This window comes from Colius striatus, chromosome 4 (assembly GCF_028858725.1).
Source record: "Colius striatus isolate bColStr4 chromosome 4, bColStr4.1.hap1, whole genome shotgun sequence".
NCBI lineage: Eukaryota > Metazoa > Chordata > Aves > Coliiformes > Coliidae > Colius > Colius striatus.
In genome coordinates this window covers 4,478,126-4,766,483 of record NC_084762.1, presented here as the reverse complement: position 1 = coordinate 4,766,483, position 288,358 = coordinate 4,478,126, and the positions used below count along the sequence as shown (strand labels likewise).

Here is a 288,358-nt window from a genome sequence, read left to right as displayed (position 1 = left end):
GGGAATGCTGAGTACAGCTCAAGTACCAACAAGTCTTCATCTTTCTGTTGCTGGGGTTTTTATGTGTGTGTAACATAGTGTTGTCCAGGATTAATGGTCATGGTTCAGGTATTCCCACTCTGTGCTATGTGTGCACACATACAACAAAGGATGGAGCTCTGCCTAAAGCTTTGCAAACTTGAGTGCAAGGCGAAATACCACAGGTGGATGAAAGGAAAGCAGGGAAAAACAAAAGGAAACTGTGAGTCAGGGTGTGCTACTGTCTGAGAGGTGAATTTTAGCCTTAAGGGGCTGCTGTGGAATGGTATGAGAAATGGTCATCTTTGTCTAAGATTTAGGGACAGGATGGGAAGTGCTGAGACAAGTTCCCATGATCAGAAAGTCAAGGAATGGAGTCCTTGGGGTCCCAGCAAGAAGTCTTGTTTCAACCCATCTCTGCAAAGCTGGCAGGGAAGGGACTTGAACCTGAAACTACAACAGAGCATGAGATTGAGCTGGGTATGGTTGGGCTTGGCCATCCCAGAAAAACCCAACAAACAGGGTGGAGATGGTGGATTGAAGCCAAAGAGGTCTTAAGGTCTGCCACTCTCGTTGCTGCTAAGCTTCTTCCAGACTCAGATCTATCAGAAGCTTCTGCCTGTCATTGTCTTGGCTGGAGATGATGATGGTGGATGCCATCAGCCCTTCACTGGGCTAAGCCCTTTCCTGGGTTATCCCTCTTTCACTAGGAAATTGGTGAAACAGGAGGGCAAGATTCATGGTAAAGAAAATTCCCTTTCCAACTATGAGCTAGCACCTGTGCAAGATCTGATGGCCATGAGAAGAGGCCTCTTCATTTCTTTTCCCTGAGACAAGTAAATGTTACCCATTTTCTTGAGAACATTTTAACAGCAACACTAAAATATTGAGTTCCCTTTTCTATAAAACTTCAAACTGAATTGAAAAGATACTTGAGTTTTCCTGGCTTCCTGCACATAGGCTGACGTGCAAGATTATTTTCACTATGAACTTTCAGATCTGCTGCTTCACCAACAGGATTTCTCTTTGTGAAGCTGCAGTGCTTTAATTCTGACAAAGGGCAAGTCCTGTCACTAATCTTTCAAACCACAGAGCATATGATTTACTGTTTTCTTAAAATACACATTTTTGTCAAGCCATTCATTTTTTATTTCAAAGATAGCTGCGTTTTCCAGCTTTTCTACTGACACATAAATTGGTATTTTCCCAGCAGTTTCCCTCTGAACACAATTTCTCATGCGCTGTTCAGTCAGACAGTTTCAGTTTGTAAGGCTTAATCCTTTAATTGTTCCACTGATGAAAATTCCAATAACATACGATTAGATCTCTGGCACATATTGGTAATTCTTTCCCAATCACGAATATTTACTATTTATTCTAGAGTAAATATGTTGCCAGAATATCCAGACTGCAACATACAAGATCCTTGGAGGTTTACTTGTAGACCACTCACTAATTTCTCCTAGAAAGTCCCATCAAAACCTTGAGAAAAATCTTTAAACCCTTGTTGCCCGTACTACAGGGAGCCAGAAAATCCCCAAGATGCCAAGGGCATTTGCCAGTCATACCAGTGGAGTGGCAGGGGTTGCATGCCATGGCTCTTTAGGTGGGGATACTTTGGAAATTGAAGTTCATTTTTTTGCCCCTGTTAGAAAAAGATAAGCAATTCCAAGAACACCAAATCTACTGTGATCCCTTCCACGGTGGAGAGCCCACGAAAAGAATGCCATAATTGGAGATGGCAGGGAAGATTAAAAAAGGGAGGGAGTGTTTCCTTGGAAAAGGCAGTAGATTAAAACTGAAGCTTTCCTTAGAGACCTATTGTGTTTTTTTCCTTGCTTTTCGATGAGGAATACAGAAAAAGATCTCTAGCCTGGGGAGGCACACCCCAGGAGGGCAAGTGGGCTGGCGGTAGGAGTGCTCTTCCTCTTCCAGATTACAGACCACTTCTCAAGTCCGAGCTGTTGGCTATTGTGCAGTGTGTTTTGGTTGGTGAGGTTTTTTTCTCTCTTTCTTCCCTCATATTATTGTTTTTATTTTATTTCTGGCAAAAACAATTGGGAGAGTCTTGGTTTCATTGCACTTGGACACAAGCGTCGACACCTTGAAATGTTTTGTGAAATGGAATTCTTGCTGCCCACCCAGCCCTACAATCAATGCCCTGGGGTTTCCTCAGACACCTACTTTACCAGTAAGTCTGGAAATCCTTAGGCTAAATAATGAACTAAAAATACACAAGCCTGTAAAGGAAAGTTGGCACATACAGACTTAAAACTCAGCTTTGCAGGCAAGCAACACTTGAAGTGGGGAAGCTATGAATCCCTGGTCCTAGAGGCCTTATCCTGGTCAGGTCACTTCAGTCCAGTTTAAGCAAACAGTAATCCTGCACCACAGAGCGTATGGGAGAAGTAACTGGGTAAGTGGGAGAAGTAAACATCAGCGAGGACAGGGAAATCCCACGTGCAGAGTTATAGAATCACAGAATCCTTTCAGTTGGAAAAGACTTCTAAGACCATTGAGTTCAACTGTTAACCCTACACAGCCACAACTAAACCATGTCTCCAAGTGCCACAGCTACACAGCTTTTAAATACCTCCAGGGATGGTGGCTTGACCATCTCCCTGGGCAGCCTAGGACAGTGTTGAACAACTGTCTCAATGAAGAAGTTTTTCTGTAATCTCCAATCTAAACCTCTGTTTTCTCTTGTCCTGTCACTTGTTACTTGGGAGAAAAGACCGACCCCTGCCCCCAGCCACAACCTGCTGTCAGGGAGTTACTGAGAGTGAGAAGGTCTCCCCTCAGCCTCTTTTTCTCCAGGCTGAACACCCCAAGGGTCCTCAGCTGCTCCCCATGAGACTTGTGCTCCAGCCCCTTCCTCAGCTCTGGTGCCCGTGTCTGGACATGCCTCAGGTCCTCGGAGTGAGGGGCCAAAACTGAACATAGCACTTAAGTGCAGCCTCACTAGTGCTGATTATAGAGAGACAATCACTACCCCGATCCTGCTGGCCATACTATTTCTGTTACAAGCCAAGACACCCTTGGCCTTTTTCGACACATGAGCACACTGCTGGCTCATGTTGAGCTACTGTTGACCAACAACTCCAGATCCTTTCCCTCCAGACAGCTTTCCAGTCACTCTTGCCCAAGCCTGTACCATTGCATGGGATTGGTGTGGCCCAAGTACAGGACCTGGTAGTTGACCTTGTTAAACTTCATATAATTAGCCTCAGACCATTGCTCCAGCCTGGCCAGGGCCCTCTGAAAAGCCTTCCTGCCCTCAAGAGGATCAACTCTCCAACCTAACTTGGCATTGTCGACAAACTGACTGAGGGTACGCTCAATCCCCTCATCTATCTATCTGTATTCCTCATCGAAAAGCATTGATAAAGATGTTAAACAGAACAGGTCCCAACAATGAGCCCTGGGGAACACCACAAGTGACCAGCTGTCAATGAGATTTAACTCCATTCACCACCACCAGCCAGGATGAGCTGCAGCCCGGCTGTTTGCAGATACCAGCCTTTTGCCTTGCTTTCAGGGAACTTTTAAGACAGGCATGGTTCTCTACATCACAGCTCTTCATTAAATGCTGCATCTATTCAACTTTTTGGGTTCTGGAAGCCTGAATAGCAGCCCTCTCCCCTGCCCCTTGCTGTGATGACAGGCTTTCATTCCTCGTATTGAGATGCAGCCCCCACCCAGTGAGGCTGATGGACACCCAGAGACACACGTGCTCTACTCTCAAGGATTCCTTTTATTGTTCTCTCCCCTTTTTTGTTTCTTCTTTTTTTTTTTTTCTGTTATTCTTGCCACATAAATGAGAAGTCCTTCAGACAGATCCTGCCGGAAAAGCCAAGACACATTCAAATGATCTCTTTTCATTGTTCCTGGAAGATTAATGACACGTAGGCCAATGGGCCTGTAGCCCTGTTCCCGTAACCTGCATGCCAAGGGGGAACAAATGAAAGCATGTAACTGGAATTTCCACTCAGCTTGTCTCAACAGCTCACGAAAAGCTAAGACAAATCAAATTACAGCTACAGAATGCAACAAAGAAGTTCCCTTCTCCTTTCAAAACAAATAAACAAACAAGCAAGCAAATAGGAGAAGGTCTGATTTAATTGGCAAAGTCAGGCACCACTAACTGTACAACAACATCTGGGCTGCACTTGCATTTGTCTGGAGGCTGCTTTTTCATGCCTACGCTAAGCTCCAGCCACCAGCCAGGATCCTGTGGCCTTGGAATATTTTTCAAGCTGGGCAGTCTGCTGCTGGCTTTCTGTGGCCAGCTCCCATAACCCAGCCTGCAAGAGCCCTGCAGCCCCTGCCCCACTCAGAGAGGGAGTCCAGGGGCTTGTCCCAAATTCCATTTGCTGATCAAATGATTCCATTTGATTAATTGCTGTGCAGAAGCCTGTCACTCAGAGCCATGGGTGTCCCCCTCAGGCAAGGTGGCTTCTTCATTCCAGGCTGCCAGTGCCAGAAAGGCAGTCAGTCACTTTGAAGGGTGTCAGCAGGCTTCACGCCTCAAAAAGCAAGCGTTAAATAAGTTACGCAGGTCCAGGGGCAATGTTTTGTTGTCTGACTGACTCTCCCAAAACTCTCACTGCAGTTGTCAAGTTGCTGTTTTGGGGAGTTTGGAAAAAGAAGACAGGATCAAGGGAGCCCCGAGGTCATGACAAAGACATCATGTGAAGCCAGCAAACTAAGATGAAACACCAAACCCCCAAGAGCCTGAGAAATGAAGGCAGGCAGGGTGCAGGCTCTGGAGTGAAACACAGAGTCAAACTACCCTTGTCAGTACAGCCCTACTGATGCCAGCACAGGTACCCTCCCCAGGGCAGGCTGAGAGACCCCACTAAGCCCCTGCTCCCTTCACTGCCACAACTGAGTTGGAACCAGAAATGAAAAAGCTATTTTCTAGATAGTACTGGCTGAAACTTACACTTTTCTTCTAAAAGGATAACATCTTGAATGCTATTTCCTCATGCTTTCTGTCTACCCCATCTCATCTTTTTCCCTGTGAAAATGGCTTTGGGCATGGAATCCAGCCTCCAGCTGAAAAAACCCAACCCACCACAGCTGAGCTCTGCTTCTGCCAAGGAGACTCAGGTAGTCCCTGGTATGAAAAGCAGTTACTGGCACCTAAGGTTTGTGCCAGAAATCCCTCCTACGCCCTGCTCCCAAAGCTTGTAACTCGACCTGAGGCACTGAGAGTGATGTTTTCTGTTCATTTAGACATTAATATTTATGAGATATGACAAGAGAAATGCACCAATCTTGGGCATAGCTGATAAATCTCCCCCTCCAAAAACTAATTGATCAAACAGAGGTTCAGCATGCAAGAGGATGTACTGATATACTGTAACTGGTCACTCTTTACCCTGTATTTACAGCAGTACAACAGCCATAAGTAAACCTACTAACAAGTCATCAGCTTTGCTTGCATTCCAGTCCATTTTTTCAACCTTTTTTCCCCCTTTCTTTAAACATAATTTTTCACACTTGCCATCTAGAATAAGCATTACTGTTTTGGTTTGGTTCTTTTTAAATGCAGTGTACACTACCAAGAAGCCCAAAAACCTCACCCGTGATACAACTCACTGTGGGTCACACAAAGAACTGGTAGTTAAGAGGATCCACACTGGAAAATCGCTTTACTTACACCACATTTGCTGAGGTCTGAAGTGCAGATCCAGAGCTAAAGGAAATTGCACATTTCTCACTTCCACTGCAGTCTGCTTCTAGGGAAACCAAAGTCTGTTTGCAGTGACTGAGAGACATTTGTCAAATATTTTCAGGCATGAATGCCCATGAGCAAATGTTATCTCCCAGATAACAGCTAAATGACTGCCCTGATGTTTTTCAAGGTTGCAGCATCACCAACAGTTGCTGTAGTGTGCAACTGGTCTGCAGACGACTTAGTCTGCAAGCAGTCCAAAGCCTGAAAACATCAAACCCTTCATTTGCATCCATTACCAAGTGGCTTGAGGACCAACAGCCAAGAAACCCATTCTTAAAATACCCATTAATCTCACAGGAACAGATCCTTTCTGGTTACTCCTTCTTCTAATTGTCTATGATAGGATCCCACCCATCAAACCACATGGTGTTTCTCTTTCCATCGGCACGGCTTCACGCGCTACTGATACCAAAGGATGGATTAGTGCAGTGGTTCCTCTGCAAGGGCTGCCTGACACCAAACTCATTTATGTTTTTGTAAATAAGGAAGGCTTGTATTTTAAGAAAATGTCCAGTCTGGATTTAGAAATTGCCAGAGAGGACAAGGTTAAGCAAGAAGATATCACCGGAGCTGTTTGTTCCCAAACACAGGAATACACACACACACCCCCCACAAAAGCAAGTCACAGCATTTCATCACTTTGGTACACGTGCAGTCCAAGAGAGTGGGCTGTAAAGCAGAGACAGATGCAGTAAATACCTAACTAGCTATTTTAAGATGTTCTTGTGCTTTGGTCACCAGTGATTTCCCAGTCTGTCCACCATAGCAGCACTTCCAGCCCTCCCCACATGTCATTTCTCTCCAGAGACAGCACTGAGCGATGCACTGGCTCATTAAGGTTTGCACTGGGACTTATTTAAATTATTTTTTCCTCCTTTTCTTTTCTCTCTTTCCCTCCCTGAGCATGTTCCGGTGGTTATTGTTCTCAGGGCCCCGCGAGGGCAGTGCCGTGGAGGGGGATCCACACCCACATTCCTCGCCAGTGGGAGACGGATGTCTCCTCACAGTCTCTATTTGCACAACTTAGTCTATTTCCATAGAAGGACAATGAGTGTCTACCTAAGCGAAAGAAACCTCCTGGATGGTGAACACTGACCCACGGGCACCCAAAATGAGGGATTTGCGTAAGATCAAAATTCCCCGCGTGCTTCTCCTCTGAGGTTTTGCTTTAAGCGACAGAGTCATTGTGTGAGTAATTTTGTCCCGTGTGTTTTTGTTGTCATTCGTTTCTGCTTCCTATGATTTTTTTTTTAGAAGAGGAACTTACAGAGTTCTGGAGAAGGATTTGCAAACAAAGTAGCTCTTTTTATCACAGAATCCCAGAAGAGTGGAGGTTGGAAGGAACCCCTACAGTTCATCCAGCCCAACTCCCTGCTAAACCAGGTTCCTCTCCATCAGAAGGCACAGGAATGTGTCCAGGTGGGTTTGGAAACCTCCTGAGAAGGAGCCTCCACACACTCCCTGGGCAGCCTGGGCCAGGGCTCCCTCACCTCAACACCTAAGGAGTTTCTGCTCACATTCCAGTGAAACTTTTTGGTTTCCATCTTGTGTCCATTACCCATTGTCCTGTCGTCGGACACTACATTTATAGATGTGTAGCCTCTCAAGTTCTTGAGTGGAAAATCCACAAAAGTTGCCTTTTTCAGATGGAGTTCACTATGAGCTGCTTTAGCACGTTCTGATTTTAAAAGATGCAAGCAGTCTTGTTAGCTTGAGGTAGCAGTAGACAAACACCTGTGTTAAAACCACAAGTTTATCTCCTTACAGCCTTAGCACATGTTCTTCACCAGAGATCAGCCAAGGGCAAGGTAATGGTGGCTTTGTAGCTGTCTTGATGGCATGAGGATAGGAGACAGGCAAGATTTATAGGCAGGCTCAATAGCTCTCATTAGACCAACAGATAAAGCAGGAAACAAAGAAAGTAAGGTTTTGATACAGGCTTGATACATTCCTTTGTTCTTATATTTTTCTCAGCTCCATCTGATGCTACTCACTTCTCTGAAGAGAGAAGTAGATGAGGACTTCACAGGTAGAGAATAAAGACTGAGAGCTAAAAGGGAGAGGAATATAGCTGTAAGACCTTTCTGACCTCAGCTGGGTACCACCTCCTACCCTGATGTGTAACCGATTTACTTTGTGTTGATAAAAAATAGGCTTATTTTTGCTTTGTGTTGTTGCTGGTATGAGCACAGCTACCCAGGGAGGGAGATGTACGTCACTTCACATGAGCCATTGGCATCTGGCATGACCTGGTGTGTCTGGGCTCCCACTGCAGTCAGTGGAAAGGGATGAGCTTTTTCAAGAATGATTCAACTCATTTTATGACAGATATCAGAGACAGGAGGGATGAATCACTGTATAGATAGGCTTTGCTCACTCCACTGAGGACATACAAACTTCAGCTGACTAGACTTAGTCTTAAGCAGCTAAAATTAGATGAGGTGAATCATGCCCAAAGGTGGTTTCTCTATACCAGAAGCACCAACGTTATCCATCTAGCAAAATGAGGCAGCGTAAACCTAGGCCAAATCTTTGCAGTTCAGGAATTTGACGTGTCCTCTGACAAACATCCAATTCCTCCTACGGACTCCTCTCCTTTTCTGGGACATACTGTACCTACAATTGCCCTATGCAGGTTTGACACCCCAGAAACCTGTGCTGCTCACTCCCCATTTCCTTTGTCTCAACAACACGGGTCCAAACTCTTATGAGGAGAATATCCCTCATTTTCTGTACACTTCCAGTGGGAGTTAATACAACCAAGAAGGTTCAGAGAATAGACCTTCAGGTTTAACATCTTCAATGCATCAAAGATGAGGCTTCACATTTAATCCTCTCCCATCAAATCACGATGAGATTTGATAATCTCCATAAATTGATAAACCTAATAAACAAATGTGGTTGCTCCTATAATGACCATCACCAAAACTTGTTGGATGTGTATAGGGGAGAGCTACAAGGAATTACCTGTGCAGTATTTGCCTATATATAGTACAATTACACTTCATCCCTTTATAACATGAGATTAACAAGGGTCTCATCCTAAAGGGCCCTTCCCAAATCTGCCTTTGGAGCGTTACACAAGCGAATTACAACTCTGCTCATCACCAGCATACCTTCCCAGCTCTTTCTGAACCCTAATAAATCCCTGACCTCTGTGGCAGCCTGCAGTAATAAGTTTCATAGCTGAATTATATCACACAGGAGAAAGCAATGCTTTTTCTCAGCTTTGAACTTGCTACCTGTTAGTTTCTTTTAGTGTCCTTGGATGGCAGCTAGAACATGTTAGGAATTTTCCAGTGAAACAGATTGGAAAAGGGCAATTCAGAGTGAAAATGTGTTTGGGAAATGGGTCTGTTTGACAATCTACTGATAACACACAAACAGGACTAGATCCTGGAGTTGTTTCCTGCTGCTTTGCCTGACATAAAGCTGGGGAGCTGAGGGCTGCAGAGGTCCCTGCTCCAGGGCAGGTCATGGCTGGGCTGGCCACAGCTGGCTCCTCTGGACATCTTGGAGCTTAGTTCTTACTCCTCAAAGGTGGTTTGAAATTTTTCTGCACAACACATTTCAATTCTGAAATTTTTGTGGAATTCCCCTTTTACAGGAAGTTTGGAAAACGTTTGCCAGCCTCAACCATGTACACACACACATTCCCCACCTCCAGCATTTCCTCCCTCCCTTTGGACCCAAACGTGGTGACATTTGACTCAGTGTCATGATACCAAGCCCTTTTTACTTTGTGATTTTAAGCAAGTATTTGCCACCTTTCCAACACCGTCCCTCCTCAGGCTTGTCAGTCAGCTCTCAGTTTTCTTTGCTTTCCTGAGAAATTCCTCCAAATCTGCAGGTGTCTGTTCTGAGCATCAGAGGCAAAACTCTCCCTTGCTGCTACTGGGGGACAGAGTCAGTGTTTCCCACGTAAAAAGCTACGTCAATGTAAGATGATTGCCACCTGAGTATTTGCACACCAATACCCACCACCCAAGGGGTGCCTGGGGAGCTCCTCCGTGAACAACAATGCACAGTGTTTGGCAGCACTTCAAAATCTTGCTTCTTCCCTTTTGGTATGTCTCTGGCATGTAACTGCAGCTCTCTGAAGACCTTACTGAAGGCCAAGTATGGGAAAAATGACTGGCTGGGTTAGAAATGCAGACCCTTCACTTTGCAAGAAGGAGAATTTCAAGATCTCTGATGCCCTGGTCTGGGCTGCAAGAATAGACCTGGAGGCACATTTTGGCTTATTTCCTTTTAGCCTGGTATGAGCCTGTCAGTACAAAATTTGTTTTAAATCCCATGCAAACCAAACAGAAAATGCCAAAAAGTCTACTAATGGACATATTCCTTTGGTGTCCTTTTGCTGAAGGAGGCTGAAGTTGCATTAACACATATTTCAGCAAAAACCCTCCATATATTCCCAAACCCTGATGTCATGAGTAAACCAGAGAAAGCAGCATGGCTAATTCATGCTTCTCATAACCTTCATTTTTTTCATGTTTTTCTTTCTCATTCCACTGTGGGGAGTATGAAACCAAACAGAAATAGGTGCAGATGTGATTTTTTTTGTGTGTGTATGAAAGCGATACTGGTGAGCCTGCAGCCACTCCATTAATGTCATCTATTGGGGTGCACACTGGAGATAGAGTAAGGTGAAAGGATTTGTTTAAAGGCAGTAGATGTGTAAACAACGAGGTTGGTACGAGGATGATGGACTCGTGAACAGACTTAGCCAGTTCAAGGCAACTTAGGCATCCAAGACAGTTGTCCTTGAAACTCCCAAACCCTGGATGATTTGAGCCACATCTGTGGCTGATTGCTAATCACTTTTCTGCTTCATGGTACTTTGTGTAACCTGACTTGTGGCAAGTGTTGGGTTGGAGATCTTCCCTCACAACTGCATCTGTGCAGAGGCACACGGTGTCCCACAGTAACCACCTCCATTGACACGTGCACAAGCTTTACTTACTACCTCCTTCAAACTTTATATAGACAGCCAGGCCTGGTAAAACATTAGTTGGGTCCACTCCAGTCATCTACACCACAAAGATTATTTCCTTACTTTATTCTTGCTATTGTCTTATCCTATCTAGTCTCACACCCTCAAGTCATTGCTTCTACTATGGTTTGACAGTCTGTTCCAGGCATGATCAAGGTTATGAGTTATTTTTCTTATGTCTAGCCTAGTTCTTTTTCCATTTTTAATTTTTTGGCCCAACTCTGTTCAGTCACTTTCCAGATAATCCTCTTCCTTTCTTTCATGCAATTTCCTTTCACTTATTTATATTGCTATCATCATGTCATCACCCCCTAGCCCGGCTTTTTCCAAGAGCTCCTGGCCAAGGCACTCTTTCTCAACATATTCATGTGCTCTTCCAAGGCTTCCAAATTTGCTTTTTTGACACTGACACTTTGCCTCCTAAATGCTGCATGAAAGCTGAAAGTTCTTTGCTCCCATCCAGCACGTCAGTACCAGAGGTTAGTAAATTTACACAAACTATTAGCATTACGTCCATCTTTTAAGTCTTTAAAGCAATTCTTTGCCCTCAGCATCTTGTTGCAAGATGACAAAATGTACAAGGCTATACCTGATACCTGCCCAAATCTATGAGCTTGAAGTGCTCATCTACAGGCTGTGGTTATCTCTGGGTTGAAGGCTCTGAGACAGCCTAAACAACAAGAGAAACATCAGATGCTGGGATAGGAGATGAAAATGGGCACAATATTCAACATTAAAAAAACATCCCAAACAAATGAAAAACACGTCAGGTAGTAAAAGACATGATAGAATGGGAATAGAGTGGAACATTTGGAGGACAAAGGATTTTCTTTTTCAGTGGCATAACAGGAAAATGAGAAACCATTTTTTTCCACTGGTTTCAGTAGGATTTAGATAATTTCACATCAAAAAACCTATTTACATGAGGACAGTTAACAATTCATTGCTACAACAAACACCATCAGATTCTGAGTAAATCCTACTGCAGCCTTTCACTATCTGGTTTCCAACTGACCTACTACTAGTTCCTTGTCAGACAGTTTTATCTTTGTCCATAGAGACAATGTTTTTTCCCTTAAAAAATATAATGCAGAAGTGATTCTTGCCTAAAGGAGCTGGGGATTTGTTTTTTAATTGTTACTTGCATGTTGTTCCAAGCTTCAGATATATAAATCCCATCTTGGTAAATAACTCCCTCCCTTCCTGGCCTCTGCCATTTGAACATCTCGTCAGCGAGTGGAATCTGTGCCTGGTTTTTAATGCACCGTGTGCTGTGGCTATTCAAACACTGAGTTTGTTGCCACTGCTGAGGCTCCATGCTAAAGGTTTTAAAAGCCATAAATGCTGGTTAAACCATGACTTTTAGTGAATATCACAGGAGGACAAGGTATGCAAGTGCCATTTTACTTTTTAAACCCCTTCTTGTACCGAGTCACTGGATCCTCACAGGCAGGTCGTAGATATCTTCAAGGTTTTCAGCTTGCAATACGACAAATGGTTAAACAAAAACCCCTTTTTCTGTCAAAGAAGAGACTGTTCCAGGGACATGGATGAAGGTAGCCCTGTGTGTCTGAAAAGGCTGATTTATCCCAGGTACAAAATAAAGGGCAACAATATGAGTTTCTAAACATCAGGGTTTCTGATTCAGGACCATATGTGATCTCTGACAGAGATGCTTTAGATGATCCTGACTATAATCTGGTGGCTCTGCCCATTCAAACCAAGGACAGCTTTCTCATCCCCTGGCTTTGTCATCCCACCTCATTTAACACTTTGCAGCTAGGGAGCAGACTAAAAAATACACTGGTTTTGGTAGTTTCAAGTTGGCTTCATTAGAGCTGGCACAATTAATGGAGAGTGAACCCAAGAGCAGAGAGGCTCTGGAAAGGGAGAGCGAGCAGGAGCACGGTGGCCTCATTCTGCCTCACAGCAACTGTGAAACTGCAACACAGGTTACTGTTGTTAACCACAGGTTATGCAGGGTGAATTCTCTGATCTTCAAAGTACAACAAGCTTATGAATTGTAAATAGCTCACCTGGGTAGTTCTCCAGCTGGCAAGGACTACAGCTGTTGCAGTTACAACACCCATATTCACCACTGCATGTGTTACACAGGAAAGGTGTCTGCTCCTGGGTGAGCTGTTCTCTCTACTGCTCTCTGCACCTAAAACTAGTTTCACTCTACGTCAGGACAACTCACAAATACTCCTTATGGTCTGGGCTACACTAAGACAGCTCAGGTCCTAGAATCTCTTCAATGAGAAACTTGTCACCAGTTAGCATTCTACCCTTTGCTCTTTGAGGAGGATAAATAAGGAAGTTCTTATTTGTCTACCAACTGCTTGTTCCCAGCTTTTGTTATTTTCTCCCCCTGTACCATATGGAAGCACTGGAGAAGACCTTAGATCAACTCACAGTATCAAAAAGCAAGATTATCCTAGTTGTCAAAATAGAATCGAAGGAGTTCAATACAGACCTAATTTCTCTCTGTACTACAAATGCAGTGTTTAATCAGGCAGCCACTTAATGCAATTTCTTTGTCTATCAGTATAGACAAAGATAAAGTGAAGCTAGTAATTACCTTATTAAAAATGGTGGCTGTTGTGGCATCAAGTTAGAACAGCAAAATTAAAGGGACCAGGCTGCTAAGAATGTAATTAATGAATGTTTGCAAAACTGTGTGACTATTAGACAAATGGCAGCCTTTGAGACACTAATTACTACAGTCCAGCCTCTTTTGGAGACACTTTATACAGGGAATTAGCGTGATGACCCTGGAGACAAGGGGTACTGTGTCACTCCTATGGTCCCTAAGAGTTCAGCAAAGTCAAATGGTTCCTCCAGACTTGTGTTTTAATTCTTTTAGCAGCTGTGATGAGTAATGACAAAAAGTCAGTAAAAAAGGAAGATTAGGACATGATTTCCAAACTGTTAGGAAAGAAAGGTCTTGTCTAGTTACAGTCAGAAGTGTCTTAGAAGGGTTTGCCAGCAAGCAGACCTGAAAATCTTCAGCCTGGAGATGCAGACATTGGGATAAGGAATATTAGAATTTCCATAGAACTATTATTGCAGGAAAGTGGGTCAGAGAGTCAAGAAAGCGATTAATGAATGGGGAATAGTATGCAAGGCAAAAACACAAATATCAGCATTTTTCCCCCTTGAAGCTGTTGATAACTTGAAGCTGTTTCAATAATGATATCCCAAACCGATGACAATGTTTCCTCCCACCATCTGACACTATCCTGTTGCTTTGTGTTTGAAAGGGCTGTCAGTCACAGGGAAAACAAGGAAGAAAGGTCAGCAAGAGAGGACAGGATATGAAGGAATGTCGCGCTACCAAGTCGAGGCTTTTGAGTGTACAGAAACTCTCCCCAGACCCTCGCAGCTCAATCCTGCAAGCCCTCTCCAACAGTAACTGTGAGTGTTTGTGTTCATCCCTGTGTCTACCCCATGCTTGATGGCTGCTGCAGTCTGTAGCAGGAGTGGGAGAGAGCAATGACACCTCCAAGGAAGCCTGAAGGAAGTTTACATGAGTCTGTCCCCATGGAGAAAAGTATTCTCTGTAGTACTGAGTTCCCAGGCACAGCAAGCATGTAGGTCTATGCTATAGAGACACTCACGTGTATCTTAGAGGAATAGGAAAGGATGGAATTCACCACCCTTAAATGGCAGTATTGTGCATGCTGCTACTGAGATCAGATCTGTCTTAGTGAAAATGACCGTTTTCCCCAAATAACGAGCTTCCTTTGTGTCCAGTCTGGACATCTCTGCAGATTGCAGAAAGACAGCCCCTGCAACCACATGTTGAGACACAGTTTCATCACAGCACTTGCACATCACCTTTCCTCAATTCACAGTAAAGATACAAAAGCTGTACTCTTGAGCCAGGGCACTCCTTGGCCAGCATATTTTCCTTGGGCTGTGCATCCAAGGATTCTGAACATTTTGTCCCTCAGGTAGCACTCTGCTATTTAACACACTATTTCAGAGCCCTTGTGCCAGGAGGAGAGCAAAGCATCAAGGAGGAATTGAAAGCCTTCAGACAACTCTATGTCATTTCTGCTAGTTTTACTGTTGTCAGTATCTAGATAAAAGCACGGAAGTGACCATCTGACAAAGAATGGTTTCTAAAAATCATGGAAAGCCACAATCAAAAGGCCACATTCTGCAGCAGCTCTGGCTCCTTTGAAGACAGAAGATTAAGACTGAGCCTCTTAAAGTTCATAGCTACTAAACTGTTAAGGGTCAGTGAGGAGAGTAGCCGTGTAAGTAATGTGGACTATTTAACAAACTAAAGCTGTCCAGCTGCCTTTTTTTTCTTTTTGGCTAAAGAAGTCAGAACAAAAGGGCAACCTCAGAAAGGGAAGAGACCACACACACCTGGTAGATCAGAGTGACTGCCAAGAAGCAGCAAATTCCTTCTTAGCAACTACTAGAAATAGTGCTTAGATTTACAGAAGTGTTAAAACTTAACACAACCCACAAATTTGCAGGTCCTGCATTTCAAGCACTCAGAACTGGCCTAATAGCACATATAACCTTCTGTTTTGTCTCATGTTCATACATGTAGCCCAGATATATTGCTCATGTGGCTTTGGACAAAAAGGTTGGGCTATTTTGGGCAAGAACTTTGTTATTTTAATGGCTTGCATAGCACTTGGTGGTAATGAGGTCCAACTCTTAACAATAGCAGTAATAAGTCACATAGAATGTGAGACAATCAATACATTTTTAACCCAGTGTGACTAGAGAGAAGTTCTTGATGTTAGGTCAAACCAAAATTACTGCCAAGTTCCGACATATTTCAATTCAAGAACTTGCTTCCTTCAGCCACAACTGTATGTCATTATTGTAAAACAACTTTGTCTAGACAAATAAGACAGTTTCTTCTACTGGGAAGTTGAATATCAAACTCTGACTTCAGGATGTGATCTGACTGCATTGATACCACTTTCTGTTGACAGATTTCATGACATGAACCACGGCCCTGTAGGTTAGATCAGCCTTTCAGAGCCGACAGTGCTTTCACTTACTAACAATAGACAAATAGCAATCATAATGGGATGCACATTTTTTGTTGCATTGAAGCAACACTTAAGTTTTCCTCCCTCTGTGTCTCTAACAGTTTTTTAACCCCAGTTCTTGATTCCTTTTCACAGGGACCACAACATCATTCAGGAACTGCATTGTAAGGTACCACCTGCCCCACAGAGCCAAAAATTTCCCAAATAAAGAGTTGTTTACGCTTCAGTTGTGGAGTAATTAACTATCTTCATTACTTCCTTCTTCATTCTTTTGTATGAAAACTCATGAAATTCAGTTGCATTCACACAATCAAAAGTAACTTAGAAGAAAATGTAAGCAAAAGAACATCTATTTGACTGAAACACTCTTCTTCATTGCTCCTAAACACAGTCTTTGGTACAAAGCCACACGTTATATAACAAAGCTGCTGCATGTTAGCAGGCTGATACCTTTCTACCTCCCTTACCCCTAAAGAAAAAAATAAATTCAATTTTGAGTTGTTTCATACTCACAGAACCTCAAAAGAAGATGTTCTGGCTATGAGCTGACAGAGAAACAGCACTGTACACCTCTTGTTGCCAACCCAATAGAAAGGGGAAGCAAAGACACAAGAGGAAGAGAAGCACACCACATTCACCTGGTATTGAAGAGTTACCAGGTGAGTGAAATGGAGCAGAGCTTCTTCAAGCAGCCTAAAAAATTTAGATAAGACATCAATGAAAGGTGTGTCTGTTTATCCCTCACAGCTTTGAAAAAAAAATCACTATTTATTTGTCTTACCTCAAGAGTATATGGAGGTCAGACCAGCAGCCCATTTAACCCAATATTGCATCTCGGTGACAATAAATAGGTCATGGGGGCCTGGCCACTTTCTGTGGTCTCTTCTGCCCATTTTCCTCCAAGATCCACCATGTATGTATTAGGGACAACTTCCTTTGGCCTTTACTTCTGGATTTGCTATCACTAAGTTTGTCTGATCTCTCTCTGAACCTACAGACACTGCCTTACAACTTTCTGTAGGAACAATCCCAGAAGTTCATTGCCAGGCACAGAAAATAAGTACACTCTTTCGTTGGTGTTAAATTGACTCCTTGGTACTTTCAACAAGCACCCCAGAGTTCAAACATGAAGGAATTTGGTACGTAACCCTTCTGCCTTTGCCTAATCCACCACCTGTGTGATTCTGTAAGTTTTTACCACCTCTATCTCTCTGCTCACCAAATTGAACAGTTAAATCTCTTTAGTCTCTCTTCATAAGACATCATCCAATTAGCAGCCAATTTTCTTGCCCTTCTCTGGATCTTGTCTAGCTCTGCTATATCCTCCTCAAGATGTAGAGCTGTACTATGTGCTCCAGTTATTGTCCCTACAGAAGTTTTCTGTAGCAGGAAAACAGCACTTTTGTTATCCACTCTTCCTCATGATGACTATGCTTTGCTGGCTCTCCTGGCTGCTGCTGCAAACTGAGCAGAGAGCCTCCGAGAAGTTTCCCTGATGATGCCAAAGTCTCTTTCCTGTACTGGAGCTACCTGAATTCAGCACCATATAGGATTGGTTTAGATTATTTCTCCAAAGATGCATTACCTTTCATTCACCTATCTGGACTTATCTTCCCAGGGATGGAAGGCAGACCTGTCTGGCTTCACAGCTCTGGTCCACAGCTCCCAATTCTAAAGGCAAATTAAATTAAAGGAAACATTTTAAGTCAAGATAATTTCCTTCTCCACTTAAGAATAACTCAGGCTTGTCTCCTGTCTGCTTCATATGATGCTGGTGGTAAAGCCTTAAGATCAGGATATAGAAAGACCATATACAGCATTGTCTGTTTATTCAGTAGGTTTTGGGTTGTCATAGACTGTAGAAAAAAAAGTGCAATGAAGTCATTTTGGAGAGTTGAAAAAAATCAATTCAGACAATCCCAGGGGTCCTTAGTTTTGCACTCCAAATTCTTCAGTTGTAAGGCTATTTTCTAATTCAGAACAACTTCCTAAGAGGCCATTCTTTCACTCCTTTCTGCAAGAGGGCACAAGCATCCCGCATGTTTAACTGCAAGCACACAATGTTATCTGCTCCTTCTCTCTTATGTAAGTTTGCAGGAATGCAGAAAGACTTTCCGGGCTCTGAGAGGTTAGGGGTTGGAATCAGGTCCCTTGTATATCACTGCATTGGCTTTTTGGGACATGAAGTTATTGCAATTAAGATACTGTCCGGATGTGTGGGCTAAAGAACCCGACTGATACCACAGGCATTTATTGATAATGCAATTTCTGAGGAAGAAATCTGGGGAATTGTTGTTCTTCATGCTTTCCTCTGCAAGCAAGCAAACCATATGGATTTATCAGAAACACACAATGCTTTATCTAGCTCGAGAGAAAAGAGAACAGTGTTTATTTTACTGCAGAGGAATGTTCTCTTTCAATTTCGAGAGCCAGTTGCCTGAGCTGGCACTGTGTACCATTTGGCTTCCAATAAACATATTGCTCTGGCTTAATTCATTGTTATCTTTAATCTGATTATTATTTACTATTTGTGTTGTGATAATGTCTGTAAGCTGCAGTTAAAGAGAAGGGCTTCACTGTGTTAGGTGCTGTACAAACACAAAAGAAAGATAAACTCTTGCCTTGAACCGTGCAACTAAGCAGCTTCTAAAGTGAGTGCTGGCACAGAAGGAGGAAAACATCAGCTGGAGACTGCTAAGGGCTTGGGGTGTGCTTCCCTTTGCCACCTGTGCAATCTCAAGCAAGTGGCTTTCCCTCATCTCCTTTAACTCGTGCACTGCTGTATCAAGATCTCAGCTGAAAGGCAAAAGGGGGATGGGGAAGAACTTCATATCTCCTAGTTCTTTCCTCTTCTGGCACCTAGTGTTTAGGGACATCATCTAAATCTGCTTTCTCCACATGCCAGTGGGCACACAGGAAAAAAACACTAAGAATCTGAAAATCAAAGCAGCCATCTGCCTCACAGTTGCTCTGCAACACATAAGACCACCTTTCTGTAAAGGGAAAAATCCTTTCCTGGAAATCCTATAACTCAGAGAACAATTTGTTTTGAAACAGACTAATCTTCTGCTCTGATACTATTTTGGGCGCTCTCTTACTGCTTGAGGACAGCACCCAAAAGGCCCTTAGGAAAGGTAGTGTTTAGTTAGCCTCACTATTTAGTACATCAAGGTCTCAGTGGTCTTGCAAGAAACAGCTTTTTGTCAGAAGAGGTTTGGTTAGGTCACTGTCCACCTGTCTAGCAGCAGGGATCAAAATGTTTCCTCCAAGACATTGATTGTAAAACCACTCTTGAGAAATGGGTTTTGAGCAAGGCCAGAGTGCTGGTGGAAATGTTTTCTTCTGTGCCTTCAGATGAGTCATGGTTCCATCAATCCATTCTCACTTCTCAGTGCACGAACTTAACTTACTTGAGACTCCTGGAATTTAACATCCATGCTCAGTGCAGATTTCAGGCAAGGCAGGAGGAAGAACAGCAATAGTAACTGTTACAACAGTGGGCTAATTTCCCTGCTTTTGTGTTAAATGTTTCTGTTTCAGTAGTATTTCAATTTTGTCTAGGTATTCCCCAGGTGAGTTATTGAGTTACTTCAATCTGTGCTGTAAGGATAAAGAGGCAAAATAACAAATGAGAAAGAGCCTCTTTACAGGGAACTTGGGCTTTTTCACACAACCACAGCAGCACCTTGCTCTTTTTGAAGTATTTCTCTGCCTTATGCTAAAATCTGCTCCTGCAAACATCTATGTGAATAACCCCATGGAAAAGAGAGGCTAACATCAGCTGGTGCTTTTGGTAACAAACTAACAAAAAGTCTGTGATGGGGCACAAAGTCTCTGGGCACAGCATGACTTCTACAGGCAAAGCTCAAGAAAGAAGCTATGAAGAAAAGCATTGTTTACACAAATGTGTCATGACAACACCTTTGCTGGAAGAGGTGGTAGCAAAGCAGGGATTAATGTTTACCTTCTCTCACTTACTGTCATTTAAAACCAATAAACATACAGAAGACATGATAGTTCTTTAGTTTGTTCATTGAGGCCTTAATAAAATGTTTTCAAGACTGTGGTTGTGTTTCCTTGAAGCCACACTGATTTCCCAAGCTCCTGCATGCTGCTTCAGTTGTTCTCTGCTGGCTTCATCGCTGTGGCTTGCAAGCTCTCGAGAGAACCAGATGGAGGATGGAGAGGTCTTTTTTGTACTCCTGAGGTGGATAGGATGTTTTTAGCAGTCCTCCAATCTTAATGTACAATAATTAAAATAATTATCTCCTAATGGGACTTTCCCAAGTAGCTTTTGGCACACTGCCCTTTGTGTAGAAAAGCACATCCTTGCAGATGAGAAATGTCAATTAAAATGTGAGATTTGCAGAGTCCACATAAAATAGTTTCAAATGCAAACTCAATTTAGTACTTCTGTGTTTTCTTGCTTTTTTAAACACAGACATAAGCAGTAAAGTCCTGTGCAGGAATTGAATCAGCATACTGTATAAACACAGAAATTAGCATCATAATGACTGTGTTATCTTATCATAGTGGTGCATAGATTTGTATGCAAATGTTACTTCAAATGTAGCCAACTATCTACACTAAAGAGCATTTATGGTAGGAAGTGTCAGAATCATTTTATAATCTTTCGTTATTGTGATTGGCTTTCGAAAGAGCATCATAAAGTTACATTAATCTGTGTTGAATTTAGCAGACATTTATATTCACTAGCTTTTAGCTTCCTGCTTGTATATTGGATATCATGCAAATCTTGTTAAAATACAATGGGGAACATGGGCTGAATGAAGACAGAAGCACAGTTACACACTCCCTTGTGCCAATGTCAGAAGCTATTAGTGGAGAGCAAGGAGGAGCTCATGCATCTGCCATGGTACCATATTTCATAGCCAGATAATTTTACAATGCTTAGATTTTTCTACACCAGCCCAGACAACCCCTTCCTAAGATGGCCACCGTCTTGGACACTCAAATTAAACTCTGGCTCTCCAAAAACACAAGAGAATAGAACTGTAAAGGGCTTTGTTCTGCCACTGTCCTCTGCAACACAAGCAAGATATGGCCTAAACCAGATTTACCTGACCCTTTCGTTCATGGGAGGTCAATGAGAGATTTCAGAGATACTGCAAACAGGATCCCAAGTAAAACTTATTTAGAGCTATTCCAAGGCAGGCTTGTGACCTGATCTTTAAGGGCTTTTCTGTTCATTTCAGTTTTACATGGGGAGCAGTTACATTAGAAGCCTAGTGAATACCCTCAGAAAAGAACAAAGCTAAGCAAGGAGAGTAATTTATCTCCACAGAGTTACGGATACAAAAATGACAAGACTTTTTCACAGCCTTTACATGCTAAAAAGTAGTATTATTTGCTTTAAATATCATTTCTAAATCCCACAATCGATCAGCCTGTGTGGTAGCAGCAAGTTTGTTACATGTATGTATGTGTTTCTAATGACTACATACAGTTAAAACACTTAAAGCAAGGAAAATTTTGGTGCTCCTCACAATTCCAATCAAAAATATTCCTTCTCTAAAATTCTGCATTTAGCAGAACTTCTGCCTGAGATGGGCTGCTTTTTCCCCTTCCGAATTCCTGGCACAATATAAATCAAACAAATTCAAGATAGCAAAGCCGGGAAAATCATTATTATAATCAGAAAACCAGCAAAAAGGTCAACAAGAAGGAGAACAACAATAGGATTCTGGTAACTGTTTGGGAAGAAACTATTCCTGCTGCAGTCAAACTCACTGTTTTCATAACAACAAATTAAATACCAAGGTAATTCCCCAGAGCCTTCAGCAGCCTTGCTGTGTCTCAGCGGTAGAAGCCACTCCAGCACAATGCACAATGTCATTAGGGAAATCTCCCAGCTGCCCAGGCACCACATAGCTCAGCAGTGCTTGAAGTCAAGCTGGAGTCAAGCGTACCTTTACAAAGCACCACATTGTTGTTATGCTTTCCTCCTATTCCTGTCCATTTCCCCATCTTCCTCTCACTTTCCCCTGTCAGGCAGAGAGATTTCAGACTCCATTCATAATATGAGAAGCTGTAAGAAGGAGTATTGTTGTACTGGTGCAGAGGTGACTGAACTGCTGGCTTTACTGGGTGGCTATGAGGGACTTAAAGGTGCACTTCCCTTTTCAATATTTTATTTGCTTTTTGGTACTTGATATGTACCTTAAAAGTGTGTCACTGATCAAATGTAAGCTCATCGAATCACGGAATCATTTCAGTTGGAAAAGACTTTGAAAGAAGATCAAGTCAGTAACCTCACACAGGCTGTTGGCACACACTCCAATGGCCCAGCAGACAGGTCAGCAAGGTGTGTGCTCTGCATTCCAAAAAAAAGAGAGTAGCATTTGTATTTGCTTTGGTTGTTCAACTTGAGAGAATGAAGAACCAAGGCCATGGCTTTTGCCATCATCTTGGACCTGAGACTCTTTTTACTCATCTATAAAATGCAATGTTCTATACATCAAATTCTTTCAATGACAGTTGCCAAGGAACTGCAGGTAGGAAAGCAACTTTCTTAATATTTGACACTGGGAAGCTTAGATTTTCCAGAGTACTGTGCAAAAGTTAGTATGTTTTATCACTTACTGGATGAGAAGATATGTCTACATTACTCTGTCAGTTCTTGTGAGCAACAGACAGTAACATAAATGACAAATGACTGATGGTAACAAATTGTTAGTATTAAAAAAAACAATTAAGAACCAGGTAAAGAACACACTGCAGCAATATTATCATTTAGGTCTTCGGTTCTTGTCAACCAGCAGATTTAAAACAAGCATTCTTATGCAATTAACGGCTACAGAGGTTTCACCAGGTAGTAAACACCCATATAACAACAGCAGGCTAGTTTGTCACTTGAACCCAAGGCAGCCCAAGGCTTAGGTCATAAGGTCTAAAATATGTATGTTGTGTTATTTCATGGCATCTAAAAATAAATAGCCACTAATTGATCTTGCACATCAGGCCCAACATCCCCAGTCCTTTTTCTGAGACACCTGCCTGATAGAACTTTATGTTTTCATGGGAGTCACAGTGATGCTGGATGGGTGCAGCAAAATGAAAACTCAGCAAGGCGGTAGCAGCAAAGTTGTTTCTGCACCTTCTGTGAGCTCAATTTCTCTTCCTCCTTTCCCAACTGTAATCTCATCCTTATTGTGCTCAGGAAAGGCTGACTGCCTTTTGCCAGGAGTCAGGCACTTCTAGGGGCTTTTGACCCACACTTAGCTCTTCTGCAAGGGAAAAAAAATTAATTGAAGGGATTTCTTCAATGCTTCTTGTCTTCAAAAGAAATTGTCACATCAAAAACAAGAAGTCAAATGGGAGAATTTCCTCTGAAAAATTTGAACTCAATCTAGAACTCATTTTAAACCCAGATATCTGGTCTATCTCCTAGTATTATCTGTTCCCTCAAATCATGTAGCTTGTGCATCTTGTCCAGAAATTCTGAATTAAAGAAATTAAAGTTTTTCCTTGCATCTCTCTAGATATTTCAAGTGATCTATTACATGCTTGAATTAATTGTTCAGGGGATTTGTTGTTAATCATACTTAGTACCCTGAACTGGTTTGAAAAGAGTTTTAAAAAAATCTAGTATTTTATTTCCTACCAATCTTTTGCTATTAGAGCCCATTATCATGGGCCAGCCATAATTTCCTACAGAGGAAAACTGAGACTGCATGTTTTATTCCTTCCAGTAGGAAAAGAAAACATTCCAGACACAAATATCAGTCAGGTTCCAGAAAGCCTGTTCTGACTCTCTGTGTGTTATCTTGTAGCATAGACTCTAAAATCCACTTTAGCAAACAGCCTTTTTTCTTATGATCCTTTGAGCTCCAATTCCAACCATAACCAAGTGTAAGGCAAGACTTTGCTCAATGTAATTTCAGAAGAGAGAGCTGTGAATGGCTTGGTAACAAGTCCTCTGTGTATTTGCATTGTTCAGATAGCGTACACTGAAATTTACTTCACTTGATATGTAATTCTAAGGTGAAACAGGTTGATGAGAATATCACAGAGATGTGGAAAGTATTGGCTGAAGAAACTGAAGGAACTCCTGTGAACTCTTGGTTTCATTTTGGTTGCTTAGTATGTGATGTAACAGGACCAGCATTGCTTGTTCATGCAGTAACTTCTCTCCTGACTTCTGCTAAATTCCTACCAGGGATACATTTTTCTAAGATGATGGAGGAATAACTAATGCATAAAAGATGCAAACAGTAGGTATCCTATCATAGCAACAGCAATGTTGATGAAGAGACTCCCTAGATCATCATCTTTAAAGTCAGATGTTGACCTTTTGGTACAACATATCTTAAGTCCAAACATTCCTAACATACATTTGCAAAGGGTCTGCTTGCCAGTAGCCAGACCAACATAGCTACCGGAGAACAGTTTTATTTAAAAGGAAAAACAGGTTTGTTCTCTCCAGGAAAACATCCTCCTCCACTTCCAGGGATTTACAACACATGAAGGAGAACTTAATCACCATAACTCTGTTATAAACATTTGTCTGCAGTTACCAAGCAGTAGGATGCACAACAGGGCAGGGAAAAGCTTGTTTCAGGTCGATCAGATATGACTGACACAGGAAAGCAAACCAAATCTGTACTTGTTTTCCTTATTGATAAAGTTATCTGCAACTCACCTCACCATGAATGCCAAATGAAATCTGTAGAGAGAAGTCCCAGTGTGAACAGGGAGGGTTGAAAGTCTATCTCTATTGAATGCATCAGCAAATGCCAACTGGCTTTAATTCACTATTATTTCATCCTTTGTCTTTGCTTATTATGTAGGCCATTGTTAATTAGCCTCATCTTTCAAATATCTCTTGACTTCATGGAAAACACTTTGCACTCTCTGCTTGTTTTGCTCTCTGGAGGTGAAATGCTAAACTTCAAATCAGCATTTAATCATATGTTTCCTATGCATTCCACTGCAGAGGCAAGCTTTCCTTCTAATTATAAAGGTGAGCTGAAGAACCAGTGATTAAAATAAGATCAGCTTTTCCTTATATACCTCCTTATCAATCTCCTTCAGGAGAGTGATCAAAGCCAACAGCTACTTCCAGAGATATGTTAATTTACAACAGATGAACCTCTTCAATGAAGAATAGTGAACCCTATTTTTCTTGCTCAGGTTAAAAAAAGCAGCAAAAAAACCCACTAAAAACCAAACTCAAATGAACAGTTGAGTCTAGTGAGTGATCCTTCTGTTAAAAAAACCTCTGCTTTCCCTTCAGGCTAATAGTGGACTCAACCTAAATAAGGCTGAAGGATTTGTCAAAAGGCCTCAAGGAAGATTGTTGTTCTGTCTGTAATTTTGTTGTCAGAATAATACCCATTGATTTTTTTTCATAAGGAAAGGAGATCTTTTGTGCAATGATCAGTCAGCACTTGTAAACCCCTTTGAGATCCATGGTGAAATATTGTGTATCATATACATGCATAAGGATGTATAAGTATTAGGCATAATTCTTTCCATTTCTTCCCAATTCTTGGTTGCTTGCAAACCATGATCATAGCAGCTAAAACCAAAAGTAAACCCAGAGGAATTTGTCTGACACAGCAAAGAATTCCAGTAACCTTGGTAGGAGTTACTGCTTCATTTAGGAGAAGTCCAAAGTCCAGTTACTCCTCAGGGCAGTTAGATAAGCAGCTGCCTGGGAAGGAGCTATCCTGCCTTGCACTCTGCACTGGGCAGATGCTGGAACAGGACTGAAGAAGGTTCCCTCTAAGTATGTCTAAAACACTTGCAGTAACAGATGGAAAATGGTCACTACTGAGAGAAGTTGCTCTGTATCAGAGGACAGCAGTTTTTAGGATGAATCCTGCTTAATCTCCAGTGGAGCTCTGCTATGTGCCAACGTGAACACATTTCATGACAACTGCAAGAGAGGGCAGCAAAGTCTGCTTCCAAAGCAAAATGCTGACAGAAAAGCAGCTCATTTAAATACCTATAAAAGTGTGAGGTATTTAGAGCTTCTGATTCACCATAAAACCACTCAGAGCATATCTGCTCTGTAGGCCACAGAAGCAGTGTCATAGCTTGTTTTTCTTCAGTAATAAGTGATCCCATTGATGACTATCCTGTGATGAGGTCACTTAAAATCGGAGTGCCCAGCTAATCCTGATCAGATCTGACACAGACTGGTTTAGCTATCCAAAATAAATGATAGGGTGGGCTTGAACCATTTCTTGTGGTTCCAAACTCACTTTGACTCAGTACAGGTGTTGAAATCTCTACAGGATTATCCCTTGAGGTGGGTAATCCTTTAAAGGTTCAGAGCTTTGTGTTAGATAAAAATCTAAACATTTGGATGTTTATCTGAAACCTTATCTCAGTCATCTAAACTCCTGGAGGCTGAACACCCATCAGTTGCATATCTACAAGTAAAAGAGTAATAGGGCCTCTTGTTTCTACAGACTTAAAGCCTGATCCTGACATCTCTGAATCAACAAAACCTCCAGTTGATATCAGCTGAGCTTTGTGTTGGGTATTGGAAATAGGGAAGTTCCCTTTCAGCTGCAGAGGATCACAGACATTATCTGATAGTGGAAAAAGTTTTGGTTACCAAATAGTTGGGGATTTTTTTTAGCTCTAAAACTTCCCCATCATCCATAACAAAGTTTGCTTTTCACTGGACACCTGTACACTTGAACACTGATGAAGGATCATTAGTTGAGGAGCAAAATATTTCATCCCTTTCTTTCCTCACACAGGAAAAATAAAAGGGATCTTGACAATGATGTGCCATGATTTTAAATCCATACTGGGAACTTAAATCAGGTGTCTCAAGTTACTTCCTCTAATAGTCCTTCTCCCCCTAAGATGCCATATGACAGCTACTAAGGCTCTGTGCTGTGATACCCCCAGGAGACAAGAAAGATTGAAACACACTCAGTGCAGCTCAGAGCCACATTGTGCAAGCACAGAGATATTTTGCTTTTCTACTGGGGTCTCAGATTTTTCACCAAGTGAAGGAACCAGGCACATCTTGGGTACCGAGTCTGCACAGACTCTGACTGTTGCATTATAACTGTCGCTTTTTCCTCCCAAGGTTTTCTAGCTCCTAGTTCATACACAAGGAAAAGAAAGCAGCCCCAAAGGAAGAAGCAAAGGAGGAAGATAGCTGTGGCTGATTCCACATGTGAGACAGTAGCTGGAAACACAGGAGGTGTGAGTTCTGCCCCCTGCTCCATCACCACCTCTCTCCTTCACCTTAAAGGAGTCCTTTAGTCTTTGTGTTTTTCTTGTTGGCTGTAGAGGCTAGCACTCTCTTAAGTGGTCAAAGATAAACACTAGAAAACCCACAGAATTACTCAATTTAATACAGTAACAAGAGCTACAGATGCACAGGAGACAGAAGATTGGACTGCACCACTGCTTGGCAAATGTACACAAGCACTTTATCAAGGTCTACTGCTACTTGCATATTTTTATTATGTTCCTATCACATTGGTAGAATGGAGAATTAAAATTGTTTTGCTGGATTTTAGAGGCTGGGAAGACAATTCAAACACTTTCCCTTTCCTTTTCCCACTGATGTGGGAGTTACAGTCCCAAGTTCACAGGGTAATTCTTTTCATCCCTGCATCTTTGGGACCTTGTGTGTAGCTACTGTACTGCTCTCCTAACAACACTCACACTCTCGCCCTGGGAATGAAAAAAGTGTACTTATTTGTTTTGGCACTAACAGTAGTACTACAAGATTAACAGCCATTAGTTAAAAAGATGTAAGGCTCTTCTTTGATATGGCCATTTAAAGCTGATATCTGGAGACAAGGTGTTATTCAGAGCTTCAGCAATACAGTTGCCTCTCTTTGGCAGTGAAAAGTGCTTGTATGAAAAAAAGAGGGAATTATTTACTCCAGATTATTATGTTCTGTGGCTCAGGAGAATCATACTTCCACTTATGTGGCATAAAATTATTATTCTCACAGCATTTTTCAAGCATCATTGTGCTTTTGATAAATGGAGAAGCTTGACAGAGAAGAAGTTAAGCAATACACTTGTTTTCACTGGTTAACTACCTTTTATATCTACAGCTGTTCTTTCTCATCAATGTTTAATGCTTCAAATAAAAATGCTAATTTAACTCATGCAGAAAAGATAGTCACTTTTTTTCTAGGTAGCCATGCTGTCACTAAACTGCCTTCAAGTAGGTTCAGGAAAATGTATTTTAGAAAAGGTTTCTGTTGCTGGGTTATGTTGCTCTGAAAATCTCGTCCTTTGCAGCAGTTTCCCAGCAAATGGGGTCTTACTTGGACTTGCAGAGGAGGAGTTTTTTGCAGGGGATGGAGAAGGGAAAAGAGTAATTGAGACAAAAATGGATTTTGGTGATTTGAGAAATCAAATGCAAGGTGGGATTTGCCCACATGCTCCCCAGCAAGAGCCAGGTTGTCCCAGCAGTGCTGGTGTGTCATGCAGCAAGCAGGGGCATGTATCAACCCCAAGAGGCACACATTCCTTATCTGTGAACATATGTGCTCCCTCTCTCCATTCCCTCACCAGCACTGCTCTGGGGGAAGCTCTTGCAGAATGCTTACTGTTATTCCCTTAATCCTCTCTCATCTTTAAGGTCTATTAAACTGGGCATTATGAAAGCTTCCAATGGTTTATTAAAAGTTCTTTTCAGAGCCTCTTATGACTTGCAGTGAGCATTCTCCAGCCTTGTCAACACCTGGATTTTTTTGGCTGAGATTTCTCAGCCCCACAGTAAATGGCAATGGGTCTTGTTCAGCTTGTGCATCACCACAAAAGTGCAGACTCAGTTCCAGCCACGTTTTAGGTGCCCAAATCTATCAAAGACAACCCAGTGGTGCTTGTCTCAATGAACGTGTCCATTTGAAGCTCACTGTTAAACACCAGACAGCAAGAAGCCTCTACATGGTTAAGAGTAGAAAGTGATTACTGTAGAATAACAATTCAGAGCAATACATCTCTACTAGTGAAGCTGTGTGCTGAGGCCTGTGACAAGGATTTGGGATTATTTTTCCTATTTTCTTGCAGTGGATGTGTCTAGACACACCTGAGTGAAAATCCCTGCAAACCCATGTGCTTCAGAAGCCATCTAGGATACATATTGTTGTGCTCCAATTCACTATGGCTGCTTCCACTTTGCAATCCATATACAAGCAATAAAGAAGAATGCTTTGGAGATGCTAAACATTTGCAGTGGTTACCTTCCACACACAGTACTGCCAGCTCAGATACTTCCTACAGATTAAAGATAACACATTTCCAAGTTAAGGAAGTAACACTAATTAAATGGCTGGACTATAGTTATTTCCCTGACAAGGTGAGGTGAGAATCACTCAGCCATGTGTCACAGCAACAAGCAGCTTGCTTCATTATACCCCACCTGATTGAAACTCAAATGACTCAAGCACCAAGTAGAGCATCAGTCATCATTTTACAAGTGGTCACAGATTTATTATTAACATTAACAGCATGGTAAAACTTCTCACTGTTTTGTTACATTTAAATGGCATTGGTTTCTACAGTTCATGAGAGGAAAAAAACCCCACTTTATTCCATGATGGTAAAATCAAGGGCAGGTAAAAGATGCATTCTCAGGTGGGAAACATCAGGTAGAGGACATTGTGGAGGAAACTGGGAGCATGGCAGGCAAACAGATAGAACAGGTTGTCATGACCAGTGATAGGCAGTTGCCAGACCATACATATATATACACACACTCCCCACATTCTAAATACAGACAAGTTTTGTATCTCTGTGTTTTAAGTAACAGTGCAATTCCTATGGAGAGGAATCCCAGCTCATCAGATGCTATTCAAAGTATGCCACCACCCCCAAAAAAACACCCAGTAGGTTTTTTCTGCTGTGTCAAGACAAGCAAACTGTTTCAAAGTACTTAAGCCAGCAAACATGTCTGCAATGCAGCCTAGCCTGAAGGCAACAGGCAAATAGTTTAATAAGGCTAGCCCATCAAGCTTAATTTCAGCCCTTAAAACACCTTATGTGATTGGACCTTTGGGCAAGACACATACATTATAGAAATACATTATTACTTAAATAGCAAATTCTTTGGGGCAGGAATGCTGAGTTCCTACAGGTCCTTATTTGCAGAGGTCTTGTTCAAGGCTTCCTTCACTGTTACAACCCCAGAAATAAGAGCTCACCTCTTGGGCCCACACTTAACACAATGGTCAGAGACCATTTCAGTTGTTTAAAACGCTTTGGTTTTTAGCTCTAAAGATGTAATGTTGCATTTCTCTTACTGACATGGTATCATACATGCACACCAAATTGTACCAGGCAGCAAGCAAGCCCCAACCCAGAAGGCATATGCTTTAGTGGTACCAGCTTTAGCCAACAGTGACATGCTGTCAGAAAACTGGACTAGCTCTCAAACTAGGTGAAAAAGGAGGATTAAATAAAACTCACTGATACTATTCTAGGCTCTGCAACATGAATGTGAGACAAAACATTACATACTAACCTAAGAAACTAGATGGAAAACATAAGGGAAGTGGCAAGACACATCAGCCTAAAGAGAAACAGCCAAGTATTTTATAGCTCCTAACGAGAAGTGTTGTGGATGACAGTTCTTAGCATGCTGTAGAAATGCAGCTTAAGCACCTTAAACCTTCATGCTTCTAATTCAAAAGTTATACATATAAACATGAAATACATGAATAGAGCACTTTTGTTCTAACTCTGCAGGTAGCCTGAAACCACTTGAGATGTGAGCCTTATAAGAAGAACCCATTCCAGCTCCTCTAAAAAGATAAGTAAGAAGCCAAGTCTAGTAATTACTTTGCTGTTGATAGCACTAGTAGAACCGTGCAGCTGGTGCTTTTATCCCAGACACTCAAATCATGTAAGTACCTTCAGCTACTCCCCACACTGCTGCTGCAAAAACCTTCACCTAACAACCAAGAGGCTTTACACCTGTACAAAGCCAATTGCAGAACTTGAGATGCTGCTGAGTTTTTCGATGTGAGAGAAGATCACCATGACACTGACCTTCCTGCCAAGGAAACAAGCAGAGAGGCCGCCTGGACCACAACTTTTCATGCAGCCAGTCATCTGAAAATTTCCCTCCTCTAACTGTGTGACATTTTGTCAGAAAAGCAACAGACCATAAGTTGGAGAAACCCTGGGTGAGGTAGAGCCAGCTGCTTGTCTTCTCAGCTTGGTCACCTTATGCAGGTGGGTGCTACAGCTGCCAACCTGTGACCATGAACTGGTTAGCCTGGAGCAGCTTTGACAGTTTAAAAGAGATCTCCTGCAGATCTTGTCACTGGGGAAGCTCCTTCCTGGTGCCTGCACAAGCACCAAGGGATTCAGAGCTCAGTTCACCATGAATTAGAAGGGCAAGTGATTTGATTTTCTTTCAGAGCACTTGCCACTAGCTATAAAAAAAAACCAAGCTACCATTCAGCTCTTATCTGCCAAGCTCTGTATATGTGAATTTTGCTTCCTGTTATTGCAGCTACAGTAGGGTTGGAGAAACGCTCTTGATTTCCTTTTTCAGAAAAGTTCTCTTTTCTAAACAATCAGTATTAAACAGAACAAAACAACCAAGAAACGGCATGCTCGTTTCACTGATTTCCAGTAACGTTAGAGCTCTGTACATTGTTTCAGCTCTCTCTGAGATGAAGTTTGATTATGTTAATGTTAGCCAGCCATTTCAACTGTTTAACTCAGAGACACTTTCACTACAGGCTTCCTGGATTGTGAGAGGCTGACCCTGCTCGGAATAGCAAGGGTAGACAAAGAACATATGCAGGGTTTTCATCTGGCTTCTAGGAAGATAGGTGTGTATGACCATAATGTGCCTGCTTATGTGTATTTTCATTTGGGTGTGGGCCTGGATTTGCCAGCAGAGATGTAGGTGTGTCCTCCTCTTGGAGCTCTTGAACCCACTGATGAATCTCAGGCAGCTTGATAGAGGAACATAGGTTACAAGGATAACTAAAGTCCTTCAAACAAGACAGTCAAATTTAAGAGGCACCTCAGTAAAGTGCCACTTCAGGGAGTTCACTCTGCAGCCTTTCCCTCAAGAATACCTATAACTGAGCAAGAAAAGCTTCATTTGGGGCCCACTGTGAGCAGTCAAAAACCCAGGAGTTCACAGGCAGATCACAGCAACCCCAGGAGACTTCCCAGCATGGCCATGCTCTGCTGCAGCTTGATAGGGGGATTGGGATGGAGCTGAATAAACCAATGGTACCATCACCAGTAGCTCCATCAGCATCACCTGCTTGCTCACTTACCCTCATGGTCAGGATTTAAATTACCCAGGAGACTCCATAACAGTATAGCCCATATAATATTTGAAATAAGTCCATAAGACATATTGGTTCAATAATACAGGTCTGAGGGAGTCATGCTAACTCAAGGGTCTTCAAAACTAATACTTGAAGGTCCCAACCTTGCCTTAGAATAATCTGTGTGCAGTGTGCCAGGTGCACGTTGGTTTCTGTGTGAACACAGTGTGCTTGTTTATGCACAACTGTCCTGAGCAACTTGAAGGCTTTTCTTTGCCTCGTGAGTTTAATTGGTGCAGATAAGATAAGCAGAGCCAGGAAAGAAACCAACACCTCCTTGCACAGCAGGTGTTCTTTGGACAGGACCAGTCTTAGAAGTCTCCCAAGACCTTGGGAAACAGGAGTACAACCTCCATGTCTTTCCTATGGTATCCTAATTGCAGCTCAGCTTCTTAGCACACACCATTACAAGAGTGGAGGATGGAGAAGCAGAGATGAGATATAAACATGACCATTGACATCACACAAAGTATCTGAACCAGGCCTCTTCCTTCATAGTGGAAACTAGATCAAGTTGCATGAACCCCTTCCTGCAAATACAGGTCAGAGAGGGACACAGGCTGCAGGGCTGCCCAGCAACAGCTCTGTCCTTAGGCAGGACAAAGAATTATTGGAGAGCAAAGTGACATTGTGATGAAGTGGCATAATCATTATCTATTCTACAATAAAACAGCTTGCACTTCTCATGGAGAGCTCATTGGATCTGTAGCTTTTTGGCTTAATACTTATCACAGGGTATGTGCAGCTGGTTTACATTAGGCATTGTCCATTTCAAGGAATTATTCCCCTTCATTTGTTTCTTAGAAATTAATATCTTGCATCATGTCTGTCTTTGATGGTTTGTTTTACATTTCAGGAATGCAAAACAATTGCACAATAAATCACTGGAGGAACGTACATGAGGGTTATTTGTCATGGTTATAAATAAATGAACTTTAGCAATAGTTGATAAACAGAAGATTATGGACAGTTCAGGCAGGCTCTCAAAAAGATCAGAGCATGACTTTAGTCTTTTAGTAACAAGCTTTATTTTATTGTGCCATAACCCACTGGAAACACTGCAAGAGAAGTAGCCAACTGCCTCTGCAATCTGGCAGCTGGTTGTCAGGGAGAAGCTATAAAGCCCTTTTTGCTCTTCTACAGGATGCCTGTGCCACTCAGATCTATTAGGAGCAAAGAAACTGTACCTGTGAAAGCTTTTCTACCTGAAAATGGTGAAGAAGACTCATTCTACAGATGCTGTGGTTTTAAGAACTTAGTCTTAGTACTCAAAATGAGAATCAAATTTGATCTTATGGCCACTGGAATTAAGCATGAAAGCAATTCACTACAGAAGAGATCTCAAACTGCAAAACCATAGTGTCCTCCAGTTCTCAGACATTAATTTGCTGTGCAAGTGAAGGAGCCCTGGCACAAGCTGCCTGGAAAGGTTGTGGAGTATCCTTCTTTGGAGGTTTCCAAACACACCTGGACACATTTCTATGCCCCCAGAGGGGAACCTGCTGGATGAGCTCTAGAAATCCCTCCCAACCTCAACCAGTTTATGATTCTTTTACCATAGGGTAAAACCTTTTTCCTTTGGCACTACTGAAGTTAAATGCCCTGGTGAATACAAAGAGGATTACCCATTCATTTTAATGCTTCCTGAACCAAAGCCTGAGAGACAAAGTATATCCAGCCTTCAGTTTGCCAATTCGAGTATTAGAGAGGCTCCAATTTTTATGGACTCTCAAAGAGCCACTGCAGTTCACATATCTTTATAGGAACTGTGCTTCTGGGGAAATGTTACTCTCCAAAAACCTAAGTAGAGTTAGGCTCTCTGGTAACCATAATCCCAGTTCCTACTGCATTCAGAGTTTTATCTGAAGCTTGCTTAAAACTGTACCTTTGAAAGTCTATATTTGATCCAGCTCAGTAAGGAAGAACAAAAGAATAAGTTGAATTTGTAATAGAAAAGCTATTTCTTTCAAAACACACCTCAATATGTGTGCCTTTTTCTGAATTCAGGGCCAAGACTCGAGAACACAGGAGATTAAGAAATAAATTTGAATATATAACACATTTTTTTAACTGTAATGAAGGGAGGAGCAGTAATTGTAACAGATGTGCCAATCTTCCAGTAGCATATTTCTGAAGCATAATTACCAGCAGTTAGACACCTTTATGATAATAAGATTCAGTTAATTCAGACAAATCTCAAGGTAAAGCGCAACAGAAAGCAAAGGAGGGGAGGAAAGGCCCTTAGATATGTGTGCCATTGTGTTAGTGGGTCTGCAGTTACAGCTAGACCTAGCATTGCACTTCAGACACTGATATCCGAATTGCTGTTATCTGCCAAAAGTGCTTGTGTGCAGCACACAGCTCTTATTGTCTATTGTTATTGTCTATCTAGACATCTATCTTGGGAATAGCTGAAGTGTCCTTCACTTTTCTGTCCCAGGGTGTGGTGAGATGGTGGGGCTGAGCCCATCCACCCCAGCCCATCTCCCCTCCCTCCTGCTGGCACCCTCATGCAGCTGATGTGACGATAAACCAATTCAAGTCAGTAATCCAGCAGGAAACCAGCCCAGGGAGGGAGGAGGAACAGCCCACAGCCAGTCTAGCAGTGTGTGCAATTGTGTACTGAAATACTGGGGCTGTACTGTACTTAGGGAAAGCATCAGGCTTAAAGCAGGAGATTAGGCATGAGGAAAGACAAACGGGTGATGAAATTTGCCAGGAGACGGGACTGTTTTAGCTGTACAAACAAGCAGATCCAGATTCAGCATCAACTGCTTTCCTTGTTTTTTCTTATCCATTCCCAGCACTGACCAGCACCCTGGAGCAAACAGAGCTGCTGGGCTATTTCACAGAATCAGGGATAGGAGGGTGAAAACTTTACAAAAAGCATGTTAAAAACACTTAGAGTCTAGTAGACAGGAGTCAGTGCCAGAAAAGATTACTTGTATTAAGATTTACTTTTGAACATGGGGTACACTCAGAGACAAATATGCTCCTGAATAAGCCACAGCCACTCCTAAAGCCCAGGCAGTAGCAGCAAGACACTACACTCACTACAACCCCTCAGCTGAGGTGACCTGCAAGCCAAAGCCCTGTGTGCCCACTTCAGAAACAAGCTCAGGTCACATGCTGACATCAGAGGGAAGGGACTGTGCTGCTTCCCGCCACAGAGACTAGACCAAGCCATGGTTCTGGGGGCACACACAGGTCTTCAAGGAACTGGTCCAGTCCGCTGAGCTCCAGGTACTAGGGAGCAGAACATGGGCAGCAGGGAGCCCTCGGATGGCCACCAACTCCCTGTCAAAAGTTGCTGCTGAGAAGCACTCCTGTGTTTGTCCAAACAGGCAAAAATCAGCCCAAAGGAGTTTCTGGTTCATGACAATATACTAAACACAAGCCACTCCCACCCTTCTCTGGAGATTTGGGAGGCAAGGGCGAGCTCAATGGGGATGAGAGCACTTCAGTGCTCCCAAAACAGCACAGGCAGGTACAGATCATGCTACTGCAGAGCACCTGACAAATGCCAAAACAGCAGAAGAGTAGTCAATTAGTGTTGATACTTCATTGCAGAACATCTTTTCCTTTATGACTGTTAAATCTTTAATCCTTTACTAGCACTGAGGTTTTTTTTCCACTCCCTCCACCCCATAAACAGCCTTTGGTTCCTTGGAACAGAGTAAGGCTCTTTCACACAGTCAGCCACCGAGAGCACAGTAAGCACTGAGGCATCCTCTTTGCTTTGTTGTTCTCATTTTGACTTGCTAGACCTTGACTTTTCATTAGCAGGAGGCTCCAAAAGACTGTGTACAGAAAGGGAGGAGCCTGGGAGGCAGGGGGAATCCTCAAGGTGGGGAAGAGACTATGCTTTCACACCTTCCAGCCATCACTAGCCACGTCACAGTGGGCCCTCGGGGAAAGCTCTGGTTAAGTGTTGCTCAGTGCATTCCCAGCCTTTTCTTCACACTACCCTTCAGCCAGAATACACAGGATTGCTGATCTGCACTGTGTGAGGAGCTGGTAAGCCCAAGGTCAGCTTGTCCTCACTTGGAGAAGCAATAGCTGCTTTGCTGGGCTGCTTCACACAGAGAAGGGGCTGAGTCCTGTTGGCACATATGTCCCCACAACAAAGTTTAGCAGTCAAATGTACAGCAAAACACGTGGATTCAGTTTTGCATCTTGGGCATTTCCATGCTCTCCTCCACAGATTCATTGAGCACCTGTAAAAAGCTCACTTAACTTCAGGGCCTGACTTTTATCCATGGGACAACACGAGGCAATGAGAAAGCGACCCTGTACCTGCAGCACTGCCAAACTGATTCTTCTGAGAGCAACAACCAAACCTCAGCAACTACCTCACCTGCAGCTTCCTTAACCTGGGACAATTCAAGTGTTGCAGTTACAGAATATGTTTTGTTAGTGTATATATTGCTGTAGTGCAGGGATATCAATCAGTTCATACCTTAGGAGTTTCACTAAAAGCAGGACTGAAGGCTCACTCAGCAATGAAGGGTCTCAGCAACCTCACTCTTGGATTCAGCCATGAAGTGGTACTTGTACACAGCCACCCATAGCAAATATAGTGTCCTTTGTATTCCCCATTCTATCCTTGCCCACTTAGAGCTGTTTGAGTTAGCATACTAAAAATTACAGCGAAACAACCATTTCTAGTGAAAACTAAGAGTCAGACCTTCTGGGTGCACGCAAGGTGACTGATTGGTATCATTCTAAAAACACAAGGTAGCTTCAAAAAGGGGACTAAATTATGTTGGTGCCTTACTGCTATGGTTTTCAAAAACACCACTAAAGCCCCATACATAATATTCTTACTCATGTACTCTACCATTAACCAGCCAGTCAGGTCCTTTTGCTGCTGAGGGTGCCAGAAGCCAAACAGCTCACTGCTGCAGGTTTCTGGCCTCCTACATTTATGTATATTCAGTAAACACAGCTATTTGGATCTGACCAAGCCCTTGTGGTTTCTCCACACACTTTGTTGCCTCAAGAGCAAAACACCTGAAATATGTGACTAATTAAGATGTTCTACCTTGTTGGCATGTGCAGGATTAGAAGTACTTTGCTGAACACCCAGGGATCTCCCTCCCTAGCCATGAAAAGCATGAAGTCCAATGGGGACCCGAGACACCTTCTGTGAGCTCTGCTCCAGGAAGGACAACAGACAATCTACCAAATACTGGAAAGCAGAGCTTACCCACTTGGGTTTGTTTGACTGAAAACCTCAGAGAGGTTTATGCATCCCTGTTTATTAGCTACATTGCTGTATGAAGAGTGATCTTCCTCTGACAGATTTTGCATGAGGTTGTTCTCCGGTGGTGAAAAATCTCAATTATCAGACTTACAAAGCAAATGTTTGCAGAATTCAGACTTAAATCCCAATACCTTGTAAGCTTATCAGTCAGCAAAATGTGTGAAAGTAAGCTTGAAAAAAAAGCCAAACCCTATGTTGTCTAGAACAGTCTGTTTAAAATACAAATTCAAATGAGTACCCATAGAAAATATTTGGTAGTATACACCCAGATTTTATGACATTACAATAATAATAGTAATACCACCTAACTTTCATCAGTTGATCTCAAAAGCACTTTACAGAGGGATTAAATGTCCTAAGAGCAGCTACTTCATAACCGTCGCTTTTTCAGCTGCTGACATAATTTAAATAGCTGGAAAAGATTAAGTGATATTATTAACTAATGACCTGACAAGCCTTTTACATCAAGTTATTACTTGGAACAAAGTATTACCCATAATTTCGGAACAACTGACACCTATGGTTTATAAGTGCAACTATAAGCATAAACAGTAGGCATTAGAGCACAAAGGTTAGTTTGCACAGCCTAGTTTGGTTTTTGGCTGTTGTATACAGCATCTTTTCACCTGGAACACAGAAAGTTCCATTTAAACATAAGAAAAAAACTGGTTTACTCTGAGAGTGAGAGAGCCCTGGCACAGGCTGCCCAGGGAGGGTGTGGAGGCTCCTTCTCTGGAGGTCTTCAAAACCCACCTGGATGCATTCTTGTGTGATCTGATCTAAGTGGACATGCTTTGGCAAGGGGATTGGACTAGATGATCTCTAAAGGTCCCTTACAACCCCTACCACTCTATGGGTCTGTTCTGCTAAAATCACTTGAAGTCTAGGGAGTGCAAGTGATTCAAGGAAAAAAAGCCTTAGCTTTCCAGAGGTGATGCAAAACATATCAGAATGGATCAGTCTAGTAATCCCAACTACAAGTCAACAAAAAGTAAACACTTCAGACCTGGCAGTGAAAGTGGGACTTCAGTGGATCTGCCCGACAGAGAGAGCAGGGAAACTTAAGCCTAGTCACAGGAATTTATTTTTCTTCTTCCAAGCTGCTGTTGAGCTTTGTTATGGTGCAATATCAGGCTCTGCTAGGTGGTAGATAGTGCAATAGATATGCACAGTGGGTGGTAGATGTGTATTAAGATACTGTATGAAGCAATAACGTTTCCCAAACTTTCTCTTTCTTCTACCCAGCACACAGTGCAAAAAGCACAAAAACTACCCCCAGGTTGGCAGTGAGTAGATCTGAAGGGCTCATATCCCACTTGGAGATATTTTAACTGTTACAAGCAGACAGTGAGATTAGCTATAATGATCCTATGAAGTCACACAAAGCCTGTGGCCTTATTTTTCAGGTGTTGTTTTCAAAGGGCTACTTACACTTCAAAACAAAAAGGTTCAATGTGTTGCCCTCACGCTAAGGCACAAAACTTGAAAGTGCAATCAAAGGGTGCTTTAAGAACTGAGAGAATCCTCTATTGATGCTCCAAGAAACAGAGGCAGCCTTGTAGGAAGACAGGTTACTCCAATACTAACTCTGTGGGCAGCAGGTAACAGCAACAAGCATTGAACCTGGACATGGGAAAACCTGTATTCACTACAAAGACCCTGAAAAATGGAGCCTTTAGGTTGCCTGTTACAGAATACATTTCTGTGACATCAAGCTGGTTAATGAGTTCACTCTTAAATTTGAAATGATTTTAGACATCCCAAAAAGGAAATGTAAGTCTATCTTTGTGAGTGATAAAGGAAACAAACCTTGTAATATAGTACAATGCCCTTCCTACCTCTAGATCTCAAGTCTTTCCTATATACTATTCCATAAAAGAACAAGAGACCTGATTTCCCCCCTTCACATAGCTCAAGTTTTACCAAAGCTTGTGAGATGACAGTGGTACTGTATTTATATGAGCCCATCACAATGGAATCAGCTTGTACTTTATTTTCTCTTACACCTCACCCCTAGGCAGGACCTTCATGTAAGTGCCAGAACAAGTCAAGCAATGATTGTCAGGTAACCTCAGACTGCAATTAAAATGCCCACTGAAACAAAACATAGCAGGATAAGAAGTTGTAAAAGCTACACAGATGGCAGTTACAAGCAAACTGGATTTTTAACAGGGGAACCAAACAAAATCTCACCATGATAGACAGGGAGATAGCAAGATTCTAGAAAACAACTTGGAGAATAACTACTTGATGGAATATTGGAGGGACTTTCGAAGTTACAGTTGGGTAAAACAGCTTTGCCTTACAATGTACATTAGTCAAACACTTGAAAGAGAAAGAAAATAAAAATCCCAGTGTTAAGGACACATAAGCCAGAGAAAATAGCTAAAAGACAGTAGGAAAGGGTATAGGTTTAAGCTACATGGTCCCTGCATCTTTAGATTTTCTTCCAATCCCCAAGACACACAGAATTCACAGCTTTGCTCAGAAAAAAAAACAAAGGCACTTTCAGTTTAACAGATGCCAAATAACAGTATCAATTCTCTGTAAAACATGACTGGAATCATCAGCTCCAACCAGCTGCCCAGGCCTACACACACATTGATGAAACCACAAAGACAACTGTGCCACGTCCAAGGCTTCTTGCAGTCAATTCCCTTAGTGGAGCACCAGGATAAATCCTACCTCTACAGCTCCCACATTCTTTGGCACGTGCCCTCAAGCCTGTTTTCCATTCATAGCACAAAAATAGCAACACCACCTCCTCTGCCACAGCCCAAATCAACTCTCACCAACAGAAAAGCATTACCAACCTCTTTAATCCTTCAAAGACTGTAGCAAGGCTTTCACATAGCCAAGAGGCTCAGCACACAACTCATGATAGAAATAATGAACAAGAGTTACTTACTTTCCAGAAGTCCCTTCCAAAGGTTGTCCAGATCCAATTTTCCAGGCACAGCCACTCTCCCCCAATTCTGATAACCAGTCTTCTAGCAGAGGCTGAAGGCAGATCACCTTTCCAGCAGCCACACCTATATAAGGACTTAACATAGGGTAACATGATGAGAATCACCTGTACTGAGTGTTGCTGAAGACCCACACATGGGCTACATTTGCTGCTCCATAGTCATTATTTTGGAGCTAGAATGAAACATGCACTTGGTAATTAACAACCTACTTAATTTTTACCTTCCTCTTTCCTAGAAAAGCTTACCAGATTGCTATATTCTGTAGTGTATGTATTCTATTACTGCAGTTATTTGCTTTGTAATTTCTCAGGCTGCAGCTCATTTGAAAGTACTTGTGTTTACTTCAAGTGTTTGATATTTAACCATCAAAATATTTTGATCAGACACCTGGGACCAACAGAGTCTTTTGTGTTTCCTGGGACATCAGCCTCGGTTCTACCTTCATATTACTATATCATCATAATATGCTGTAGCATTTAGGTACTGCTCTCCCCCTCAGCAGATTCCCATGCCCTTCCCAGAAGAAAATAGTTTCATTATATCCATTTTTAGAAGAGGACTCACTGTCTGGTGCACAGAAATAGACTGACTTGCCTTTGTGTTGGGCCGATTGCAGAGATAAAAGAACTCTGCTTTTCTGTCGCTAATCCAACATCCCAGCTAAGAGCACCACTAGTTTCTTCTACCTTAACATTTTGTACATATTCATAACATCCCTTTTACTGCTTCATCTCTTTTATGTGCCTTACCTGTGAAGCTGCTTCTGCCACATCAGCTGCACAGCTGGAGTTCCTGTATGCAAAACAAGTGCAGGGCAACAGTTGATGCTGATTGAAGCAGAAATCTGGTCCTACAGTAACTCCCTTTTGGGATCTCTTTCATGCTCGTATCAATGCTTCAGTGTCATCTTTCTCCAAAAACACAGCTAAGGATGACCTGTAAGAGCAGAAACATCTCAGAAAATTTGAAGAGGAAATGAAGGAAACTCTCTGTAAAAGAAAAACCATCAGAGATTTCCCTTTGATCTTACTCTATTGTTTTGGGTTTGCTTCTTTTCTCAAAGTTCAACTATTTTCTCGCCTGTAGCAACGCTAACAAATGGAACATTCTAACACACCCTCCTGCTTGTAGCTGATTACTGTATTAAGATAGGCATCAGATCAAAAAGAAGATGGAAAAACAGAGACCCAGTTTACAAACTTTATTTAAGCACAGATACCTTTTATTGCTGCTGTTAATTATTAAAACATATAGGCTAATTTCTCCTCTGCTGCTGGAAGGAGCCGACAGGGCCAGCTCTGAAAAGCTTCGAGGGCTGTGCCTGTGTCAGGGTTTTGGGTGAAGTTTGGCAAGAGCTTTGAATTGGAACTGTGCAAAATCCAAAGAGAATTGCCCGTGAGGCAAATGACATAAGGGGGTGTAGGAGTGAATAGCTCAGATGGATGTATTCAAATATGGTCCATAGTCTTTCCCCCCTCCTCCCCCCAAGAGTTTACACTCCTGTATGACAAATCACATTCCAAAAATAGTGACTGCAAGCATTAAACCAATCATTAAAGGCCATTATAAGTGAGCTATAACTGCTTTAAACAAAATCGAGTGAGGGACTCTCTCAATGCCTTCAGCAAGATGACCCACCTGCAACTGCCTCTGGCCAACCCTCCCCAACTTTGAAGCCATGCTCCACAGGCCCCCTGGACCACGGTTTCTGAGCAAGGAAACTGGCAGGAGCCACTAGAGGGCATTCAAAACACAAGTTTTCCCAATTATTGAGTGTCCATAACAGCCAATAAAATCAATTATCTGGTGGTGTGCAGACATGGTGAGTTGGAGAACACCTACACTTCTCGATTCATGTTTGTTCAAGACCTAATGCAGCTAATATTTGTCCTGACGCTACCACAAATGCTGTTCCTATGTAATTACAGCCAGAATTACACCACAGGAGGCTCAAATCTTATAGTAACAGGTTACTTTGGAGTTTAAAACTTCAGATTTGCATCTCTTGTTTTGCTTTTTACTCGGGTTTCCAGTAGACATCAAAGTAAATAGACCTCAACCGCTGCTCACATTACTCCTCCATGTATGTGTGCAAACATGTACATCCAATTCTCATAACTCAAATACAGTCCCTCACAGAGCTCCTTTGGTTGACAAGGTATTATTTAGCAGGCATCTTGCCTTTACCATATTATTATCATTGCTACCTTCTTTCTGCAGTTTGCTTACTCAATTAAAGTAGGTTTATTTGTTTTGTCTATTTGTTCTGGTAAAGATTTGCACAATATATCATCTTCTTGCTCATGAGCTGCAACTGTTGAGCCTAATAGTTGAACCTAATTCTCTTAAAACACAGGTTTTATATAAAACAGAAGAGGACCTCATCAACTTAACAGACACGAGGTTTGGCACACTGCTGTCTTTAGATAAAAAATAAGGCTAACTAACAAGGGGCTGGTAACATAGTTCTGTTGTTTGAGGACACTGTAGTACTTCTGGAGGGCCACATTAAATAAAGTCTATTTAGTAGGGTCAGCTGTGGCAATGCAGTCATTACCAGGACAGCATTTAAAATCTCAGTCTGTGTGTTGAACAAGTTTGTTGTTCTGACTTGAAGGTACTTTTTTAACAAGCAAAAAAAAACCCTACAGCTTTTGCAGAAAGGTTTGGGGGCATCTCTTCCTGTGGATGTCTGTGCTTAGTCATTGTTTTCTTCCTTCAAGACCGTTTTCCTTGTCAGGATAAAAGTTCCCAGGTATGAAATAAACCTCAGTCAAAACCTATGATAGGATCTTCTAGGCTAGTGTAATGGACAGTTAGGATGTGGGGCTCCAACCTCCGTGAACCTCGCCTGAGGATAGATTCAGGTTTATGAAGTTAAGCTGCTTCCAGTGATCCTCCTGCTATGTTAATTTCTGAGGTTGACACACATGGGACAGGATTGGTTGCAAAGACCATCAATATACATCTCTAAGAAAAAAAATCTTCCACGCTGCCAACACTAGTGCCAGAGCCAATCTAAATGTCCTGTTCTAGACATAGGCACTTTGCTCTTGGTTTTCGTGAATGGAGAGGCTTGGAGAGCGAAGGCAGAGACTTGTGTTGAGCACCAGGCATTGCTGGGTCTCTCCCCACCCCAGGGTCCAACAAGGAGACAAACCCAGGCAGTCTGAGGATCACCACCATGCTTTGCTCAATGGACTCCAGGATGATGCAGCACCAGTCCCCTGAGCTGGAAGAAGGCTGGTACTAGATGCTTCACACACAGACCTCTACCAGCACAGGCCCCTCCCTTGTCATTTATTTCATTAACCTCTGTGCATGACCTCAGTGGCAGGCTTATGTCTGCCACATAATTGAATTTGTCTATCTCCTGCCTGAGCATACCCCTCTTGTAAGCTTCCTACCCCATCACAGCCCCTCTAACCTTAATTCTTCCTTCCCTTTGTTCTGAATTTACAGGAGTAGTTGTAGTCTTCCTTTTCAGAAGTACCCACACTAAAAGAAGGGAAGAGAATCTGAGGTCTGAATGTGGGAAGGTACAGTACTACTTTTACATGAGCAAAGCAAAGACTGGAAGATGTAGGGCAATAGGATGCCATAACAGGGCCAAAGGGCAGGGGCTTGTTGCAACAAGTCTTATTAAAGGAATCCCCAGCTGGTCCACACCAGAATGGAAGAGAAATCACTCATCCTTGCATGCAGCTCTTACATTTTAAGCCTAGTCATGGACCACAAGAATTGCTTTTTCCTGATGTTTTTCTTCATTTCTAAAGGAAAAGTTAAGCAGGTAGAAGAGGTGGAAAAAGAGGAAATCCAGAACTGTCAAGTAGCTGTGAGTCTGTCCCCAAGAAAATGTGAGCTCCTTTTCTGTTCCAACTGCTCTGTTTGAGAAGTCTACAAGAGCTGATGACTTTGCCTGAGGAATCCACAAACCATGTGGCTAAGCTTGCAGGCTCTGCCACCCAGACCTGTGCAGCCTTCCATTCAGTGTTTGATGATCATTGCTACCTGCAGCAACTGAGCTTCCTAAAATTAAGATCTATTACTCAAAGTAAGTGCATCTTTCAGTCCCAATTGGATGATGTAATGGCTCCATTTGACATGATGAGCCCACTGTTGCCTGATGGAGCATGCCTGTCAACAGCAAATTTGCTTATTAAAAAAACCAGCACCCAACAAACCAGCAGCAAAGCCAAGCCAATATTAGAAAAGTGTGAGGCCTTCTTCCACGTTGCACTTCACAATGCTCAAAGCATTGCTTTTGTGTGCCAAGCTGTAGCCTCCAAAACCGAACCAGGAAGGTACAAGATGGTTGCTTTAGGGCTGCAGCTGTTGCTCTCTCTGAATTGCCAAGGACCAGATACAGGAAAAATGCAGGTCTAAAACAAAGACTTCAGGTTAAAACAATCTCAAAACTTCTGGCAAATATGTGGTAATTTTAGAGGTTAACACTATTTGGGGCAGAGTTGGCAAGAACCCAAAATGCCTGAAGTATTGAGATACACACCTCTGGGTGTTGTAAATTAGGTAGGATATGAGGTATGTAAGGGAAGTCTGGGTGTACATCAGGCCTCATCTGCAATCTGAGTTTGGAACCTAACATCCTTACATCCTTGGGTTTTAAGGGTATTCCAAACGGTATGGTTACAAGATCTTTTGGTATCTAGGGAAGGATTTACTTATTTGCCCTACCCCTGCATACACTTCCATCACTTTTATTTCATTCTCCTTTTCCAAAGATTTTGCTTAGAGACCAGACAATGGTTTCGGATCTTATCAATACGTGAGGCTTATGATCCATCCTCTGACTTCAGCAAGACATTCCACATGCTCTTAGAAGCGTGGGTAAGTCTCTGGAGCAGAAAGTCTATAGGAAGTACTCAGAGGAATGCTTTGGATATGAGCATACTGCTGTTTACACTTACATCTGAAGTACTAACCTGATATGACTGAGCAGTGACCCTTTTGATGGTGTGTGGCTGAGAAACATGCATTGCTCAACCCATTGCAGCAAACACCTTCTTTGCACTCCTAGGTCAGGACCATCAGTGGGATCTGCACTGAGATCCCACAGCCCATGCTGCATTTGCTCAAAGAAGTGCCAGGGATGGGTGGTGCCTATGCCTTGTGCCTCCCTCACAGCAAGAGGTTATTGCTGGAGTCTTAACCACACAATAGCAATGGCCTACAGCAGATTTTTAACTCAAAACCTGAAGGGAAGAGCATAACCGTGGTTTGGACACATGCAGTCTGTGATTGTATTCCTAGATCTTAAAGCCATAGCATTATAATCCCACTGTTCTTTCAGTGGGATCTGAGCCCCTCATTTCTTCATTATTGTTTTGTTTGCCTGGGATTCATTATTTTCCCTGGACAAGACTGCTCTTCTCCTTACAGCTGATGAATTTTCTAGACATTGAGTGTGACTGTTCAAATAGCTTGATGGAAGTTGATAGAGTTATCTAGCCAGTTCTCAGACATAAGTTTTCCAGGAACAGAAAAGTATTTAGCTTTCCCTTGTCCTTCAGCATTCTAACCACAGTTACATTATAAGTTTTCCACTCATTTGGTGTACTTGAATTTAATATTTGAGAGGGGAAACTAAGGGAAGAAATGGCCTGTCCCTGCTTGCTCTTACTTGTCCCTCAGCATTTGAAATGGTCAACTCTAATGTCCAAGAGGCAATTCAGTAAATTCTCCATCATTATCCTGGAAAATTTATTCCTGCTTCTTCAGTCTAAGCCTTCCTAAGAGTGTTATTTGGGAACAGGAAGGAGAAGGAAGAGAGATTACAGGGAACTGTCACCAATGGAGCAAGGAGCTATCCAGTGCCACAGGCAATTAAACCCTGTTTGACATTCCTCCCATGAATTTGCAGGTTGCCTGCTGTGGCTGCTAAAATATTTTTCCTGCTGATATTCATGCTTTTGTGGTGATGTATTTCAGAGGTGTTGTCTGGAGGAAAGGTCTCTGGCTGAGGACTACCTTTGCCCAGTGTACTAGATTGTCTCCAGCAACAGAGATGCTCCTTCAGCAACTCCCAGTGTGAGGCACGGGACAGAGCTCTTCAGGTTGGGATTTCTGCCCTTTCATATTCTCCTCTCATGACACAAGCCTGTTTAATTCTGTGCTTTTTCCAATCTGCAACAACCTGCCTTCCAAGATATTAATCTCCTACTGTGCCTCACGTCCCCATCTATGAATGCCAACAGCAGATCCTTGCTCCTGTCCTTTATTTGCCTCACAGTCACACTATGAACTTCTTGCAGTTCCACACTCCATTGTGGACTGTGCCCACAATGAATGAATCCACCTGTGTAAATGATAACCAATAGTAACCTGGCACCAGGAAGAAGTGTGACTAATCCAATAAGTGAAGCTTGAGCAATTAATTCTCAGAACATTTTTTTGGGGTCATTTCCACTGCCTGATGCAAATGGACACTGATGGAATCTGCATTCCTCTCAGGGCAGCCTGAACAGCTCATCCTCATTTTTTCTTCTTCTTTCCCCGAGCATTTGAAAATGTAATTGCAAGGACTGAGGGTTGCTCGGGGTGGTATGGTTGCAGCTTTCAAAAGTGTTTTATTTGATTCAGCACAGTGAGATTATACTACAGTGAAAAAATTTAGTGTGTACCTAGTGCTATCAGGAACAGCAGGGCTACACAGCAGAATATCTACTCAGGGCTTCTCACAATATTCCCAGTAAAAAATAGCAACTGTCAAGGTTTTCCTATTTTTAGCTTTGGCTGTGAAGACTAATTTAAAGATAATTGCATTGTTCTTGTGTCAGTTGTTTAGCTTTTACTTTTAAGAGGAAAATGTCAATATAAGGATTAGAGAGAAGTAATGTCCTTTAATCATTTACCATAATTAAGATAAATGAACTTTAAGCAAAGCACTGACATATCTGCCCAACCCTGTTTCTTTTACCCTGCTCCCCTAAATTTTTCTCCTTCTCACTTTGAATGCCAAACCAACCACATTGTCAACTTCAGCAGCAAAAAAGTGTGCCATTTTATTACCCTATCAAAAAGAAAAGGGTTGGATAACTGAGACAGATGAATTTTAACTACTTTAAAACCAAAGAATCACTGTTTTGGCACTGGCCATTTTACTTCATTTCACTTTTAATTTCTGTATCATTTAAGCCTTCAGATATCATTATTGAATGTTGGATTAGTCTGCTTATTTCTATAACAGCTTCAGTAGCTTGTCTGAGATAAAATGTATGTAATCTCAGGGACAAAAGTTCTCTGGTCACTGCTGAGTCAAAACTGTCACTGAAGATAATGTTCTTACTGGGAGAGCCTAAGAATACCAGCAAGGTTTTGAAGAGGAGGGAATATTTTTATCAGACTAGCTGATATAGCTGAAAAAGCAAACAAGTGTCTGGGTACAGAAGTCCTTCTTCAAGTCAAAAATAGAAGCTGAAAAGTTAGATATAAGTTGGGAACAATTGCTCTAATTTTAACCTGATTATGCTGTCCACTTAGACTATGAGAAAGAAAATATATGCGCAGTTGGTACCTAAAAAGCAGAAAGATGAAGGTCCATGAGTTGGTCTCAGACAAGATTGATACTCAAGATGCTAACTTTGAAACTGGGCTCTTTGAGCAAGGGACAGACCTCCAGAAATCCCTTCCAACCTCTGCCATTCCTGGGGATCTGTGATTTTATATTGCCTCTTCCCATAAATCTTTCCTTTTTCATGATAAAGCTCTGTTGCCAGCACCCAGAGATCATCTCCTTTCTTCCTTTGTATCACAGGCCTGGGGATGACATGGGCCTTTTGGAAAGTTTTCATTCAGACATGGACTGTTACAGATGAATTCCTGTAGCGGGAAAGAATGGATCCAAAATGGAAGAGGGAAAACCCAAAATACAGTGGCAGGGCATGGGTGTGTGTATGGCAAATGGGATCAGGGGTCAGAGAGCCTCAGCAAGGAGGGTGCAAGAGGGTGTTTTACACATACTCACAAGAATGGTCATGCACACATCCACTGAGACATTTGACATTGAGGTCAATCATGTCTTTCAGCTATTTGGAGAAGGACATTGCTGCAGGTTTCAAAAGGATGATCTGCAAGTGCAGCCAAAGCCGGCTCATTAGAGCACCTGCCAGTCTTTATCAGTTGTCAAATAAAGCAGATGGATTTGGTCAGCAAACCTGCAGATAAAACATTAAAGGTTTTGCTGTGTTTTTTTCTTACTTTGGGCCCCACTTCAAAGCTAATTTCTGCTTTAAAGTTCTGTCTCGGTCTGATAAATAAAAGAAGTTTAAGTTTCCAGTTAGCAACGTGTATTAACAGAAAAACAACACAGCTGACCGTTAGGATTTTTAGCATAGGCAGAGGCAACCTCCACTTTGTTCATTAAAGGAGGGGAAATGTCTTACCAGAAGCTACTTCAAAATAATTCTATAAATAAAATAGCAAACATTAAGGACAGCTGTGCAGTAACAAGCACTCATTACCTCTTATCCTAGGAGTTTAAAAACTGTTAAGCCTCACAGAATCTAAAGCAGGGTGGGTTGCTTTGCTTAGCGTGGAGCTCACAAGAATGGATACAGGAGCTAAGGCAAGAGACCTCCATCTCATCTGTTAGGGCAATTGCCAGGATGATTGTTCCCTGTACCTGAGCTCTGAATCTTGCTAGGTTAGATGTAACTCAGTGCTGCTGCCACCACAGTGGCTAGAAGCTCCAGCCTCCTCCAGTGGGGTTGATCACTGAGGGGTAGATGCTTTTCCTGCCACCCCTTCGGCCCCTTTGGACATTAGGAGCAGTGCTGAGTCTGGTTCACCAAGCCTAGGCTTGTGGAGTAAAAAAAATCCTTATCACTCAGGTATGTGCAACACAAACATTAGAAGGAAGCACAGATACCATCAGAGGGTATTCATTAAGAAAATGCAAATTCATCTCCTCAGACAGCTACTTACAGTTTCCGTTCAGCTCTAATTTGCAATCATGACAGAAATTACCTCTACATATTCATCACTTTCCAGCAGCTACTTCCTAATCCATGTCACTGCTATGCCACTGGATATTGGCTCAGAGATATTTCTGATGCTGAGATTAAGAAGTTAGCATCTTCCCGGGATTATTGCCAAGGGCATAAATCTCAGAGCGATGTGATGAACGGAGAGGTATGAGGGAGGCACTTGGGGAATAGACCTTACCTCACATTGATGATTTCAGAGAGGTATCTTTTGGAGAAGTAAAGGAAGAGGGTAGCAGTAAGAGATTTGTTGTACTTCAGCAAATTCTTTCTGGTGACAAGTAAGAAAACACTGCTTCCTTCCTGGCAAAGCCTGCATTTATCACCTGGGAACAAAACTAATTGACTCAAATGAGAGCCATGAAGCCATGATTTCAATTATCTATTCTGTGTAATAAATCTCTGTCGTGCAGACTTGCAAATGATTTGCTGTTCCCAAAAGATTGTGTTTGTGATTACAGAGAAGAAAACAGGCCAGATTTTAGCTTCAGCAGCACAAGCCTACATCCACTGTAAAGTCATCAGAGATGGCAGAATAACACAGGATTTAATATATAACTGAGAATAACTCCAGCCTCAATCATTCTAGTTTATCATTGAATGCTTTTCTTGATGCTTAGGGAGTAATAAACCCTAAATCTCACAAACAGAGATCCTCATTCAGTGAGGAGTAACTGCAGCCAATATGACAACAGACTGGCATCATTTTGATACTCTGAACAAATCCACATAGGTCAAAACAAGCCATGGAGCCTCCAATCTCGTTTCAGCTGAGCTTTACCTGGCTGGGAGGAAGAGGAATGGTGGGAGAGATTGGGGAAAAGGAGAAGCCCTGGCTTTCAGGTGGAATTCTAATAACTTCTTTATGGCAGAGCATTAACATAGAGCCAGTGCCAGTGAAATTAGCCCACCATTGTACTGGATAAACAGCGCCTGGGCTGAGACAACAAACCCATTGATCTTATCTGTCAACACCCAGATCATCATCTGGGCTTTGACTTATCATCTGCTCTGTCAACAGTTCCCCTGGAGAGAAAAGAAACAGCAACAGCAATAGTAAGAGCAGCCTCCAGCACAGAAGAAGCTTTTTGCTTTAGCAACCTGCCAGGCCATAAAAATGTGCCATTTTAAGGAGGAAGGCACATTGTTACTGAAGAAGAGAGCCTTTGGGCAATTTTCAGCAGTGGGATTACAGTGAATTCCACCTTGGATGACAGTTTGTTGATACAGACATTGTGGAGTCCAATGTTTGCAATCAAACTTTCTCAAGATCCACCAGAAACTCCATCATGTTAGTCAAATGTTTTGTTTAATTTTGTTTGCTTTTCCTTTGTGCATTTGTGCCTGTATCTAAATTAATGGAGAAATACAACAAACCAAACAAAACCCAAAGCACAATGATTCCGTTATAATGCAATATTTTGGTGACAAGCTTAATCAGCCAAAAACAAAAAAGGGAGACTCAACAGTGTGATTTCCTTCCTTGCAGCTCATTTTTCATCTTATGCTTCCCTTTCCTTGCCCTTCAAGCTGCCATGAAAAGATGATCTTTCATTACGTAGAACCATGAGCAATGGGAAGTACCCCTGGACAGCCATTAGCTCCTCAGCCAGCATAACCTGCTGCTGCAACTTATTAACGTGGAGAAGTTGATAAAGGAGAGATTTATCAGGGTGCTCAGGCTGCTGGTAAAGGGTGATCTATTTTCCTACCCAGCCATATTTGTATGCCATTTATTGCTGAGCCATCAGGGCATACAGAAAGAGGCAATGCATGCCAGGGAGAGTGGCTGATGTAGACAGCGTGTGATCTGGGCAGGGAAAAAGCACAAACTGGCATGTTTGATGAGCTCTCATGGACCCATGGGGCACAAACATGGGTCCTAGGGGGAAATGGGGAGAGATATATAGCTGGTAATAGCAATTGGAACAGTGCTATGACAGGCATGTGTAGAGAAAGAGAGTACCAAGTAGGGGAAAGTCATGCCTTGGAGATTGGAAATCCACTGAAAGCCTTCTGCCTAGCCATGATTTGCTTTCTGAAACATATTGTCAGGGTTCAAACTCTTATTAAAAGGATCAGCCTATCCCTTCCTGAGCTGGTTTGTGCATCTGTGAAGCCTATAACATCCTGAGTCTTCAACAAGCAAGAGAAAAAAAATACTTAAATTAAACAGCTTTGGTACAAAGAGAATCTGGCAGTGGCCAGCTTTATATTATTAACATTTCCCAGGAGTGATGTTCCACAGTGGCAGGCTGATGTAATTACCAGAAGTGAAGTTGTAAGTCCTATTGAAAAGACCAAGAGATTTGCAAGCGACTTCAAAGAGGTGAAGATTTGTGTGGATTTGCACGGGGATAGAAAATGCAATGGGTTAGAAAATCAGGTCTTCCAGTGTCTTTAATCTTTTGTGGGTTTTATCCAGACATTTTGGTCTACAGGGGATTTAAATTAAGTTGCAAAAGAGACTTCCTAAACTTTCCATCCAAACGTTATAATATGCAGGTTTTATACTATTAGCTTAAAAAATTGACCTTTTTAAAGCTCTTTGGATTAATGTCTTGTGGACAAGTAATGCTGGCTTAGTGTTGGCAAGGAATTTACTTTCATGACGTGGAAACAGACAATGATCTAATAGTGATTTGCCTTTATCCAAGAAATTCACATATATATTAAAGGATGAAAGAAAGATCTTGGAATAAACCAGTAAATTATCAAAAATGACAGGTCGGGATGAAGTACACTTGGAAATGCATTCAGTACAAAATGTGTTGCAGATAGTCACTTTGAAACCACACAATCAGATGTTTCTTCCTACTTTTGTATTAAAAGCAATGGTTCTGAAGCACTTGTGCAGATTTATTCTGAATTATGTACAACTGATCATGAGCCAGGTTTTGTGATGTATTTTTTAGCTGGAGGTCACTCTAAAATTTGAAAGAGCTGTTAACCAAGGTAAAAAATAATCATACTTGTGATTTAACATCACCTAGGGAGAGTTTTTTTAATGCTTTTAACATAACTTTCAGATCATGCACTGTGATGAGACATCCCAGAGGATCTGGTGACCTGAGAATCCTCCCTATTGTTGTGGGAATGTCAATTCTGTAAAGTAGTATGACACACATTTTCAAAAATGCATTGTGAAGGATCTCTAATTTGTCTGGAAAAAAAAGATCCTTTTCACTGCAAAAGTCAGTTCAAAGACAAAAAGTATCTTTTAAAAGACTTACAGTTCCCATTCAGGCCTTTCCACTGGTCAGCTTGTCCCTCTGGCCTCTAGGTTCCAGTATACTTTGAAAATCCACTATTACAGGAACTTTACGCAGATCTGGGTCAAACATGGAACAAATTAAGGCATGATTCAGCAGGAAGATAGCTATCAGCCTTACATTAAAAGAAATGTCATATGGGGGTTTGCACTGGGTCTTGGTTTCACTCTCTGTTCAATTGGAATAAAGATACTTATTCCACAGAAACAGTGCATGGTTAAAACTAGCTTGCTCTTTAAGACCTCTGTAGAGGAGCCAACATGGTAGGCTAGAGATGATTATTTGTGCTTGAGTAGTAGTAGAGTAGTCAGGGACCCCAGTATCCTCAAAAAGGCAGACAAAGAGGACTCAGAAGGAGCCGAATGTGGTGACATCCATCCCTTCTCTTCTTGTCTTTGGGCACTTTGCTGGCCCATCACTGTGATCTGGGAGTGCCATAGCCATGGCTGAAGGGACTACAAGATAATCTACATGGACTGTGAATAGGAACAAAGAATCACAAGCAAGGAAACCACACCTGGCAGGATGAGGAAGAGAAAAGTAACTGAGGGCCTTTGGAACTCCCTACGGACAGGGAGGACTCACTCAACCCTTACGGTCCCAAGGAAAACAAACAGGACACCTCAACTTGGGGAAGAACAGAAAACCAATGTAATCCGCCACCAACCAAAAGCAGAACTACCAGAAAACAACACAGAATGGGATGACAAAGAGCATGACCAGCCATCAGACCACCTTCCCCTCATCCCTCCCCTCCTACCACACCCACACACCCCATCCCGTATCTCCACCTCCTGCTCCCCTCAGGGCGCAGAAGGCGGGAAAATGGCGGTTCAGTCCATCCCTCACCTGCGTCTCCCCTCAGGGCAGGAGGGCTCTTTGCCATTCTCTTGCTCCAACACGGATCCCCCACATGCCAGGCAGTCCTCTGATATGTGTGCATCCTGAGGCTGCAGCTCCTCACTGGCTCCTGTTTCAGTCTCCTCTGCGGCCTGCCAGCACGGCTTGTGCCATGGCCTCCTCCCCACAGAGTCTCCCGCCCGTTAGGCCACAATCACTCCCTGCTCCGGCATATGGTCCTCGTCACGCTCCGTCACTCCCCCTGCCATAGTGTCCTTCCTGAGCTGTGGTCAGGTTTCAGTCCACTCCCATTGCCCTCTGTAGGTTTCAGGGACACAGATGCTCTCTCAGTGAGGGCTGCAGTGGGGTCTTCCAGTCTGATGCTTCTCCTCCCTTCCTCCTTCCCTGACTCGAGGGCACACACAGTCACCTCCATCTTGTCCCACTCCTTCCACCTCCTCCTTCCGTTGCAGATTTCTCTTCTTAAATAGTGATCACAGAGGCATCAGTTTTCCCTGTCGAGGCCAGAGGTGGGTCTGACTCAGAGCCACGGGAAGCTTCCAGAACTCCTCACAGGAGCCACCACTGCAGCCCTTCCCCCTGTGAACAAGAAGAAAACATCTCCACACAAACTCAACAGAGTAGCACAAAACGGAATACTTGTTCTCTCTCTTCACACTCAAAAAAGAAACATACTACTTGTGACTTTCTACCAGCTCAGGCATTTTGTAGATAAAACTGTAAAATTTCTTTTTGAGTATCCTGACAAAGACATGTATCAAGTCTATGACTGCCTCTCTCTCCCTCATAGATATTTTATCAGTCAAAGGTGTTGACGCAGAAGAGGACTGTGGTTGGGAATACAGTACATACCATTCCCTAGGTTAACTTACTCATACACCCAGCCTGGCTGAGAGCGAGCAGGAGCAGAGAATTACAGCAGATGGCAGGGGAGTCCTGGGAAGTCTGTTGTCATTGTTTGCTTGTTCTCTCACAAAATTGCCCCTGCAGATGAAGAGTACCTCCTAGGAACACTGTTTTTAGGCACAATGGAAGAGGTTTCTTCTAAGCTGGAATCCATCTCATGGAGACTTGCCTCCTGCTGTGCATTGTGCAGGTCTGGAATATTGTGTCCAGTTCTGGGCTCCTCAGTTCAAGAAGAACAAGGAGCTTCTGGAGAGAGTTCAGCACAGGGTCACACAGATGATGACAAAGGGAGTGGAGCATCTCCCTTATGATAAAAGGCTGAGGAAGCTGGGACTCTAGGTTGGAGCAGAGAAGACTGAAAGGTGACTTCATTACTGTTTACAAACACATAAAGGGTGAGTGTCAGGAGGATGGAGCCAGGCTGTTCTCTGTGATGTCCAATAATAGGACAAGGGGCAACAGATACAAACTGGAACAGAAGAGGTTCCAAAGAAACATAAGGAAAAACTTCTTCCCTGTTCAGGTGAGGGAGCACTGAAACAGGCTGCCCAGATGGGTTGTAGAGTCTCCTTCTCTGGAGATGTTCAACACCCACCTGGATGAGTTCCTGTGTGACCTGCTGTAGATGGTCCTGTGCTGGCAGGGGGCTGGACTAGATAATCTTTGAAGCTCCTTCCAACCCTCGAGATTCTGTGACTTCCATGCAGTGATTGTATCCTAGGGTCAGAAAGCAAATTCTGTGACTGGAAAAAAAAATTCATAGACAACATGGGAGAACATATGCTGGTTTGCTAATTGTTTTACCAGTTAGGAGATGCAGTAAGGGTTACTTCAAGTTAAAACCTAGATTTTCATTCTGCATTTAAGAAAGAAAGTTCTTCTCAAATGGATATATGTGTGCATAGCAAAGAAAACTAAATACTGCCTTGCCATGATTCTTCAGTACTAGAAACAGTAACCTAACACGTTATTCAGGTCGACTCCGGATTAGCTCCCTAGGACTGTGGCTTTGCAAGGGCTGAATTGTTCCTTTATCTGTTGTCTGGGCAGCCTGAGCCATTCCAGCCATGCTTCCTCTCCACTACTCTCAGATCACACACCCTGACAGCAGGGTTCTAGAGAAGTGTTGAAAGTACTGGGAAAACATGTGAAACTGTTGAGGTCCTAAGTATAGTGCTGATACAGCAGCACGTATTGCTGATCCTGGTGGAGTACGTTGTTCACGATGACCAGGTTAAGCCAATCACTTGATTTGGGGCAATGAAAGTCCCTGTAGGGAGAGGAATATGGCCACCTTCTGTATTCTGTGACATACAACCTGCTTCCTAGGGCTATTTTAGACCTTGAGAAAACAACTTTCCAGCTGCATCATTGTTTCTGGACTTGAGCTTCCCAGGAGTCTCTTCTTCTCTCTTTACATGCTGCGTTATTTGTACTGGCTCTCAGTCTTTACCATAGGTCTTAATTTGTCAGAGGGTATTAGGAAACTATTTTGAAGCCTCTAACAGTGGCATGTGGAGATGATGCTCTAGGGCCCTGTTGAGATTAAACATTTACTGCCTGGCTTGTTTGTGATGACAGGGACCTGGCTGGTCTTCTCTTCCTATGCAAACTGGCAAAGCTCTGCCTTTCAGCAGCTGAGAAACCAGCCTTGTCGGCATCACTTCTTGTTTATAGTGAGGAGCAGCTTAGCCTGAGAGCTCAGTCTCAAAGCAGCCTTCTCTATCCTCCAGAATAAACTCTTTGATGACCTCTGCTACAATAGATCCAGTGCAAGGATTGCAGAGTGCATGCTTAGACTTCACAGGACCTGGCATCTAAGCGAGATGGGCACTCCTCCTTTTTCAGTGGGGAGATGGGCACAGCACAGGCAGCATAAATAAAGAGATACACATTTAGGCACTCTGAATGGTACCTGACAAGGTAGGAACATACAAATCAGCTGTCACCTCTCTTTCCCTAACCCTAGTGCATGAGGCACTAGCTGTTAGCGAAGTGAAGATGGACATTACATAAGTCATAAGCACCACTGCATCATTTTTAACAGTAGTATCTCTGTGCCTGTGCAGTGGGATCTCCTCAGCCAGCTATGGATATTTTCTGCTGTGTTAGGCTTTCACTGAACTCCCCACCCCTACTCCCTTCTCTCTTAAATTGTCAGTGAGTGACAATTAATGGAAGAGTGTCTCAGTTGCTTTTGTATTTTGTAATATTTGGACCAACTATGATTAACTGGCTGCATCTGTCTGGTATTTGGCAAGCTATCAAGCAGTGTGTTTAGGGGCACTGATGTGTAAGGATAAGGAATAACACTTTTTCAGAGCAGGGCACTCATCTCAGCAAGCTTGCCTTTGCTCTCTTCTCCAAACCCTCCCAGGTGTGGACTCTATCCTTTTGTCTGTCATTCCCAAGAAGTGATATTAATCCCATCACAACCAGGCTCCAAAGCACAGTGACACAGCAGTTTGGAGTAAGGATCCCTGCAAGGAATTATATTGGACAAAAGACTGTCTGGTTTACACCATGTTTACTATATAATGAGGTTTAATTGTTCTTTCATTCTTGAGTAATCATGGCACTTACAGTCACATATATGAACAGTAACAAATTGACTTTAGCATCTGCCATGAACTGTGGAGATTTCAGAGACACATTGGGAACTCCACAGCATCTCTGAGGGTAGAACCTAGAAAAATGGCCTATGATGTTTAAACCACCATCAGAGACTACACTATCAGATACTACATCAATTTACCAAGCAGAAGTTTTAAGACAAACAAAAGAAAGTACGTTTCTCACACAAGCATAACTCAACTCTGCAGCTCCTTGCTACTCCAGAATTGTGACAGACAAAAGTATAAAGCAGTTCACAAAAAACCCACAAAGTCTTGGAAGATGCACCCTGCTGTTTAACCAAAAACTGAATGGATTGAAGCTAGAAGCATTCCACTGTGGGAGGCAGATAGCTGCGTGCTTGCCTGGTTCCTTGAATATTTGCTACTGGCCACGTGACAGGACAGACTAACTGCACAAGATAAGTTTATGTCCTTGTTTTATTGCCATCCTCCAGATAAGATACAACCCAGAATGGATTCTGACTGCTTCTTCTTGTTGTTGATATCTCATTACTTGCCTTGAGAGTGATCTGTGTGCGAAGACAACAGAACTGCAGTGTTATATAGGGATTCCCCAGGTCAAGTTGAGGTTTCAGCTAAATATCAACTTGAGAAATCACATTTTCCCTCTGCATACCAAATTTCCCCTAAAAAATTCATCTGGGAAAAGGGCTTCACATCACTGTTAAGCAGACCTTGCTGCAGCAGATTAGCTACCACATCCTGTTCAGAATAAGTCTCTAATTGCCATGATAGACCATCAGCCCTAGAAACACCTGTAATCTGTGTTATTTTGGAAGCAGCAGAGAAAAGGCCAGAACCAGACAGTTATTTAGATGGGTGTATGCCAAAAGGCTCATGCTGAAATTCAAGCTGCCCCAGCTTTTTCTCCCCCCATTGCTCTGAAGGTACCTATGTGCCTTTCTGGATTCAGCTCTCCAAGTGGAATTAGATCTGTATGAGAGCAGGGAGGTGGAGGTGAACAGAATCCTTTCTACTCCTCCTGAAGGCCGTTGCATCACAGCCTTTGAGTCAACACATTTCAGACCTCCCACAGAGAGAAAGAGGCGGCTCTTTACTCATGCAAGCCCCAGCAGAATAACTTTGGGTAGCTTTCCCCAAGGCATTTTGCTGAGGTCATACATGACGGTCACAAAGTATTTCCCAGATTACCAAATATGTGGAAGGCTGCTGTGTGATGGACAAAGAATGTCTTTTATTTTTTCTTTGAAATTGCTGTAATGCAGAAGTCAGATAAAAGATACAAAGTGATATCTGAGTCACTTGACCATGACTTCTTGCATTAAAAAACAGAAGCACAGGAGAATCCCTCCTCTGCTTCTCCCTTTCTGTACCATGAGGCTCTTCTTGCAACACCAGCTAAGGAAGCAGTTTTCTGGGTACCTTATTGAAATGGGGAAATCACTGAAGGAAGTGGAAAAAATTTTCTGTGTTGTGACCCTTCTGTGGCATGGGAGAGAAAGGAGGTGTTGGAGGAAGTGTCTGACTACCTGGAAACAGCAAAGCAGAAGGCTTTGCTAACTGGAATAATTTAGAACAGGATTGAGGATATTTAGGGGATGAAACAGAGAACTAGAAAGATTTGACTAAGTCTCTGATTGTACATATAAGATATCCAGAAGGGAATTGTGCTGACTTTTTCAGGAGGGACTGTTAGCTGGTGAAAAGCCTCAGTTTTTGGCAAAACAGTAAAAAACCTCAATGGACACAGCACTTCCTTGCAGAAGACCACATACAGCAGCTGTTTCAACCACACAGGTGAGACTAACAAGGCACCTGAGCTCTGTACTGACAGCTAACAGACTTGCCAGAAACAACAGAGCAGAATGACAACAGGGCACTGGAGGTGTGCAAGGCTCTTGGATTTTCCATTCACAGGGGCTAACACTCCCACTTACATTTGTTGAAACTTGTATCCTTGATGGGGAATGACATTTTGTCATTTCTGCAAAAGAGCAAAATTCCTCTGGTGAAATTTGACGTTTAAGCAGAGCCAAAATTGCTCAATGCCATTAATAGGACCCAGGCTGAGCTTTTCTGCTGAAACAGCAACAATTCAGGGGGAAAAAAGTAGCAAGTTAAGAAAACAGCCAGGAGGCCCCAGAAGGGTGTAAACTGTTCAAATCTCTGTTCTCTCAGTTAGCACCTTGTTCCAATTCTGTTTCTTCTCTGCCTCTTTTTTTCATGTACTTATTTGCTGCCAGGATAAATCCAGTTTAAAGACAAGAAGGTATAAGCATTCTTACTATGTTTGTAGTGCAGGGCACAATCAGCTTCTTAGAGTGTGGACCATGAATGTGCTTAGCTGATGCTCAAATTATGCCAGGTTTTCTACAGAGCAGAAATAACTGGATAACTAAGTATGGTTACTTTCATTACTCTATATCTGTTTTCATCCATTGATTTCCCCATGACTTCCACCAACGACTAAATCCATATGTGACATTGTTGGGTTGCAGAAACTAAACAAGTCTGAAGTCAGTTTATTTGTCTCCATAGGAGTCCTCACTGTTGCTGTGTACAAACCAGGGACGTATGGTTGAATCCCTGGCAAACAGTAGATCCCTAAGCCTGACTAAATTTTAAATAGCCTCCTTGTTGATGGACAGGAATGACAAAATATGTTTCTGATGAAGGCTTAGTTTTCCTTCTAAAAATGAAGCTAATACCACAGATCTCAGGTTTATTTCCATCTTCTGCACTTCAACTACTCTGTTTTAGCTATTACATATACCCTCTATCACTAGTAAGTTCACGCTACAACTGGGAAAGAAGCTGAGTCCTGGTCAAGATGCAGTCTAAAATATCTCTGCAAGTAACATTCTGAGACACAGAACTTCTTTCTTCAGTGAACTCATGGTCAGGTCCAATGCATGCAGCTTTTACACACAAATACATATGTATTTATGTGTAAAACCTGCATATCTACATACAAATATGTTCATGCATGTGTTTGTGGTTATGTACTTGCTCCATGCATCCTTTTGGCAGCACTGGCTTCCACTTACGTGAGCTTTCAACAAAGTGCAATTGATTTGTCATGGAGAATCAGGTCACTGTCTCATAGGAAAGGAAATAAAACCAAAAGCTACTACTCCTCACTTCCTCTAGCGAGAAGATTTTCAGGTTTGAGGCTTCTGACAGGAGGAAGTTGTTAGAAGTTGTCTTGAGGCAGATCTATCTATGTTTGGCTGTCCTGATGGTAAGCAGACTTGCAGCTCAACTGCTAGGCATGGCCAAGTAATTTCATCAGCCTCGTTTCAGAGAGCAAAAGGCAAGGAAGCAGCTGGGTCTTCAACAACCCTGGGTCTTTCAGTCCAAGCTCATCTGGGACATGCCCATCAAACACGTTCTGGAGAAACAGTCAAACTAAGCAGGTCTGCCTCCCTTCCTATGGCTCTTATAATTTTGTGGTATCATACATCTGAGACAACTCTGTAGAAACCTGGGGATGGATATGAAAAGCTCCCTTTTTCACTCTGCTTGAGCAGGCTTATGTCAGCACATAATGTGTAAAACTGGAGTGTCACAGGGGTCACAGTTCCAGCACATGCATGTTTTAAGGATTTTATCAACGTAAAAAACACTGCAAGAAACAAAGACTTTTGAATTCACATCTCAGTTTGCTTTGCTAAGTAACTACATGGATGCTAATTTGCCTCAGTGGCTCTCAACACTTGTTTTTTTGACAGCTTCAGGTGCATCAAAACAGCATATTTCATTCTAGACTAAGAGCTTCCTTCCTATTTTTAGAGGTTTGATTTTTCTTGGACAATGCATGCCTCTCAGAAATGCAGTAAGTGGCATGAGTGAATCCTCCTGCCTGTGAGGCTAGAGCCCTTCTGCAGCTGTAGACTTGCATTATAATAAATTGATTTTGGTGTTTTGTTGTTTCTTTTTTTCCCCCCTCCAGATTTGCATGCAGACTGGCTTTCAAGCTACAGAGATTTAATGACTCACCTAAAAAGTCTTTGGGTGGGCTCATAGATTTTTATCACCAAGGAAGAATTGTGATGTTTTCCAAAAAAATCCACTGATCTACATATCTGAGCCTGTATATCCAGAAGAGTCCTCTTTTGGCAAGAGAAAGTACAATGGAAACCCAACAGTGGCATTAAGAATGATTTCTTTACATGATACTAAGTCCAAGCTGAACAGAGAAAGAATTCAACTGTTAACCCAAGAGCTCTTTGTCAGACTGTGTAGATAGAGTTGATGAGTTCAGGCAAGCACAACTCACACTTTATTTCCAACAGATTATGGAGACATATCTTAACATTTAGTCACTTGTCCAAAAATTATAGGTAGCCAAAACTAATGCCCTGCAGTAGCAGGCAATCTGCCACAGGACTGTCAAAGGCTGCCCAGATTGTGAACACTCAACAGGGACAGCAATCAGCTGCAAGTCACTGTCTTTTGTGACTAGTGTCTGTAAGAGATGGCAGCTTTTAGCTCCCTGCTTCTAGCCAGCTTTGGATGTGGTGGGAGTCAGGAGCCACTGCACACAGGCAAGACAGTGCACATCTGCTGCTCAATCTCAAGCTGTCCTGTGTTTTGTGGCAGATTTCCTGCGGGTCAGACAGCAGCTTCCACTGCACATGCTGTGTCTCTTGGCATGCCTAACTTCCAGCTGGGAAGGAAACCTACAGCCCTGTGTATCTCTTTGAAGAAGATGCTGATTTGTGCTCTTACATGGTATCTCTCTTCATCATTTCCAGACTAAATCATGCACAAGCAACATGATTTATATAGCTCAGTGGAACGAGTTACGTAAATGAAATGCCCCGTTACCCTTATTTCTTTATCACACGTCATTCTGGTCATTCTTCACAAAGAAGAAAACTTCTAATATCTCTTCAATGATAATAAATGGCCCCTTGGTCTCTCTTTGTCTCTCACATATACACACTGATTTGTCTGTTGTGCATTCACACACTCCTCTGCTTTGCCTGATCTTGCACCCTCCTGGAAGTCCTATGTTCTTACATGTGAGTTGGTACACAAAGCATCACCAGGACAAAAAGACTTGCATATCCTAATTAGCCTGGCCGATTTTCACTTGGTCTGAAGAGCCTTAAAACCTGAAAAGGCATTGAATATCAACAGCATGGCACTTTATCCAACAGGAGAATAGTTGTTTTCATACGTGAGCTACCCAGTACCAGCAGTCCTGACCTGCCTGTCCATGGGGTGAATTAACCTGGAAGAAAACAGTCTACTTTCCCAAGAGCAGACTCTTTATCAAGGTTATCTTGTCTTTAACCTTCCAGTTTGTTTCCCCTACTTGTTTGTTTGAGTTGTTTTACCCTCTACCCATTTGAGGTGTGTTTCTGGTTCAATGACCCTGTAAAGGCCAGAGGAATTAGCACTGTTGAAAGAAAATCAGTACTGAATTGCCCTTGTGTTGCCTAGACTTTGTTATGGCTTCAGTTCATTAAAACCAAGAGATGGACAGCTGGAAGAGAGAGAGAGCAGCTAGAAGGGAGTACTGGTAAGTCTTTCTTTAAGGGCCAGACGTCTTTTCTTCTGAAAAGAACATGATGAAAATGTCATAGCTGTGAAACAGCAGAGAGTAGGGAATCACATATTTCTCCAGGCAAGCTGGAGAAAGAGTGATAGATGTTCCATGCCCTAGTTTTCCTAAGTGTCTCATCTCCACTTCCCATTGGAAGTTCAGTCTGCAGATGGATACGTTGCCCCTCAGCCTCAACTCTCCAGTTCTGTCAATTTATTGCTCCACACACCTCCCAGTCCTCTGACATCCCTGAAGAGCAACCTCAGCAGGTCCCATTGCTGCCATGGTGGTTTGCCTGCAGCTCCTGCCACCTGTGGGCTGCAGTCACAGAGAGCTGGTACCCTCCCAAAGACTGCAAAAGAGAGACACAGCACCTCTCTAAACCCTTAGTTTGCCTCATTTTCTCAGAAGACTGAGATCTTCAGAGAGATGGATTTTGAACAGCTATTCCAAACTTCCTAGGTCTGTCTGGTCTATTTAAGCAAAATTATCAAGACAACCTAAAATAGGAGTAGAGTCCTTGAGGCTGGGTGGCAATAGAGTGTCTTTTCCCTATCAGTTCTCTAAAAGCTTGCTGTTACTACACCAGTAATTGCAACAAGGGAGCTGATCATTGTAACAGACTGGCCTATTTTTAACAGCAAACCAGGGCTGAAACTTTTTCTTTCTTCTCTGTCCTCAACTGTTGTTTCTCTTTCCTTCTCTCCACATTTAACCATTTAGTTACTGAGAAAAAGCAGGAAAAGAGTAGGAAAGGACACAGAGGAAACAAGTGACATAGGAGAAGTTCCTGAAAGAAAAACACATCGTTCTTGCATTTCATCAAAAACACCCCAAAAATGTTTTGAAAACCAAACTTTGGGGCACTACTTTTTTTTTTTAATTATTTCCCAAAGAATCCAGTGCCTCATAAAAAGTATTTTGTTTGAAAAAACCCTTACACCAGCTCTGTGAAAGAAACCACTGAAAATAAGTTCTGTGCCTCGTGTGTGAGTATCTGCTAAACGACATGCGTGATGAATAACTCAATGTGACTGAATAGCGCTGTATTTGGAGGGAAACATACATAAAAAGTATTCTCAAGTTATTTCTGTCTGGTGTGCCAGAGTTTGCTAAGCTGATTCCTAGTCTTTTTGTCAAAGAACAGCAGAGACTGTATAAAACATCACTCTAAAATAGCTACTTATTAGGAAGGAACAGATGGTGCATTCATATACCGTAAACCAGCAAAAGTTTAGCACCCTCCTTGCATATCAAGTTCTTGAGTTGTAACTCATTTGCACTGGAAACTTAGTTAGCAAATCAGAAAAAACACCCCACATTCAGAACACTGCAGAGCTGTAAAAGAAGCGAGTGCTGACACTTTGAACAAAATGGGTCTATTTTTATGTCGGGCCCTGATAACGGTACATTTTTTCTTATTCAAATATAAAGAGAAAAAAGAATTCACATCTTTCCAGCCTTGGCCAAGGCACCTGATTCACAATGGAAAATATTTTTATGCCTTATGTCAGCATTGCTTTGTTCCAAATTAAGAGCTGTGGTATTGAAATCTTTCTTTTATGACAGCGTCCGTTTCTCACCACTTCTCTCTTTCCCACAATAGCGCCGTGTGCTGGAAACGCAACACAGGAGCATTTTGGTTCACTCAGCTTTGCACATCAGTTTTCATCTACCAATGTAAAATTACATAATGAAATGTATCTCCTGTGATGCAAGGCAGTGAAACCCCAGAGGATGAACGCAAGCTTGAAACCAGATTTCCCAAACAAATTCGCCTGAATCAGACCGTGGAACTGAAATATTATCAGGAAAGTGGTTACCTACATCTAAGGTGTCACTGCAAGCATTGAATGGCCAAGGCTAAGGACTCAAGTCTCCTTTCAGTTCAACTGACTATCCCTGTCACTGGTCAATACATGGAACTGAGCAGCAAACGGTCACGAATGCGTTGGCAGAATGAGGTTTGTGAAAGACCAATCGACTGGGAAACAAAAGTATCCACACTGAAGAATGGAATTACTCAGACAGGTGTGGGAGGGCAGGTATCAGCAGATGGAAGAGAGTGACATACACTCTTAGCAATTGTGCACTTCACTGGGAGATATAAATAGTGGGACTGGGTCTGTCTGGCTCTCCCCATGACTTTGCATCCCAGTTCAATGAAGCCCCTCTGTAAACTCATCTCTCGTACTTCTTGGTACAGGTTGAAGTTCCACTGAAGTCAATATGACTTGAAGAGAACAACAGGGACAAGTCTTGCTTAGGGCAAGGCTGTAGGCTTTGCACTTCCCATCTCAGCTTCCATTGTCTGCCAGAGGGTTAGGATCAGACATTACTCTGAACCTCAAAAGAAAAATGCTTCCTGCAAGATTTCCAGACTGATAGGTTTTCTGTGTATTGTGATGCTTTAGTCCCATTATTTAAAGTCAGCATATAGCTCTATTACCTTGGACTTCTTATAACACCTCTGGCATCTTAGTGTGCAACTCCCATGCCCTCCCTGTCTATCTTTCTCTTCTGTTCCTTCCCATAGTTGTAGACATTTCAGAAATCAGATTGGTTGGACATGAATACTGTCTCTGGTTTTCTATCTAAGTACCTTCAGTTGCTTTTAGTGTTAGTAGCCACCACTAAACTGGGAAGTGCTGGAAGATGATGCCTGACCAGAAAACTCACTTCTAACAAGTGCCAACCTTACTGTTACTCTTCATTCAAGTCTACAGGCATTGCCTCAACCCTTTCAACAACAGCCACCAACAATAAGTAACACAGTTCCCTGTGCCTTGGCAGAGCTCTTTGTATCATTGCAATGCTATGGAACACAAACACAAGTCCCTGTGAAGTCCATCAGGTAAACTGCTCACTAAACAAGCAGGAGATAAGCTAAGCTTGCTCCATCTTTGCAGCTGTATACAGGCCTCTGGATAAGGAGACAAGTCAACAAAACTTTATGTGCACTTTGTTCATAAGAGCACAAGACAGACACTATTGTCCTCTCCCTTGTTTTCATCTGTAGTGAAAGGTCAAGATCAATTTAGAAGTTATCTGTATCTTGATAATTTCATCCAGTGGAGGAACAAAACCAACATTTCAGCTTATCCAAAGTAATAGCAGACACAGATCTCACATGCAATTGGCTGTGAATATTGGAGGCAGGAGGAGATCTTTTTTCCCTTAGAATAGGTTTTTTTGCAGCAGCTGACAGTACCCTCTGCTGTCAAACATTAATGAGAAATTGATCCAAATCAAGATAGCCCCATCTCACAGCTTTGTTCTATGCCTTCAGCACAGAAAGTCACTTCTGTTCTTTCACATCAGGTTTTGCTGTGTACCCACCTGGCTCAAAGCCGCTGTAACCGTTCCCTGACGTCACCTTTCAAGGCAGAGCATGGTGGGCCTGCACCTGCTCAATCCTCATGTTTGGTACCACTCTGGAAACTTCATCTAACCCATCCTGACTTCAACTTTCTTAACAGCCAACCTCACATTTACAAATAGGGCTTAAACCAGCCTGTCAAGGAATGCCAGTGCTGTCTAAATGATCTGACTTTCTGATTGCAGTCACACACGACATGTATTTACAAGGTTTCTTCAAACTGGGGGTGAGTCCCATGAGAACTGATCTTCAGGGAGATCCTGGCACATGCTCTGATGCTAATGAAAGCAACAGCTTCAGTGCTGTTTCTACATCCTTCCTAACCACACTGAAACTACCACTTTCCAGTAGCTTTATTTTTTAACTGTGTCATTTAATTATTTTACCCTTCCTCTTTTGTTTTTCTTTCAGAGCAGAAGATTGCCCAATAAAAACTTGTCCTGGAAGTGTATGATATAAATAATATCTCTTGGGTGTGACAGGCTCTCCAAAAAGCTGACTAAGTCAGAATGAGCATGAAGAAATTGGTTTTGTTGGGGCTTTTTTTTCCCCTCAGTGTGATAATTAAAACTAGACATCTCTTTCTCCTGAGTCAGCCTAGCTATGGGAGGGTGATAGGCCAGGCTGCAGCAGCTAGTCTCATTCAACATTTCATGGCAATCAAATTCTCTTCAGCCTAGCTTCTTCCTTCCCTCTGTCTTGTTGCATCCTCAGGATGTCCCAGAGTTAATTCATGAGAAGGGATCTCAAAAGATCATCTAGAGATGGCTGGCTCAAAATCATTTCCATCTGTTTAAAACAGTTGCATCCCTTCAATGCTACTTAAAGAAGATAAAGTGGATGTGGTGCTAATTTCATTTCTGTGACTGATATCCTTCCCAAAGTCAAGGGAGAAAGCTAGATGCCTCCACAGTATGCCTCCTCTCTCTTCAGCTGCATCAGTGAGTTAAGTAGATTAGGTAGGATCAACATAGGCAGTTTTTTCCCCATTGTCTCTCCATATTGCCAGTATATCATTCCTGTACATTTACTCTACTGTCTTGTCCTCTCCATATTAACCTCTCTTCCCAGCCCATAGCCCCTTTTTTGTCATATACACATGGCATGATGTCTTGGGAGCAATCCCACTTCCTTGGAGAAAGATGCCTAGACTCTTTTCACTTAACACTTTCTCCTAAAGTTAGACCACTTGTACCTCTCCTTTGCTCCACCCTCACCGCTTTTTCAGTGGATGCCAACTAGTCTGAAAATGTGTCTGCTTCTAAACCCTTTGCTCAGCTGAGAACCTCAATGGTACTTTAGGGTGAATAGCATCCTGAAAATAAATTGCTCAATATTAAATTGTCCCTAAATTCATACAAGGATGAGGACTTTGAGCTGATCACCCTGCTCTGCACACCTCAGTGCATTCTTGTTGCCCTCCCTGTTTTGGAAGCTCCTCATCTGGAGTTTCATGGGCCTCAAGTTCAGAAAGTAACTTACAGCAAGAGGCTGTTCAGATTGAGTTTCTTCAGTCTCGTTTTACTCTTGCATTATCCCTACCTCTGTCTTATTGACTCTTCAAGAATCAATACTCAATAACCATATTTTTGAGATAAATTCCTCTTTTCCTTCAGGGCTATCAACTCTAACAAACTTCCCATCAGTTTGCTACACAAAGTGGTGGGGCAAAGTCATCACCAAACCCTTTCTCACTTCACAAAAAGCTTCAGTTGTCCCTCCCGTGGAAGACTGCACATTGCATCTAATCCCATTCCACATTAATTAAGGAACTTTTTCATGCTTATTTCCCAGCCCTGAGGTCTTCCTGTGGCCTGAAGAAAAATCTCCCTATGGATCACCTGCCCACTATTCAGGCTACAGATCTGGAGAACTTCCAAGGTCAGTAAGACAGGGAAGAATTAGGCTGGACAAGATCAAGATCTCACTGTATAAGCCACATGCATATGCCATTTACTTCACTCAGTAACAGCTAGTTACAGTTAAAAACACCTCAGTTATTTGTTTCTGTAATGGATGCTATGATTAAGTCCAAATGTTCGTCACTCTGGAGGACAGCAAAGAGGAATTTCACTCTCAGGAAGCACTTCTGCCTGTGGTAAGGACAAGCCTTGGTGGCCAGGCTGCAGATAGTTTTGGAATAACCACATTGAAACACATTACAAAACCTCACAATTGTGTACAAGCTCTCAAGGGACAACAGAAAGTGAAGCATCAGTCAGCATCTCCTACTGTTCCAGCCTCATGCATGCACTTGGGTTATGATGTTCCGTTTTGCTAACCAGCACTCTCTCACCAGAATAATCAGGCACAGAAAAAGTGGTTGCACTGAAAGACAGGACTGTGTGCAAATAAGATTCCCAGATACGAGGTAGACTCATGGCTTCTAGGCTGTGGTTCCAGAAACTAGTGATTGGTAAGAACATTTGGTCCAAATCTGCAAACTTTGCTCCCAAGAGTAAGGCATGCCCCCTGGGAGTGATCCCTGTCCTGTTATCACAGCTCAAAAGTGAGCAAACACCAGCAAGAGCAGGCCAAGGACTTACCTTCCAATCCAAGCACAGCTGTTGAACTCTTCTTCTAAAGTGTCCTTTGCTTCTAATGGTACAAGGAAATGGGATCACAGACGGCCTTGGTGCTGACATTCTCTGGGAGCTGGACTACTGGAACCCAAGTGCCTGTAACCCTAGATACTGACCAATGGGCATCCCTCTGTCTCCTATTTAAAAATGACAGACAGGTGTTGCTGTGAAGAGCCCCACCTGAACCTGGCTAAATTTGCCTTCCAATTGAAAGGACAGGTTTCTCCTCTCTCTGCCTGACCACTGCTGCTGATGGCCATTATCCCTCTCACACCTGCAAGCCTCAACCTCTTGCTCAGGGAAAGCCTGTTGAATGTGAGGAATGTTTCTGCTCTGGTGCTGCCTCTTGCTAGAGGTCTAGAAAGCTCCAATCACTGATGCTACATTGACACAGCTCTCCCACATGTCCTCTTAATTTAACTACTCTTCTATACTTAAGTATCATTTTTCCACCCAAAAAACCCCAGAGAAAATGGAAGCCATCAAATGACTGTAAGAGAAACATGAAGCATCCTGATCTTCTGTAAAGGAGTCTCTTGTAAAGGAGCTAGCAACCTGCTCAAACAGCCCAAGGACAGGGCTCCATTGAGTTCTCCATCATGTGGTGGTCACGATACACTCTTGCTGTACAGGTCTAGGACAAAACTCTGCACATGGGATCCCACCCATAGAGACTCTATTTGGCCAAATAGTAGCTTGCTTCTTCAGAAGGGTGAAGGCAGGTTCACACTCAACGAAACCAGAAAGCATAACCATTGCTGGATAGGGTGGACTCTGCCAGCTTAAAGCCATATGCAGATTGAGGCCATAGCAGAATTTTGTAGCCCAGGTCTTGGTGTTCTGCTATAAACAGACAGCCAGAGGTGAAGGAGACGTGTGCTAGCAGACTGCTAGGAGCTCTGCCAGGCAGCATGGTCCTGAGAACAGACTGGCAGGGGCTCCCTTTAGAGGCTGGACACTGAGAGCCATAAATTGCATTTCAGTTCCACCATCACCTTGAAGATGCTGCCATTCCCCAGGATGCCAACTATCATCCACCATTTTCCCACCTTTTCTGCCCATGTTTGTGACAATTTTACCTTCCCAGAGAGACCATCCCAAGCAACTGAGAGTAAGTTCTGGAAACCCTCTTGCTTCCTAGTTGATGGACTGGCCTGATTTATCAGATGCTCTATCTCCTCAGCAAGCCTCACTCTTGCAGCAATGCCTGGCTTTTTCTGAGCAGAGGGCTGCAAAGAGACGGAAATGAACACTTGCAGACGCTTTGAACTGTCTCATGAATAAATGGGGAAGACTAAAGGATCCCCAGACCACAGGGATTATTGATTTTTTTTAACTATTTCAACAGCTCCATCAGCAGTGGCTTGAAAAAGGAGCTCATCATTTATAAATTGACTCTTTCAGGGATCAAAGGCCTGTCAGGGCAACAATTAGTTCTGGTAATTTATCAGCTGTTGGAGCTTGTCAGGTGGAGAGAGAAGGGCAGTTCTGCATCAGCTCCCCTGCAAAGTTGTTACTGTAGCCAGAGCCAGGTAGGTCATTTGCTAAATATTTCGAGTCCTCCGATGTTTTGTCAGTCTTTCCGACACCTGATCCAATTTGGTTAGGCTGTCAGGTGAAAAGGAGGCATCTCTTGGCACACTAATGTCATGCAAGCCAGAGGTTCTTTATCTCCTTAACAATGCCCCTGTCAAATGCCTGCTGAGCAGCTAAACAAAGCGGAATGCAGCAAAAAGAAGGGAAAAACAAAAAACAACAAACCAAAACCCAACCAAAATCTGGGGGCTGTTTTTAATTAGCCCATAAACCATTCGGAACTCTCCAAATCTGCTGTCTGGAGAGGGAAAACTGAGGGCAAATATACTCTCCCCTTGTAGACCTCATGGTAAAAGAAATACATGTAAACAACATGAGCTTATCTGAGTAGACTAGAAACCTGGGCAAAAGCAGTCACTCTGCATAACAGTGCCTGGGTAGACTATTATGAACAGTAACATCCTTTGCAGAGGCATCTAGAGAGTTTCAATGCAGATAAAAAACAGACAGAGATAGAAGCAGAGAGCCCCTCGAGTCTGGAGTTTTCTGACAAAGGGAATCCAAAATGTGTTGTACAACATCAAAAAGATCTGGTTGCATTTTATTACATTAGTGCACACTTCCATACTTACAGGTACATATGCAGAGTTGGTAAATGGTTCAAATTTTCCCCAATGTACTCTGTTGCACACACACTTTGCAGTTCTTAATAATGTAGTTATACAAACACATACTCTTTTACCAGAGTATGATATTTGCTTCACAAACCTTATTTGCTGTGTGGCTGGACTCAATGATGCACTTTCCTGCGGCTCACAACTTTGTTTTGCAACTGTTTTTCTCACCTACTTTACATTTGTTAGACACAGGTTTAATTAATTTCTAATAGACACCATAAAAAAATTTCAGTAGCAGTGCAAAGTGTTCCAGGAATTTCATAGCTGCAGATTGGGAACTTGCATCTCTTAATCACATTTCATGCCTCTTCGGATGTTCAGTGACTATCACAGCTTGGCACACAAGCATCTCACAAAAGCTGTGTTTGGTCACAAGAACAGCACAGAAATTACAGAAGAGCAAAATCTTAAGGGCTGGAAGGGATCTTGAAAGCTCATCCAGTGCAACCCCCCTGTCAGAGCAGGACCACCTAGAACAGGGCACACAGGAACACATCCAGCTGGGTTTGGAATGTCTCCCGAGGAGACTCCACAGCCCATCTGGGCAGCCCCTGCCAGTGCTCCCTCACCTCAACAGGGAAGAAATTCTTCCTTGTATTTCTTTGGAACCTCTTATGTTCCAGCTTGTACCCATTGCCCCTTGTCCTATCACTGCCCATCACTGAGCACAGCCTGGCTCCATCCTCCTGACACCCACCCTTTACATATTTGTAAACATGAATGAGGTCACCTCTCGGTATCCTCTTCTCCAAGCTGAAGAGCCCCAGCTCCCTCAGCCTTCATCACAAGGCAGATGATGCACTCCCTTCATCATCTCTGTGGCCCTGTGCTGAACTCTCTCCAGCAGCTCCCTGTCCTTCTGCAACTGAGGGGCTCAGAACTGAACGCAACACTCCAGATACAATCTCACAAGGGCAGAGCAGAGGGGGAGCAGAACCTCTCTTGACCTACTGCCCACAGCCCTTCTAACCCACCCCAGGATGCCATTGGCCTTCTTGGCCATGAGGGCACATTGCTGGCTCTTGCTCATCCTGCTGCCCACCAGCACCCTCAGGTCCCTTTCCCCTACACTACTCTCTAAGAGTTCATTCCCCAGCCTGTGCTGGTACATAGGATTACTCTTTCCCAGATGCAAGACTCTCCACTTGCCCTTGTCGAATTTCATTAGATTTCTCCCTGCCCAACCCTCCAGCCTGCCCAGGACTTGTTAAAGGGCAGCACAGCCTTCTGGGTGTGTCAGCCACTCCCCCCAGTTTAGTACCATCAGCAAACTTGCTGACAGTGCCTCTGTTCCCTCATCAAGGTCATTAAATGCTTGAGAGAAGAATAATAAAGAGGTGGGGAAGGAAAGTTAGAAAGGTAAAAAGTTGACCCCTGTGCATGCATGGACGTTTATAGAAATGTTTGTGGAGAAAATTACTCAGCAGAGAGTGGTTAGTTCAAAGAATCATTCTTTTTACTGTACAATAATATTCAGCCAACTTTCTTACTTGCTTAAAGAGTCAACTGGTACCAGCAATCTGTAATCCATTGCCAATTCAGGGCAAAGGATGGCACTCAGGCACTTTGCTTTACAGCCAGGTGAAATACATCCTTGTTCTTTTGATGAAGCAGGCTGGGGGTGAAGTAAAATTAAATGAACAGCTTTAATATTAAGCACATTGTTTGGAAGGCACTGGAAAGCATATCACTGCAAAGCCTCCAGCTGGACGTGTAATGGGAATGACATAATAGTTAGCAGAGACCCAGGAGGAAAAACAGCATGCCAAATCCTCAGGAAAAGCCATAAGATTTTAGAAAGATAGGGCAGTAAAGTTTCTGGGAGAATTAGAAGATCCTTCTTATGAAGACATGGAAGAAACATGCACCTCTGTGGAGGTATCTGTGGATTGTACAGTTGTGCTATGGCTTCGTGACTGATAGGCAGAAAAAGCCCAGGGTGGTGGAATCAGTGGCGTTCCTCCAAACCCACCTGAATGATGTTCCAGTTTAGCCCATGCATAGGGAAACTGGGGTGAGTGTCCAGCCCTCCTAACTCAGCTGCTGTCTCAGAAACATCTCCTATAAGATTCTGATAAAGCCTCTGGGGTCATTTTGAGACTCTGCGTGTCAAAAGAGCAGCTGCCAGAGCAAAGCAGCCTGCATGGCATTACCCAGCATGAACCTGCAGCCCCGAGGGAAGGGTGCTTTACATTTGCAGGGGACTGAGCAGGGCTGCTGCTGTGATGTGTGACTTGCAGCCACCCTCTTTCCCATGGAGCACAGGAAACCACAGAGGGCAGGTTCTGCGCAGCCCAGTGATGATCACTCTTTTCAGCAGCAGGGGTTCTTTGATCCCTGCTTGCTTTGCCACATAATTAAGTCAGCTGCCTGATGGATGTGCTGGGCAGCCAGTGTGTGAGGAAAGAAATGTGTCCCTTAAGGTCAGATGAGACGTACTGTCACGAGGAAAGAACCCAGTGGGCACTCTCCAGGCACCTCTCCTGCAGATAATATCACAGTTCTTGTTTTGTGCTCACTCATGCCACTGAAGTGATGCTCACAGAAGCAGGTGAGCATGTTCAGGGTATGAGAAGGTACAGGAGAAGTCCTTATTTCCTCGAGGAGGACGTTTAGTCCTGCCAAGCATCCAGTACCTTGAACCCTTCAAAGCTCCCAGACAGTCTGTGCACATCTACATGACCACATTTTCATGAGCAGCTGATGGGTAAAGAGTTTAACTCTTTGCAGGGTTTAGCCTTCTTGTTGGTTTGCTGCCTACTTTGTGAGTACCACTGCTGTACACTCCTCTTAGAAGTAAGAGAAGATGAAAATAAGAAGCAAAAGAAAAAAGGTTCTCTTGCAACAACAGGACTGAAATAAAGATGAGAAAGAAGAGGAGAAGCTCTGTTCTATCAAAGCATTCAATTCACGTGGCTACCTTTGCACAAGAAGTGCTTAGGGCATCGGTTGACCTTTCGTGATTGACACTTCATCAAGTGCTTGGCTGGTTTGTGGCTGTGAAAAGAGATGGAGAAAGCAGAAGAAAATGTAAATCCAATATATATATATATATAACCAAACTACAGTGCTGCTTTCTTCTTGCCAGACTAGAGGTCGGGTTTTTTTTCTAGTGACTGGCACATAACACACATTTTTCCTTTAGCTAGAGAAAAAGTTAGGTTTAGGGTTGGGTTGGGTTATTTTTTTTTTAATTTCCTTGGGGGGAAAAACACAGCAACAACACTGTGGGCTTGGATTACAGTTGGTGAACTCAAATAATTCCTGCAGCCCCCAAAATAGTTGGAGAGGTCAATGAAACCGCAAACTCCGTGGGGCTCGTCCGTTTCTGAACTCAGCTTTCTCGAGCCAGAGGCAAACTGCCCCATTGCTTACCAAAGTGATATTTATCTAATTTGTTGCTAGCAAATGCTTGTGGGGATCAAAAAACCAACAGAAATAGCCCCAAAGGCAGCTTAAGAGTAGGAAGAGCTGCTGGAAAGCCGTGCTAGCATCAGCAAATCAGTGTCAGTTTGCCCCCATTGTGGTGATATCAGAAAGGAGAAAGCCTTTCTGGGTCTAATTCTGCTCTCGTTTTCATCAGCACAAACGACTCCTCTAAAGCTGAGGGAATTGTTGGCTGATCATCTTACCCAGTGGACTTCAGGCAGAATTCAGGTCTCCTTGACCCGATCAGAGCAGAGGAACTTGTCCCGAGCACACTACGAAGCTGATTGTTTAACCATATTGAGAAATAGCAAAATAGGCTTCCCTATCGTTTTTCACCAAGCTCAGATTTGATCAGAGATATAAAATAAAGACTGACACCAACACCCATTCTGGCTAAGTTTCCAAAATGTCCTGTGCACGCTGTTTACCTTCAGGAAAAATGATCCTGCTGCTATCTTCGTACTTTATCTGTGGTTCTCTGTCTCTTCACATACTTACACTCACCATAGCAGCTTCCAAGCATTCTGCTCCAATTAATCAAAACCTCCATCCTTTTGTTTCCTAGGTCACAAAGGAGGAACAGTAAATTAAAGAAAGATATCAGCTGAGCAGGGAAGCTGGATTTCTACCCAAGGAGCCTAATAATAGTGCCATGATGCAGGCAAAGTCAAAATTGATATGGTTTTATATACACAGAGGCAAACAGTTGAAGTGTGAAGAAAGTAAACAGCAGATAGCAGCCCAACGGTGGTTTACCCGGCTCATTCCGTGTTTGTAAATACAGAAGTGTGTTGTGGTAGCTAAATTTATCCTAGTGTAAGGAAATATGAACAAAGAGGCTGGTATTTGCTAACTTCTATAGGCAACATTAGGACATCCTGCATGAATTATTTTGGGGCAGTTCATGATAACATGGTACAGATTAGAGTTGCCATTTCTGGAAAAATTAGGTCAGAAATATGTAGATAAGGTGGAAAGAATTTCAGTAGCATTGTAGTATTTTCCTGACTTGAAGCCTGACTCACATGTGGAAGCTTTGTTTTATTGTATACCTTGTTTTGACAGACAGTCAAAACAGCCTTTATCCAGAGAAACTAAAAACAAACCAGCTGAGCAAGAAAGAATTGCAAACAGCATTGAGTGAGAACAAGTACAGCAAGCTTAAGTTTGGAAAGAAACAGTTGTCTTTTCCTGTGAAACTTTTTTGCAGCCTCAGAACCCAGGAAAGATCAGAGGAGAGAGACAAAAATTCGGTAACAGGTCAGGAATGGAGCTGGTGGTGCGAGATGGAGCTTCAGCCATGTGTCAGGTGTATTTTGGGACCGTTAGAGTAGGGCTCTGCTGCAGTGGTGGCTCTCTTCTCTATATGCTTCACTTCACCCTTCTCAAATGCCATCCTGGGCCACAAAGAAGCTCTCACTTAAAAAGGAGATAGATCATAGCCATGAAAGGTTTGCTTTTTAAGAGAAGCAGCAAGATTAGTTCTAGTCAGAAGAATGAGAGCCCTGACTCTGCAGCCTTGCCTCTGCTGTCAGCACAATGTTTCCATTGGCTTCAGGTAGAATATTTTCTCACTCAGGTCGTTTATTATAAGTCAGAAGGCACTTTTACACTGCTCTGTGTTCAGTGCCATAAATCCCAGCACATACCATGCCTCTCTTTTTTTCACCAGGGGTTCTGGCCCAAGTTATTGAATCTCTTTCTGCCATGGAGCTTGCTTTAAGAAGGAGCAAGCCTCTGGGACAGACATGGTGCTTGTATGTGAGCCAGCCTTCAGATAAAATGCTTCATGTTCCCTTTTGCTTATTCAGTGAGACAAACAGACTGTTAAATTCTGTTTTTTCAGTCCAACTTATTAATGCAAACCAGGGCAAGCTGCAGCTTATGCTCCTCTGCCAGAAGGTAAACAGTTTGGAGTCAGGGGCAGGGGTGCATCCCTTTCTCCCCTTGCCACCATACAAACAGGCTCCTGAAGCAGTCTTGGGCAGCACAACGTGGCTTTGATCAATCTTCCCAAAGCCTGCAAGCCCCTGACATCAGAGTAGCTCACCTCCTTGTGCTCTTTGCACTGCTGCTCAAGCTTGGTGCTGTGCAGGTCTCTTTACTTCGCATGGCATTGGGGATCACACCTTCCCCAAAAGGCCAGTGGGTGCCCATCACTACACAAAAGGGCAGCAAGGCCAACTTAGGGGGAAGGAAAAGAGGATAAAAGTCAGCTTTCAAGACCAGACATGAATCAAGTAAACCCTAGAAGGAACAGGCTTATTTTTAGGACAATCTGTCAAGAATTCCTTAAGCAGCTGGTCAGGAATTTGAGCTACTAAAGCCCACCCACAACATCATTTAGCCCAGACACCTACAAAATCCAGGTAGTCAGATTTAACAGGAACACAGGAGCTGCTATGTCTCTGCTCCACTCCCAGAATCATTCCTCTCCTCCTGCTCTCTCCCAGGAGATAAAACAGGAGCAACTGGGATGGGGATGCTGATGCACAGTCCCTTTAATCAGACCCCACATTACCTGCTCACCTGCTGCTTCAGCTGGGTGAGAGGCAGCACCTCATCTGCTTGCTTGTTTATTTGCCCTGCCAAAGGCAACTGCTGTTAAAGGAGGAAATGGGAAACCAGGGAAGGTTAGTGAGATCTTTTTACACTTGGCAGAGGTCACTGATCCATGTGCATCCCAAGGAGTTGGTGTGGGCATTGTGAGACGAGAGAGTCCTGCCCTGCAGAAGCTCAGGGGCAATCAGTTCCTTCCCTCTGCCTGTGCCAGGCCCTCCTGTGGGACCTATGTTGCCAGCACTTCCATCTCTCCCCTGAATTACTGCCCAAAAAATGTAGCAGAACAGAGTTAAGGAAACACAATATGGGCTTTATTCAGCCTTCTGGTGTTGGGGTATGAAAAACGCTGCACATGAATGAGTATTGACAGGGAATCCAGAGCAATTTCAGAAATGCTGAACAGTGACTGCTGTCAGTGTTGGTAAATAACACAAAACACAGCTTGTACAAAACACAAACTGTGTAAAAGTTTGGTTTTTAAACAAACCAGACCACTCAGTTTCATTCATAGACTAACTCTTGTGCTTTTCTTTCCCGTTGGATCAGAGACGATTAAATCCATTTATTTGCTTTAAGCATCTTTCTAGCTATAACCACCTCATGCCAATGTTTGGAAACATGTACAGTTTGACTATTGGTCTAGTTCTTTCCTGGGCTTGGGCCAGGCTCCACTGACATTTCCTTCTTTAGTTTGCATGGTCTGGTCTGAGGCTTTTAGGACAGCAAGGTAATAAGTAACACAATACTGCCTCGTTTAACACAGCCCACAAAGCATCCAGTGTGTGCATTTTCTTCTCCACTTCGATTCAGCCCCTTATTTGCCATGTATCAATGGCACACTAAATCCAACATTAGAATTTGTACTATTGGATGAAAAGAAAAGATATCAACCATGTGAGAATGCTGCTCAAATTCACTTGGGCACGTTCATACATTTCATCTAGGTCAGCTTTGTACACGGGGGCAATCTACCTCCACGGTCATGGAGCTGCAGCCTACAGAGAAGTAGGATATCTAAGAAAAAACAAGTCAATACAGTAATTAAAAATATTTATTTCTGAAGATATTTACCTTGACAGGCATAAAGCATTTCCCTATTTCATACAGAAATACATAAAACATGCATAGACCAATATGGCCTACTTCAGTGTATATTCAACATGGTAAATATAATGAAGAACTTGTGTGAATATAAATACAAAACACAAAATATAAGCACATAAGGTTCAATCTGTCAGCAAATTCAACAATGTGAATCATTTCACTGCTATAAACATTCACCCAAATATTAGCCTTTTGACATAATTCAAAACAACCCTTTGTCTCGACACGTTTCCACCAAACAAGGCACTAAGATCTCACAACAGCCTCTGGTCCATCCCTATTTCAGTGCATTTTTGGTGTCATGTAAGACACAACAGCCTCTATTATTAGAACTCCAGTTAGGCAAATATCCTTGTTATGGGAAACTGAGTAGTGTCCTCTAACTTTTATGTCAAAGAGTCCTTTGGTATCCAAAACCAGAGGGCTTTCTATGCAAACAACCACAGTGTCTAACCCACATTCAGATAACAATCCTGGTTGTACAAGTAAACTAAGACTTCTGAAAAAAAAAGGCAAAGGGTTGCAGCTGATTAGTAAAGGCAATAACGAGGTGTAAAAATACTCTAGCAGGAGTGCAACAAACAGTAGGCGAGGTAGACATGTAGATATGCAGTAAGTCCTGATTAAAGTAGCACTGTGGCTTTCATGTTTTGCATTTTAACCAAAAGGTAGAGAGGTTTTTTTTTGGCTTTGAACTTTGTCCACTCAGATCTTGCTTTCTGCCCTTTCTAAGCACATCTGTGAGGTTTTCCTTGCAAGATGCTTTCGGTGTCGACCCTGAAAGCTGGTCAACGGATGGGTAACACTGCAGAAGCAACGTTCAAATGTTTCTTCAGAGAGATGGCTTTTCTTGGATGTTTCTACAGATTCCCCTTCACCCCTTCTACCCATTGATACACATTCCAAAATGACGAAATCCTTTGCTTTTATACCTCCAAATACGGGACCTCCTCAGTGTTTTGCTCTGCTGCACAAACACTTGGACCGAGAGGCCTTTCATCGTCGTGGAATGTCAGAAGTCGGGAGACAGTTTTGGTGATGCTTTGTCAGCAAGTCTGATGGAGAAATATTGAAGTGATCTTCCCACTAGGATGCTTTCAGGCTTTCCCAGATGCTTTGTCTTTTGCTCGCCCTGTTATGTTTCAGCTTCCATCCTTTCTGGAGCTCAGCCTTCAGCTTTGCGATGCTGAAGGAAGCTTTGATACTGTTACCAATGGCTTCCAGCCTGCAAAAAACCCCAGAAAAACACATTTATTGGTACAATAATGAAGATGCAGACATTCAGTTTTCAATTAAATACACCTCAGTCTAGATTTCAGCCACGGGATCCTCAGAAGCTGCTGATTGCTGTACCGCTGTCACTAACTTAAGCCACTCCAAAGAGCAGACTCAGAATTGAAATGCAAACATTAAGTTAAAATAGTCATTCAAATACAGATGCCCTAGATTTCCTTAAATAGCATGTGTCCAACCAGGAGGCCTTCAGTGCCATTTTTTTTAGCTGTTTCATTTCTTTTAGGTAAAGCTGACACTGGTTCAAATGAAAGGATGCATTTTTCAAGTAAGTGAGCAAAGCTGGGTTTAAAAAGTTACTTCAGACTTCCAGGGCCCAAGTCGCACTCAAAGTCATCAGGCTGTTTGCTCCCATAGCTGTTCTGCTTGTGAAAGCAGCCTTAAAGAGTATTCTTTTGTAAGGGCAAACTTCTGCATGCCATGCTTTTTACACAGGCCAAACACCAGTGCTGGTACAGCTGTACTGCCCCTCAGCTCCAAAGCTGACTTGACCTCTGTGGGGTTCCTCCACCAAACCCAACACATGAAATCTCTAAACTGCACTCCATGGAATGAAATTGCTGCCTACTGCCACTCAATTTACTGTGCATGGGCCTTTAAATTTAAGGACTGCCCTTTATCCTGACCTCAAATATTAAGTTGAGCTCAAATATTAAATTGGGCTCAAATACTTGTTGAGTCTACACTTTCTCTTTCCTCCACTTTTGCTGTCATTTCCATCATTAGCATCCCGGACTCAGCAATGTAAGAGGGAAGTCAGGTAGAAACCCACCTCCTGCATTTTAAAAAGCCAGCCACACCAGCCAGAAGAAATAGTGTATTCAAAATCAGGACAGATCTATAATCTTTTTTTTCCCCCCCTCTCCAATAAAATGGAGTAAAATCTCTAAGAAAAGGCATTTTCATTCACTTCCCTATCAGCACAGTTGGGACATAGCGTTTTTAAGCAGTTAAGACACTGTGTGAACACACTGAAGTGATAGGGTCTATTTATTTCTGTCTGTGTTTCATGACATGATACCCTTCTGAAGTTTGGTGTCTCTTTAGGCTTACAAGTAAGCCTGCTTCCTCTAAGCAGGTGGAGGATGCTAGACAAGACCTCAGCACCTTTGTCCTCACAAGCTAAGAACCCACCACACGAACAAAAGCCCTCAAGACACCCCCAGCGAAAACACTCAAGCTGAAAGCTCCAGCTAAACTCATGCACACCCAAAGGCAGGTGAACTGTGCTCTCTATTGCTACTCCAGGGAACTACAACAGGACGAGAAGAAACTCACCGCTTCATTTTCTTGCTGTCAACCAGCTGCCTGCTGGTGCATTTGGGTCCAGTGCAATTGCCAGCTTTGTTGCTGTGATGCAAGGTTTTCTCCACCGTGGACTGAGCCCTGTTAAAAGTAAAAAGGTGCTGCTGTTAGAAAAAGTCTGCAGTCCACATCGTGGAGGCATCTCATCAACCACTTCTCAAGGCAGGTAACAAGTGATCTTTCTGGGCCAAACCATGGGATGTATCATAGCAGTGTGAGCCCTCAGGTAGGAGGCAAGGCTTTGGGGAGATTTGCTCAGCAAGTGCCAAAATGAGTCAGTCTACCAACAATCCAGCCCTTTTATATGCACTGCCTTTTAAAGAGTAGCAACAAGAGACACACCAGAGATCTTTTCCTGCCTGGCAGAAGCTCAGACATTTCTTGTCTTTCTGGCTGGCACATCGGCATCTGCTGCTACGTTCAGCGAGCATCTCCGGCACCAGGTCCTTCAGGGATCTTCTGGATCGAGAAGGGCCTCCCAGACCATAAGGAACAGTCTTCCTGTGATCAAAGAGAGAACATGAAAGTCATTCAAAGAATTCTGTGGCTTCAAAACAGCAGGGTATTTTGAGGGATCTTATCAATGGGACTGATTGCACGAGTAACAGTGGGGGGATTGGGAATGCCTCCTTGGTCATAGTTTCAACACAAATGCTCCTAACCATCTGCAGCCTATTCATTAGCAAGGCTACTGGCAAGGCTAATGATCTCTTAATCGTGATTTCATAAAGCTGCTGTGCCTCCCAGTGTGCAAGAAAGCAATAAAGTCTCATCTCTTTGAACTTTGGTAACTGGCAACACTGAAAGAAGCAATAAAAGTGAGGAACCGATCCTCTGCACTCAGAAGAAACTCAGCAGCAGAACAAATCACAGAGTTTGTTTGTGGCATTAGCTGAGGCTCTGACTCGCTATTTTTTGGTGAGGACAAGATAGCAATAGAACCCTATTAACACGTGGGATGCAGTAATTCTCAGCAGACAGCAGCAACAAGTGGCAAGGAGCCACCCCGGGTCAAAATGAGCCTCTTAACTTGTCAGAAAGAACGGTCAGACAAATTCAGGAGTGCAAAAATCATACTTCTGGCATTTTGTCTGCTTCTTTTTCGTAGTGAAAAGTATCCTGCAGCCTCTGCTGAGCAGCGCCCAAAAGAAATGCTCACGCCCAGGTTTTAGGAACGCAGGTGTGTTAGGGCTGCTAGGAGCTATCTGCTCCATCTGCGCAGTCAAATCCTCCTGGCTTTCTCCTAACAGAGAGTCTTCGCGGTGCAAATCACTTTTCCTTCCTCTCCTTCCCATTTCTGCAGGGAGTTTGTTCTGCCTAAGCCCCCCCCTCCCCGCTTTTTCCAACCGAAAGGGAACTGTCGAAGCCCCGCGGTCCACTCACTCGGGGGTGTTGATCCAGATGATGTCGAGGTGGCAGAAGTAGACGCACTCCTCGTCCATCAGCGAGGAGCAGGAGCAGCGCCGGGCGCGGCGGTGAGCGGCTGCGGGGGGCGGCGCGGCGTCCGCCTCGGCACCGGGGGCTGCGGGAAGGAGCGGCAGAGCTCAGCACCCGCGTTAACCACGCACCTCCGCCGACAGCCCCTCCCCGACGCAGCCCTCCCGTCTCCTCGGGGTGCCCTCCCGTCTCCTCGGGGTGCCCTCCCGTGGGATCGGCGGCGGTGCTCCCCGACAGCCGGCACGGAGCCCGGCAAACCCCCCTACTCCCGGCCCCAGCATCGCGGCAGCCAGGCGGCGGCGGGACCGGCACCTACCTGCCGGCAGCAGCCCCGGGCACAGCACGAAGAACAGCGAGACGATCATCTGGGGATAATCCATAGCAGGCGGCGGAGAGCGGACGGAAAAACGGGAGAGTGAATGGCGGGGGGGGGGGGAAGTTAAAAAGGGTAAAAATTAATAAAAGAGAAAAAAGGGAAGAAAGTCCGTCCCGGGGTCTGGCCGGAGAGCTGTGTCCCGTGCCCTGCGGGACGCGGCGCGGGGACAGGCAGCGGCTCGGTGCGCCCGGGCGCGTCTGGCTGGCGCGGCGGTCCCCGGCGCCCTTTTATAGCGAACCCCCATGGAGCGGGTAAACAGCCCCGGCGCTATTTTATCCCCAGACAATGTTATTCTCCTATTAGTCACCGCGCGGCAACGTGCGGCCCGAGATAAGGCCGGGCTGGAGAGGAAATCGCCTGCAAACTTCAGAGCGCCGGCCGAGGAGCGGGGCGGGCGGAGGCTGGGGGGGAGAGAGCGGGGGCGCCCCGGGGGCGGGGAGGGAGGCGCGGGGAGGGGGCGCCCCGGGGGCGGGGAGGGAGGCGCGGGGAGGGGGCGCCGCGGGCGGGCCCGCAGGGGGCGCCCTGCCGGGCTCGCACCTGAGAGCGGGCGCTCGGAGCGTGGCCTCAGCCTGCTGGCGGCGGGGAGCCATCGCCCTCGCCATTAACAGCAGCAATTATCGTGATTATTGCCAGCCTTGTTGTTGTTGTTAGAACAGATTGTGGCCGCCCCTCGGGCTGGCGGCGCCCGTTGGAGCCGCTGCACCGCCCGGCGGGAGCTCTGGGGCTCGGCGCGTTGCTTGTGCCGCCGTGGGGGAAGGAGACCCGCTGAGCATCCCCTCCTGTCCTTCCCCAGCCGTCGGGCTGGAGCCGCGCGGGCAGCGCCTGACCCCAGCCCACTCGTCGCAAGCCCAGCCAGGTGGGCGCTGGGGTCGCAAGCGGTTTGGGTTTGGCAGCACATAGGTTATAACCCGCCTTTTCTTCCGTGGGCATCATGCCACAGAGCACATCTTAGGGTCTGGGATGCGCAGGCAGCACATGCCCCCATGCATGTAAAGCCGGGGGGGGTGTGTGGTCCAGAGGACCCGTGCCTTTGCCTTTGGATCCTACCACTAACTCTGACAAGGTCGGGATGAGGTTGTTTCCCAGCACGTTTATCTTTGCTGCCTTGTGTTGAGACGCGGGAGCTGTCAGTGTGGAAGCTGGACACTTGAGAAGCGGCTGCTGCAGTGCCGTCACACATACATACATGCATCAACCGACCCCCTCGACGGAGAGAGCCAGCCCCTGAACGTAAACTCAAGTGAACTCGAACGCCTCTGATCCGATGTGGAGCCGTCCTGCTGCAAAGCGTGCCAATTTCACCTATGATAAAGAGATAAGGCTCTCTTGGTATTTGTGGTATTTCCGTGCACTGTGCTGTAATAATAGAAATGACCTCGGGTATCACAAAGACCGAGGCCGTTAACTGCAGGCTGCACTGGGATCTCTCAGGTGAATGTCCATTTTTTTCCCGAGTATCAAATGATACTGTGCTGCTGGATCGCAGCGGACAGACTGTCTCTAACCTTGCTGAGTCAGAGCAGAGGTCCGTTTAGCTGGAATCCTTTCTCCCACAATGGCTGTTAGCAGATGGTCTGGGGAAAAAAAAAGAGAGGACAAAAAAGGAATGCAAGTGGAGACTAATCCTTTGCTTGGTGTAACCTCCCTGCTACTAACAGGATGAAGTGTAGGGGTTTTCCAGGCAAGTAATGAGCATTTAGCCCATTACTTCGAATAAACACCGGTGGCCCCATCCTGACATGACCATACCCTTTTATCAACGGTTCTCTAAAGACTGCCCTATAAAACGTCTGTGAGGGGAGAAAGCTGGATTGTGCAATATTCTTTTTCACACCTTTCCAGCGTGGGAGTCTTATTTTTCAGAGACAGGGATTGTATCTTCGTGTGTATTATGTTTTGCTGTGTATGTAGGGCAGCACTTAGCAGCATACCAATGTACCTGTGCAGAACTGCTGCCGTTGCCGTAAGGATCTGCCAGCAGAGGTCACCTAGCTACATCTAAAACCTCATCATAGCCCACTGAAGTAATAAAAACTGGCACTATCCAAAAGTTGGGAAAGAAATAAGATATTTTGGGGGAGGCTTTCTTGGTGTTTAAAAACAAATGCCCCACAACACAAAGCAGTTGTGTGGGTTGAAAGAACAGAACACAAATATGCACAGCTTCTCCAGGCTGGTCACTTAAAGGCTCTATTTTATGCCTGCATTTACTCAAAAGGGATTTTTCTCTTTTCCTCCCCACCCCGATGACTCCCATCAGTGTAAGATATTTTCAGCTTTGTCCAAAGGCTTTGTTAGAAAGTATTTTGCTAGCTGGCAAAAAAATGACACGTGTGTTTCCTTTGGGTAACAAAGCACAAAGATACCAGAGAGACCTCTGAAGCTGCTTTCTTCAAAACCAAACCAAACAAAAACACCTTCAGCAATTTGGTTTTGGTCATAGATCTTGTTGTCAGAGATCCATGTCCTCTGATTCAGTGGTTTCTGAAAGCTCTGCTTCCACATCTCGAGACCAACCAGAATCCAGCTATTTGTGTTGCTTGTTCAAGTCCTGCACAAAGAGGCTTCACTCCAGTTGCCTGTGGGGGTCATTTCAGGATTACCAGGCTGGGAGGTGGGGTTGCCCAGGAAGGTGGAACCCCCTGACCCTTCCTTGGACTGAGAAAAGTACTGGACAGGTCTGTGCCATGCAGAAATACCCTTCGGGAGTTTTGCCAAGGAAGGAAGATTTGCTCACTCCATAGCTGTTTGTAGTAGTAGTCTGTGATGGTATGGAGTCACTGCAGGGGTCTTATAAAATAAGCAGAACAGGACTAAGCTTTGGCTGGTAGTCAGTGTTTGCAGAATGTGCTGCCATTCAGCGGGATCTTGACCGGCTTGAGAGCTGGGCAGAGAGAAACCTCATGAGGTTCAACAAGGACAAGTTTAGAGTCCTGCACCTGGGGAGGAATAACCTCATGCACCAGGACAGGCTGGGGGTTGAACTGCTGAAGAGCAGCTCTGCAGAGAGAGACCTGTGAGTCCTGATTGATAATAAGCTAAGCATGAGCCAGCAATGTGCCCTCGTGGCCAAGAAGGCCAATGGCAGCCTGGGATGCATCAAGAAGAGTGTGGCCAGCAGGTCGAGGGAGGTTCTGCTCCCCCTCTACTCTGCCCTGGTGAGGCCTCATCTGGAGTCCTGTGTCCAGTTCTGGGCTCCTCAGCTCAAGAGGGACAGGGAAGTGCTGGAGAGAGGCCAGCTCAGGGCCACCAAGATGATCAGGGGACTGGAACATCTTTCATACGAGGAAAGGCTGTGGGAACTGGGGCTGTTTAGTCTGGAGGAGACTGAGGGGAGATCTTATTAACATTCATAAATATCTAAAGGGTGGGTGTCAGGAGGTTGGGGCAGCACTTTTTTCCATGGTATCTAACAACAAGACAAGGGGTGATGGGATGAAGCTGGAACACAAAAAGTTCCACTTAAACATAAGAGAAAACTATTTCAGTGTTTCAGTGAGGGAGCCCTGGCACAGGCTGCCCAGAGGGGTTGTGGAGGCTCCTTCCTTGGAGGGCTTCAAGACCCACCTGGACATGTTCCTATGCAACCTGATCTAGGTGACCCTGCTTCTGCAGGGGGTTTGGACTGGATGATCTCTAAAGGTCCCTTCCAACCCCCACCATTCTATGATTCTATGAAAGTCGTGTGCCAGGTGCTGTAGCTGCAGCACTGCCCGTTTGGGAAAGGATAGAAGTCAGAGGTGAAGGCAACTGCTCCTGCAGCAGGCTGTTTCTCTTTGCAGCTGGAGTGCCTTGGCCACCTACAGCTAAGACCCTGTGTTATGGGGTGAAAACTTAGCTGGCCAGGCACTGGTTTTAATGTTCCAGCTGGAAAAGTCCATGGCACTGACTGAGTTTTCTAAAGGACATTTTGTATAGTGTCAGAAATGTGAAATGCCTGCTTATCAGCAAAACAATAAAAGGAGATTGTACAACTGGGCCTCTTGGTCTAGGAAACAAGGGGAGCAATGTGCTGTTCCCTGCAGATTTGAAACACAAATCTCAGTTAAATGAAAGTTGCATAACTTGTCCATTTACTTCTCCACTTGCTGCCCTTCTTGCCCCTTGCTTTCCTCCTAAGTGATGTCCAGTCCCCCTGTGTCCCTTCTTACACAAGAAAAGGGCTAAGAGTCCCCCTCTTCCTTTACATAACATGCAAATAAAGAGATAACTAATTTAAGCTTCCTGCCCTTATTCTCAGCTACCACTGCCCATCTAGACTCATCTACCATGAGTTTAATTCCCCTTACAGCTATAAGGGTCCTTGGGCAGAAGCATAACTCTCCATAAACCACTTTTCTTTGTTTCTCCCCGTCTCCAGGTTTATCCACATTTATCAGAGGATGTAGGTGCACACCTCACACTGCACCTGCAGACCTCTTCAAGCACTGAGGAGAGAAGGAAGGTCAGCCAGGAGTCCAGCAACCTCAGACCCACCAGCTTGCACCACATTGCTGGATCCTCTCCCCATCACAATACCATCAATGGTCATTTTCCATCCTAAACTTGCTCCACCTACAAAACCCTGTTTACAGTAAGGAGGAAGGTGGTAGCTACATGACACTTGGCACAGAAAAACCATCATCAGATGAGAAAAGAGGACTCTTCTAGACCATGCATGTCCTGGCAGCAAGTGACAGTGACTAGATACCATTTAAACCACAGGAATCAAACCCAGCTTAGAGCTCAAAGAGATGAGAGAAACCAACTTTACTGAGCAAATTTCACAGTTTCTCCCAGGGCTGAAATGGTTATTACCAGAAACACAAGCAGGACAGTTTAGCAAAGATTCAGGTGTCAGATGTACTGTTTGTTGGGAAACCTTCCTCCTGCTTGTGCTTTCCACAACAACCAACTGGAAGCACCAGGGAAATGTTTTGCTGGAAGCCAAGCCAGTTTTTAAATGAGAGGAAACATCATGTAGGAAAAGGCTTAAATAGGCTGGGAATAAAGAATCCATGTAACTTTTAGGTGAAAGTGAGAAGGTGAACAGAGCCCTCTCCCAGGCCTTGCATGGGAGATGGAGTGACCTGTAGTGCCCAGAGTGGAGGGAGTGCCAAGAGGGCACCTTCACCTGCAGGCCCAGGAGGGTCGTTATTGCTGTGGTAGCTTAGGATCCTGCACACAGAAGCCCTGAAGGATTTCAATCCCCAGCCCTTTGGCATTATAAACAGTTTCCACCGTGGTGCTTAACTGGGATTTCATTTTATTAATCAACCTGAGTGGGTTTTTTTACGTGTCACTGACAATATCAGTAGAAGTTATAAGACAAAGACCTCACTTCTAGCCCAGAAATGCTCATGATTGCTGAAGCATGGGGAAATAAGTCTGGAGGACGAGCTCTTGCAGACATGTCCATCATCAGCCATGTCACACACTAAATGCTGGGCTGGATAGTCTGATCCTGTGGGACTGGGATATATCCTTATAGCTATGCCTGCACTCTAAGTTTGTTTGGAGAAAAAAGTATTTCTGTGTGGTCTTTAGCTCCATTCCATCAGTCAGGTTCAAAACACAAGCGGTGTGAAGTATGAAAAGATGATAGAAGCTTACCTGTGCCAATCATCAGCCTCTTAAGAATGGGTTACACAAGGGTTTAAAGTGTAATAAAGATTATCAGCAATAAAGACAAGAGATTTAACAGCAGTAAATGTGATCATCAATAAATATGAGAGATTAGTGCAAAGACTGCAACAGAAGGGCTTAGTGAAGGAAAATGCAGAACAGAAACTGTTGCTTGTAGAAAACCAGATCTGGTTCCACCTCTTCTATGAACACAGCAGCATATGACAGAAACACTTATTTGTAAACAACAGTTAGTGGGAAATGTGCTTTATCAGGTTTGTTTACTTGCTTCTTGGCACGTTTGGCTTGGGAGGAAGTCAAACCCAATGCATCCAATGAGCAATTCCAAAGCAAATCTGAGAGCAGTGCACAGCTCTCTGACTGATCATCTTGCTCTGACCAACAGTGCATTTCAGAGCTTCGTGGCCACTTTCCCACAGTCCTGGCAAAGAATCAGTGGTGCCATCCCAGTGTCCAGAGCTGGGAACTGGAGTGAGAAAGCCAGCACTCATCCTGTCTAATGAGAGATACTCACCTGGTGTCTGAGTTGCCCTCTAGACTATGGAAAGGGGCCTGAGATGCTGACAGTCCTAAATTTAAGCACTATCCTCTTTGGGGATGAGTTCAAGTGGATGACTTGCCCAGGGTGCCATGAGAAACTGCCTAGGGGCTTGGAGAAATGAGCTGAGTTCCTCAAACCTGCACCCTGCGTTCTGCCCACTGCATTATCAGTCCTGTGCAGCACACAGGGGTTTGCTTATCAAAGCTGACTTCTCAGCTGTTTTGATTTGTCCACCTCTTGGATTTTATGTTGCTTTGCTTAGAGAAGATACTTCTGAGATCTTCATTTTGTGCAGCTCTCTAGAGGTGCTGCTTTGATTTCATGAATTTAACTTTCCATGCCTATTTTTTTTCAGCCATCACATGGCTGGCTCCAACTTTGAATGAAACTGTCTCCAAAGACTCAAGTGAATAGGTTCCTGAGAGCTGGCTGGCTCAACCCTTTCCTTTCAACCTTGCTGAAATGAAGGTAATCAGCAAACATTGTTCCAAGAATGGTGTTGGACTTGCTTTACAGCCCAGCCCTTTTGCTACACGTGTAAGCCCCCCTGTGACTGCTTTCCACTGCCAGTTCCACTGTTTTCTTTGTGAGAGAAACAAGTAAGTGCTAGGAAACCTCATGGGTTTAGATATGGCCTGAGCCATAGGTGTGAGTTTGGGGTTTTTTTGGTTACTCATTCCAGATACTTACTTTGCTCCCAAATCCACTAGTACCACGCTTCTGTGCATCATTGCCCAAGTAGCCTCAGACAAAGCAGTGCTCCTAGCATTAAAGACCTACTCATTGCCCATTTGGCTACATGCTTGTGTCTGTCTTCTCTTGTTTTGGAGAAGGACACGCTTTGCCTGTAAAAGAAATGCTGTCTGTCTTTATCTGACATCATTTCTCACTAGAGAAGGCAGTTTTGTAAGGAAACATTGCATTTAACATCCCCTGCATTAAATATCCACTGCTCCACCTGTTTCTCACACCCAGTCTCAGCTCGAACAAGTTACACCAAAAGCTATTGAAGGAATAAATGGCATAAACTACAATAAGCAAACCAAAATAAGGTTCAGCAGCTCTCCTTATTTTTGAAGGGAAAATAAGAGATCACCCCTCTTGTTTATCAAGAGATGTGTTAACATATCTACTTGGAGCCTGAGGTACATTTGAACCCCACAGACCCTGGGGTTTTTATGGCAATGACTCCCTGGTGACAATGACAAGAAAGATTTTGTTACCTGCCCGGACCAGGAAAACAGCAACAGCAGCTTGAGAGTCACTGATGCCCCAGTAGCTGAGCTAAGATCACCTCATGTCCACCACTCCTTGCCTTCAGCTGCAAGAACAAGACTATTGTGAAGCACACTTGCAACAGGGTCACTGGCACCAACACACAACAAAGTGCTGGGGAAATATGAGGGGGTGGGAAACCATTGGGAGGGAAGGGGCTCTACCTGACTCCAGGTTCCTGTGAGCATCTAAATAAACCCAAGATCCCCAACAGGGCTGTATATCCACAGCACACAGGAATGAGGGTGGCTTTTCTGTCTGCTTTCAGCATCCTTAAGACATATCTCTCTTAGGAACTGTTCACCCATCATTTCCATCTTGGCTGCTCAGTAGAACCTGGAGTTGGTACCACTGGGAGCCACTCCCTGTAGGCTCAATGCCTGCAACCAGACTTTTCTGTTCTTGCTATTCTGAACAGTTTTACTTGCCATGGCAAAAAGAAAAGGCAATGCAAAATGCTCAGTTTCCCATGTGTTCAGTGTGATAGCTGTAGGCATTCAGCTGAAGTGGGGGAAGCCTCTGCAGGAAAGGTACCACTTGGGACCCTCTCTCTGAGGTGCTGGTGCAGCACAGGGCAGAGCAAAGGCAAGGCTGTGCTTTGACAAAAGTAGTTCATGGACAGTTGAGACTTGAATTTCAACTGTTCCTACCAGGACATGCAGAAAGCCACTCATGTCCTTTGGCTAGTCCTACTCAGATGAGCTGAGTTGGAGTTACTCTGTTACCCCTGGTGTAACTGTATGTGACAATTGCTCCCTAGTATCATCTCCCCCAACTTTTATCATCTCTTCACAGTTTCTCATGACATCTTTTTTCTTATTGGAAGACAAACAGGATTATGTTGTAGCAGAATTATGTGGCATCAGTTTCAATTTCAACTGGCACAGCCAGGAACAGCTGTTTCTTCCACTGGGTTTAGGATGAGCCTTGTGAAAGTAGGAACTGTGTATATCACACTGTAGAGTTCTAGCCATCAACTACCAGAGCAGACCAGCTTGCCTCAGATTCTTGCAGATATATGTCTCCTTTTTTTGTTGCACTGAAATAAATCTTCCTGTAAAGCTAAGCTAATTTCACACAAGCTAAACCAAAACAAGAGCAGTTTGATTGTAGTTGAAGAGGGCAGAAGAGTAAGGAGGGTCCAAACCTGACTGAAACAGAGTTTAGCATTGCATTTGCAGGACATTTCAGCAGTGGGATATCCATGTAGTTGTGTTCCTAGTTTTCAAAATGGCTTTAAAATTATCACACTTTTCTCTAGGACAATGAAACTTAATCAGGAGAAAGTCCAGGTCAAACACGAGGAACAGCAAGAGGATGATTTAAAGTTGTCATTTCTCAAGAGCTTTTCCTGTGACACCAAGCTTTTTACCCTTTCTGCAGCCCCTGGTTACCAGAACTGTATCTTTTCCCAGAAGAAGAGCTGACACTAAATTCCAAAACGTTTTCTTTACATAGTGGGAAGAAGAAAGAAACCACCCTGCTTCCTTTGCTGATACTTGCTCTTTGAATGGAGCCATATGACACAGCTTAAAGCTTGTCCTGTTTATTTGCCACTTGCTTGCTTCCCCACCAAAGTGAAAGTTGAAAGCAACGAGGCCAAGAGACCCTCTTGAAACTCGCTTCTCTTCACGGGAAATAGGTTCAGGATGAGGCAAACCAGAAACCCCTACTTCCTTCTTCTAGAGAAATTACACTACCCACTAATTAGGAGCTGCCTGTTTCATTTACTCTCCCTGCCCTTGTTCTAAGAAGAGGAGGAGGCAGGGCACCCGAGGCCATCTAACCTTTTGCCTCAGTTACTATTCACAGTTTTTCCATCCTGTCACTTCTCCCCCCTGTAAATATCAGCTGTGATACTTGAACCAGCATCCTGTTTTCCTTGCAGTTTTTCCAGTTGTGTGTAAGAGATTCCTTATGATGTAAAGGTGGGATTTCTAACACTAGTAGGAAAGAGAGCTTTTTACTGGAAACAATCCCCTTCAGCTAACAGCTCACTTGTTCCCCGAGTGCCACCGTGGGTGTGAGTACAGTATGGGAAACAAACTCACTTGGAATCAACCACCTGGCTCCTCAGCCCTTGCAAATGGCACTGGGAAAGAAATTCTGGGCAATAGGCAAAGGTAGCCAACATTGCCCATCTCCAAAGCTGCTGCTGGGAGGGGAGAAAAGGCATTGCCATGAAGTGCCATCATGTGAAGCCTCCCCAAAAAAGGGCAGGAGTGTGCAGTGGGGTGCTTGGGGGCTGGATTCCCTCTCTCCATCCTCCTCCTGAAGAACAGTTATGATCAACTGCTGCATTGAGGTAGGGAACCTACCATTTCCCTGTAGCAAAGCAGGCAAGACAAGGTGCTGATTAGTTGCGTGCCATCTAAACTGCTCTTCCTTAAAGAAGCCTTTTCTTTCTTCTGCCCTTTTTTTTTGGCCTTATCATCAAGGGCATAGTTTTCTCAAAGGTTGACAGCCCAGAGTCTTGAAGCAAGACTGCATGAGAAATGCAGCTGAGCAGTGAAGGAAATGCAAAGTGCTGCATCCTCTATGCAATGTGACATGGCCATTTAACTTGGTCTCAGAGCAGCATCATGGTGAAAATCCCAGGGGGTCAAGCTTAAAATAAGAAATATGCTTTTTTTGGGGGGGGGAGGCATTCAAGACAGCTGCTGCAAGATCTCCACTGCTGGGCCCATTTGAATGGGTCACCTGTGCTCACTGGTGTTAACTGCACAACCATTCCCATTGGCTTCAGAATGATCTTGAAGCACATGCTCAAGTGTTTGCAGAATGATAGTCAGGTGTGTGTCCTTTCATGGGGTTCTTGTATACAGCAGAGTGCAGGAATATTTCTAGATACATCTCTAGAGGTACTGCAACCTTATGAACACTAAGAAATTGAATCCATGTTTCTGGGCTCACCCTGTTGTGGTCACTTCTTGTAGGGTGGATTTAATGCAAGGAGAGGAGCCTGGGTGGTTCAGCAACAGGTGGGAATTGATACCTCAACTCAGCATCAAAGTCCTGAATGAAGTGACTTTGGAGGAGCAGAAATTGCTCTTTCCCTCACTAGTGCTATAATCCTTGTTTGTTCTGGCCTAGAGAGGCTGCTCAGCTCCTTGAGACTAAAAAGCTGCAAAGAGAAGCACATTTGTTCAATGGCTAAAAATTGAGGCTGGGGCTTTCACAAAAAAACCTCTAAAAAGGCTTAATCCAAGTTGCTGGTAAACTGAGCACATCCTACCTGGATTATGGACATATCCCCATGAAAGCATCCCACTGGACTCCTGCTGCTCTTGGCTGAATTTCCCACAGCTTGCTCTCCCAGAGTCCTTCCAGGTTTACATTTAGCCTCCAAACTAACCCATTGGTTTGGTCAAAACAAGGAACAGGCAAATGGGAAGGCTGAGGCTTTTAATTTCGGGTCTTACCTTGCTGTTATCATCCCGAAGAGCTGGAGCCTGGCCGTGCTGCTCACTTGCTAGAGCCTTACTAGCAATGCCTCTAGGTGGTGCTTCGCTCTAAAGTTTCACGCCAGGAGCTGGGGAGCAGCAGCCTGAGGCTGAGCTGTGCACGGCAAGTGCCGCCAGTAGTGGCATCCCTCACCACGTCCTTCCCCGAGTGGCAGAGAGACAGCCCTGCTGATCCCTTCTCACCTAAGTCTCACCAGAAAACTATAGCTGCTTTAGGCAAAAGAGCCACTGCTACAGTTAGGCTAGAGTTAGTCCCTTTGGGTCAAGCCTCTAATCACAAAGAAAACTAGCAGTTGCTTGATCCTGAAGCTGCTAAAGAGCCCTGGCATCTAGAGTACCACTGGCTGTAAGGAAATACAATCAAGTTTATAGGCTTCAGACTCAACTGCTAGAAGAGAGAAATGAAACAGCAGGCTCATGGGTCATCAGAGGGAGCAGGTGCCTGTTTGCTGACCTGGTGGATGGGGTTTGTGGGGCAGGATTAGCAAAGGAGGGGTTATAAGGGGTGACCCCTGTGAGAAGCTGCTAGAAGCTTCCCCAGCTTGGAGCTGCCTCTGGCCAAGGCTGAGGCAATGATGTGCCTCTGGGATAATGTATTTAAGAAGGAAAGAAAACCCCAAACCAAACTACAGTGGAGAGAAGAAGGTGGAAGGGGTGGGAAACAGTCATAGTCAGTGAAAATGAGATGTGCTGGAGCAGAGATTCCCCCACAGCCCATAGTGAGACTGGGGCTGTTCCCCAGCAGCCCACAGAGGGCAATGGCAGAGCCAAGACCTACCTGCAGCCCATGGAGAGCCATGGTAGAGCCCAGACCCAGCTGCACCCATAGAGAGCAACAGAGGAGCTGAGACTTACCTGCAGCTCATAAAGGGCAAAAGCAGGGCTGAAAACCACCTGCAGCCCATGAAGGACAATGGCAGAGCCCAGACCCACCTGCAGCCCCTGGGGAACCTCACATGGAGCAGGGTGGCTGTGCCTCTGGGAAGCCTGTGCTGGAGCAGTCTGCTTCTGGAGGACAGTACCTGGGGCAGGGTGGTATTTCTCTTTCCACCTTTGAGGTGGGGGACATTCACCAGAGAGGCTCACAGCCTTGGAGTGATCACAGCACAGCCCTTTATCATGTCTCCTCCTTTTCCACTATGCAACCAGGAAGCAGAACACACCCTATGTTTGGAAGTGAACTATGTGGTACCTATAGCCCTGACATGGCTGAGACATCCCAGCTCTCCTCACACTGGAATAACACAGCTCCCTGACTCTTACTTAGGAAGACAGGAGCTGTTGTGGAAGGCTTGCTATTTTCTTTCCTGCTACACCCTCCTCTGACAGGAATGACAGTGCCCTGGTATGGGGAGGAAGAATTTGCCTTTGGGCTTCATCCTTGCCCCTGCAGGTTTCCACGTCCTTATATTTGAGGGGGCAAACCTGGGAGGAAAGAAGAGGTGGTGTCAGGGCTGGAGGGACATCTAAGGAGGGTCATCAAGCAAGTTTATCCTTGAAACAGAACATTCCCAGCAGGAGGAGGGGAAACATCTTCTCTGACATGCACCGCTCTCCTGAACAAGATAAAGGATTAGCCCTTGGATTTGTTTTTCAGATGATCCCATGCTAACAGCTTTGGGTGGATTTGAGCTGACCTCTCCATATCGAGTCCTTTGACCTTTTAATCCTTCTGAAATTATCTATTCTCCTCCCAGTCCCACCAGAGTGCCTTTTGGGGTTTTTTTTCCTCTTTGGACACATGTTTTGAGAGCCTGCAGCAGCCTTTGTGGTGGGCTGGGTAATTAGGTGGTGGCTCTGGCTCCTTCCTCCCACTGGGACTGGGGCCATGCTTCTTCCAGGGTGCTACTCCACAAGGCCCTTAGACTTGCAATTTGAATGTTTTTCAGGGCTAAATCCACACAGGTTTTTATGGTAAGTCATAAGGAATATCCCTGACTTCTTTTGCTTTAACTTCTTCATCCCATCACAGCTGGCAGACCCAAAGTTTTGTGCAGTTCTGAAAGAGGGAAGAAGGTGAAACCTGAAAAAAACAGAAAGAAAATGACAGCAGGTGGCTGAGGCTGGATATAGCTGTGGTGTGGATGGGACAGGGAGGAAAAGAAGCAAGCTGAAGGGGGCCCTGGGGAGGAGATGGCTGCAGAGGTGCTCACAGAGCATCTTAAGGACCTGGAGTGTGAGGGAATGCAGAACCTCCTAAAAGCACTGCAAGTATGGTCACTGAAAGCTGCATGAGGATGCCTTTTACAGCCCCTGATTCAGCTCACATCATTCTGAGGCCCTGAAGGAAGCAACCCAGCTAATGGCACATCCATGGCTAGGTTCAAGTGGCTTCAGCCAGAGGATGAACACATGCTGGGTGCTTGTTTCCAAAGCTGGGGGTACACACTCTGTGTCCAGCCAGCTTCTGCTGTCTCCTTGGCTTCCTCTGCCATCAGTGGCTGAAATGAGAGGACTGGAAATACCCCTTTAGAAGCATTTCACGCTGGTGCAGGAGAATAATTAGTCAATACTTGTTCTTCTGGGCTTAGGTGTTTCCACAGACAGATCGATGCGCTTCCTTCTACAGTTCATCTTCAAAGCCATGTGTGGAGGGACTGCTCAGAAAATGGTGTGATGCCTTGCTTACATTTCTGCAAGGCTTGTAGTTATCTGAGGGCTTTGGGAATTATCATTGCCTTCAGAGTTAAGTATATACTCTCTTGTTTTTGTCTCAAGAAAGATGGCTTAAGCATCCTGGAATTGCAAAAATGCTTTTGCCCCATCACTCCCAAGTGCTGTGTACAAAGCTGAGTGACCTCATGGTAGGCTTTACTAGGGGGCAAACTGAGGTGTTTCCTTGGCTCTTGATAAGAAAAGGGTGGCACTCCAGCAGCATTCCAAGGACTGTCAGCTTTCTCCCATTCTCCTCCAGGGAAAGTTTGTTGGAGAGGGAACACAGAAAGGAAGCTGGAAAGCTGAGGATAGCAGCTGCACAGCTCTGTAATCAGTGTGTGATGGTGCAAGAGCCAGATGCAGAGGAGGTGGAAGGCAATGCCTGATCCAGCTCAAACCAGGGACATCCACTCAGGGGAAAGAAGGGGAGCAGACTTACCTCAGTAGCTCACCACATACTCCTGCACAAGGACACCTCTGCTGAGCTTGAAAAGGCATGGGTATTTCCCTACACAGCCCAGCAACTTTGTCTACTTCCCTCAGGTCACAGTTTCTGACCTGATTACACTCTCACATAGGTCTCAGACACTATCAGTGTGAGACAAAGCAGTAGCCCCTTTGCATACTTCTGAAGGAGGATGGCACAGATCTGTGGCAATTATACTCCAGACCTGCTGGAAGACCAAGGTTTTGGGCTGATACATAGGGAAGCAAATTTGAGCTGAACGTACAGTGTGAAGGAAACAGCCCTTTCACATCTCTCATGCTGTCCAGTGACTTGTCCAATTGAAAACCAAAACCAACTACAACATGGAAATATCTAGGCAGGAAGCTTTTTGCTCTTCCCAGGCAGCAAGAGAAATAGCCTGATTAATTCTTAATGGAGTCTGTATATGAAAAAAGCCCAAACTTCTGCAGTCTCTGCACCAATCACTGTTAAATCAAGCATGGTAAATATTATCCTGAGCACTGTTTGTATTGCAAAGAACCAAAACAAACAACCCAACCTGAAATTTTGGCAAGTCTTTGAAGCTTGTACATTGAATTAAAATCCAAGAAGGGCTGAGCTGCTGTGGGGGTCCTCAGTGGAACTCTGGAGAGTTTGTGTCAACCAACAGTCAGCTGACCAAAAAAAGCACATGAAATTTGGGGTAACTCCTCCCCCAAAGGCTTATCTCACTTTGCTCAGCCTCTCCTGGGTCTATGTGCTGTACTGCATGCCCTTCAAATCCCTTGTGCAGCCTGTATTGGCTTGGATTCTTTGTTATGGGAAGGGTGTCATGCAGTTAGACCAAAAGCCAGCAACATCAGCCCAAGGCAGGTTCCTAGGAAAGAGCATAAGAATAGGGAAAGTAATAGATTGAGACACCTCTATGAGTCTGTGACTCAAGGCTTCCTGAGCCAGAAGTATTGCTTTTGAATATACTGGCCCTCCAGGGATCCCTGTTCCTGGTCACTGCTTTATGATCCTTAGTCCTGGTCATGGAGGACCTTTACACACCTCTTTCATGACACACAGGCCTTTATAGACTCCTGTCATAGCCCCATGGTTGTCCCTGCCATAATGGGACCGGTTTCCTTTTCCCCTGTACCAGTGAAGGTCAGGAGTAACACAGTGAAGCCTACAGAGGCTGTACAAGAAGCACAGAAGAGAACATGGCTGTGAGGTTTCTAAGTGCAAGCTCTGGCTTATGCCTGCAGTTTGACCCTCAATCTAACACAAGGGATTTCCTCCTGTTACAGCTAAAACCATTCAGTGCCATTAGTAAGAGCAATAAACCAGTGATCTTTTCTCTCCTGTCCAGAGGGAAATGAAAACAGGGACCTGAATGCTAAATTCAGTGTTTGACTTCATCAAGACACTCTTTCTGGTTTGGATGCTCTCAGAGCTTCAGTTTTAGAAGAGCTCAAATTTACATCCCCAAATGTCCATGCTCACCCAGAAATTCAATGAATTCAGGGGGAACAACTGGTCTCTGAGCAGCTGTTAGTTTGGTTTTGAGTACTGTGGAGGATCTTATTAAAATAATACATTTCCATAGGAACTGCTACTGCAGCACTTTTCTTGTTTTGGTTTGGGGTTTCTTTTTTCGAGAGGGAAGTTATGCAAGGTCTGCTGGATGATATCAGCACATCTGGACAGCTCAGGAACCAGGCAGCTTTGAGGAAAGAAGAGACAAACAGAAAAGAGACTCGGGCTTTTCTCAGCTTGGAGCAGGTAATGGGATCTTGGAGGGAGAGCTAAAAACTCCCCCAGCCCCAGGAGGTCCCTGCCTGGCTCTCTGCTGTCCAAAAGGTCACTGAATTTGGCAGCCGTCACAGACAGCAAATAGCTGATGGTTGCCACAAGGCCAAGCAAACACTTTCTTGATTCCAGCACTAAATGCTTACTCCATAGCTACAGTTTGTATTTATGCTCTTGGGGATCTGTGGAGGGAGGGTTTGTTCCCCCTCTCGCTTAAGTAAGAAGTATTGCACAACAGGCAGGTGTTTGATGCCTTGGAGCAACTTGTGCTCCATCCTGCTGCTGGGAAAGCTATGGGCTGCAGCATGCAGGCATCTCACAGCTGCCACTTTGCAATTGCATCCTCTCAGTGCCTCCACACACAAGCCAGAATTGCAGCTGCTTACTTCCTAGTTTAAACCCTTCTAGCACATACAGCTACAATGTCCCCATCAGGTTCATGAGCCTCTCCAACCTGAGTAGTGGCGTATGCCTCAGCCCCACTGGCCCTCTGGTAAAAGCAGACCTGCTCATTAAAGCAAAGGTTCCTGAAACAGCAGCAGAGGGAAAAGTACAAATTGCTTTAAGCTTCTGCACACACCTTCACCATGCAACTGTTTTTCAACACCTCTTAAATAAAACACACTTACAGGTCAAATAGTAATGGACAAGGCATGTTTGCAAGTGTAATTAAAATCTCTGATACAAAACTGCTTCTGCCCAGAAAGTTCTCATGCTTGGTTAAACTTTCAGGGGCTGGTCATTAATCTCAACCATAGTGTTCCTTAAATCATGTTGCTTCATAATCCTCTGTAAGAGGAAAAATCAATGCTGGAGTGCTTTGCTTGTGTAATAATGTACATTAGCAAGCCCTGAGTGCCTCTTCAGTGAGAGAACACCAAGAGGTTAAAAAATGTGGAGAGAGAGAACCTCCTGAATTCATTATGAATTGATTTTCATCCTTTTAATATTCTTGCTTACAAAGAAATTCCTGTATAACACACTGGCCTTTTTCACTGCCAGATCCCCTCCTTTGGCCTTTGGCCAAAGTCTTTGGGCTTGTTCCTTGGTGCTCTCCAGGTGCAAGCTGGTCAAAGGACAACAGCTTGATCAGCTCTGCATAAACTGAGCTGTAGAAACTCAGCATTAAGGTATCCATGGGTAGAGAGAACAAACAAGCAGAAGGAAGTGGCTAATACCCCTTGCAATGCTGAAAATCAGAACTTGTTATCGGCACTAGCAGCGTGACAACCATCTGTCCCTTCTTTCTCTGGTGCCTTCAGCTGGCCTGGCCTGGGCAAGGAGGGGTTGGCTTCTCCTCTGCCTGTGGATCTGCCTCTTACCCTTCCTCCCTGGTTTTTCAGACAGCTTTCTGGGGATAAAGTGGTTCGACAGGATTTGTTAAAACAGTTTTTCACTCGCTGCCTTGTGAAAGAGATGAGGATGAGCCATGGTCTCTTTTTAAAGGGTTAACTCCATAACTTGGGCTATATCTCCTCAGTCTCTGCCATCTCTGGTTAAGACCTTTAGGAGAAGCACAATTATTTGCTTGCCAGTATAACTTATATCAGCAGAATAACCTCTGCCTGTAGCCTCTGCTCTCTCTGTCTACTCCAGGTAGTTTTTGTGGTGTGGCTGCATCATTCACTAGCCACATCCCCTTGCAAACTCTGCCCTTCACAAGTCACAACATATAACATAGGCTTGATCTCCTGTTCTGCTTTTCACAGGCCACTGTGGCTGTGCTCTGCTTCAGTCCATTTTCCTTCTAAACCAGGGCTTGGAAAGCTGCTCATGGGCATGTTTGACAAATCAAGTGTGTGCTGAAAATTAGTACCTGCTGTACACGTGGCTTGTGTGTGTGCCATGGGACTAGGTCCTAGTTTGCTTATTTATAGATGATTAAATACAAAAACAGACTAAAGCATTCACATGCAACAAAAAATCTGGTTTGGATGGGACTGATAAGCATCTTTTCATGTGTTGTGGTAGCAGCAAATACCAAGAGATTGCAAAAACCAAGGGCTCCAGTGGAAAAACGTTTCAACAACAGATGATGAACCCTGCTAAAACAGTTTTTATGCTTAAAATCATAATTAAAATTCTTCTAGGGAAAGCTGCTAATATCCTGGCAAGGCCAGGCTGCCAGATGTTTCACTGTCACTGCAACTGCACTGTAGTGTGAAGATGATATCTGTTATTTTGATGACTAATTTGCTGCATTTTCTTCTATTCTGCCATCTCCCTCTCTGCCTCCAGCTATATCCTCCTTCCCCTTGACCTGGGCTATCAGCTTGCAGCTTTGGCTGCACAGAAACAGCCTCTGCTCTGCCTGGTATTGCTGAGAGTCCTCACTCAGCTCTGCCTGGTATTGCTGAGAGTCCTCAGCTCAGCTCTGCTTGGTATTGCTGAGAGTCCTCAGCTCAGCTCTGCTTGGTATTGCTGAGAGTCCTAGCTCAGCTCTGCCTCCCCTCAGGAGGTGAACTGTTGCAGAGGCACATGCATCCATCAATGTGCTTTACTAAGCAATATGATGTTAGCTCAAGTTTGCAGCTGGAGGGGAAGGAATACTGCTTTTCCCACCAGAAGATGCCTACCCACCTCAGGGGCTGTGGCTAAGGCTCCTTTCTGCTGACCCTTTCTAACAGACCACTGCTCTGCCAGGACCCAGGCAGAAGCAGCATCTTGAAGCTTGGGGCTGTCCTACATTCACAGGCAATTGTTGGAAAAGCTCTAAAACCCTGGAAGTTATACACATGCTTCTCAAAACATGAGGTTTGCTCCAGCATCAATTATTTGCACGGGAAGCTACGTTCTTTGAAGTTAGTGGTATGTGCAAGTTGTCTCTCCTTCCCTCAGTCAGCTTAATGCAGCACAAGTGATGACAACTTTTGCAAGCAGTCTCCCTGCTACATGGCTTGCTTTTTTTTTGTGTCTAAGTAAGACATAGAGATGCATCATTTTGGGCCTCTGCTCTTTGGAAACGGCTCATGTACTCCATTCTTAACGAGCAGGCTAGGGAGTTTTCCCCCCCCACTGCTTGCTTAATGTAAAGAAAGTGTTTAAGGCAGCCTTTTCCTTTTCAGTGATCCATAAAGCAGCATATTTGCAAATCCATGCCCACATCAGATTATTTTTATCATTACAATTGGTCTCCCTGTGGCATTTGTTAACATGTTGCTGGCTGTTTTCATTCTTCACATGAAAACGAATCCACTGGGTATCACAGAGCTCAGTTATTACAAGGGGCTCTTTTTTTTTTTGATGAAAGACTTAAATTGCATCTGAGAAATACAAATTACAGGGCCTAATGTCCCCCCAGAGGTTTTCATTTAATACACAAAAGGAGCCGCTCGCTCCCTACTGAGGTCATTACCCACAAATATTTTCTCTAGCTAACAGAGTAATTGGGACCACTGGAGCTTGTTTCCCCCAACCCTCACCTCAAGGAAAAGGATGGGTCAGTTTTGACTGCCTCTGAAGGTTTATGTGTTTTGTTAGTGATCACGCCCAAGATGAAGCTTTAAAGGACAAAGAACTGGTGAGAGCCACTGTCCATGCCACAGCTTCTCTTTGCACTGTTACAACATGGCACTGGGGGAAAGCCCAGAGGTCCAGGGCCCTGTAAATCTGAGTATCCAGGTCATGGTGCCAGCCTTGTCCCTTTGCTCCACAAAACCCCTTTGTAAGGCAAAAAAACAGCCTCAGAAAATGCAGTGGGGTAAGTGAGAAAGAGGGAGGCTGCCCATGTCACAGGTGGCTGCGAGGGTTCATGACCAAGGCAGTTGGCTGCTGTTGGACACAGTCACAGAATCTCAAGGGTTGGAAGGGCCACAAAAGCTCATCCAGTGCAACCCCCCTGTCAGAGCAGCACCACCTAGAGCAGGTCACACAGGAACTCATCCAGATGGGTCTGAATGTCTCCAGAGAAGGAGACTCCACAACCCATCTGGGCAGCCCCTGCCAGTGCTCCCTCACCTCAACAGGGAAGAAATTCTTCCTTGTATCTCTTTTTGGAACCTCTTGTGTTCCAGCTTGTACCCATTGCCCCTTGTCCTGTCATTGGCCATCACTGAGCACAGCCTGGCTCCATCCTCCTGACACACACCCTTTATGTATTTGTAAACATGAATGAGGTCACCTCTCAGTCTCCTCTTCTCCAAGCTGCAGAGCCCTCAGCCTTTCATCACAAGGCAGATGCTCCTCTCCATCATCTTTGTGTCCCTGCACTGAGCTCTCTCCAGCAGCTCCTCGTCCTTCTGCAACTGAGGGTCCAGAACAGGACACAATATTCCCTACACTAGGGCAGAGTAGAGGGGGAGGAGAACCTCTCTCAACCTCTTCCCACACCCCTTCTGATCCAGCCCAGGATGCCATTGGCCTTCTTGGCCACGAGGGCACATTGCTGACTCCTGCTCACGGAGCCTGTCCCACCCATCTGCCTTTCCCTGGTGGCTGCTCTGCAGAGATCTAACTCTTAGGGCTGGGCAGTCTAAAACAGATCCAGCAAAGTCTCCATATACTCATTTAACTGCAGGATAAACAAACATGTGCTGAGGTCAGCCCTGAGTTGTGGCAGCGTGGGAGTCAGCGGGACGTCAGCAGGCCAGGCCGCGGGGTCGGGGAAGATGCTCCCCCCGCAGCCCCATTAACCTCAGAGGCTCAGCTCCTATGCCTGGTTAAAATTTAAACACTTGCATAAGTGGTTTGCTGAACCAGTGCCAGAAGGATCAGTGTCTTGCAGAACTGAGCCCATTAACTCTCTCTCTGAGAAGTAGCGGGGGAACAGACGGCCCAGGGAACTAAAGAGCTTCGGGCCGTTTGATCCAATGAGAAGGGCAAATTCCAAAGTCAAGGAACCCTCAACTTGCTTTGTGAGGACACAAATATAAACAGCAAGGCTTAGAGTTCAGGGTTTCCATGCCCAGGGCTGTGGTAGCTTTGCATGGACGCAGGGTATTTTTGCACAGCAGAGCGAGCCAAGGCGTTATTCATCGTGCCGGTTTGGAGACACAGATTATGTGTATCACCAGGGTGAAATTCAGCCTCTGAGTCGAGAAAAAAACCCCCCTTCTGAATCACAGAATGCTAACTCACTTCTTTTCACCCCCTTCAATCTCTTACTGAAGGAACAGAGCACTCAGGAGAACGGGCAGCCAAGAGACACGCTCGTTCCCCAAGTGCCACCAAACTCTTCAACAGAAACAGATGACAACAAACGGCCTAGAAACAGGAATAAATACATGCCTCAAACAAACATGCTTCCAAAACAAAGCTCTCAACCACACAGGTTTCCTCCCAGTGGGGAAGAGGCTCTGAGAACAAACAGACGACACTTGTTTAGTCACATCACTTCACTGCACACCTGGAAAGCTCTGGGCTCTGCTAGAGGTGGCGCTGACACTCTCAGACCCTCTGCAGAAGGCAAACACTGCGCTGCAAGAAAAGCTCTTGCAATGGCATAGATGGAAGCATTATTTTCCCCCAGGGTTGGGGTGTTGGTTTTTTTTTTTGGCACTGAATCCTTTCAGGAGCCACTTAATTATTTTGTTTTATTTCTGCTCAATCTGCATAGGAAAGCTCAGTAAAAGGATTGTTCATTTTGACAAGGTTCCTCAGGGAAACTTGGAGACAAAATAGCAGCAATTTCTTCCCTGTATAACTCACCAAGAAAAATAGCACAGGCAATAAAGGGGTAATAACAGGGGAAGATTATCTTTTAAAAGCAATTGCTTGATAGCAATACACAGTGAATGTGTTTAATGTCATAAATATAGGTTTACTTAGGGAAAACATGAGAAAATGTCAGCAGCAAAGAGACTCTTACAGCTAAAATGAAATTAAGACTGGCAAGTGTAAGAGGAAGGGAGGAAGAGAAGCCCATTAGCAATGGTCTCATGGTCCTGACAAAGACTTAATAGTTGGATCACAGCCCTGTGTTTCTTGCAGACGTTGGGCTGCCAAGGCATTTGTTAACCTGGGGGCCTGGTGGGCTTTTCTTCCTCCTCAGAGGGAGATAGTTAAGGCAGAGACCCATGTATACAAATACACATGGGTCTCTGGTGTGACTTTACTTACAGAGAGAAGTTAGCTTGTCAAGTCCTGCTTTCTTGACCACCTTTGAAACATCCAGGCTCGCTGGCTCCTGAGCTCTTGACCCAGGTGGCCTCACTTTTATCCCATGCTCTGGCCACACTCCTGGCTCTGATGACACCTTCCTTCTTCAAGGCACAAGGACACCAGCATTCCAGGCCTCTTGCCAGGTTCAGTGCTGGTGACCATGAGCAACAAAGGGGCTGAACACAAAGGCTGCTCCTCACCAGCCTGTCCCCATGCCCCAGCTGATAGCTTTGTGTGGCTGCCTGAGGGAACTCAACAGGGGTTTCTGTCAAGCCTCAGAGATGCTGCTGTCCACTGGGGAAGAGGAAACCCCAACCAGAAGCTGTTAGTATCTTTCCTCACCACAACCTTTCCCTGATGCCTCCAGCATCAAGGTGTAATCTATGTTTTTAAACTGATGGAGACCATGACAGCAAAATGGGCTCAGCAGTACTTTCTCTTCTGTACTTGTTCTGATCCCTCTGGGCACTGACACTTCAAACACTGGCTCATGTTGCTGAATTTTTAGTCCTACCAGCAATTTGTCCCTTCAACTTGATACACACTTGATTTTATGGTTTATGATTGTCTTGGTGAACGCCCCCCCAGTCCCCTAAGTTATGGCACCACTTGTAGTATGTCAAGCACATAAATCATGGCAGGTTTCGAGCCTGGACTTTAGGACAGCAAATGTTCCCTACAATATGTGTTAAAAACACTCAGTTGGGTCCAGCTCTCAGCTGAGGGTAGTGGTGACTGAGTACCTTGAGAGCAGTTTTGGCTCTGTGACCATCACATGGCGTCCTCCCACCTGTGACAGGCAACCAGCCAGAGGCTGGGATCTTAAAAGCAGACTCCAGTCACATAAACTCACATGCTCATAAATTTTACAGCCATGGGGAAGCATTAGGACTCTCTATCTTTTAATACAGGCCAAAGTCTCATTCAACAAATCCTGCATGAAGCTCAGATTGAGGAAGTTACCCAAGCACTGATTTAAGACTGAAAGGAATGGGGAACATCCCATATTAAACTGTTCTCTGCCTTCTGTCTTTGTAACAACACTCAATGGTTCACTTAAGCTTCCAGCTTCTGCTCTTTGCAGCTTTTTTGTTCCTTGCCAGATTGTATAGCTCTTTTCACCCCACTCCCAAAATCACTCACTTGGGGTCTTCCTTCAATAACTTCTTCCTTTAATACCTTCATTTTCCAAACCTCCATCTGATAGACCTCTCTCCACTCTTCCTTGAGCAGGTTACTATGTTGTCACTAAAAGCTTCTTTATTTATTCCCTGCTGTTTTGCTTTGCTATGAGAAGCCCTGGAGAGCTGACAAAGAGCTTCTCAAAGGAGGGGCAGCAGCCATTGAGACTATATGGGAAGTTTTTCAATGAGGTGAACCTGGCACAACAGCTACAGGTGTAGAGGCTTAGCTTGGATATTGATCTGGTGCTCAGCACCACCTGCACTGGTTCCAGCTGTGCTGCTTCCTGACCATGAACCTTTTTGACTTACCCCAAGCCATGGGCTGATGTCTTGGTTTGAACTGTTCTTGCTGCTGTAGCATTGTCCAGCAGTCTGGACTCCAGGCTGCTCCCCTGGGCCTGCCATGAAGTCCATCCATGAAGTCCTAACCCCACTGGCATTGATGTCACGCTCACCTTGCTGCCCTAGAAAAACCTGTAGAGCAGGAGGCAGCTGCCCATGTACGGAGGAACAGAGGGGAACTGTAAGTGCATTATGAGCAGTGATGAGACTGCCACTGCTAAAGCAAAACCAAAATGGTCTCTAACATCCTTAATTCTGCCAAAACCAAAAAAGCAAATAAACTCTCCAAATAGACACTCTGATGCCTAATTTTTCAATGTGAATTAAATGCTTCTTTGTTTTGTTTACACTAATCCCAATCCTCCATGCAGAATTGTACATGTGCTCTGTTATTCACTGTCTCAAAGAGACAACAAAGAATTAGGTTCAGCACTGGTGGCCAAGAGCAATGTGGATCTGAACACAAAGGCTGGGTTTTTCCTTGGCATCTTCTTCTTTTATCTTTATGGGGAAATGTGTTTGGGAGTGTGACTGGATACACAAACCTTGATTAACAAAATGCCTCTCAGTCAGCATCTGCAGTCCAAAGAGGAAGAGAAAGAAGGGGGCAATGTAACTGTCAAAGCCATAGAGGCCAAATTACAGCTCATTCTGTTTGTTCTCCACATTCTAACACACCTGTTCAAAAGAGGCACCTCCCAGAAATCAAGCCCAGGTTTAGCTGTTGCAATTGCTGCCTTTGAAGAATTAAAATCCAGAGCTGGAATGAGAGCAAACGCTGATCCTGGAGGTATACTCTACTGACTGGACTACAGCAGCTGTGTTTGGGCATTCAGGCCTGAAGCCATCCCTGTTTGATTTAATTCTCTGCATAGGATTGCTCTAATACTTTACAAAGCAAAACTCTTTGGGAAGGAGTAAAAGAAAGCAATTATGAGAGGCACATACCATACAGAACAGAAGAAAAGCCTGGGGTATGATTGCCTTTACAATAGGCAGCTGAAGGATCCTATACATAGGCAATAGGTCCCTTCCAACCCCTACCATTCTGTGCAACTGCAGTATGAAGCTCCCTGCCTTGTGATGTAAAGATTTCCATGAAGACTGAGCAGGTGAAAGGCAGCAGACAGTCCTTAACTAACTAAACTCAAATGAGGCGACTGCCAGCACCCAAAGCAGCTGCAACCCCCAACCTGCCTGTCCTTATGTTGTCCAAAATCTTCCCCCAGGCACACACAGCTTAGCTGTCCATGAAGCCAAACTGAACTGGGTTGATAGCTGCACTTCCAGAGCCCAAATCACTGGAACAAGAACTGGAGATCTGACTTGATGTTAGGAACAGATCTTAGGTGTGAAAGGGGTGGTAGAGCGAGCAGCCAAAGCCAGGCTGAGCACAAGAAGGACTCTCACTGCACCTTGTGGCAAAAAATCTGCTCACCCATGTGAGCCTCTGTCCTGCTCCTTCCTCTGAGAGTGCATTGTGCTAAGGAAAGGTTACTCCATGCAGAGCAGGCTGCTTCCTTACTCCCCCCTCTCCCTCTCATATTCTGCCTCTCTGCTTAACGGCTTATCTCACAACCCACACAGTTCCTGGCCTCTAAGCCCAGCTCATATTTGGTTTCCAGGCTGGAAATGGTGGGCATCTGCTCCAGGCTTCTTGCCTTTCCCAGCCCATTGGCAATGGGGCATTTCCTCACCACTCTTCACACCTCCCACTAGAAACCTCTCAGAGAGCAGGTGACAAGCAGCTCCTTCTTCCCCTCCTCTTTCTCCTCTCCTTCCCTGACACAACTGACTCCATGTGGTACTTCTCAGACTAGAAATCTGGCCTCTTGGGGGTCTGAGGTTATTGCTGAAATGCCTGGATGGGAGGAAGGCTGTACAGCCTCCTTTTGCCTGGCATGAACCAGGACACTTTTCTCTTTGTCCCCCTGCTGATTCCTAAAACAGAGCTATCAGTTTTCCATACAGTCATCCTGCCTGACTTAATGAGCCATTCAAAGGCTTCCCATTAACGTGTTTATGTATTTGTTTGCCTGGCTGGGCTGTTTAATCCCTGTGCCTCTGGCTCAGGTGCTCCCAGCACACTGGCTGCTCTGCCCTCCAGCCATGGCACCTGCAGCCAGACCTCTGATGGCTTTTGGGGCAATCCCTCAGCTGGAATAAGCAGGAATTCAGAGCAATTGGCTGTTTTTTCTCCAGAACGTGGTACTGCCGTGCCTGGGAGAGGCTGCAGTTGTTCTCATTCTTAGCCCTTTTATTTCTGTGTGATGCCAGCAAGAGGATTAGGGAAGTGTAGAGGCTGGAAGAAGTGGGATGTGGCTGATGTCAGAGATCAGGGGACACTGATGGCTTAAAGAGCTGGACGGTAAACTGATTTCTTTTGTTGTGTGATCTGACTTACTGACTCCTTGAGGAAGCCTGTTGCCAAGGTCAGGCTCCTTTCTGTGACTGCTGCCAGAAGGTCTGCACCTGCAGGGCTTCTCCCCTCTCCTCCCTTTTTACCCCACGTGCTGGGTTAACTCTGAGGCACCAGCCACCAATCCAGCAGCACTGCAAGTAAGCCTGTCTACTGTACCTTCATTGTTGGAAGCTGCCTGTGAAATTGGATTAGCACTGAAATGTTGTGTGACAAAGCTTTATGTCCCAGATTTTGTAAATGCTCTCAAGGAAAGGAGAAAAAAACCCACTTTCAAACACTTTCTGTATTGTTTGGGGACAATTACAGTATGGCCAGATTAACTACAGTGTTTCTACCATGCTCTCCTCTGATTCTACTATTAAAAGGCAGCAGAAATCAGAGTCTGTTTTGACCTTTATTCAGAGCCTCCTGTTAAAGTGACTTTCACAACAGAACCCAATTTGTCACATTTTATTTGTACCTTAATTTCATCCTTAACAGATTAATGAAGCTGGTAATGGGTTTCCCCACGCTCCCTTTGGAGATGTGAACTGTGTCCCTTCCTTACATCAATCTGCTGTCAGCAGATGAAGTGCCTTTGCAAAATGCTATTAACTGTTACCAGAAGCAATTAGTCAAAATAGCAAGTCAGCTTCAAAAGGAGAGCCTCCAGATTCCCTCAGTGTGGTAGGAAAAGCGCATTAGGAGGATTTAGTCTTGCCAGCAGACACGAGCTTTAGGCCCTGCAGTAGGTGTCTGGGTTAATGACACAGAGAACTGTAAATGTATCACATGGTAATGGGCTTGAAGGAGGGAAAGAAGGAAAGGAAAGGAAAGGAAAGGAAAGGAAAGGAAAGGAAAGGAAAGGAAAGGAAAGGAAAGGAAAGGAAAGGAAAGGAAAGGAAAGGAAAGGAAAGGAAAGGAAAGGAAAGGAAAGGAAAGGAAAGGAAAGGAAAGGAAAGGAAAGGAAAGGAAAGGAAAGGAAAGGAAAGGAAAGGAAAGGAAAGGAGAAAAAGGAAAAGGAATAGCTTTTGTGTGTCACTAACAGCAATCCCCATTGACCAGAATCTGTTGTAAGATGCTCTCCCTGCTCCAGCCTTAAAAATCCCTGAGTGAAATCCTGTCCCTCCTGAAAGCAGCAGGAGACTGCTCCTGACAACACTTGAGGCCAGGCTTTACCTCAATTTTCTGGCCCAATTATCTCAACACTCTTCTCCTTTTCCCCCTCAAAGGCATCAAAGTCCCACCTCATCCCTTTTTTCTGCCAGTGCCAGAAACTCACAAGGTAATTCCTAGAGGGACAGGGCCAAGCCCAGCTTGAGCTCAATTCCTGCCCTGTTTGGCATCAAGATTAGTTGAGAGCTTTACTCAGCACTCTGGCATGGGGCTGACAGAATCATGTTATCGTGCACATACACCCCAAAATGTGCCCAACCAATGGTCTCTAACAGGCTGCCGGAGGAATCTGAACTCTTTTGGGGCACTGGTTCAAAAGCCAACAGCCCTCAGCTCCCTCACCCCTGGCAGGGAGGAATTTGGAGGAGGCAAAGACCCAGATATAACGTCTCATGAGCCCAGCAAAGCTTCAAGCACGTGCTTTGGCATGGCTACTGGCACCTCCAGACAGGACAGACCCCTCCTCTTTATCTCAAACGTTGGAAAATGCTGTTATCAGGCATCATTTCCAGTGCACTGCCAGTTCCCTGTGTATTGCACACACAGGTGCAGCTAAAGGGGGAAGGTCACAACAACAACAGAAATACCACAGATTAGGAAAACTAAACAGATTGGCCATTTGTCCTTAGGACTGAACAATGAGGTTTCTGTCTCTGTGCAGGAGAAGCTTTTTCCCTGTTCCTTGGATGGCTGTGGTGGGCCCTAACAGCTGCCCCAGCCAGGGAAGCTGCAGTGAGGGGCAACCTTTGGTCTCAGCTCAGGTGCCTCTCACAACTGTGCTGATATTCCCATTTCAAGACAAGGAGTTGAAGGCAGAGAACAACTCAGCATCAGACCTTGCTGTCATTTCTCCTCAAACTAAACAGCTGAATCCCACCCAAGGACTTGGACAAACTGTTGTTTAGGTAAAGAAAACCCACCCTTAATTCTGCCCAAACCTCACTGATTAAGAGTATGCAGATCTAATAACTTTGATGAGTATTTGCAGTGTATTCTTGCTGGATATTCTTTCCTCCACTTGCTTTCGAGTGAGTGTTCACAGTGCCTAAGCTTAGAAGTGACTCTTTTCCCCTCCAAGTGCAGAAGGGTAACAGAAGGGTTTCAAGTCTAGGACTAAAAGCCTGATCCAGTCCACTTTAAGATGTAAGAGCAGCACATTTTAGCTTCCTTTTGTATAAAGGACAGTCCTTCAGCCCTTCATTCAGCTATTTCCACTGACTGGAGGAGCAACTTGTGAAAAAAAACCCCACAACACATTGTTCAACCACTCCCATAAAGAAATGGGTCTCTCTGACTATCCAAACACGTTGTCCATTGTCTTAGATCAAACAGGGCTTTTATTCTTAAACATAAGGATTAAAAGCCACCCATTAAAAGGGCAGCTTGAAATTCTTTTTTTAAAGAAACCAAAAAAGTTCAGGATGTTAAAAGACAAATTCTTTGTGCAGTCTTCAAGATCAAACGCTGCTGAAATAAAGGCTTTAATTGCTTTATCAGATCAAGCCCCAGTGCTCCAAGATTGCAAGGGGAGAAGAGGCTTAATGATGAGCTAGTCTGACCTCATGACCTTAGGTTTGGGCATTTCACTGGCACAGAATCTTTTCGGTTGTTCACACAGCTAAATGGAAAACTGACCACCAACATCAACACCACAACAGACACTTGAACAAACAGACCACGTGCTTTCATGTTGCTTTAATTTGTGTGTCCCTAGGCAAGGCTCCATATTGAAATGGGGAGCGCCAAGTCCTCGGCTCAGGCAGCCACTGCAGCTCTTGCTGAAGCCTGTGGATGTCATTTGCCATCAGGTGAGGCTCTAGCCTGAAGAGTTTCCAACTGCAAGGGACAACTAAGTAAGTACAAAAGTGCAAATACTTAGGAAAAATAACTTGTACCACTCTGAAGTCTCTTTCTCCTTCTCGTTGTCTTTCCACTCTTTCTTCTATAAGAAGTGCTTGGGGTTGTGTTCACCAAGCCAGCTTTCAGCAGGACAGGAGAGATGCATTTCTTTGTGTGTGCCTTTTCTAATGTTTGAGCTTCATGTCTAATACCTTCTGGATCTTCGATCTGAGTTGGGGGATGTCTCAAGGAGAGGAACGATGATTCACAGGTAAATGGGATGTCCACAGGGAGCCAGTTACCCAGTCCAGCAGAAATTAATCAGCATGAGGTGTGTGAGGTCTTGCTCTGAAACACTGTAAATAAGAAAGAGTCACTGATGATTATAGGTGTGGGAATAAACAAAGACAGACAGAAACACAGTTTAAACTGCTAAGTGTCAAAAATGGCTTCTGAACCACCCACTTGATGCGTTGGTGGAGCAAAACTGTGTGCTGTCCAGATGGAAACACGGCTTCCCTTTTGCAAAGAGCCACAGCATTTGCTTCTGTTCTGGCTCCTAGGCTGTTTTTCCAAACCAGGGACACACCTGGCACTGAGTAACAGGGCCACAATACAGGATGCTGCCTTCCTGTGCCCAAACCACCTGACAGGCTGGCTACAGCACAGTGCTCTCCCCAGCTTGCTCTCTCTTGCCTTGGTTTCAGTCTTTCTTGTACCTTGGCCTCCTTTCTGCCACCAGTGCCTGCAGCTGGCCCAAGCTACAGCCTGGGAGCTTGCAGCAGCTTCCTGGGAAAGAGGGGTAACTAATGAAGGTGCCCACTTACCCAGGGAGCTGAGGGGCATCACCTGCTTTGCCATGTAGTCCCTGGCTGATGAGGAGAGAGCTGGGGCAGCACTGTTGCCTTTCAGCCTCCCACGAGAGGATGGTGACTGAATGCATCTGTAACTTCACCATCTCCTTGTCAGAATGAAGCCCTTTTGATTGGATTGCATAAAGGATACGACCTCTCTGCACTCAGTGTACCTGAGGCATGCAGAGCCTCACAGAAGCAAACTACCTTGTGCTAGGTCCTATGGAGGAGAGCTGGGTTCCAGAAGGGCAGCAGCTCAGGCTGGGCAGACTTTGAGTATTAGCAGGTACAGAGCTGTAGCAATTTGCTGTTCAAACAGGCAGTTTTGGCTTCATGTCAAAATCCCTTCTGATTTGTCAAAAGACTCTGTTACAAGGTGCTTTTTCATCCTTTTGTTTTGACTTGGTATGGCTTGGCCCTAAGGGATGGGAAGGAGGAATCTCAAGGTGGTGGCTTTCCCCTTTAGCTGCTTTGGGTCTGGGGAGGTGCCATTGACTGGTGCCTAACTCCTTTTCCAAAATCTGCCCCTGCATGAAGCCTGAAGCCCAGCACAATCCAAACTGCTGCCAGCACTTTTTTTTTCCTTCTGTGGTGTGCTGTGGCCCTGTGCTCCTGGGATATGTGTGGATCCCCCACTGCACGTGCACATCCAACCATGGCTCCTGCCTCAAGAAAGCCTCTCAGGAAATTGGGGCTGCTCCTGCTGCCATGGGGACCAGGCTCCTGCAAAGGAGTGGGCTGCAAACTCCCTTCCATGGCTGCATCTGGAGTGGGGAAGGGCTCTTAATCACAGAGTGGTAGGGGTTGGAAGGGATCTTTAGAGATCATCTAGTCCAACCCCCCTGCAGAAGCAGGGTCACCTGGATCAGGTCACAATGGTTAATGGTTAACCATTTTATTAGAGAGCTGCTGTGTATGAGATGGGTCACCTGTGTCAAATGTTCTGTTGCTCAGAAGGAGGAATCACACTGTAAGGTATTTAGGTACCACCACTGAAGCAACTTAGACCTGCATGACCTGCAAATGGACCTTCTGAAGCCCAAAGGGACGTTGCAACCACGTTAACAAAAAAGGAGAAATGCTAGGGGTATTTGACTTTACAGACAGCCTTCAGCTGGCCTGTTTCCAGCACAAATGCCTCATGCATGGTAATGGATTTCAAACACACCAAAAAGTGCAGCCACAAAACCAAACAGGCCTTAACATTTGACCTTACTGGGAAAAACAAGCCTGCTATTACCAAAGGAAACTAAGCATGCCTAGCTAATTGACTCATCTTAGGACAAGTTCTGTTTCCATGACTGAACTGCAGGAATGTAAAGCCTCGCCATCTTCCAGCCAGCATGGCTTCCTCACATCTTACAGGGGATATCTGAGAAGCACCAGCCACCTCCTAACACTGTGAGCAGTCTGGCCAGTGGTGGGACAAACAGAACATCAGCAACACCTTTGCCACAAGATCTGGGGTTCTTTCATTCAGTATTTCTGCAACAAAACAGGAACATCAAATCAATGAATTACAAGCTGTTACATCCTTGTTGCTGTTTCCTCATCCACACATGGACATTCCACATAGAATTAACTAATAATCTGGAGTATTTTAAAGCAGCTTGTTCTCACACTAAGCCAGCAATAGTTTGCACTCCAGCATCTAGACCTGAGACACTGGTCTCATCCTCAAAGATACAAGCCAGAAATTGCTTCTATGTAGTGCAAGTCTCTGCTATTTTATGTATCATTACAGCCATCTGTAGGTGCTGAGACCCCTTACAAGCAAAGAAAAACTCCTTAAGGCATAGAAAGACAATTCTAGCCATGTTTTTCTTGAAGGCATTCATATTTATCATTCACACCTAGAGACTGACCATAACAGTCACCCAAGATGGATGGCACTTACTGTTCGTATCCTAGAGCATGAAAGCAAGGTAAGGATTCATTCCCAGGAGATGTAACTGGTCTTAGAGGATCTTTCAGTGGCCTGTGAGATAAGTCAGCTGAAGGCTCTCTTGAGCAAGCATTCCAACTTGTAGACTGTTTGGTTTCCCTGGCTTTTTGGCGAGTCACTCATGCCAAAACTGAGCATTTCTCAACTCTGTTTCGATGAAACCCTCCTCATGTGCAATGCAGATTTGAAAGGCAGGTTTAAACTGAAGTGTTTATAAAACCTTATAGTGAGGATTATCTGGCCAAAAAAATGAAGACTTCTGGAATTAGCTGTAGGGTGACAAATTCATTGTACACTGTTTAACACACACGTCAGTAAACCCTGGGCGAGATCGATCTGTTTATTAAGAGCCCATATAGATTGTTTAGCTAAGTGTAAAGCATGGTGTGTCTTTGGTTTATGGCATATCTTTGGTTTTGGGGTGGGACAGATTGTATTCAGTCTCAGCAGGCTGGCTGAAAAGCATGTGATATGTATTCAGATTTGCTTGTATGCAAAAAGCTGTCAGGCTTTCCAGCAGAGGATGGGCTGATAGGGACCAACTGTGGGCTGCTCTGGCCTCAAGAGCATCATCCACAACAACCTGAAGCTGCAGCAAGTTACTTGAGAAGTGGAAAGAGCAAAAGAGCTAACAGCAGCAGTGATCAATGCAGGGCAGGGCATCCCTGAGCTCAGCAAGTTTGGTTGGCTTGGGCTACACTGCAGATGCTGGGAGGTGTGTCTGGGGATGTAGTGCTAAAGGACATGGGATGTGAAGCTCGTTACAGCACAAGTGGCTGTGTCTGGTTTAGGTCTTGTCCTAAGAAGTGACACATAGGTCATGCTGTAGCTTATTAAAGCCCAAATTGGGAATGTAGACACTTAATATTGAGTCCACATTCCAAAGCCAATATTGGTACATGCACAGCAGGGGAACATGCTGCCTTCACAATCAGATACCCACGTCACCAGCCAACATCACGTGTTGCAATGAGAAATCAATCCTTGTCTGAAGTGAAAGACGAGAGCTGCAGGCTACTGGTTGCCTCTCTTTCTAGTGAGGACTTTTGGCAGATAGCAGGGAAGCATCTGCAGGGGTCCCTCGGACATTGACCATGTCCTCACTGTAGCTGTATCTATACCCAGCCTTTAGCAAGCACCTGCGTGCACCCTCTCGAGGAGAACAGGTTGTGTGAAGATGCCAGACTCTGCCTGGGTGCAGTGAACAGTAACACTTGCCCTGGCCTTTTAATGTTTAAACAGCTGTGCTGGATTTGGCCAGAGGGTGTGTGACAGTCGTTAAAAATTGATCCCTGAATAAACAGCTCCAGTGCTATTTACTGCAATTCAGCTGTGATAATTTACACCGTGTGAAGAGCAGCCTCATCCTGCACCGGCAGGACCTCCGAGGGACTTCCTACTGACTCGAACAGAAGGATCCCTGTGGCAAGGGGAGTGCCATTTCCCCATCACTAATGACTCTGCACAGGAGAATAAAGACACAAGGCAATTTAAAATGAAAGGGATTAATTCAGAATGCAAACATCACAGCTAAGACGGTGGTCACAGGCCTGTGCCGACACAGGACACCCACAAATGCCAAGAGAGACGTTGGTTACGTGCAAGGAAAGTGCTGGACACTAACAGCACAGGTCTGGAGCTGAACCTTCTCTCTGGTGTGGTCACGCTCCTAGATCAGTCTGGGTTTTTTTTCCTCTGGCACAAGTTGTAGAGGGATCAGAAATACTCATTTGGAAACGTGCTAAAGGGACTTGAACAAGGTTAGATCCATCTGCAGCTACCCGCTAATCGCCTCATTAGAGGAGACCTGGCTTCAAATACAGCTCATCTGCTTTGCCTGCCTAAGTGTGAGGATTGCTCACATTCAACCAGAACCCGCTCCCTTGGTCGTTTCTATTGCCCTGCTATTGACTTACCAAATGACACACGTCTCAACATCCCTCTTTATGACATATCTGTTGTCTCGTCATTCTTATCCTTCAAGATGCCGCTTCAGTCTCTTGACCTTGATGACTTCAAAACACCTGCAAGAGGACAGAGACACATGTAGATCGCCTGATTCAGCAGGAGCAATCCTCTGTTAAATTAGTGACTTCTAGGATGAATCCTTAGACCATGAGCACATCACAAATTGCTACTCCAGTAAAAACTGAAGGTGTGCACACAGTGACTCTCTGGAGCTTCAGAATGGTTAGTAAAATCAGGCCTTGGGGGCACGTGGAACAGCAATTGCTTACCTACTGCTTCCTTATACAACTCAGAGAAAGGGTAATGCCTGTGATGGCATTCCAAGTCTTGGAGATGGTTTTGCTCTAAACCTCTTTGAGACAATCATTTCTATTTTGGCCATGCCGCAGACAAATATGCTCCAATTAATTAGCACGGCTGTAGTTTACTGGTGAGCGTCTGGTTTACAGAAGCTAAAAGCGACACAATAGTTTCTTGAGTCGATTAAGCACAAACCTTCACTTGATCCTACTAACAAAAGCAGATGCAATGGCAACCAACCTGGGCTGGTTCAGGTCGTTTCCCATGGTTGGTGTAAACGACGATGGTACAAGACACAGCGACATCACCACAGGTTTGTAAGAGGAACATACAAAGGCACAGTGACATTTTACATGGTGGTTGCACATAAGACAGTCACAAATTTGAAGTGGTGCTGGGAGGTGCTGAGAACTCTGAGCTCTCCTCAACGTGAGCTGAGAGTGTGTGGTGGTTGGGGCCCTCAGCACAGGCAGGGGTTGTACCAACACTCACAGCCGAGCCAAGAGTCGTTTCTCCTTTCTAATACGTGTGCTTCTAATTGCTGGATCAGTACAATTGCCTGATAATCACAGTAATAGAGACGATCTTCTGGTCCTGAAGTGCTCTCTCTGCAAGTTAATAAAGCTCCCTCAGCATCGCCTACAGTTTTACAACACACTGTAATGGAACAGTGTCATGAGTACAACGTGAGGAGAAGTACAAAAGCTGATGTAAAGTTAAATATGGGTCTAGGATCATGCTGTTTCTGGAGTAGTACAAGGCATGAATTACTTCTTTGAGCTGGGTACAGGAGTTAATCTGTGAACAATGGAGCGCAGCTCGCGTTCAGGCTCACTCCTGATTTGATTCCCACCGTTGCAGCTGCTATCTCTGGGCTCACCCTTGCTCTTCCCACAAAGACGAGCACGCTTTTCATTTACACCTCCCAGTTTTCCACTGGGAATTTGGTTGTTAAAACGGTGAGACATCATAAACTTCTGCGATCCACGACACGGAAGAAAACCAGCTCTGTTTAAAAATCACAGCCAGGAATCCTGGCCAATTTGAAACCTTTGGGAATGTGCAGCCTGGGAGCACGTGAGACTCATCTCCTGCAAACACCTTAACAAACCTACAGGTAACTTTAAATGGCTTCCACTGTGTGCAAACACAATTTTACTCTGTTCCAGCATTCTGGGACTCGCCCGTGTCTTGCACGCCCATAAAGATGAGTTTGTTGATACAAGGCCACATTGATTGTATGTGTAAGACCTCTAAGCCTCTTTTTTTCACCCCTTGCATGAATAAGACAGAGCCATATTTAGGGAAAAAACTGGCTTTGTCTACCTGTGAAGGAAGATGACCTGCAATGCAGCCTCAGAAGAAGCTGATGGTAAAGGGGAGTGCCAAATCCTCATTACAGCAGTAGCGTTGTCACCAAGTGGATGGTGCGTTTTGCAGTCAAGAACACACAAAGCATTCTGCCTTTCTTGCGTAACAACATTTTAATGTCAATAAAAAGTGGGTTCATAGTTCAGGATTACAAATAAAAATATACTTCATCTTGCCCCTCTTTCTTTTTTTTTGCTATTTTTCCCCTCAGGGAGGTCTTCAAAAGCTTCGGAGTTAGGAAGTGTTAAACCCCCGAGGCGGACGGATGCTCACTCTACAAAAACCTGGTGGGCTCCCTCCCCGCTTGGCCATCGTGGGACGGTTTGGGATGGAAGGTCTGGCTCCGGGTAAGCCTGAAGAGTGGGAGGGTTTCTCTCTGGTGGCAGGTGAAACCACGGGGGGCATCCTTTCGAGCTGAACGCAGCTGCAAGGATAACCAAAAGGAAGGAGCCGAGCGCCTCTGCGACTACTGGGCTGCATCAAGAAGGCACAACATCAGCGAGGGTAAAGTCAGTAAACAAAATTTTACTGTAATGTTTCATAACACAGATACTGTATTTCTCTTTTGAAGTGTAAAGCTACCGTCTTACACGAGAAAGATGGACAGACCCTTTTCCAAGACTAATATGGATACAATAAATATGGAGTTTTACATACTAGATCTGTACACAGAAACTTTGTCCCACAGCCATAAAAATTTACATTTAACAGTGCAACATATAATTTAATCCTTTATTTATCTGACATAGGATGTTTACTTACTGAACACAAGCAACTACCTGGTTTTAATATACATATTTTATATATATATATTTTATATATATATATTCAACAATCTGTACAGGTTTCTAAACATAAAACTCCAAAAAAGGCACAATCGTCTATACAACATGTACAAAAAATGGGCTGGAGCTGACAAGGAACAACAATTATTGGTCGAGAGTTCATGATTGCACGAAGATTAGTAAATGGGTTTGTGTCAGAAAAATGTGCTTTGAGGACAGGGAGGTTTGCAAACAAACCTGCAAGTGTTATATAGGTATAAAAAAACCACTCCCTCCCCCCCAAAATAAAAACACAACCAAAAAATAACCCCCCCCAAACCTTAGGTTGCTATGACAAGTCTATCCTCATCGTCACTGCTGCCATCGCTAAACTGCACCGTGTTTGGGCGCCGGGGCGCTGGCCTCTGTACCTGTCTGTCCGGGGACACAGCTGGGCGGAGCGGGGCCTCGGCGAAGGCGTCGGCGTCGGCCTTGGAGCGGGGCTCGGCCGCGGCAGCCACCTGCGCCTGGGCGGCAGGGCCGTCGCGCTTCAACTTGGCCGCCTCAGTCCTTTCGGGATCCGCCTTGCCCGGGCCGTCGGGTCGGTCGCCCCTCGGGGAGGGCTCGGCGCGGCTCTTCCCGCCGTAGCGCTGAGGAGAGGCGGCGCTGCCGGCCTGGCCTGGCTCTGCCGGCTCCGGCGGGGCCTCGCCGGCTTTGGTGCCCGCGGCGGGAGGCTCGGCGGCCCCCTGCCCGTCGGCGCCCGCGGGGCCGACGGAGGGGATGAGGGTCGGCAGGGCGATGTTCAGGATCTGCAGGCCGGGGATGTGCGGCTGCCGGCTGGGGTTGCCCGGCGGGGCCGCGCCGGCCGTCAGAACCTGGAGGCCCACGGCGTTCAGCGTGATTCCCGACGGCCGCATCTGCGGGGCGATGTTGGCGTTGGCCAAGCCCAAGATGTTGAGGGTCTCCACGCCCAGCGGAGGCAGAGGCTGCAGGCCGGGCGTGCCGAGCCCCTGGATGCCCGGCACGCTCACCTGGCCGATGGGGATGCAGGGCACCACGCCGTTCACCTCGGCCATCCCCACGGGGTTGGCGGCGGGGCCGGCGGCCGCGCCGCCCGTCTCGCCCAGGGCGCTGGTAGTTCTGTGAATGACGCCGACGGCCGGGATGGTGAGCTGCACCGGCCCCGCCTGGATCGGAACGAAGGTGGAGTAGGTGGCCAGGCCGGCGGGCACCACCTGAATGCCCCCGACCGGGACCGTGCCGTAGGCTGCCTTGGCTTGGCGCTGCGAGTGCAGGGGGAGGTGGCTGAAGAGGTGAGTCTGGGGAGCCCTGGGCTCGTTGGCGGGCGGCGGGCAGCCGGGCGGCTTCTCCTCCGGGATCTCAGCGTAAGGCGCTGCCACCTGCGAGGAGGGGGAGCCCACGGAGGCCGCGCTCTGGGGGAGAACAACACAGGCGTGTCACTGCGGCGGCACCGCCACCGTCCCCCGGCAAGACCGAAACACGAGGCGGCTGCCAGCGCTTCCCACCCTCCCTCTTAAGGCAAAACAAACCCGTTCACAGTATCTGCTGCCCAGCTTGAACAATGAACTCATTTCCTTCCTTTCTTTTTCCAGCTCCTTCCTTGCCCACTAATTGAATTTTCCTCTCCTAATTACCCTGGCTAATTTCTCTGGAACGCCAGCGCTCCAAAACATTGCTGAGTATCCTTTGTATGTGTTTTTTAAGGACGGAGAAGGCTTTGCAGAGTTGTTTTCTGTGGAAATCACCTCAGGCAAGAAGGTTAAACAAGCGTAAGCTGGCATTTGTGCTGCACTGGGTTCCTCTGCCCGAGGCATTACAGCCTCCCGACAGGCAGAGGCAGCACCACGGCACATCTGTCTGCAGCTGCCTCAAGAGATGGATGACAACTGCAGCACCCACGGATGCAGAGGTGAGAGGTGGGATCCACATCCCGCTGCTGCCTCAGTTCACCATGACTTGGTGCATGATAATCATGTTTATATGCTCCTGTTTCTTCTCATTTCCCCTGTGTCAGGGACCAAAGCTGGCAACTCCTCTCCTAAAATCTCCCCAAATGAGAAGTCTTAAAGTGCGATTGCAATCTCTCTCTTTTAGTTTTAGGCACATTCATAACACCTAAGGAGCGCTGCAACCTTATTTAGTTTCCACAGTCCCAAACAGTAATCCTGTGGTTTTGACTCTCAAGAAATCTCTAAAGAAACCTCTAAATCTCTAAAGCACCAACAGAAATACTTCTGAAAACTGCTGGTAAGAAACGTGCTGGTTATGGGAGAATGTGATTTATTCACTACACAGTGCCAACCAGTCTAAAATGGCAAGAGGGATGTGAGAAGGAAGCCAACATCTTCCTCAAGACAAGGCCTGTCGGACACCTCACGAGAAGTCCTGCTAAACTGGTAGGGATGTTTTGGAAGGAATACACAGCAGCCTTCCCCAGCTGTCCCAGCCCCTTGTTTCCACTGCAACAAGTGGGATCCCCATTCCTCACACAGCACTCACTGTAGGAACAGGCTGTAGATAACCATCAGGCACGTGCCTGCTCCTTTTGTTGGTCTGGGAAAGGAGGAGACAGTCTGGAAAGGGATGGCTGCCTTGTATCCCTTGCATGCCTTTTCTCCTCGTGTACGAGCAGAGACAACTATTAGAGCTGTGTTAATAGGGACCTGTCAACATCTGAAACTGGGAATATTTTCTGGAGGCTTCAGTGGTTTTTGTTCAGTGAGGGAGTAAACTCAGGCAAATGCCTTTCTGGTATCCAACTGAAAACCAAAATCCAGATGCTAAGATTCTACCCCCTTTTGTGTCAGGTGCAGAGAGTGGTCAAGAGACCACAACATTTTCTTCTCTGTCATACCCCAAAACCCCTCCAATTTACGTGTGCCACACGGACTCACTATTCCCAGGGGCCAGAATGAACCTGTGCTCAACGAAACGCAGCAACCACTGTCACTCCTTCTCCTTGCCAACAGCTCACTATCTGAAATGCTGTAAACAACAAATCCAGCAGTACAACTGCATGCACACACCGTTTGTGAACAGGGAAGGCAGCGCTCACTCCTGTATTTAAAGCTCTAACACCCTTCACGGTCTTACTGCAGTAACTCCAAGCTTCCAAGAGATACCCTCAGGGTCAAATCAGGTGTGTGACTTGTTCCCACTACAGCCCATTAAAATATTGCTGAACTGGAAAAAGCTTCAGCACCTGCCAGATCCCCCCTGTGATTTCAGCAGAGTTTGAAAGGCTAAAGTTGCCAAAATTACTGAATGCTCCCTCAGCCTTGCACACAGACTGACCTCATCTCTCTGCGAGTGTCTGCAATAGGTATGGGCAAAACCCATCCTTCTTCTGATTAAAATGTTCTCTCAGCTTGGAGAAAAACCCGAGAGCACTCGGATCTCGGCGCTCTGTGCTCCTCTCCCCTTTTGTTACCGTGCAAGAGCAACCTCCTAATTCCCTTGAACATATGGTGCTCTTCCTACTTCTGCTACTAAGCACATTTGGAGGAGAGATAAGCAGTTGCACAATTATTTTACAGCGATAAGGCAAAAAAACACCCCTTTGGGACCAGATTAATTTCCCTTGGTAATTACCAATGATTCAGAGTGCAATGACTTCTGAATTCTATCACTTTCCTCTGATAGCTTCACAGCCACCACCATGTGTTTGCTCTGCGTGTCTGTTATATCCCTTCTTGTTTGCATTATCATCTCTCAGCCTCAGCTAAAATGACAATATCATGATTAATCCTTTCAGGAAGAAAACAAGCAAAGCTAGGAATATGGAAAGCAGTGCTCCCACAATGTTGCTGTTTCCAGAGTCTCACACACCTGTGTTTCCATCACTTTCAACCCTTCTTGTAAGACTCATCAGCCAACAACTCTAAGAACGGAGGTAAAAGGAAACATTTTGATCTTTGAGAAATCTCCCAAAAGATCTTTACAGGGAGGAGTGAAAATCCTGCTCTCTTCCCTTGTGTCGGACCTTCCTACCTTTGTAAGAGCTGTGGTTGGTATCAAGGAGTGGCCCAGGGCTGTTGCTGGGTCTGGGTAATCCACAGACATCTGGTGACCTGGAGATGGAGGAGAGACGTCCACCGGCACCGCGCTGCTGCCGCGGGGCCCAGCTCCTCTCTCCTGGCCTTTATCCTCAGCTGCTTCCTGATGGGAGAATTCTGCTGGTGACCTGGAGCTCCTGCTGACCGACTGCACCGCGCTAAGGACAGTCATCTTGGTCAGCAGGGCTTTCGGGAGGCCGTCCATGGAGTCCGTGTGAACGCCGGCGAAGCAGTCGGGAAGCCTGATGTCTTCGTCGGTGCCGGCGGTGTCCTGGAGGCCGTGGCGAGAGGGGTGGTGCTGGGGGCTGGCTGTCACCGAGGGGGTGGTGGAGAGCACTGACTCAGCCTGGCTGTCTTCGTCGTCATCCTCGTTGTCGTTTTCGTCTTCGTCTGCACCATCGGACTCTTCCACGTCGTATCCTGACCGGTCGTAGCCAAACCTTTGCTTCTCACCTGCAAAAGTGGGAATTGGAAAATAAGCCCATGAAGGTCCTGGACTGATTGGGAAGGAGGTGGAAACACTTAAAATCCATGTGACATGGGCATTTTCTCAGTCACATCCCATCAGAGCAACAAGTAAGATTGATCAGGGGAATGGAACATCTTTCTTATGAGGAAAGGCTGTGAGACCTGGGGCTGTTTAGCCTGGAGAAGAGAAGGCTGAGGAGGGATCCCATAAATGCTTATAAATACCTAAATAGAGTGGGTGTCGAGAGGCTGGGGAGACACTTTTTTCTGCAGTGTCCAGCGACAGGACCAACGGGTAACAGGCACAAGCTGGAACACAAACAGTCCCACTTAAACACAAGGAGAAACTCGTTTGGTGCTGAGGTGAGGGAGCCCTGGCCCAGGCTGCCCAGGGAGGGTGTGGAGGCTCCTTCTCAGGAGGTTTCCAAACCCGTCTGGACGTGTTCCTGTGCCCCCTGATGGAGGGGAAGCTGATGGTTGGGCTGGATGAGCTCTGCAGGGCCCTTCCAAACCCCAACCACTCTGTGGTTCTGTGACTGTCGTCGTTTTCTTTCTTTCCCATCAAACATATCTAATTATAAAGCTCCATAATCTTTCCCCTTCTGCTTCTGTGTTGTTTGTAACCTTCTGGTCTGGGCTGTTTCCTATAAGCCATTTATAACCTGTGTGCTTTCACTTGGGGAGAAGTGAGCAGATTCCCAGTTGCTGAAGTCCCCAGTGAGGACACACAGAGCTGCTGTGCCAGCCTCAGTGGTGGGATACTCTCTAGCTGGTTCTGACTCACAAGTGGGTGTCCTTGTACCTAACATGAATCACTGCTGCAAAGGGGTTTGCAGGATGAAAGCAGAAAGACTGGAGGTTGTCAGGAATCTGTCACGTTAACAGGCAAAAGAGACCAAAATTAGACCTTCCCAGATTTCTTCACTTTGCTAATGTTTTGAATGGCTTATTATAAAATAATCACCCAAGATGTCCTAGGAGGCAAGAAAGCCCTAATCCTATCAAAAGTTACCTATGCATGGAACACTGCTCACATGAAGAAGCCCTCCTGACTTCAAGCCTTAAAGCCAAACTGCTGTCTGGTGGTAAATTTCTCTACAAAACGCAGCCCTGCTGCAGCTTTTCTCCTCCTTCCACATCACAATTTGGAAAGAAAGAATCGTCTTGAGGAAGGAGACAGAAAATCCCATCTGCTCTATCTGATTCCAAGCCAGACTGTCTGGGATATAAGATGAAATGCTTTGAAGGCACTGTTATTTTATATTTGATTAAAGGTCTGTCTGCTGAGCTTCCACATGAGGAAAAAAAAATAACACGAAAATCATTTGCCTCTGCAAAACCCAGGATGGCTGGTTAGTTAAAGGCTCAGAAATCCTGCTCTGAGGAAACCTACATGGCAACTTACCCTCAAAAGAAATGATTCTGGGAAAAAAAACCAACCCCAACAGACCCTTAGAAGAATTTTAATGTACTTAAGGCTGCTTCGTTATCCCAAACCAAAATAAGCATCTTGAACTCCAGGTAAAATAAATGGGTTTAATTGAGCTACCTCTCAGTAAGTTACCCACCATTATAAGCCTTTATGGCTTCAAATGAGCGGTGCAATTAGGAACAAGACTAATAGCTGCTTTGAAAACAAGAATCCCTCTACAATGACTTTGCCCCTCTTTGCCTACACAGTAATTTGTACATTAAATATGGAAATGATAGATTTTCCACGTTTACTAGAGCAGGCACGAAACTGCAGCGTTATTAAAAGTACCCTGAACTCCTCCAGGTCATTGGAACGGTGCTAACAAAAATAATACTTGAGATTTTTAAATGGTCTTCATTTATAATTCTCATCTACAGACAGAGCTGTTCAGAAAAAAAAGAGAAGAAAAGAATTTCAGTGGAGAAATTAATTCAGGAAGGTCCATTCCAAAAATATGTCAAGTGGGATTATTAAACACATTATTAACAAAACCACATGGAGCTATTCAACGTGGGGTTTTTTTTCCCCCCTGTCTCCTTCTGCTGTTTCTCTTCTTCACACAAACAGTGTTTCTTCATGATTAATTTGCAAAGCAAAGCAATCTAAAGCGTTGGAACCTCTGTGGATGTTACACTTCTGAATGGAAATAACTTCCCCCAGTGCCTCTGTAACCCATCTCAAAGACTTCTCCATGAGTTACATCCAAAGGGTGACCCACAGGTTTCCTGCAACTCTTTCAATAACACATGGGGCACTGCAAAGTCCTGGGCTTCAGTCTGGACACCTTCATTTTGGTCTGTTTACCAACATCATGTAACTATTCTCTGAGGAATTCTACTGTTTCTCTTCTTTCTTTCTCCCTCTCACCACTTGACTCACATTTCCTAGGAAAGCTGATGTCAGTCACCAGCTGGCAAGAGAAACTACCTGAAGCTATTAGCCTGCCCTGTCACCTTTGTGAAGCAAGGAAAACATATGCTCAAGCAATGCCCAGTTTTAGGAGAAGGAACTACCTTTTTCTTTCAATTCAACATTTAAAACCACTACAGGAATTACCAGCAAATGCTGCTCATGCAGAACTTTTCTGCTGAAGTCTCAGCCTTCTGGAATAAAACCCTGGGAAGGGAAAAGAGAACCATGTGCAGGACACAGATTCCTTACTCGCAGGACTCTGTGGGATATCGTTTCCCTCTATTGTTTCCCTGTTTCTCTCCACCCTCCCTGCATTTGCCAGCTTCTGTTCCAGTGGGGTTACCTGGAGCCAGAGGCTGCAGTGTGAGGTGACAGCGAGGAGTGTAGCTCCCTCGCTCCCACCCTGCTTCCAAATGTAAGCGAAGGAAAAACCCCATTCCTGCCTTGTTCCCTCTGGCAACACACAAAAGGATGAGCTGCCCAAATGACAGAGCCCAGAGAGTGGTGATCAACAGCACTGAGTGTAGTTGGAGGCCAGTGGGGTTCCACAGGGATCTGTTCTGGGGCCAGTCTGATTTAACATCTTCATCAATGACCTGGATGAGGGGACAGAGTGACCCTCACAGAGTTCTCTGATAGCACCAAACTGGGAACAGTGGCTGATTCATCAGAGACTGTGCTGCCATTCAGTGAGATCTGGGCAGGCTGAGAGCTGAGCAGAGAGGAACCTCATGAGGTTCAACAAGGTCAAGTGCAGAGTCCTGCACCTGGGGAGGAACAACCCCCTGCACCAGCACAGGCTGGGGGTGACCTGATGGAGAGCAGCTTCAGGAGACACACCTGGGAGTCCTTGAATCAAATTAAACCTGAGATGGCAAATGTGCCCTCGTGGGCAAGGAGGCAAATGGCATTCTGGGGGGCATTAAGAAGAGTGTGGGCAGCAGGCTGAAGGAGCTGAGGCTGTGACCATTCCCTGTGGTGAAAGACTCTTTCCCAAGCACTATCTCATTAACCAAGCAGTGTTGGCCTCCATCCATTCTGGTAATTGTATGCTGCCTGCTAAAGTTCCCTTGCAGCTTTAATTGGGGGGAAATTAATTCTTTGCTTCCTATCTTAAACTACACACAATTATAACCATATGCTTATGTAGCTGAGATATAGATATATATATATTCAAATATATATATATATATAATTAGAATGGACTCAATTTCCAAAAGGAACAAAATGACTCCTGTGTTTAACTTGGTCCAAGGTTGCAAAGCAGCGTGGGCTGTTTCAGAATGAAGGATGTGTCCTATATGTAAAGGCCACTAGCACGTGGGGAAATGGCTTTTGGCAGGGAAGTTCACAGGTTTTGGGGGGAAAAAAAAGGAAAACAGGACCAAAAAAATCCCATTATTAAGTGAAGGCTTTATGAAAGCTCTTTTGAGTTTGTAACTCTCATCATTTTCACAGAAAGACTGTGCAAGGCTGTCTCAATATTATACAAAGAGTGTTTCTCGAAGGGTAGGGAATGTCTCTTATCCTCTGTCAGCTGCTGCAATCTTTGTAACCCTTGAAAGACTCTTTCTTCTTGCTGGACTTCACAGGGGAAAGTGGGACTTTTGGCTACAGACCTGAGCTCTGCAAAAATTAGTAACAGCTGGAAATAAAGGTGTGATAGAAACGTGGACACAGCTTTTGATTGGGGATTTTGCTGGCATGCCAGAGTTGTATTTAATAAAACTGAGGTTTTAATCCTCTCTAAGTGCATACAAATCACAGGCAAAAATCACCTTAGCCCTTCATTTACCTTGCTGTCAGTTAATCAGCTCTGTACTGTGTTTGTGGTCCTGATGAGCTTGTTGGCTGAGGCTCTGCTATCCTGACATTTTTACCCCAAAGCAGGAACGAAAAAGCTTCAAGTTCTTCAATGCAGCAGCATGAGTGGGAATTATCAGCATTTTAATATGTCCATTAGTGCTGTGCCTCGGGCTGCTAAATCCACATGCTGCTCTTCCCAGGTGTGATGCTACAAATGAGGGAACTGAAATAGGTCTCCCCATGCACTTTAAAGTTCTTTAAAATTAAAAGGTTTTTCCTACAGGAATCCTTATTGTACATGGCTTTACCAAAAGCCATATAATTATCATCATACTGCAAAGTACCACAAGAAAGGGTCTTCAGAATCTCCATTTACAGCTTTTGCTTGTGGTGTCATCACCAATCAGTCCATCACACCACCTTGGCTCATCAGGCCCTGCCACAGACCTGCCAGTTTCGTACAACACAGTTCAACAGCTTAGACCTTAGTCACACTTGGTTATAACTTCATCTTATTTAGGTAGATTGTCGGATAAAGAACAAAATGTTTGTTTCCATAATTTCACCGCCAGGAGGATGAGAAAGACCTGAAAATGTAAGTCCAGACTGCTGAAGTTTCACACATTCCTAAGCAAATGGCCAGTTATGGTAACTCTAGGATTGTTATTGGCTCTACTTAAGAGATTAAAACCACAGTTTACCAAGCATCTACCTGCTGGGCTGTTCCCTACCTATTGCCACCTAAATATAAACTTACTAAATGGAAGTAGCTGCAGTTGTGGGTTAGTATCACATAAGGGCATTTCAAACCAAAACAACTGTGATGTACTCTCCACCAAACTCCAGAAAAAACACATATCGTAGCAATAAAGGCTGAAATGTTTTTAGTATGTCATTAGATCACCATAAACTTGAAAATAAGGTCTGTGTGTCATCAGTGCACTCTCTATTTCTCTAAACAATTACAAGCTTAGACTTGGGGTTTCACTCGTTGTCTTAGTCTTATAATAGACCACTCAAACACATCTTTTAAAGGGTAAAGCCATGTTCTGTGGAATACCACCAGCACCTACACCCAAATCTGCTGTCATGCTGCCTTTCTAATCTCTTCCTAGGCTTTTCTCGCCTGATTTCAGACTTGCTTAAGCTGCTGTCCACCATCAGAGAGGACTCACAGTGACATCTACTGGGTTCAATTCAGGCTGGTCAGAGCCAGGGCTCCTCAGAAAACAGGCAAAAACCTGGGCTTTTCACTTTCATTCCTAAGAGTATGGAAAGTAAGAAAGAACCAGCAACCAAAAGTAAAACTAATCTCTATTTAAAGGGATTATTTACACCTAAGCCTTCCTGAGTAACCTGTATGTTTAAAATCAACCATAACACCAGGCAGCCTATTCCCAGGCTGTAAGTGCAGGGCTCCAGCATGATTAAATGTATATCTAGTTGAAGATTAGACATTGATTTTAAAAAGGGAGGTCAAAATGTATTTCTTACAAGCTCTACAGAAGCAGCCTTCCATTCTGCCTGTGAAAGGAGAATACTACTGCCAAGGATTTTCATTTATTGTCACTCCTTAAATGTAGGTGCAGTGAAAACACAGCCTGAGTCATGATTAAGCTAATGAAGAGCCATGGAAACTCACTTAAGATCTAGGATAAGTAATACATAGCTAATTAACTTGGAACCATTGTATCTTTGAGGGGTTTCTTTAACAATGCAGAAAATTGAAGTGTTTTTAAGAAAATATATATATATGTGTGTGTGTGTATCCATGTATGTAAATATATATCTGAAACTTACAATTAGGTCTTTTCACTGGTAAAGTATTGAATATTTTGAGATAAAATGTCTCCAGAGAGACCACTGGAATAAGTTCTGCCCATCTCCTGATTCCATGCAAGTTTACTCAGGCACACCAGAGCACTCACACATGGGCTTCCATGGGAAATATGACAGGCTCCAAGACAAATTGTTGTTGTTTTTAAGGCTGCACAGCAAAAGGCTGGGGCAGCCTGGCCAAAGAGGATATCCCCAGTTGCAGTCTGTCACACTAAACAGTTCCCCCTGCCTGACAATTTAATTCAGATATTAACATTCCTTACATTGCAACCCTGGATTTTGGTGACAAGAACATTCCGCAGAGCAGAAGATGAAAGATAAATGGATGAGGGAATGGCTTTTGAATACAAAAAAAGCCAGTCCAGAAAGTATTTACTAATACCCAAATGATGACAAGTCCAAATAGAAAGAATGCTATGTTAAAAGCTCTGATCACACATAGTCTCAGGCAGCTTGGGAGCATCTCTTTCTTTTTTCTTCCCCCAGACATTAGAGCACAACAAAATTGCAGCTTCTCAGATTACTGAACAAACTCCATGTGCGTGCAAGCCTGTGTTCAGCCTTGTGCATGGCTTTGTACCCCTCGGTCAATCCTCCTGTGCTGTTCCTCTGGACTGCTATTAGGTCAAAGCTGATTTATACAAGTCTAAAAAACCTCCTATAGTCAAATAGTTGTCATTGCCTCTGCTTTAAAAAAAACTACATAGAAAGAGAATCAGCGAATTCCTTTGTAAGTAAGAGGTTGGTGGCTTCGTTAAACTTCTGGCTAATTCTCTCATTCAAAGTCTGATGGAAGGCATACAGCTTAGTTATTTTAAGCAAAGCTGCAAATGTTTTCATTGCCATAACCAATATTCCAAATGGTCAGATAACAAATTAGTTGCAGACACACAGACATTGTGTGGGTGAGGGGATAGGCCTGTCTCACACAGGAAGAATCTCACAGCTCTCGCAGCCTACAGGAAGAAGAAATGTTTCTTTCTGAGGTCATAATGATTTCTTATCAGACTTTTTGCCCCTTCCTCTAGAGCATCTCACATTGCCTTCCAGCTGAGGTAAGAGACGGGAATGGGCAGGCCACGGGCTCCAAGAGACAGATCATTTTTAACCACCACCCAATTCTTGAAGTAAAACAACATACAGGTTTAAATGCATCAGTTTTTGAAGTACCAAAAGGATAACAGACATAAACCCACCACCACCTCATGCCAGAGAGAGGTAGGGCTGTGAGAGCCAAAGTTGCAACACGACGGGTGCAGCTCGATAGGCAAAGCCCATTGTGTTTCCCTTGGTGGATGACATATTGCTGTCCTGAGCCTGGACCTAAAAATGGGCCAACGAGCAAGTTTCTGAACCACCATGAGAAATCACCTCAATGCAGGTGGAAGCTGACAGGTGAAATCTCATGTTTGAAGTGTACAGTTACCCACTGAACTTGCGTGGAGAATTCTGAATGCCCCGTGTTACGCGGGAACTGGAGAAGCTGGGCTGCTTTGGCTGCAGAAGATGTGTGTTAATCACAGGCTTAATGACCCTGCTTCTTGGATAGGACTTTTGTGCTGAGCTTTGTGCTGCACAGCTGCTTTTGCTAAGGGTACCTGAGCCAGCTCTTTTACAGAAGGCAGGGATTTTATGCCCAGGTTCTTTTTCCAGTTTGGGGTTCGTAGTTCAAGAAAGAAGTGTTACCTGTTTTATTCTGGGGTGGGGTGGGGGAAGCACTGGAGTCTCCAGTTGAAACTCCTGGAAGAATTTCAAGGATTATGTAGCAAAACCCTTTCAATGTTTGTCTTGCCTTTTTTTCCAAAAGAGAGTATTTCATATATTAATTACCATGCTGAAACAACGCATTTCAGGGAATATGTATTTATACTATGGTTACACACATCTGTAGGTGGCATGTAAAAAGAGAGGGTCTCTTTCTCTCTCTCAGTTGAACAGCCTCAAAGCCAAAGAAAAGCAATCTTTCAACAAATGTTTGAAATGGCTTACATCTCCTGGGTGTTGCTGACAACTCTGTCAGCGTTCAAAACCTTTCTCACTACGTTCTAACCACAAGTGCAGTTTTTAACGTACGGGATGGGCAATATCGACCCCTCAATCAGCAAAACGTTGTTCAGTTCCTAATTCTAAAGCTGAACAGAATTGTCAAAAGCTACAGAAGGTTGCTTAAAAGTTGTGATGGTTTTTGTCATCCAAATGTGAAGGGAAACTGCTCCTCTGTGAGAAGAGGATAGTAATTGGTGCTGCCATTTATCATCTGTGGTACCTATTCAGGACCTCAAATTGCAAAGGAGGACGTGTTTTCAGCTTACCAAAAAGGAATGTATCAAAGAAGGCCAAAAAAGGGAAAATGCAGGTTTCTTTGTACCTAGTGCACGACTGAATCATACCAGCTGAGTCATATTCCCAGCATTATTTAGGATTAGATTCAAGCTGATTCGCTTATCCTGCTGGCGGCTGTCATACGGGAGCAAGTGCATTCATCTTCCTTGCCCTTTACTGTTTAAATGAAGATCCCCACTGCTTTCTTTTCTCAAAACCTCATCCACAACCTAATAAACTATTCCACTGAAAGAAGACAAACGCAACAAAGGAAGGCAACACAACTCATCTCCCCAGCGAGAGACAGAAGGAAGGAGAAAACGCCGCCACTGCACTGAAACGTGCTGAGAGCTGCACCAGTCTCAACGCACAATCTTGTTCTCCTTCTCGCTGCCTCTGTGCAGCTCCATCTTTCCTATCACAAAACCCACATGAACAAGGCTCCTTTAGACTATGCTTGATCTCATGTTGTCTGCAAGTGGAGCTTTTGGGATGTGGGAAGTGCAGAAGTGCAATTATTAGCAAACAGGCTCCTGTTAACACTCTCGGCACTAACGGAGAAGCAGAGCAGCTCAAGATGAATAACGTTCATAATTCCTTAATGATCCCTATCTGCTGATTTACACCCAGTTCTTCATGAAGGAGGACAAAACTCCACACTGGAAAATGATCAGTTTCCTTGCAATCCACTCAGCAACACATTTGTGACTTGAGGGGCACGTTAGTGGTATCACTCCCATCTCTGATCTTTCATTTCATGCCCAACTATTTTCAAAGAAACATTACAGTTGACTACCTTTTTTTTCCCCTCCTTTTCCCTAGACAAATGGCTGATTTTCTGGCATTTTCAGTCTTGTCATATCTATCTGTGAAACTGATAAAGTTAAATTGCATAACACTTGGTGAAAAATTCAGCAGCAAATGATGTTTGGCATATGCTTGTCATTTCATTTGGCGAAAGCTTCTCGAGTGCTTCTTGCTCCCTTAGACTAGCTTGTAAGATTTTCACCTCTCTATCTTTTCCCTCGACAATAATTTCAAAGGGTAGGAAATTGAGATGACAAAATAAATACCGAAATGCAGTAAAGAAGGAAGATTTTGATTTCTTACCAAATTCCTCTTCTCCATCCTGGTCATCTATTAAGCCTACCGAGACTCCCAAATCCATGCATTTCTTGCTATGTGCCTTTGACTTCATATGTTTTGTCAAATTTCCTTAAGAATAATAAGACAAAAAATGCTCTGTGACTATACAAATGCATAGAAATATATGCTCAACAAGTCTGTATTCAGCTACGTTCATAGCCATGTATCAATTGCTTTCACAGAATCACAGAATCATTTAGGCTGGGAAAGACCTTTAAGATCATTGAATCCAACTGTTCCCCCAGCACTGCCATGGCCACCACTAACCCACGTCCCTCAGTCCCACGGCTTTGGGATCTCTCCATGGATGGGGTCTCCACCCTGGGCAGCCTGGGACAGTGTCTTAACAACTCTTTTCTTTCTTCCCCAATCTCCCATCTAAACCTCCCCTGAAGCAACTTGAGGCTGTTTCCTCTTGTCTTTCTTGGGAGAAGAGACTGAGCCTCATGTCACCACAACCTCCTTTCTGGTAGCTGTAGAGGGTGCTCATGTCTCTCCTCAGCCTTCTCTTCTCCAGGCTGAACACCCCCATTCCCTCAGCTGTTCCCCATCAGCCTTGTGCTCCAGCCCCTTCCCCAGCCCCTTCCCCAGCTCCGAACACAGCCCTTGAGCTCAGCCTCACCAGGGCCCAGCACAGGGGCACAATCCTGGTCCTGTTGGTCACTCAGGACACAAGCCAGGATGCCATTGGCCTTCTTGGCCACCTGGGCACACTGCTGGCTCATGTTCAGCTGCTGTCAACCAACACTCCCAGATCCTTTTCCCCTGGGAAGCTTTCCAGCCACTCTTTCCCAAGCCTCTTGCCCAGGCACTTAGCCTTGTTGAATCTCATCCCACAGGCCTCAGCCCATCACTTCACCCTTATTGGGTTCACTCTCCAGCATCTCATCTTAAAGGCCGAGTGTGTAAAGATGTAGTAATACATTTTGACATGCTATCCATCCCACTTTCTGCAGCACTGGCTTATTTGTTGGAAGCATTCCCCCCAGCTGCTGAGTAGTGTTGAACCCACTACAAATACAACTGTTTCTGAGGTTACAGCTGGGGAGGGATTTATTGCTACATGATCCTCAAAGACAAAAAAAACCCTACTGCTTACATTTTTCTGTTGAAATTATTCTACCTGTGAACTTCTCCTGTTTGTTTCACTTGAGTCCTGTATCTACCACTGTTTAACGTACCTCCTGTTTAAGCACTGATGCATTTAAACACTGTCCCAGGCTGCCCAGGGAGCTGGGGGAGTCCCCATCCCTGGAGCCATTGCAAAGCTGTGGAGCTGAGGTGCTGAGGGATATGGCTCAGTGTGAGGGGAGAGGTTGGACTCCTTGAGCTTAAAGGTCTTTTCCAACTGAAATGATTCTAAGTACCTTGTGTAAACAGTCTTTAAAAAGTAGGGATCCATCTTTGGGTCTTAGAAGGTCAAGTGGAAAGTGAACCTTGAAATTCAAGGGTATAAAGACCATTTTACTAGAGTAATTTAATAAAGGTCAATTTCTTTCCCAGAGCAATTAGTTGAGTGCCAGTAGGACTACAATACTGTCACTGTCACACCTCCAAAAGATCACTGTTAGGGACTTCAAACTCTGTGTTCCCATCTCCATCTGGGATGAGCAACCAACCAGCTCGCTTGTCTTTACCTAACTTCCACCATACTCCCACATGATTTCCCTCTCCCACTCATGTCTCACCCATCATGGCAGGCCACACAGCTCACTCATACACAGATGTGATTGTCTGAATAAATGTGCAGAAGGAAAAGAGGGAAATCAGAAACTACAAACATTTGAAGCCTTAGACAACAGAACTCCACAGAGAGAGAACGTCCTCAGCTTACAAACAGCCAAATGTGAGAAGAAAAGAATCATATTTTCAAGTGGAAAGGGGAAAAACAAAAGGGAAAAGTGGACAGGAAAGTAGCCCTACCTTTAGTTTTGAAGGAAAAGTTGCAGTAGTTGCAGTGGTAGGGCCGGACGTCGGTGTGTGTGCGAATGTGCTTCTTCAGCATGCTGGGCTTCTTGCAACGGATCCCACATTCCTCGCAGATATACTTCCCTCTCCCTCTCCCCCGAACGTACACATAGTCTTCATTTGACTTGTACCTAGGAACAGTACCACAGGGCAATCAGTTGTAAAGGGAAAATGATTCTAGTTAGAAACCCTGACCTACCAGAACATTCAGAAGCTATCTGATGGATGCAAACGAAGGACTGGTGAAAGCAATCACTCTCTTTTTCTGCTCAACTTCTGCATTTGCTGTAACTCCTGTCTACATTTTCCACTAGCTCTTGTTTAGGAGCAACAGCACACCTTCTTGATAAAGGCACTGTTTGATAGGAAGCATTTAAAGGTTTCAAACTCCCTCTTTGCAACAGAGGAACATACTTTCTTTTCCAAGTGTGGGGTTTGGGCACCATGAAGAAGCTTTAATAGAGCATCTTTGAGGCTCTGTGTTGGGTGCAGAAAAGGAACAACATCAGTGGGAAAGTCTTTAAAATTCCCTGTTGGTGAGCTCTGGCCTCAGCCTACTGGGACTGCCTCTAAGACAGGAAAAGTCAGTCAGACTCAATTACACCCTTCATGTCTCTGCTCAAGGACGCCAAAGCTTGTGCTTAGCTATTGTGACCTGGTCCCTGTGATGTCTGCATCAGAGGAGAGACAATGTTCTGCCTGGTAATGGCTTCACTCCTGGCTTAGACTGGATTCAACCAGGAACCAATCAACAGAAAGCCCCAGAGCCTGCCACCAATTAAGAGAATGACAAAACATGCACTGAAGTTTTGGAAGTGGCACTGACACTAAACCAAAAACCTGGTTTATGAGGTATGTGTAACATGTAGTATGTTTTTAACACTTGTGGCTAAAGCAATTGCTACTCATCTCAGGCAACTGACTTAAAGAACTGCAGTGCATGGAGGAGGGCTCTCAGTAAATATTTCCATGGCACTTTTCAACTCAGGAGTCGTTCAGCCAGTGTATGCCACAGTGAACTGCCAGAGACTGTTCCCTAGTCTGCTGCTCAGTCCCTGGACTATATCCCCTCTGGCAACAAGTCACACAACCTTCTTGCAGAATCAGGGTCTTATTCACCACACAAGAGGAATACAGGAGAAGAATTTCCATCTCTGGCTGCATGTAGCTGCCTTTACTGCTGATTAATGTTTGTCCTTTGGAAAAAAAGTGAATCACACTGCTTCCTCTTTATTTCATTACTCCTCCCCCCCAATAACTCTCTTCTGATAACTTTCCATTTTTCTTGGAAGCATAAACCAACATCCCCAGACCACAGTAAGGGAACTGGTTAAATCAAACAATAAGCAACATCTCTCCAAAGTCCAGATTCAAGGGGAAAAAGGTCTCTTCCCATCGATATGTAATACACAAAGCACAATACTTGCCCTCCATCAAATATTTTAACTCTTCTGGGTTCAGTTTTGATGAAGGAGTTTTCTTTGTCGTGCTCAGTGCTTGACTCAGAGTTTTCCTTATTGCTGAATTCCGTTGCAGCCAGTTTCTTTCTATTTAATGCTCGCTGAAAGAAAATGAGATACGTGTATCACAAAAACGAGTCATCTTGTATATGCCATTCAGACCTGCAAGTTAGGGTGAAGAAAAGCATCATAAAAGCCACCATTAGAATATCTGATTACTAAAAATAAATATAAATGTTAAGATACATGAAAGAAAAAACACCCTTTGCTGAACTTCTCTGCTATGCACTGTGGACGACACTGTAGGCAACCAGGAATGCTTTGAATCTGCAGTAGGAGATGCCTCCTTCTTCTGGGAAGGTGAAGGTGATGGTTTTTTGCTCAGGTAAGCCTTCTAACAGAGTAAAGGTGCTTAAGAATTTAACCCAATTGCTTCCCCAATGGCTACATCTTTGCTCTTCTGCTCTCACCATAGCAACTGGGCCATGCGGACGGGGCTCTGGCTACGTGACACACTGCCCCTCACCACTGGACAAAACAAAGGGGGAAACTTTAGTGTAAGACCAGTTATCTGTGCTTTTTCCTCAAGCCTACATGTTTCAATATCTGCCTGGTGTCTGCCACAGCATGGCAGGGAAGAGCTTCCCTGACTGGTGTCTCTCCCATAGCTGTGGGTCTGGGGTCTCATCCGCCAACCCACGACCCTCATGGCAGGAGCTGCTTTCCCACGGCACAGCAAAGAGGAGAAGGGTGGGAAGGAGGGGTGTACCAAGGGAAGATACCAATAGGGAACTTTTGTGATTGCTGTTATACTTTTGTTTAGACATACACCCATTTGGTGGGGAAATCTACTCTTCTCCATTTGGTGAGGTTATGAAGAGGGGCTTTGGAACCCTTCCAAAACAGGACTCCACACTGAATTCCCACTGCCAGACCAAATCACACGACAAAGTGCACCAGTTGTCTAGCAGCACAAAAATACATTTCTCCATTTCCCCTGACTATTAATTAAGGAACTTCTTCTTTACTTCTTTTTCTTTAAAGGAGGATGAGTTCCCCCAACATTTGATGATTAAAACCTACTCCTTCCAAACCCAGGATATTTATAAACCAGGCAACAATGAAGGAATGCTCCAATTAGCCTGCAATTATTACTGCTGTATTTATAAACTGTTCTGCCCACGTCGCTGGCACATTTACCACGTTTGCTCCTATTGATAAGGGAATAAAATTATGAGTGGTAAAAAAAAAGTCTGCCCTTATGTTTTCTACTCATTATAAAATTGAATCCTGTAAGCTTGCAAATTCTTGGCAAGAGGGATGACTTTGCTGGCTGGCTGACTGAAAATGACTGATGAACTACGCTGGTCGTTGCATATATCGGAGGGTGACATCATTCTGGCACCCAGTCCTTGTCCATAGCTCTCCATGAGGTCTCAGCCACCACCTTTACTTCCCACCTGATGAGGAATGAACACAGAGCAGAGGAAAAACATCTTCCCGTTGAATTCAAAGCCCCAGGAACCCGCACAGGCTGCAAGCACTACTCCAATCCAAATGCCACCATGCAGCCCTCTGACTGATTTGGGCTGCATTTTCCAACATCTGAGCAGTTCCAACACAGCACACAAGACAACTCTGCCTGGGTGTAGGAAGAAAGAAATGTCACCCTGCATGTTTTAACAGCATTGATGCAAGGTGAAAGAAGATATTCTGGATGAGAGGTATCAGCAACAGAGTCTACTCCAGTAACTCCTGTGTGTTCCTATACGTTACCTGGCACACAAACTGCTTTTCTTTCCACTGCAAACAAAGGGTAAGAAGGTGACATTTGTAATGTAACAAGAAAAGAGTAGTGGAAAATGGAGAACACACACAATAAACCAAATATCACAGAGAGATTCCCAGCAGCTGGAACAATCCAATCTGTAAGTGCTTCATTTTCACATCATAAAGCCTAAATACTCTTTCTAAGAAAGAAATGACAAAGGAGAAGGAAAGATTCCAGAAGCATTCGATCCAAACTACAGTGAAATAGTGTTATAATAAATGGTATATTCACCTGAGTGAAAAAACCTAACACAAGGCCAAAGACCTCTAGATTCTCCTCCCATCCCTTCTTAAAACACACTTATGTGCAGACATAGCCTAACAGAGGTGTTCAAATCATTATTTACCTCCCACTGAGGTACCAGGCATCACTGGTTATGTGCTGCTTTAATGGCTGTGTCAGTGTCTTAACCATGCAAAATGCTGCCATCACAGAGATGCTCCAATAGAAACACCATGTTTCTGTCACAGAAGCCTACAGACATGCTCACTGACACTGAGAAAAGCAGTCTTTTTAGGTTTTATGAAGAATCCCAAATTGATGCTGAGGCCTTGGGTCCTCTGTACCTTTTGAAGAGCAGCCAGTCTCTAAGGAGCACGGGTTTCTTACGTAGAAAGCCTTTACTGTACCTCACCTAAAATCCCCCCAAACCCCACACATAGTGGTGGAAAGGGTAGGAAAAGGGCAGTGCTGTAAAACCTCCCTCCCCACGACTACTTATGCCTTCTGTTTCCCTCTCTTCTCCCACAGAGACAAAGACCATGATTCATTTCTACTTTACTCGTTTTGCTCCAATTTAACTGGTATAAACTTCAATTACTGGTATAAAACTGGAAGAAAAAAAGAAGCTTTTAGGGCTGCCCTGAGACCAGAGTTCAATAGATACTTCTGGTACTTCACAATACCCTTTGGAAAAAACCCCATGCTCACAGCCTGAATCATCAAAGTTACACACTTCAGATTAGAATATTCATTAAACATTTTCCCCATTGGTATTTAGCCACTTGAGGAAAATTGGGGGGGGGTTAAATATCTTTAAACTTTTACTAGTTTACACATAAAAAAAATCTTCTGCATTAAAGTACTTTCCAGTGGACTGCTGTGGCACATCATCCAACAAAGGAAAGCTTTCCAGCTAGGAGAAACTTTCCATTCTCCAGCCTGTTCTTGCCCAAGAACCCTCACCCTGGAATAACTGCACACATTGCTTCAGTGAGGGGAGCAGAGATCAACTGAGGGGGTTGAGAAAGGGCTCTTGGTACAAGACCAATGGCTTCAGCTGAGGGAAACTGGTGAAAAAATAACAGCAAACAACAGAACAATAAAAGAGTAGGGAGACAGAGTGAGCCTTTTCCATTCAGGTGAACCTCCTGTTACATTTTAACGTGCTGCCCTCATTCCAGGAGCTTCTCTCTTGGTACCATTTCGTGGTTTGTTCTCTGAATCACTGAAACGTGCCAAGTTCACCTATTGCCTCTGAGCAGCGAATTGTGCAGAGCAAACAAAGCCCCAGGGTTCCTCATTGCTTGCCATTTGTTCACATGTCTCTTCACTTCCCACAGCATCTATTGTTGAAGGAACTGGGTGTTTTGTGCCAGTGGTTAGCAGCCAGTGATGCAGCCACTAAGAGATCTCTGGACTTCTGAAGCCAAAGCCAGGAACAGTTCAGCAAGTGGTTTTATCCTGGTAAGAAGAGCAGCAGTTAAAGCCCCAAGAGCAGATGATGCCACATCACTTTGGGAAGGGCAGGAGGTGAGGTGTAACAGTGCTGCAGTTTCATGATTCACAGATTGTTTTACAGCAGCACTTCAAGCTCTTTGTCAGGTCAGGGTTAAAATGTGCAAACAGAACCCTCAGAGACTTGCAGTCTAAACTGTGGTTGCTGGAGGAACTCGGGACTTGGCTTTGTTGTGGGGTTTTGTTTGAGGTTTTTTTTCCTCTCTCAATGGAATATTAATTTCCAAAAGGACCTCCAATGTTTTCCATCCTCAGATTCAAACAGAAAAAAAACCCCCAGTAGAATTACTGAGCCTAAACTGAGTCAGGAATTTCAGTTTTCCCTTTCTTCAAACGTGGCTTCTGTGAGGATGTTTCCAAGCTGGCAGCGGCTGTTCCACCACACAGTCTAGTTGGAGACTGGGAATACAAATGCATACTGTAACAGCATCATAGAACCATGGAATGGTTTGGGTTGGAAGAGACCTTAAAGATCCTCTCATTCCTGGTTGTTAGACCAGGTTACTCCAAGCCCCATCCAACCTGCTCCATCCAACCTGCCCTTGGACACTGCCAGGGATGGGGCAGCCACAGCCTCTCTGGGCAATCCATGCCAGCACCTCATCGCCTTCACAGGGAAGAACTTCCCACTATCTTATTTAAATGTAGCCTCTTCCAGTTTAAAACCATCTTTATCATCTTGAAAAGCAGCTGAAATCCTGCTGCCTGAGTCATTAGAAAGGACAGCACACAAACTCTGGAGGTGTTAGGTCCCAGTACCTATCAACTCTTTGAGATTTTTCATTTCTGTCACCTTATACCTTGCTCATATAATCTGAGATGCCAATTAAACTTTAATTGGTGCTTTCTTGCTGCACTTTCTTTCTTCTTAATGGCTCTGAGCATAGGCTGTAAATCAGCCACAAGCAGAGCTCAAGAACCCTTCATTTTCACCGTGCTCCCGTGCTTCATTCAACACGTCAAGAAAGACTGAAGAAAGATTAGTAACTGCGGTTCTTTTGTGGTAGAAGCACTGTAAATGTACCTGACAGCTGCCTATTACAGCATTTAAGTACTCCTGGAGTGTTTAAAAGGGTGCTGTCAAAATATTTTTCAACAATATTATTATCCATTATTTGTATTCCAAACAGAACTTGTTTGTAGACAAAATTTGATCTTCAAGAGGCACGCAGCAGCTTTGTTATCACACAATTCCTCCTGATACACTGCTCTTTAAAAACAAACATGAGTCAATGGCATAACTGATGTGAGACTTGCCTTAGAATCACTCAACAAAAAAGCTACATCACAGATTCTTTTCCCCCCAAAATGGCACTATTGAAGTGCCACATCTCGTGAAGTGTGCGAGGGAGAAGGGGGAAAAAGGTCACGCTAAGTTTAAACATAGCTGGCATGCTAATATGGAACCAACTAATTGGTTGGTTCTAACTAATTAGAACTAATTGTCTCCAATAACTAACCAACTCGGTTACAGCACTAACACAACCTCAGCAGCCTGCATGTGTTTCGACCTCCACTATAAATGTCAGCAAAGGCTCACAGTGATTTCAGGAGGACCGGGTTTAACTCTATCGCTCTTTTAGGCCTGAGGAGTTTTGGTGTATCTTCTCGACTCCTTCTGTAATTCTGAAACTATTTCTTCCTCTTACACAGAGTTTCTCACCCTATTGCTCTTTTTTCCCCACTGGTGACTTTGCATTTCAGCAAAATGTTTAGCAAACACAAATACCTTCCAGGATAACCTCTGACAGCAACAGTCTCTGCTGTTCCAACAGCCATGGACATCCACATCTCTTCCCAAGGCTGTGGTCGGTCTCCTCTACAGATCCCAATTCCCAGCCCAACACCTGAGAACTTTTGCTGATGGCAGACTGCAAGTTATGAGTGCTTTTAACCACCCTCTAGAAAAAGGTTTCTCTGAAGGACTCTGGAGAAAGGGAGGTCCGTGGTTAACGTCCTGTTTTTGTCAGCTCTGAAGAGCAGTTTGGCATCAAACACGTGGCAGACACAGCAAAGAGGAGAGCAGAGCACAGAATCAGGTTGTACACATCAGAAAGCTTGACTGCTTCACTAGAAGGGACAATAAAAATAACTACTAGCTCCATTAAATAGACAAAACCCTTCTTGCCACACTACAGGGCAGAAAGCCACCTCTACCCATTCGCAGAGGTGGTTCCATCACTAAGGAGCATCACTGGAGCATCTTTATCATGAGGAAAGGCTGCAGGACCTGGGGCTGTTTAGTCTGGGGAAGACTGAGGGGGGAATCTCATTAACACAAGTATTTAAAAGGTGGATACCTAGAGAATGAGGTGGCTTTTTTTCTTTCTGCAGTGCCCAGTGACAGGACAAGGGGTAATGAACAAAAGCTGGAACACAAACTCCTATGGTGCTGAGGTGAGGGAGCCCTGACCCTGGCTGCCCAGGGAGCATGTGGAGGCTCCTTCTTGGGAGGTTTCCAAACCTGCCTGGACACGTTCCTGTGCCCCTGATTGAGGGGAACCTGCTTTAGCAGGGGGTTGAGCTGGATGAGCTCTGCAGGTCCCTTCCAACCCCCTCAATCTGAGATTCCATGAAGGAACGCTAAAACCCAGCCCAAACCAGCAGCTTCAGGCCTGCTCATAACGAAACTGTCCAGTGAGTGGAATCCCCACCACACATGTGCAGCCTGGAGACAGCTCAGGAAATAACAAGTGACTCCTTTGCCCTGCCACGGACTTGGACTGCACTGAATGACGTGGTGTTTCATGTGGGTCGCAAACATCGCCCACAGTATCCTCCACGTCATCTTTGGAGCCACATCCATCCAAGAAGCTGTCAGGGGTTTTATGGCAGCTGTAATTTTGTTTTCAGCTCCGCTATTTTTGTCATTATTTCGCACCACTGATGAACCTGGGTGGGAGAAAGGGAAATGCTACACTGCTGCTCTCCGAGTTAAAACCATCAGCGACGGTGAAAAAAGTTTTGATGGCGTATCCATGGACACCTGCTCAGGCTGAGCACTCTTTTATAACAGAAAGCACCATCTGACTTTTAAAGTACGCAATTATGATCTTAAATTAGCCTGCTTTAAGTTAAAAGAGTTCAGAAAATAGATCTCTACCCCACCTATTTTTGTTCTACCCTTTGCATTTAGAAACTAGCCACACGCGTTCCTGCCAGGATAAAACACTTCACACAGGAGCTAATTTCCATGAGAAGTGATAAATCCTTATGAATGAGTTTCTTAATGGAATTACTTAAGATCTTTTCAGCAGTTTGATGCAGTGTAACTAAAATAAATAGGCACATACACTCTGTGTCAGGCATATTACATTCCCCAAGAGATGAACAAGCATGATCTCTGCAAATCATCAGTACACATCAAGTATAGCTCAAATACCTTGGTTAAGCTGTTCTTCCACTTGCTTGAGTAGACCAACACATCGGACCTGGGATGAGTAGTTCTTGCTTGAGTGTACAGGGGCTTTTCCACTTTTTGTTTGGAGTTGAGGAGGGAGAGAGCCACCTTTGTCGACAGACCAAGCGGATTGGGATTGTTGGGGCTAACGGTCCAGGTGGAATAGGCTGAGATTTTCTGGTCGTTTTGCAGCAGGTGCAACGGTTTTCTCTTCAGGAGGTAACACCAGGTAAAGCTCGTTGTGGTCTTGAGGCTTGGGAAGGACAACCTCTGCATTTCTCCTGCGTTCATCGCAGCCAACGTAGTTACAGGCCTTGCCTGGCCCTGGCTGTTGATGTTCTTGCTCTCGTTCCCTGGGGACCTCCTCTCTTGACTGCCGCTGCCAGCCTTGAGAAGAGAACTCTGATTGTTCACCGGCGACAATTCGGATGGTTTCCTAACTACAAACACCGGTGACGCCGAAGACTTAAGGTCTTCAGATTCTGGTGACTCCTTGGGGGTCTCTGAAACCCCGGTGTCAGCTGCAGGACGATCAGACACCAGCAGGTCCGAAGCACCAGCTTTGCTGCTCTTCTCGTGCTGCACAACACCATCGGGATCTAAGAGGTGATTTTCAAGAGGCTCCGTGGTGCAAACCTGTCTTACCAAAACCGGTTTCTTTTGCTTACCGGTAGGGTCATTAGATCTAAGGTTCAGGGAATGCAATGGCCTGTTATCCATCACACAGGCAGCCCCACTCTCATCTTTAACACGTTTTTGCTGTTTTTCCATGGCAATGTCTAAGCTGTTGGCTGGGGAAAGCATTCGCTTGCTTGAAGCCGTAGCTTCTGGTTGAGGGAAGAGCCCGCTAACTGGCACTTTCTGAATGATATTCAAAGAGCTTGACAGAGGTGAATTTCTCAATTCCAGCTGGGAATTTTCAAATTCAAACGAGTTTGGCAAAGTCCTCTGGTGATCTTTGTGAGATTTTGGCACCTGCGTTTTGCCTTCGAGCGTTGGCACCGTCGCGACGCTGGTTTTGCAAACGGACCGATTCCCCTGCTCCTGGGTGACCAAGATGTGGGGGAGGGCTGTGACGGTTGCAAAGCCGTAGGACGGCACGCTGCTGTGGATACGGACGGGAACCACAAAGGGGGGAAGCTGAGGTATCTGGCTGCTGCAGTTGTTCGGGACGATCTGCTTTAGAGGAGGCACGGAGTACGGGTTAGACACGTCAGACAGTTTAGCCTGCAGTTCAAAGGAGGCTGCATTCTGCTCCGCCCCAGCTTGACTTGGAACAGTCTGAGTTGCTAAGGTGTTTTTTAGCAATTTGGAAGAGTAGGGCTGACCTATATACAACGTTTTCACTTGAAGTTGGTACTTTGGAGCGAAGCAATCCTTTTTGTCATCGGCGTGACAAGAGAGGGAGTACGTGCTCACCTGCTCCCCTTGGGCTGATGTTTTAGCAGACGGCTGGGCAGGCTGGCGAGTCGAGGATCCCTGTCCTTGATGGTTCAGTGCGTGATCTAGAGGCTGCTGAGCCGAAGCCAGGCTAACAGGAGTACAGTTCTGAACCGCCGCGTGAGGCCTGGAGTGCGTCTGGGAATGCTGAGTACTCGAAGGAAACTCCACCGAAGGTTTGCCCGAGGGCTGCAGCCTGTGCAACGGCGCCGCGGGCACGTCCGGAACGTGGGCTGCCTGAAACGAGGAAGTTGCTTTGACTTGAGGCTGAGGGCTTTCTGGAGCGATATTTAACGATATTTGTCTTACGAACGGCCCCCTCCTCCTCTCTAGCAGAGGCACGTGTCCAGTCACTCCATTTGCAGAGGACCCTTTGGGAGCGGCTGTCTCCAGGAGGGGGGCAGCTTTGGACGGAGACATGCTTCCACAATCGAAGGACTTACTCCTGTAGTCCACGACCTCCATGGAGGGCTGCGTGCAGCTGATCTGCTCCGAGGCGGCGCGTCTCATTTCCCGGTAGTGAGGCCCGGGCACGGCCAGCGCGTGCGAGCCGGCGGGAATCATGAGGAATTCCGAGGGCTTACTGACAGCCTCCGCTTTGGACGGGTTCTCGGCCTTCAAAGTATCATCTTTATCGAGGGAAGCCGAGAAACTGGAGGCGTGAGACAAACTGCTCTCGCGGCTGAGGCTCCTGGAAAGCGTGGAGTCGAGGCTGGATTCGGCGGACGAATGCTCCATCTCGGCCAAGCGAATCCTTTTCTTCTTGGGTGGGAGCTTTTCCGTTGGCAGTTTCGACAGCGTCTCGCTGCGCTGCGGCCAGTTAAACCTTTCTGTCTTCTCCTGGTCGCTGCATTGGTTTTCCTGGTCCCTGTCTGGTTCTTCCGTGACCAGTATTTCGGGAACCTGGATGTTGTGCTGGCGGATGAGCCGCGAGGGCTGAAGCGGAGCGCTTCTCTCGGTGGAAACGATTTGGCTTCCCTTAACCTCCCCTCTAGGTGCTTCTAAGGACAAGGGTTGATGATGCTGGGGCGTATTCAGACGAGGGTGCCTGTCTTCTTGGATCACGACCGTATTCAAGGAGCGGTGCTTGGCGACCTTGTTGGGCTCTTGAGAAGAAACTGGCGATGCTCTTTCGAACGACTCGGATTTCTCAAACGAGCTGTTTCTGCTCAGTGAATTGGTGTGCTGGATAACTGAAATGCCAGTCCCTTGCCTTTTCAGCTCCACCTTTTCTTGCACGGTTGAACCCGCCTGCTTCTCGACGAGCGGAGCCATCTTTGGCTCGGCAGGCTGATCCGTGCCTCGAGCCACAAGCTGAATTTGGGGACTCTGAAGTAGCAGGTTGCCTGGCTGTTGCGATCCCAGCACCGTTGTGACACCGTGTTTCGACAGCCCGGAGGAATTTGCTGCTTTGCTTTGGCTTTCCGTGTTCTTTGCAGCTATGCCCGTATCATTTTGCTGTGGGTCATCGTCGTCGCCGACGCTTTTCATTTTCCTTCTCTTCCTTATCTGGGGTGTCTGCTCCCAGACGCCGGTCGAGGTCGTGACTCTGTAGTGCAGAATTTGAGGCTGGGTACTGTTTGGAACGCTTTTATGCTCGGGCTCCCGGGTTGCTGCTTTTGTTTTAGGTCCGTGCAACTCGGAACAATAAAACTTCTTGTGGTTTTCGAAGTTTTCCAGTTTCCTGTATCTGTTTCTGCAGGTTTCACACTCAAACATCGTCCCTCTCACCTGAGGGGACTTCTTTGTTTTCTCTACGTTTGATCCCTGTGCCAGGGACTTGCTCCTTTGCAATAATGACTCATTTGATAAATTACACCCCAGGTAGGTTTCCTCCACAGATCGCACCGGCCCGAGGACTTGGCTTTCGCCGGTAGAAGAATCTTCTATGGCTGCCTGTCTGACGAGGGGCCGAGGGTGCCCGCCTTGGCTCAGGGGAGCAGCAGGTCCCGACACAAACACATCGTCGTACAAAGAGCCGATTTTATCGTCAAACGACTGACTTCCTCGGAGGGGGTGAGAGGGAGGTATGACGTTGGGAGGTACTGCTGAGTAGCTGGTGGTAGGCATGGAATTGCTTCGTGTTATAGGTAAACAGTCGAGGGACGGTACAGACAGAAGAAAAACTTGCTTCGATTTCTCGGTGGGTGTGAAAGGAGACTTTGGTATATCAGAGCTTGAGCTGGTTCTTCTTCCCATAGGCTTTAAATCAAACTGGAAGGAATCCTTGAATATGTAGGATTTGGGTGAATCTATGCTTCCTCTCCTCGAAAGCGACGTTCTCCTTGGTTTCACGCTATCTAACTGTTTGTCATCCACCACCGCTTCGTTATCAGAAATCAACTTTGAGATCCGCTCCTCCAGAGTTTTTGTTGCCATGGGAGGTCGCATTTGGCCAGAGAGCATCAGATTCTTTTCGGCACAAACCGTTTGCACCACTGACGCCACCACGCCGCTTGCTCGTGGCACACAGGGCAGGGTTTTGTTTGCATCTTTCTCGGAGGTCAACAATCCTCTGACGAGAGGAGCCGGCGGGCTCATCGTTTGGTCGGCACTTTCGGAACGAGAGAAGTAACCAGAATCAGTGCTCCCCAAACTTCTGGGGCTCAGGAGACATTTTCCTTGCTGCTCTTGGGAACCATCGGTCGCCTGCTGTCTCTGGAGCTGAGCGTGAACCGCTCCTACAGCGGACGCCACCTGCTCCTCTGCTGGGCCCGTTTCTCCTTTCTGATGTTGCTTGGCGTCGTTCTCCTTGAATGGGGCCGCGTGGGTTAAATTTGACTGAAGAGCCGTCACTTTGAGGTCTCCTTTCCTCTGTGCTGCAGCAAGCTCGGGGGCTGGTTCTGTCACTTTGGGGCTATCAGCCCTTAAGGGAGAAACATTTACGGGATGAACCACTACTTTTGGTAAAGCCGCCCTTACTTGAGGTTCCGTATCGTGCAGCGAAGAGTCGCCTGCTATACAGTCTGGGTTGCTTGATGGGACGGGGCTTCCTTTCCTCAACGTTTCTGCACTCGAAATGACTTTCACTATTTGTCCGGGTTCCGGTTCCTGCTCGTCTTGCCTTTCATCAGCAGTGCCTTCATCTTCACTCTCCCCGCTCTCTTCCACGTCTGAATGAATGCTAAGTGCTTTGTCCGAGTCGGGGGATAAGAAGAGGCCGCTCGAATCCGGTTGTAGGACGAGCCCGAGTTTGATGGCGTGGGCGTGAGATTTTTTGTGCTTGTACAGATTGCTTTTGGTTTTAAAGGAAAACCCACACGTGACGCATGGATACGGTCGCTCTCCGGTATGGGATCGGATGTGCTTTTGGAGAACGCTGGGCTTGGCACAGGCCCGATTGCAATACTCACACACGTACTTCCCCAGCTTTTTAGGCTTCTGGTCTTTCAGCAGGCTGCATATTTGTTCTACACCGTGGTTTACAACCGAGGCTATCTGGGCTGAATTGTACATGGGACCTATAGACAAGTGTGTGGAGCTCGATGTGCTAATCGACTGGGGTGAGGACGAACTGGCTACTAACTGGTTTTGAGGAAAAACCTGAGACACGGTGGAAGGTGAGGTGTGAACGACGGACGACGTCACTGCTATGCTGTATAACTGCTGCAGCTTGGGGTTTTCTTGACCCTGCTGCTGCTGCTGCTGCTGCACCAGCGACCTAGTGAAACTCGGGCACATCACAACCTGCTGACTTTGTTGACTGGTTTTGGTAGGAAGATCCTGTGAATGAGAAAGCGACGGGCCTTGTGCTTGTCCAGTCTTGGCGGCTGCTGCTACGTGCACGTTGTTTAACGTGCAAGGGTAATAGCGAGGCCCGGCTGCAAAGTCCTGCTGCGACAAAGCTGCCTGGTTTTGGACGCTCATGGTGTTGGACGTGAGACTAGAAGAGGTGCTTACAGTTTTATTTGGTCTCAGTTTCTCTATCTGCATCCCGTAAGTGGGGCACTCTTGTGCTAAGGTGTTCAGTTCAGGCTCCATAGCTTTTAGTAAGACATCGAAGGCAGTACGTGTGCACGGTGACGACGTACCGCAATCAGCAAAGGTAATACATTCATTACTGTCAGTCTTTGTTTTACTGGACGAGGAGTTGGAGAGAGACTTCTCTGGTGAGTTCAGGTCCTTTGCAGCAGTCTCCTCCACCGCCTGTGTACCTAAGTTCAAGGACTGATGCGTCAAGGAAAGTTTTGTCTGCATTGATGTCTCCGATGGGGCCGTTTCGGCACGGATCTCGCTGCTGGGCACTCCCCCGTTTTGGCTGGTACACTGATTTCCGTTCTGCACGGGTGTGTGATCCTGTGCCGTGCTGTGTTCAGAGGCATCTGGAAGAGCTTTTAGGGGTGAAGGGTCCACATTTTGCTTAACCTTGGCTTCAGCAGGGCTTCTCAAAGGCGATTTTGGTATTTTTTTCAGGTGGTTTTCGGTCACAATCTTTTTTCTTTTCACACCTTTGATTGTGTCTTGGGTTCCTCTAGTGCCAGCATCGGTGATTTCTGTGAAAACATAAAGAGAATTAAAGAGAATATTCAAACTGGATAATTTTCATTTATATCGTTTCATCCATCCCTCAGTCTCAACAGCAAGCCCTGGGGCAATGGGACTGTCCATCTCTCCGGCCTCCAATCGTTTGTTAACTACAAATGTATCTTAGCGGAGATCTGATCCGTTTTCATCTAAAAAAGAGCAATGTTTCTGTCAGACATCACAAAAGTAACTCACTATAGGAAAAGCTTCAAAGGAAATGCAAGGGAAGAAAGGCTACTGAAGGAATATTTTAGCATTTATAGCAACTCCTCTTCAGATAAAGTAAAAAGGAACCTCTCTCTTGCACTCGTTTAAAAATTCAAATCCTTACAGCAGGAAAACGAAGAACCAAGACACAAATCCATTTACGTGCCAGGTTTTTCTATCTATATGTTGCTGTAGTCAAGGAACGAAGACAACTTCCTTCATGGTTATATTTGTAAGTAGATTTATCATGGAAATGGCACAACCACCCACACCATCTGTCAAATACTGTATTTCAGAGCTCCAGTTACTGAACTTCAATAGCATCTCAGATGAGCAGCTCCTGTGGATGAATAAAATCAGTCACACACAAATGACATTCTGTTTGTGCATCATGAAACAAAATAAACTAAGTTTGAAGCCCTTCATTGCCTGCTACACTTGTTGCTGGTTTCAAGCAGGTATGCGTGCAGAATTTCAGGGGCATTGTGAAGAGCAAATGAACTGGGGCACTATTCAGCAGAATAACTTCGCAGCAAGTGCTTACATTTGTACAGAGTGCAACTTCCTCTGTGACAAAAAAACACACATGGACTGAATTTCAGTCTATATTACAGGTTTGTTATTTTTGTAGATACCTGATCATAGAATCGTTCCAGTGGGGGAAAGATCTTTAAGATCATTGAATCCAACCACTAAGCTAATACTGCCAAGCCCACCACCAGACCGTGGCCCTCAGCACCTCAGCTACATCCCTTTTAAATACCTCCAGGGATAGGGACTCCCCCACTTCCCTGGGCAGCCTGGGATAGTGTCTGATAACCCTTTTCAGTGAAGAAGTTTTAACTTATCTCCCATCTAAACCTCCCCTGAAGCAACTTGAGGCTGTTTCCTTTTGTCTAGCCAGTGTTTACTTGAGAGAAGAGACTGATCCCCTCGCCAGTCCCTGGCTGCAACCTCCTGTCAGGGAGTTGCCAAGAGCGAGAAGGTCTCCCCTCAGCCTCCTCTTCTCCAGGCTCAATGTCCCCAGTTCCCTCAGCTGCTCCCCATCAGACTTGTGCTCCAGCCCCTTCCCCAGCTCTGTTCACGCTGCAGCCCCTCAGTGTCCCTCTGGCAGTGAGTGAGGGGCTCATCACTGAACACAGCACTCAAGCTGTGGCCTCACCAGGTCCCAGCACAGGGGGACAATCACTGCCTTGATCCTGCCAGACACACTATTTTTGATCCAAGCCAGGATGCCATTGGCCTTCTTGCCCACACTGCTGGCTCCAGGGTGAAATTCTTGCTCTGTATAAACAAAATCCAGGCAATGCCTAAAGCTTGTCTAGCAGAAGAGAATGCAAAGTGACAGCAGGAAAAGAAAGGCAAGAAGGTGTTATGTCTTCTCCAAGCCAGAGCATAACCCAGCTGGGATGTATGCTAGTGCCTGCTACTTGCAAGTTCAAAATCCTGCTTCCAGCTCAATGCCAACTCCATGTACACACGTATTGATGTAGGGCAAATGGATATTCAGGACATTTCCTTGCAAACTGAAAGATAAAAACAGCTGCACATCACACAAAGGAAGTTCTGCAGGACCCGACCTACTCCTCTCTCAGCCCTACTAGAGGAAGTTTAACTGTGAAGAGTCTGTTTTGTCACATTCAGCAGTCCCATGAAGGACATGCCCAAAGCCCCAGCCAGAACCATTGGCTCTGAGTCCCAGTTATAGGGATTTTATGCTCCTCTTGTGCATCCAGAGATTACTGCAGTAACTGTTCACTTAGCCTTTAAATGAACTTTACACTTACTGCTTTATCATCAAAACCTAATCATATTATACTGGATTTAACACAGTCAAAGCCAAGCAGCCTTTCACCATGAGGCTTTGTACCTGCCATTGCTTCACAATGAAGCTTACACTAATAAGTTATCATCAATGTTATTAATGGTCATTTCTTTAGACGTCGTAGTCTGCTGCAACTGCTTTTTCTTCAGCAACAACAAAACCCAATTTTACACAAATCAAAGAGAAAATAACAAGGTAATCATATAAAAGAGTGCTTTTAGCCATGCTTTGGTGATCTCTCTGCAACACGACCACGTTAATTGAGCATAAGTAATTGGGTTCCTTTTAGGCACACACTGCAGCTTTTATGCTGTCACAATCACGCCTCTGCACCCGTCCTACTGCCCATGTTTGCACTCGAGTGCTATGGCAAGGGCTGGGCAGATTCCACACAGCCAGCAAGGTAAGAGTGCCAGGAATTGCAAATACCCAAGCAGACAAAAAAAAAAATCCCTACAATGTTTTATACTGTTGCTTCCTGATGCCTCAGAACATTGAATAGCTACTAGTCCTGGGTTATAATCCTACAGTGCAGAGGAAGAAGCGTAGTCAACCCGCACCATGCCAGGGAACTGGAAACACAGCTGAAAAGTGTGATGTGGCTTCTGAAAGCCCTAAAGAGAGTAAAATTACATCTCTGATCAAGTACTTAAAAAGATGAACTAGTCAGGAACACAAGATCAGAATTTTCCATCATCTGTTTACTGCTTTACTTTTAACTGTTGTTATTCAGCACGTGCCAAACCACAAAAATTGCTCAGGAAAGTGAAAAGGAAACAGAAAAGAATGAACAAAGGCAAGTTAAGCCTTGCACTACCTACAGAAATAGTCATTTTGTTTAGTCTTCACGACCACTAATTGCGCTGCTTCTACAGCAAAGACAATTCCAGCCTCCAGAAGCCGCGAGAACTGGTTTCTTATTTGTATTTCTGACCCTGCAGAGATGGAGTTGCAGGTTTGCCTCAGTGCACTCACCTATGAAATCCTGAAACGTGTGCTTTCTCGACAACACCTTTACAAGGCTTAGCAGTAGTTTAAGTCCTGTGCCCCACTCCTGGATGATTTAGAAATCCTCATTATTAATGGCAGTATTCACCTCGTGTTTGCGAACATCCACTCTTCTAGAGCATATGGGGGATAAAAGGAAACCCCGACAACTTTGTTTCACTTATTTTTAGCCCTTCCTTCCCTCCTTCTGTGTAAGTCTTCTTTTTCTATTCCCAGTTTATGCTGAGGATACTCCATCACGTGTTTGCTCACCTACAGCGACGTGCTTGCACAAAGACCAACTGCATCAGTATTTCCAGAGGCAACAACTAAACTGGCAGTGTTGGTCCCAGAACTCCAACCACTCCTCTGTCTTCCAGAGGCACAAACTTTCAGCGGCATGCTAACTTGCCAGGGTCAGGTACTCACATCACCAAACTGATACTGAATAAGGAGAATGTGAAAATATCCTAATATGGGGGGAAAGAATAAAACTGATTTAAGCTGATCTGCTTTTCTTCCTCGCCCTTCCTCCATGCTCTGCTCACCTCTCTCTGCCATCACAAAGCCCTTCTCAGGGCTTGGTGGCAATTCCCCCTGCTCTCAGGTGGTGAAGTGCTGCTGAGAAGTGCTGTCACCTCAATCAGATGTCTAAAAAGCATCTTTTTCATAAGCTGTATTGCACCAAACAGGATGAAATTACCCAGCTCAAGGGAAGGGGTAACAATGCCATTGTGCTCAGCTTCGCACATCCCACGGACACCTGAGCATCTCATTCACTCTTTGCCTCGTTGGCTTTGTTCTGCTTTGCTATCAAGATTCTCCATGTAATTCTTCAGCTTCGGTATGGTTTCTGCACTCGAAACACGACACGAAAAAGTGAGGTTTCGAAACGTGACTTTGCTCACCAACAATTTCTCTGCCGCACTTTGCTCTGTGCGCAGGAAATTGAGCAAAGGAACGCAAGTGTGATGGTGTCGATAGCAATCTAACAGGGTAACTCATGCAGCAAATAAAGGAGAGGTAGAAGCGAGCTGATTTTTTCCTTCCAAAGCACTTGCTAGCGAACTAGACAGTGTCTTGACAAAATGATCTCAATGGTTTTGTTTAAGTAACTTCCAGAACTGCTTGTCTCAAAGCCTACGTGTTATTACAACACCCACTCTTTCTCTCCCTTCTAATAGAGCTACGTGCTTGCACTTATAAAAGGGAAGAGAGTTAAAGAGGCAATCGAAGCAAGGCAGTGAGCTGCCTTCTCCCTTGGCCCTGCCCTGTGAAACGAGGAGCAAGCAACCACTGCCTGACCCTACAGCCTAACAAACAGCACCATTTTCATCTCTTATCCTCACTGAAAAAAGAAATATCTCTCTAAGTTTACCTACAGAAACCATATTTTCAAACCCAAGTGCCTAAACTTTAGCTCCCAAACCTGTACTTTGGCTTCTAGGGCACTGCAAGTATGATCAAGCCTCTCCTGAAAGTGTACAAACACTAATGGACGTTTTAAACACAGAGCTAAAAGTTCCCTCTGACACCTCACAACGGTAGGGATCCAAAGATGGAAGGGTTTCCAAAAGAGACACCATTACTAAGGATCTTATTCTGATTAAAACCAAGCTTCCAAAACCAAAGAGTCTTTAGATATTCAAAGTCTTCTTATTCTTGACATCTGATACCTACTTAACTTTGATTTCACTGAAACTAGGAAAAGCACCCCTGAATCAAGTAAAAAGGCCCCCAGAACTCACCCTAAATGCAGCAGGGCATAATTAAACTTCTATTTTATATCAGATTACCTCTTCAGCTTCAGACTGTCTCCTGTACATTAAGCACAGGGCTACATATTTCTTCCTAAAGTTAGAGTTTTTGCAAAGGATTAAAAGTAAGAAGGACAGAATCACAACACAAACGGCTCACAGTCAACAGCAAGCTGTAAATCAGGCTAACCCAAGTGCTGTGCTTCAGCTTAAGCACAGAGAAGACTTTTGAGTCAGTTGCCAACTGTTTTAACAGTCTGACTTCAGGTGTCTAACTTACTTCAGACTGCTTGAGATGGTCACAGGGTGCTCAATCCCTCCTCACTCAGAGGTCAGCAGGGAAGTCAAAGAACTTGAGGCACTCCAAGTTTAGCAGGGATACTTGAGAAACTCTGTCCTTTCATCTATCCTTAAGAGCTTTTATTGCTGAGGACACCAGTTCAAATACATACAGAGTGGATCCTTAAAATCCACTTGTGTAAAGCACAATTTGATATTAATTAATTAAAACCAAGGAGGGCAGAGCTTTGACATGCAAAGGCTAAAGCAGTTTTGATAGAGACCGAAGCAAGTGTTTATCTATGCCAATGTTGGTCCTTATCACTATTTGCTGATACAGCAACCACTGGACCGTCCTATGAGGCATGGATGAGGTTAGTATGGTTTGATGGTTTCCTACTGCCTGTACACACATGATTGTTTTTCTTGGTATGTTTAACAGACAACACCAAGCTCTGGGGTCTATAACATGACCCAGGTATCACACTGGCTGTCAGCAAAAGAGAGCTTCCCCAGTCCTCTCTTAAGGGTCATGTCACACCAAGTTTTTGTACTGGAATGACTATTTTATTAGCATAATTTCTTGTTATTAGCAGGACTTTTGCTGTTTTGGTTGACACCAGCTCCAGGAAAGGTGCAGCTATGTTAATGTGTGGTACCAGCACTCGGTTTGAGTAGAGCCATTAATTTAAATGGCAGCACACATTTTGGCAAGTGCAAATTAAACGTTGATGCCTTCTCCCATCACACCCTGCTAAGCCTATAAAATCAGTGCACCTCAAGTTCACCTATCAGAAGCAACTGCATATTGATATACACACCAAGAAATCACACCCAGCACCTCCACTGCAAAGCAAGTTTCTGAATTAAATGCTGATCTCTCGTAACATCCCAGGACAACTCAGTAAATTCTGCGTGCACGTCGCCTCACTGATGGCAAAATAAACAGGTACCTCCACAACAACAATGCTCAATCTAAAAATGCTCAGTTTGTTCCAGGGGATGCTTTAGCATCAAAACAGACGTGACTGGCGTTGCTTTCTATCTAGGGCTACTTTATATGTTATCACCTCTTCCAACACACGCCCATGTTGCTGGCTACCCAAAGCAATCAATAGGTAAGAACAGGCAAATGCCATTTAATAATGTTTAGGACAAATGGCAAAGTTTAAACCGCAAAATCTAGTCTTTCCACTACTTCTCTATTAACTGACACTTTGAAGGTAACACCAGGGAAAAGGAAGAAGTATTTCTTGCCTTTGGGTAACGCTTCCCTGAAATAACAGACCTGCCTGTATTTCAAACTCACAGGAGAGAGAAGAGAGCTGCTGTGGGGGTGAGCAGGAGGCTCCTCAGACCCCACATCTCAGCACTTCTCTCACGAGTGTTTAAGGGCAGGATAACTTTCTGGACTGACCCAAGTTAAGGTAAAGAGATAAGGAAATAATCTGCTCATTAATTCAAAACATAAAAGGTTCTTCTTCAAGAAGCAGCCACAAAGGTGCACTCTGGGCTACTCCTCAGGCAGCAGATGAAATACAGTGGCATCACTGGCAAGGGCAGAGCAGATTAGGTTTATAAATTGGATAATTACCTTTTAGCAGAAGGTGAGACACCTTCACCCCGAGGCACACAGCTTGGACTTATCAGGAAGCTGCCCTGTGATAGACTTTCATCCCAGAGAGAGCCTGCCAACTCATTTGGCCTTGGGATAGGTAAAGAGTAAATGACAAGTTGCAGTCTGGGGCATCTTTCTTTCTGAGGACTTTTTTTTTCCAAGTCATGGCTACTCACATCAAAACAACCTCGATGCTGAGACTTCTGAGGGGCTGTAAAGACTCACCACCCTCTGCTAACAAGACCAAGAAAGATCCTTTCTGTAAGAGCTGGTTTCATTTAGTGCATTTAGCTTTCTGGTTTGATTGAAGAAAGTAACAACCAGCAGATTTTTAGCCATAAACAGAGTGCTGGATGAGGAAGATTCTGTGATTCTATGTGATTTGACCTCTGAGGTAACACTAGAGCCTCAGCTGAGAAATGCCAACGTCCTCATGTGAACAAGAATCAAACGAAACATCTCAGCACATCTGAACATCTCTGACCAAAGTGAAAGGGGGATTTTTTCCCACTCAAAAAGAGTTGATTTCCTGCTCAGCATGAAGCACATTAAATGAGACATGACACTTGATACTGACCAATGTTTCCCACTGTTAAGAAAGCACCCAAGCCTGAGCCACTGTGAAGTTTCACAGGGCTTGAGCACTTCATTGAAAGACAGAGCAAAGGCAACACAGGAACAGCAAACACCAATCACACAGCCTATGGCTAATGCCAGAGTACTCACACAGAATGCCAACATATCAACATTCAGCAAGGACATACACTACAGTATTTTAAACATGCTTAAAAAACAATTACTAAGTAGCCCTGTGGAGTTTGTGTACTGGGTCTGCATTACAGTCATTTAACAACTCTATATTCCTCATCTACACAGAAGCTTTAATAGTAAACTGAGGAAAGCAATTATCACTTCAGTGCCGTTAAGATAAAGCATGTTGACTAGAAGAAGCAGGTGGAGAGACAACAGTTAGCACAGTTAACAGTCCCAGCCTGAGAAATTCTTCCTCTCTAGGCACTCCAAAGACTTGAAAACAGTCAGGATGCCTCCCCAAAGGCAAATCAGCAAGCTCCCAGGCAAAGCCTAATCAGAAACCAGTTGCACTTAGTTATCCGTGTAAGAACAAAGCTGTTTAAATATAACCAGCTAGAGAAAGTACGTTGCCAGCAATTAACTAAAATACCTCAGGGACATCTGGAAGTCTTCCTCAAACGTCAGGCAATGTTGTCAACAGTTTGATGACTAAATTATCTCTCTGCAATGGAAGGATTATCAGCTGTTACTGAAAAAATTAGGATTTGGTTAATAAGTCGTTGGAACAACTTCTGTTCCTAACACACAGAAGAAGAAAGGCCATTAGAACAGAATTATAGAGTGGCTCATGTAACAGCAACAAGGGTCATCAGCAAAGAGCAACTGCTGTCTGGTCACATCAGATACTGGATGTACCCAAAACACCTCAATGTGAGTCTGAGGGGAAAAACACAGAAATTAGGGCAACAAGTTAACTGAACTATCTTTGCACTTAATAATGATCAAACAGGACAAGCTCCTTAGTCATATTCTCTGCATTTCTTTACCATAATCCTCCATTTGAAAGGCTGGGATCCAATGGAGCCATTTCCATACTGCCTGTAGCAACTGAAGAGAAAGGAAGAGCAGGCAGGAGATCACATCTAACAACCCTGGAACTTAAAAACAGAGAAGGGAACAGGAGCTCTGGCAAAGTCAGTAGGAAAAGTCTTACACACCAGGTCTTTCTTCTAGGGCTAAATGGTGTGTGAACATGACAAAAGCAGGAGAAGTTGGTCTGATGGAAATCCATGCTAGAGGTGGGGTGGGAAGGTGACTTCCCTCAGGGTAGATTTGCTTTAGCATGGGTGAGAGGTTCTCAGTGCCAAGGCCTCTGAGCTACTTGGAGCTCATTCCCTTCCCCAGTCTCACCTGCGCTCTTCCATAGACGTGCACAGTCTCTTTTCACACTCTCCCACATGCACCTTTTTAGGCAATGCCTGTGAAAGACTCCAGCCAGGTCAGCCTATAAGCATACAGCTCCCAGAGAGTGGTACACTGTACCTAGCTCTACCCAACTCACCCTCCTTTTAGACATCACATTTTCCCTTCAGAAGGAGACCAAAGGAAACCGACAACTCCCTGAGCTAAAGGAGTATGCAGAAAGCATGAAAAGAACCCCACTCACTACTCCTGTACAAGGCAGGCTACAAGGAAGATAACAAGTACAAATTCCTGTGTTTCCACCACTGGCTTGCTCCCAGCTCACATCAGCTCAAATTAGCAACCTCCTGCATTTACTACACGTGCGTAGGTATGCCTCTCACAGTTAGTCAGCTCAGCAGCCTCCCACCACAAAAACGAGCTTATTGTGGCCTCAAATGTTAGAAGCTTGCAAGAAATCTTTCTATTCAATAAAGCAGGGTTGAGCTCAAAGCTTTCCTGCATCTGAAAGCACCACCGCTGACTTGATGTGCCGCACTGGGATGTGGAATTGCCGCTTTCCATTTACTACCAGGAAGGTGCTTTTTCAACACTGATAGTGTTGATTTGTACAATGCCCCTTTCCAAACAATACTTGCATGTCTTTTCTGCTGAACTGTCACTCAAAAACCTTGCTCTACTTGTCAGGAAAAAGTCTAAATACTATTACTTTAACATCCCATTAATGTTTTAACCAAGTTCTCATCATAACTCCAAAGGATGAAATGTTCAATTGGAAACTGTAAATCTGTTTGTCTGCCTGTCAAAACAATACCAGCTCTTGCTGTGTCTAGCACCAGCAGTGGATTCACTGAGCAGATTTCAGCTGCTAGTAGTTTAAACTCAATGTACTAACTAAAGAAAATTAAACCAGAAATAACAGATACAGACTTTTGACTCACCAGCCAGGAGGTTTACAGGAGCCAGGAAACTTCCCTGGGTTAAGCCCATATTCTCACATTGCTTCTCAAAGCAAAGAACAATTAAATATCTCCATTTTTATCACTTTGACCCCACTGGTAATAGAAGGAGTTTTGAATTGAGTCTTGAAGAGGAAAAGCAATGAAAAATGAGGTTAAATGACACCAGAAACTATTCCTGCTCCCACAGAAGTCGGGAGAGTCTTCTCATTGTCCTTCATGGGCACAAAACCCTGCATTGAATGTGCCTGAAAGACAGAAGGGGCCCTTCAAGTCACCATGATTGTTATTAGCAGCAGGCAATATTCCCTCAATGTGAAAACACCAGAGGTTTTAAGAACAGGTGGCACTTCAGTGAGATCTACAAGAAGAGCTACAGACACGAACAGTCCCTGTATTAAGCCAATGGCAGCTGTCTGAGCTGCTGTAAATATTTTAGGAAGATAATTCAGTCTTGACTTCGAGCCTTATAGTTGGATGTACACAGAACAATTGGAATAAATTACCTCTGAGACAGGTGTACTGACATATTTTAACGCAGGTACAACCGCTGTATGAAATCCGACATCAGGAAAACGCACAAGCGACTTGCGTGAAGCATCACCGCTAGCTTGTAGGTTTGAGCTGTTGCAGGGTAAAAGGTAGGTAGCTCTGGTTTATGTCAACAGGCAAATAAAAAGGCAAACTAATCCTCTCACCAGCGTTAAGGAGCAAACAGGACACTACTGTAACTCGCAACTTTGAAGATGATATAGTCCCATTTAGCGTGACCGTGTTTCCAGCCCATGTGGCTGCTGAAGATAAGGACAGAAAGATGAAAAGAATCAAATGAAACTTTGGATCTTAGTGACATGTTTTGCCCCAAAAAGTAAGGTAATGTTTCCTACAAACACAAAATGGAGAGAAAATGGTTTGGACTAATGATAGCACATGAGTAGCACAGCAGCAAAGAATCCAGAAAGATCACGTGCTTGCAAACCTACAGGAAGAAAAAAGCTAAGGGAAACATCTGTGGAGGATGAAGTCACTCAGAGCCACTAAATCAACCTGCTGAAACCGTTTAGCATCGCATTTTCAGGTTTTAGTTTCACCTCTCCCCTTCTCATTCAACTCCTATTTCCCATAAAGGAAAGAACCCAGCAGTGAGCACAGGTGATGACGTAGGGAGCAGGGTACAGTGCTGGCACGCAGGTCCCACCAGCTTTTTGGGAAGGAGAGGTGCGGTGGCAGCAGTGGGATGGGGAGTGCCCATGGGCAGGGGAGATGAGGGAAGACACCAGACTGCTGCATTGAGGTCTAATGGCAGGCCACTGAGAGTCATCTGTCATCTAGGACACAACAACATACAGAAGGCATCAGTCTTTAAGATGTATGCAATGCTTTATCTAGGGAGAATGCTGGTGTATTTCACAGAATCATGAAGATCTTTTCCAACTCAAGGGGCTCTAAGATCACTGAGCCCCATGGAAACCCAGCGCTGCCACGGTCACCACTAAACCACATCCCTCAGCACCTCAGCTACACGGCTTTTGGAGATCTCCAGGGATGGGGAGTCTAGCATTTCCCTGGGCAGCCTGTGCCAGTGTCTAACAACCTTTCAGTGAAGAAGTGTCTCCTAATCTTCAATCTAAACTCTCCTGGTGCAACTTGAGGCCATTTGCTCTTGTCCTGACACTTGTAGCTTGGAAGAACAGACCGACCCCCACCTCGATACAGCCTCATGTCAGGGAGCTGCTGAGAGCACTCATGTCTCCTCCCAGCCTCCTTTCCTCCACACTAAACATCTCCAGCTCCTTCAGCTGCTCCTCTTCAGACCCTTCCCCAGCTCCAGTGCCCATCTCTGGACATGCTCCAGCACCTCAATATCTACCTTGCAGTGAGAGGCCCAAAACTGAACACAGCACTTGAGGTGCAGCCTCACCAGTGCTGATTACAGAGGGACTATCCCTGCCCTGCTCCCGCTGGCCACACTGTTTCTGACACAAGCCAGGATGCCCTTGGCTGTTTTGCCCACCTGGGCATGCTGCTGGCTCATGTTCAGCTTCTATCAACCAACACACCCCAGAGCCTCAAAATTCAGCAGCTTCTCAGCTTCTCTGCCCCAGCAGAGGGGGTTGTTGTAGCCCAAGTGCAGGACTGGGCACTTGGCATTGTTCAGCCTCATCCCACAGGCCTCAGCCCATGGCTCCAGCCTGGCCAGGGCTCTCTTAAGAACCTTCCTGCTCTCAAGCAGATCAATGTTCTCATCCACCCCAGTGCTGCCAAAATTACTGTGCACTTGTGCTCCTCATCCAGATCACCGAAAAAGATGTTCAACACCTAGCTCTGGGGAAAGAAATGTCAAAGAATGTATCCACAACTCCATCTATCATTTTGCCAATAAGTTCCATTCGTTTAACAAGAGGGATGGTAAGGCAGGATGGGTTTGTAAGGACTCTGAAGATACAAAATAAGTCTACCATGAATCAATCTGCAGCAGAACATACACTTCTCAACCAAAGTCTCGTGCTTCCATTTATAACGACAAACTCCCTCACCTAAATCTCAGTGCCATTCAATTTACTAGAAAAAATATATTCCATTTAAAAGAATCCAGCAGATGGGCAAACAAGGTAAAGGGCATTTAATTTCAGTTGCCTCTCCTCCATGCCAACAGACTACTTTGAAGAGACTGCAAGTGTAGGAGGGGAACATATGTGCATGTGGATTGCGCATCTTGGAGGAAATTTGCTGCTGGATAGTAATCTCTCCTCTCTTTATTCTTTCCTTCTATGCTAGCTCAAATTCACATGATGGGTGGGTCCACACAGCTATCTGTAGACCTAAGCAAGGAAGAGTCTTGCAGTCCTTTGTGCAAACAGTGGCTATAGAGCCGTTATACCAAATGCTGGCTCAGCCTTAAGGTTTCAGAGGCAGATCAGCACCCCATTGCAAGTGCTGATGGAGGATTCAGGTATCTCATGACAAAGGTTAGAAATAAAGGTGTTTTTAAACAGCACCCCAGAAGTATCTTGGACCTTGCTGGAGTTCAAACCAGGGCTTTGAATGGCTCTATCTTGGTGGTTTCTGAGTATATACTGACAGAGCCTGCTGCCATTTAAACAACCAGTGATCAAGTGACACAAAACTCTTGGACCTGCAAGCAATGTTTCTGTATCCTTGGATGTAAACGAAGAGGGCACTACTAATACTGAAGCAAAAGACCTTGGAAAGAAAACTGATCTGAGTAAAATTCTGATACTGTGTCAGGGACAGTCTTCCAGTACCTCTGGAAAACATCTCTGTCATCGAGACAGACCTCTTGCAACTGCTTGGGCTTCTGGAGGAAGTGACAGCAACTTAGAAACCCATCTTCACAGACCAAGAAGCCAACAGCTGTGCTGAGGATCTGAAACTGAGGACATTGCTGAATAAATACCTTTGTCTTCAAATTCCACATGCAGCACCTCCAGCCACAGGCACGAGTAGCTTAAATTCACACCTGACAATCACAACAGTCTAAGTCTAAAGTGCAGTGACACTGAGGAATACACACAAGTGTGTAGACTGCCACAGACCACTTCATACTCTGAGGACACAGTATTTGCCACAGAATGAGGAAATCCATCTTGCAATTGATCTAGCTATTTATCATTGATCCTTTTGGTGGTGATATGGCAAGAAGCAGTTCTCTGAAATGATACAGTGATTCCAGAACAGTACTAATAGCTGGAGGACCCCAGGATCACTGGGGCAATGCAGAGTATACATCATGCCATGAGATGCTTCTTTTGGAGATCTGCCATCCATCTTATAGCAAATCTTGGTGTGCTGGAGTTTGTCACCAGCTTTAGTTCCCTGAACCCTTTCAGATGCAGAGACAGAGATCTAAGGTGGCAGTCTTAGCATCGCTGGTGCCAAGGGCAGAGATAACCAAGTTAGTTCCACCAGCCCTAAGAAGAATGCAATGGCAGTGTTGGTTGGCTCAGGATTCAGACTGCTGCGACAGGAAGAGAACTGCTGCAATGGATAAAGAAGAAAACAAATGCTTACAGCGCTTCATATTGGCCTTCAGTGGCTGAACTGGTTCTGAGGATGACCAAATCAGAAGCCTCTGTGGTAATCGTAAGGATCTGAGAGGACTTGACTTTACCAGTCTGGAAGGGAGAAGACAGAGAGACTTTCTTGGGATGGCTTTCTTAGGAGGATGGCCAGCAGTAGATCAAAGACAAAACAGTTGGATTTGTCTGACTGCTTTCCAGCCCACAATGTCCACTGGGTCTCACATCATAGAAAGCTTTCACTGCCTTCTCAAGGAGAAAGTTTCTGTAGTACAAGCTCACTGTTCCTTCCTGGTTTTAAAGGACATCACATGTAGCACTTGCTGGGTGCAAGACCTTCCCTGTCACACTAACAGAGCCCTGTATGTGTGTCAGAGGATGAAATTCAACCCTGAAGCAGGGGCGCACTCAGGGTGTAAAACAGCCTTGGGAGACAGCAAAGCTAAAGAGAAGCACAGCTTCTCCTGACAATTCAAAGTTGAAAGAAAATGAAACAACACAAGAATTATCCACCTCGCATAATCACTGAGTGGGAAGGTGAGGATGGCATCTCACACGTGTCTGGCCTCAACTGGCAGGCTGTTTGGATAGCCATAATCTGAATGTGTTTTGTGCACTACCACTCCAAAAAAAAAAGCAAAAGTTGGTTATTTAGTATAAAGTTGCAAAGTCCACAAACCTCATTTACTGTCTCCTCTGTGCTTTATAGAGTTCTGTTCCAATTTGCACTTAATTGGATTGCTACAGCTAATGGCAAAATGAGGTGTTAAATAAGTATGTTTTTGTAGTCAATTAAACTCAACTGAAATCCCACACATGTATGAAGTTATGAGAGGTGAGTGCACAATGCCAGTCAGCAGAAACCCAGCATGATTAAGCTGATAAAAAACTGCCCCCTGCAAATAAGCTGTGCCACTGATGGCCCTGCAGCTGGCAGAGCAGTACTTAACTAAGGATAAATGCTGCAAAATTACATTCCCTATTCATTTCAGATGGGAAATAAACAAATCTGCAGCGATCCAGATGAGCTGAAAAGTCAAAATAAACGAACAAAGATGAAAAATATTTAACTTGACATGAACCTGCACACGCTGGATGGTGATTGAAAATAACTTATGTGAATATGTGCACATTTCTGTTTACTTGTTTAGTTCAAAAGAGAGATTTTCAGTATTTTCCAATGTGAATTTCAGTTAGAAGCCAAAAATCAGGCAGTGATCTCTGATTCTGAGATGCTGAAAGCTGTGTGCTCCCAACACATCAATCTGTGCGACTCCATCCTGCTCAGAGCACAGAGTTAAGTTCACACTAGAGAAAATCTCTTCCCTCGTGCAAAGGTATTACTGGGCCACATGTGAGAACACCTGAAAGCAGAGGTTAGCTCATCTTTAGCTTGAGCACGTCCAGCACAAAAAAGACTTCAAAGCAACATTACTTCTGCAAGACCAACAGCAGCAAGAGCAGACAGGTATACATTACACACCAGGTTTCTTATGTTTGGATGACAGTATCACTTACCTACGATCCACTAAACAAAAGTACATCAAAAGCATTTAGTAGAAGGTCTAGTTTGTTGAAAAGCCTCTGTAAATGTTGGAAGGATTGCAATTATTATCTTTTCCACCTTTTATAAATACACAGAGCAACATCACAGTCCTGGTGCCCGTAGGAGACTGTACCAAACCTTCCCTTGACAAATTAAACCAGTCATGAGGTTGGAGAAGAGAAAGCTGAGCAAGACATGGACATGATGTATAAAATCACACAGGCAGTGGATGATTGCAGAAGCAGAACTGCTGTTTAACACATCACACAGTGCTCAAATCTAGGGACAACCTGTTGAAAATTGAAGAAAAATTGGAAACTGAGGAGGAAAAACAGTAAACTTCTGCAGTTTGGTGCCAGGGGAAGCTGGACACAGGCAGCATTTAATCAAAGGGGTTCATACATAACAGCTCCATAATACCTGGATACTAAAGGGACAAAGCAGACAACCCTAATCCAATGTCTGTGGGCTGCATGAGGAGGATGGACTAAAGAAAGTAGCCAGGCTTATGTACTATCTTTAAACAGTATCTCCTATTGCCTCCCTTGGAGGCCAAATGCTGGGCCAGATGGACTCTGCAGAGATCTGCTTGGGTGCTTCTTCTCTAGTCTTCAAAAAGTTTTGAAGTTCATTGTTCCAAAAGGTAATGAACTTTGACTCCTGGACTGAGCATCAGCAATGTACAACACTGTTCATAGATGTGCCACGGGCCAGAAGGACAGCTTGCCACCACAAAAGGTGAATGTCTACCCAGAACTAGATCGAGCACCAACACAGAGCTCTGTTAGAGGAAAATATCTCATGCCACATCCAGCAGCCCAAGAGAAGTGAGGCCACTGCTGCTTCATGCCCCAAGGTCCAACCACTAGCAAGGCTGGAAATGTCTCTCCCAACAGAGACATGCACACAGAGTACACATACACACCACATACATACATACAGATACATGTGTATGGCTGGACATACAGATCCCAGCAGACACTCTGAGCACTCACACCAACACTAACAACCCCATCCTGCTCCCTGATCTGGCCCAGGAGGACAGAGGTCCATTCATGGGAATGCATCTACGTGTTCAAGGTGGAACCCTCCAACAGCGGGGCTCAGAAACTCATGTCTGCCCAGTAGCCATCCCTGGATCCCAGTCTCCCCAGTTGCTGCACCTAGACATAGGAGCCCTCAAGGCTGCAGAGATCTCCAAATCTATCCTGGCCCACATTGCCTACTCACTGGCTCATCTGATTGATCTTTGCTGGTGATCGCAGCCACGCTCGCTCCAGTTGCTGCACCACAGACACTCCCCTGTCCCAATACACACACAGAGTGAAGAGTGTCTTGTGGGAAAATGATTGATGGTGGAGTTTAATAAGGAGACAGGACAAACTGCAATGGTCAGGAGCAGAACATGGGCAGACCAACGTCCTGGCTAGTCCCTGCTAGCATGCAAACAGATCCTTTTACTCAGTTATCTCTCTACTTCCCACATTTCTTCACTTGAATCCCTCACTTTTTCCACCTTTGGTTCATTTCCTAAACAGTTCATAACCAGCCCTGGGCAATCTCCAAAAGCTTTTCCCCCACATCCCTCAGCATGTCCCACATTCCCAGCTAGCAATGCTGTTAGTCCAAAAAGCAACCTGGAGAGCTGCTCCCCTTGGCTCGTGGCTCTGCAGGGACAGCCCTGGGAGGAGACTGTCCTTAATTTGGGTTTCTGACAGTCCCTGTGCTCCTCTGGGTTTGCAGATGGACCCTTCATCACTCTCCTGTGATAAGCCCAGTAGCAATCCAGCAAAGGATTGTTTGGACTCTCTGGATGTCTTTTGAGGGCGTGCAGCTGAGCTTTATCATACAACCAAACGAGTACTGCTGCAGCCAGCCTTGAAATGCAATGACTTTCCACCAGCTTTCTAAGCTCTAACACACAGATTTAATCTGTCACAGGTCATCTGTTTCTTAAAATAACCTGTGACGATCAATCCCTCTTCAGCATCTGTTAGAAATCATCACATATTGCTTGCCATAGACCAAATCTGGTTATTAATGATTAGGTAAATCATACAACGAAGCAACAGACAGCACAGGCTGTAGTCAGTAACTTGTGCACATCCCTAATGCTACAGCTCCAGCAGTCTCATCAAGGCCAAAGCAGCTACTCAAGTAGTTAAAACAAAGCCTCTGTGTCTCAGCAAAATTGGGGTGTTACAGACACAGCCCCCGATCTGCAGACAGACGTGTCTGGGGCCTCATGCAGCACCCAGCTCGGTGGAGTCTTTTTCAGGAAGGCTTTGAATCAGCCTCTAGAATCACAACGGATTCTTTATCTATTTCATTTCTTGGGGGATGTTTATTACCTCTCTGTTGGTCTTCTGTTCCATTAAGTTGCTTTTGTGCTTCCTCAATTTTGTCTGCAAGGAAGAGAAGTCATTATTAACACACACATATACATACACAAAAAGGCATTTACTGAAATTTGTCTGGAACTATCTGTTTATACTTAGGAGTGATCCCATTCACACGTAACTACGTGGTACATTATGAGTAATGCAGCCATATCAAATTGTCTCATGTTTTACCAGCGAGGCTATTGACATGTTAAATTACACGGAACTGCAGGAAGAAAAGCGTTGGCACTGGATGTGCAGTCAGCAGCTAATGCCATCCTAGCTTCAACCCATCTACAATAATTTATGCAGTCAGGGGCCTCTTTGGAATAGGTATTATGCTGCATTACAGAGAATTTTAATACATTTAGGAAAAAATGCTGTTAGAGGAAGACAATGCAGCATTAAACACGGCAAGAGAAACGGCAAACAGCATTTGCTCTGTGAGGCGATGGAGCCAACACACGAGCTGCTGGGGTGGAAGAGGTATCCTGTACTTATTCCTCTATGAAAACAACCTATAATTTCCCCCCCACACACACGTAGCAGGAGCAAAAAGAGGCTCTTGAGTCTTTACTCTCACCCTGTTCGTCACAGATTGCCCCCAGACACATCGCTGTCGGGAAGGGAATGGCGCTTCTGCCGCTGCTGCACTGAAGATACCGCAGGAAGGGCAGACCTCGTTCTGCACGTGCAGAGCAAGAAAAGGGGCAACTGGAATGAATAAAATCTTAAGACCAAATTCTTTTTGCTAGCAAAGAGTCCTTTGAGTGGCTTCAGGGTAAGGGGTTGTGTTGGTAAGCAGCAGCAGCACTGGGAGAGGCTGAGCTCCGCATATGATATACCAAACGATGGCCTGACTGACCATGAGCTGAGCTTGGGACGTGGCTGATCGTTTTCCAAAACACCTGTGAAAGATTTTCTTTTCTTATGTGATCTTGGTTGGGGATATAGTTTTTATCAAGTTAAATTGTAACAACAGAACTGGATTCATCCCAAACCTCTCTAACTCTACTGCTACAGCTCCAGAAATACCACACTTCATGGATGCCGTATGGAGATGGAGAAGGGCAACTCTGAGAAGCCCTCTCCTCTTTCTTCATGAACATAAAGGCTGTTACTTGGTCTGACTTTTACTCACTGGTCCTACACAAGGTTTCTAGAAAACATTCCTTCCTTCACCAGACTTCCTTACCTTCAGTGCACAGGAAACTTGAAAAGCCCTTCACTTAGGATAAGCACAACTTGACAACTAAAACATCAGCATGTTGTCAACATTATTCTCACACTAACCCCAAAACAAAGCCCTGGACCAGCTAGGAGGGAGAAAATTAACTCTGTCCTGGCCAAAACAAAGACATTCATATCACAGAGCTACTTGTTCTTGTCATTACACTGAGACACAGACTTTGCATCACACAGAATTTGTGGCAGCTGCTTCCCAGCTCGTTGCTTTTTACAGCTACAGCTCCTACACTGGAAGGCAGTTACCTTCCAAACTGCTGCACTTCAGGCTGCAAGGAACAACAGGGTGATCCCAAACTTCTGTGGAGCATGTGGCTAGAGCAGGCTGGGAACAGCTCAACCCCCAGCCCGACACCACAATGCAGCCTCCCTGGCTCTTCTGACATCTCCCACCTACACCAACCACAACTTGGCTAAGTAATATCAAATTTGTGTTCTCCAGTTGTTTCCTCTTGTGCCTCATGAAATGAGTCGTATGTGAAACACTTTAAGGCAAATGACTTCAGACAACATACCAGCGTATCCTTTCATAACGACATCACAGACCCTCTGAACGGCACCCACCTTTGCCAACTCTTTGTAAGCAACAATGCATTACACAAAAATCACCTGCAAAGCCCCCAGAGGAAGTGAAAACTGCAAAAATCTATACTGCAAGGTGCAAATATTATCCAATCCAATCCTCACTTGATTCAGTGTTGTTTCAGATGGAAACTCGTGATACTGAAGATAGTGTTTAACCTGAACATTGCACGAAGGAAACGTTTCCTTCACCACTGGAGTATTATTTATTTCTACTAGGGTAAGAGAAAGTAATTTCACTGCTGGGAATTTCACTGGGAATTCCTAACACATGGCAGATACAGCACCCACTTTCAAATGACAGACTAATACATACCTTGATTGCCACAAGACCTACAGTAACATCCCCAACCTGGAGAAGCAAATGCTGACAGTGACCGACAGCCTCTCTCTTAAGATGGGCCACTCCTCACCAAGGGCTTACTAGATGGGAATATACTCCAGTATGAAACCTTTTCACATTATTGCACAACACACTTCTCCCAGCAGCTTTCTGTTGTGTGCAAATATCATCAGATTCCTTGGGGTTTTAAATATGTGATGGAACTGTGCTTTTCAGGAACGTGAGGCAGGAGATTGACAAGCAGGAAAATCTGCTTCTTGTTTTACATGCCTCCTGCTGTGATGGATCATTAAATGGATACCAACAGTCTGAGTTAGATACAGGGGTGCTTGTGGTGGGTTTTTAAATGGGAAAACAAAAAAGAAATCAGATCTTTCAACAGCTTTGCATCTTCTATCTGCACTGAGAGAGGGGAAAAACCTCACAGTTTTAATTACAGCACAAATAAACTGTTGTTTATAAAGATACTGTCTTGTTTTATTAAGTAAAAGATACCAGCATACCAATGTACACAAACTTGAACGTGTTCCTCTGTGTTACAAATGCAGCAGGGAAGAGCCAAGGAAAAAAAACTTGGAAGGTCTTATTTGTATGGTCAGTTAAGGAAGAAAAAGGAAGGTTCAGGAATTTCAGCAAGGAAAGCAGAAATACCAGAAAGTGTGAGCTTTGCAAAATACAAAACCTGGTAACTTGTGATGGTGATTTCAGCTGGAGCAAAAAGAAGTCTTTCAATTGTGGGGTTTGGTTTGGTTTGTTCATCTCTTTCTTGCTCACAAAAGCCTTCATGCCTTGATAATGAGGTGACTGTCCTGCTCAACAAGTCACCCTGTACAGCAACAACATCCCCAGGAACGAAGCAGGAGACACTGAGGACTATTTTTAAGCCATTAGGAAAGCTCACATGGGGGTGATGGGTGAGAAGTGTTCATTACACTTACGCAAAACACACAATTGCTTGTACACCATTAAACATGTCAGTATTACTGTGAAAAGGGGGTTTTTCCCTCTTGTTGAAGATGCAGGACTCCTGCTCTAAACCAATAAAAGTGGCTTTGTTCTTATTTTTATTTCACATACTCTATTTCCAGGTAAGTGGAAAATCAGCAGATTTACACCATGTTGCATTCTAAGAACAGGCTTCTTCATCCAAACTTTGAAAGACACAAGCTCCCATCTTGCCTGAAAGGCTAGGGTTATCTCTTCAAATATGTAGCTAAAACAGCTGCAAGGAAAATGTCAGTATTTTCTTTCCCCTCAGTTAAAGACAAGAACAATTCTCAGGCCTTCTGCCTGAGTCATCCTAAAAATAACTCCAGCACAACAGCTTCAGATGGCAACAGTTCTTCTTCCTGCTTTCTCAAACAACACCCCCCCTCCCCGTGCTCTCTCTTACCTCGCTGCACCAGAACACATTTGCAAAGTAATGTTAAAACTTACTTTGCATGTTTTGCCAGTGGACACAGACATCCCTTGAATGACTTTTTCTTGCATTGCTCATCCAGATCATTAGCAGAGAACTGCAGTGACAAAATACTCTCCAGCTCAAGTGCATGGACGCAGTTTATATGCATGGGGTGGTACTACTGAAATCAGAATTGTAGGTGGGTTTTCTTTTTGTGGGGGGAATACACAGCTTGGGAAAGCCACCAATTCAAAGTTCAAAACACTGCATTTAAATAAACAAACAAGCAAATAAATAAAAGTACCCCAAGCACCAGACAGGCAGTGAGAGATTTGGGGCTGTTCAGCCTGGAGAAGAGGAGGCTCCCAGACCTTAGGGCAGCCTTCCAGTACCCTAAAGGGGCTGACAAGAAAGCTGGAGAGAGATGTGTTACAAGGGCCTGGAGTGATAAGACAAGGGGAAATGGCTCTGGAGTGAAAGAGGGGAGATTGAGATGGGACATGAGAAAGAATTCCTCCCCTTGAATGCGATGAGGCACTGGCACAGGTTGCCCAGAGAGGCTGTGGCTGCTCCATCCCTGGCAGTGTCCAAGGGCAGGCTGGATGGGGCTTGGAGTAACCTGGTCTGGTAGAAGGTGTGGGGAGGTGGAACAGGATGATCATTAAGGTCTTTCCAACTCAAACCATTCCACGATTCAGTATGGAGAGACCTAAGCCCACCTCCATGTCTCACGGAGCCACCTCACAGAGCAAAGGCTCATGCATCAAGCCCCCATGCCCACACAGCATGGGCAGCCTGAAGCCATGCAGGTCTGGAGGAAAAGCTTCCCTGGCAGCCTTTCATCCCAATGCACCGTGCCTGCAGCTGGGGATGTCCCTTGGGGGCTGGGGAAGATGCAGCAGCACCTGCCCTCCACTGCGAGGAAGCAGCGACGTTTCCTTCTTCAGTAGGAGGAGGAAAGGCTCTTTACAACCTGCTAAAACAGGAATGCTGCCTTCCTAATGCATTATGGCTCACTGAGATGAATCCCAAGATTTCCTTTAACCAGGCAATTAAAGGAAAAAAGAAGGGAGGGGGGGAAAAAAAACCCCAAGCAGAGTCTTGTCTGTACAAGGAGCCCATTAGGTTAATTCTGAGCGTGGTGCAGTTGGCGGAGGGGCAGTTGACAGGATGTTGTTTCTTGCCAACCATCCCTCGGGATGAGTGAAGGTTCAGCAGGCCCTTGCATGCAGTGGGAGAGGCTCCAAACCCAAAACCCAGGCAGCAGAGATGCAAGAGCGGGTCCTGAACTGCACTCCAGGCTCACAGAGGGAAGGAGGGATGGCAGCTTGAAAAGAGGGGATCCCACAGGCAGGAGGGGCAGGGGCTGGCAGCTGAAAATGCCTTTGATGGCCCAGAGTTCCCACTGCTGCCTCTCTGATGCTAAACAAACCCCTGCAAAGTTGGCATAAAGATATTTCATAAAACCCAGAGGACAAGGCACCCTTCTCAAACTTAAACCAACCTTTAATTAGAAACCACTCTACTGTCCCCATATATTTCCCTTTTCTGATTTAATGAGGAACTCTCAAGATCTCAAGGAAGGGACTGGATGAGGAAAAACATTCCCCCTGTCTTCTCTGTAATTTTATAGCATGGATACTTGACACTTTTTGGTGTCTGGTTTGTTGGTGGTTTCTCCTTTCCAGTTTTGGGGTTTAGAGTATTGTAGCACCGCAGCTTGGTGGGTTGCCAAACACCGAGCCTGATAACTGATAGCACAGCTATCCCCAGCCTACCAAAAATGCAAGGTGAAACAGATTAAATCTCAGTCTGTCAGATGCTACTGAGTTTGAAGATCGTTCATACAGCTGTGAGAGAAGGGAGGAAAGAAGATCTCCGTTAAAACTACATGAATTCAAAACTCTTGGCAGCTAGGAGGATGATGCAGGAGCAGTTGTCACTTAAAAAAAACCCTATCAACCACTTTTTCAAACACCTTAAATGAGATTTAAAACACTTTAAAATGTTCTACTAGTCATTACAACCTTGACTAATGACCTGTTTGCTCAGTTTTTCAGGAAAATCTTATGCATTTTCATTGTAATGCCAACCATGAATGCTCATCATACTCCCTGCCATATATAATTATTTGCATTTAAAAATGAAGAACCCATGACAGATGCTTTACATAACACTGTTGAAAATAGAGGACAAAAATCCTCCCTGTTTTTATTCTTCCTTTTAAGAAAAAAAGAGGCTTGCATCGTTGAAAGTACAATCTGGAGATTAAATCAGTATCAGCAGCAGACAGCTATACTGCATACACACAAACAAAACAGTAACTGGAGAGCTTGTATATTAACTGAATATATAACAGCTTTAGCCTTGCCATCACATGTATTATTTAAGCATGGCAAGGGCTCCTGATGAGGCTGACAAGGTGCACGCACATAAATCACTTAAGCACTTTGCCCACGAACCCAAACTCAATCCCTGCATCGTCAATTAACCACTGGAGAGCTTTCTGCTTCTTTTGATTTGTTGACATGGCTTGAGTTTTTATTATGAGGCTTTTAAACTCATTAAAAACTGAGCACAGGAGGGGGTGGGAAGAGGATTTTTGGGTGGCTGTTGCCTTGCAGAAGGATGTCAAGCAATCTGAGGGGACAGGCAACTGTAGGTGTCAAGCACAAGCATCTGGAAGTGCAGGTAAAGTATCTTCAAAAGTAGCTGCTGCTTGGCACCTTGTGTGAGGTGGCAACTTCCATGGCTAGTCCCTTTTCACCTGCCCCACAAAGAAAAGCCACCCTAGAGCCTGCACGACCTGAGAGCCACAGCCTGTGCCACCAGAGAGGCTTCATCTCTACCTTGCCTCCCTCCCTTACCAAAGCACGACCACAGGCACTGATTGCAGGGTCATTTGCATAGCTCCTCATCAGCCACCCAGCACAATAATTACACCATTCCTACGCTGACAGCGAGAGCATCGTTCTGCCCTGGCTGCCAAATTCTAGCTGTGTGCCTAGGACAAGGTAATTATTAGCACTAAACTCTCCTTTATAATTATTTAACAGCATTCACTGTTCCAGGCTTCATTTCAGCTTTCTGGGTTGGTTTCTTTTTTTCCCTATAACTAACCCAATATCAGGGTTAAAAGGTAAATCATAAGATTAAAGCTCTAGTACACCACCTTCTCCAAGCTGCTGCCTTGAGCACCTTCACACCTTCTGCACTGAGACAGGTTCCCTCTCCCTGGTGACCTTTCATCTGATGTCCCCAGACTGGGGTTTTCTGACACAGAAATTAAATAAATGCCAATTAAATACCTGGAAACACCTGTTTTTGTCTTAAAACAACTTTTCCACTCACTGGAAACATACATCAAAGCATCAACACATGGGGCCTGAAAGATTTCATTTCTGTATTTTCTCCAATACACATCCTGTATCAAAGCAGCAAACGGTTGAGTCAGCCACTCCCCAGCCAAACAGGGAGAACAAACTTTCCAATCATCTTTCTGGTACTCCAAAAGCACTTGTCCTCAACTGCAAGGCTGCTGAGGGAGGGCTTGCCCAAGACAGAAAGGCACAAAACTGGTTCTACAGGTACAACAACATCAAGAGCTGATGTTTCATCAACTGTGACAGCAGCGCTGAGCCCTTCTGAAAGTTCTCCAAGGGGTCAAAACTGCACTTTAATTTCTTCTATTTCTGGAGTTCCTGAATTGCTGCCGGAGCTCACAAGGCAGAAATCATGGAAGTAGACACATTCAGCACTGAGAAGCCTTTAGCATCAATAACTCTGTTTAAACATGGATTCACTTCCTTAAGCTTAGCCTATAACTTAAAAGTTAGCTCTTTACTGAGATCGCACAGGCTTGATTAAAAGGGTTTAAGTTATCAGATCTTCAGTAGGACTTTAGATACTGAAGTTCTTCTGATTGCCTGATACTGCTGGACAACAAATGGCACTGACTTCTTTTTTCTGATGACACTACCAGAAAAATGAAGCAAAGCAAAAAAGCCTTCCAGTCAACCCAGAAGCCCGACCCAACATCTTGCCTCCAGCAGCAGCCAAGTGCAGAAGCTGAGGTAAAAGCAGAAGAGGCCACGTGGCAAGTCCCTGACTGCAAAACCACGCAGCCCTGCAGCAAGCACCAGAAGCTGCACATGAGCCTCGGGGGTCCCACAGATCACTCTTACACTAGTTTCTGCGTTGAATCTGGGTGAGCTTTTCACACTTTTCTTCTCCCAAGTGCAGAGCCTCATCTACTTGAACCATCCCTTCTGCAAAAGCCGTTTCATAGCCTTACAGCCTCGACAGCTTCTGCGGTACTATTTTATCCTCTTTGGAGGAAGAAGTGAAGATGGGAAAGAGAATTATAAGGAAGAGATCAGAATTGATCCCACTGTTGAAGATGCACACCACAGACACTACTGTGACAGATGCATTTTTCTCCACTTGTGCCACAAACACTCCTAATGTTGTATTTGCTTTTTGACAGCTAGTGAGCACACAGCTGACTTCTCTACACAAATCTATGACTCCTACATCTCATGCCCAAGCATTAACAAGCAACCCCACCTCAATGAAAACTCTGGCTATGTTTCCCATGGACATCACTTTGCGTTTATCCACGCTGAATTCCACCTGTCATTTCATAATAACGGTTGCACAGCAACCTGACGTCGTTTTGAAATCCTTTGCATTTTCATTTTGCATCTTCATCTCCACTTCTGTGGCTGGCTCCATCAAACCAGCAGCACTGTCACTTCGCCAGGCGTGCTCCTTCCCAGGTCACTCACAAGAATGGGACTTGACAAGGCACATTTTTATTAACTGTGAAATGCCTAGCAGTGTTTGCCTGCTCAAATGGGTAAATATCAGCCTCTCAATAAATTTACACACAGCAGATTTTTCTTCTGGGGTGTGTCAGGAGAGTTCACTCAATACTCTTTCTTCTTTAAAACACTGTCCTTATTTCCAACCTGTCTTTATAAACGCAGTCTCCCAAAACATCATTGTCCCCTCGCCGTACTGGTCAAAGAACATGCTTCTGGGTCATCACCTCCAGCCACACACTGCCCACTCCCCTTCCTCACTAGCTTCTGCCAGCACTGGAGCATCTGCAGATATCATCCTTGTAACTGATTCTGATACACAGCTTAGAACTTAGGGTCACAAAGATGATAAAAGGGAGTGGAGCATCTCCCTTGTGATGAAAGGCTGAGGGAGCTGGGGCTCTGCAGCTTGGAGAAGAGGAGACTGAGCAGTGATCTCATTCATGTTTACAAATATGTAAAGGATGGGTGTGAGGAGGATGGAGCCAGGCTGTTGTCAGTGATGCCCAATGATAGGACAAGGGACAACAGGTACAAGCTGCAACAGAAGAGGTTCCAAAGCAACACAAGGTAAAACTTGTTCCCTGTTGAGGTGAGGGAGCACTGACAGGGGCTGCCCAGACGGGCTGTGGAGTCTCCTTCTCTGGAGACATTCAGAACCATCTGGACAAGTTCATGTGTGACCTACTCTAGGCAGGGGAGTTGCACTGGATGAGCTTTCCAGGTCCCTTCCAGCCCTTGAGATTCTGTGATTCTGTGACTTTCTCCAGACCAGTGGTCAGCTGTCATTTTATGCTAGTCAGTAAATCCACTTTGACAGGGCTGCAAGATCCCATTCACCTTCAACCTGAAAATCCTTCTCTCATACAACCAACCACTAAGAGCAAATTTAAAGCTTTTCATTAATTTAGCTAAGGTATCTTTTTCTTTGCTTGCTTGTTTTTCCAAGAACTTAATAGGCCTTAATGTTAGAAACCAAAGCATGTATACACAGTCCAATGTATGAACAGTCCTAACAGCATCCGTGGGTCTTGGTGCCAAAAACAAATCCACAATTAACTTGTTATTCTAAACCTTGCTCTGTGAGACTTTGCAAGTTTATTTTTTCCATAATAATCTTCTATTTTGGCTCTGATATTTCTTTTTTTTTTAAATATAATATGCTGAATGAAATGTTCCAAGCTGCAGCTTTAACATCAAAAACAATGGAAACTGGATTGACAGAAAGAAAAACGCCTTTGAGAAAACTAGTCAATACAAGCTGATGGAGAAATAGCTGTACCTGAAACACTAAACTCAAGTGAAGTCACAAAGATACGGTATTTTCTTGCTAACAGCATGCTTCAGCCATGAACTGGGGCTTAGCCACCCTAAGAGGCTTACAAACAAAACAGCCCTAGGCAGTTCATGTTCTCTTCTCAGGGAAAACACAGATTGGGGGTGGAAAATGTATGTATTAAGCCAATACCTCACTTCAGTGCTTTAATTCACTTTTCCCCTCTAACCTGCTCCCATTCTCCCTCAAGACTCGAGACAAAAACCAGGTCTACAGCACCCCACTGAGCACTTGGGTGTTCTCCAGCTCACGTGTCAGTCCCATCAGAGACGGTGGGAGCAAGGATAAACCACCTCTCCTGAAACCGCGCATGTCCTACGCAGGGTTAGGCGGATCCCAAGCGAAGCAAGGAAGCTGTGGGCTGACCACACTGAATCATCCAAACTTGCCAGGCACTTCCCAAGGCATGGCTTTGGGAAGGAGGGGGCAATTAGGCATGGCATGCTGTGAGGAAATCAGGCAGGTGAGGTGGCTGCTCTGGCTGGCATCTGGAGCCAAGGGAACACTGGCCTTGGGGGGGACATCACTGCTCCCTGTTGTACCTGCAGGCACCCTGCCCATGCCAGCTCGCCTGTAAAGGACAGCACTGCCCCACCCCTGACCTCTGCCAAAAGCCAAAGATCACTCACATCACACAGATCCAGTAAAGTGAAGCAGAGACAGAGAACAAGCAGGATTTATAAGCAGCACTGCCAAACAAAAATGTGTTGCAACGGAGGGCCAGAAGGTCTTACCTAGGTATGAATTGATAGAGAAAGGGAATAAAACTGTGAAATCTTTAATGACTGCTCCAAAGTCAAGTCCTGATCAAAATTTGGGCTTTTTTTTTTCCCTTTCTCTGTGGGGATGGGGGCTGCTACGATACTCTGGGGGTCTTAGATGGTAATCAGTAACAAATCTGAAGAGAAAAAACTCAAATGCTCTCCCCTTGCCCTGATAAAAATAATAGATTTCTCCCCAAGAAAGAATGCAAAGTAGGCTGAAGCACTTTACTGCTGTTGCTTTTTTCATTACCTATATGAGACCTTCAGACACCAAATAAGACCTCCAAAAAACTACCCTGACATGTTGTTGTGGAGGCTCCTTCCTTGGAGGTCTTCAAGACCCACCTGGACATGTTCCTGTGTGACCTGATCTAGGTGACCCTGCTTCTGCAGGGGGTTGGACTGGATGATCTCTAAAGGTCCCTTCCAACCCCTACCATTCTGTGATTCTATGTTGACACTGCCCATTCCTTTATTTTTAATACAAGAAACCAGTTATCACAACAATGTGAGGTTTTGGTTAGTAAATAGAGAATAGTGTGCTATTAATGCTGTAAATATGCTAAACAGCATTTTGAAAAATGAAGAAAAATTACACAGATCTACTGATATTCACCTCATCCCACAAGAACAGCTCCTATTGCCACTGAAGGGCAAACTGTTACCATTCCTTTTAAAAGAATCAATAAAATCGAACTCAAAACCCAGCTCCATTTCCCTCTCTTTCTAGGTTCACTGGTGAAATTTTCTTTCTCTACTTGCAAGCTTAGCAAGACAATGAACTCTCTGCTTCTGCCACACCTACAAAACGATGGCACTCTGCAATCTGAACATCACTTGGGTGTTTTTTCCTTTTTTTATTCTGAATTCAGGCTCAATTTTGCTGATTGAAGACGAGGGGGCGGCGAGGAACGTGTGGGAGAAAGCCACAGCAAGCTGCCATCCTGCACACACACACCATCCTACCCCCACCTTTGGAAGCAGAATTCAGTCTGGAGGGAGCTCACTTCAATAGGGATGTGTTGAAGTGAGCACCTCCAAAGAGATAGGTTTCTCTTTCTTTTAGGTCTTTAACAAAGAGATTTTACACAAGTTGACCCCATGCCACAACAGAAAGACTTGTATCCAACTCTATGATCTCATTTACAGTAAGGGGGTTTTTTTTGTTGTTGTTGGGTTTGTTTTGTTGGAACAATGACTTCTGGAAAACATGGTGAGTGGGAGAAGAAATTGTTCCAATGTGCCACTTGACTAAAGCAACGAAAACGCAAACCCGGTGGTAACGTCCCGGGACTGGCTCTTTGCTTTTGTTTTTAACATGCCTTGTTTGGACCTTTTCTTGGTAGAGCTAAAATTAATGACTTCAGCATCAGCCCCAAATTTCCAACACTATTAAGATTGGAAATGGCATTTTCCCTGTATGTACTGTAATCTGTTTATTTCCATTTTCAATATGTTTCACCTATTTACAGAAGTGTTTTTCTCTCTGTTTTGCTTTTTTGTTTTCAACAGCTCAGCTAAAATGAATTTCTGCTCAAAGTTTCCATGTTTCCAGCCAGAGAAAGGGTAACCAAGACAGAAACTGTGCATGGTTAATAGGAAGAAAAATAACATTGGAAACTTTGCATGCACAAAGAAGGGAAGAGGGGGGAGAGCCATGCCAACTGGACAGCCTCTTTCACTCTTTTAATTTCTCTTCTCTGAGGAGGTTCACATCAGATAGCAGACTAAGAAAAGGCTCCACCAACCTCTTAATAAAGCTTGCATGAGCCCTGCTAAATTCCAGGAATGTTTCACTCAAATCTAAAGTATACTACAGAGACATTACAGGAGGGAAGAGAAAAGGTATTGGGAGGAGAGGAAAAACAGGCTGCAGCTGCCAATCTGAACCTTTCTTGTGCTGACAGCCTTCAATGGGAGCCAGAGGTGCATGACTTCTCACTGATGCTTGCAGCTGAGCCAGCCTCAACCTCTTTTCAGGCATCCTCTCTTGCCAACCCCTCCTATGACAGCAATTGCATCAGTAAAACCTTCCTGATCCCTTCTAGTGCCACTAGATTCAACCAGCGACGATAATAAGGCTGTGAGCAGCAGGACAAGGTGAGCATCCAACCGATCTGGTATTCCCCATATGAAATGCAACAGCTCAAAGGCTTCTGATGCCTCTGACTTGGGAAACACCTCAGGTTGTCCATAGAGCATCTGAAACAGACGAGGGAGAAGGAGAGGAGGCAGGGGCAGGATAAAAGATAGTATGGAGGAAAAAAAGAAGAAAATGATGAAGTGCAACACAAAGCCAATGAGCAGCACCTGCGCTGTAGAAATGATGCACTGAAAGGATTTTCTCCTTTTCCTTTCTCCTTCCTGAGGAGATGACAGATCAGTTCAACCTTTGAGGACCCTACTTAGGAGAGATCACAGCAAGTAGGAAAACACTAAACACACGATTTCCCATGTATTTTCGCTTGTAAATAAACACTGGACAATATTTTAATGGTGTTTAAATTCAATTAAAAGATATATTCATACAGATGACCTGATGCTTTCGTATTGTTGGCAGCCTGTCTGTCCAGCTTCTCCTATTCTGTAGTTACAAGTAATAGTTCCAATCCAAATAACCTCAAGTGAATCCTGAGGCAAGATTAACCAACTTCTTGCAGGTAGGCTGGTATTTGACTTTTGGCTTCATACTTTAGCATAAATTTTAAGCATGTAATACCTTAAAAACCCAAAGGACAGAGCCCAAAGCTACCTCACCTCAAAAGCAAACAACAGTCCTCACTCATGTCAAACTTACTGTGTGGGTCTCAAAATACCTTAGCTCATTTGTTTAACCCCATTTAGTAATTACTTCCAACTGTATGAAACTGTGAGTTTTACTGCTGAGAACTTCTAGAAATGAAGGGTTTTTTCCAGTTGAACATTCAACTGGTGTTTGTTAACAGATTCTGACCTTAATTACCAATTAAGAACTGGGTGAAATTTACACTTTCACATTCCCAGTAAACAATCTTGAAGATTTTGGTGGCTGCAACTTCATTATCCCCCCCATGCTACAGTAAGCAAGAGATTTGGAAGCTGTTACTCCACAAATTTAGCACAAAAGCAGCAATGAACCCAGTGTCTCTCATTAGAAAACCCTTGTTAAATTGAGATGGAAATATGGAAAAACAAAAGTCCTTTTTAAATGATCACCAGGACATAGTTCTAAGCATGCAAATAGTTTAAGTTCCTGGCTTGATCCATGATTTAGGTGACATCTTAGGAGTCACCTCTTCCCAGGACAGCAAGAGCAATGCAACCAGCACATAGCTGCCTAAATTGCAGACTAGTGGAAAAGTGTTTTCACTTGCAAGGCTGTGTTACAACAAGCAAAAAGCCACGGTGAAAGCACTGAAATATGGAAAGAAGGAAACAGGTCAAATCCCTGTATATCTGTTTAAACTACTCATGTATTTAATTTATGACCTGAGCGAGGAACTGACCTGCAGGTCTCGATTATTCTCTGAAAACAGCCACATATTGCAGACAAAGTTCATTTCTGGGCACTTTACCAAGGTGTTTTTCAAACCTCTTTTTTAGGAGGGGGTGCTATTTGCAGATACAACGTTGGGTCTCTTCAGGAAGAATATACACGATAATAATACGACTCATTCAGAAACAGAAGTTCAAAAGGCAATGAAAAACATTTAGGGACCTGGAGATGATTCCATATGCAAAAAGGCTGGAAGATTACAGCAGTATAATTTAAGAGAGAGGGGGAAAATAGTTGACACAATTCAGGTATTTAAAATAATACATGTAGGGAAGGTCCAGCCGAGTGCTACTGGAAAAATAAGAGCAAATGTAACCTCATAACTCTTCTTTCTAATGTCATGATGTGGGCCACAACCTCATTCCTGACCTTCTCTCTGGTTCTGTTTCACCAGTTTATCTCTGTTCTCGTTTCATTCCTCCTTCCAGGCAGGTATTTAAAAGATATGTGTTTAAGATTTAGCTTTCTCGCTGCAAATGAATTCATTGATCAATTCTGGTGGAAAGCATTCCAGAGAAAGCCTTTTAAACACAATGAGATATTAGCTCTTGGGCTTTTGCCATGAAATATTGAAGCTCCGTCCCAAGGAACCTCAACGCTCACGTTATTAAGATGAACACACCCTAGTAAGAGCGAAGGGATAATGTTCTCGACAGAGATCAAATGTGATTTCAGAACACCACCCAGCTACTAATTGCACTGCTTGAAAGGTTACAAAAACGCCACAAAACAAAACCTCTGTGCTCCACAGCTGGTTCTTGCAGAACTGCAGAATAACCACTTGTTATTCTCCCTCTGAAACCCTTGGCAGGGGCTGCCTTGAGACAGGAGACTGATGAATCACTCCGGCTATGTTTTAACCAAAGGAGGAAAGAGTTAAAAGTAATTCTGTTTGCTTTAGAAACTGACATCCTTTGTTTGGGTTGAGACAAAATAACATTACAGGCATGCAATACCCTTTAAACTCGCCACTCCAACAATAACTAAACTCCAACAATAACTAAAGCTATTCTAAGAAACTACCACCCAAAAAGAAATCACCGCACATTTACAGTAAGGTTGCCATCACAGAGTTGCTGTATACTTGCGACAGCACCAGAAATGCTCAGCTGAGCCTAGTGCAGAGTGACCTGGCTGTAACCACCAAAACAGGACAGCGACTCACCACTCAAGGCCTCCAGCAAAACACACAGCAATCAGAATGGCAATACAGGACTCTCTGTCTGCAACAGCACCTTGAAGGGAAATGCAATACTCCATCCAACTCATTAAATGACATTTCTAACACAAGAACATTGAAATGCCGCCACAGTTTTAACGAGGAAGCTCAGACTGTGTGGTTTGATCACGCACTTGAGCTTCACCTTTTCACTTCACTCAAACTGCAACCTTTCAGAGTGCTGAACTCAGACTCTCGTTTGCCGACGCAGACACTTCAGCTCCAGTCACGAGCACACCTGAGCGCTGACCCTTCCACCTTTCTTTTGAACGGCACACACTTTGAAACTCGTAAGCTGTTTGCTTTGAAGTTGGCACTGCTCCATCTAAAAATCACCTGAACTCTTACAATTCAAGCCTGGAAATGGATTTCTGGTTTGCAGTGGTTTAGCATTCACAATCCCGTTCTCGAGCCCATCTGCACTGAGCCGTCTCCTGTACCCTCCTGGAGACCTGGTCCAAGTCCCAACAGCAACCCTCCTGGCTTTGACATCTGCCCCTGCCAAATGAACCTCAAAGGACCACTCTGAACATCAACCCAGCAACAACTCTTAAAGCAATACACTGGAACACACTGATGTTCCAGTAACAGCCACCTATATACAGTATACGATGCTCCATGTGACAATGTATGTGACCTGACCTGTAATTCCCTTGATCTGAGTCTGTCTTAAACACGATGGAGATGGTTCTGACTCCAACTAGAATTAAAAACACTGATAGACAAAACAAAGCTCAATAGTTTGCAAACTCAACTGCCATCTCTCCCTCTACATATGCGTACAAATGTACACATTTTCAAGGATGCATAATTAGCTGTAAGAAAATAGTTCTCAGAAATCAGAAAGCTAAAGTATTTATATCAAAAGCTGAATCTCTCTCACTCTAGCTGCACAAATAAACCCACTGAAGTTGCCAGCTTTGTCAAAGTGAGCAAGATTAGGTTCTAAACATGAATCAATTTAAGCAGCCAGAAACCTACAAGATGCACTAACATTGCTTTCAAATTCCAGGCAGATTTTTACGAGCTGAAAACCACCAAGTCTGTGGAAACAAAGCATTTTCTGATACAAGGCAGCACTGACATCACATGAAACACACCTTCTAGCAGGGCTATCTTAAAACCTAGATAGTGTTGCAGGGGTGGTCTGAGGAGGGTTGGAGTAGGAGGGGTGAAAGAGGGAGAGATCTAACTGTAATAGAGTTTAAAATCCCAGGTACCCACACTGGTCAGGCAGCTTTAGTTGGGTTGCTTTTTCTCCTTTGGGGTTGGGGGTTTTTTTTCCTTCTAGATTTTGTCATGTGTTTCTAACAATAAAAGCCAATAAAGTGACTTGATTTGCAAGAGGCACTACAATCAGACAGATCCAAGATAAAAATAAAACTCATTATCTGTAAGGTTGCTCTCAAAAGTCAACTAACACGTTGGCATCACAAGAAATTAATTCATCAGTGTATTTTTTGACAAGCACAGTGCTTTTCTCTCAAAGGTCATTTTTCTAAATTAAGCAAAGCATTAAGTATCTTTGCTGTTCTGCTGCACATCCCAAACTTAACTCATGAAATGTTTTCGCAGTAAAATCAAATTACGTTTGAAATCAACGGAAGAAACAGTTTCACATGCATGGAACTTTGACATCCCTACCGTAAGCAACGTAAGCAGGCAGCAAGGCCTGTTTGTATTCCTAACAGCATATCAACTGAAAATGGGTATACTTGGTAAAGAAAGCATCCTTCTTTTAAAACTCCCCTAAAGGGGTGCTGGTAAGCATGAAAGGTATATTTGGACATCACTGACCACTGTTTAGAATCTGCATGGGTTTTTCCTCACTGAACTGCAAGCCTCAAAGCCATGTCCTACACACCATGTTTTTCCTCTCTCACACCAACCAATGCTGGGATGGAAACCACCTGAGCAGGACTTTACTTCTCACTCCCATCCTGCCTCCAGACGGAGCTTACCTGGACTCTCTCAACGGCAAAGCCTCGTGATGAGCTATGGAAAAGATCCATCTCTCCCCTTCCACGGCAGAAAAGGAAACTCCTACCCACAATACCAACAAGAAAAAAAACAGCTCCACAAGATAAAAACCAGTGCCAAACAGACGTGCCAAAGACAACTTCTCTTTGTGAATAAATAAGAGCACAAAGGATAAAGCTTCTCCCCTTTTGCACCTACAGGAGTTGTTCTGTGCTGAGTGGATTCTGTGCAGCGCCTGTCTTCTTGGCAGGCCAGGAGTGTCTTCACTTATGTAACTTCATCTGAGTACACAATTTACCCAACACACCCAAGACACTCCAAGGCTGCTTTTTTTTTTTAATTAAAGAAAAACGAGTTTCATTCCAGTTGGAACTTCTTTTTTTCCCCCTTCAAACTCAGGTCTCTCAGCAAAGCCAGAGAAGTGCTGGGAATGTGGAGCACTAAGACCCTCCATATCCCAATAAAGTAGACATTAATTTCTTGGCAGTGCATCTTTCTCTCTATGTATGGGAACGTGGGCTGAGCTCCAGACTTGCAAGAGACCTCGACATTCACAAGAACCTCCTCCATTTTCACACGTGCACCTTTTTCCTCCTACTGCAGGTCATCAAGCATCTGCTGAGCATTCCTCCCAAAGCCATACAAGACAGCTACCTACGCCAGCAAGCCTCACCATCAGATACAAATGCTCTTTCTGCTCTTTCACAGCATTTAGGATGTGACTGTGTTCTTCCTAAACACAACACTTTAACTTTAACAAGAGAAAGAGGGTTGCAAAGTGCAGGATACAAACAATTAAGGGAGTATTTGCCCATGAAAAGGCACTGGACATTGCTGTGGGGAGATACCTGCAATCACTATACACCCCAGGCAGTAAGATCTAGAAAGCTGAACTCTGCATTTGAATGGCCATTGGTGAACTCAAATTCAGATCTGTCAGGCAGCACATACACACACTGAGGAAGCTTTAATATAAGGATTTGTACTTGCCACAGTTTCCTTAAGATATCTTCTCCCTCCTGAACAGGTCTGTCAGCTAAAGGCCATTGGAGAACCCTGGAAACCTTCCTTTTGGGCACACGTTCAGAAAAAGACAGAGCACAAACATGCTGTGAAGGTACCAGTCACATCCATCATCCACAGATCTGTGCCAGGCAGAGTGTGGTGGTGATCTTTGATCACTTGGAAGTAGAAATGGGCCTTTTAAAGTGGCAACCTGAGTAGTTAAAAAGCATGAAGAAATCCCAGTCACCCTGATGCTGACGTGGGATTATAATCACACAAGTCTGGAGGCAACACGGGGAAATCACTGGTGTTTGTATGACAGTCTGCTAGTGAAGGATCTGGACTCTGTCTACTGAGCAGTGTGCTGAACACGTATAAAAGGGAGGAAAAAAAAAGTCCTCCCATGGATTTTTAAACTTAAATATACTATTAGAAACCACTGATCCTATTTTGGAAGCATTAAAGATGCCCCAAATCCATACCTCTGCTTGAAGATTTAAACACCCCGACAAAGTCATTACAGCTGCCCAGGCATCTCTCATCCTTTCACCTCAAACACTACTTCAAATCATTTTATCCAAGAGCAAAGTGCTGGAGCTTCACAAGCAGACTGTGTTTGGAGGTGCTGCAAAATTGCCTCGCTTCATCACCACCTTATACCTCCTTACAGCTGATGGGTCTGGTACAATGCAGTACAAGGGAAGGAAGATATGATATGGAACAAGCCTCAGGCTTGCTCTTCGTTCTGTGGCCTGCTCACCATGGGCTTTGCAAGGGTGGCTAAGGCAAGCTCTGGAGCTGGCCCTTCAGCTGCACATCACCTGCAGGGCTGCTGCAGAGAGGCATTCCCACCTCTAGCCACTCCCACTGCTGTGGGAATGGAGCAGAAACGCTTTTCCACATCTCCAAGGTACTGAAAAGAGCAGCGAAACAATCACTTTGAAGGGATGTTGACAAATATTTGTCCTTGTCATTATCTCAAGTGGAAGATAAGGGTTAAGTCTCAGGAAGGAAATTAACCGCTTTAATAGGAACAAGAACAAAGATGAAGTGGTAAGGATGTAACAATCCAACCTCTGTAAAATTGTACATGTTTTGATCTGTGCAACCAATAAAGACACCTTAAAAACAACCACGCAGTGCTCTGCTTGGATGCTGCTGACATGACATCTATGGGAGAGAAGATAAAAAGCAAATAACCAATCAGACTGTTGTTAACACTGCTGATTGCTGAAGATATTTACGATTCCTGCTTTAGCAAGGGAATTGGACTAGATGATCTCTAGAGGTCCCTTCCAACCCCTACCCATTCCATGACTGTGATGTGCAGTGGGAAATGACACCTCCCACCTCACACAGTTCAACAAGACCTAGGCAAGGCAAACCTCGTTTTTAGTTGTAGTATTTCACTTGTGGTTCAGATTTGAGACTGTCTGTATCGATTTACAAACTTTTGCTTTATAAATGTTATCGTGTGTAATTTCCATTTAACAGGTAAAACTTGAAACCAAACAGTGCAACAGTAAAGCTTCCTTGAGGCATCGTGCCAAACAAAACCAGAAGGCTGCAGTAAACTGCACTAGCAACCACGTTTTGGGAATACCTTTTACAGGCCAGTAAGGATCTTTGTGCTGTATTATCAAAGGGGCTTTAAGCTGCAAATCCTGTGTAACAAGAAGTGGATGAAGTACATCAAACCATATACTGTCCTTTAAAATTCACAGCATAAAAACTAGGCTTGATGTTAGATGTCAGCACTGGAGAGGAAAACGTATTACATGGTGCATTATCCCCATAATTATCCCCAAAACTAAGAAATGCAAACCCATAAAATCAGAGCAAAATAAACTGAAGCACATCATGTCTGGGAAATGCACTGTTAAGGTACACGGAGCCTTCTTAAAGCCAGAGTCAGTACTGGGACTCTCATAAAGACATTCTGGTGTTTTGAATCCCTAAATTAATTTCTAATTTAATGATCTACTGGTCATTTCTCCCATTCTAATATGACCAAAGGGCACAGCTAGCATGGTTTGGCTGTAGTAGCTGATTGTTTTTCTCTAGTTACAATGTTCTACGCTGGGCTGATGCCTGGCTTCCCCAGGAAAACTGTAGGCTCCTGTGCTGACGACAAGAGGATGCTGCTCAGCTGCCAAAAAACCATTTTCTGTTAAAAAAATCCATCACCAGAGACTAAGGTGTTTGTGGAATGGATGAGTTTCAGCAAGTTTTACACGACAAAACAGCCGGTTTCATGTTTTCTCAACAGCTCCCCTGCCTCCCTTCCATTTTATCCAAAGCTTTGTTTCATATTTCCTATTGATTCACAGTAAGAAAAGCCACACAGGCTTTGCAAAGTCAAATCCAAGACAAAGTAGTTAAGTTTTGTAACAATAAAACTCTGATTGAATACACATTTTCATTCCAGAAAAATCACAGAAATATGACAAGTTTTGAGTTTCCTGATCTTTCAGGTTTTGTCTTTTTCACATACACACAAGTTATGAAGGAAAGCAAAGGCACACTTCCAAAAATGACCTGTGAAACTCATGTCCATGAGCTTTAATTGCAGATGTTTGCATAGAGTAAAAGTGTACTCTGAAGATGCCTGACCTATTCACAAGGAATGGCTTGGCACACACTTACTAACTGTGGATTTAACACTGATTGTTTGCTGCAATCTATGAAGGAATTTACTACCACTCAGAGGACTCAATCTGAAAATATTTGTGGTTTAGGTAATTTCAACAGGGATAATGTTTTGCTTTCTGCATGAATGATATTGTCTCCATCATAAAGCTGTAATCTTGATCCTAGATCTCAAAATGCTGGTCTTTTGCTTTGCTATATATACACCTGTCCCTTACAGTGGCACACAGGCACACACAGATGAGTATTCGAGAAGGCTCTGGGGAAACCTTAGAGTGGCCTCCCAGAACTTTAAGGGGATGACAGCTGACAAGAAAGGTGAAGAAGGACTTTTTCCAAGGGCCTAGAGTGATAGGAATGACTCCAAACTGAAAGATGGGAGACTGAGATGTGATATTAGGAAGAAGTTCTTCCCTGTGAGGGTGGTGTGGCACTGGCACAGGTTGCCCAGAGAGGCTGTGGCTGCCCCATCCCTGGCAGTGTCCAAGGGCAGGTTGGATGGGGCTTGGAGCAGCCTGGTCTGGTGGAAAGTATCCCTGTCCATGTCAGGAAAGGCTGGAACGAGATGATCTTTAAGGTCCCTTCCAACCCAAACCATGTTATGATGCTTCTGTTACATGGAAGAAATTCGGTGAAGCTGAATCCCGTGCTCCAAAATGAGGTGAGCATGTGAGTCCTCTACCAATACACTACCAACAGAGGACATTGGACAAAGAGCCCAACCTCTCAATTTAAACATCTCTAGAGTAGTGGAAAGCCTAAATGATTTTTTGGAAGATGGTTAGCCCCCATGTGTCACTAAAATGCAGACCACGTTCAAGCTGACTATAAAGCTCTCAAGGATTTCATCTTCCAATTTCATTAGGAAACCAAAACATCCTGGCACGAGCCCACAACATCCACCTATCTGTGGGAACTCCCTTGTTATGACTTCCATTCCCCTGTGGCAATGGCTACATCTCACACAAAGCTTTGCTTCTTCATCACTTCTCTGGAATCCCAGGGTGTAGATGAAAGAGAGGACTGGCTGCCTCAGAAAGCGTCCAGGCAGTGAGCAGTTTAGAAAGCAGGTAGCAAGATGCCTACCTGCAGCACAAAATTCCCTCTTCTAAGGTCAGAAGGAAAAGGGAAACAGATGTTTGTTTTCAGCCCCATGGCCCAGAGGTGGGAAGGCTGAAGAAACTGCATGGGACAATGAGAGTAAAACACCACAGGGAATTACTTATGGGGGAAAAAAGTCAGGTCTCAGAGTTATTCTTGTGGAATATGTGAGTTCTGTGCCAGTGCCCACCAAAACCTTCCTGCACACCAAACAAAATGTTTGATGCTCCAAGGATTTATTGGAATCTGTATTCCTGCAGAGATAGACAGTTTATTGCCAACTACTTACATAGACCATGCTCTTGAATTAACCCCTTGCATGCCCTCCTGATCTTCTCATTTACTGGTGCCTTTTCCAATCTGCACAACAATTTAAAGGCAGCTTGACTTATTGCTATTTCATCACATATTATTACTGCATCCAAGGTGGGGGCACAAACTCCTTCTGCATTTACACATTCTGATAGGGTAAATGACTAAATGACCAACAACTTCAAAAGCAGCTCGTGTGTGTGTGTGCCCACAGTTCACTCAAGCCAGCCTGGTTTTCAGCAAGAGACTTTCTGAAAATCAGACCCTATTCAATATTAAATGGCCTCAGTCTGAGCCCTCACAAAGTTAGCTGCCCAAAACCCTTCTGCAAAAACACACCTGTACATGTCTGTTAAATACAGCGTGAGCTAATTATTGTGCAGACAATTAGGGTAGTCAAAAAGTAGCTGCTTCTTCCAAACTGTAGCACTTCCAAAGTAAAAAATCTTCACAGCACAATTTTCAAGAGCACAATGACACTGGTGATGGGTTTTAACTCATTTTCCCACAGAAGCTGACGGCAAACCTCCTGCCAATTAAACAGCATTCAGCTTAAGTCAGCTTCCAAGTGCTCCTGACAATCCCACTCATAACTCCTAGGTGAGGTAAGAACCCATTTCAATATTTTGGAAAATGATCTTTGCAGATAAAACTTATTATTAAGTAATAAAAGCCTGATATTTATCTTGCAACAACAATAAAGACCTGTAATAAAGCATGGATGTTTAACCAGAATAAAGCCTAGCTGTGCTCTGCATGAACTGGTTTGTAACTGTGCACTTTATAACACACAAAACCCAAACAGTCAAAACTGAAGCAGTATGATACACCCGTACAGTGTCTCAAATGGACACTTGGTCCACACCAAAAGAAACCCACATGTCACTTTGAAACCAGCTCAGCCTCCCACCTCACATTTCTCCCCTGGCCAGACTAGCAGCATGATCTTCATCAAGATCCAAAAGCTTTAGCTCTGCTTCTTATTCTCCCCGTACTATCCACCTTCTAGATGAAAGACAACTTGCAAAAGTTTGGGACCACTTTGGGTTAAATACATGATATGAACTCACACCATCAGTATTAGCATCACATAAAGACTTCCAAATATATTAATGGCAAGATTTGTGCTTGGGTTTTCTTCTGGAGCCTCCCTCTAAACAAACTCCATGGTTGAGTTACAGGTGCCTTTTCAACGTCTTTTCTCGACACAAGCCAGGACTGAATGAGCCAATGTTAATAAATGATCCTCCAGTATGTACCTTGTCCTGTCATTTATCATCTCCAGGGCCACTGGCACTGCTGGTATTTATAATCAAATCATGGTACATAACAGACAAACGAGCAAAAATTCTTCTTAATTTCAAATGTCATTAATTCCATGATAATTATGTTGACTATAATAAAGGTCTGCCATTTTTAAATGGTGCACAAGCACTTAATTCCCTGTGACAAGCACACATATACTGAAACAAAGACACAGAGATGAACTGACACTAGTTCCCTGCCAGGGAAGTGAAAATATTTGAAAGGCCTATCTAAACAATATCGATTTAGACTACTCATAAATCCAGTGAGCTTCAGAAAGGCTCCAGAAGCGAAGCAGGTGACAGGACACGTCTCACTTCCCGCAAGGAGGAAGCATTTACTGAAACCTTACGCTGTTGGAAGGGAGCTGCCAAACCAGCAGCAATTAATGCATCTGCTCAATCCATCCAAAATGATTTTGAAGTTGAGCTTCTTCCATCTTCATTTGGTTTAAATTTTGCCAAGGTAACTGCGATTAACTTATCAAGTTTCAGGCTGAACTACTTTGGGGTCAGGGGAGACAGGAGGGAGAGAGAAAGGTTAATGCAACATCATGTGTTTGCCTTGCAAGCCTAAATAACTAACTGCTGGCAATGCTGAACAACACTGCATTTTAAAATACATGGGAGTCAAATCCCTACAGCTAAACCAACAGAAATGTAAGTTACTTTCTTCTCTTGAACAGTAGTTGCCAATATTAACAAACATCAGATAGAAACAAGAGACAGCTGTATTACACACACATGCACACAAAACCCACCCTTGCTGTACTCTTTACTTGTAAGAAATACAACAGAAGCGATATTTCCAGTTCCTGAAAAGAACAGCTGAAAGCTAGTCTGGGGGCAAGTGAGGATGTCCAAAGCCAAGCAAAGTTCTGGTACCCAAACACTTCCCCTTCTCTGAGCAAACACCAGCTGCTCATGCCCAAAGAAGACCGACAATTTTGCAGGCTCCTTCAACAGGTAGCAGGCTTGCTCTGCTAAATAAACACTCCAACGACAGAAAGGTATCTAGCAAATTCCTGTCGGGAAGTTTCAAAACCAGAAGCCAGCAGCACTGTCTGTGGGCGTCTCTGCCACCCCCTCCCAGTGACAGGCAGGCACCTCTGCCTCCTGGCCACCCCGCTCCATTGCTCAGAAGCTGTTTCTCAGCTCCTGGAGCCTGCTGAACTATTGCATAACCCTGCTGCAATAAATCCCAGCTGGCTCCCCAGGCTGCCCCTGGGCTCGCTGTGTTATTCACCCCTAGGTGTTGCCAGCTCCAACTTCTTCATTTTTAGAATATGTGCACGTGCACACACAGGCTCCAGCAGTCAAAGCAGAGAAATGCTCCTCTCAAACCTCTTCACACAGGAAACAGCTCCTGGAAAAATGGTTTGGTTGTGATTTTGTTGGGTTCCCCCCTCCCCAGTACAACTTGGAGATAATAGATCCCGTCACAGGTGTAAAACCCAATGCTGAAGCTAGGCTAGGGCTCGAGGTTAGGCTTTGCTTAGTGATACATCAGCACCCTGCTCTCAAGTTCATGGGGTCCATTTCTGTCTTTTTCATCCAAATAATATTTGCAGAAGGGAAATGTCTTTGTTCAAGCAGAGCCTTGGGGTTTTTTTTCCCCTTCCAGTAACAGCCTGGAAGCTAATAACTATTTTAGAGCAATTCCAGTACAACGAAATTCTGTTATTGGCTGTTTATATAACGGTGAATTAACCCCCACCGTTACCTTTCAGGAATTCATAACCATAGTGCACAGAACGTACTTTGCAAGAGCTCGTTAACACGGTTAAGTGCAACAAAAGCCTTCCTGATTCAGAAGGCTCTCTTTCAAAAGCAAACATGCTTAACTTGCACTTTCAGTCATGGAAGAAATTACTCAATTAATTGCAGACAACAAAAACAACGGGGTTATAACTAATGTACAGTAAAAGCTCCGTGGGTGTAATGCAAGCTCATTTCCCAGTAGTGTACTTTCTTACATCCTAACACACTTCTTATCCCGCTGCTGGAACAAGGTTTAATGCTAAATTTACTTCAGATCCCCCCCCACTCCCCCCATGCACATTTGTTTTCTGGCAACATATATTACTATTAACCCGGGCAGGGTTTGTTCTCTCGTCTACAACACAGCATTCAGCAGCATGGTGGGTTTTATACTTTCTTCTAGATAACACATCACCTTTTCCAAACTTGAAAGCACACAGCAGAATCGATAAAGTTTTTGCCTACGCTAACGAATCCCCTCACAGTGACAAGAGACTCAATAAATTCTCACCTGCTTCCAGGAATTCCAGCAGGCAAAAAGTAGCTAACAAAAAAAAGCTCAAAAGCACAAAAAGATCCCGTCAGGGGCAACTGCTCCCGTGCTGGCACTGAGGAAGAGATGGGGTAAGATGCGAATAATTAAAGAGAACAGCAAGAAAACTTACCAGAGCAGGCACTGATGTCTTCTTCCGTCATTCCTTCTGCTCACCTTAAAGGCATCTGCCAGTGCCTCGACCTAGGCTGCTACCAGCACACGGCTTATGTTTAGACTCGCTGCTTGCTTTTGGGGGATTACGTTTAATGTGCACAGCTGACTATTGTCACCGAGATAACAAAAGCGTTAGCTGGCAATTAAAAGAACCCCTTTCTCACATGTGACAGCCAGCCCTCGGCAGACACTGCAAATATCCCAAAACACGTTAAGCCTCCCCTTTCCATCCGAACCAGCCCAAGAAAAACCAACACACATCCCTCCCCCCACCACCCCCCTCAAGTCTTACGATATTTTCTTCTCAACCATGCAAACGCATCTAATCCTCTTCCCCCGAGAGCCACCCCCCGCCCCTCTCTCCCCACAACACACACACGCACCCCCGCAGAGCTTTATTTGATTTCAAACGATGCCTGCAAGAAGAGTTCGAGCCTCGGGCAACCCCCGCGCTTCCCCCCCCGGGACACCTGAGCGACCCTGCCACATCACGTTAGCGCAGCGGAGGGCCGGGTTAAGACGTAATCTCTTCCCTTTCGCGGCTGCCGGGTCCCCGCATCCTCCCCCGCTCGCTCGCCATGGCAACGGCAGAGCAGCGGCAGCGGGGGGAAGGCGCTCCCGACGCTTGCGCAAGCGCCGCCGCCCGCCGCTGCCCGGCCCCGCAGCGCTCCCCGCAACGCCGGACCCCGAGAAGCAGCCCGCGGGGGTCCCGGTGGTTACTTTTTTGCTCCGGGGATGTTTGGGGTTTGGGGTTCTGGCTGTTTGGTTTTTTCCCCCCCATCTCATAATTTTTCACCCCCATCTCATAATTTTTCCCTTTTTCTCCCCTCATTTTCTTCTTATTTCCTCTCCCCCCACGTTCTTTTTTCTCTTCTACCCCTCTTTTTTATTCTCTTTCCTTAATTTTTCTTTTCCCCTTTCTTCCTTCTTTCCCCCTTTTTGCTTTTCCTTCCTCTCCTTTTTTCTTATTTCCTCTTTTCTACCTTTTCTTTCACTTTCCCTTCTTTTTCCTACTTTCCCCTCTCCCTTTTTTCCCCTCTTACCCCACTCTTTTTTCTCTCTTATCCCCACTCTTTTTTTATTCTTCTTTCCTTATTTTTTCTTTCTCCTTTCTTTTCCTTCCTCTCCTTTTTCTCATTTCCTCTTTTCTACCTCCATCTTTTCTTTTTGTTTCCCTTCTTTTTCCTTATATTCCCCCTTTTTCCCCCTCCCTCTTTTATTCTCTTTTTATCCTCTTTCTCTATTTTTCCTGTTCTTGTAAAATTCTTTTTTCCTCATTTTTTCCTTTCCCCTTCCTTCTTTCCCCCTCTTTTTTTCCTTTCCTTCCTCTCCTTTTTCTCATTTCCTCTTTTCTACCTCCATCTTTTCTTTTTCTTTCCCTTCTTTTTCCTTATATTCCCCCCTTTTAAAATTCTTTTTTCCTCATTTTTTCCTTTCCCCTTCCTTCTTTATCCCTCTTTTTTTCCTTTCCTTCCTCTCCTTTTTCTTATTTCCCTATTCCTACCTGGGAGGTTGGACTAGATGATCTCTAAAGGTCCCTTCCAACCCCTACCATTCCATGATTCTACCTCCCTTTTTTCTTTTTTTCTCCTCCCCTTCTTTTTCCTTACATTTTCCCCCTTTTTCTTTTTGCCCCCCATTTTGTCCCCACTGCTTTTGTTTGCATGTCCCACAGCCAGATGGGTGCAGACTTAACTCACTTCGATCCCGTCTCCCACCATGGCACAAACCAACCACAGCAAAGCCCATTTGACAACACATCCCTCCCATTCCTACTTCCCATTACCAGGCAGCAGCAGAAAAGTTGTTGGCATGTTGGCACGTTTTTGAAATGAATCACCCCCAGGGAAAGCAGAGAACGGGCAGATGAAAGACAAGGTGTGGACTTTGATCGTGCAATGGGATCCATGCAGGCAGGCCCCCGGCCCCTGTGGAGCACCACTGAAGGTCAGCCCAGGCTGCTCAGATTGCAGCCAGAGAGCTGTAGAAAGCGAGCCAAAAAGGAGGTGGAAAAAGCTATATGCCCAGATACCTGCCAAGAGATGAAAGAGAAATTTGCTTCTGGTGCTGGGATTTAGGTGAGGGAGGCTGTAATGTAACAATTGCCAAGATATTTAGGTCTTCCTTCCTTCACTTAAGCATGTGCTTAAACCCATTACTATTCAGGGCAGCCCATAAGCGTGTGCCGAAGGTTAAGCGTAAAGTTCTTACACCGGAGCCCTTAAGTACTGTGCTGATTAAGGGGTTTTTTTTCCTTCTAAATCTGAGCCACTGTGAACATTCAACAAATGAATTGTCCTCATTATATTTTAATATCGTTTCTGTCTTCTGCTCAATTAAATCAGAGAAAGCAAACAGAAAACAAGTTTTGCTTTACATTAAGAGGATAAAACCCAACCTTATGTTCTGTCATGGCTGGTTTTTTTTTTCCTTTAAGCTCAAGAGGCTGCACAACACCCATGAATCCCTACAAATGAGCATCTTTGGTGAGGAAGAAAGAGAGCACGCAGAAAAGTGATTGCTCTGCTACTCCTGAACTCTGGAATCCCCTTGATGTGCTGCTCCAAGCCAGAAAGGATCACACGGAGCAATGCATACACGCATCTGCTTTATCCACTGATCTCCTTTGAAGCAAACCTTAGAAGGCTGGAGATGGTGAACATATTTCAGCTATTAAAGGTGGTGGATAAGACAGCTATTTATCAGTTCAAGTAAGGTCACTGTGACATCCGCAGGCAGAGGGCTTTGGCCATTGCACAAACAACACTGCCTGTCCTTAACGCCCCGAGAAACTTTCGACAAGCTGAGCACACATCACCAGCCACAAACCTTACACAGAAACACTACGGTTCATTAATGTTCAACAGGGAGGTATCACGTCTGCAGCTGCTTCAGTCTCTGTTTCACGGCACACAGCCTCTCCTCAGAGCTCTCCACTGGTGATTTCTTACCAAGAAATCCTGTCCCCCGTTTGGAGGAAGAAACCTCATGCATTAGTGAGTCGGCAGCTGTGGATCTTGCAGACAAACCTTTCTTCTCGCTGTCATTTAGGAATATCCCGCCCCACACACTAAACTATGGGTTCATTTATTTGATATATGCAGAAAAACAGACCTTGGAAAACGGTTTGTGCGAGTTTTAGACTTGTTGTGCTAACATCAGGGTCTTGGTTGAATTCTGTAACATACAGTTTTGAAGGAAAACATTTTTACTTCACTCTTGCTTCCCTTTTTGGGAGAGGGGCTTGTGAGAGGCAGTCAAACCTCCCATTGCAAGCCTCGAGACAGATGGCAAAGCACCAGGGCAGACAGTTACATTAAGGTCAAGGTGTTTCCCACTCTTGTTGTTAGCCATATTCAAATGCTATGGGCAGGAAGATTGGATATCAGGAAGAACTTTTTCCCCAAGAGGGTTGTTAGACATTGACCCAGGCTGCCCAGGGAGGTGGTGGAGTTCCCATCCCTGGAGATACTTAAAAGATGCACAGCTGAGGTGCTGAGGGCCATGAGACTCGGCAGTGTGAGGTCAGTGGTTGGACTCAATGATCTCAAAGGTATTTTCCAGCTGAAACAATTCTATGAGCTCTACTATGTTCCCTTCCAAGAAACTTTCTCTCTTCTCCTTGCAGTAATTTGCCCTGCAAAATCCTGAGTTAAAGACATCATCATCATCTTGCTGGAAACCTTGTTTTTATAAATGGGCAAAGACAAGGAAATAAAGAAGAATATCAGATGCCTGTCCCTAAATGACCAAATTACCTTTCAGGGAAAAAACAGTCTCACCATGCTCCTATACCTTGGCGTGGGAGCTGGACAAGAGAGATGAAGTTTGAAACCTCAATGCCACAACTGTCTTGATGTGCTCCACTCAGGTCTTCAAATAGGAAAGCAAATGCAAATGGTAGGTTAATGATCTTCTTTCATTGCAAAAGCAAAGTTGCATAAAAACAATTAGGAGATGGCCATGATGACACTGAAAAAAAAATGGAAGTGCACTCAGCTGTCCATGGAGAGTAAAAATACCCACAAACTTCACAAATGATCTCCTGGGGTGAAAGTTCTAGGTTGTCTGTTAACTCACAAGAACTATGATGCAAAAGGGGAGAGAAATTAGGTGTTCAAAGTCTTTCCCACTGTTCTCACCGATTAAATGCCTGTGGGTACTAAAGCAACACAAGTAGCATGAAGAAATGAATAAGTAAATAACTACAATTGTCACTGCTGCGCACAGAAGCTTGAAACCGAAGAAAAAGAGAGATCAGCATGAGTGATCTGAACCCTAAATCTTGTAAAACAAACTTAGAAGGTTATGTCTCCTTACGTGAGATCATAGCAGGACCCAAACGGCTGCATGACAAAGTATGTAAAACGCTCTCCCCTGAACAATCAAAATAGGCTGCTCGACTACAGGGAGTTTTCCTGCAGAAGTGGGACCTTCAGCAAAGTGTTTCTGCTGCCACCTGATTCCCAGCAATGACCTGGCAGCAGGAGATTGCCACTCCAGCTTCTCTCTCCTCCCCCAAAACAGGGGACGCAACAAAGGATGCTGTTTGCGGACATCAGTGACTGGAGATCACAGCACCTCCATTTCTTACAATTCCTTCCTAGAGGAGTACATGAACACTCTATTAAAAAGTTAACTAGTAGGGAAACAAACACAGATTATTAACTGACATTCTCCATTTTCTGAAGTAGAAATCCCAATCTCTCCCACTGGAGTGAAAGTCCAAATGACGAAATAAACCTTGAACTGTGTCCCTGTGTTGCTCTGCTCCTCATTTTTTGAAATGAAAGAGCACCTCGTCCCAGACTTTGCAATTTAGCAACTTCATCTGTATACATGTCCTGATGCCAGATGTCAAAAAGAGGGAGCAGAAAGCCTCAGCCAGGCAGTAGCTAAAAGAGAGCGAACCCCCAGTCAGTGTCACTGACCGGGATGGCACTTGTAAGGGACACCAGTGCAATTGCTGGGATCTGATTCCAGGCAGGCAGCTGTGCTCCCAGCAAAGTGCTCTCCAAAAGTGGGTCTCATGAACAACAACCAGTTGTGGAAGAATAAAAAGGAGGAGCGATTTACCACTACCACGAGCCCAGCAGAACTCAGCATCATCCCAGGGGTCTCCAGGAAGAGCTTTAAACTGGAACTCAATGGCAGAGGGAATGGAGGTCAGAAAAACCATTTCTGACCCAGAAGGTCAGAAATTCCCCTAAGGAAAAAAGGTACCTTGTGCATGAGTATTGCTTCTCTCATCTCAGCCACTCCAACTGTTACTGAATGGCAAACTCAGTTGCAATTGAATAAAACCAAGGAAAACACACTCTGTGTATTCCTGCTGTGTAACACACACCCGTCACAAGAGACAGCAGTGCAAGTGCAGGAAAAGAGAACCACTGAACTAACCTTTCGTTCCACTTTGTACCTACACTAATTCCAAATAACGAACAGGGGTGGAAGAGTGGACTGTGCTATCTAGTGTTCATCCTAAGTCAGACTGTGAGACAAGCTGGAAAAAGGAAGCACTTCAATTAAAATTCCTACCTGGGTCTGAAATCACCTGAAATAGCCTTTCCAACGGTTTTGTCCTTTTCCACTGTGATTTAAACCAGGTATCAAGCAATTTTGAATCATATTCAAACAAGGCACCTCAACCAATTTAAACTATATTTAGACTGCAGTATTTTTACTCCTAAAGAAACCTAACAGAGGGAAAACATGCCTGGAACAGCTGTCGCAGTGACTGAAAGAAGTCTACGACAGGAATAGCAAACACTTATTTTCTTTTCTGAGATGCTGTCAATCTGCTGAAGCCAAGTATCAGCCAAGTGGATTGTTCCTAGGAGGCACCTCGCTCTGGCCTGTCTTATCCAAAACAAAGTTGATTAAAATATCCCCTTGTTGCATAACCTTGTCTGCTTGCTTATTAGTATTTGCTGTCTCTGTACTCGGCCAAAACTCTCTGTCAAAGCTGGTAAGCATGTTATAATGTTATATATAACAAAACAATAACAGTTGCCCAAGTCTGAAACTCTCCACCTCATGAAATTCACATCTTGATGTGTGTCAATTATTATTTACACTTAAGCAATCAACCATCTGGCTCACCACAGTCACTACAAATCAGACCCGAGGCAAGGCTGGCTGTCACATAGCGTATTCTGCAGGGACCATCAGAGCCACAGGTATTTATGACACAACTTTCCAGTTACTTCATGGAAGATGACAACAAGATCTTATTAATATTTACAAATATCTAAAGGGTGGGTGTCAGGAGGCTGAGGCAGCACTTTTTTCTATTGTATCTTGCAACAGGACAAGGGGTGATGGGATGAAGCTGGAACACAAAGAGTTCCATTTAAACATAAGAAAAAACTATTTCAGTGTGAGGTGAGGGAGCCCTGGCACAGGCTGCTCAGGGAGGGTGTGGAGGCTCCTTCCTTGGAGGGCTTCAAGACCCACCTGTTCAAGATGTTCCTGTGTGACCTGATCTAGGTGAACCTGCTGCTGCAGGGGGGTTGGAAAGGTCCCTTCCAACCCCACCATTCTGTGATTCTATGATTCCGTGCTGTTTGCTCCTTAAGTGAGTGGAATAAATCAAGGTTCTTCCCTACAACTGACCTACTTGCCCAGATCACACAGAAGTGTCTACCACATGAAGGGAGAAGTCTCTGGGTCTGTGTTTTGGCTCCTGCTGAGCACGAGGTTCAAGGACACTGATACGCCAAAAAGCAATGACACTCATGACAGTGACACACCAAGAACTTGTGTCGAATGCCACGAGTCATGCCTTCAACTGTGGGCAACCAGCAAACACTACCTCTTCTTACTGTCACCAGGCTGACAGCACTACTGGTTTTCCAAAGAAAAAGCAATCCCTCAAGATGTGAAATGGTTTAGGAAATGTTCTCAGCAATTAAAAAGGGGACTTCAAAAAATAAAGGCAGCCAAGCAGTTTGTGAGCAGTGGATATGGACGCACACAGCTTCTGAGAAACTTCAGCATCCAACAGCTCAGGCAGAACCAAGTCTCAGCACTTGAGAAGGGCTGAAATTCCTGTGAGGAGGGAGTGAAATGACAAAGCCCTCGAGTTCTCTGATGGTTATTTGGAGGGAAATAAATCAAAACAAGGAAAGAGATCCTTACATATTCAACTGAACAGTTCAGAATCCTATTTGCCTTTTCATATGTAAATACTCATGTTAACATATCTTGTGCTGAAAAGATTCATAAGGCATTTAGATGTATAATACAGACCCAGAGAGCAGAATTTATCCCTCTGCATGATGTTTTCTTATAGATACAAGGCTCTTTACTTCAAAGAGGGACTGCTACACAAAGGGATCATTGTTAACTCCCAACTTCTGCAGCACAAGTATTTAGTGTACCAACAACTCTTCACAACTCGGCCAGGATCAGGAGCTTTCTTTTGCAATTTGAGAAAAGATGGTGGCTGTGTAACTCCCCAGGGTGACCCCAACGTCTGCCTCACTGCCCCCTGATCCACCTGTGTCCCAAACCCAACCATATCCCTTCTTAAAACCTCCGTCAGTGGACGCACATCCCAGCTTCCAGCCAGCAAAGACCCGATTTCCCCACATCTGCTGGTCCTTTCGTAGCTGTCTCCTTTGAGCTCTCCAGGGGCATGTCAGCTCTTTGCTCCTGCTCTTTTTACCCCTCCTTCAATCTCAACAGAGGGGCTTCAGCAAAACCTATCTATTTTAAACTGCTTGTGGAGAGACCCAGATCTACATTTGCAGAGCCACAAAAAGGTAGGACAGAATTATCTGTAAGTAGCAGACAGGCAGAGCTCCTTTTTGACTAATTATTTTAATGCTGCTGTGGTTTTGTTGCAGCATTAATTATGCAGCAGGGCGCCCACAGCTTTGCATAAGCATCTTTTTGAATTATTTAAGGCAAAATAAAAGGGAAGGAGTCGTTACTCAGCATTTCTGCAAAGTGTGCAACTTGCATTTTATCACTGAACGAGGAACATGCGACATCATGTAGTGGCTGATGTGCAGGCCTTGAAAGGCAAAGCACAGGTCAGTTCTACAGCTCTGTCTCCTCACAGCAGTGCCATGTGCTCAAGGACAGAAGCATCACAGGGTTACTAAGAGTATTACTAGGTGAATTCAACAGGTTAAAAACCCCCAAACCCAAACCAAGTCCCTTAACCCAGACCATAGCATAAGGGTAAAAACTATGTCAAATTAAACAATGTGTTTCTATTCAGTCTTTGAAGTTCTGGTTCCAAATAGCCCAAAGTAAAAAGTAAAGGAGAAATAAAGCTCCCAGTTTCCTCTGTGATCTCAACCCAGTCCTTGGCTAATTCAGCAGTGGTTGGGTCAGAAATTAGAAACAAATATAGTCAATATTTCATAGAATCATAAAATTGTATTGGTTGGAAAATACCTTTAAGCTCATTAAGTCCAAGTACTCGCTTCCTGCTGCCAAATCCACCACTAAATCATGTCCCTCAGCACCTCAGCTACACAGCTTTTAAATATCTCCAGGGATGGGGGACTCCACCACCTCCCTGCACAGCTTGGGACAGTGCTTGAAAACCCTCTCCATAAAGAAGTTCTTCCTAATCTCCAATCTAAAATCTGACAGGATGGTTTTACAGCCACCATGGAGGACCTTCCCCTCCTGCTCCCAAATCCAGCTCAGCCCCCAGTCCTCACACAGCTCCATTTGACTGTCTCCATCCCTGCTGAGGCCAGGGAAGCAGTGGAAGGTAGCCTAGGTTAAAAGAGTTCCATTAAGGCTAATAAGGAAATGTTGAAGGGAACCAGAGTGCAGATACAGCTGTGCAACTCTCCAAAAGAAAGCATCTGGAAGCAGATTCCTAACCAAGGGGATTGGTGTTGTCAGTAGGGGCTTAAAGTCCATCGTTGGGATCAGACAACACAAGGCAAACCCTGGCATTTGCCACAGCAGTTACTCTACTTCTGCCCCTTTTTCCAGCAACTTCTGCTGTCTCAGGGGTCCAAAGAGCTGCCATCCCTCTCAGAAATGCTCACACACACACACAGCATGGAATCACAGAATGGTAGGGGCTGGAAGGAGATCATCTAGTCCAAACCCCTTGCTGAATCAGGTTCACCTAGATCAGGTCACACAGGACACACACACTCAACGATGCCAAAAGGGAAAGGGGTTTGAAACAACACATATGTGTCAAAGAACTTTTTTAAAGTTCCATGCTTTAACCACTTCTTTTTTTTTCCCCCCAGACACTCACACTAAGTGCTCCACTGAATAAAAGCAGCTGAACAAACAATCTTGGGATTACTGGGAGAAATACAGTGGTGAAATTTTGCAGGATTTTAGCCCGCTACAAAGACCCACAGTATTTAGTCCAATCTGAAAGACAAATTGTTTCAATGAGTGAGGATTTCCTCTCTTTTCAGAAAGGAAGAGCTTGCTGTGCATGTCCTAAATATCCAAAAGCATCACGAGGGTTGTTCTGCCAAGGTACCCAACCCCAGACGCTGCACAAGCAACCCTGCCATTTGAAAAGTGGGATAAAAAAAAGATGACAACAAAGTTGAAAACACCACTTCTTCAACTTAAAAAAAATCAGTGTTGTCACAAGAAAACACATATAAACAAAGCCAACTGGATTTATCTAATGCTTTATACAAAAATGACTCAAACTGCTTCTTTTTTTGCACAAAGAGTATGAAAGGGTCACACAGAAAAGCAACTTGGGGCTGTAACGTGACAGATTTCAGCATGCACACCGAGACATGCAGGCAAATGTTAGCATTCATAAATCCTCTTAATAATACTGTCTTACATATACAAGAAAAACAGTTTTCTTTGGCTGTCTCCTCGACTCCAATCAGGTTATAACCTTGACACCCGAACTGAACTTCAGCACACGTATTGCCAAATGCCTTTTGGCATCAGATCTAGTCACGGTGGAAAAAATACTGCAAGTTTTATGCTTCTTTTTTCCCCCCATGGTGAAATGGTTTTTACAGTTTCTTCAGTCACGTGGTTTTCCTTTAAGTCTCTGTTATCCCTTCTTCTTCATTATCCCATGCTAGTCTCACCACCAGCTCTTCATCTTTCATCAACCACCCACCTCACGCTCTCCCAGCCTAGCAGGAGTTCTGTGGAAAGGAGCTAGAGGTTGTGATGGATACATATCCATCAACATTAGTGCACTCTTGCAAAAAAAGAACTGTTGTGCTGGACCAGACAGACAGCAATGGAGGTCTCTAAGGAAGGCCTTCTGCTGTTCTTTCCATTACTGGAGATGTCCATGGGAACATGAGGTCAAGTTCCACTGCTGCACTCCATGAAAGGACAAGTTGGATGATATTCAGAGAAGGGGAGAAAAAGGATGGATGACATACCTGATGTAAACAAAAGGAAACTGAAGGGAGACAAGGTACCAGCCTTCAACTGTTCAGAAGGATGATGCAAAGAGGAAAGGAACTTGCTTTCAAATGACCAGAAGAAAGTCTTTACCAAGGCAGTGAGAAAAGCTTTCTGACAGAAAGAAAAGCACTTGAATTGAATATATATCTGTATACATATACATCTCAGGTACACAAATGATATATTTGGGGTTTTTTGTAGGATGAAAACATATATCCATATATAACTGCTGTCAGAAATGACCAAGACTTTGCCAATTCTTGGGGATCTAGTTCAGCCATGTGATTCTGCATCCAGGCAAACCACCTCACTCTTTGCCCAGCACCAAATGCCCGCTGAGGCCTATGGGAAGAGCAGTCATTTTATTTTAAAACACAGAAAGAAGAGAGGCTTCAGTCTTGCTGTCCCTGGTAATCCTGGGCAAAGGTCAGGTACCTGCTCCTCAACAGTGAGTCTAAGGCAGAATGATTAAAGTTGACATAACCACGTGGATTACTGCAAGTCACCTGGAACTGCACAAAAACCCCAAAGTCCTTGCAATAAGCTACAGGAAAACAATAAAAGCAGGGGTTTGCAGGTAGATGCTAAAAGGTCTACAAATAGGAAAGGGCAAAAATCTGCTGGAACATCACCTTTCATTTCTAGATCCTGTACCAGCATATGATGCATGTTATTTGAGGACATCAGCCTCCTTGCATCCTACTTCTAAATAAAGTGTATGGCTTTTCTCTCCTAGATGTATGTTGTCTATACAGATTAGTAGTAGTTTGGGGTGAAAGCTATTTTGCTTATTTACACTGTCCCTCAAAAAATAGGGATTTCTCTCAGCTGATTGTAGGTACTGACCATTCACATCAGGTGCCCCATTGTATGTGTAGCCCACATTTACCTACAGCTACAAGTTTGGGATGAATCCAAAGAAGTGGGTTTTTTTCCCCTCATTTCTCCCACAACGTTCTTTTAAGTTTCCAAGGTGTTTTTCTTATCTGTTCTTTTCTCCTTTCTTCTTCTCCTCCTCCTCTCTCTTCCCTCCTTCCAAGCTTTTTGTTCTCCACTGGCTTCTCCACTGAGACTCCTAGTTTCTCTACACCACACTACAAGGTGGAAGGTAGTGGAAGAAAAGCAGTGAGACAAGCATACTGAGCTCCAGGAATATGAGGACACTCCTGGTGCCCTCCTTCTCCAAACATTTAAAAGCAAAGGTCTCTGACCTTCACTGTTATTCTGTGATGCATCAGCAATAACAGTACTGACTAATACTGAAACACCAAGAGCAACATCAGACTTTGCTCTCGTATCAGGGTTGACTGAAACAAGACATATTTCACATATAAAGAGTAGAAAAAAGAAGAAAGCCTGAAGGACCACTCCAGCAAGGATATGAAAAATTACTGTGATTTTTATCCCAATCAACTTCAGTCCCAACTCTCTCAGCCTGTCTTCACAAGAGAGGTACTCCAGCCCTCTCACCATCTTCATGGCTCTCCTGAAGCTCTCCAAGAAAACAATTCAGGTAGGGCAGAACACCTCAGTAATTACATTACTAAAACATGCTTCACTTAGCAAAGCCTTGTCCACAGCACATGCATAGCTAATTTTCATCTACTTGTTTCAGTGTCACATCTCACATAAAGCAACTGTTAAGTGCAGCAGTTTTTGACAAACAATTTGTCCGTTATTGGGCAGACACTCAGTTTTCTGTCACACAGCCAGGACCAAGGGTGCTTAACTGAAAAGTTTATGTTCTTCTGTTGTTCTGTGCAGGTGCATTAAGATTGCTGGAATACTGGGCTTCGTTTGATGGAAAGTTTCTGTATGTGTATGCCTCACACATGCACACATGCTTCAAAACTCCTAAGGAAAATAAGCAGAGAGTTAAGCTGTGGTCACATTTCATTTATACCCGTCACAGCAACGCTCCCTTTCTCTGAAGCAGCCAAAACCTCATGCAAGTGCATGGCAGACATGGCCTCTGGCTTCACAAGCCAGGGTCACAGCAGCTGCAGTGAGAGAGATTCATATGCAGCAGCCACAGGGGATGGCATGCTGCACTTACTGGAAAGTACCTAGCAGCTACGCCTCAACTCATTTTGAAATGAGAAAGGCAACTTCTTCCTGGTTTGTGTAAAGGTTATCGGATAACCACAGAACGTTCCCACAGCAGATAACCCACAAATATTCTTAGGGGAATTAAACAGAAAAAAAAAGGAGTACAGATTTAGATACACATGCATAAAATCAGAGGTTCTTTTGGTTGCAAAAGACCTTTAAGATTATAGAGTCCAACCATTCACCTCACACTGCCAAGCCCGTCACTAACCCATGTCCTCCAGCACCTCAGCTACACGGCTTTTGGATATCTCCAGCAATGGGCAGCCTATTCCAGTGTTTGGCAACTCTCTCATTGAAAAAGCTCTTCTTCATCTCCAATCTAAACATCTGGTTGAACTTGAGGCCATTTCCTCTCGTCTTGTCACTTGGGAGAAGAGACTGAACCCCACCTCGTCACAGCTTCATGTCAGGGAGTTTGTAGAGAGCGATCATGTCTCCTCTCAGCCTCCTCCAGACTAAAGCAACCCCAGCTCCCTCAGATGCCCCTCATCAGACTTGTGCTCCAGACTCTTCCCGTTCTCTGGACATGCTCCAGCACCTCAGTGTCTCTCTGGCAATAAGGGGCCCAACACTGAACACAGCACTCGAGCTGCAGCCTCACCAGGGCCCAGCACAAGGGGACAATCCCTGCCCTGCTCCTGCTGGCCACACTATTTCTGATACAAGCCAGGATGCCATTGGCCTTTTTTGCCCACCTGAGCACGCTGCTGGCTCATGTTCAGCTGCTGTCAACCAACACACCCCAGAGCCTTTCCCTCTGGGCAGCTTTCCAGCCCTTCTGCCCCAGCCTGTAGTGTTGCCTGGGGTTGTTGTGGCCCTAGTGCAGGACCCAGCACTTGGTCCTGTTGAACCTCATCCCACTTGCCCCAGCTCATCACTCCAGCCTAGCCAGGGCCCTCTGAAGTGCCCTCACACTAGATGTAAGCACCCACTCAGCTCAGTGTCACCTGCAAACTGACCAAGGGTACACTCGATCCCCTCATCCAGATCATTGATAAAGATGTTGAACAGAAGAGGTCCCAACACTGAGCCCTGAGGAACACCACTGGTGACCAGCCAACAACTGGATTTAACTCCATTCACCAATTGCACATACAAAGCTGTTTTCTTAAACAGAATTCACAGGCTACAGGGTGGACATTCTGCAACCAGGGAGCTAATACAGGTTACCTCCCATTTCCTAAATACCAACTGCACTAGTACCAATAGACTACTGAGAAACTAACAATCAAAATTAATGGGAAAAAAACACACCAAAACAAAGGTGCACTTTGGATCAGAATTGTTTCTCATCTAACAATTTCCACTGATCTTACCAGAACTAAGTGTATTTATACAGGCATCTAAAAGTTAATTTGAAAAGAGACTTTCAGTTCTGTTTTTGAAGCTGCAAGCCAGCGTCCTCGGGTACACAACATGCTATAACTGAGTTTCTTCTTCTACTCAGAGCATGAGGCAGTTATAGAAGGTGTTAATAAGTCTTTAATGACATCATAAACCTTGGCAGCATTTGATAATTTCTTAAGGCATTTGATAGAGGAAGCAAAAGGTCACAGAAATCTCAGGTTTTCTTCTTAGGTTCCTAACCTTCACAGCGAGAGTCACGTGGAAAAAGCCAACATGAAGCACCAGATGAAAGAAGGCAATAAATTAATCTCAAGTTCCTTTTACATTAAAAGAAAAAGAAAACTCTATTAGTTGATGCCAACTTCAGGAAGCTCTGGCTCAAGGCTGAGCACCCGAGGTTAAGGACACTAGTAAGCATTAGCGCTTTGTAATTAAACCTCTAATTGTGTGTCGTGTTTAAACTAGCACTTACCAACTGAATTAGCTCCTGAATTGACTGCTACCAGAGCTGGGCAGCAAAGGTCTCTTTTATTTTAGGAAGAGCAGAGATGCTGCTGACTACAGACTGACCTCTCAACAGTGCTGCTTTACAGGGATGTAACTACTGCTAGTGTAATGACAGTAACTTGCTGTTCCTGCCATATAGCGATGTCCTGTCCTACCAGGGAAAACAAATATGTGCCAAAGAACCCAAGTCTTGTTCCCAAAGTTCCAGTAACTTAAATCCAAAAGGAAGAAGTGTGATCATGAAAAGAATCAGAAGAGCATCTTTCCTTCAGCTTTTCCCACCTATGAAATACACACATGTATAGCAATACTCCTGTTTTAGTAGCTCTGGTATTTGTTTCCCATTAGGCATTACGAAACTTACTTCAGCAAATATGTTTTGTGGGTTGTAATCGTAGCTTGTTAACCACTATATACATTCAGGGACTACACATATGCTTTTTCAAATATAGACATAAGGGGAAGTAAAAATCATGCCAGAGAGCATGGGTTAGTTCCCAGCATAGACAGCATCGAGAATTTGGCAGCTTTCAGACGTGAGGAGAGTACAAAGACAGTCAGATTCAAAATGTGTGTTGGCCATTTCTTTTGCCTCGGTGACCTCAGCTTCTCCAGCTATTTGTAACTTAAACCAACCTTATTTTTTTAATACAAAAGACATAGCATGGTTTCCTCTAGTTATAGCACCATTGTACTAGAAAATGATGCTTGCAAAATGTCTTTTCACCATCCCGAGTGCTTCCTGAAACATACTTTTACTGGGTATCGGACAAAAATACTGCTGTAATTCACTACATCGCTACCAAATCTCTTGCAGGACAGTAGAGGTGGTAAACAGAAAATAATGACTTATCAGTAGCTTTTTGAGGAAAAAGCAGTCACATCCTATGACCAGAACACACCGAGACGTGGTCTCTACCACCCAACAGAAAGCATGTCAGAGATCCCCAAGGTCATGCTGAAATGATTTCAATTACCTTCACACCTCAGAGGGGCACAGAGGTCTTGGATCTACCAAAAAACCACAGCTGGTACAACTTTCTCCACCTCGTGAACCCTGGCTCCTTGCTCAGGCAGGTTTTGCCTTCCCAACAGGGCACTGGACTTGGGCACAAGCCCGGCTGTCAGCAGGGGACCCTCTGCTCCCTGGCACCAGCATCCTCAGGTGACAGCTGCCACGACTGAGAAAGAAATCTGTATAACATTCATGTATGACAAATAACAAACTCTACAAAGCTATTATGCTACTGATTGAGGCTCCCTAACTGGGAAAAACACACCTGCTGCAAGCTGGCTGACTGGCTGCTTGGTTTCCTCTTTGGTTTTGTTATAAAGAATTGCAACTTAAACATACAGCACTGTTTTCTCAACAAAAATGTACTGTTGGTTCTATTAAAAACAAACAAACAAACAAACAAAATCCACCCCAAACCAAACAATCCCCCCCCAAACCAACAAATCAAAACCAACCAAAACACCTGTGTCATGGTTTAACTCCAGCCAGCAACTAAACAGCACACAGCTGCTGGCTTGCTCCTCTCCCTCTCAGTGTGACAGGGAGAGAATCACAAAAAACAACCCCAAACTCTTAGGCTGAGGTAAGAACAATGTAATAACTAAAATAGAATAGCAATAATACTGAAAAGGAATCCCAAAACCCAAGAAAAGACAAGTGATGCTCAATGCAATGTTCACCTGACCAATGCCTGGGCATAGATCCATCCCTCTGCAGCCACTCCCCCCAGTTTCTATACTGGGCATGACTTTCTGTGGCATGGAATAGCCCTGTGGCTAGTTGGGATCAGCTGTCCTGGCCATGCTTCCTCTCAGTTTCTTGTGCCCTTCCTCACTGGCAGAGTACATGGAACTGAAATGACCTTAACTTAGTGTAAGCACTACTTAGCAACAGCTAAAACATCAGCATGTTATCAGTATTATTCTCACACTAAATCTAAAACACAGCAGGGAGAAAATTAACTCTGTCCTGGCTAAAACAAGGACACTTTGTCATCAGCAAGAGTATCCATATAAATGTGGATAACATCCAACATCCTCTGCAAGCATTCCCTTCAGAGAGCTGCTTCTACCACTCCGAACTAAAGTCCAGCCCATCCTAGGAGCTGTGTGGTCCCTTCCTCAACAGTCCTTCCCTCTCCTGCTATGGGTATCACAAGATCCCCAAAAGCAAATGAGGTATGATGCACAGGCAGACCTATGTTGGAAGAACAGCCTGGGGCTGGGGAGCCAAGGACCTGCAACACAACCTTCCCTCAACTGCAACTTTTCCCACTGCTTTTCCCCTCAAAGCTGCTCCACCTTTTGCCATGCAAGGGATGGCCAGCCACACACTGTCCTCTCTTTGTTGCTCAGGGTTTGGCTGCTTTGGCTTGTTTTTCTGTCCAGTTGGTAGGAGACTATGTTTAAAGACAAGTCTGGGTGCTGGAACTTAACACTATGGAGGGCACAGGTTTAGCAGCCACCACCAAAGATGAAGTTATTCTCTGCTGATGCATCTGCTTCTTAACACCTGGATTCTGAGAGGGCTCTAAGCACTGAACTTTAAATTTAAAGAGGGCTTCTGCCTGAATATCTTACAATAATATGTTGCAATCACAACAGGTATCTGTAGAAAGAACATATTCTTATCACCATTGAAGAAAAAGATGTTTATAATATCAACATTACAGAAGACCCCTTTGCAAGAAAAAGCCTTCAAATATGTTCAGGGTATTAAAAATCACAATTAGGAGTTTATTCTGCAGACTGTGATTACATTGCAAAAGGGAAATAAAACCATTCAGCATGCTTCCTCGAGGTTTAAGAAAAAAATACTGTGCAGTTTATACTATTTCATTTGCCTCAGCTTCTGGAAAATAATTAGACACATAGAGAGATGTATTCAAAATTTTGATCTAGTCTGCTTCAAAACTATTTAAAGGAAATAGTAAGCAATATATACATTGCTGAATCTCACTGCCAATACTTGCTGATTATCCCAGCAGTTCTCCCTCCTATTGCTGTAGGAAGGAAAAAGCCAACTAATTCATTAACCAGGAGGTGCTGATTACATACATATTGTTATCAAAAGCACAAACTCCATTTTTTTCCTTTCTCTCAGTTACAGTAATTTTAGGGGCTTGCAAAACAAGCTGGCTGAAAATATTCAGCTTGAAATCTGATACTTAAATAATACTTGAGCAATGCCTCCTTGGGAACCCAAGTAAGACCCAGAGAGATTTCATACACTGGCTGTGTACAGCTAGTAGCTATTCTTGATAGAATTCTATTATAAAAACAGACGAATTCTAGTCTTTAAAAAATGGGTAAAGCTAAACAGACACACCACAGGTTTTTGCCCTAGAATAAGTATGGCCACAGAGCTGGAGCACTGCCTGATTTCTACATTTCTAAGGCCTTTACATTCCAATTCGTTTCCAAATGCAAACTAAAAACATATCCCCATTCTCTTTTTTTGCATGGCCTAACTACAGAAGACTTTGTTAAATGTATAAGGCTGCCTTCCAATAAACTGATTTAGCTGAGTGCTTTTCATTTTACAGCCAAATGAAGAAAGCCCCCCAAACCATGAAAAATGACCTAACGTATTCATCAGCACTTCCCACCTCTAGATATTGATGAATACCAAAATCCATCCTTACAATAGACCATCAAATTGGTTTTAATAAGTGACTACTGTGATGGCCAGAGCTCCCAAAAATTACTAACTGTAGAAAAAGCTAGTAAAGGCAGTTTAGAAATATCACCCCCTGAGGCCAAGTCTGTCATCGATTTAATACGTCAGGTTTGGTCCCTAAGTAAAACTAACAGTGCATGTTAATGTCACACATAATGGCAGTAAAGTGTTATAGCCCTGGAAGACAAAGTGCTACATGATGCAATAAAACTCCTCTAGTACATGATGTAACTGGATTATTAAGAGGTAAAACACGGGAATTTGAAGGATCCTCCTCATCAGCACGACCTGTTTCCAGATAAGCTGAAAGAATTAGGAGCGGCATCATGGTTTGCCTCATAACTAAACATAAGGAAACAGGACAAAAAGGAGCTTAAAAAGAAAAAAAACAAATCCTTGAGTTCTAGGAAAGCCTCCCCCATAGAAAAGGAGCACTACAAAGGCAAAGAGCACCTACACAGAGATGAATCTTCAGATTTCTGTAGCTAGAAAACACCTTGGACAAAATTGCAGAGGAACAGGTTGAACAGAGCGTATCACAGTCTCTGAGCCTGCACTTTGTTGTTGTACCTCACATTTTTTGCTTGTGCTGACTCAACTAATCAAGAACTTAACCCACTACCTGGCTGAAACGAATCTAGCTTTTGCTTGAAGATTCTCCAGCATCTCCACTCGCTCTGCAAGGTCACACTGAGGACTAGTGGGATCAAATGCCAAGATGTTTTGCCAAGCAGGCAACATCCAGTGCCTCCCTGGCACAGTGCAGACAAAGCAAAGGCAAAAGGGATCTGTGACTCTGGGAAATGCCTGTTTTCACATAGTTTTTTTCAAGTCCTTCAAAACAAAAACCACTGTCACTTTAATTGCAGAGAGTTTGATACAGAATTTTGCTTCGTCACACAACAGTCAGGATGGCAAGGCAATATTTTCAGTATCACCCAACGTCTGATGCATGTCAGCTGCTCCTTTTCCTTCTTTCCCTTGTAGGCAAAAACATTCCACTTGGTAATATTTGGCATACTGTTGGGAAGAAACTTAACTACAAAAGGCAGGTCAGTTCCATCTGGAAGCACAACACCTGGTAGCAGTAACTTTTCAGAGCTCAATGAGAAAAATATTACCTGCTTTATGGTTCCTACAGCCCCACTAAAACATCTCGACCATTACACCATCAAGTCAGTAATTCACATGGTGTTTTCAGGAAAAGCTTTCTCTCACCAGTCCTGTCTGTGTATAACTCACAGACCACTTAAGTTGCCGTTAGGTTCACAAAGGGTAAAACTGAAGGATTTCTGTGCAAGTAGGGCATTTCTTGAAATCTCTCATCACTGCTTCAGCACTTGCAATATGATGTTGCTAAGAGAATGGGTTGTAATACTCCAGCTCAGCTGGCTTCTGAAAGCCTATCCCAGCAACTGACTCCAATAAGGCCTTTTTCCCCCCCCTTCTCAGTATCCAGTACAACAGATGGATATCCATGCCTAATATTATTCTGTGCAACGTCCTGAGTTATACCACAAATGGCTTATGTAACATAGCTAAAACAAACTACTCCGCAGCAATGAATGGGGACTCTGTTGTTGAAGTCTTTGCCAACTGCATGCATCATTCTTAGTTCTGCTAATGTTGAGTAGGGACAAAGGCTATATTCTGTCCTTCATGGCAGCGCAGCACAGTGACAACACTGTCAATTAAAGCAAGCACAACACGCTGACAACAGACTCATTACTACTTTCTTACTCTTGACTCCAAGACATAAATGTAGCATAGAGATCTTCACATTGTGCTGCAAATCATGGGAAACGGGGATACACGTGGGAAAGCCTTTCCATAGCTCAAGAACACAGATCCCACCTCCTCCATCCTGATAGAATTCTGTTGGGTAGGTTTTTCATCAACTGTCCATCCTTGTTCTTATCTTTTCTTCTCCTATTCTTACAACTGCTTTCCAAGCATATCAGTAATTTGAACAATAACTCCCATGAGAATCTGTCCCACAGTCTCTGGTATTGTTGTGCCTCCTCCCACAGTTTATTTCAAGTAAACACAAAAAAAATCAACTATGGGGAAAGAGCTAACAAAGTTTTATGTATAAATGGATGTAGACATTTCTCATACACAGCCCTTATTCCTCCATAACCCCTTGTACTGCCTCTGTTCCCTGCCTGCTTCTCCCTTTCCCCTACGCATATATGGCCTGGGCTGTCTTGCCGCTAGGTGTGACCTCAGTGTCATCATGATATTGAAGATTACCCCAGCAGAGACTTGAGAAAGCACACATCTAATAATAAAGCTGTTTGCAGAAAGCTCTGGGAATTCCAGAGAATATTACAAGCCTAGAAGGATAGGAATGTATACAGAAATAACATGAACCAGACTTGATTCTGATATCCCAAGAGAAAAGACTTCTGTATCAATACTGTGCTTGCCTTAGGAACAAAGAAATGCCTATCAGCATCCTTATTACCTTCAGAAAATAAAGATAATGCTAGTATGCACAAACATCTGGCTATTTGCAATCAGTTTTATCGGGATTAAGCAGAAAAGTATTAACTGCCACAACAACCAAAGGCTAAAAGGTACTTGACCATCCCCAACATTGCCACCAGTGCCTCTGGCTCAACAGTCCCTCTCACCTTCAGTCTAGATGAGCCATTGGTTAAAAGAACCCAAAACAACCCAAATGACCCCCAGAATGTCTCTTATGAATGGTAACCTGCTAATTCACCAAGACAATTATATTATCACTACCATCATGTTTTGAAATTAGGATCAAAAGAAGAGAAAGAGTGAACGTAATTCTGCTGCCAGGAATGAAAAAACAACCCTCCAAGAGGGTTAACAGGACCCTGAAACAAATCCCTCTTTAAATTTGGGATGTATTCTCATGCAAGCAGAAACACCAATTAGGCCAATCAGTAAGAGCAAAAACTGGTCTCTCTCTTCTGTGTTGCCAAAGGATGCAGTGAACTTGGTGCAGACTCCACCCTTTTCTCAGAAGCAAACTTCTACACAACTTGGAGTGAGCAAAAAGTCACTGTGTGAAAGCTCCACAGCCCATCCCAGTCTATAACAATCACCTCACTACTCCACCAAAAAAGTATCTGGATATAAGCTCAGAAAGAGTTCAAGTGTTATTTACTGCTTAGAGTGTGAATACACTGAGTGAAAAAGATGGCTACTCGTGGGCATACATTGGGCTACACCAGGTGCTGGTGCAAGGAGTGCCTGCTGCCAGCTTTCAACCTTAAAATCCTTCCTGGGTGAGTATGGCAGCAGCAAGAAAAAAATGTGATGCCACCTAAATGTGCTGCACAGCTACTGGATATGAGCACTGAGGGATACCTCAGCTCATCAGCTCACTGTCACGCTGAACTTGGTATTTCAAATGAGCAGCCACTCAAAAGTTTCTGTTATGTTGAAACATTCCTAAAATGAAGCGCTTCAGCTACTGTTCCAGAAGGGCTGTTGCCTTCCCTGTCAAGTTCCTCTACGCCCTTTGGCTTTTCCCTTTGGAATTTCCCTTTTATTTACTGAGAATGTTTTCAGAGGGGGTTAAAAAAAAGGTATTTATTGAAAGGCTCCACTGGGGAAGGACAGCGCTGAGAGAAAATTGTTTCTTTAAATCAAGTCCCACATCTCATAGCATGCAATCCAAATGCTTACCTTGAAAAGAAGCCTGAGAACTTGTGTTTACATGCCTGAACTCACTCATTTGCATTCTGCAAACTATTGTGAAGTGATTAACTGGAACTTACCATATCCTCCACAGCACACAAAAGAAACATCCTACAGCCACAGTCATTTTCTCTCATTAATCTGTTGGATGATTCAAGCACATCTGGATTTCTGGTAAGAGCCTATGACCAATAAGAAAAACTATCTATCAACTAGCTCGGCTTGAACTCCTGCATTCATTTGGGAGATTGTCAGTAGAAGCTCCCTCCTTGGTTGTAGCTCTTATTACTCAACATGCAGAGCACAGGAATTGCTTGTGGAAACATTTGGTATTTTTAGGCCCAGCCTCACAATGGGAATTCCACACTGAAAAGAAGGTATCATTTATACTCTCAAACCCTTCATTGTGTCCTCTTGCTATGAATTTACATACAGGAGGCTGAGCCTGAATTGCTCAGCTATAAGCTGGAATTTACAAATATGTTTAAGCACCTGCTGAAAATAACTAGGAATTATACTCTTGACATGAGTACATGCTTCTCTTTTTCTGCAAAGTAAAAGCCTCAGCTCAATGCAGGACAGGAGCACAAATAAAATGAATCAATGTTGAAGGAAAAGCCACAAATCTGCCCTTCTAATTCCTAGTCCTTGCCTCAGTTACACAAATATGTTCTTTTAATCTAGTTCTTAAGGTAACATACTCTGTATATAGCTTATAGATGTGTATATCATTTGTCTTGGGGGAAGGGAAGGCAAATAAAATAACCTTTAAGAACAAAATACTTCCATAGGCATTAAGCATGAGTGGAAAGCGAAAACCAAGAAGCAAAGACTACACAGACAGAATATTTACCCCGTTATTCCTCGTAGCTGCATGCTCCAACATTAGTGTCAGTCACACAGAGGTACAGACAAAGTTCTCCTTGGGGAACACATTTATGCACTTAACTGCAAACTAATACTTTTTGTTGTTGACTGCATGGAGAACTCTGTACACACAGAGCTTGGGAGCAGTGCTGTACTTGCTCACCGTGGCAGGAGCACAGCTGTCAGGAAGGGGATGAAGCAACCACCGTGGCTGTGAAAAGCAACGCTGCAGCAATTCCTGAGCCTCGGGTTTCTGAGTGAAGAAAACGGGTGGGGCAATTGGGCTCATCTCTGGGGAAAAGAACTATGGCTTTTTTTTCCAAACAGACTTTTTACTTAGAAGCCTGCATAGTTATTACAATGATTATTCAGCATAGCCTGTAAGGGCAACCAAAATAAGGGAAGCCATGTGTGTATTGGGCAAAGCTTTACCAGGGGAGCAAAGCAGCAAAGTGCTGTGACAGTAACAGCTCCTTCCTTTCCCTGTGAGCAGGTTCCCGAGTGGTTTGCACACACCTGGGCACTGATACTGCACAAAAAGCATGGCTTCATGCATCCACACTGCAGCATCCTTCGACCTCCATGACGTTCAAAGGCTAAGGAGGCAGATAAGCAGTTCCCACATTGGGATTTACATACGAAGCAGAAGCAACAAATGAGGCATTTTAAACTTGGTTTTCCCAACACACTTTTCTCAGGCACACATAAAGGATAAACCCACACTGACTCCCACCATGCAGCATCACACCAAGTTCCTCAGCACTCTTGGGCACCAACAGTGACAGAGAATAACTTTTCCAAGCTTCAGACAGCTAGAAGTCTATTCCCTTTATCTTGCCACGAGGCTCTAACCCCTGTGATTCATGGTTTGTGGCTCCCAGGCTTGCACAGCTCCCCAGGCATGAAGTCATCTGTTTCACAGAGGTTGCAGCCAGATCAGATGTTCACAGCCTGTAAATAACTGGGGTCAGGTCCTCTGAACCTGCTAGGCTAGTGCTTCAGAAATTCAAAGTGTGAGCCCTAGTCCATTGCACAGGCTGACCATACACACAGACCTGCAAGTTCAGGGCCACCATCATGGAGGTATTTAAAAGCCATGTAGCTGAGGTTGGACTTGATGATGTTAAAAGTCTTTTCCAACCAAAATGATTCTATGATCCTGTTGCTGCCATATTCACTGCAACTGAGCTGAAGAGACACAAATGTAGTTGCAGGGACACAGAAGAGGACTTGGCCACTGCCAAAGGGAACTGACTCTTGGCAGTAAGACATCCAGCTGTTAATCACTTCTCAAGACAAATAAAAGTCTAACTGTGTCTTAGGGAGCTTCATTTCAACACTTGATTCACCACAGAGAGCTTCACTCAGATTAAACTCCAAAGAGGGAAGCACAGACCGGGCAGCTCTTGGAACTGGTGATGCTGTTCAGTCGCGTCCTGCTGGCACAGCAAGGCACAGGCCCCTGGACAAACACATCTGTGCCACATTAATCTACACCCCTTAGCACTAGGCACAAATACATGACAGAGGCAGGGCAGTGGGGGGGTTCTTGTGAAGACAGCCACACAGATCAGAAATTTTAGGAGAGGATTCTGTTGGGAAACACAGAAAACTGTTGGTCAGCAGTGACTTACTGCTAACCCTGAGCAGCCAGGAAAGACATGGCTTCATCCCCCACCATAACCCTAACCAACCATTCCAGCACTTGATCCAGCCTACACACCTTGCTTAAGCTGTCTCTTAACCTTCCTGTGCCTCTCCTTCTTGACTTTGTGGTAGTTGTAGTAGCTATATCTTATTTTGAAAGGTCTGTTGAAGGATGTGCAACAAAAAACAAGGGAGCTCCTTATTTTGGTGAAAAGTGTTACCATTGAATTGTTTTGGATGACTTGAAGGAGGATGGAGAAAAATGACAGGATGAATGCTTGAGTCAGTTCCAGCTATTCTCTTCATTTTTCTTCTAGCAGAGAGAGAAGAAAACTGGCTGCATGAATGGCACTCCAATACCAATGCAAGAGTAAAAACACAGAGCACCAAATAGCTTGGCTATTACTTGTGCAGAAAAGCTGACAGCTGTGAATTACCTGGGTTTGGTACTGTTACCTTGAACAGTTTTTAAAACATCTGAGGCAGGAGAGGAGAAAAAAAAGAAACAAAAAGGGCAAAACAAAAGAAGCCAGCAAGATTAGTTATAGACTTACCTGCTATGAGAGAAGGGATATTGCTCTATTTGTTGTTTGCCTGTGTTTACTTTCTATCCCTTCACAGCTCTCAAAACCTCTGCCAGGTCAGCAACAAGCACAGATGCCCTCTATGTAAACAGATGTCTTTGCTCTACAAGCCCGTGTAGCAAACTAGCACAAAACCTTGCAAAAGATGTAAAAACTAATGCAACAAAACCATACAGGTGGAGGGAGAAAAGATGTCATCAGAGGGCACAGAAAGAACATTGAGTTTCCTTTGGAAGAAAGGGAATCAAATTATCCTGAGCAGGAGTTCCCTTTCCAAGGCATGAGCACAGCACATTGTCTCTCCTTTTAAGTGGAAGAGGAACCATGGCTTGTCAAAAGTGTCCCATCTGAATGGTGCTGCCTCCACGTGAAGATTCTCCTTCAAAGTTCAACTATTCTGCCTAAAAATTCTTCGAGGAACTGTTCAATCCTCGTGTAAGATGGTGATTTTTAAAGAGGAATCACTTAAAAAGCCAAAAGGTGGGAACCAAACAATGTAAGAACAGAGAGTCAGGGGACAGCAGTGAGGGAGGGAAAGGATTCAGTTTTGCCTCTCCACAGAAATTGTTTTGATACAGTATCCCCATTGCATGAATTTTCCATATGCCTGTTTCAAAGCAACTGCTTTAAGCCACAGAGCTGTCAGATGCTCATTTTTTATGGTGTGCTTACGTGGCAGGCCAACCTTGCTGTTGAATCAGTCATTTTCTCACAAAGCCAGGATTTGCAACCCTGAAAGATGTAAGAGCTCTTTGGGCCAAAAAGTCTCTAACTCTGCAGCAGAAGCGTGTCGACAAGGCAAACCACGAGTTTCTGGTACCTCACAACTGTTATCAGAACCAGTACTTTTTACATGGGGAAAAAAAAGCCCCCTAACAAATATGTTGAAATATTATGACCAACCTAAGGAACAGCAACTATTCTCCACACATATATGAAGCAAATAGAGAAATGGAGATTTAAATGATCAGATGCTATCATAAATTGGTCATTCTTCAAAGAGTCCAGCAAAAAAGCCTCACAAACTTCTGTACACACTCGATTCTCTTCCACAAAACGAGGGGCAAGAGACATTTAGCTCAGGAACAGAAGCCACAGTATTTGTGAAAACTTCTTCAGTCTGTTGTAGGCTAAGTGGAAATTGAAGAAAAAAAGCCAAACAAAGCAGAACAAAATAAAACTAACACACCCTCTCCCTTTTTCCTTTACCCTTATCTGACTAAGAAACCACATAATCCCACACCTCAGTGAAAATACCAGCCACGTAGCTATCGTTTCACAAGGCTGAGGGAGGTGGGTGCATCTCCTGCATGTTTTTTACCTCACATCCTCAGCATTTAACATCTGAAAGGTTATCTCTGTTCTCCACACCCCAAATTTTGCTGGGGTGAAATTGCATTTTCAGTTTCCAATTGCACTTTCTGTTTTCAAGGCAGCATACCTGCTATCCAGGCTGCAAACATTTGAGGGAACACAAAGCAGACCCATTAATCAAAACTGATTACCAGCTTTCTTTCCATTTACTGGGGGGTCCTTCTGTAAAATACCATCTTAGTTACTGGTGACAAAACTGTGGTTTTAATGCCTCTTGGAGTAAAAGCTGATTTAATTACAAACATTAGCTCAAAAGACATGTTTTACCTCAACGTGAGACTGAAACTAACTTGCAGGTAGTCGGTACATAATTGTGCATCAACATTAACCCTGTTGGCTTAAAAACAGCCTTTGTGTCCCCTTTTATTTTGGTGTGTCCCTTGTCCCTCTCATCAGTAGATTTTAAAAGCATTTCAAGTTTCTGAATGCCCTTGCAGAAATACATGGTCAGCCAAAACCCGCCAGCTCTGGAAAACACTGACCACTACATCTTTCTCAAGCCATTATTTTCCACTGCCAAGACATTTCACGTTCAGATTCCTCCCCATTTCTAAGTATTTTTAAAGAGCTTTTTAGAAGTAATACATTCAGCTCCTGAAGGCCAGCATGAGTGAGCTGGGACTGTCCCCAGCCATGCTGTGCAAATTGCCATCTCCCAGCCAAGCTGAAAATCTGAAATTCACTGGCTGCCTTTTTAATACCTGACCACAGGTGACCACACAAGTCCACTGTGACAATACCTCAAAGGGCTCAATCTATCTTTTACCCTTGATGCTACAAACAGGCACAGGGGACATGCCAGCCAGCTCATCACATCCACTCTCTGCTTAAGCTCCCTTTGACAGCCTGAGATGGTGAACGGGAGAGATCCACTGTGCAAATCTAGTCAGCACTTTACTAAAGCATGGAGGTTGAATGTTTAAAAGCTACTAGAATGTGTATCTCCTACAGAATGGGGAAATCAAGAACTGTGACACCCCACACATACACTCACACATCTCCCCAAAAAAGGGGGGGGGGGGGGGGAAGTACCAAAATTACCATAAAAGTTGAGAAAATATTTCAATATTAACTCTCTTTTTTTTGCACTTGCAAACAGTTCTAAACCTGTTTATACAGACCCCTGAGAAATGCAACCCCGTGTACACTTGTCCTTTTATCTTGGACACACTGTTTGTAGAAATTCTGACTAGAAATAATGGGGTCAGTTTCCAGACATACTGAAAATCTGTTACTTGGCTTTGCTTCCTTGCTTACAGGCAGGTATCACATTGCTCAAACCTCTGAACCTTGATTTTTAACACACCGTGCTTCTCTGTAACCAGTTCCCTGTTCTGCTTTCTCAAAGCACTGCAAAGATGTTATTCCTGAAGAACATATTTTTGTTAGCTATATTTTTTAAGGCCTCATCATGTAAACTCTGGGTTGCTTCAGCAGACATTTCTTTATACTTTCCCAAACATTGCTCAGGAAGCAAAAGAGAGCATGGAAGATGTTAGCAGTATCAAAGGTTTGTGAGGCTTAAGGGCAGGAGGAAAAACCAGGGAGGATTTGCCTGTTTCCTAGATGCTCGTTAGACTGTTGGTTATATTTGCATTAGCAGGCAAAATGGTAAAGAAGCAGTATCCACAGAGTGTGAGAACTGGAAGTCACTATGGAGAAAAAGATTGAGAGAGAAAAAAATGCCTGTGAAAGCTTCCCACGGGCGCTGGGATGTGTCTCGATCTGCCTACGGTGCCCACTCACTGCAGGGTAGCCCCAAGCAGGAGATCCCAGCCTGCTCCATCAGGGAACTGCAGGCTTTGAGACCTGATCTAGATGGAACCTGCTTCTGCAGAGGAGCTGGACTAGATGATCTCTAAAAGTCCCTTCCAACCCCTACCATTCTGTGATTCTATGACTTTGCCCTGACAGTGCTCTCGCACATGCAAATGACACACCAAGACAACCAAAAGCTCCAGAAAACCAGAAACTGTTAAGACTGCAGGACTTCTGAGCAAGCCTAATGAGTAGCTTAATTAATTAGCCTAAGAGAGAGCAGACTGACCATTTCAACAGGGAAGCAGATCTGCCTTAGCAGCCAAACAACAAGAACTGTCTTGCTTTCTAGCACGCCAGCGATGGGTTTCATGTAGGTGATGTCCTATGGCAGTCCTGATACCAAGCTTTGCTGAAGAGGTACTGAACACAACAAACTCCACAAGTCTGGCAGAAGTAAAATCATTCTGTACTAGAACATCAATTCCTCTGGGATCTCCAGAAGTTACATCACGGTTTGACAGTTATATTCTAGAATCTGAGAAATAAAAGAAGCACAGAAAGAAAACACTGTTTTGAAACACGCTAACAGCCACGTATACCTGGACAGAGCATACATCCAGAGTGTTCTAAAAGACATCTATGATTTTCTTGGCACAGAAATATACCCTGGTTAAAAGAAGCAAAAAAAAAAACCCCACCCAGGGAAAACATAATGAAATGTTCCATAAATTGTTATCACGAAGCAGGGTACTATCCCACCATGCAACACCCGAGACAAATTCAGCAAGTCCTCTGTGTACACTACATAAAGATTTGTTTGAAAATTATTAAATCATCCCTGCAATAAAGTTTAGTGTTTTCACAGTTCCTAATCTGCCTCTTAGCCACAAAAAGCATTGCCCTTACACTGAAGATTGCAAATCTCTTTTAAGATTCAAGGCATTAAACTATTACAACCTACATACTTAACTCTGCCTCCTGACACCTGAGAATTGTGGGAACGTTTTGGTATATTAGGGATAAAAAACTGTAACTCAAAACTATAGGGCAAAATACTTGAAACACAATTAATGCATTTAATGCATACACCATTGTGTTTCCTCCATAGATCTGGGACAAAAATGCTTCTTTCTGGGAGAAATCCTGAAGCAGAGAGAAAGGTAAAACGTGTACATGTCCTGTGCAAGAGACACGCACACTTCTGCAAAAAGCACAGCAGCCAGAGGTTCCTTCTAGGCAATGGGACAGCAAAACAACCACAGAAATTATATTTTAAGTGCCATTTCCAAACACTTCTTTCTTTTCCCTGGCTCCATATTGCATCTGCATTGCAAATTTTAGGGTAAGAACAAGCATGCCAGCTCTCATCTGACTTAACAATGCCATTCAACATTAACTTACCCTACTTCCCACCCCTCAAAATTAGGCCAAAAAAGTCTGAGGAAACCATGCAGTGTGCTCTGGATATTCCATGACTACCACTGCTGGCAGGGCATAAGCCACATATTTCATAGGTAACTAGGAACACACACATGGTTGTTTTGTAGCGACGCCACACCACAGGCTCCTGCTGAACTGAACCGCTGCTTTTCCTCCCCTCAGCTCCTTCCAAAGCTTGGGTGATTTCAGCCCAGGAGGCCTGCCCCCGTGCTTATGCAGGGCACTTGGTGGGAGCTTATCTTTTAAACACCTGGGAATTCAAGGGGGGGGGAAAAGTTCACTGAGGATTTACCCTATGTACACGCAGTCTCTACTCACTGCTTCTGCCGGTAATCAGAGATGTTAAATCCAGTTTGCTGCATCAGCCAGACTGAATTATATGAGTATCCACAAAGTCTTAAGTCAAAGATGAAACTTTCAAGTACACAGCTACACAGGCAACTCGTTCAACTTTGCCACAACAAAAAAACACTCCTTCTGCTTTTTCAGGACCTGGGGATGGTTACAGAGGCACTTCTTCTTTCGTCTGCCACCAAAGGTCAAACGGGAATCACCAACTCAGCATATTCTCCCAGCAGCCTCATTCTGAGAGAGGCTTTAAGGGTATTTAAAAAGCTTTAGTATATAAACAAACAGAACCTCCTCCCCTACAGAACCAGTGCTTCCCACTTCCCCCACAAATGCATCACCAAAGCTTCCAAACATCTGCCATAGGGCATTTTTTTTCCGCCCCATACTTCTTCTTAATGTAAATAGTCTGAGTTACGATCCATTTAAACAAGCAGAGGGAAAGACTGCATTTCACCCAGGTCATCTAATTTGCAGATCTAAAGTCCAGTTTATTCATCTGTTTTAATACAGCACGGAAAATCTTACTTTCCTACTGAATAAGAGCCTGAGTTTCTCTCTCCATCATCTCATAAACCATTGCTGAACTCAAATACTTACTCCAGGAGTCCAACATACCAAAGAACGAACCAGTCTAGGAAATACATACTGGTATAACTAGCTCTTTGAAAATGTGCAGCTCTTTGAAGTCTCCTTTAGGTTTTCCAGCATAAATATTTACAGCAGTTTGCAATTTGAAACCAAACTGCCCTATCCCAAGAAGAAACTCAAAATACATGCCTTGAAAGGGAGTCATTTCGGGATTAAAAACCTAGCCAAACCAACATAACCACCAGAAGAGAGTCCTGAGAGCTTCCTGAGTACATTAAGGTGGGTTAGAGGGTGATTGTTTCAGTGACAACGACTGACTGTGGTTAGAAAAAATTAGTTGCCACCTCTTCAGCAATTTTGCCAAGTGTTTGGTCAAATAGATGCTACCCCTCAACCTGCAGACAACTGTGTGCTCCCTGAGCAAGGTCCTGCACGCCCATCCACCCTGTCAAGGACTGGGAACTCTTCCCACAGCCCAAGAATCCTCACCTGGAGCAGCAGGTAAGGGTTTATCACACACGTGCCTTCAAGCAGCCCAACACAGGCACAATGCAAGTTTGAAGGAAACGGGTACCACACAGCCAATTCCTTTGGTACCATTTGTATTAAAGAGAATTCACTCCACAAGATAGTTTTAAATAGTGGCAATGCCCTTGGAAAGTTGATTGGGTGAGATAGAAGACTATGCAGTAACACAGCCCACAGCCACTAGTCTGCTGGACTGATTGATGGCTTCCAAGTTTGAAAACACTGGCAGGAGTGTCAACAGAGAAACTTACCTAGTTTTTAAACGGGGAAAAAAAGTCAATTAAAGGAGACATAAGCTTTGGCCTTTTCCATAACAGCCATTTAAATGGCCATAAACCTAGGAGGATGCTCTCTTAGCCAAGTTTCTCCAGCCTATCCAGGACTCTGCTGCTTTTTTTAATGGTTACATGTTAGAAGTGGCTGTTGGGTGTTTTGGTTGGTTGGTTGAAGTTCCTGCACACACACACACCCCCCACACACATTAGAAGTTACCATACATTAGAAGTTACCATACATACACAGTCACAGCAAACCAAAATCTGTTCAGAGAGCAAGGATTTGAAAAGAAACAACAAAGCAACAAGCCATTTTCTTCTAAATGCTCGTGACACAGCTGGACTCGTACAGAACGGAATTGCACCTGGGCTCAAAAGACTGGACTTAGGTTTCATCCCAGAGCCAACTGCCTGCTTTAATAGAAACATTTGAAAGTGCAAATGCTGCAATCTTACTTTCTGTTTCTCTTTTCACAGCTACCTTTCTTTTTCATGACCTTCCTAACACAAACGTTCACAACGTGCTTCAGCAAGTGCCAAATTCCGTAGCATCTCTTACTCCCCGCCGAATGAGCAATAAGGAAGGTACAGGATGTAAAGGTGAGGCAGAACTACAGATCTGCACCGTGTCCATCTCCTGAAACAAACTTAACTGGCTTATGCATAGCTTTCAAATCCCTCATTGCTGCTTTTTTTGTTTGTTTCCACATTAATTCATTTGGTTTTAATCATACCCTTCACCAGTTTCTTCCAGATCCAGCCTGACTGCAATTACGATTTTATACCCATAAAAAATGCAATTTGTTGGGTTCTGCTATCAAGAGAACAGAGCTAAGCTCCTTCCTCCCTTCTTTTTCTTTCCCTACCATTTTTGCAGGTATTTATTTGCAATCCTGTCAGCTGGAACACCATTCTTTCATCCCTCTTCTTCCCATTATTTTACCTCCCACTCAAAGCACCTATTTTTGCCACTGTCCATACCCAGCGGGCTCTCTTTGCATTATCCTCCTTTTCTTTTGCTAATATTTAGTGTGCACAGGCAGAGATCTATAAATACATATTTCAAGGCTGACAGTGCCAGCTACAATCAAGTTTGGTTTTCTGGACCTCCTTTTAACTGCTTAAATCTCAGCCACATTTTGTTCATTCTGAATGAAAGTTCTATGCCAGATTTTCAAGGCAGTGTTTGATTTCATTTTTAATTAAGGTGTCGACTGAGAGCAGCAGTTCAGTTTCCTCCTGGTTTAAGCAGTACACTAAAATTGTTCAAGTCATCCATGGAGAACCTCCACCGCTTCCCAGTTTTGAAATTTATCACCAGAAAAGCAGTTCTGGAGAGAAAAGCAAGAAATCAGCTTTTGGTATCCTTATGAAAATCCATACCTGTCTTTGGACAATTAAAGACGCTTTTAAAGTCTGCTGCTTGCACGTGGCAAATAGAGATTGCCAAAGTAGTTTCTCACAGGGAGTTCAAGACAGAGGCTCAAGACAAACCTGTCTCTGCACTGTCCCTCCCTGGCTGCCACCACCACCTGCTCCAGCAGGAGTGGGGGCGTCCAGCATCAGGGACCCAACCAAACCAGCACAAAAATTACCCCTCACCCACGATGCTACGCTTCCTCCTCCTCCTTTTCCAACAGCAATGGCTTAAACCAGTCTGGAAACCAACTGGGAAACACTGACATTAAAGATGTTCCTCTCCAGAGACTTCTCCCACAGTGAGTATTCCCTCCTGGCTCCAGGGGTTGTCTCAGCAACAGCTCCAAACCGTGCAATGCGATGCTGAGGACTCACTGATGGGAGCAATCTCTTCTCCCTCGCCAGCACGGGGTCCAGGCAGGGTGCACCAGCTCACACATCCATGACTCACAGTGCAATTTCTGGGGTTTTTAGTTTGGTGGTTTACAAGCTAGAAAGTGATCTTTAAGACTACCTTTTAAATGTTAATATGGTGAAGCAAAGAAGCAAGAAGTTGCAGGATGCCAAAAGTAAGGGTGTTTACACAAACTAAGCCAGGGTGCAAAATGGGCTGTGCTCACTGCTTGGCTCTATTTACTACCACTTCCTTCATCTTTTCCATCATTTAGGTGATTGAAGCCACTGCTTAGCACTTTTGCAGTGTTTTGCACCCAAATTGTAGCCAGAGTGGACGACCTGCAGTTGGGCATCTCAACTCAGGCAAAATGCAGCACGTGCAATTAGTGCCTGGCTGCAAAGGTTTGGTGTAACAGAGTTGCCCAGTCTCACACACAAAATTCAGTGGTAGAGGCAGGAACTAAATGCAGTTGTCTCAAAGCAAGACTGAGCAGTGTTATCCACACCACTGTTCTTTCCTGTCTTGCCATCCACTCTCAACAGGCTTTTGTTCATCACATATAGCCACCAACATGTGCTCTGAAGAGGACTAGATCCTGTTGAAAACATCTGATGACATTTAGGGACACGGAGCAGTGAGACAGGAATTGGCCAGGTGATGGGAAAGGGTGGCAAATTCGGGTTTAAATCCAGCCTCTCTTACACTGCAGGATATTGTAGACTGTTTTTTCACATGTAAATGTAGACATTATTCAAATTACAATAAAACTTCTGGGCTGCAGCCAACGTGATCTCTAATGAGCAAGACGTTGGACCATACATACCGTGAGAAACAGCCTAAATATCCTACACTCTCAACAAGGAAAGTAAAACCAAAGAGAAACATTATCATCCCATTTCCCAGATGAGAAGTGTGTGCCATTTCCCAGATGAGAAGTGTGTGAGTCACAGAGAGAATACTTCTTTGGTCTACAAGAGATTTAGGCTACTCCTTGCATTACAGGTAGATCTGCTGGTACTCCAGCTGCTGGTACACCAACAGAGCCATGAATTCTCTCTACCTTCATGAAGGAGGTTCTGCATTTATATTTGTGTTCTAGAAGGAGTTACACAAAACAATCTGACATAGGGAAACAAAACTGTTGCCAAATCAAGGCATGTTTCTATAACAAAGTCACACACAAGCTCTGACTTCTTGACCCACCTGTGTTTCTCGCAGGTGCTGCCGAAAGGTAAGCAAGACACAGGTGCAGGATCCTTACAGATGCCCACGGAGCACAGACCATGAGCAGTTCTGATGTACCAGTCCTGCCTCAATGGGCCCCCAGAAATACCCCAGAGAAGAGCATTATTTTTTTTTTGCCTCAGAAACAATACCAAGACCCAAAAGACAAACATTGTGCTTTTGAACCCCAAGATACACAAGTTACAGAAGTGAGGGGAAATCTGAGAGGCTTCTTGAAATCCTTTGATGCAAATGATGAACTAAGGCACGGCACACCAAACGATTCCCAAGTTTTACAGACCAAACACCAAAAGGGAATACCAACCTGTCAGCTCTCAGTGTAGACAGGCCTGTTTCAGTACTGAAAGTACATCAAAACTTTCAATCAGCTCAAAGAGCCTTGGCTGCATCACACTTAAGACACAGTAGGTGCCTTGCCTTCTGGGCATCGTCAGGCCCAGAATGTATCCAGCTTTCCAGGCAACTTAAGCACACTTTTCAGATTACTTCACATCTATTAAGCAATGCTATTTGTGTTATACTTGTGTTTCCTTAGCAAATGCAAAATGTTAAGAGATTTGGAGACAGCTGTTGAACTTTACGGGCCTGTCAGCCATTTGTTTCAAATGGAAATATTTGATTGAGAAAGAAAAGCAGAAACAGCATCAACCGGTCTTCTGAAAGCTAACAGAAAGCTCATCTAGAGAAATTCAAAATATTTCTGTTACAGTTGTGTGCTGGTGAATCAGAGCACTGTGCTAAACACCACAGACATAATAAATACGTTTTCATTTCCAACTCTGCAGCTGGGTACTTCCAAGTAAACAAAACCATCAGCTGGTTTTCCTTCTATATCCTCACAACCACCTGACAACAAAACCAAGTCCCCTCAGCCCTGCTTGAAGTATGATTTACTAACGTAGCTGACCTTCTGACAGGACCTTCTGTGAAACATTTTGTTTCACCTGTGTAGGAACTGGCCATATAAATACAGGGTGTCACCACACGTCAGGTAGCCTTTCAGTCAGTTTTAGTGAGCTAAAACTTCATATAACAAATAAACTGAGAAAAGATGACCTCTGGATGTCTAAGAGAGGTTTTCCTCTTTTGCAGCACACATACTCTGGAGGAGTGAGTAATGATGCTACAATTAAGAACACGATACACATCTTTAATATTAAAAGAGACGAAGACAACATCAGGAACATCTGCTTATAAACACAGCTCCAGCCACAGAGCTGACAGGTAACCCATGCCAGGCTTTTCCTGGCCATGTCTTTCCCTTTGAAACTATTGTGCACTTTCTAGAAGTTGCATGCATCTGATCCACATCCTTTTAAGACCCGTGAAACTCATTTCTGTCAAATTTTAGCCACTCTTTCCAACTGCTGGAGGTGTTAAGTCAGTCAGGAGGCTGACACTGTGCACAGCTCCTCTTACTAAAGCAGTCCACTGGTGATGGCAACATTTTTCAGGTGAGGATGTACTTGGGGTGAGAAGCAGATACGGACAAAACAACATCATGAAACGAGCACAGCATGGCAGGCGACTTACTGGTACCCTTCAGATATAAAATGCCCATTCAGCCACAGCTGGGCATTCAAACCATGCCACTAAAACAAATTTCAGACTATTTGCAAAATAACGCTTCCCATATCCTATCTTCTTGGTATATTATTTTTCCTGCTGTAAAATCAAGTCAGTACTGGACTGTATTGATTCATCTAGAAACACTGTAAGGCAAGACGAGGGAGAGGGGAAAGGACCTCAGTGCACACAAAAAAACAACCCCCACAATAAATCAACCTGATCTTCACTGGTTCTGATCCATCAGGGCCACTGCTAATCTGCCAAAGGCTGTCAGCTGTGTCAGAAGTATACAAAAAGAGTAAAATCAAGCCATGTCACAAAAAGAAAAGCCTTAAGGTTTCCTGCCAAAACCTTACATTTAGTTCTCTATGTTAAACAACAGAACTTCGTATTTTTTCTGTGTGTTTTTGTGTGAGGGAGGAAGAGAGGGATTGTGTTTGGGGTTTTTAGGGGAAAATATTTTGGGTTCTTGGACTTGGTTGTTTACTTTCTAGGCTGACTTGGACTGCAAACTCAAGCAACTCATCTGATGCCCAACAGGACAGAGAGTGTCAAGGGTTGTTCAACAGTGATCTCTCAAAAAAGTTAAACATTGATGGGTTTTGGACAAGTCCAGTTAAAGCTGTCGGTGACTCGGGGGCAGTGAGAGGAGTTGTGACACTGGAGGGAGAAGCCAGGTCAGGCCATGGGGAATGTTCTTTGTGCACAGCACAAAAGGTGACAAACTAGGTTTAGACAACTTAAAAATACAACTGATTTACATCTTTGTCTTTCAAAAGTTATAAAACACAAGAGTTTGACAAGTTTTACCTTTGGCCACGGCCATTTATACTTTTTGCAGATGTAGTTATCACCAGTACTAATTACTATGGATTTAACTACACAGACTACTGTGGATTAACCATATTAACCAAAAGCACCATTTTTTTAAGGTCTAATGGTTAAGAATGTCAACTTAAGATGAGTCTAACTTCGTAGAGAGAAAAATAAGCTGTAAGAAAACAGACCTGTGAAATCTTTCAGCTCCCTCAAGTTCCAGCAAAAATAGGGGGAGTTAAGCAAATATTTTCTGCAATATTCTCAGACTGATAAAATGACTAAAGAAACTGAAATCCAGTTTTCCTCATTACCTAGACTAAAAATGGAAATAGGGCATAACTAATGAGAAATAAACTGATTTTTCAAATCACTTCACCTCTAATAACCCATGATAGTAGCAATAGATGCTCAGAACATGCTGAAGTTTGCAGCACCTGTGTGGTTTTAATAATCATTTCATGGTTCCCAGATCACTTTAAATTGTGGGCTTACTGTATACACCTCTGTTTCCTTTCTCAACATTTAACCCATCTCCATTCATTCAAGAACTACAATAGTTGTGGAAAAATAGGAACTGATGAAAATTGCTATTTCTGGGGGTGATAAAAGCTAAACGACTGGGGAAATTACCCCAGGAAAAAAAACCAGGCAATTAATTTCTGATGCAATAAAGAGTGTAATTAGATTATTTATTTTAAATGCATGTAAGAGAACCGAAAGCTCTACGACAGACAACTATTAAGCTTCGAGCAATACAAGAGCAGATATCGGACAGCACTAAAATTAGATCACTCTCACGCTCGATCAGAAAGCATAAGCTCAGCTATGTCAGCAATCTGGTAAGCAGCAAGATTAGAAACCTGGCCCTAAGTTAGTGCTTCAGTGTTCAGTATGGAGGGGAAACGGCATCACCTGCAAGGGAAATCCCTGATCTGTGATGGGAGGTTTACCCATCGCCCCAAATGACGCTGCTCGGAGCTTCCTCAATAAAGACACTGCAAATAATGTCCTGTCCAGCAGAGACTACAAGACCACAAACACAAGGTCTCGAGCACAGCTGTATGCAGTAGCACTTGAGAGGCCTCTCAACTGTAAACTAACTGAAACACACGCGGATGTTTGCTGGGGTTTGGCATAAAGTTAAAATTGGACTCAAATGCTGCTCCTGCCCCTAAAACTTGCTGTTGATGTTTGTGGTTTTGTAATGGCCTTTTTTCTCTGAAAGGATGCAACTGTAACGTTCCCATTAACGAAGCCGGTGACAGCCACACGTGAGGGTGCAGGTGGAAGCATGTTCTCCTCATGGCTGTATGCCAGGGTGGGGATGGAAGCATGTTCTCCCCGGATAAACACATCTGGTCCTCAACTGACCTCTTGTTTTCTCCCTCATCTAATTCCTCCAGGGCCAATTCTACTGAGACAGTAACAAATAACCATAGGATCAGATCCTTCACATTCATCTGCCAGTCCTGGGCTCGGTTAAGTACACTGGGATTTCACTCAAGGAAATGCCTGGACACATGTGTGGAGCAGGTCGCTTGCCTGCTTGCTCCTTTCTATAGCCAACGAGCTACCATCTGGCTTGGCGAAGGCAGGACCAAGGTCAAACCCAGCAATGCCCGAGGTAGCCTGGGTGACATGATAAACAGTGAGGAGACATGCATGGGAGGAGAGTTCCATCCCCTCAAAAGCAAGAGCAAACCGATTCCTATTACGAAAACCAACGACCAGCTGTCAGATCTCGTGCTGCGTCTACGTCACGCGCCTTTCCCACCTCCCTGGATAAGCCAACTGCAAACTCTCTGGTAAGGAAGTTACGTCTTCCTTTGCATTTTTAAAGTCTGTGCTGGTTAGTGCTGTGAGCTGAAGGAAATGAAGAATGCTGTCAAGCACACTGACTGCAGGAATAAGAGCAGATTCCACTTATTTCTCTCAAAAGGAGAGCTGTCTCGCAACCGACTCCTAAAACTTGCTCGCCAACTATTTTTGGATCAAAACAGACCTCTTAAATACATATTCCTTTAACCTCATAACTGAATTACAACCAAGTTTCTCGGGAGCTTTTCTTTCTCAGATGAGAGCTACATACCTCTCAGATTTCTGGGATGTATCTGCTTTGTCCGAGGCATTTTCCTCTAATCTCATACACCTCTTTCTCCTCTCGGAAAGCGCAGCAAGCAGAGAGACGGCAGCTCCATAAACTTGTCAAAGGGGTCAGTTAATCCGTATGCTAAGAAAAAAAGAGAAGAGAAATATGATGAGATGTATGGAACGATGAGGAAAACAAAGACACCCATCTGCTCCCTCTCATCCTCAAACGGTGATGGAAACCAGCAATGAGCAAGAAATCCTTCCGCACCTATCCTTCCACCGAGAGAAACGTTCCAGTATCGTAAGAGACTGCACGAGGGTGAAACTCCTTTCGGGATTACTCAGGAAGCACGAGAAAACTAAGACACTTTTTCCACATTTGTCAGCTGTTTTCCAGCCAGAAAGTAAATCCAGCAAACTACATCAAATTTGACAATCGAGGGGGTTAAGATAAAGATCGTCACATCCCAGACACAGGGGAGAGCGGAGTGGAGGGCACACACACGCTGCAGGAGCAGTAACCCACCCTATTTGCAATACCAGCTACCTCTGAGCTCCTTAACATGGAGCGTGCAAGTCCAGAGGAACTTCCCCAGGCAATATTTCTGCCGCAATATGGGTGTGCAGCAGGGAATCACGCTGGCTCTTGACCCATCTGCAAACTGTTGCACAGCAAGTTTCTACCCTGGAGTGGTCCGACGTGGCTGCAGCAGCTCCCGCATTAGGAGGATGCAGCCAGCAAAGCCCCGGTACAGATAAACCCCACAGACCAGGGAACTCTCCCTTAACAGCCAAACATATAGATTTGCTCCTAATCTGTCACAAAGCTGCACTTGCATTCCCAAACCTACGTCTTTTTATCAAGATTAACAAAACTTTCACTGTTTTCAAAGTATTATCACCACGGTTTTGGCTTCCACTTTGAGGAGCGTTTCGTTTTGTTTCCAAAACCCTACAGGATGTGAAATCTCAGCTGCAGCAAACTTACATGCAAGAACTTCCCAATGAAAATGACTAGTGTAGTTCCACTCTTCTGGGTAAAGAAAACATGAAATTGACCAGTGTTTGTTATTTGGAATGGCAACGTTACCTCTTGTCAATAATTTAGTAAAGAGTAGGAAGAAACTTTAAACACTTACATACTTCAGAATGGTCCCTAACATGGCCAAGTTCATTAAGGATAGCTAATCAAAGGGGGAAGTACACAGAATCTGTAGCACTTGATGCAAGTATGGATTTAGGGAGTTTGTTTGTGTGGGCTTTTTTAAGACAGCCTCGTTTTTGTAAAAACAAATGGAACTGAAACCCACTTAAAACAGCCTACTTGCAACCACCCTTTCAGTCTACAGACTGTTGAGGAATACAATCATCAATTTTTAATGTTTCTTTTGTCTGTTGCTGCATAAAAAGACCCGAAAAGGAGAAGAAACTGATTGCAAGCGGCACAAAGGAGAGCTGGAAAACGTTATCCCGAGGAATGGTTCTTTACTAGGGTAGTACTGAATGTTAAAGGAAAAACGAGGAAAAACCCAAAACAGCCTGTCAACTTGTTCACTTTATCTGCAGGGATAGCAGAAAGATTTAGAAAATAAATAAAACCTTATGCTAACATTCTCCTGGTCTTGGGCACAAACTGAAAGTGCAGGGATGAGACAAGATTGCTTAAAGGAGCAAGCCCTCCCCAAAAAATCCCAGTCTAGGTGCTGCTGGGCAGAGGTCTTTAAAAATTATAATAAACGTAGTCACTTCTTCATGCAAGTTATTTGGAGTTGCAACCCCCCCCCCACCCCAGCATCCCCCCCAGGGCTATCTGTAAGTCGCAAGCACCTCCCGATGCTCCCCTGCAGCACAAATGACATCTTATTTACGCTTTAAGACTCATTCTTTCGGGGAAAAGAGATGGCCGTGGGAAAGCCACGGCAGCCACACCGCGCAGGACCCACGCGAAAAGTCATTCCCTCCTTCATTTGAACAAAAAGGCACGGGGAGAAACGGGGCCTTTGCAAACGCAGCGGTCACATCATTTCCCCTCGCACACACACACACACACACACACAAAATGCAGATTATGGAGCGGGGAGGCAGCCAGGCCGCCGGTATGTGCGAGCAGGATTGCGAAGGGAAGGGGAAGGGAGAGAGGGAAGAAAAAAAAAACATGAATGAATAAAGAGGGAGGAGCCTGGGAAAACCCCTCTGCAACGCCGCACCGAACAAAGCGCTGCACACATGCCGGGGGGGGCGGGGGATGGGGGGGCGGCGGCAGCCCGGCACCCGGCGAGGCCGGGGGGCGGGAGGAGTCGGGCCAGGGCTCCGCGCTGCCCACCCCCACCCCCCCTGCCCAAAGCTTGGCTGCAGAGCCGCGGGGGGCACACAGACAAACCCGGCTGGAGCTGGGGGGCGCAGCCGGCACCCCTGGGAGGAGCGCGGGCAGGCGCAGCCGGGGAGCCGAGTCCCCGCGCGTCCCGGAGAGGCCGCGGCGGCCCGGAGGAGAGGGATGGCGGGGGGGAAGCGGGGCCTGCGGTCCTCCCCCACCCCGTCCCCGCCCGCCCCCCTTCCGCCGCCGGCGGAGGACACATTGTGTTGTGGCTGCCGCAGCTCCGCGCAGAGAGGGACGCCGGCCGCGGCGGGGAGCGCCCGTCCCGTCCCACCCCGCACGCCCCGTTTTCCCCCCCCCCGGTCCCCCCGAGCTCCCCTCCCGCCTCCCCGCTGCAAACCTGGCGGAGGGGCCAGCGCGGCGGCGGCTGATGGCGGCGGCGGGGAGCGCGGCGACCCCTGCGCGGCGGCGGCGGCGGGAGGAGGCGGGTGTGGGGGGGGAGAGGATGGGGGGGTGGCCGGGAGCCTCCTTCACTTGACAACCTCAAACACAAACATGACCCAGCGCCGCCGCCGCGCCCGGCCGCGCGCACACACACACGCACACACACACAGACGCGCACAGCCCGGTACCGACAACCCACCCCTCCTCCATGCACCGTCCCCCCGGGCCGGCCAAAGCGCCGCCCCCCGGCACGGCCCCCCCACCCCCCCCCTCCTCCTCCACCGCAGCCCCCCGCCGCCTCGCCGGCCGGCCGCGCCCGCCCCCCTGCCGCCGCAGACCCCTCCTCCGGGCGCCCTTCCCCGCCATGTCCCACACGGGAACCGACCGACCCCGGGTTCCCCCCGCGGGGCGATGGGGGGGTGGAATACACACACACATACACAAAGCGGGGGGGGGGGGGGGGAGGCGGGGCGGGCGCATCCGCTGGGCTCCCTGCGGGGAGGGGCGCGCGCCCCGCCCCGCCCCCCGGCGCCCCGGTCACTGGCGGGGGGAGGGGCGCGAGGGGGGGCCCGAGGGGGGGGGCGGGGGGTGTTTTACCTTCTCTCACTTTCTATTGCAGGAAGCGGGGCCGGAGCAGTGACGTCACCGGGTCTCCCGGCCCCGCCCCCCTTCCCTCTCACGGGGTGGGGGAGGGGTCACCGAGGGGGTTTCCTCGCGGCCCGGCGGTGGGGGCGGGGACGGCGAGGCACACGCGCCGCGGGACGGCTTCCACCAGCCCCCGCCGCGCACACGCACCCCCCTACTCACACGCACCCCCTCTCCGCCTCACGGGCGGGACCCCCTTCCCCCGCCCCGACGCCGGGGCTGTGCAGCCCGGAGACCCCTTCTCCGCCGCGGTCCCCGGGGGTCTCCATAGGAGGTCTTGAGGAGCGGCCCCGCACGAAACAGCGGCTCGCCCGAAGGCAAAAGTTACCTCCGACCACCCTCCTTCCCCCCCAGCCTCCTCCTCCCCGGGTCGCTGCGCCGGTGCCCGTCGCGCTCCCCCCTGGCGCAGCCCGGCCCCCGGGGCACCGGTACGGCCGGCCGGACGCGTGTACACACACACACGCACGGAGACAGATGCAGAGCGCCGGGGCTGACGCGGAGATCCCGGAGGTTCCTCCCCGCCCGGCCGGGCTTCCCCGCGCCCCCGCCGCCCGCCCGGGCCGCCGCGCCCCGGCGCCGCCGGCAACTCACCGCCGCGCCGCGCATCCTGCCACCGCTAACTTTTCATCCCGGGCGGCAGCGAGCCGAGCCCCTCCGCCGCTGGAAGTGGGCGGGGGAGGAAATACGAGGAGGAGGCGCGTCGTTCTCTTCGCCGCGGCGCCCCTTTTTTGGCTCGGGTCGCGGGTTTTTGCCGGGGGAGGGGAGAGGGGGGGGGGAAAGGCTGTGGCGCGGGGTCAGTGGTTTCCCGCATCAGCTGTGCGTGGGTGCGCTGCACGGGGCCATCCTGCCCGGCACAGGGCTCGCTTCCCCCGCCCGGGGCTGGGAGTCACGGTGGCCGCGACCGGGTGAAGCCGTGCCTGCCTCCGGAAGGCGAGGGGGTCAGGCATTGGGGAGCTTTGGTGATTTGAATTCCTGGTGTTTTAAATGCAAACTCCCTGACAAAGAGGTGTTGGCAGCTTTTCGGTGCCGCTCGGGTTTTCCGTCAAGGTTTGGAGCCAGCGCGTGATGCCTTTAGCAAATAAACCAAATTAAACATTTCTTGCATCACCTCACGGTTCTTCCTCCTCCCGTGCTCTGGCTCCCCTTGCTCAGCTGTAAGCACTTTGGCCACGCCACGTCTCTCTCTTGTAAATTTAGTGTCCGGACCAGACCTTGACCAGGGCCTGCCTCAAAAGAATGTAACCGCCCTTTCCAAAGCCTTCAAGCTTCTCGCTGAGCGTTCTGTCGAACCGCATTTAATCATGCAAGGGTTTGCAAGACACAAAAGTGAGTTCACTCCCCCCTTTCACAGAGGAGAAATCAAGGCAGGAAGATGCAGAGCAGCTCAATGCAGCTCTGGGAACACAACGAGAGCGCTTCTGTCTGAGCTTTTGGCCACAGGCACTGTCTCTGGGCTATTTTTCCTTCACTTAAATTATACCTTGAAAATATTTATGGCTTACAGTGGTGGCAGGTTGAGTAACCTGTCCTGCCTCCTGCCCAGAAGCAACGAAGGTATTCGTTACACAGAAAGCAAAAGCAAGCGTACGACCTGCCAGTCTGCAACCGAGCTCTTAGGGGGAGAGATGGTATTCGTCACAAAAATAGAGGTTTGTGGAAAAATCAGACCCTCAAAGAGTATCTCCAGGAGAAACATTGCATTCTACTAACTGCAGTTAGGCATAAAAGCGAGGATTCTTTAGTTAAATACTGTGCTGGACTTCCCCTTCTGGCTTTTAGACTTTGGGCTCTCCCTTAACTGAAGAACAGAATTGCCATGAGCCTGGACACATCAACATGAACATGACCCTGCAGGTGCCATACGCTTCAGTTAGCATACCAAGTCTGACCAGCCACAAACCTGAGATTGAGTGACCTCTGAAACTACGTCTGGACCTCTGCTTCTTCGGCTGAGCTGTCCCTGAAAGCCTGTCCTGCTGGCCTTTGTGATACAAGGCATCTGGCTCCTTCTTACCACCTGAGTCATCAGGGAGGAAGGTGCCAGCCATTCCTCACAAGACAGAAGGACCCACCACAGCTGCTGCTGGTGCCAAAGGAAGTCCCAGGGCACCTGTCTCTTTGCAAGGACCCAGATAAGTTCAAAGTCGGTGCTCCAATATGCAAGTTGAAATGAAAGGCCTCAGGGCCAGTGAGGAAACTGTCCTATTAAAAGAAGTGAAAGTGCATCCCACCCAGCAGCATGAAAATCCATCCCTCTCACCACATGGGTGTGCACAGGCAGATAACAGGTGCCCTTCCTCTGCAAACAAGCACAAGTGTCTTTACAAGAACGCCTCAATGAGATGTCAAAGAGGAGACAGGTCCCCAGGGAGGCACAGGGCATGTCAGATGGTGTCTGCTGATCCACCCTTGCACACAAACCCAGGCATCTCCAAGTCAGCTTGGGTCAGAGGACAAAAGGCAGAACTGAAAAGCGTGGCCCTGTGAGAGTTTTTCCCACGGTCATCTGGGGCAGCTGTGAGCTGGGGAGGCTCCTCAGCCTGCTCACACCTCAGCCTGCCCACCTCCTCAACCTATCCACCTCCTCAGCCTATCCACCTCCTCAGCCTGCTCATCCCTCAGCCAGCCCATCACCTCAGCCCGCTCACCTCCTCAGCCTGCTCACCCCCCCGAGGGCTTTGAAAAGGCAGCAGACCCAGCTATTTAATCCCCAACAAACCACTTCATCTTTGTCTGGCTTTTTCATCAGTACAAAGGAAGCGCAGACCCACTCAGGAAAGTACTTTGGGAAAAGTACTCTGGATGATTGCTAGTAGGAGGCACATAGCAATCTTCTCAAACCTGCAAATGAGGGAGATTCTTTAACAGTTTGCCACGGGATCTAAAATGCCATTATCAGTACACACACCGAAAGAAACAAGTCTTCGTGGCAGAACTTAGATACTCTTAAAAGGAGCCCTGCAGGATACAGATCCCCTCTAAATGACTGTGTACATCTCTAAATGGGGAACATTATTAAGGCTTTTTTTTTTTCCCTTTCTAGAACTCCACTGCATTTTCAGGACACCTATTTTTAACCACTTTCTAGATTGACGCTGCAAACCCCCACGCTCAGGAGCTGGTGTAGTGGCTCACAGGTATTTCAAGTATAAATATATACACATACACATATTAGGCTCTCGAGAAGCTGTGAGACATTAGGTACTTCTAAATAATTCATTGTTAAGCACCCCATGACAAATCTCGAGCTGAACAGTATGTGATTTTGCTGGAGTTCTTGGTGTACCTATTGAATGTGAAGCACTGTGGTTAAATGTAACTGTGCTGAGCATCAGATGTGAAAATGTTGTATTGTGCATTACATCCCGACCCGGGACTGAGCATCTTTGTTATTAAAGGCTTCGGGGAGTTTTTGAGGGAGCTGAAGGAAAAAGGAGACAGAGCGTGATTCCTCTCTAGGAGTTGAGATTTTTGCAGAGAGGGGAAATTCCATAAGTAGTGTGTATTGAATTAACAGCAAGGCTGCACTAAAAGGACTGCTATCAGCTCGTGCTCTCAGGCTCATCGTTCGGAGCGATTCGGATGGAAGTCAGAGGATCTTGGCATCCTTGGCACAAGCTGGTGCTCAGTGTGTTTCCAGGGCTTACCACTCCTGCAGCGGGGCTGGAGAGATAGGCCAGCAGCTGCTGCCAGGGGAGCTCATTTTTTTTCCTCTCTTTTCTCCAGTGTTAGCTGTCACCCCAGATATTCACAACTCTCCCTTGTCAGCAGTGGCCAGATGCTTTCCTGGAGGGAGGCAAAACTGACAACGGGGACCTGGCTGTGCACAACTCCAAGCAGGGAGCTGCTCCGGGTTGGGATGTTTGGCACGGCAATGTCACCTATGTCCTCCCTTTGCAGGATGTCCCAAAGAAGGGTTGCTTTTATGGTGTCCCATAAGCTGAATCAGTTCCTTCTGATTTGGCATTCTATAAGGGAAACACATTCCATTGAAGAATTTTGGCCTGACCTTACTTTTTGCTTACGTGTATACACTGCAGCTTTGTGTGGTGGTCACTGCTGCGGGCCCCTGCAGCCAAGGAAAGGTGCAAACCTGTCCAGCTTCAGCTTAATCAAGTGATATGGGTCACAATTAGCTGGTAGAACTTCACCTTTTTTCCAGGTGTTATTAACCAGACATTTCAATGAACCTCACGATCACTGATGCTGTATGTAGTTATGTACACCATTACTCATCTTAATGACATCAGAGCAGCTCAGACAAGAATATCTGTGTTTAAAATGCCATGCTAAAAATCCTTTTGGTGACTATTTGCCCTTCTCCCTCCTTGGAAGAGCTCAAACAGCTGTGGTGCTCCCCTAGGGGTAATCACAGCAACAGCTCTTCCAGGCAGTGGAAGCAATCCTCATCCTATCTAAACCACCACCACAGCCTGACAATGGCCTTCTTTCCTCCCAGCACACAAGGCCCCGCATATCTGGTCACAGGGCAAGAGATGAGACAAGAGGCTGGCCACAGAATGAAGCACTGGCTGAGGAAAATGCCTTCTAGCAGGGTCCTTGAAGGGTCTCCTTTAGTACTGCAAGCTCTGGCGAGACGAGTGCCCACACCACAGCCAACATCCTCCTTAAAGAGGCACATGACAGGGCCAAGAGCAAGGGACTCATCCTGAGTGCCTTGCAGGTTAAACCAGAGCAGCTTTTTGCTCCAGAAGGCCACCCCAATGAATGGCATCTGCTGTGCTCATCCTGCTGCTGCCCTGAGCTGCCCAGGGTGAGGAGCAGGCTGGACCACTGCCATGTGATGAGTGCCTCATGCTCAGCACACCACACAGCTCACAGGGCGCTGTGGGGTGTGACATTAAGCCCTCCTGGGAGGGAGATAATTGCCACACAGAGTTATGCGTTCCAGGGTGGGGGGATTTGTGAGATGGCTCATCTGCAGCGCAGGATATAATGCCGTTGGGGCTGTATGAAAGGGCTGAGCCAGCTCAGATTCCCTTCCTCCTCCCTGAGATGGAGCTCACCCAAGGCCCTGAGCGGAGTCTTGTGTCCAAACATAAGGCAAGTTTGAGCTTGGGCTAGTGCTCTGAAGTTGGTGTAGCTGCAGCCCTGAAAAGCAAGTCCCAGGGCTTCAGCTTTCCACTGAAAACTCTTTCTGCCTTTTCAGAAAGAACTGTTCCTCTGTAAGTCAGCAAGCTCTGTACTTTCACAGCCCTTTTACTCCTTTTTAGCCCCGCATTTTCCCTCCTAACTCAACTGGACGGGTTTCTTGCCGTCTCTGAACTTTTTCATGCAGTTGCTCATATTTTCCATGGCATCTCCTCCTCACCTCCGCTCACCCCTTCGCTCTGATCTTTCTTTCTCAATAGCTCAAAGTTCTGAGCAGTTCATTTAAATACTGTGTGGTTTGCCAGCATTTTTTTTTAACCTGAGCCTTTTATTTTATCTGTTAAAGAAACAGAAGACACACGTGCCCTTAACACAAGTGCACCTTGCCAAGGTGCTCTCATACCATTCCAGGGGGATGCTTTTTCTTTAGGCTTGACCATAAGCATTTGAACATATCTGAATGATTAAAAAGCACTTCACCCCGTGCCTTCTTCCCAAAGTATTTTTGCCATTCAGTGGCACTCTGGTGTTATGTTTGCCACAGGTGTGCATAGGAGAGGTCTTTTAAATATTACCCTAGCTGAGCAGCCCAAGGGTTGCAGGATTAAAAGGAAATAAGCAAGACATCATTATTGTCTATGGAAAAGTTTTCCCCCACCTCCTTCCCACTATAGATAAGAACATAAGAAATGCATAAAGAGGAAGGGGGGAAAAAAAACAACCCAAACCTCATTCTGTTGAGAAATCTCAAGTTAAAACGTCTTTGCTTACTGGGATGCTGACTTTGCCAGGCATATTGCAGATCATTAGGCACAGATCAGCCTTTTGCCTCGTTCCCCTGACCGTGGGGTGGCATTCAAATAACATACAGAGTATTTGCAGTGGAGCATCACAAGCCAGACATAGAGTAGCTTTTGTAAGCTGTGCTATTTCTATCACGTAAAGGTGTTCAACCCAAATCCAAGCAGCTCCAACATTAACTACCTGCGTGGTTTTGCTTTGAACGATCTTGGTGCCATTCTGTTAACAGCCTTGCTATGTAATTTCTCTGTTGATGTGGTCTCCTGAAGAATCATTTCCTCTGGCTGTGGCCAGGGATTTTTGTCAAATCTTTTTATTTTTCCAAACTGAGGCTAACAAGGGTCAGGCTCGAATGCTGAGGAGCCTAGAAACGTTTCAAAATGCTCCCTAGTGAAGGAAGGCAAGCTGGAAGCATGGCACTTGCAGCCTCAGCCCAAAGACTACACAAGGCTGATGCTGTAAAAAGCCATGCCTCTCATTTTCCAAAGTCTTCTCACAGCAGCATGACTACATCCTGTACCCATTTTCACACATCAGTGAGCAATTACCCAAAGAGCATACAAGACAGAGGCATAGGAGAGCGACAGTGAGAGAAACAAGAGACCTGGTTCAAGGCTGGCTTCTCAGTGCAGCAAGGAGAGAAATATTTTGGGTTTGGTTTTCATGGATGGGCCAAGGGCTGCTAGGCAGCCCATAGAGCCAACATCCAGCCCTGTTTCCCACCTGGCTGGGCTGTTGCTCCAGGCTCGCTTGGCAGCCTCTGCTCAGGCTGTTTCGGTCCCAGCTGCACGTTGCACCCCTTCCAGAGAGCTGTGCCATCCCAGTCGAAGCCCCTTTTCACCAAGAAGGGATAAGGCATTTCACAATTGACTACATCTTCTATTTAAACACTGTAATGTCTTGAAAGGAAAGATCAAAACAAGCTCTAGAGTGCAACAGCAGGCCTCAAAGCTGTTTGTCTGTTGGCTTAAGAAGTGGTACAACAGAAAACGCACACTTCATTTCCTTCAGAGGTGACTCATTCCCCAGCCCTGTGTTTACAGCAAATGTTAAAGCCTTTTCTATGTCACAAGAATATGTCTTATATCTTCTTATTTTGACCAAACTGTGGAGCAGCCATACTGAGGAATGAAATGTGCATACACTTGCAGCTGACATTGATGCACGGTTAAGCCTGCAGACGAGCTTGTGGCAGCGTGAGGAATAGCAAAAGTTAAGGCATCAAATCCTCCATTGGCTTAAACTGGCGTAGTTCCTCTGAGAGATGTGAGCTTACTGCCATAGAGGAGTGGCTGGCCAGCCTATCAAACCCCAGACACAGCGTGTGCTCACTTGTGAAACATTCAGAGTTTGTCAGGGGTGACAAAAGCCCAGGTCAACGCCTGACCAGAAGAAATCCAGCACGGAACACAGGCCTGCCCAGATAAAGAGCCCCAGACATGTCAGGCAGATGCTGGGCACAGATAGGGGAGGAGCTTACAAAGAACAGCTCAGCTCCCGAAGGCTTCAGACACCAGAGTGCAGCGAGAGGGAAGAGTATATAACACAGCTCTGAATGCCTCCCCAGAGAGGGATTTCCCTCGTGGAGTAATTTTTTCTGTGCCTGCCTTCAGGAAAGTATTTGCACGTCTGCTAAGTCTCACTAGTGCACTCTCAGAAAGGCAGAGCAGATGCTGAAGGGCTTCTTGTGTCAGGCTTTACAGGCATCGTTTGAGCTCGTGAGCCATCCCCTTAGCTTAGTGGGACCACTCATGCCTAGAGTCCCAGATGATCTTGCTGTAAGCCCCCTCAGTAAACGTCAAAAGGGAAAAGAAACCGAATGTAACGGAACCAAAAAGGTTCATAGCGCGTTGAAGCCCAACTGAACCCTTCCTCCTCCCAGCTGAGGCTCCATTTGGTGTATCTGATCCTGTGAATGGCTTGCACAACGAGGCACCCAGATCAATGGGGCTAACAAACCACAGCTTGTGCTTTTTGTTGAGTCAGAGCCATTGCTTGCAAAAACTCAGAGCCAGTTCTGCAATGCTCCATGATCTTGTTATCAAGCCTGTAGTGACACTCTGGTATAATGCTTCAGAGATCCTTCTGTGGTGAAAAACACAACTGTGCATTACTTTTGTTGTCTCTTAAATAGAAATACACAAAGCTGTAAAAACCCTTCTAATTATGTTTAAAACCCAATCACATTAAAACCAGAGCTGATGCCAAGAACATTTTAATCACACAAACCAAGAGATGCACAAACACTCCACTGCCACAGACTGTAGAATGAAGAAAGCAGGCTGATTTCAGTCTGGTTTATGGGGGCCAAACTCATGGTACCCACCTTGGCAGCTCCCCCTTTTCCTACAAGCTGCCTGTAAGGCTTTTCTTGTTTGTTTTGTAATCCCCTTTCCACTTATACAGACTTTGTAACTACTGCTTCATTCCCTACTCCCAATCCCGGGGTTTATCTTGCTGTTGTGTGTTTTGTCTCTTTATCCAGCCGTTCTCCACGCTATTTCTCTCCCAACTTCAAAGCACCTTTACTCTACACAGGTTGCATGAGAGAACATTATGTGTTCCACCTTATTTTCCCTAATCTGGATGCATCTTTCAAGAAGCTGCAAGTTAGGAAAGAAGGACCAAAGTGTCCTTCACTCGTCTATGACCCTCCCCCTTAGCTGATCACTTGGTGTAAACCTCTTAAGGAGCAACCAACGGGAGCACAGAGAGGACATGAAGGTGCAAATGGCTGCTCCTTGCTTTCAAATTTGGGACCCAGTGCCTAGTCCCATTACTACCAAGACCGAAACCATTTCTTGGTGTCTTGGTGTGGACTGGATGCAGTCACAAAAAGCTGATTCTGGAAGTCTACTGCAGAAAGACTATCAACTGCAGCATCCCAGTCCTCTTGACATTTAAAATGCAAATGCATCAGCCAGATAAGAAACAGCAACTACAACCTAAACACCAAGCTCTGGAAATATATTCACTTGAGCCACATCACTGCAGGCTTCGTTACCTAGACAAGCAATGCTTTGCAGGCTCAAGCCAGCAAGGTGCAACATTGAACAGAGGATTATCTTTATTTGTGGGCAAAGTTCTCTAGCCAAATCTGAACCACAGATCTTCACATCTGAAAATAAAAGCATTATCTAGAGCTTTCTCCTGTGTTGGAGATACAATAGCAAGGCTGCCAGAGACTTCTGTTCCTTACTGCTGCCTTCTGATGCTTTTTTCCTGCCCCTGGGGGAAGAGAAGCTAGTGGAGACAGCCCCTCCTCCATCAGACAAAAAGGTGACTTCAGTGAGAGCGCTTCTGCAGAGTGGACATGAGCTACCAACTTCTGTCATTTTGGCAGCAATGGCTGTAGCAGCTCACCTCTACACAACATACTCTACACATCTCAAAGAGAGTGTCAGAGAGCAGCAAGAACAGGTCTTTTCTCCAAGAGATGGCAAGGCAGGAGATGAGGCAGTCCCATAGGCTGGCCCTCAGCCCTGCATGAGCCAAGCAGAACAGGCCCAGAGATGGTGACAAGGTCCAACCAAGAGTCCAGAGTATAAGGCAAAAGCATGGCAAGAGAGCAGGTCCAAGTTAGAGCCAGGAAGCCAGTTCACAGGTCAGGTCCTGTCATTCTCAAGGTAGGGTCATAGTGATAAGACGGAGCTACATTCAGCCTGGGAAATCAGTCCAGACCTTGAGCTCCCAAGGAAAGGGCTCCCATAGCCATGCTGAGCTAGTGACCAACATGTCTTCAAACAGCTCAGACCATTAGTGTCCTCAAGGCCCTGATGGAGACAATGAGCAAAGGACATCGTAACACATATTGCACTTGTCTGTATATGTAACATGAATATGTCACCATGTTAATATTCTGCTTCTCAAGACCCCTCTCCATTTCCAAGTATCTGGCTCATGGTTTTAGATCCTGTAAGGCTTAGAATAGAGGTTAACACCAAAAATGTACCTGATGCAACCCAGCAAGCAAAAGATTAAAAAGATGAAGAAAGCCACAGATGCAATAAAGGAATTGCAAGTACTTTGATACAAAAAGATCCAAGCTGCAAACAGCATGACCTGCATTCAAATTTACATCCAGACTACTTGAAAAATCTTTGGGGACTTCTTAATTTGCCTGGCTAAAAATGATTATAAATCTGGAAAGAATTCTTCTGTACTTCCTACATCCTTCCTACATCCCTTCTTTTTATTTGCATTACTGCTTTCTACTCCTACTACTATACCTGTTACGTTCACTTTTTAGACCATTTTCCCCAAATGGAGTCTGCCTTTGATCTATCCATCCCACAAAGGTAACTTTGGCCTAGATCAGGTCACATAGGAACATGTCCAGGCAGGTCTTGAAGCCCTCCAAGGAAGGAGCCTCCACAACCCCTCTGGGCAGCCTGTGCCAGGGCTCCATCACCCTCACACTGAAATAGTTTTTTCTTATGTTTAAGTGGAACTTTTTGTGTTCCAGCTTCATCCCATCACCCCTTGTCCTGTTGCTAGCTACTATAGAAAAAAGTGCTGCCCCAACCTCCTGACACCCACCCTTTAGATATTTATAAATGTTAATAAGATCTCCCCTCAATCTCCTCTCCTCCAGACTAAACAGCCCCAGTTCCTGCAGCCTTTCCTCATATGAAAGATGCTCCAGTCCCCTGATCATCTTGTATTCTAATTATTCTGCAATAAGGCATTTCAGGGCTGCTGGAAAAAAAAAAGAGAGTATATTAAATATAAAACAATTATTCTTATGAGTAACTTCCTTTACCACATGCCCTTACCTACTTGTTTTTTCTCTGTATTTGCAGTCTGGGTTTATGCCATAATTCTTCCTGGCCAAATAACCTGAAACAACTTTTTAAACATTTCATTTTGCAAATGTTCCCATAAAAATGCAAAGCCTTTCAAAGAGCTCTGATATTCCATTTCTCCTTCCCTCTTCCTTGCAAATTTGTGTAGTTAAGTTTCAATTTAGTTTATGCTGGAATTTAAAATCCCATCCACACTCTAGCACCACCTCCAGTGGTCCAGGTTGTAGTCAGCTATATTTCAAGGATGTGGATAAGTGTCTTCTACTCACTTTGCTTTTTCAGCTATGATTCACAGAATCCCAGAATGGTGGAGGTTGGAAGGGCCCTCCAGAGCTCATCCAGCCCAACCCCCTGCTAATGCAGGTTCCCCTCGCTCAGGGGGCACAGGAAGGTGTCCAGGTGGGTTTGGAAGCCTCCTGAGAAGAAGCCTCCAAACTCTGGGCAGCCTGGGCCAGGGCTCCCTCACCTCAACACCAAAGGAGTTCTTCCTTGTGTTCTAGTGGAACTTCTTGTGTTCCAGCTTGTGCTCGTTACTCCTTATCCTGTCACTGACCACTACACAAAAAGGTCTAGCCCCAGCCTCTCTACACCCATCCTTTAGGGATTTATCAGCATTGGTAAGGTCCTCTCTCAGCCTTCTCAAGGCTAAACAGCCCCATTCCTCACAGCCCTCCTTTGTCAGAGAGATGCCCATGTTCCCTGATCATCTTAGTAGCCCTGTGCTGGACTCTCTAGAACTTCCCTGTCACTCTTGAAGTGAGGAGCCCAGACTGGACACAGGACTCCAGATGAGGCCTCACCAGGGCAGGGCAGAGCAGAGGAGGAGAGAAATTTAATGGGAGGACTGAGTACATCAGTATCCCCCATGGAGTTTACAGCTCCTGCTTTACCAGCAGAAGGGGTTGCATGAACACCCCCTGAGCTGCCCCACTGCATGTGGGTTGGTTCAGACTGCCTTCTGTAGCAGTTTATGTTAACTGAGTTAATTTTGTGAAGAAGCAAATGGCCTGTGTAAACCTATTTCCACCTCCTGGCAGATCAGTGGGAACCGTGACCTGTGGCACAGGAACAATAAACCAACACGTCAGGGCTGCAAGATCTGCAACCAGCAGAGACACTTGCAAAGTAAACACGTGCATCTGACCTGGCTCAGGTAAAACCTGGAAAGCAAGAACACTGCAGAAGATCTGAAAAAGATTTGAAAAGAGATATGGGAGTGACAAAGCAGAATGGGGCATGGTACTGCATGTGAGTGCCCTGGGACACCCGTGAGCAGCCTCAGCAGGGCACTTCCCTTTGGGTTGTTCTGCAAAATGCACACGTGGAGACAGCAAACCCTCCCTGACTGCACAGATGAGTCAACAGAACTTCACACCCATCTATACAGAAGAGTTATTCAAGGGTGATTCATGACCAGTGGCAGGAGGGGATTATCCAGGGAGAGAACAAGGGTAGTTTCATTTTCTGAAACAGCTTCAGAGGAAAGGAATCAGATTCACACTGAGCTCCAGCCACAGTGAGTGGCCATCATGCCCTGATCTGTAGAGCCCGTTGTCTGCTTAGCATATCTTAATGGAGGAGGTCTGAAAGAGTTTAGAATCCACAGAGCAGCCCATAACTCTTACACCAAGGGCAGGGACTGCAGTTTAATGCATCCTGGAGCACGCCAACATGCTGGAGAGATGCAGCGAGTGCTCATCTTCACACTGTGTTAGCATGGTTGTATCAGCAGAGAAGCCTCACATCTGAGGAGAGTGGAGACAGAAAACCAAGCTTGATGGAAAGAGCACTATGCACATACATTTGTGTCCAGGCAGCTTCTTGCACCCTTTTCCATCTCCATAGGGAAAGAGGGGCTGCCAGGATGAAGCCTTCAATAAAAGGTGCCTGTTTCTGAAGTGAAAACCAGCACTTAGCTGTTCACAGCACACAGTAACTCTACACATCAGTGCAGAGCAGGAAATGAAAAATGCCTTTTTTAACTACGTTATAATGGCAATTTTAGGTAGATGGAACATTTGCAGTGGATGCCAAGCTGGAAGCCAGCCACCCTGTTGGCTTTTCAGCAGCAGCTTTGGTCTTTGGAAGCTTTTCATGGGCTGACAACGCTTCAGAAGAGTCTACTTTTGTCTGGGATTACAAAAATCAATTGCACCACTTGTACATAGCATGAATGGTCACCATGTGGATAGCCCCTTCAACCAACTCACATCTATTCCAGGTTATCACATCCAGTGTGACACAGGAAGCTTTCTGCAGCTGTAAGGTGCTGTTTATCAGGAGACCTTCTCCATTTTTAAACTCAGGTTTTCTCTTTCAAAGAAGAATAGATTCTTTTTCTCCCAACAGGCCAAATTAGTTCCCTCAGGGAAGGTTTAGGTGCTGATAAGGTGTCCTGGTCCCTCTTGGTGTTATAACCCATTTCAGAACCTTCACACAACACCTGTGCCACTGTAGCATTGCACCTCTTGTCATCTTTTAAACTTGCATATAAAGGATCTTGAGCTGTAACTACTTTTCAATCCTCCTTTCAGTGTACAAAAGCCAAATCAGTTGGTGGAAATTATAGTTCTGCCATTGTTAAACATCATTACAGTTGGTAAATCCTTCTCAATCATTAAACATCAATGCAGTTGGTAAATCCTTCTCAATCATTAAACATCAATGCAGTTGGTAAATCCTTCTCAATCAAAACAGAAGCATTTTATACACAAACATGACTCCATGAACACCGCAGCAGAGAGGCACATTTGCCAGCTCAGCCCATGAATCTGCACTGCAACCTTTGGGAGTAACAGAGACAACCCAAAATGCTCTGAAAGCCATCCAGCTTCACTCTGGGAGAGGTGCTATTATGAAGTTGGAAGAGCACCTTATACATCCTTAGATCTTCTCTGAAGATGGCATAAGGATTAAGACTAGGACTTTCCCACCACCAGTCAACACTAAGTTGCTGCACTCAGCCTATTTGCTTCTCCTTTCAAACTGTTCTTGGGGCCACCAGCAGTTGGCACAAATCAAAGAAGCTTCCAGACTCCAGCTTCAGTTAGGAAACTGGGTTTGTCCACTGCTGCCCTAAGATTCAGAGCATGAGCATGGCTCAAAAAAAACCCACGATTCCCTTTTCCACTTCCCCTTGCTAAACCATGCCTTGTATCTACTGCAGAGATTTGGGACACACTACCTAGCAGCTCCATGCTGAATCAGACACGTTACACAATGATTTGATTAAAGGAAGCGTTCCTCTTTAACTGAGACACGGTTATGTCATGGATCTGCACAGAAAGCTTTCCAAACTCTCCTTCACCCAACAGTCCAGAGCAGCTGTTAATATTTAAGGAGCACCAGAAGTTACTGAGTGTCTCTAAAGTACCTATGGGATTGAGATATTCCCTGTGAGGTCCACTTGACAGCCTCATTGTGATTTTGGCCGTGCCACAGGGCTGATTCATCTGCCCCTTGCGTATTTCCTAGTGCATGGCAAAGAAAAGGTGGCAAAAGCATAGTTTTCTGTGGAAAGCCATACATATGCATGATACACATATATTTTATGTAACCTGCATTTCCAAGTGTCATTATACACACAAATGTGCTCAGAAAACACTCTTTAGGCCTGTAGTTAGGGAACACCACCAGAGAGGTGATGCATGCAGCATTAGTTTAGCCCTGTACAGTGAGCTCTGGAGCCTAATGGGATGCTCCTTTGCTCTGGGTGAGGGCCACTCCAAGCACTGAGTGTTGCTGAAGGTGAGTCTCCAGCAGAGCTGGGACAGACACGTTTTCATCACAGCTCATCCCAAGTAAGAGCCCACTGCCCTGGCCCTGCCACTGCCTACTCATTGCTCCTTCTCTGTCAGGGATATAATCCCACGTTGATCTGCCAGCACAGCTCCAGCTGTTGTCATTTCCTGCCTCCAAACTCTGTCAAATGATCTGCATTTTGGGGTGTAGGTGCAGTCAGAACAGTACCCTTGCCAAGCCAGATCATTGCTGCAAAGCTGAGCATCAGTGAGAAGTGCTTTCCTGCCAGCAGATCTGAGAGGTCAGCAACCCCTGAGACAGGATCCTCTGCAGCCAGAACATTGTGTCTGATCGCACCGTTAATGAGCTCCCGTTCAATATCCCCTTCTCACCACAAGCTCAAGGCATGGTACCAAAGCCTTACTGATGGTGCCATCCAGACCCTGTGGTGGAGACAGAATTACTAATACCAGTAGCACCCACTGCTGTAGCATCACAAACACCCATTTGATCATTAATTTTCAATGCCCACTTTGATATTTTTCTCTGATTCAGGAGCTTTAGCACTACCCAGCACTTTACTCCATCTGGGAACAACTTACATTGACTTTCATTGCAAAATTAAGCATCAGCACCTGGGTATTTGGAATACAGAGACACACTTTCGTAAGTAAGCTGTCAAAGTGTGATTAACAGCATGTAGGAATTAGAGCAGAACCAAGGAGAGATTTTTCTTTTCCAGGGCAAGATACAGCTGTGACAATCTTGTCTCCTTCCTCAGTTCTTTGTCTCAGACAATAGCAATTGGCCAATTTGTATATCAAAGAAAGCAGGGGAACCTGTAAACCCTGGATCTGTCCCGGAGCAGATCCATCCTGCACCTTCAGCAAAGAAGAGTCCTGAGGGGAAAAGTGTGTAGGATGATGCAGTTAAAGACATGTCTTGTGCCTGAGAGGATTTTGCACCCTTAATTCTAGCATTGCCCAATGACTAAGGACTGGATTTTTAAAAACAATACAGGGAAACACCAAGATTACATGGTTGTTATTTCCTAGGTGTGTAAAAGCCTGTTGAAAGCCCAGAAATGAGCTTCTGTTGTCTCTCAATATCCCAGCACACAGGAACCTGCATAATGGTCTTGAAGACATCTGCCACAAGAGTTAAAGGACAATTTGCACCAGCATTTGACCAGAATCTCTCTGTGCATGTTTGTATACGAACACAATGTGTGTCTATGTGAGACACACACATGCACAGGCTTTGACAGTGGGTTTCAGTGCTATTTACTGACACCAGAACAGATGAACCCGAGAAATACATGCTACAAGAGACAGATGCTCTTCTGCTTTTCCTTCCCAAGCTCGATTGACCTGTCCCACCCCACTACAATGTTCCTGTTTTGATTCTTCTCTGTTGGCACGCTGTTGGCTCTATTCATTTCTCCTGTCTGTTGAATCTCCTCCTCACTCTCTCCCTCCCTTCCTTCTTCCCTCCTTTGGGCTGCAAATCTCCACCCTGGGCTCCCTGTCCAACTACACTTTCCCCTTCCAAAGTCCCTGAAAATTCCCTGAGCTTCCATTCTGAGCAAAAGCTGAAAACCTGGAGGAATGCAATAATAAGCTGCCACCTGAATCAAAGAGCTCCCAAAACAAAGAGTTTAATATGTGATGGGAAAAAAAGCCACATGGATTCTCTGCAATCCCTTTCAGCACTGCAGCTGTGCCAGGGGAGCAATTTGGGCAATCTGGGACTTCCCAACTGTCTTGAAGGTAAGGCTTGGCAGAGGGGTCAAGCAAAGAAGCTCTGCTGGGCTCTGAGGTCTTGTTCATGGAGGTGACAGTAAGAAAATGCAGCAGGAATGTGGAGAGCTGGGACAGAGGAGAGATAGAAGCAGCAAAGGTTCTGGCTGGTGGAAGGCTGAAATGGGAACCTGTGAGCAAAGGTGGAAGCTATCTGCCCCAGGGTCAAGGGCCCAGAGGAAAAGCACTAAGAGGCTGGCTCCAAAAACATTAGTGACCACTGGCCTAGAGGTACTGGCAGCTTGCAGCAGTTAATGTATTCCATTACCTCCTGGTTTTATGCTTCAGGTACAGGTTAATAGCATTCATTCAAAGAAAGAATGACATCATCTGCACAAAACCCTTTCCAGTGTCATACTCTGATTTTCTGATTACTCTCTGGCTTTCTGATGATTGTTGGTCTACTGGGTTAGTGATCACAGAATCATAGATGGTGCTTCACATTTTGTTTCCCAGTTAAAATGTTCTCCATCCTCCATCCAGGCCTGTCTTACAAGAATCCTCTTAATGGTGAAGCAGACTCTGCATCCAAATCTTTCTTTCTGTCATCACCACTTGCTCCTCACATCTCACTTGCACACCACCTACATGGTTCTCCTCAAACCTGCTTTAGCAAAGCCTCCATTGTGGCTAAGTGAGGTGGTGCTGAGCCACGGCTCACAGTGAGATGAGCTTACACAGTTGCTGCTGAGGCAACATCGCTTGGGCACGGAGCCTTGGCCAAGGCTGTCATATCTTGCAAGTCTCTCCTTCACCAGAGGCCATGATTTCATTATCTCCTACAGCTTAATGTCTTTAGCAAATATGTGCCCTTCTCATTCCTACAGCAAATCTTCTGCAGAGGTCTTGTGTATCTTCAGCCTTCACCCTGGCACAGGTCATCCAGGGGCAGGCTGCGTGCCTGTGGCACCTTTTTGTGAGGAAAAGCAGTCATTAGGCTCCCACACACCACACTGTGCAGATGGCACAATCTAGCCCTGCATTTTTTGTAATGCCTCTGCCTTATTAAACAGAAATCATCTGCAAAGGGCAAAGGAAATAGGCCATGGGATATTCCTTTTGGATAGAAAAAGTCTCCCATATGCTCCCATACAACCCGATTTCAAAGTACCGCTTGAATTTTGGGGAAGTGCGGGTCATTCTCGGCTTCTTCACAAAGCTCCCATTGTACACCCTGTGTCACACACAGGTGACAAGAGGAGAATTTACCCAAGAGTACATATATAAAAAAACCCTGAATGAGTAAAACAAATTCTGAAGAATTTATTGCTTTATTTGCTCTTCAGTTTTCAATCCGTTTCTAATCCGAAACATGCAATTAAGAACATGTTGTGCTCCCTGAAACAATAGGCAGGGTTTACACAGAGCTGTCAATTATCACAGGAGGTGCTGGGAAACATTCTGTAAAGCTCTGTCTACATTATGCAAAAAGGAAATCACAGCTGCAGCTAAGCAAGCAACACAATAATAATCACCCTGAAATCGTCTGCTTGAATTTTCAAATGAATTCACCATGAGCAGGCTTAAGCTCCAATAGTGTTCCTTTCCTGGCAGCTTTCTATCAGTTCAACAGCACAGGCTCTTGCAGGAAGGATAACTGTAGGACTTGAGAGATGGGAAGATTTTCTGGGTGTCTGATTTTTGCTCCCTGCTGTGCCTGTCAGACATACTGTAGCTGAATAAATGATAAAGCTCTCTCTTTAAAAAGAAAGGGGTGGGCAACTGTTTCTCTTCTTTCACCTGAAAAGATAGGGTCCATTTAGAAACACTTTGTTTCCAGCCTGAGCTTTTCACAGAATCACAGAATGGTGGGGGTTGGAAGGGATCTCTAAAGATCATCCAGTCCAACCCCTCTGCTAAAGCAGGTCCCAAATAGATCAGGTCGCACAGGAACACATCCACGTGGGTTTGGAAACCTCCCGAGAAGGAGCCTCCACACCCTCCCTGGGCAGCCTGGACCAGGGCTCCCTCACCTCAACAGTGAAGAAGTTTTTCCTTAAGTTTAAGTGGAACTTTTTGTGTCCAATATCCCTTGTTCTGTCGCTGGATACTACAGAAAAAAGTGTTCCCCATGCTCCTGACATGCACCTATCAAATCCTTGTAAGTAGCTAACGTCATCCTTCAGCATCAATAGTCTCCCCACTGTTCACTCAGTATCTATACACCACTCCCATAACCTCTTTCAACCTCTTTTCACAAGGTAAACAAGCCAAACTCTTTTGGTCTTCGCTCATAGAAAGTTTCCAGATGGTCAGTCAAACAAACAAACAAAGGAAGGAAGAAAGGAGACCTGTATCCCAACCTACATATGGAGGTTTCCATCAAATGTTTGCCACCACTCGAAAAACATACAAATCCTTAGCCCTGTTCTGTGTTGTTGCAAGAAAACACATTGACCCAAAGCTGCAGAGGGAAAACATTGTGCTTCCTAAGCTCCCAGCCAAACACCAACACAACCCAGAGCAAGTTAAGCCTATTTTTCAGATATGTTAAGCACCATCAACCCTCATTGACTTCAGGTGCAGCTGAAGATGCTCAGACAAGGCCCTTAAAAGCACGATTTGGTGTTGAAGTAGCACGCCTGTGTTCACACTATATTCTAACAGGATCCTCAGGCACATTTAAAATTGAGAATGGTGGCAACATTTCACATCCTTAGAAACCTTTTTCCTCTTGCAGTCACTTCAACTTGGCATGCTCATTCTCGGAGTGAATCACAAGTACAGCACTTCATAGTTCTCTGCGGTCAGAAACTGTCTGAAGAAAGTATTTTCTGCTCATTGGAGAGTGTTGATTCATCTACACCGAACTCTCTGAAGAGGCTCTGACTACAGAAAATGTCCAGTTGCTGGTTGCTATGTGACCTCTTGCTTTCAGATGCCTTTCCTGGGGCTAACGCTTGGGCCACGGGTGGGTGGCTGGATGGATGGGTGGAGTGTGCATGTACATATGTGCATGTGAGGTGAAGGTCTGTCTCAGGTAAAGGACTAGATGGGTCACTGACGTTTTCAATAGGTTCAGACAGTGTGATAGAAGTGCTAAAGGAAATAGTACCAAGTGGCATCATTTTGACTGTGTGATGTTAACACTGGAAGAAAGGAGAGGTTAGAGTTCACAAAAGGGAGAGGAAAACTGCTGTGGTCCACGTTATAGGGTCAAGTCCAAAGAGAAGAGGCTCTGTATTCTCAAGAGGACGGCCCCAGAAAGCACTCAAGAGTGTCCAGTACAATGACAAAACGGAGGCATGATATGGCAAGCAGACACATTATTGTTTTGCCTACATCTGTATTTCTCCTGTGCTGCCCAAAATAAATAGTGTTGAGGGGGCAGTGAGGAGGGGGGGACGGAGATGTGGTTGGAAAACTCATGCTGGTGTATACAACTCAGCTATCATCTGTCCCCAAGGAGGCAATCTGACAGAATACCCACAGAACTGGTGCTCTGGGAAAGGGTTTGATTAAGCCATCAGGGAGCCTCTGAGACCCGACACCAGTTTGAGGATCTGCGTCAGTGACAGCAAACCATTACCAGAAGGTCAAGTTCAGCCCTGACAAAGATTTGAGCTGGCACCAAAGACAAACCAGCTACAATGTTTTTGCACATAGGCTTGGCACTCGATTCCAAAACCCCTACAGAGCTGGATCCCAATTTCTCAGTTCTCAAAAGGGGGATGATCAGAGTCTGCATCTAGAAATCCAAAGCCGTGACGTAAACAGATGTGGCAGATGAAAGAAGAGGGACAGCAGATCTGAGGCTACAGCACCAAATTCTCCAGAAATCACCATGCACACTGCTAGGGAATGCTGAACTGAATCACCAGCTCTCAGCCTTCAGGCTCCCTAGGAAAGTCGGGGGCCCCATGGTTTTCAGGCTGCCTGGTCCCAGTCCTGCCAGTCACACGGAAAGCCCTGCGATGAGAGAACGAGGGCTTCCAGCACCCTCCCTTCTCCAGCAGCCTGCCAGACATGCAGTGACCCCAAGGGTTTTCCCTTTCATGGAAAATGTTGAAATTTAGGTTTGGTTCCAATTTGGAAAGAAACCAGATTTTGCAACATTGAAATCCTCTGCGAAATGACAGGGCTCTGCATGACCCAGCTTCACCGACTGATGCAGGCTGCGTGTAACCACGAGCCTCCCCAACGGCTCCTCCAATCAGAATTTCCTGGCCTGTCACTCTCAAGAACACAATAACTGCAAAACTGACACCTGCAGAAAGCCTAATCGGGCACAGCATCAGCAAAAACATCTGGAGACGTTGGTGGGAGCTGCTGCCTACCCAGCGCTGTCACACTGGTCCCTTTTTGGTGCTCCTGCTCTCACTAAACTGGGGTAGGATTCTCTTTCCCGCTGCTGTGGGACACACGTGCATTTTCACCAGGAAAAATATCTGATTTAAAGCAGAGAGGAAGCACAGAGGAATTCTGCAGAAGAAGGAACGTTGCATCCAGTGCTTTTGCACAACAATAGCTTCTGTTTATCACCACTGAACACGTGCACGTGGCTTCGGTTTTTACAGCAGTTGCCCAGCTCACCTACTGCAAACGGCTGATAAGATACTCAACTGTGAGGAAGGCTCAAGTAATTCTACTTTGCAGTTAGTTTGGTAAATTCATTTGATAGCCTGGTCTGAATGACACGGTGTTATTAATATCTGCAGGCACGGGAGAATGCTGCAGAGTAATATTTCTGAAACAGAAGAGCTCTAAGACACGATTGAGACAAGACAACTTTTCCCTTGTTGTACAAGATGATTACTTCAAACTCACTTTCCTTTAAGTACCAAAAGCCAGAGGCTTTAGATTTTACTGGAAGAAGGTTACAGGAGTATTAGCATAAACTTGCAGTGTTTCAAAAAAATACCACTTAGGAAACAAAGAAACAGGCTTGTGTGGCTTATTCTGTGTATTCACCTCTGGAAGAAGTCCTGAGTTCAATTACATGAGTTTGTTGTCCTTTTGGTTGGAAGTGTTGCTAGCTTGCTATGATTTTCCTTTTTCATTCATATCATTAATGCATTTACCTCCAGCAGTGACAGAGTGGATAATGTTTCCCTAAAAGAAGATGAGAAATGGGTCCCCCTTTGAAGGGATTCCCCACCTGAGGGAACTGGGGTACAACTTATTCCCCTGAGCTACTCCAGCACAGGGAACACAGATTTCCCACAGGTTTTGTTTGAATAACCCACTGCAATTTGAGATTCTTTTAAGATTCTTCTCGAGACACCAAATGGCAAAATGCTCCCAATTGTTTCAAGTCTGTCAATCTAAAGGTGTTGGTATGTACAGCATCCCTTCTCTCCATCCTCCCCAAATGCTGCTTTTCTGGATGTAGTTTTACAGTGAGAGCCTCAGCCCTGCAGCCCACCCTTTGCACTAGGCAAAGACCTCTCTACCATGCCACTCTACTCGCATCAGGGTGGCCAAGGCAAGGAAAAACATGCTGCCAGCCAGTCAGAAAAGGGGAAACTTGTGTTGAATAATGTAAACAAGAAACTACGTTCACTACCTAAAAACCCATAATCTCTGGGAACTTCACCTGATCCTTGTGGTATCTCATTGCTTGTGAACTTCCTTTCACAGTGGCATGTACATGTTGGAGGGAGGAAAGCCAATGGGAACTGTTTGTCATAGAGTCATAGAATGGTAGGGTTGGAAGGGACCATTAGAGATCATCCAGTCCAACCCCCGTGCAGAAGCAGGGTCACCTAGATCAGGTCACATACGAACATGTCCAGGTGGGTCTTGAAGACCTCCAAGGAAGGAGCCTCCACAGCCCCTCTGGGCAGCCTGTGCCAGGGCTCCATCACTGAAACACTGACATAGTTTTTTCTTATGTTTAAGTGGAACTTTTTGTGTTCCAGCTTCACCCCATCACCCCTTGTCCTGTTGCTACCTACTATAGAAAAAAGGGATGCCCCAACCTCCTGACACCTGCCCTTTAGATATTTATAAATGTTAATAAGATCCCCCCTCAGTCTCCTCCAGACTAAACAGCCCCAGTTCCCGCAGCCTTTCCTCGTATGAAAGATGTTCCAGTCCCCTGATCATCTTGGTGTCCCTGCACTGGACTCTCTCCAGTACTTCTCTGTCCCTCTTGAGCTGAGGAGCCCAGAACTGGACACAGGACTCCAGATGAGGCCTCACCAGGGCAGAGTAGAGGGGGAGAAAAACCTCCCTCGACCTGCTGGCCACACTCTTCTTGATGCATCCCAGGCTGCCATTGGCTTCTTGGCCACGAGGGCACATTGCTGGCTCATGCTTAGCTTATTATCAATCAGGACTCACAGGTCTCTCTCTGCAGAGCTGCTCTCCAGCAGTTCAGCCCCCAGCCTGTACTGGTGCATGGGCAAGACTGGCCCCAGAATCGATCCCTGTGGAACTCCACTGGCCACTTATCCCTCAGAAATATCAGGTTTTTAATAGTCATGTGTCTAAAAAGCACACTCCTTCCTTTGGGAAATGTTATATATTTAATCCACTTAGCACCTCGCCACCAAGACAGGTAGTTTGGGGGCATACATATTCTTTTCAGTGGAATCTAAGATCTCATTTAACCCCTAAAGAACCTATTTTAAAAAAACTCAGAAGAGGGTTTCTCCTCTTTACCCTACCAGCATGTACAGACACACAAAAAAAGAGAGAAGCCATAATTAACACAGTGAGCTCATTTTAAAAACATCTGAAAAGTTTCTAGGAATAATTCCCCTGACCTGCTCTTTCATACCAGACATCTTTTGTTCCCTTCAGGCTTGCATGTTGCCAGTACTTATATGTGAGTAGCAGTTTACTGGAACAGTAACATTTGCCCAGGAACTTCTGGGTGTCTCCACAGGGAGTGAAGGTCTGTGATTTATGCAAAGAGGAGTGTCCACAGGACAAACCAATTAGCTGCTTCATTAAGGAGCAGGAAACTTAGCTAGCCACTCTCTTTCCTGTTCTCTTTAATTCTCTTATCTTTAGTCTTTTCTTTTTTATTGTTTTATTTTGGTATTACACTGAGTGCCAAGCAAAATAAACACCTCCCATGGAGTTTTATGGAATGAGAGAGTAAACTCTGGAACTTTAAAAACCAGGTAAATAAAGTGATCATTCTCAGAGACGTGCCGGTGAAAATGCTGGAGTAACCCAGCTGAAATCCATTCCACACAAAAGAGTAAGTGTGAACTAGGTTCCACGGTGCTGGGAAGGATCAAAGAAGAGGAGTGCACAGGCAGGAGTAAGGAGGATGGTGTACAGCCCTCATGGGTAGCAGCAGCACAAGGAGCAAACACGGACAAAAGGGATCAGCCACGCTCTCACACGGGGCTGCTGCACTACTGGAGAGCGGGCCAGCCCTCTTTATGTTATTCCTTGGATGAAATGCTCAGCATTGCCTTATGGGGTGTGCATGCCTGCAGAGTTCAAATATTTTATGTAGGACTTAGCTGGCCTGGAGGGAAATTCCTGATGCCCCTATATTTAACTTGTATCGCAGCAGGCCAATAAAATTCCCCATAGTTTTAACTCTCTCAGCAACAACTGACCAAAATTAGCCAGCAGGCTTTTAACATTTAGATATATATATCTAAAACAGTCTAGAGCTATCTGGAGAGATTTTACAAGATGAAATAATGATTACCCTGTGCTAAAGCGGGATGCCCCTAGAGAGGAGCTTGGCCTGTGGCTGGGAAGGAGGTGTGAAGGGCAGCTGGACCCTCCCGACTGGCCTCTCCCTCTGGAGCAAGCAGCAGCATGGCTGCCACACTGCCAGCAGGCTGGGAAACACTCCTGCCTGCATCGCTGCCTGCAGTCTTACAGTAAAGCCCAAGGGGAAGCACTGAGAATTCTGACATCATTTGTCACCAGCTCTTCTGCTCCATGCAGCACCAAGCCCTAGTCTTCCTTTTTCTACTAATACACCTGCAGAAGCTCTTCTTGTTGACCTTCACGTCCCTCATTAGAATTCAATTTCAGATGTGCTGTGACTGATACCTGACACCTGACATTGTCTCTATATTCCTCCTGGGTCACCTGCACCTACTTCCACCTCTTGCAAACTTCCTTTTTACATCTTAATTTTGTCAGGAGCTCCTTGTTTATCCTCACACACCTCTTGTTGCCCTTGCTCGATTCCCTGCTCATTGGGATGGATCATTCTGGAGACAGTTTGAATGAGCATTGAAAACCAACCAGCTCTCCTGGACCCCTCTTCTCTCCAGGGATGTTTTCTGTGAGATTCTTCCAGGCAAATCTCTGGAGAGTCCAAAGCCTGCTCTCCAGGGTTATAATCTTGCTTTGAGGATCCTCAGCTCCACCATATCAAACGCTGAAGAGCAGACAGACACCTTGATCCCAGCTTGGGCTTCGGCACAAGACACATATGAAAAGTCAATTGTTCATGGGCTCAAATGAAGAAATAAATAGAGTCTAATAATAATAAAAATGATAGATCTTCCTTTGGAAATGTTGGCTGAAACATTTGGGTTTGTCTCTTTTTTTTGTTCCCAAATGGCTTCTATGAGAATATGTTTTTAGTGCTTTTACGTAACATTTTATATTGTGTGAAATCCTTGGTCAGATTTCTTTGCAGGGAATCTTTGCAGGGCTTTTACAATGGTAGGAAAAGAAGAAAAAAAAGAGGAAAGCATAGTCTTTATTTTCTTTCCAATTGGAAAAAGCCAACCCAAACCAACAGGGAAAGGGTTTCATTTCAGACCCCTAGAGTGACGTTAGAAACATTGGCAAGGAGGAGAGAGAAACATTTTAAAAGGTAGAAGTGATGCTTCACTTCCATTTCTGAATGTTTTGCATTGTTTTCCCTGTCTACTGGAATGGTGTCAGCATTTCATTTTGGTTTTTTAAACATGCAGATTTCAAACCTCTATCTCAACCAGATCCATAGTCTTTGTTTCCAAGAAGAAAAGGCTTGTGTTCCTGGGAGGCGACATGGCATGATGGATCCAGATTGCCACCCCTGCCCTGCTTTTGTCCAGACAGAGATGAACCAGGCAACTTTTTCCTTCTTTTGATGAGTGCTAAGAACAAGGTGCAGGTAATTCTGCTCATTGCTCAGGGCTTTTTTAACTAGAAACATTTAATTGCAAGTTGGTCAAGTCAGACTTCACATCAAAGCCATGCAAAAAGAAATCTGATGTTGGATGAAGAATGTCTCTCATAAATGCTGCCACAAAAGTCTGTAAAAGCATGCAGAGTAGCGAGTGTGGCTCAAAAGTTTACAGAAAATTTGGTAATATTTGGCAGATGTAGATACAAAAACATCGGTTGAAGGAGCTTTTCATCTCTTATGGTAAAATTTGCAAGTGAAGTATCATCAGATTGATTCTCTTTTCTCTCTTGTGGCCTTTGGAGGGAAAAAGAAATGTAGAAACATCAGAGAATACTACTGCTCTTTCTGTAGGCATGGGAAGGGTGGGCATCACTTTGAGTTGAACATTTGTGTGTGGTGCTCATTTTGGTAACTCCTGGAAAACCACCTCTGCCTGCTCCAGCCCCCTGACTGTACACTGGCCATGTTTATTCCCTGCTTTCCTGGGGCAAGCTCTATTCATTCTGGGGCCAGAATGAAAATATATTCAGAAATACTTAGTACCCAACATCTTGACCAAAATAAGTATTTGAAGTTTCAAACCAGCTCAACAGCTTCTCAACGGGGGAACAAACTTTCTTCCTCCACTGTGGTCCCAGTTTGGCATCTTCACTCAAACATCCCACAAGCTGTCCCTAGCAAAGCCTTCTGTCTGGCTTTCTAGCTGGAACCATTAACAATTTTTTGAGCTCTGTTGCTCCAGACTTCAGAGAAGGAGCTGGTGTTATTCACAGTGTCAGTCACCAGCACATTTCAGCATGGACGAGTGAAATCTCTGCTGCATTAAACAGAGACAGCAAAACACACAGAACTGCGCTTACAAACGCAGGGAGATTTTCTTCCACGGAGGCAAAGCTGCTCAAGTTCTCACAGGATGACAAATTGCAAAGAAACAAGATGCAATTCCAACCTAGTGTTGTATCAAATACAACTTGAAATGATTCCACCTTTTAATAATACTGGTTTCTATTAAAATGCAGGCACATTGGGGTGGGTTTCAGCTGCATCCCAGCCAACTGCAAAGCCATCGCACTTCATCGCACAATGGTTGGAAGCAGAAATGATGTCGCCTTCTAAGCATTCATTACATGTAGAAATATGCACTGAGGATGGAAGTGGTGACTAGACTCTCAGGGAAGTGTATCATTTATATTCAAAACTGAGATTCATCATAAATACCCAGCTTCAAATCTCCTTGGACAGTGTCTCTCAATAGATTTCTAAAAACGTACATTTATGGAGTAAACAGAATATTTAATGGCTGCTGGCAGTAGATCAGATTTGTTATGCTTATGGCAGCTGTGGTCATCAAATATTCATGCTGATGGTTCTTACGCAATGCTGACAGCTTTCTAACTTGTGAAATAAATAATGGGTGAGTGGGAATTGGTGAGATAAGTAGACTGCTCGCTCTGAGAAGAGTGACCAAGCTTTTCCATGGCAGCGGGAAGAGTAAGAGCTGCATTCTCAGACCAAGAGGGAAAACCTGAAGGTGTATTTCTTCAGATCACAAACCAGTCACATCTGTTGATCTGATCATATGTTTTCTTATTCTTCTCACTCTAACTGTCCTCTACAGCCCGTGGGATTTGTTTGCTGGTGAGGGGTCAAGTAGTGCAAAAATGACTCATAAGTTTCTGCCATCAGACAAGCTGGGCTGAGATCCTGGATCATTTCAGGCAGGGTGGGAGAAGGTTGATAACATATACATAAACCAGTCCCATATTTCCTCCTTAGGCAGTTTGCCCAGACTCCAGTCAGGGCAAATAAAGGATTTCACCTCTTTAAGGAACACGGATGATGATCCATGAAAAGTTTTGGTTGGGGTTTGGGGGTTTTTTAAGGGACTATGCTTTTCAGTGTTGGTACATCTGTTACATTGCCTGACTACTACAAAGCAGTGTGCTTCAGTTTGATAGTCTGACATAATTGCATTGGAAAAGAAAAAGCTGCAGGTTAATCAGCTATGCTGTACCATAAACCAAGATCACATCAGAGGACATTTCCAGCACGGATGTTCTCCACTTTCTTAATAAGTCTCGATTTTATATGAAAGCCATTATTGTGCAGTAGTTAGACATCCTTCATATTACCTAAGCTCAGCATCTGGCCTTCACTCCTCCAGTTCCTGGAATATCTCTATACAAATCAAGGTAAGAAAAAGTGCCTCCACACCAACCTGGAGAAATACTGTGTGCACAGCACATTATGAGATCAATGCCAGTGACTCAGTTGCCACTTATGGTTTTCTAGAATGACACCGCTCAAATTACCTTTCATTCTTTCAGTATGAGCTTCCTCATCTGTGAGACAACACTTGAACTAATGTTTTAAGTGGTAAATTACAGAATCTCCACAAAAATAGTGCAGAAAGTCCACGTGCAGTGTGCTTAAGCAAAACTACACATATGCAACTCAAAAGTCCGGTTTTCAACCACAAGATAAAATGTTTCAGAACAGCAGCTGATGCCAACGCTCTTTTCCAATAAAAACAAGAACCAAACTCATACCTAAATCAAGTGGAATTATATCTGCATTCTCAAGAATGGCTTGCCTCAAGCATAGATAGCAATGCAAGGGACCCTGGGTAAGTCCAGTGTTTTATCACAGACCTTGAAAGATAAACATGTTATCGAAAGGATGAAAGCCCTAAAACCTCAGTGCTAGTCTCAGATTTATCATCAAGCATGAGTAAGTCAGAGCCCAATCTTGCAAATTTGACTTGAGGGTTGCCATAGAACAGACTGAGCACTAAAAGCAAAGGGTACAATGTGAATCTCTACTTTTTGTCACGTGGTACTTTCTTCACAGCATAAGCTCATGTTTGGTGGCAAAATAGAGTGTTAAAAAACTCCTTTGGTGGAAGTTGCATCGCCATGGTATGAGTAGTGTCATGGGACATGCAAGAAATTGTGTGGTGGGAAACTAAGGGATGCTTTCCTGCTACAGGAATGTCTTTCTCGTTTTCCAGCAGCCAGGTTTTCCCTCATGTCTTGAAGAAGAATCTATATTCTGGCCAAAACTCAGCTGTATCCTTCTTCTCTCCCTGAAATCTCTGTGCTGCATCTTTATAGGCAAAGAGTAGGTAAAAGTCAATGGTATGTCCCAGGTGGAAAGCAAATCCATCACTCACATTGATCTAAAATCCCTTTCATTTAAAATTTGTTCACTTACTACAGAACACTATTACAGATGTATAAGGCCTGGTGAAAATGAAAACCACAGTCATCTACTACTCTGTTCTTCCCAGCCATCTGGTGAAGTACGCTGGGCTCTCTTGAGCTTCTTTTCACCAAATGCCAAACCCAAGGGAAGCCACCAGCACATTTTGATCATCTCTGAGTGCCACCTTGACTTTGTGCTGATTTTCTGCAGCCTCTCTGCAAGTTCTCTTTCACTAGAGTTCCATGTTCCCTTTTTGCCTTCTGCACCCTAGAGCAGTTGAGGTTGGCAGGGGTAAACCAGCAAAGATTTTACCAGAGAGGCAAAGAAAGGCAATTTGAAAGCTTAGCTTCTGGACCCTAATATGATAACTGGTTTACAAAGGTCTTCTCAGAGAACAAATCCATCCATTCTCTCCACTTATTCACCATGAAAATGGGAATTTCCCTTTAGAAGGGATCTCTAAAGATCATCCAGTCCAACTTCCCTGCTCAAACATATCCATTTAGATCAGGTCACACAGCAATGCATCCAGGTGGGTTTTGAAAACCTCCAGAGAAGGAGCCTCCACACCCTCCCTGGGCAGCCTGGGCCAGGGCTCCCTCACCCTCACAGTAAAGAAGTTTTTCCTTAAGTTTAAGTGGAACTTTTTGTGTTTCAGCTTTTGTCCATTACCCATTTTTTAATTCAATGATGTTCCTGCTTTCTAAGGTTTTATTCAGAGTGGGGCTCTTTACAGAGAGGTTGGGATTCTTTTTGCCTCTGTAGGATCCAAAAGATTCTGAGATTTCTTTGCTTTTTAGCTCGTTTTTTTAGAATCATCCCTCTGAAACACCATGTTATTGGGCTAAGCCAGGATAAATTTCCTTGCCCAAAGATGTAGAACGCGATTAATTTACAGGTCACCAGTTGTGCTGAAGCCAGACTTGCACTGTGTCAGTGAAATACCAAAGAGTTGAATAGACTATGTCTACTGTTTTTAAGACATTTAAGAATTCTCCACCAGCTCCTGTCTTCCATGGAGCAGACTAAGTCCATCTTCTGAACTGTGTACCAGTTGCCCTCACCTTCTATGGGCAGAAACTACATGGATAAAAAAGCAGGGAGACAGCTTCCCACATCACACTCCACTTTTACACCTACACTTAGCCTAAAGGTATAGAAAACCCCTTTGCATTATCCTACACTGTGTTATTATTTCTTTTCCTTGAAAGACTGAGTAAATCACACACTATATTCAGTGGGTTTATCAGGGTCTACTGGAAATTCTGCAAAACCATATTAAATCAGGAAAGGAGTATTATAACAGGGACAGGAAAATAAATCCCAGTCTTGCAGGAGCAGGACTGATTCTCTTCTCACCTAAATCAACATCAATCGACTTATTCAGCTGAAATGAATAGAATCACATGGCCATCCAAGAGATACTAGCAAGAGGAGGATTGGTATGTCTTTAAAAGACTAGTGTTCCTCTTGTCTCTCACGATGGAATAAATCAGGAGAACCTCATTTGAGCCATCAGACCAATACTAGGGAGAAGTAGAGGAGCTGTCCCACTAGCACCCTAGGGGTGAAGAACAAGGAAAGGGCATTTCCACAGCCTTTAGGTCAATGACCAGCTTCCTCTCTACCCCACAGATAATGCCTTGAACTAGAGTCCCTAATGAAGAGTCTTGCAGGGCTGGTACAATAGATATGAATCTCAGTCTAAACCTTCCAGCAGCTTTTGGTGCACATTTCTGTGAAGAGCCATATATAAGCCCCAGCAATCGATGTTAAGGTGGGTATGGATAATTTGCTGGCTCAGACCCTGAGAACAAGCAGCTGGCAACCTTTGAGACCTTCAGGAAGCAAGCACAGGCAAACTAAAATAACTTGAATACGTAGCGATGGGCTGTAATGCTTCCCAATAAACAATCCCATTTGGCCAAGAGGAAAGCAAATACAAATAAAGCAGCTGAAGCACAAGAGTAGAATTGATTTCCAAGATGCTGAAGAGAATCTGAAAAGGTATGACTGAGAGAGGAGAGAGAGGCTGAACATGTAGAAGGAAAGACATGCAGCAGCTTTGCTCTCCTGATGATGAATTACATCCACCCCATCCTTTCCTTCCCTTCCTCTCTATCTAAATGCATTAGGACAATGAGACTTCAACACAAGGAAATAAACCTTTAATTAATAGTCTATGAAAGAATTAACTTAGCCATAGCACACTCACTCTCAATATTTCTCAGCATGGTCATTCCCTCTTCATCTGCCTTCTACCTCTATATTCCTCTCTCCACTCTTCTTCATTTCTCACTTTTGTAACTCAACTAACTTTTAAATACGACATGAAAGAAATACAAGCTCAATATGTCTGAGTAGCAATTGCAGCACTTACTAGGTCAAGCACCTCTAAGCTATTCAGTGTGAAAGCACCACAGACAATCTCAGATGCATTGCCAATGTTTCATCTTTCTCCCCTCCACCATGGAGGGTTTTTTGGGGGGGGATTTTTGAGGGCTTTTCTTGTTTATTTGTTTTTTGTTTAGTTTGTGTTTTTTTCTCCTTTCTGTTGTTTTAAATCCTGGCTGAATGTCATCTCTGGAAAATTCCTCTAGAAGATAATTATTGTAAAGCCAGTTTTACACATGAGTTTCCAGCCAAAGATGACAAGTTGGGGAACTATCATTATAACCCACCAATGGCCTGTGTCTCAAAGAAAGTGTAATAGATGAAGCAAACAGAAGGCATATTTTAGGTTTTCACTTAAGAAAACTCCTGTTAGTGGAAATATATCAAAAGAGAGAATAAATTCTTGCAAGCTATCGAGGTGTAGCCACTGAAGTTGCAAGCAATATTTGTCATTTCTCTGGATTGATTGCAAAGGGCAGCAGAAACCCCAAAGCAAATTATGTAGGTGTTCAACTGTGAGCCTGTGCCTGGTCCGTGGAGGTCAGCAGCTAAAATCATCAGAGGAGAGAGGTTTGGGGTGCAACCTGGGTCCTCCCTGAGCTTGGGCAGAGGGAGATGAAGCCAAATCCATGATGTGGTGGCCAATTTCCCACCTGATCCACAGATCCTCTTCCTGCTAACAGCAGGGAAGGTGGCCACTCCTCTCACTCTTCCCACCAAACTGCCTCCCTGAAACAAGTGACAACCTGCCACCCCAGGGAAACAAGACGTCTGTCTGCAGCACTATCATCTTGAATTGCAAATTAATCAAATCTCACAAGTTGAGCTTAGGTGTTACAGGCTTCTCTGGGGAGCTCAAATTTACCTCAAAGAATTCAAAGAGTTTTAAGCAGAATTACAGCTACAATTTAGCAGAGGAAATGTGTCTAGTTACGTTTCTCATCGCTGGAGTACTGTAAAATTGAAGTGAATTTTCAGTCTGATTAATTCATTCAGAATTATTCCTGTTGAGTAATTATCTTCAATAAAGATCTGTCAATACAGTTTCAAGCTATTGTCATTTTCTACCAAATATAAATTAGATGCCATAATGAATTCAGGTACACCTAAACTCAATGTCAGATGAAATTCTTGCGTGACAATCAAGTGAAATAATGACTCTAAGAGGATAAAAACAAAAGAATTTAATACAATAACAGTGAAACTCCTTTTTTTCTGGATTAAGACAGCATGGATGATTTTGCAAAGTCATTTGGGATGTTCATCCCAGGTGAAAACAATCTAACAAAGCTTTCAGGATTGCTTGCTGGAAATAAAGAACCATTCTTTTGGCTGGTGTAAAAGAGCACACCTTTAAAATAGATGAAATCATCTTTGGTTAAGAGAAAAGATTTGGCCCAGGAACGTTGATTCAAGGCCTAGTTTGCCAATGTATTTAACAAAACTAACCATTTCTGAGGCATGGGGAGAATAGTTTTGGTTGGGGCATTACCAGCTGATATGTGGCCTGAGACATCTGAGAAAGAAAGAGTTTCATCTTAGCAGCTGTTAATACTAGAGCTGGTGGGACCCAATGATCTTAAGGGTCTTTTCCAACGGTAAGGATTCTATGATTGTGTGATTAGGACTATGCTGGATCAGAGATTAGGTCACAGCTCTCACACATCTAAATGGGCAACTGCTTTTTCCCCAGAAGAAATTTTTTCTCTCCTACTCAACAGTTTATAGGGAATTGATACAAAGCAGCAACTAAAATAGATCTGTAACTTCAGCACTGCTGAGCAACTATAGGATTGCCTTACAGCAGAACAAAGCAGGTTTCCACACAAGCCACAAAGACTCGGTGGTTCTGGGGATCAGCCTCTTTCATGTGCCTGCAGGGGCTCGACTCTAAGGCATGCTTGTATGTTTGGGCTTGACTGACCCACTTGAGTTTGGATAGTGAGTTCAAGAGGGGATGAAAGCCCTGGGCCTGTGCCCCATCTTTCCTCATGATGCACACTACCCTGCACCCCACCCTCCAAGGCTGACGGTGGCACAGCAGTTGCGTTGTTACTTTCACAATCTTTTTAGTGCTAAAAGTAACAAGCATTTCTAAGGAGAGAGATTCTGTGCTTTTAAGTGCATGCATTGTTATTCTACTGTCTTTATTCTCCCTGTCTTTCTCTGAATGCTTCTCTAAGCCAAGCTGCCTGCAAACAGTTTTGATTTGCCTTAATCTTGAGTAGCCACGTTGCCCCTGCATAGCAACAACTCTACAACTTCTGTTTAACAAAAAATTAAGCTAAGAGCTGTTGCTTTTATATCTGTATAGTTTATAAACTGAGAAAACCTAAAGATAGGTAGGGAAAGGGGACATGTTTACAGGCTCTTCCTTTACAAACACAGCAGCAAACTGAAGCACGGGTCATCCAAAGCAGCAAAGCCAGCAGCCTCAAGCAGTGCCACACCAGAGACCAGAAACCGACATTCAGCTCTCATAATACAGAATCGATGTTATGAAGAGAGTCCTCTCCTGATGCTAAGTAACAGGGAGTGCTGACAACACAAGTCCTGAAAGATAAATGGCTGTTGAAACGACTTTCTGGTTTTTTTCAAGTTACTAATGACTGTTTTGTTTTAAAATCCTCCACCAAGTGTGGTCTTCTCCAGTGATGGTATAGCTTACACATATAAACTAAGAAGGAGTGCATGAAGGGAGGGAGCATCTGCCTGGGAAGTAAAGCTCATCTATCCAAATGGATCTATTAACAAAGCATTTTTTAACAGGAGTTTGAGCAGCCAAATCGATCTTCAATGGGAGATTGGCGCAGCAGGATGCTGAGAGCTCTCAGCCTCCAAAGTGCGTCCTTGCGGACATCCAGGGCCTTGCTGGATGAGATCTCTGCTCAGACTGTGTTTGGAGATGCTTGAGGTGGATGCCATCAAAACCCTGAAGAAACAGGCAAGGCCTGTGCAATGCTGCACGTCTGCATGCCGTTAAGTTAGCTCCTTCGTGCTTTGAACCTGACATTAAGATTTAATTATACTGCAACTTGCAATTATCTCTCTTCCTGGCTGCTTTAAATCCTTGCTTTCTGGCTGTTGTAAATCCCTGCTTTGCCTTACACTTCTCCTTGGCTTCAGTTGCTCTATTATTAGCAATAGACTTACTCGTGCAGTAAATCAGCTCAGACGGAAGGACTGCAGTGTTATTCTTACACTTACCCTTTGCCTGACCAGGACCCAGCAGAAGTCACAGACACCCAAGCACCCAGTAAAGCTGCTTACCAACAATTGCAAGCAGGGTATCACCAGCAGCTGAAAATACCTCCCAACAGAGACAAAAGCAATATTATTTTGAGCTATTGTAACTCTATCCCATCACAAGACGTTGGAGAAAACACTGATTAAAGCCCCTTTTCCTGCCTGCACTGCCACACACGTTTGACATTTTAGAGCAGGAGAGTTAGAATTGCTATTTTGCTTCTTTAACTTGCATTACTCATCACATTGTTTTTCCCTGTAGCCAGACAGCAATCTTGGAAGATCCTTTCCTCTGAAACAGTTACTTTACCATCAATGTGTATAAATACACAGCTTTATTTATACTTTTGCAGACTGCAATATCAGGCAGCACTTTTATAACCCTAGCAGAGAGAAACAACATTCCATTAACTTTTAGCTGTGCACAAAGGAGGCTACACTCCACCTTACCTTTAATCTGTCTTTATGAAACAGAAATCTGCAGTTCTATTGGCTCTTGAACTTCATTTCCTTGATGGAAATTTTGGAGCTGATTGAACAGCACGAGAAAGAAAAGCAAACTAAATCACACAACAAAACTAGGAACATTTGTTGAGCCCTGTGGGATCTGGTCAGAAGGCTCTTGTTTTTTGGGAAAGCAGTAGCAACCTAGTTGGAGTAATTACTTCAGTATAATAATAATACAGAACTAGAGCAATGTGAGGTAAACTGGACGTGATTCAGACCTTTTCCTTTCTCAGAATTTAGTTGAAATCAGTACCATAACCTGAGAGCAGCACGTTCATTTATGAAAGCACATGCCACAGGGCTGGACTCTCTGCTAAGCTTGGCCACAGCAGGTCCCATTTCAGCAGATCCCATCTTCTCTCCAACACCTTCCCATCCCTCCAACGTCGTGCAGAGGGGAGGAGAGCTGTTGCTCCCCATTTGCAAAGGGGCTTAGAATGTTTGGCAGCTGTCTGGGACACCTGCACTGTCCTTAGGGTCTTGAGTGAGCATCACTGAGAAGCCACAGCCACCAGCCTAGAAATGACCTTGTGACCACTGGAGCCCTTCTGCCTTCCTCTCTGAAGCCTGAATACTGAACATCAATTCACTAGAACATTGACTACCAGCCCGTTTTTCTCCAGGAAAAGTTGATACTACACTTGCTCAGTTACCTCTGTGCCAGCAGATAATTATCCTGTGCAGCATCACCCCTGCTCTGGCAGCTTGGGAGGCAGAATACATCCCTTTCTGTTTATAATCTGCCTCCATTTATCCTGACAAGCTGGAGAGTGGGGAAGGCAAGTGAGCAGCTTGGATTTGGGTTGTTTTCTGAACGCAGCTGGGGTTACTTAAGGGCTCCATGGCCCTCCTTGGGCTGAGCTGGTGGTAGTGGCAGTGGCAGGCAGGCATCCCTCAAGCCAGAAATCACAGTCCAGCACTGCAGTGCTTGGCTGCCCATAGGGTGCTGCCCTGACCCAAGAATCACTTATGTGGAAAGCAGAGAGCAGAAGGCAAGTTTTATTGCCATTTGCAACAGCTTCTCCGGAAAGAAACTGCCTTGCAGGTGACAAGAAGATTGTCTTCTGAAGCTTAAGGAAAACCAGCACATTCAGAAGATGAACATGTGAGGCTATTACAGCATCATCTGGCAATCCCCAAGCAATGATCTCACCTGTCTTACATCATGAAAGCAAACATTTATTGTCTTCAGCCTCAAGGTCAGACACATGGGTTGCACTGAAGAGGCTAGAGGACTGCCATCAGTAACTGGCAGAGACTTCCCCATCCCCTTCAGGACCCTTCACAACATGTAAGGATGCAAGAGGTGCAGAGCCCGCTGGGAACTTACCTGAAAATCCCCAGCACTGGGGTCTGCCCTCAAAGTTCTCAGTCACTATCTCCCTTCTCCACAGCCTCTGCTTGAGCCCTGCAGAGAAGCTGAGCAGTGTCAGGGGCAGCTGCTATTCTCCCCTGACCCTCCCCTGGTGGGGTGTCCCACCGGCTCAGGGGCAGCCACTCCAGATGTACCTTGCTGGGGGCAATGGCAGAGGAGCCCCAGGAATGAGCACAATTAAGCACACTGATATTTTTTTTACCAGACAGCAGTTTGCTTCAGTGAACTCCACTTTTTTATCCCTACAACTCCATTTCTCATCTCTGTAGCAAGGTCAGTTTTGTCAGCCCTCACAAGCCCTTGACTTGTATTTATCTGAAGAGTAGGCACAGCCACCAGACCATGGTCTCTGCAGGAGGAAGTAAAATATCCCACAGCAGTGATGGCGTGTTTTGGGCAAACCCAGCTGGTTGAGAAGACATGTGAGCAGGTAAGAGCTCACACAGGCCTGCTAATGTGTTTTAAAATAAGACATATGCTATGGGAAGCTCCTGTACCCTGATCACCAGATGGTTTCACACCTGCCAGTATCTGCTGAAAGGAGATTGCAGTGAGGTGGGGTCAGTCTCTTCTCCCAGGTAATAAGCAATAGGACAAGATGAAATGGTCTCAGGTTGCACCAGGGGAGATTTAGATTGGAGATTAGGAAAAACTTCTTCAGTGAAAGGCTTACTATCATTGTCCCAGGCTGCCCAGGGAAGTGGTGGAGTCCCCATGCCTGAAGATGTTGCAAAGTTGCGTAGCTGAGGTACTAAGGGAGATGGTTCAGTGGTGGGTTTGGCAATGTGAAGTGGGGGTCACTGCTTTTAAAGGTCTTTTCCAACCAAAGCAATTCTATGATTCTGCTGCTTTCACTGAGGTAACCACAGAGCTTTCCTTTCTTCCATTGCTTCCATGGCAAAACAGCTGCTGCCTTACACCACAAGCCCAGAGCTCAGCATCCTGCAGTCTGTGGGCCACGCTGTAAGCTGGTGACAGCCCCTTGTGACAGACCATCCCTTTGACTGCTGGAGGACTGCAACAGGTTGGAGTCAGCCTCTCCCACTGCCCCTCCCCCATACACATGTTAAGTTTGTGATCATATTTGTGGTGCTTTTTCAGGGGAACTGAGATGTGAACGTTTGAGCTGCATCAACAGCACACACTTGTTAGACCTCCGAGGAAATTAGGGCTCTGAAATGACTGCAAATGGAAAGCCTTTTTCATTCTGCTGTTTGATTAGTAACCCAACCAACCGTTTAATAGAGAGCAAAATCATCACAGAGAGGTGAGGGCAAGGTATGTAAACTAGATTTCTGCTTGACTGGACAGGCTTTCTTTGGGTGCAAGTGGAAACACTCACGTGCATTAATAAAACAATGCCTTCCTGAAACATGTGGGGAAAGCTGGGGCAAAATGGCATTGGTGGCTTTTGCAAAGATGTTCCTAATACTCCCATTTGCTTCCAGTTGTTTCTCAAAGGCCAGCTTTGATCCCACTAAGCAGTGAGGATTTCTACATTAGTTTGAAAGGATTAAGAACGTTTTCCTATTGAAATTGCCACTCCTATTACCGAGATCTTCGTTAAAAGCCATTAAATCTTGAGGCATCATTAGACTGTTTCTCACTAGATGAGATCTGTGCTGGGAGGACTTCTCAGCTCCACTTACTTACAAAAAGTAAGTCAACCTTTACTAAAAGAAAGGAGCCCAATCCTGGAAGACTGGAATATCTGAGTAATAGTTCATATAATTAATAGTCAATATCTAAGTAATAGTCCACATCTACATAATAGTCCACATTGTATTTGACTCTGTACATATCACCTTAGAGTCTTCCTTGCTTGAAGAAAGAGGCCTTTCAAATCCAGGTATCCAGATCTAGAAATCCACACTCTTTCTTTGCACTTCAAAAAACCCAAAAGGTGCAATAAAAAATGAGTTAACCCAGCAGGAGGTATTCCTGCTGAATATTTCAATGGATGCTGAGGCCTAATTTGCATCAGCAGCTCTGCATGGGATTTTGTGGGTTTTTTCCCCTCAATTTTGCTTGTCAAGCAAGCTCATTGTGAGAAGAGATAACTTGGGCATTAGCTGTATGCAGAGGGAGAGAGCTGGCATGTCTCTGGTCCTTTATTTCTTCACTGTCAGGCTGGTGCTGGAATCACCTGCTGCTGGGTCCCAGCCCCCTCCAGTGTGCCTGGCTGTGCCAGGAAAATCCTGGATTTCCCTTCTTCCTCCTCCTCCTCCCTCCTCCTCCTCTGCCTCTCCCGTAGCAGCCCCAAACGCTGCTGCAGGGAGGAGTCCCAGCCACAGGCAGTGGCTTCTGTGCCTGCAGCCTGCCAGCTGGTGAGACACCAAGCAGCTTCTTTATGCCCTGTGTTGAGTTCAGAAGATGCTCGAGGGTGATCTGTGCAGACCAGACACCTCCTGCTTTAACTCTAGCCTCTAGCAGAACCTTTCTTCCCTTCAGATTCCTTCTTTCCCAGCCCTCAGGGAGGAGGAGGAGACTCCTCTATAGGCTGTCAGAGATGACATGTAGAAGGGTAAGATTCAGAGCTGCTTGACAGAGAATTAGCACTCAGGCTAGTCTGGTGAAGTGCACATTCTAAAGCAACCAAGGAAAAAAGAGGAGGAGGGTAAAGGATACCACTTTATAGTGTGGCATGCACTTGGGGCAGAGATCTCTAACAGGCCCAGCGTACCAAGACCGTTCCAGTCCAGGAAATGAGAAAGCAAAGCTTCTCCTTTTCAAATTCATCACGAAATCCAGGAAGGGAAGATTAGAAATGGTGGATGGACGCTGGAAAGAAAAACATAGATCTGCCAGAGAGAGCACGCTGGTCAAACAGAGCATTAGTCACAGCTCCTTACCAGCCCCACTGCTGCTATTTATAGCACCGCGAGTGTCCTTGGAGCTGCGGAAAGTCCAACCACCACCGGGACGGGTGTTTTCCTCCCGTGAGAACAGAGAACCTGTTTGTGTGCCCCTGGTGACTCAGCAGCAGCCGGGGTTCCTCCAGCGCCTGTTTGCAGAGCGCTGGTGGCGGGACAGACCTTGTGTCCGCCTCGCAAAGCGGAACGTGTCCTACGGAGATGGGCAGTTCAGTTTCAGGCTAAGCATGAGAAAGTAAGCTAAGGGTTGGGTTTTTTTTCAGGAGATTTTCAATTTAAAACAACAACAAATCATCATGGGAGAGCTTGTGAATAGAAACATGTCCACAAAGCTATTTCTGCTGCTTGATGCTCACCCATCTGCTGTCTGCATTTGTGACAGGAGCTTTAAAGGTCTGCCCCTTTCTCCAAGAGGAATTCTGGCTTCCTTCATCCCGAGGCCACGTGTGTCCTTGAATTTTCCCAAACAAAGTAATATTCTGTGGCTTTTGCCAAGAACTTTGTTTTGCCACTTTGAACGTCCCACTTCGCTCGCTCCAGTCAAGGGGTTTATAAGCACACTCTGACGCAAGTCCCAACCTTTACGCAGCACCAGTAACACCCTCGATGCTGGAGGCATTTAATAAGCAAACACCCTTCTCTGGTTGGTGGGGAGAGGCACGTTGCAGTGGATAAAGTTTTGCCCTCCCAAGCCTTATAATTCTTTTCCTCTCAATCACAGAGCCACACCTCTAAACTCTATTTTCTTTCTAACATGTCTAGAAGGTATCTAATGCTGGGTTATCTGTCTGAGCTCTGCAACTTCTCTCTCTTGCAAAGTTTCATCTGTTGCAGAAATGAAGAGCTGTGTTGTACAGCTCTGACTATGTGACTATCTCTTTTTTTTCCCCCTTATGGAATCCAGAGTCAGGATTTTGTTTCAAACTGGGATTGCATCGAAAGGAAAATGAAATTCCTGCTCCAACCTTCATGTCAAATGAAAAATGGAATTTTGCAGGTCTTTACTGCTTGAGAGCACCTTGATGGAGCAGAACCTCATCACACTTTAGAGTAAATACCTAGATATACCTGTTCACCAGGGACAGAGATTTAGGAAACTAATCATCAACTGCAGAAACAACAACCTCCAGCTCTTGCCCCTTGGGGCAAAACCCAGTAAAGAGAGAGAGGCAAATGGCACATTTTCCAGCCAGCAGAGCTCCTGGTCACTCAGAAGGCTATTCAGCTCAGGAAGCTGCCAGAAGGTTTTTCCTGCAGCTCCTACAGTATCTCCTCTCAAGTCTATTCAGACACCCATGAGGCCTCTACAGGTAATGAGCAGACTGTGGGGGCTGTTATTCTGCATTTAGAATTAACTTCAGAGGTCTCCCAACAGTGCCCATGGCAGAAGGCCCTACAGAAACCCATAATAAGAGGTATTTGACCTGAGGTACTTGTCCAGAGTGTATACAGAGGAAAAGAGAAGCCTTACATGGTGAGGAAAAATGCCCAGGATAACTCAGTCCCGCAGGCAATGAGTCACCAGATCAGGCATGGATGGGGTAGGGGCAAGATAAAGTGTTTCCTGTGGCTTTCTTTGGCATGGTCTCTTCCTCTGATGCATTATATGGGCATCTCCCTGCTTTTCTGGTCTTGATCAAAGCCTGGGCTAAAGCTTATCATCCTCAACACAGAAAAGAGTAACCCTCATACCCTGGCAGAAAGACCTGCTTCAAAATCAGTGAGATGGGGGATTTTAAGGTGGGCCTTCCCCAGCGATGCCTGAACCACAGGGCTGATGCCTGTCCTGCCTTTCCAGTTGGAGCTGTCCCACCCCGTGCAAATCATAAGGCGTGAACAAACCAGGTTCGGTTGCTCTCATGAAGCTTAAGGCAGAATTAGACTAGAAAAGGGTTTTCATGAGGACACTCATGACCCACATCATGTCACGCTGCAAGGAGAAGTTGCAAATTTCCTTCACACTGAAAGAAGGAACTGAAGTGGAAAACCCAAACCCTGGGCAACCCGTCTCGGTCCAAGGAAGAAAGAGAGGAAATGTCACCTTGCTCCACTTGACCTCAGCAGGTTTCTGAATGCCTCCTTGTGTGCTCTGAATGTGCACATCTACTGGCATCTGCTGCCTCGCTGGGGGAACGCTCTCTTAGGTGGTTGAGATCGGAGCAAATTTCTCAGGGATGCAGAGAAGATCCAAACTATACAGGGATGGTGCTGGCAAAGGGAAATGTAGCCATTGGAATGCTACTCACTCACCACCCCCCCCCAAATTAACACAGTCTGTCTCCCTTGCAGATCTGTGTCTTGTGGTTAGTTTCAAGCTCCCGGGGAAGCTCTTCCTGCGGTTGGGACATTCATAAAGTCTCTCTCTCATGTGGGTGTTCCAGCAATTAACACCATATGGGATCATCTTGTAGACGTTGCCTGAACTGGGGTACACGTCTTTTTATTTTATGGAGACTCTAACTTTCACATGACTGATGGAATTGAGTAATGTCTCAGACCTTTTCCTCTCTGAAAGACGCCCTCTCAAACGACCAAGGGACTCAAAACCCGAGAGGTCAAGGGCAGACAGACAACATGATTGCGTAAGACTTGCTTCCTTAGGAAAACCATGCTAAGAAACAATAAGATTCAAGTAGCTGCTTTTCTGTTCACTTAATTCTCTAATTCTAGCCAACCAGTTTGACAGTAGTGCTGGAAAACCTTTTCTTCACAGAAGTCACAAAGTCTATACTGGCAAGGTCTTAGGGATTCGAGGCCTCTGCATCAATCTAGCAGCGCCCTGTGTTCTACAGAGGTATGGAAATCAGTCCTGCATTTAGCAAAACCTTCCCTTATTCTTAACAAAAAAAGCAGGCAAACAAGTCAGGAACATTTTGGTGACTGTTTGCACAGCTCAGTTGAAAATCAGATACAAATCTGTGCAAAACTGAGCAGCTTTCTCCTCAAAATACTCACTTCTCAAGGAAAGAAAGAGGCATGAAAACCGTTGGTTGTCAGAGTTGAGCAGCTTGTACAGCTGGGGCACATAGAACCACCTCGCTTACAGACTGGCACTGCTGTGAAAGAGAGGAAGATGACAAGGCAAGGGAGGGACCTGTGTTGCACATCTACCATATCACACCAGACAAAGTGGATCTACTTCCTCTGAAGCACCTCAGACAAAGGTGAGCTGCCACAGAGCACCTGGGAGACTGAAACTGTGTTGATTTTTCACAGGTGAAGCTAGCTGGCATTTCCCACACCACCTACAGCCTTAGCACCACTCAGAGCTGTCCCTCTGAGCAAGGCAAGATGCGCACACCTCGCTGGCACGAGGGATGTGGCTGTGGATCCAGCACAGCCCAAGCTGGCAGCTAATACCAGCCTCTCTCATTCAGGCTGGGAGCAGAGACATTTGGAAGGAAGGAGAATGAAGAGGAGGAAGGTGGTGTCAGTGACATGTCTCACACCATGTGTAGCATCAACCGCAGCAGCCGAGAAGGCTCCCGGGCTGGGAAACTGTATTGCAGAGGTTTCTCCCAGGTACTGTGGGTCTGTAAAACTGCATGTGGGTATGTTATCTGCCTTAGAGCATGCCTTTTGCCTTGACAGAACCCGAGACAACAGCCCATCATTTCAGCCTCGCATTAAGCAGCAACACATAGCTTGAAAAGTGCCTCTGTCATCCTATATGTAAATAACAGACACGGTGCAAGCTGCATCATGTTTAACTGAAAGACAATCATAGTTTCTACAGATTTATTGTTGACTGTGTACACACTACCATGAAAATAAATTTCTGAAAGCCTGAATGCAGTACATGTTTTCTCACTCTGTGTTCTTAAATTGATAAAATACATCTGCTCTGAAGAGCTATTACAGCTTATCACAGAAACTTGGATATAATTTACCACCAGCAAAAAGCTTTCTTAAAGCCTCTCTTTCTTCTTCTGATGTTGTACCATAAAACATGGTAATTCACATTAAGAATACATTTAAACACTGCTGAAAAGACAACTTGTCCTGAATGAAAGGCAACATTCAGGGTAATGGATAGTATAAAACATAGCCAAGACTGGAAATACAAACTACAGTGACTTGGAATGCTTCGGGTCTTGCCTGATGAGCCTTACACAGCCAAAGTGGCCTACAATCAGCTAGAAACCATTGCTTCTTAAATCAGCTCCCTTTTGAGTCCTCAAAACCACTCACCAGATATCTGAGAAGTTCAGACCCACTGCTTTTCCCACCCCAACAGCCTCCTCCCCCTCCTTTGCAGCTTCGGGAGAGTACTTCCCAGAGATGGGCAAAACCTGTGGCTTTTCAGATGTTTTAAAAGAAAACCAAATAACATCAGAGGGGGCTGCAAATGCCAGATATCTACAAGCTGGCTGTGGCTCTAAGCTGAGGATAGGTGCACTAACAGACAATCTGAGCCCTGCTCTGCCCCAGGGAGGCAAATGAATGTTTCAGGTTAGAGGTGCGAAGCCACACAGAAGGAGAAAGAAGGTAAAGAAAAAAACATGTAGGTAGCTCTCCTTAGCTAAAATGATCAAGCTCACTGGCAGATTTAAGAAGTTTTAAGAAGACAATTGCCATATTTACTGCTTGAACAACTCAGATTCTCTTCCTCCCTCTAAACAGAGCTCAGACTTTCCTGGAGACCTTGCTGCAGACACAAGTAAATCCTACTTTTGTATCAACACTTCAGTGTTACTGGGATCTCTTTGCATGCACTCAGATGATCCTGTAAAACCATCACCAAAGCATTCAGTGGCAAGCACCTAGCAAAAACTGGGGACATCTGTATTGAATGGTTTGGAAAGACCACTGTGGAAAGTGCTTCTGGAGACACTGACTCCAGCTATTTGTCTCCCATCAGAAAAGGGCCTGCTCAGCCCAACATCCCCAAACCAAGGGTGTTGTGCAGTAATACAGCATTGTTCACTGCAAAGGAAAAAAGGAGGAAAACACTCAGATTTCATCACTTCTTTGGGTATTACAGTTGCTTAAATAAAAGCCTTCACTTCAAATTTTCCTGCAGTCATTTTCTGTCTTATTTCTGTTACGCTTCCAAACAACAAGCAGTCATTTGGAAAACGCAAAGAAAAAGCAAGATGTTGAAAAGCTATTGATCTGCCAGGTGAAAAACTCTACATTTCATTTCCAGGAGAAACGAAATAGCAACAGATTTCCTCCCCTCCCTCCCCAGCTTAGGAAATAACACATCATCCCTTCAGTAAAATACCCGAATCATCATAAAATTGTTTTGTAACAAGAACAATTGCTCCTTGAATTTTGTTTTCAAGCCTGCACATCTATTGCATGGCAGGCTTGTAGGTATAGTCAGCTGTGAATACAGGTTTTGAGTCTTGCCTCCAGTGCTGATTACAACCAGAGAAGAAAAAGCCAACTGCTAGCAATGCTGATGTTCACCCTTATGGAAAGAGCATCTCTGAAGGAACTGCTCATATGCCACGCAAGACACTAAGTCCCGGTACTTCCCTTTCTGTTAGTCACATCACGACACTGTTCCCTGCTGCCACAGCTCATGCTTGCCCAAAGATGTCACCAAACTCTCTGATACCATTAAGTGACAGATCAGCTTTCATTTCCAAAAAGAGAAGGAAATGGGCAATACACAGGCTTGCAGGAGAGCTGGGGATGCTGCAGTTGTAGGCTTCTGCAAAAGCCCACTTCTCTGCAAAACTGTGAGAACCAAGAATGCTCTGCTTTCAACTTTTCAAAGCAAGGGCTCAGCTTTTCATCCACACTTCAGATATTTTCTCCAACTAGTTCTCAGCTTATTATGTCGCCTGCCCCAAAGCCGACTCTCACATCTCCCAGGCCTTCAGCAGTTTGTTCAGCAGCAAACACAGAAGCACCTGATACCAGCAAGTACCCGTTAATAACCTACCTCAGGTATCACTCTTGTCAGATGTAAGGGGGCTGACATCATATCTTTAACTTAACAAACACCATGTGCATTCCAAAGGTCAGAGAAGCCCTAGACAGACAGTACCTGATATCAAAAAAGAGCTCTAAAGAAAAGCCAAAGCCCCGTTCTTCCAGTAGTTGCTTTGGAGTGGGTGAAATTGCAGAGAAAGGAAAGCTTTTAAAGGCATTAAAACCACTTTTTAAAGCGGATTCTGGCACGTTTTCCCCTTTTGTGTTCCAAGTTTGGGGTTGGAAAAGGCTGCATTAAGGGTGGGGTGTTTGCTTAGTTTAGTTGTGCTGCTAGACATTCAGTCTTTTTTCCCCTCAAAATTCCTGTTCTGAGAAGTTGCAGCCAGAGTTAGGGAGACATTTATCAATAGAGAAAGCACACACACACAATTACTACAGCATTAGTCTAAAACAAAGGGAATTCACTTTTCATTACCCTGAGGCACTGAAAAGGCTCTGACATTCTTTCATTCTTTCTTGCCACTATGAAGCTATTGGAAACTGGCATCCACCATTTCCAAAGGCTGGCACAGACCCCTTGCAAGCTTTCAGTAAAAACATTGAAGGTGGATCATACCAGTGTGGTTGAGGTGGGAAAAGACCTGTTGAAATCATCTGGTCAAGCTCCCCTGCTCAAGCAGGGTCATCCAGAGGTGGTTGCCCAGGACCATGTCCAGATGTGTCTGCAGTCTCTCTAAAGATGGAGATGATGCACTGAAAAGCATTTGTTTTCCTCATGTAAATGCATGAAGTGCCTCATGTTACCCAAACCATCCTTCCACAAGAAATAAATCCCACAGATGACAGATAGGTCCCAGTATAAGGGAAGATCAAGCAGAGCTGCAGGTACTGCAGAGGATATAAATTTCATCAAACAATCCTTTCCCTTTCCACTTTCCCTTTCCTCTGCCCCTTCACACTTTGTACATGCACTGGGCCCTCAATGGGGATTACTGAGACAGGGCAGTCCAAGCACTGCACCACCAGCTTTCTGGTCATCTTATCCCAGCACAAGAAGCAGCTGGGGGTGACAAACCTGGAAACTTTACATCAGTCAGATGAGTGGTTTTGTGGACAAGAAGGCAACTAAGCAAGTTTCAGTTCAGCTAGCTTGCTGCCCTTCCCCTGGGGAAACACAACTCATGTACAAATGAAGAAGTGGTCGCATGTGGAGTTGTGTGACCAGATCTCTTCCTAGTCTGCAATATTTGGGGATTCCTTCAGCCACACATGCATTCATCTCTGAATTTGGCTAACATGCACTGGTGCAGTTCTGCATATCCTTGTTATCCAGGCAACTACCCTGTGGCTGGTTGTTTTTGAGGGTGGTGGGGATTCTGGTGTTTGGGTTTTTTGTTTCGTTTCTGTTTGCTTGTGGGGGTTTGGGGTTTTTTTTCTTATTTGAGCTCATTAACTTTTGGATTTTGCTGACTTGTGGTGGTAAACAAGCTTTGCAGACAAACACCCCTTATGTAGGAAGCCTTCCTCGCCATATGCAGAACCATTTACTTTTTGGAAGCTGGTACAGGCTCCACAGAACTTTCTCACTTTCCTGTTAGGTGCAATAACATCCCTGCTTCAGCATCAGTTGAAATAATTAGGAGCCATCTCTCTGGGCTTCAACAGCCTGAAAATGAAGCCTACAATTTGCTATGTGAGACTTTTTGGAAGAACATAGCACACCAAGCTGCCCAGTGGTGTGAGTGAGTCTCATTCAAGAAAGTGGCTGGGGCAGCAGGAGGCTGAAATTGCAAGTTTCTCTTTTATGATTGAAGCCTCCAGCTCCTCCATCCAGCAGGGAGATCTGGCACTACAGTGCCTGCACTTGTTAAACAAACCTGTAATACAAGACAAGATTGTTTATCCCAATTGTTATCCATACCTAATTCTTCATTAGAACAATAGGGTGACTTTGACAGCCCAAATATGTGGGCTGATAATAAGTACTTGCTTAGGTTGACAGCTGAAAATCCTATTAATCAGAAAAGAGGGGGGAAGCCACAATCCCTTGGGCTTGTGTCAGCTTATTTGGGGGTTATTTTGTGTTTCAGATTGGATGACCTGATGCCTTAACTTCAAAGGGAGATGGTTCCTTCATAAAGATTGCCCAGTAAAAACCTCACTCTTACATCAACAGGTATTGCTGAAGAATTGAAACCTATAGATCTTGGAATCAAGCTCAGAAGTGCATAAGGTAGTCAGTGGGAATTCTCCCACGTATTCCCTCCCACTCATCTCTTCCTCTGTTTGCAGGTTGTCCACCAGCAGACCCCAACTTTTAGACATATGTGTTGTCTGACATAATTCATCAAATAACTTAATCTACATAACAAAAATTACACAGATGATTTGTAAGCAGACTCCACAACCATTCAATATTCAAAATTCAAGCTGTGGTGATTAGCCTTGATTGAACACAGAAATCTTGCTGCATTTGAATGATTAACTCCATTTGGGGGGGTGGAGGGAACCACACTTGTTTTTGTGATGAACTCAGAAGCTGCCTTTTTGAGACTACTCTGATAATTCCTTGGGGTTTTGCTACCCTCTCCTCTTTTTTTGTTAGGTTCCACAGCACAATCCCCAGCAAACCCATTTTCCAAAAATAAACAGAAAAGTTGGAAGCATTTAAGGAGATTTCTGTAGACATTTTACAGGCAGTTTCTGCAGTGCTTGCTCTGACCTCTGATTTTTCAGACAAGTAATGAATTCATGCTGATGATCAGTGGACAATTTGATGACTCCAAGACAAAAGTACTTCAGATTTTCCTCCTCCTGCTCTTTCTTGCCCAGCATCAGATCGAGGGATGCGAAAGGCCACACACTGGGTGTCTTCCATTTAACTGTTTTCAGAAGAACATCTTGAAAGTTTCATTTCTCCTTAAGATTAGAAGTCCTTGTGAACTTCATTGCCACTTCAGTGTCAGGAACAAGATCAAAAGAAAGCGTTTCTTCCTTCACCCCCTCCCCTTACACCTGGAAGAACATCAGAGGCTATCTGATATTCTGAAGACCTTCCATGTTTCCTCTGGTGGCAGATGTTCTCTTTATCCTTGGACACTGCTGTCCTTTACTGAAGAGCCAAGGAAGAATGCTCTAGAACAAATGATTCAACTGCTAGAATGCAAACATCAGTATAAATATCTTACTACCTGCCTCAATTGTAATCAACCATATTATATTGTTATGGCAAAGTACACAAATCACCTAGTTGTGGGAGGTAAGTGAAGCAGTAAGGATCCTGTAAAGGAAAATCACCACGGAAAGACCACAAATTCCCTTGGAAAACAGCTTTTCAGCAAAATCAGAGACCAAAAGTCATGCCAAGACATCAAGTTTCACTGACGTTTTAGTTTGGAAATAACATCAAAAATGGAATGTCAATACCAAAAAGTAATCTGATCATATTTACAGATTCAGTTTGCTTCAGTTAAGCTGTTTAACTTCACTGACTGAAAACTGAAGCAAAGGTGGCTTTGAAATGAGGTACAATCGGTCAATAGGTATCATCCCTTCCTATACCCTCAAGAAAGAGCAGGATGGAGATGATTTAGTTACCCCAAAGCACACTGGGAGGAGGATTTGAGGCCATTTTTATTTTTATCATTACTTTGGTCAAGGAATGTGCAATTTGGGGATGTTATTTTGGATCAGTATAAAAATCACACCTGGAAAAGAAAAGAAGTGATGGTGAAAGAGCACCTCTACCCTGCAGCCAGCTCCTGCTGCAAAAGCAAGGGGAGAGGTGTTCCATTGCTGCACACATTCTCCACACAAGTTCTTTCCTTTCCCTGGCATAGAAGGTCCACAGATATTTTTGCTTTTGCATCTTCTGCCTGAGGGAGAAGGAGGTGCTCAGCCTCCTACTGCCATCAACAGAGCAACCTCAAGAAGGCAGAAGGGGCAGCAGGAAAGTTGGTGGGTATGAGGGGGAGGGAAGGGCAAAAAGGGCAGCTCCTCCTAGGGATAGGGCAAAGGTATTTTACTGAGGTTTCTGCAGCAGGGAATTCTCCAGGAGTTATTTATTGCCATTTCCAACTAAAAGGACTTGGGGAAATTCAGCACACACGTAAACAGCACTGAGAAATACCCAGCTCTCCATCTGCCATCTCTGCTTCAGACGAGGAAGCTAACTGAAACCCACTTCTGCTCTTCAAAGCAGCTGCACCACACACACAGTTTCTGGGCATGTTTTATGCATCTTTTTGTGTGCCCAGGAGGAAGACGGGGCAAGGGGAATGATTACAGAGATATAAAGCCTACATCAGTTTCCTGAGACGTGTAAAGCAAGGGCCAGCAAGGTGCAAGTTGGCAGAGCTGTATCTGTTTATACTGCAGGGTATTTTTGGCAGCTCCAAGGGGGAATCCCAGGCTCAAAGTAAGCCTGTCCTACAAACAGAAGCTGTCTTATGAGCACCTCTCATGGGTGGTTGTAGGGAGGTGGGTTACACCACTCTGCAGGCAAGAGAGATGCCTCCAAAACCCCAGGAGGTAGGAGGAGAAGATGGGGGGGGGGGGGCACTCTATTTTGGGGCTTCTTAGCAAAGCCTGCACTCATGCAGCATGCTGTGGTCTAGCATAGAGGACAGCTGCCAGGGGGCCACCAGGGACAGGGTACAGTGTGCCAAGTAACCCTAGCTCCAGCCTTCTCCCAGACCCATAGAAACTCCCCAGTCACAGGAGCCCACTCTCACCTAGGAGCACAGAGCCATGATGAAGACAACCTGCCCTGCATAAGGAGCACGGATGAGGCCCTGTGCTGCCACCATCACACCATATTAGAGGATGATGCCCAGCAGTGTTGCTACACCACCTTTTTCAGATGCCAAATCCCCAGTAAGCAACTTTTTACCCTCCTCAGAGAGGGAGGGGTGTGCTGTAGTGCGGGAGTCAGTCTCTCATGCCAAAGCCAGGCCCTTTCTCCCCGGACAGGGTCATTTCATACGCTGAGCAACCAGATGGCAAAGCTCAAATGTTGTGCAAACTCGTTTCAGGAGGGGGAAAAAAACCCAACCCAAGACAGAACTGGCAGAGCAGAGGGAGCATACCACGTGAGCGTGTGGGCCCACTCACCAAAACACAGCTGGCTGCAGCTATTTTTAGACCTGCTTTGACAGGGTCCCTTTAATTTTCCCTGCCTTTTGTCAGCTTGTGTCACAGAACTAACGTTGTTTCAACAGAGCACATTATTTTTGTCCCGTGAATGACAGGACTCGTTCTGCAGCCTTTTCATGAAAGCCATGGAGAGGCCTCTGCTTTCTCTGCACAGGATTACTGCAAAAAAAACCCACCCAAACCAAAACAAACCCCACAAACCTTAATCACCAGGTATGCCTATCGGCTTCAAAGATTTGCAAATTAGGAGTAAGCTACTGAATAGCTTCCATGGGGCTGTAAGCCACACAAATCCCATTGCCCTTAATGAGGGCTTACTGCTAAATAGTCATATCTTTTCTATACGCTCACGTTTATACACACACACAGAGGGAGTGTGTGGTACCTTTCAGCCAAAGGCTGACGGAGTGCTCAGCTGGTTTAGCCCTGCAAAGCAGCCACGTGGGATTTCCCAGCGTGGCATCGTCAGTAAAGCACCGGGAGGCAAGCAGGGAGGTCTCCCCGGGACCGTCCTCGGGGAGCCGGCGCCCTGGGAGCTGCGGCGGTAATTGCTTGGCTGTGGTTTGAAGGGAGATGCTGGCAGAGGAGCTGTGGGAGTGTTACGAGGGAGGGTGAAGCACCGAGGGACTTTTAAGCGTTGCAGGAGAAAAACCAAAAGAGGAAAGGCGGTTTGTGTTTCAGCTGTATTCCCAGAGATCTCTGTAAATGCGTAGGGCTGGTGACTAAGCGCTGTCAGCGGTGACCGCGATCTCCCCGGCTCCTCTGAGGCAGGAGGAGGAACAGCCGCGGCCCCAAGCGTCCTGTCTACGTAGGGAGCGTGGTTCCCCAGCCGGGAACATCAGCAGCACCCCGAGCCGGGAGCCGCCGGCACGCCTCAGCCTGCGCAACGCACGGCGAAAGCAAAACCAACCCGCACGCTCCCCTCTGCTCCATCCCCGAGCTCGCTGCCCCGAGGAGGAGGGATTTACGAGGTGATTTGCAGCTGTCGAATAACATCGTCAGCTCCGGGAAGCATCTGCCCCCCTTTCACAACACGGATGGGAGGGGGGAGGCAAGGGCAAGCCAAAGCCCCGAGGAGGGCATGGCTCTGGGAAACCCAGTCCTCCCATCACAATTGTTACTGGCTTTCCTCAGCTTGTGAGCATTCAAAACCACTATTTTCGATCAGCAGGAGTATCCAAATCATGACATATGTGTGAAAACGAAAGGAATGCAAATGTTTGGGTTGGTGGCTTGGGTTTGTTGTTTTTTAACTTGGATCTCGAGATTCTGTTCTGCTCTAAATAAAATGGAGAAGAAGAAAACCCCACCACATAGCTTGCACGTCCCAGGTTGAAATAAAATGACACGTTTGCTCTTTTGCACTGGGGATTTCCAGGCTCTTCCTTCCTCCGTGAGGACCAGCCCCTGGTCTCCCCAGCACAGCTGGAGCCTGTGGCACGGCACGGGCAAAGGGCAGGGCACAAGTGGGCTGCCTCCAAAATAGACTCAGCTGTGGCCACATTTCCTCCTCACTGCCCTTTGTGTGACAGGTCGGGAGCTTTGCCCAATCCTGTCTAGCCCTATTTCTCTTAGCCAAAGCAAGCTGTACTGCAGTTTGTCAGAAGGAGGTAAAGAGAAGGCAGTGGGGAGGGATGCAAGAGTCACCAAAAACAAGGACAAGGAGCAGGATTTAAAGAACAATCATTCCCAGAATGAAAATGGAAACTCCCAAGAAGTGACAGCCTGGAGAGACACCAGATGCACACTCTCAAAACTCGATATTTCTGCAGGAAAAAACAAACAAAACAAACAAAAAGAATCCAACAGACTAGAAGGAGAAGCCCTGCCTAGCCCTCTCCATCTGTAACACCACTTCACCATTGCCTTCACCAGTTGCACAGCCCCACGAAGTGGACACTTAACACCAGCAACAGGTCCGAGCACAGCTCCTCGCCTCATGCTTTTCAATCAACACCATCATTTCAGCACCCCAAATTCAACCACCCCAGAAGAGCCCAAGAGGTGAGGCAGCACCTGAGCATTACCTGGGGTGGGAGCCTCAGGACAGGGTGGCATCAGCGTGCAGAGGGGTTGGGATGTGGGTAGTCAGAGGTCACAGGTGAGGCGCTGGCCCCACTACACGCAGGCACATCGCCTCACCTTTCCTCCCTCTCCCTGCCACAGATGGTGAGCAAAATAAATGCATTCAAGTCTCAAAAGAAAGCTTGTAACAAGTACTTGACAAGGGCTCAAAGCTGCAGTAAGAAGAGGTGGATGGAAGACAATGGTCAAATGATTGTTTCTTTCCCACGAGCAAACGTTTCCATTTTGTTCACCCTCCAGTGACACTCTCTCACTCTGTAAGGCAATCTTGGCTCATTCCAGCATCTTCTTTGCAAGACATACCATCATCTGGGACTTGTGGATAACTTATCCACTTAAAAAAACATAGTACATACAATTACCACTGTAGCTTAATAGGGAACATGTTCTCTCCAAAATAAACACATTGAGCCTGTGAGCTTGGAGTGACTTTCAAACAAGGCTTACCGAAACAAAAACAAAAGACATGTATAAATCATATCTCCTTTCTGCTTCCTTTCCTTCCCCCCACCCCTCCAGGCATACAACAGGTTTGTCCCCAACAGAAGATTCCACCAGAAGTGGAAGAGAGATAGGATTACACAGAGAGAACAAAGCCTCCTTCATTCGGGGAGAGGGAGAAAAAAGTTATTTCTGTTAAGAGAGGAAGAGTCTGATTCCTGTTTGCTGCTATTTCACTTCAACAGCTGAGCAACAAGAAGGGAAATGAGCTGGCTTTGCTGCTGAGGACACACAGATCTTAGGGGATCCCAGGAAGTCACATAGGAGAGCTTCCTACGATGTACCTGGCACAGACCAGTGGTGAAGGATGGAGAAGGAATTAACATTGTAATGCAGAGCCAAGTGTTCATACAGGCAGCTGCTGTGATCAGCTGGCTTGTGGAGCAGATGGGGAGGTGACAGGACAGTTTAGTGACTTCCATGTCACTCTTGGACACCATATAGCATCCCTAAGGAGCCCAGATCCCTTCCCTTCAGTGCTTCACTTGAATTCAGAGTTGCTGTGCTATGCCTGTATTCCTTCACAGGAGACAACCAGTGTTGGACACTTCTCCCTCTTACCCTCACTGGGTGAAAAGCAAACAAGGCAAGAAGGAGCAGAACGTCTGCTACTGATCTCTCAACATTTTGACAAAATAGCCCACAGGGGCAGTGGACAGGCACCCAGCTGCACAGGACACATTGTTCACCAGTGAAGGAATGTGTGAAATCCCTCTCCTCCACCAATTTCCTTGAAGCATGCCATTCCTGCAAGAATTGCCTAACACCAAGAAGCTGAACAGCCAGGAAAGGGGCAAGACAATGCACTGCATCCATTCAGTCAGCATAGAACATCTGGAGTTCTGAAGAGCTGTTCAACACAAGAGTTACCCACTTCAGATGAGACCATGTTTGTCCCACAGATGCACATGGTTAGATAAACTCTGGCCACTAAAACATTGGAAGTAGGAACTGGAAAAGATATTTGAGGGCTGGGGGTAGGGAACAAAACACAAGAAACCTGCTTTTTAGGTAGATCTGAGGCTGCCCAGTGATCTCAGTGCTCATGCTGTTAACATAGGTGGCTGTGCACGCCTGTTCCACTCCATTCAAACTGGGGCAGCCCCAGGAGTTTCCTCTGATATATGGCAGCAATGGAACACAGGGTGCTAGACGTGACCTGGAGATCTGAGCCTGAGTCCAGCCCTTGCCTGGCATCTCCTGAGGATGGTCCTTCTCCAGGCCACAGCTGTAGTGTAGCCCAAAGCATTCCCAGGGAAGGGGAAGAAACGGGCACAAATCCCTGTGCTTGGATGGACATGCAGCCCCTGGCAGTCTGCATAGTGGGGGAAAAAAAGAACAGGATGAGAGCCAGGTGACAAAGACTGATTTGTCCAGGAGGCTAGTGGGCTGCTCCTGGAGAAGGATGGAACTTTGTGCAAACAGAGGCATATTCAATCCCTGCATCTGCTCAACTAGAAGAAGCAT

General features: G+C 44.9%; 2 protein-coding genes across 7 annotated transcripts; both read right to left on the bottom strand.

Annotated features, from left to right (window-relative positions):
* Nucleotides 1-77,746: 77,746 nt before the first annotated feature.
* EDN1 (endothelin 1) lies at nucleotides 77,747-82,485 on the bottom strand. Its single transcript, XM_061995332.1, has 5 exons — nucleotides 82,142-82,485; nucleotides 81,772-81,910; nucleotides 80,731-80,889; nucleotides 80,362-80,469; nucleotides 77,747-79,015 (listed from the first exon to the last, which is right to left on the bottom strand). Exons 1-5 carry the CDS (start codon nucleotides 82,203-82,205, stop codon nucleotides 78,877-78,879), a joined length of 609 nt encoding a protein of 202 aa, XP_061851316.1. The 5' UTR covers nucleotides 82,206-82,485; the 3' UTR covers nucleotides 77,747-78,876.
* A 28,357-nt stretch (nucleotides 82,486-110,842) lies between these two features.
* HIVEP1 (HIVEP zinc finger 1) lies at nucleotides 110,843-235,030 on the bottom strand. 6 transcript variants are annotated; one of them, XM_061995117.1, is made up of 12 exons: nucleotides 233,674-233,743; nucleotides 230,958-231,098; nucleotides 166,178-166,231; nucleotides 142,671-148,621; nucleotides 135,688-135,821; nucleotides 134,216-134,391; nucleotides 132,257-132,361; nucleotides 122,261-122,778; nucleotides 118,681-119,682; nucleotides 117,759-117,959; nucleotides 115,763-115,870; nucleotides 110,843-111,403 (listed from the first exon to the last, which is right to left on the bottom strand). In XM_061995117.1, exons 2-11 carry the CDS (start codon nucleotides 230,995-230,997, stop codon nucleotides 115,862-115,864), a joined length of 8,190 nt encoding a protein of 2,729 aa, XP_061851101.1. In that variant the 5' UTR covers nucleotides 230,998-231,098; nucleotides 233,674-233,743; the 3' UTR covers nucleotides 110,843-111,403; nucleotides 115,763-115,861. The 6 variants fall into 6 exon arrangements, with proteins under 6 accessions (XP_061851101.1, XP_061851102.1, XP_061851098.1 ...); XM_061995118.1 differs by lacking the exon at nucleotides 117,759-117,959; XM_061995114.1 differs by lacking the exons at nucleotides 110,843-111,403; nucleotides 115,763-115,870; nucleotides 233,674-233,743 and adding an exon at nucleotides 234,954-235,030 and having other exon boundaries at nucleotides 117,623-117,959.
* Between the last annotated feature and the right edge of the window lie 53,328 nt (nucleotides 235,031-288,358).

Coding starts and splice junctions, on each gene's coding strand:
- HIVEP1 (XM_061995114.1), bottom strand. CDS start 230,997: ATGCCTCGGACAAAGCAGATACATCCCAGAAATCTGAGAG. Junction 135,822..142,670: donor GGAAGAACAGCTTAACCAAG/GTATTTGAGCTA, acceptor ATTTTCTTTCAG/CGAGCATTAAATAGAAAGAA. Junction 119,683..122,260: donor CAACCACAGCTCTTACAAAG/GTAGGAAGGTCC, acceptor GTTCTCCCCCAG/AGCGCGGCCTCCGTGGGCTC.
- EDN1 (XM_061995332.1), bottom strand. CDS start 82,205: ATGGATTATCCCCAGATGATCGTCTCGCTGTTCTTCGTGCTGTGCCCG. Junction 80,890..81,771: donor ATCTGGATCAACACCCCCGA/GTGAGTGGACCG, acceptor CTTTGATCACAG/GAAGACTGTTCCTTATGGTC. Junction 80,470..80,730: donor CAGGCAGGAAAAGATCTCTG/GTGTGTCTCTTG, acceptor TACTTTTAACAG/GGCTCAGTCCACGGTGGAGA.